Here is a 288,358-nt window from a genome sequence, read left to right as displayed (position 1 = left end):
ATGATTTTATGTGCATTATTTAATTCAATGATAGCGTTTTCATTTTCCAATTAAGTCAAGGATGGAAGTTTACTCTACCAGTCTATTTCCCTAGACATAACATTCAAGAGGTATTCCAAAATTCAATTAAAATGAACACCAAGTCATTAAAAAGACTATCTCCTTTTTTGTATGTGCTACTCATTGAAGCTTTACTTAACCCATTAAAAAAAGTTTCTATAATGGTCTACCTAAATCCTTTCTTAAATTTATAATGCAGATGTTCACTAAATGGTAAGCACTATCTGAAAAGATTATTGTTTATTTTATCAATGAAACACCCTAATACAGAAACACAATAGGGTCTCATGAATTAGACAATAGAGTTAGAAAATTTTATCTTGTAATTTTAATTCATAGGAATCTGTTACTGTCCTAGCATTTCAGATAAAGAAGATGATCTATATTTAAGGGCAGGCCTAACATACAAGTAGCTGGGGACAATGTTATGGATGCTAGCATTCATGTTTTGTTGTTCATAGTTACCCACTGTTTCATGGGGAGATTATTAGTCCCATATTTCTCTAGCAAGGCTTCTGTACAACTTCCGTGTCATCATCTGTACCGCATAAACTGACAGTATAGGTTTAAAAACACGTACAATACCAGAACATATTACATCACATTAGACTTAATTATGGGCATGGTAGGGTGATGAAATCATAAGGAGACTGTTTGCAACAAAAGTTTATAAATTGTAATAAGCAGGGAATGCCAGCACTTAATTGTCCGACCAAGAATTTCCACCTGAAGACTAAGGGCCCCCTCTAGCATGTGTCTGAAACAAAAACTCAAAGAGATGGTCAACATTTTTTTGTCTGCTCTGCTGAGCATAACATAGAGTATGAGATTTATACTAAATATGCAAGGAACTCAACTTTTGTTTTGTGCCCTTTTATATGGCTGTCTAATGCTAGATATAGCAATTGATTATTCCATTCTTGCCTCAGTGAAGACTGCTACTGGGAATACAATTATATATTGTATTAAATAGAGATGCTTTGGTATTGCCTGGTGTGTAGGTGGGGGGATATTTTCCAAGCAGTGTTACATAATTCAAGCATAGTTTAGAGTGTATAGATCAAGGGTGAACAAATCCATACCTCAAGGGCTGCAAACAGGCCACGATATTTGGATATTCTAGCTAGAGTGCAGGTATCTCTGTTAAAATTAGTTAAACTACTTGTTTTCCAGCAAGAATACACAAATTATTCTTGTTTGTGACCCATGAGGATGGGCATTATACACCCCTAATATAGAACATATGATTGAATTTTTGGTGCATTGTTGTGCTTATTGAGAAAACAAAAAATGGTATATGGAATGAATAGGTAGCCTCAACCCCTTGATAATGGGATTTTTTTTTAAAATTGTTCTTTATTTCTTTTCTCAAATAGATAATATACAAACAAATAAAACACAATATTCACAAAGATATACCCCAATACCCACAGCTCCCATGTCTGCTAGGAAAAGGAGAGAGAAAAAAAAAAAAAATCACCATAAACCCCAAGTTAGTTGGAACTCCTTCTTTCTCTTTTTTGATTCACCACTTCTATATTGTTCATATTTTTTAATCTTTTCGGTCATATTTAACCATTGGGTGCTCCCTTATCAAACCATTTCCTCAAAATCAGTAATCTCCCTAAAAAAATTTCTGAAAAGTTTATTTAGCCTGCCAAACTGTTCCACATCTCCTAGGATCGCAACCTTTGGATTCATTACCCCATTACAACTAAATTTCCTTTTCAAAAAGGAAAATATATCATCCCAAAAATGTTTAATCAAATCACATTCCCACCATAAGTGCAATAAACCCGCATTAAGGTCCCCACATCTGGGACAATCTGAATTATTTCTACACTTAACCCTCCATAACTGGTGTGGAGAATAGTATAAACGATAAATTATTTTAAATTGTGTGAATTGATATTGTTTATTTACGGTGCAACACCCTGTGTTATTTAATGTACGATTCCAAGAGGCCTCATCAATAACACCAATCTCCTCTTCCCATTTCCTTTTGATCTTATCTCGGAACCCTATATCCATTTCTCTCAAAAGCATTTTATAAATAGTACTAAGTGATTTCTTCCCTGTAACCTTTTTCTGCAAAAATTCAATCAGATCATGTGACCCAACATCAAAAATCTTCTTATTTTTCGTAGAGTTATATGCGTGAATTAGTTGATTATACCAAAACTTCCCATATTCAAATTTGAGCTCCTCAAAATCCTTAAAATGGCCAGCGATGAACAGCTGTCCAACAAACCTAATCCCTTTTTATAATCCAGAAATCACTCCCTAGACCCTTATGAAACTCCTTAAAGTTTGAATTAGACCATATTCGTGTACAGGGTAGACTCCCCTCAATTTTACAAATACATTTAATTTCCTGCCACATTTTTCTATGTAGCTTTGCCCAGGAGGTGTTATCAAATTTCCCTTCCAGCTGTAAACCTGTCTCCAACATTTCAATGGGATTAGAAATCCCAGTAATCTCTGAGAATGACTGAGTTACCCCCCCCATACCCATTCAATTTCAGGTTCTGAATCTTCTTTACCAAAAAATATAATTTAAAATGAGGTAATGCTAATGATGATGGGATTTTAACACAGGATATGTAAATTTTTTAGTAATTTATGTGTGGTCTAATCATATATCAGATTAGATTTGTGCCTTAATCCCACATTTTATGGTCAATTTTTGATATGTTGGAGCATAGGTTATACATTTTGGAGTACACATCAGCCTGTTCTATCATATGTCACACCTACAATACCTTTATATATTTATTTGATACATTTATTTACTATAGACTAAAACTATTTTTGTTCTTCTAACCTCATAATGATGCGCCATAATAATTGTAGGGGTCCTCTGTTGAACAGGTTTCTGGTATTATTTTGTATGGTATTTTATACAAAATTGACTGCGCTTTCAAAATTCAATCCATTTTGTCTTATCACATTTGACTGTATCCCCAGGAATAATTCCAACAGTTTTATGGCTATTTGTAAAAACATTATTTTTATGTCTTTGAATCTATTTATTTTGATGTCAGAGAATGTCTGGGTATTATTTGACAAACTATTCAGGTAGGAATGAAATTAATCAATGTATAATTTGGATATTTTTGTTTTCGCCCAATAAAAAAGGTAGAAAAAAAACAACCCAATGTAACAGTGTTATGATTATAGAAGGAGCCAGATAAACTACTCTTAAGAGAGAAATTATAAAATTGTTAGTTGAAAAGTGAACAATAACCTGCATGAAATTTCCCATCTGATTCACAATCACTCAGTTCCCAACTGTGCCTTTAACTAGGCTTTGTTGTAGATGCCTCATCAACTGTACTAAGACTGGGTTATATAAATGTTTAAATCTGTATTTTGGTAATTTATTGTTGTGTATTATTGAGAATTCTTAATTAATTATTAATGTTAAAGTAGAAATCTATAAGACATTCAGAAATAAGTCATTTGCAGGGAATACCTATAAAACTAGCAATTGTCTTTTAGAAAAGTAACATTTTAAATATTTGATTACAGTGGATAAATATCTGTTATTTAAATATTAACTAGACATACAGCAGATTTAGAAAATTTCAGTGCAGCTCATTGCTTGAGAGCCCAAGCATGACAGAAGTGGTTAATTTGTAATTTAAGCATTCACTACTCTAGAGGGAAGATTTAAGAAATATAAACTTATTTATCCATTTGGTGATTAACATTTAAATCTATTTAAAAAAACAGGGTGGAGGAGCAGGTCATTGACATACTTTAAGTAACTTTTAGACAGGTGTGAAAAAATGTCAGAATGCTTAGTGAGTGAACAGAAGCAAAATCTAATTTGATCTAAATCAATTTGGTATGACCACACTTTGCATTCGAAAAACCATCAGTTTTTCCAGGTACACTTGCAGGACTTCTTTTCCTTCTTTATGCTGAAGGTAGCATCCCTGATGGTATTGCTTGATGAATAAGTATCTGCCTCTAGTTCTCAGCATTGAGGAGACCATTCATTCTGACCAATTCCAAAAACTTGCAAGAAACCTCCACTATGCTTCACTGTTGCCTGCAAACACTCATTCTTCTACTGCTTTCTAGCCCTTCCGCAACAAACCGTCTTCTGCTACTGCAAAATAGATCCAAATTTTACTCATCAGTCCAGCGCACCTGCTGACATTTTTCTGTACCACAGTTTCTATGTTATCATGAATAGTTGAGTCACTTGGCCTTGTTTCCACTTTTTTTCTTTTTGACCACAAGTCTTCCATGAGACCACTTCTGACCAGAATTAGTAGATGGATGTATCAGGGTTTCACCGTTTCCTGCCAGTACTGAGCTGATGGCACTGTTGGACATCTTCCAATTGAGAAGGGACATAAGCATGATGTCTTTCATCTGTAGTGTACTTTCCTTGGCAGACTACTGTGTCTACAGCCCACACAATTTCCACTTTCTTTACTATTATCATCCTTCTGTTTTTATGTTTGTATATAAAGGTAAAGATATGTATGATCGCAGTTACATTTTAGGTTTTCCACAACTGATTCCAAACTCAGGATACAGACATTCATCTGTCTTACCATGGTGTCTGACTTTTGACATGAAAGAGTCTTCAGCAACCTCACCTTGTTTAGTCTGTTGTTCAGTTAATTGTGTTTCAACCTACATATCAAATTGATGATCATTAGCACCTGCTTGGTATAATTTTTTTTTGCATCCATTAATTTAAATATAAAGTATTTCTCAATACATCATGCAATAATAATCGAGGTATAAAAGTAAATATATATATAGTAATACACTCAATGTACTCAAAACATATAAGATTTATGCTTGTCGTATTACAAGGTAATAAGTACAAAATATTTGGTAACATTCGTTCAATTTTATCCACACAAACATTCTAGACTGGTCAAGAAGAAACAGCTACCTCCGATCACAACTCTGCAAGATTTTCTATTAACATATCACTAACATTATATTATGTTTTGCATGTTTCTATGGTTCCAAAAGAAAGCCCTACTTGTCCGGAAGAAAAAACATCTAATTTGTATGGGTACATGAAGGGAATCTAGATTAAACCAACATGTGGTAAAAATGTCAAAAAAATGATTAACATGCATTCTACGAAAATGAAAATACAAATTAGGCTTGTGCAAATCGACTAAAAACAGTTGTTTTGTTTCTGATCCATTTGTTTTCAAACAATGAAATTTGGAGGGTTTTTGTTTATTTTGAAACAAAATTTGTGTCACTCACTCTCATTCGTTCTCTCTGGCACTCTCACACTCTCTCTCTCTCAATATCTCCCTACCTTCTCCAATAACTGCTTCCATGGCTCTGCTACTCTGTCTCCTTCTCGGCAGCTCTTCTTCTTATTCTTCTGTTTCTTCTTCCAGCTCTTCTGTACTCCAGGCTCTCCCTGCATTGTCTCTTCCGTGCACAATATAGTGAAACCTTGACGCACACCCTCTCCCTCAATTAGAGGAATGGGGAAGAGGCTGTCCTTGTGGCGCTTATGTTTCTCAACGTATCAGTCTGCATTATTCTGGCCTAGTAAAGTACTTCTGCGTACAACACAATGTCCACCCTGTCGCAAAACTACTACACCAGGCCTGGATAACACTGCGGAAACCTGAGACAAGCGGACCACTGGAGAACACAAAGCAGAGAAGCAGAGATATGGTAAAGGTAGGAAATTACTTACAGAGCATGAAAGAGTGTATAAGAGTGAAAAAAATCAACAAAATGCAAACAAAAATTGTTAGTAGTTGGGACCCCACCTGAGAATTCAGGTTGGCTACTTGAAGCAACTTCTGCATGTGCCTAGGGGCCTGAACAGACACCGCCTACGATGTTCACAAAGCCAATGCTGGATCTGACTAGAGGTAAACATATCGGATACATGCCACAAAGTGGAGGGGGGCAAATGCATATAGGGGATTCTGCAGAATCATTCCATATTTGCATTCAAAAGGATACTTGTCTTCTATTACCAGCTATAAACAGAAAACAGACCAATCTCTTTTACTTTGTATTATGTACTTATCGGCAGGCAGGCAGGCAGGCAGGCAGGCAGGCAGGCAAATCCAACAGACTGATCCAGCGTCTGGCATGAACTATGGCTCCAAAGAACTTAATGAACTCACAACTCTGTTACTGGGAGGCAGGGATATTAAGCTTGTTCATTAGATCAGGTGTGAGTGGTCTAGGCTTCAGGTGAGTGAGGCAGGGTAATAGCAAAACCAAACACAGCTGAACAGAAATACACAGCACATTAATTATATACACAGCAAGACATGTATACACGGTACAGGATGCCACAAAGGACAGGGAACAAGGCAAGGAATACAAGGGATGGAGTGAGGAGCTGAGATCCTCAGATGTATAAGGGCAAAGGTACATAAAATACAGACACAAATAAACAAGACAGGAAGCTGTGGAGAGGCGTTCAACTCCAGAGAGACCTCTTAAAGGGGCGGCCACGCCTGGCAGTTTCCAGGGCTGGGGCTGAACCCTGACAACATGTTGTATTCCACATTTGGTAATTGTTGCTTTGCGATTTGCTAAAATACATGTGGATAACACCATCACTTTTGCATCAGGATCTGACATTTCAAGTAAACGTTGATATTCACATGAGGCCTCGCTTCAGTGTCCAGAACGTTAATACTTTATGGCCTGTACTTTTTACCGAGAAATAAATAAAATTCCTTTTTGGAGCTATGACTCTCCACAGAGTTTCTCACAATGAGAGTTTCTCACAATGCTTGAAGGGTAAAGTGGTGGCTTTAAAACTGTATCATCAAAAAAGAGTTGCACTCAAAACGCTATGTATATTTATGTACATATTAACGTAAGTAATGTTTTTTATGTTATACATACACATATACTATTATATATGAGTGTCATTAAAATCACTACAATCCCAACAATTGAGTGGTTAAATGTGATTAGGAAATTATCTCCTAGAATACATGATCTTTCTCTTCTCGAGACCCAATTTAAAGTTAGGTATAAATGGTACTTAGTACCAACTCGTATAGCACATATGTCTTCATTTAATTCTAATATATGTTGGCGCTGAAACCAATCAATAGGAACATATTTACACATATGGTGGTCTTGTCCCATAGTTAATAGATTTTGGAAAGAGATTCTGTATTTTCTAGAAAGAATAGATAATATCGTTATTCCAGACTCCCCATCCTCTCTATTACTCCAGATGAACCCAACTATCCATACATGTTTAGCAGCTAAAAGACTCATAGCTAAGGAATGGAAACAAGATAAAAGTTTCATCCTGATGCAGTTTGAGTCTCAATTAAAATTCCAAGTCACTATGGAAAAGGAGGTCTCATGGATACTATATTCATCCTTCAAAATAGCTCAAGTTTGGGAATCATGTCTCCAAAAAATAAATAATGTGAACTCTGGCTGCAGCTCTACATAATTATAAACTTACCTCTCGCTTCATTCCCCAAAATTTTTTTTTATCTATCTATTTTTTTTTATTTTTATGTATAAGTAACAGTGGTACGGTATATCAGACATTAATGAGGAATAATAATAAGCCATTGGAAGGTTTCTTTGTTTGTATCTCCTCTATTGTATAATATACATATGCTTGTCTGTTGTATGTAACTTTTGAATGTTTATTGTTTTATAGACGAAAATAAAGATTATTTAAAAAAAAAAAATATGTGCACCTTTTCCTTCTCTCTTTCCTACTTTTTATTTCTTTTCTCTCTCTCTCTCTCTATTTCCTATGTCTGCTGTATTTCTTACATCTCTCACTCTCCCTTTTTTCCTCTCACTATATGCTTTTGTCTCACTATATCCTTCCTTCCCTTCTTCTGTGTCTCTCTACCCTCTCAACCTTTTTTTCCTTTTCTCTCTCTTTTTTCCCTCTCCTCCCTTTTTTCTTCTCCCTTCCCGCTTTCTTACTTTCTCTCTTGCCTTTCTTTTCATCTTTCAGGGTCAGGGCAGGAGGAGTGGACCAGAAGAGGAAAGGGATGAGTCCGATCAGAGGGGGGTGGGAAGGAGTGGGTCAAAGCAGTGGGGAGCAGGAGAGGGCAAGTCAGACCTGTGGGCTGATGTGTGGAAAGTTCTCCAGCAACTGCAACTGTCCCTTTAAATTACTTTCTTTAGTTCACATAACTTAATTCTTTACATTTCTTCACACTTCTATTTCATTCCATTTTTTCCTTTTAGAACATTTATAACAAAAAGGACACTTTTATTATTGCCATGGTTTTTTAAAGATTTTATCTTGTTTTATTAAATGCTCCTTTTTAAATGATTAAGTAATTCCTCAATATACTTGTAGCTGTTCTATATAAAATGCTAAAGTTAGCATTAAGATCTCCACATCAGTGCCAACATAAAATGGGAATTAGAGGGCATGACTGACACAGTACTAGATGATCAGTCATCTGAGACCAAGTAGTATTATATGGTTAAACGTATCTATTTTGCATTGTGCAAGCAATTTTTAAGCAGTTTTCTTAGAAGCATGTTACAAAGCTGCTTCTTGAAAACCTGACAAGTTCCATCAAAAGATGCATATGTTACTTGTGAGCAGCTGGTGGAAATGAGCTGTTATTAATTTTATTACATGTAATCATCCAGAAGCATTTGGGTAGGAATCTGAAAATAATAATATTGCATTCGCTCTGTCTAGAAACAATAGCATTATTATGATTTTTAGACAAAGACTCTTTTACAGGGAAAATGTCTGTGGTCTGTTGTTATCTATCTCTGAATGATATACATTCAAACCAGTGATTTATCACTTACTGTATGTTTTTGTTGTTTTCATCAAAGTAGAGAAAATGCTACTTTCTACTAAGCCTGTAATTAAAGGTGCTATTCCACCACCTTTGCAGAATCTACCACATTTATTAACCCCTTGATGACAATTGCCGGTCCGGGCACGTCACGGAAAAACATGTCGTTAACGACAAATAACGTGCCAGGACCGTCATTTGTTAAAACGGGTAAAAAAAATCGATCCGTGATCGATTTTTTTACACAAACGGCGTTGCTGTAATGCCTCGACCTCGAGGCATTCAGCAATGCCATGATCCCCTCCTGGCCCCTCCCCGGGGCCCCTCCGGCCCCTCCCCGGGGCGTCTGGCCCCTCCCCGGGGCGTCAACATCCGCCATACAATGTATGGCGGCGGACGCCCGTTTTAAAAGCGTTTAGGAGGCGATCAACGATCACCTCCTAAACTTAAATGGTGTCGCTGGAATGCCTCGATCAGGAGGCATCCAGCGACACCAAACACTTACCTCTTGATGGACTGTGACCGCTCCGGAGAGCGGTCACAGCCGCAGCTGCCGGTGATCTTCGCCATCAGCAAGATGGCGGCGGCCCGGGAAAAAAAATAATAAAGACGAAAAAGTTCGCTAGATGGTCTCCTGACCCTCTAGAGAACTCTGGCTCCACTTGCAGGTTGAATACAGGTACTGCATTCAACCATGCAAGTCAATGGAGCCCAGCTTTCTAATCACAGTGTGATTAGAAAAAAATAAATTAAAAATAAAATGAAATTAATAATCATTAGAAAAAAAATAGTAAAAAACCAGTAAAATGTAAAAATCAGGGGAACCTTCAAGTTGAAAAAAAATGTTAAAAATGTTTTAAAAAAGGCAAAAAAAAATTAAAATATATATATAAAAATATATTTTTGTGAGCAAGTCCTAAAATTAGCACATTAGTTTAAAACAATTCTCGCATGGAAAGAGTTAAAATACTGGCATATTAAATGCCCATGGGGTGTCTACTTTTAAAAAATGTACGATTTGATGGGGTAAATTGAATTGGCCGGATTCAACAATGTCCCAAATAACACGGGGGGAAGGATGGCCACACATCTAATTTCCAATTCGAAAAATGCACACGTACCAAATGTGGCCTTTTAGTTCCCCCCAAAAATGACAAACCCATGCATGTGGGGTATCACTGTACTCAGGAGATGTTGCTGAACACATATTGGGGTGTCGTGTGACAGCGGCATATACCAGGAGCTGTAAATTCATACATAAAGTAGGTGTGTGTGGGAAAAATACACACACAAAAATACTACTGCAAACTTTGAAAAAATGCTGGTGGTAAAATGTGTGCATGCAAAGAGTTAAAATACCAGCATTTAAAATACCCTGTGGTGTCTAGTTTTCAAAAATATATGGTTTTGTTGGGCACACTGAAATGGCCCGGCTCAAAGATGTACCAAATAGGGCATGGGCAGTGGATCCCCAAATGCCAAAGTTCAACATTGAAAATGCGCATGCCCCAAATGTGGCCCTTTTGCCCCCAAACACCCAGGCAAAATCATTCATGTGAGGTATCGCTGTACTCAGGAGATGTTGCTAAACACATATTGGGGTGTTTTATGATAGTGACATATACCAGAACCTGTTTATTCATACCTAAAGTAAAATGTGTGTGACAAAACAAATGCAAAAAATGACTACCACAAAGTTTGACAAAGACTGGTGGTAGATATGGTGCATGGAAAGAGTTAAAATACTAGCATTTGAAATACCCTGGGGTGTCTAGTTTTCAAAAATATATGGCTTTATTGGGCATACTGAAATGGCCCGGCTCAAAGATGTACCAAATAGGGCATGGGCAGTGGATCCCCAAATGCCAAAGTTCAACATTGAAAATGCGCATGCCCCAAATGTGGCCCTTTTGCCCCCAAACAGCCAGGCAAAATCATTCATGTGAGGTATCGCTGTACTCAGGAGATGTTGCTAAACACATATTGGGGTGTTTTATGATAGTGACATATACCAGAACCTGTGTATTCATACCTAAAGTAAAATGTGTGTGAAAAAACAAATGCCAAAAAATGACTACCATAAAGTTTGACAAAGGCTGATGGTAGAATTAGTGCTTGGAAAGGGTTAAAATACTAGCACTTGGAATACCCTGGGCTGTCTAGTTTTCAAAAATATATGACTTGATGGGGTAAATTGCATTAGCCGGCTTCAAAGATACCCGAAATGGCACATGGGGGGGAAGAATTACCAGATTTGGAAAAAAAGGCTTTGAAATAGCAAAACGCTACCTGTACTTTTTGCCCCATTATGTGTAGAAAAAAGCAAAAAAACATAAAAACATTGGGTATTTCTAAACTCAGGACAAATAGTAGAATCTATTTAGCAGGTTTTTTCATTACCTTTTATAGATGAGTAAAAGATTTTTCAACTAAAATTTAGAAACAGTCATTTTTTTCTAAATTTTTCACCATATTTTATACTTTTTTTTAATAGTAAATAATATGATACAATCAAAACAATGAAAAGAAAAAATGTCGGTGCGCTAAGCTAGTCTCAGGCTCAAATAATACAAATGTATAATATGAGGCCTACCAAACAGTGTGAGCATGCTGCAAATACAGTGTGTTGGCAGTACAATGTATACAAAAAACAAAATACTGTCTGCGCTTCTCACCCTAATAAAGTTGGCAACAAATATATAAACATAATATAAATGAGAGGTTTTGGTTAAGGTGTGCCTTGACGTGGTGGGTGAGCTTAATTATGCTTTGGCCAATTCATATAACCAAAACCTCTCATTTATATTATGTTTATATATTTGTTGCCAACTTTATTAGGGTGAGAAGCGCAGACAGTATTTTGTTTTTTGTATACAATCAAAACAATGTCATCTAAAGAAAGCCCTTCTTGTCCTGAAAAAAACAATATCTAATGTGTGTGGGTTCAGTAAACGGGAAAGAAGAAAATTACAACTAAACACGAGCAGCGCAGAAATGTTAAAACGGCCATTGTCACGAAGGGTACAAAAAGTAAAATCAGCCTTTGTCACGAAGGGGTTAATACACGCTGCATTAGTAAAACCAAAGGGTAGAAGGGAAGAATCTGCCAACTACAGACCAGTAAGTCTTATACCTGTGGGGAAAATAATGAAAATCAGATAAGGTTAGAATTGTTAATTATTTAAATGTAAATTGCTTGCAAGAATGGCATGGGTATACTGTAGGGTGATTATGTCAAGCTAACCTAGTTGACTTTTCTTTACAAGATAATAGAGCAGAAGGATCAGTAGATGAGAATATCAAGATTTTAGGAAGGCGTTAGACACTGCCCCTTATAGAATATTAAATAAATTGTGATGTTTATAGTTTATTTAAAAAGGCAATAGAGACAGAAGGATGCATTTGTTAGAACAATAGTCCATAGAGGGGCAACTGCAGTTTACTAATGTACTGCCTGTACAGGTGGACCCTTGGATGATAGGGTAAGAAGTAAGAACCAAGAGAGAGAGTTTTTTTTAACAGTCACATTTCCCTTCTGTTATGACTTCATTTGCTTTACTTGAAACAAAATACTTAAGGACAAACCTTAATTGAAGATGAAATTAAGGCCAAGGTTTGGGGCAGTCTGAGTTCAGTTCAAAACAATAGTCAAGCAGAAGTGAAACTAAGAAGCTATGTCCCAAAGATCACCTAGAAACTGGCTCACTCCATGGACAATGGGGAGACGACCAGAGCCGGCCTTAGGTGTTCTGGCGCCCTGTGCGGACTACTCCTCTGGCGCCCCCCCATCCCAAAAAAAGAAAGGAATAAAAACTTGTAACCCAACTTGTAACAAAACCCCAATCACTATATACTACGCCAAACATTGATGTGGTCTAGGCCTACCACTTCATTGTCTGGCTTAGTAGTAGGGGTGCACCGAAACGAATTCTGGACTGAAACCGAAAGTGCAGCATTTACCTGGCCAAAACCGAATATGACCCCCCCCACCATAAAAAAATCTAACACTTTTATTTAAAGTAAGTAACACACCAAAATAGGACAAAACAATTAAATAATATTATATATATATATATATATATATATATATGATTAACAGCAATCACATTCCTATCATGCCCAGGCATACCCAGATTCCAGGATTTACTTGCAGACTTGGCATGATAGGAGTATGATTGCCCTATCTACCCCTTCTCACTCTCTTCTGCCCTATCTACCCCTTCTCACTCCCTATCTACCCCCTTTCCCCTGTCTCACTCCCTTCTCCCTATCTACCCCCTCCTAACTATCTACCCTTTCCCTCTTTGAAGTTCACTTACCTTTCAGGAGTCCTGCGGTGGGGGTGCAAGGCCTCTGCCTCCCAGCTCTGTATGGAACAGTATAGAATGATGGGAGTTATGATGTACTTAGATCATGAAAAAGACATTGGAAATGGTACAGCATAACACCCATCACTCTCACACATTTACCAATCCACACATACACTAATCCACACATATACACTAATCCACACATATACACTAATCCACACATATATACCAATCCACACATATATACCAATCCACACACATACCAATCCACACATACTAATCCACACATATATACCAATCCACACACATACCAATCCACACGTATACAAATCCACACGTATACCAATCCACACGTATACCAATCCACACATATATACCAATCCACACATATACACTAATCCACACATATATATCAATCCACACATATACACTAATCCACACATATATACCAATCCACACATATACACTAATCCACACATATATACCAATCCACACACATACCAATCCACACACATACCAATCCACACACATACCAATCCACACATATACCAATCCACACATACACCAATCCACACATACACTAATCCACACATACACTAATCCACACATATACCAATCCACTCTCACTGAATGCTTTCCTACCTTTCCTCTTTTCTCCTTACAGCTCCTTTTCCTTCTCTTCGCTCCTCTTCTTCGGTTCTTCTGTCTTCTTCCGGGTCAGAGGGCACGGACAGCGGTGGGCGCGGCTTTAGTGTTGCCGCGCGGATCACAAGGGAGCGGTATCGGAGGTCTTTAACAGACCCCCGGCTCCCTTGAGTGAATTTAAGCCGGGTTCAAGGGAGATCCTTGAACCGGATTAAAATGACTCAAGGGAGCCAGAGGTCTGTTAAAAGACCTCCGATACCGCTCCCTTGCGAGCCTACTCCTCCAGCGGCGGACATTACTGTCCGTCTCTGGAGGGGTGCCGGGTGCCCCCCTGATGAGTGGCACCCGGTGCGGACCGCCCCCCCCCCGCTAGGTACACTGCTGGCGGCAGCGGTACGCTACGGTGGTTGCGTCAGACCCAGCGGCGGCGGCGGCGTCAGACCCCGCGGCGGCGCCCCCTGGAGTGTGGCGCCCTGTGCGGTCGCACACCCCAAAGGCCGTCCCTGGAGACAACAATATCAGAATTAAATAGTTGTGAAATTGAGGTTGTGACACTAAACTGGGCTTAGAGTGATGCTCTAGAACACTACAAAACTTGCCAGACAAAGGTGACCAATGAAAATGGATAGGCATGAAAACTAAAGTGGAAGATGCTGAAGGCATGTGACATATGGGAGCCAGAAGCACCTGTCTTAATACAGAAGGGCACACATTTTTAACGTGTCCTTAACACCCAGCAACAAAAAGTCAAGGAACCACTTTTAGCCAGCAAGACCCCGACTTTTTCTATGCAACCCTCCACCTGCCCCCCCCCAAATGAGGCAAACTGAGGCAGCTCTGGGAGAACATGGCACGTGGCGTATTCTAGAAGACTGGCCACATTTCTTTTAATCTTTGTATAAGTAAGATTACCTGGGTCAATGTAAGGTAATGAAAGGCTAATACTGTAAAAATCTTGTTTATTCTATCACCAATTATATACATTTCTGGTATCAATTACGGTCTGAGATCTTTCCAAAGTTTCCAGCAAATAGAGAAGCGAATTTGTGTCTTCAAAAAAATTATATATAACTTTGTGCACAGGTGCTGCATAAACCATAAATATGAGTGACCCATATTTATGGTTTGTGCAGCACCTGTGCACATAATTATGAGTCCTTGGGTTGAGCACTTGGAGAGCAGGGTGAGCCAATTACTCTTTTCCCTTCACAGTGAACAGACTGGAGTGCAATGTTTGATGAAGCCTGCAGCAGATGCAGTGATGGGCATTTAAACTCCTACAATCCAGAATCAAGGAGACTGTTGAGGAGAGAATAAGATGCCATGTGCTCACAGGGCAAGGAGGGGCCCAGAAAATACGATTTTTGAGCAACGTAAAGTGCCTGAGAGGTTTTCCAAAGTTGTGTATAAGGAGGAAAGGATCGGTCAGATTACTAGGTGCACCTAGGTGTAAGTAAAACTGGGCTCCATACACTATACAGTAGTAAACACATCCACATGCTAACACCATATACTAACACACAAATGCACTCTCACTCTCTCCTATCACCACTGTAGCTCTTTAAGCTTTAGTGCACATAACATGACCCCACTGGGCACCTCGATTACTGGGTGCCATGCACAAGTGGCACCCGCCTTAGCATGTCCTTGGAGCCAGGGGACATTTACTCAAGGATAAAACTCGATCGACCACCTGGATTTATAGTTTTCGTTATCTTTGTGCATGCAATAAGGAATAAATTCAATCTGCAAACTTAAAGTACATATTCCAAGTTATTTCTGATAGAGGTCTCAGAGGTGTATTCACTTAGATGTAAGAATCCATTTCTCTGATACAATCTTTCCCAACTTTCTAGCCAGTTTGGCTTCTACAGTTGTCTGATTTGTACAGCAAAATCAATTTGCTGTGGTTATGTATCTCTTGCCTGGTTAAAAGGGTCAGTCTGAATCTGTACAATGATATCAACCTACAAAATATTTGTCATTACGCGTGAAAGCACTGTGCTTTTCATGGATCTACTTTATCCTTTGCAGGCTGATGGCAGAGAAATCCTATTTTGAACACTAACCTCAAGTAATGTTCTTTTGATGAATTGCATTCATTGTCCTTGTATTAACGTTTGCTCTTGTGTCTGCTGCTTACAGTACTTCCCTATGAATAAACGTGCTCCGGCAGATTATAAATAAATGAAGCTAAGCTACATGCACACATAATGTATAAATATAGAAGTTGCTTGTTAAGTAAGAAACTTGCAATCACAAATGTGCATTTTAGTATTTAACTTGGATTCTCTTTAAGTATGTTTATAATACTTTGCAATTTCTAGTATTTGTTTCAAATGTATACATTTACATATGCATGTAATAAATGATCTATTCTGATCGCATAAGTACAAAATGCTCTTAACTATAGTGTTTTATCTATTTTATATCTGGTTAATCATGACAAAAACAAAGTATGTTAAAAACCAAAGTGTGCTTTTTAATGAATAATAAAACTAGTTAACTAAGAATTATGACAAATCAGATATGGCTTACCAAATAAAAAAAAACAAGTAGAATCCACCTACACATTTATTTTTGTAATTGAAAGCAATAAAAAACATGTAAGGGATCATTCACCAGAGGCATATCAAACTATAGATCTAATGGCTGCTACCTTTGCTGTAAGCAGCACAGTAATGTAATGTTTTATTGGGTGTTACAATTCTCCAGCAGGGGGAGTAAAGTTCCAATTTTAGATTTAGCTATTTGCTAAATATATACTCAATGTCTCTCATGGACAAAAACGTATTTAATGTAGTTTTGAATAACATTCACTCTCAAAGCCACATTATGATAACAAAGTAAAAGTCATTTAAAAAAATTGTATTTGCATGACTGCTCCTCTAAATTAGTTGCAACAGTATGCCCAGCCTCCCCCAGCACTACAGTGTTTTTATTGGTGATACACACATTCCACAAAATAATCATAACTGCAATAATTATATTTCTGGGTTGGTTTCTTTGGTCATGGCCAGGTGAGCGGAGGCACCTAAAGGCAAGCCGAAGGCCCAATAACATAGCATCCCAAAACATTTTCAAAAGGCAAGAGCAGAAATATGAACAATCCTGCAATACATTTTGCCAAAATTATATTGCAACAGAATGCATACAGTTATGGTTTAAATTCTGTCTAAAGTTTGCTACAATGAACACCCTGGTGGCTATATGTGGAACTACAAGTAGAGCCCACAGAAAAAGGCCTCTGGCAATGGCCCAAAATCTTAAAGTCACAGCTCACACCTGCCCCCCCCCGCTATTGACAGACAAATATATTTTGATACTATGTTATTGGGCTTCTAGCTTCTGCTTGCCCACTGGTCTGAATAGTGCCAGGTCTCCACTGTTAGCTACTCAAAGACTGAAAGAGAAGTTAGAGTGTCATGCTGTCACGTTGAAGGGTTACTTAGTGCTCTTAAATATGCAAAAGGACAGCACACATCTATATGCAAAGTATATAAGTCACTTATAGTGTCTCCTTTATAAGATACTTATGAAGAGAGCTCAAAGTAGGTCATGAATTACAAAATGTGGAAGACAGAAAGAGGGGAAGAGAGATGTGGTATAGTCACTAACCAGTAGTGTATGGATTGTACATTTACAGAATTTTGGCAAATTTAACGATTCGTACGAAGTCTCAAAAACAAAGCTAGACCCCCAATAAAATGGACGGAAATGAAGCAAAAAGCTCAAAATTTTCATCCGAAATCCCAATTGGAGGATCAGGAGAGAGGATGTCACTGGAAGTGCTGCCATTTTGGAGGAAGTTATGTCTGCATAAGCTGACTAAGATAAAAGATAAAAGAGAGAAGATGAACAAGAGAAAATAAAGAACAAGAAGATGGAGAAGTAGAAGTGGTTGGCAGAGAAGGTAGGGAAACATTTAGAGAGTGTGAGAATGAACAAGAATGAGAGTGTGAGAAAGTGGGAGTGATAGTGGGCACAGGGCAACAGATTTAGTTTACAAATTAACCCCCCTTTTTGGTCCGAACAGAATGGGCAAGGAACGTAATTCATTGCCCAAAAACTTACCAAGAAAATTTTCAGAATCGTTTTGTGTCCATTTGCACATGTCTACTAACCAGAAGCTCTTCAGGAACCAGGAACATTAATCATGATTATTAAGTGTCAATTCCACTGCCCTTTTGTTACATATCTCCTAGCATTTCAGGTGTCAAAAACATGACATTTTTGTTGGGGGAATTTGTCAGGAACAGGTGGGGACAGAGCCGGCCTTAAGTGTTCTGGCCCCCTGTGCGGACTACTCCTCTAGCGCCCCCCATCCCCCCAAAAAAGAAAGGAAACAAATCTTGTAACAAACAACTGGCTTTCATTAAAGATAGTTTATGTGCAAACAAGTACAGTAATATATAACTGGAAACAATGGAAACAATAATATACATTAAATACAAGAAAAAAAAACAGCTAATCTGCTGTAACAAAAACATTTTTTTAAATATTGAAAAAATTGGACCCCAGAAAGCATTTCCTTGGGTCCCGCTCCACGCTCCCTAGCATGCAATCACTGCCTCCGCAACCACACCAAAAAAAAACATTTTACACACTGACTGTGATAGTCAGTACAGTCTTCCCTCCTTCTCACCCTGACCATGACATTGAGAGGTCCTCTCCCCTGCAATCATTCCCAGTCCCTTTGTCCCTCATTCACTAAGCCATACCTCTCCTTTCCTCCCTCCCTGTGAACTATAGATCAAACACATATAAACAGCACTTGCATGTATAGATCACATACAAACCCTATATTTGCAGGTATGCATAAATGATGTATGGAAACATAGCATATCAGATATAGATCAACATAATCAACACAAAAACCAAGCTTTGCAGATATAGATCAATTGAAAATCACATGTTAACTCAGCGTTGAAGGTATAGATCAAATAAACAGAATCAGACATACAAACCCTCTATTTGTAGGTATACAATAATAATGTATGGAAACAGAGCGTACCAGATACAGATCAGCAGAATAACACACACCCAGCTTTGCAGGTATAGATCAATTGGAATTCACATATAAACTCAGCATTAAAGGTATAGATAACCCTTTAAATTACAGGCATAGATTACAGGTTGCACACCCCAAAGCCAGCCCTGGTGTCCACATTGCCCACATAGAATACTGATCAGCACCCAGATTACACACATATTATAGCCCAGCCTGAGCCAACTTTGTCCCCTAACAGCCCAGTGTAAGACATCTTTGTCGGCAAACAGCCCACCCTTCATGTGCCATCTTTGCATTTCCCCAAATCACTTTAACATCCATGATAGACACACTTACATAATTTACACATATTCATTAATGCAGTCTCACAAATCATTCAAGCAATTCATCCACCCATTAATTCATTCATTCTCGAACGCATTCACATAAATCATCTACACATTAATTAATTCATTCTCGTACGCATTCACACAATTCATCCACACGTTAATTAATTCTCTTACGCATTCACACTATCCCCACTCCCCATCTACTCCTCCCCTTCTCACTATGTACCCCCTTTCTCACTATCTATCCCCTCTCCCCCTTTCTCACTATCTAACCCCTCTCCCCCTTTCTCACTATCTAACCCTCTCCCCCTTTCTCACTGCCTTCCCCTCTCCCCCTTTCTCACTGCCTTCCCCCTCTGCCCCTTCTCACTAGCTACCACCTCTGCCCCTTCTCACTGCCTTCCCCCCTCTGTCCCTTCTCACTATCTACCCCCCCTCTGCCCCTTCTCACTATTTACCCCCCCTCTGCCCTTTCTCACTATCTACCCCCCCTCTGACATCATATTCCGGCATTCAGCATGAAACGCAGGCACCGGGACAGAGTCACGGAGAGTGAGGGGCGCCGAGCAGTTGCTGAAAACTTCACGAGCCACCGCTCGGCGCCCCTGCCATAAATTAAAACATCAGATGTTAAATAAACTTAAAAAAACAAACAATAAAAAAAAACATGTTTTAATTTAAGTCCTGGGCAGGCGCCCCTGCTGCCATGGCGTCCTGTGCGGCCGCACAGGTCGCACATCCTAAAGCCGGCCCTGGATGGGGAGATCCTCTCCAAAAATTGGACTGTCTAACAAAAAACTGGATATTTGGGAGGTATATGGGTGATTCTTAATGCCTATCCATATTAGGAAATGTAAACTTATTGATGTAATTTAGTCATATAGATACATTCATATAGACTTTAGTTACATTTTAATTATATGCTCAAAAATTTATATTTTTTTATATTATTCAAATGTATAATTGTTCTTATTAGCCTACTAGAATAAGTAGTACTTTGAATCTTGTCATTAGATGCTTCAGGACAAATTCTGTTTGACATTTATTACTGTACTCATTTTATCATTTCTAGACAAATTAGTTTCTTTACGCTTGAATTTTCTACTTTCCATTCACCTGTAATATGCCTTGTCACTGACAAGAAAATCTGAATAATTAATTTGTGCTGTCTTAGCACTTTGATGCATAAATTGCTTGCTACTGGGCATCCAGCTTCCTCTATACTGAATGTGCTTAATATGCCATAGCCATTTGGGCAATTAGATGCAGTCATAAAGGCTATACTTTCTGTTTGACAGAAAGTATAGCCCATCAAAGGGCCTATCACCTGTGCTATATAGTAGTAGCTGAGAGCAGTATACAAGCAGGAATATTTTGGAATGGCTTTGTTCTGCCTTTAAAAAAAATAATTCTGTAAACTACATATACTACATATATACAAAATATATCTCATATACAACATCAGCTTACAGAGAACTTTACAAATACTGTAGCTTAGACAGAAAATACATGGACAGAGTAACTGTGAAAAAACGAGTCAGGAGTTAAAGACCTTTAACTCTTGTAGAGGGGAGACAGGCCAAGTTCCCCGTCAGTTAATGTCAGGTGGGGGGGTGCGGAGCGTAGCGCAGGCACCACCACACAAACTCCAGTAACGCAGTACAAAAGGGGCAAATCCAAGCGAGTAGTCGGGGTCACGTTCCAGAGGTCAAGGCAGGCAGCAGACAGCAGAAACAGGAGACGAAGCAAAGGTGAAAAATCCAAGGAAGCAAGATAAGACGTAGGTAACAAGAGACAGTACTACCCAGTACTAAGCTTAACTAAGAAGCACTGGGATAGAGGTTTGTGGGATTATATAGGGGCAGGAAATGAGTAATCTGCCCCTTAGCACCTGATCCCCTCCCACTCACAGTACCTGATCCCCTCCCTTCAGATACACCTGAGTGGAAGGGGACAGGGTAGTATCCACCTCCTCCCCCTCTCTCTGGTGTTCTGTCTGAGAGGGAGGTTACACCATCGGGGCTAAGCCCCGCCCCCCTCCTTGTCGGGAGTGCGGCGCATGGGAGGCACGCCGTGCGCGCTGACCTCGAGGTCGGGAGCGCGGCCTGCCACGTACGGAGGCCTTGCAGGTATACAATAATAATGTATGGAAACATAGCAAGAGATAAAACTACAGGCATAGATGATAGGTTGCACAACCCAAAGCCAACCCTGGCGTCCACACTGCCCACATAGAACCTGACCAGCACTCAGATCACACACATAGGATTTACCATCTTTGTCCCCAAACAGCCCAGCATGAGTCAACTTTGTCCCCAAACAGCCCAGCCTGTGCCATCTTTGTCCCATAAACACCCTGCCTGTGTCATCTTGGTCCCCAAGGCTCAAACATCCTGTTTCCACAAATCAATTATACATCTATCATACACACAAACACTTTTACAGTCACTCACTAATTCACACTTTCGTTCACATAATTAATTCACACAATCATTTAGTCTCTCACTCATTCACACAAATTTACACATTCATTAATGCATTCTCACAAACTCAATTATCTCCCTCATTCAGACAATTTATCCACACATTCATTTATTTTCTCACTCATTCTCACTGTTTATTTATTCCAATATACTTACTACCCTCTTTCTCACTATCTACCTTCCTCCCTTTTCTACCCCCTTCTCACTATCTACCCCCTCCCTTCTCACTATCTACCCCTTCCCTTCTCACTATCTACCTTCTCCCTTCTCACTATCTACCCCCTCCACCTCCCTTCTCACTATCTACCCCATCTCCCTCCCTTCTCACTATCTACCCCCTCTCCCTCTCCTCTATCCACCCCCTTCCTCCGTTCACACTATCTACCCACCTCTAACTATCTACCCCCTCTAACTATCTACCCCCTCTCCCTCCCTTCTCACTATCTACCCCCTCCCTTCCTTCTCACTATCTACCCCCCTCCCTCCCTTCTCACTATGTACCCCCTCCCTCCCTTTTCACTATCTACCCCCTCCCTTCTCACTATCTACCCCCTCCCTCCCTTCTCACTATCTACCCCCTCCCTTCTCACTATCTACCCCCCTCTCCCTCCCTTCTCACTATCTACCCCTCTCTCCCTCCCTTCTTACTATCTACCCACTCTCCCTCCCTTCTCACTATCTACCCCCTCTCCCTTCCTTCTCACTATCTATCCCCTTCTCACTATTTACCCTCCTCTCCCTCCCTTCTCACTATCTACCCCCTCTCCCTCCCTTCTCACTATCTACCCTCTCCCCTTTGTAGTTAAAGGTTTTGGACTTACCATCCAGGAGTCCTGCGGTGGGAGCACGACGCCTCCATCTTCCTGCTCTGCTGCTGCTTCCTGCTCTGCCACGCTGCTTCACTGCTGAGCGCCAAAATATGACATCATATTCCAGCACTCAGCATAACATGCTGGCACCGCGACGGAGTTAGAGAACTCGCAAAGGAGACTGAGGGGCGCCGAGCAGGTGCTAGGCGCCCCTCTCTCACCTCCGCCTAAAAAAAAAAAAGTGACGAGGCTGCCAGGGATCCGGGCAATCCGGGACATGTGGTCACCCTAGCCCGTGGCACCCCCCTGATGAGCGGCACCCCGGGGCGGACCGCCCCGCCCCCGCTAGGTACGCTACTGAGTAAAGGTAATGTGTACAGAGCACACTTTCCATAATGTATAATATCATTACAGTAGATTTTGAAAACTTTCAACAGTACAACTATATGTCATCAAATTAGATGAGTAGTCCATAAAGGAGCAGAAAAGGGAATATATTTCCAAGAATGAAAAACTTAGAAAAGCACATAAGATTTATCACCAAGACATACTGTCACCAAAATCCTTTAATTAGCAATTGGATTTCTTTCTTTCCATAACAGCTATTCCCAAATGTATAAAATATATTTCAATATCCCTTCTCATGTTGTAGTTTATCACATATTTATTTTTTTAAACAAAAATCCTTACAAAAGTGTCCAGTCTCAATAGCTGAATTGCAGAATGTAATAAAATGTTTCCTTTTATTTGTAGAGTCTTTTAATTTGCTGAAAAGAGGTAAAAGAGTACCAAGAACACTTGCCATACATTGTGGAGTATAAATAAGACAGCTGGTTTTGATATATACGGTATTATACATTTAATGCAAGAACGTTTTATTATAAAGTGTATTCGGTTCTTTTAAATAACGGAACCCAGCATTAAGTCCACATAGGGTGGACGAAACAGGTGCAAGTTTAGGGGTGCCTTGCCACGGAACAAAATATGTGCTACTGTGTTATTGCATTTTAACTGATGAATAAAAGTTACGTTTTACTGACTGGTACATAAGGATTGTGATGGGCTGCATCATGTTTAGTGCTGGATGTCCGGAACAATCAAATTGCTTTTTATTTTGTATTCTGTTTTGGGTGGGCATGGGGTCTGTATCTGGTAGCCTGGTGGATTCATGACGACTGTGGATGGTACCTAATAATCCAATTTTTATGACATCCTTCTGCAGTGCCTAGTCACTTTAGCTAATCTTAATATTTACCCCTTTCTACTATTTTTTTGGTGTTGCTTAATTTTTTATTTTCATGAAATCAGATGTATCAATAATCTTACCGGTATATTTTTTTTCTTGATAGTTATAGCCTTATTTTTATAATTATACTTGCAAACTTCTACAAATGGTTTGTTATTGGTTAGTGGTTTTAGTATTTAGTATAACAATACCTGGGAGCTTCCCAGAGTAGGCTACCCAAAGCTGTTAATCTTCTGAGGGGGTGGGTCATGTTGCACATGAGGGCCATGGTCAGCCATGGGAGGGGCAGGGCAAGTCGCACACAAGCATTAACTGTGTTGGGAGTAGGAGGAGAACTGGACAGGGAGTGGGCATGACTAAATGCCGCTTCCTCCACTCCAGATAAAGAAGAGAGTGGCCAGGAGACCTGTGGAAGCAGCAATTCACTCTGAGACTACGGGCCAAATCTTGTATTGTGTTTAACAATACATTTCAAGTTTGTAATTAAATCTATGAATCCATACAGTAAATCTATATTTGTAAATATATTTCTGAAAATTGGTACATTGTGAAAAAAACAAAAAGGTATATTAACATAACAAATTAGTTTTGTATGGTAGGATATGTCATAGGAATCATATTTATATAGGTGACAGTGGAAGCAGTTCTCAGGATTTGAATAATTATTCCTCCCAGTGAATTTGGTGATATAATCTGTTCCTTGTCTCTACTATCTTTGTCTCCAAACAGGTTAACAGTGCCAACTTTGTGCCCGAACAGCTTAACTGTGCCATTTTATACACTCTAATCATAATGCAGACTTCCATGCATACTCCCTCCCTTCCCTTCCCCTCCCTTCCCTTCCCTTCCCTCCCTTCCCTTCTCTTCCCCTCCCTTCCCTTCCCCTCCCTTCCCTTCCCTTCCCCTCCTTTCCCTTCCCTTCCCTTCCCCTCCCTTCCCTTCCCTTCCCTTCCCCTCCCTTCCCCTCCATTCCCTTCCCTTCCCTTCCCTTCCCTTCCCTTCCCCTCCCTTCCCTTCCCTTCCCCTCCCTTCCCTCCCTTCCCTTCCTTCCAACCTCCTTACCTCAACCGCAGCTTTCCCTTAGGCTGTGAGCAGCCTCGCATTTAAATGCGGGGTCACATAATCTCGTGTTACATGACCCCTCTATTTTTTTGGAGGGGTTGTTCCGCCCCAAGTGACACTCATCGGGGGAGTGCCACATTAACACACAGCCGGGTTCTTCCCTGGGCTGGTCCAAAATTGTTTACAAAAGGCTGGTCTGACATGTAAATTATGTGTGCTTATGCTCTTTTTTCGAGTGATCTAATTAGGCATTTCCCCCCAAAAGTATTAAAAATGCCTTCACTGTTCTTTGAAGTCCCAATGCATCAAATGTATTTGAATATACCCTATATCTCCCTCAGGAGTACCCTCTAGGTACCTGTTCAAATCCCATACTTAAGTACTGTTATCCAAAACAGTATGTAAGTACCACAATTTTTAACTGATGTTCTATAATATTGAAGTGGCAAAAGTATACTTAATAAATTGCAATTATAAGATTTATTTAATGGGTAAATAAAGATCTGCCTTCATTTTGTTTCATTATTCATTGAGATTAGTTTTTTTTTCACTATGAAGGAAGCAAAAAAATGACCTGGTTTGCATACAATTTGCATACAATTTGATTATTTTGATTAAAGTATTAATTTAGAAAGAACTGAGCAAATGACCTTATGGAGAGAAAGAAAGAGCATCTGGATAAGTAAATAATATAAGATAAAAAACTTTAAAACACAATCTGCTACTAGCATTCTCTTTTACAAATACTTTGAAGCCAAGGAAACATTGCATGAAAAACATCCTAAAATTGATTTTCTTGACTTCAGATATAGTTTGAGTAATATCTCAAGAGGGATAGTTATCTCAGAAATATTTATTCCCAGCTGTCATAACTGTAGTGATATATTATGGTGTTCTGGGTCAATAGAATCTCCCCGTTCTTGTTCACACTCAATCTGAAGATCTTATATCTCAAGACAAAATGTTTTAATATAGCAAATACATTGTCAGAATATTCTGTTTCACGGCTTAAAATAATTGCCAATGATATGGTGTTCATTCCAAGCTGTCTGTAGAATTTCCTTTCACAAAAAAATGGTTTATTTGCTTTCTGTATTTATTTGGAAAGTGTTTTAACAGGATTTCTGTAATTTTTTAATTTTTAAGTACATGTCTCGTTATCCTGTATGATATAACATTATTATTTTTGTGTGAACATGTTTGTGCTGTATTAGTGCTGTTGTTAAAAACAAAATACAACATTTATATGGTTTAAAAAGTACGTTATATTTTTTTTATTTGAATTTTCTTTTTTTGTAGATTTCTAATTTTCAGTGCTATGTCAATCACTATCTCTAACAAAATCAACCTTTCAAAAAATAAAATACTTTGCATTGAACATTACATTAAAACCAAAGAAAACCACATGAAACCATGTTGTCTACTGAGATCACATATTCAGAACCAATATTACCAATGGAGAACGGCATATGTAAGTAAAAATGAAAATTTGAAAAAAGGGGAAAGAAGGAGCTATGTGTATGTACAGTTCCTTTCAGTACATTACAAGTGATCTTGCATGGAGTTGTGAAGGTTTTGGAGTGGCCTAGTCAAAGTCCTGACTTTAATCTAATTGAGATGCTGTGGCTGGACGTTAAAAAGACATGCACAGAAAGCTGAACTGGCTGAATTAAAACAATTCTGCCAAGAAGAGTGGGCCAATATTCCACAGTGATGTACACAGTGATGTAAAAGAGTCATTGACATTTATCGGAAATGTTTGATTGCAGTTGTTGCCACCAAGGTTGGCACAATCAGTTATTAGGTTTAGAGGGGCAATTACTTTTCAGGTTTTCATTAACGCTTTACCTTCAATAAATAAAATGATAATTTTAAATCTGCATTTTATTCTTACTCACGTTGTCTTTGTCTTATATCAAAATTAGTTGGATGATCTGAAACATTGAAGCGTAACAGATAAGCAAAAATAGAAGAAATCAGGGAAAGGGCAAATAGTTTTTCACAGCAGTGTATATGTGTAAAATTGAAGCGGCAGGAGGGCAAGGGCTAACCAGAAAACAATTTCTAACCTAGTCGAGGTACTTAAAATAGGATTGCATTATAGGTTTCAGTGCTTTTTCCTTCACGTTTCAATGTTTGTAAGACAAGTTAAATAGCTACTGATTTCACATTGAACGTTACCATAATTCCATCAGCAAACACCAGAGAATTCCAAATTTGTTTTAATGAACTGTGTAGATTATTATTCCATAATAAGAGGTTGGGAACATCTATGGGTTTCCCCCCAACCCACCCTGCATTGTAAATCGGTTATAGTTTCATGTCATACTTGCCATGATTCACTTTCCTAGTCTCATTATATTTAGCACAAAGTAGTAATTAGATTCTCATCCCAATAGGCTTTTTGCATGAATAATCTTAATGTGTCCGGTTTCATGCCAATATCTCTCTTCTCTCACACAGTGGTACCAGGAATACCCCAAGCTGATCATTGACCTACTTTTCCTTTCTAATATATATATATATATAGATTTGATAGATTTTAACGTTTTGTGCATTGTCACTTGTTTGATTAGTCCAAAGGCTTTGGTATATTTCTATTGATGAACATTATTGTGAAGTTACATTTTCCTTTCAGCGCAACATTACCTGGTGACAGCACCGCAGAATACATTTAATCAGATCTGCAATGGTAAATACTTAATTGTTTTAGATGATTAAAATATATCACTGGTGTTTTGAATGACAGTGAAATACAATTTAGATTGCAAGGTGTTTTTTTATATGCAAAACTTGAAATCTTTTTTGAAGTTTTATATAGTGATTATGCGGTCTTCTAGGGGTCTTTAATTACTTTTAATGTAAAATATACCCTCAAAAATTACATAGCCAGTTGTATCCTTCATTAACATTACCATTGTTTCATTTCATGTCGCATGTTTTACAACCAAACACACTCGAAAAAAATAAAATTTGCATAAAAAAATGTACCAAATGAATATACAGTCTGTGTTGGGGGGGGTTAACATTTATTATTATTTTTGTGTTTTATTGTAAATTTTAAGCTAGAGCAGCTGTAGAATTAGACATGACACCTTGGCTTTTGCCAGGTTTTGCTAAATTTGGCTTTGGCAGCTCCAGCCCAATAAGGATGCCAACAGAAGGAGAAACAGATGGTTATATTGCAGGGTTTCATATATGGTACAATGACATAAGCGCACGTCTTTTGGAGAGTGCCTTGTTACCATGGTTTTATTTTCTACCAAGAGTGGGATGCCTATAACATTTCCAAGGAGATAAAAGTGTGATCATTCTTATGCTTAAACACATTTTTAATAAATAGATATTTTGATATCATTAAAATGTACTTTACCTTAATAAATATTTCTTGCATTATAGTACGGTATATTGCACTAGAACTGTGACTTAGCATGTGCTCTTACATCGCTGTAGTGTTTTTGAATTTGGTATTGTCGGCTAGAACCCGATAACACCTCATTATGGTGGGCATAATGTACCTTGTATAAAAGTATAATGACTTAGAGGCCCAGCAGTATTAGACTATCATTTATTATCTTAATGTATTTACTTTACATATCCGACAAATAATTCTGTTGGAACGTATGGAAAAGTTTTTAAAGAGGAAAAAAAACTAAATAGTGTCTATTCTTTTTTTCTACATTTGTTTTTTTTATTGAAATAACTTATTTCTATAATATTTTGATAGAATTTATTTGTGCCAGTTTTAGAAACATTCTGTCTATTGTACAAAAGAGCTGATGTGAAGACAGACTCTGTGGCAATATAACATAAATGGACATACATATAAAAGTAACTGTTGAAAATGAGTGGAAAAATATGTCTGCTTCAGCTGCCAATGTACCCTACTGATTTAACTGCTGACATGGAAAGCCTTTAAAAATTGATTTTTTAATAAGGCTATAGTAGTAGGATCTGCTGGTGTTGATCGGTTTCCTCACTACCACAATGAATATCCTAAATTGCCTCTTCTTACCAGTATAGATCTCATCAATAATGCCCAAAATAACCATTTCTGGGGTGGTACATTGTAAAGGTAAGCCTAGTGTTATATAAAGAAGACATGTGGTATTCCAGAATTGTTTTATTGAGAGACATTGCCAGAAGTAATGGTAAAGATCTGCTTGGGAGAGGTTTGACATTCCATGCAGTTTGAATCAGCTTTATGTCCCATCACAAAATGATGTTGAGGCAAGGTTTGCGAAGTCCATAGAACATCGTTAAATTGTTCAGCACAGAGCCCAGTAAATGTCCACCATGAACAATGTTTCGTGGCATGTCTGTGCAAAAGGCTGCTGGGATAGGTTTATAATATCCATATGTTGCATCATTGACATCACTGAGTGGTTTATGCAGTGAATGTTGAATCCACTGTTCAGCTCCCCTTTTAGAGTAGGCAAGTTGTCTGTTTTGGACCAGTCTGTATAGTGTTACTGTAGAGAACGGTTTACCCATTGTTTTGCATATTACCTTGTCCAAGGGTTTATCCCAATATTTGGACTTAAAGAGTTGGGTCTGGGAAATAGTATAGCTTGTGACCTGAAGATAACATTTATCGTTGTCTAAAGTAAATGTGGGAAATTAATATGAAAAAAATATAAAAAATAACTGCATGCATTGTCTACATACTGCAAATGAGATACTTGACAGAATCCTGTTTATGAGTATGCTCAATAATGGCACTTAGTGTATTTTGTCAAAAAAAATATTGACAGATCAGAAAAGAGGCATATGTTACAATGAAAACAAGTAAATCAAATTAAATATTTTGGCCGTTTTTACTTTTAAGTATACTTAGTACCTACTACATTAGTTGATGTGCTATCAAATCCATAATTCCAAATGCTTTAGTTCTTTTGGCCTTAAATTATGCTTTCAATCTATTATTGTTGTTTTTTTATATACAGACAATTTACACTTACTGTAAAATAGAATATGTGCTATTCTCGGTGCTGTAGCAGATGGATGGTAGAAAAAAAGACACTAAGGTTTGGTGAAGGTCAGTGTGTCTATTTAACAGAAAAGTGAATACCATGAATCAGGAAATATCTCTGGAATTTAGTGGATTAATGGAGCATAGACAATGAAGCTATTCTTCTGTGTCAGTAAGCTAGAAGTACAAAATGTTCAGCTATAATAATGCTTACATTATACTGGCCTTATTGTAGTAAGTTTAAAAATAGTACATGTTTCAGGACAATTGATAAATGGAAATAACATCAGAGGAACAGTAAAAGGCATTATAGCAAGGGAAGAGTTTCTGGGAGAAGACCTTCATCAACAATACACATTCAGCTCAGGGCAATCCATTAATGGCAGAGATCTTTTAAAAGCAAGATATATATATATATATATCTGTGATTGCTGGTTTTGCAGGACAGCAACAAAAGCATCAAGTAAATGTACGCAATACAAATTATGGTTCTACAAATTATCCATTGCATTTTTTCATATAGTATTTAATCTAGCTTTACCAATATGAATTCACCTTTGAAGGGGGGGGTCACCATCTAGGCTAACATTACTGAACTCATAGTTGCATAATTACATATTATGATGGAAAAAAGGCATAGGAGTTTGACCTTTCCTAGATATACCTAATAATTGAATGCACACGAAGGGGTAACACAGGGTAACCCCCACACAAAAAATACCCTTTAAGCACTTGTCAATTTTGTTCAGAAGGGAACAAATCCTTCCTATTATTTTGGGCCCTCAGAACTATCCCTGGATAAACAACTGTTAAGTTGCTGTTGGTAACTCTGAATACCCTTTCTTGACAAAAAAGCAATTTTATAGCAAGACATATTTTGCATAACCTTCTTTACTGATTACCTCCAGCAGCAAAGGAGTTAACAACAAACAATAAAAACAACCAATCAGAAACAAGTAAAGTCTATATCAATCTCAGCAAACTGCAGCTCCTCCTCTTTCTTTGCTGCTTGCCTCCAAAGGTGAGAACTTTCCATGTACATTATATTATTAATATTATTAATTTTTTCCAGATTGCGAATCTTATATTCTTTTGTGTAGTTTTTACCTACCTAATTATCATTCTTTGGTTTTATTTTACATCCTAATGCTTATTGTTTTTCTCATTTGACCCTTGCTTTATTCTTACCGATCCTTTCCGTTATCTGTCCCCGTGGTCCACCTCGTTGGCACACGTGTTTTGTTGCCTTCCTCTCTCCTCCCTCGGCGGATCTTATCCGTCCGGTGGTGAGTTTTTCTCTCCCTTTCCCTCGCGTGGGCAGTGCTCTGCCCTGGTGGTTCCTCCTGTCTCGCTCGGTGCCGCGCGTTTTTTTTCTAAACCGCACCGGCACCGTTGCTTCCTCGACCGTCGTGCGGCTGCTTTGTTCAGCCGCCTCGTGGTCGTTCGGTTCTCCGCGGTCGGCGGTATTCCTGTTGCCGCACATCGTGCGTTCGTTCCCGCCACCGCGCCGCGTGTCTGGGCCTTGTTTTAGCGCTAGGGGCTTATCTGCCGCCTGACGGTCCCATTTTTCTTAGGCCCTCGCCCCACGTGGCCTTTGTAGACCCGTTTAGTGGGGCTGTTGCTTGATTATTTGCTCTTTTCTTTTGGTTTTTTCTTTTGCCATTACAGGTTTTTGTTTTCCCTTTAGGTTTTTTACTATATATATATATATCAGTCATACATGTCTGCCTCTTCATGGATGTAGGTGAACCCCATACCCCTGTATGTGTCTAGGCTTTGGCCTAGCTTGCACCACTTTGACACTGGGTAATTCCCTCTGTTTCCTCTGCAGCCATTTATTACTGTCCTTACTGAGATAAAAGTTACAGGGGTGAACCCCCCTTTTTGTTGTCTGCCACGTGCTTTCTCCTGGGTGAACCCCACGCACATTTCAGGGGTGAACCCCCCAAGATTCCTCCGTTAATCATGGGTTCTGTTTGTGTTTTTTCCACCACAGAGACACATTAATCTGCATGCACTATGTCTGAGGAATCCAACACACAGATTCCTGCCGCCTTTCAGGCCTGGCTCCACTCTGCCTTGGCTGCATCTCTGCCCGCTGCTTTGGCCGAAGTCCAGTCTCCACGCCCGGATCACCCGGTTGCCTCCCCCGCTTGGGACGATTGTTTTGAGGCGGACGCTTCTCTCTCCCCGGCAGACCCGGAGGCCTCGCACAAAAGGGCCTGGAATGACATTCCTCCCACTGCAGACAAGGGCAAGGCCCCTTTAAAGAAAATCAGGAGCGTAGCTCTTCCCTCCTACCAGGAGCCCGATGCCTCGCCATTCCATGACCTGGCCGCGGAATATGAGACCCTCGATGAATATCATGCGGGTTCCTCGGGCCTCGCCTCACCTCCTATTGCAGATCCAGCCAAGGTTCCCGTTCCGGAACGCGCCGGTCCCTCTACGGCTGTTCACGATCAACCTTTCAACATCACTGATGAGGCTGGTTTGCCCTTATTTGATCCTCGTGAGCTACGCCATCCTCGTTCAGCGGAGTGGACCCCTTCTTCACACATCGCTGAGTTCCTCAAGTATTGGCTCCGTCGTCCACTCGACAAGGAGGTTCGTCACAGGCTCCGGTCTGAGTGCCCGCGCCCGACCATCCCGGCCAAGGTGTCTAACACACCTGAATTTGACCAGACCTTTGTGACCTTCCTGACCAGGAACGGCAAGGATCCCCGCAAGGGGATTGAATTGGGCCTGCGTACCGCGCAGGACAAACTCCTAGATGTAGCAGGTCCGCTCATCCAAGTTTTCCAAATGGCCGATGAAGCGTTAACCGATGGTTCGCCGCTCGGCCCGGGCCTGGTCCGCGACTGGATCCAACGTGCCGTTTGCCTGTTGGGAACGCCAACTGCGCCATCTCGACTGAACGGCGACGAGCGGCCCTTTTTAAGATGGATGCCAAGTTAGCAGAACTGGCTCCCAAGGAGTTGGGTCCCAACGCCAACGGTCTGTTGTTTGGCGAACCTTAACCAACACGTGAACGCCTTTACGTCTCTTAACAAGGCACAGGTGTCCATGCGGCGAGTTTTCCGGTCTGGGAATCGTTTTTCCCCCAAGGCTGGTCGGCAGAGGGGTCGTGCCGCCAGCAGAGCGGCCTTCTTCGGCGCAAGACCCCGTTTCCAGGCGGAGGCTACCACCTCGTACCACACGCAGTACCGCTACCCGGACACCCGTGGTGCCTACAGAGGACGAGGCTACACGCACTTCCGTGGCAGATCATCAGCTGGTAAGCGTTGTTCCCTTACTCCCTCAGGTTTTCGCCTCGAGTTCCTTTCGGCTCCTTTCCAGTCCTCCCCTCCATCTTTCCCCAGGCTTTCTCGCGACGTGGCGACAATAGTGCACGCAGAGCTTGCTTCCCTGCGCGACAAAGAGGCGATAGAACGGGTTGCGGGGCCCCCATGCTTCCTCAGCAACGTCTTTCTTGTACGCAAGAAGTCGGGCGAGTTCCGCCCTGTCATCAACCTGCGCTCCCTCAACTCGCACATAGTGTACAGGCACTTCAAGATGGAGGGCATCCATCTGTTGCGCGACATCCTCAGGGAAAACGATTGGTTTACCCGCCTCGACCTAAAGGATGCTTACCTTACAGTGCCCATTCATGTGGACGACCGGAAATTCCTCCAGTTCCGTTGGTCGGGCCGGCTTTGGCAGTTCACGTGCCTCCCCTTCGGCCTGAGTTCCGCGCCCTGGTGTTTTACCAAACTCCTCAAGCCGGTCATGGAGGCCAGGGTAATAGGTTTACTTTCCGCATCCATTCAGGCCATCTTCCCGGGACCGTTACACTACAGGGCCCTTCAACGTCTAAAGACACAGCGCCTTCGGGAGTCCCTTTCCTACGACCGTGTGATTCCTCTGTCGGACGAGACCCGCTTCGAGCTTCGTTGGTGGCTGACTCACATGGACGCCTGGAACGGCCGGGCCATTTTTCGGGTCGTCCCCAGACTTCGTCCTCAATTCAGACGCCAGCCTGGGTGGCTGGGGGGCGGCTTGCGGCGACTCGGCTACCGGGGGTTTCTGGACCCCCGAGGAGCGAGACTTGCACATCAACTGCCTGGAGTTGCTGGCCTGGACTTTCGTTACCCACTGTTCCCTTGTCCTTCGCATGGACAATGTGTCTGCGGTGCGTTATATCAACCACCTTGGGGGTCCCAGGTCCAAGCTCCTTACGGAGCTTACCAAGGACCTTTACCAATACTGCCTGGACAACCACTTGTCCATAAGGGCGGAGTACCTTCCTGGCAAGGACAACCAGGTGGCGGACTGGTTCTCCCGGCACTGGAGGGATGCGAGGGACTGGCGTCTCCTTCCCAGCGTGTTTCACTCCCTTCACCTCTCTCGCGGTCCTCTCCACTTAGACCTTTTTGCGTCCCGGGCCAACAGGCAGACCGACGCTTTCTTCAGCTGGCTGCCGGAACCTCTCTCCCTAGCAGTGGACGCGTTTCCCCAGCCCTGGCCTCCCCAGGCAGCTTACGCCTCTCCTCCATTCGCCATGATGCTTCGGACTCTCCACGCTCTCCGCCGGCAGGGGGTGACGATTGTTTTGGTGACTCCGCTTTGGAGGTCTCAGCCCTGGTTTCCCCTCTTGTTGGAGATGTCTTGCGAGGATCCTCTGATTCTTCCGTGCTCTTGGGACCTGCTTCTGGATCCCGAGGGGAACCCTCATCCCCTCGTCCTTCAGGACCGGTTGCTTCTCGTGGCCTGGACTGTTTCAGGGGTTCCTGGCAGGTGTCGGGCTTATCGTCTACGGCTCGCGACCTACTCTGGGGATCCTGGGCTCCCGGCACCAGGAGGTCTTATCTCCAAGCTTGGGGCGTCTGGTGTCGCTGGTGTGTGGCGCAGCGCTACGATCCCTTTACGGCACCTATAGTTGCGGTGTTAAATTTCTTTGCCCATCTGTTCTCTCAGGGCAAGTCTTATCGCAACTTATTTCGCTCGGCCATCTCTGCGGCTCATGTCCCGTTGCACGGTTTCGGGGTTGGCAAGGATCCGTCGGTTTGCCGTCTCCTTCGCGGCATTCGCGTTGCACGCCCTCCGTCTGCTCGGTACTCTACCTTTTGGGACGTCTCACGGGTTCTCGACTTTCTGGAGGGTTGGCCGGATAACGACCGCCTGTCCTTCAGACAGCTCTCCGCTAAAACGGCGCTTCTCTTATGTCTCGTGTCTTTCCGGCGGGTGTCGGACATCCGCGCTTTTGACGTTAATTTGTTTTCTTTTTCCCCGGAGGGCGTCCTGGTTTCGGTCTGGCGCCGGACTAAGTCTCGTTCTTTTTCGGTCTCGTACCCGTACTTTCCGGATCGTCCGCGTCTTTGTGTCGCTAACTGTGTCCAGTCCTATCTTGCCATCTCTCTTCCGTTTCGTTCCTCGTCTTGCGGTCCTCTGTTTATCTCTTATGTTCGCCCTTTTAAACCGGTTTCTGCACCTACTCTCGCTAGGTGGATCCGGTGGATCCTTAGTCTCGCCGGTATCGACGGGGCTTTTGGGGCGCATTCAGTCCGGGGCGCTGCAGCCTCAGCTGCTTTCTCCGCGGGCTCTTCCCTGTCGGACGTTTTGTCGGCGGCGGACTGGTCTTGGGAATCTACGTTCCGAACCTTTTACTTTCGTCCCGCTGCGCATGCCGCCTTTTCTCTTCTGTCGGGGCGTTAAAAATGCAAAATATGAAGCCTCCTGTCTTGCTATAAAATTGGGGATTAACCTAGCCTTGGTTTAGAGTTAATCTAAATTTTATTAAAGACAGGAGGCGAGTATTTTCCCCCCCTTTACTGCCCTGCCCTTGTGACTCAGTTATTGGTATTTATTGTGTGTGTTTCGCATGTTTATTTTCTTATCTTGTTTTGGGGGCTGTGTCCATATTTTTTATGTGGTTGCACTTGTGTTTGTTTTTATGTATGCGCGACTATTCAGTTCGCTTGGTGCTCTCATTTCTGCACTTTCTCCTTTCAGGACGTCCTTCTGCGACTTAGTTTGCTGACTGCGGGATGCTGAGGCTTTTCCTTCCTTTTTTCGATGGTTCCGGTTCCATTCCCGTTCTGTTCCTGTTTCGGCATCTTCGCAAAGAAAGAGGAGGAGCTGCAGTTTGCTGAGATTGATATAGACTTTACTTGTTTCTGATTGGTTGTTTTTATTGTTTGTTGTTAACTCCTTTGCTGCTGGAGGTAATCAGTAAAGAAGGTTATGCAAAATACTCGCCTCCTGTCTTTAATAAAATTTAGATTAACTCTACACCAAGGCTAGGTTAATCCCCAATTCAATTTATTCTTAAGAGCCTCTATAGTACTTGTGGTCACAACTGCCATACAATACAGATGTCTCATTAATGGTGTCCAGAGAAATCTTTAAATTGCTTGATCGACTATAGATCGAATATAGCCATGTAAAATTAGAGATAGGACTCGCCAAAATTGGGGTACTTTGACATCATAGCGGGCTAATCGATATATGGCCATATAGTGTGATCAATCCTCAATATTTATAAAATATTTATTTTGAATGGTATTTGCTGGGTTTTGTTTTTCTATTAAGCAACACTTTGATTGTATATTTTAGGAAGGTGATTTGTAATCTCATTTTGGAAGCCAAAAACAATGTATACATTTTTTTCAGGCACATGGTGTATGAAATCCTATGCAACTTCCTTCGTAATGCTGAAATCTGTTACCTGTGCGTTATATTTAGCACCATATTTATCTTAAATGTATTCTGCCACCCAAAATAAAAGCCATGAAAAAAGTCTATCCTGCTGTCCATATGTGATAAGTATAGATTTTTCTATACTTCTGTATTCTTATATCTTCAAATGCAAGAAATACAAAAATATCTACGAATGCTACAAATGATATATTTGGTTCAATAATTTTTAATTACAAACTCTTATAACTTCACTAAAGATTAGCGTTAAAGAAATTGGTCTATTTTTATTCTAAGCCATAAGCTGCTCCTACGCACCAAAGAGAAGGATGACTCATGTTAGAGTTTATAGTATATTTTTGTAGCATTGATTCTAGTTGAAAGCTTTTATTGTTGGCATTGGCAATAACCCCTGTTATTATTTGGCTGTACCAGGTGATATCACGTACACAGGTAAATGATGCATTGCACAGAAGTAAACAGGTTAACTTAAAGTGACATTGTCTGTAGCACATTTGATAAATGCAGACCTGGATAACATGGATATACATGGATAAGCATTACACTATTTATACAGTAAAAAGAGTTACCTGGTGGCACTTTGATATTCGCAATGTTACATATGATATTTTACTTCTTTTAACATTTTAATTTATTTATACACATTTTTAAATAATTGCTTCAAAATTATTAGGTTTGTTTAACTAAAATGCAAGTTTCATTTGTGATTAACAGAAAAAATGGGTAAAAATATTAATAATTGATGTATGTCACTTGTACTGGATTTGACTATTCATTATATAAAAAAGTGTTCAGTAGCCCCCTCTCCTTTATTATGTGTACAATGGTGGATATGTATAATAAAATATGTGCTGTTGCTGTGTGCTGTTTTTCCCACCCCGTACACAGTGGTGAGAGGGTTAATTTAACTACCTATGTTGTTATCCCCATCTCACATCATTTAAGAAAATATATGGAAAATACAGCCAGGGGGGTGGTTGCAGATTCTGGCCCCGTGGTAACATATGCACTAGCATACACATTTACGCATTCTCACACCAACATACATGTACACATATACAGAGTGAGTCGGTGTTAGAGTGCGTTTGCATGTTAGGATGTGTGTAAGCATTATGGTGGGTGTTGAAGAAATACTGCATTTAACTCTAGGCTTGTCCCTGTGCTTAACCACACGGGCATTAAACAATTAGGGGTCTTTATTAGTCAGGTAACACTGCAAGCAGTAATTTTTATATAATATTGTATGTTGGAACAAAGGCTAGGTGTCCAGCACTGTTACTAGGTCCGTGTTTAGATAGTACTCAAAGTAGGAGGTAACATCTTTTTTAGTTTCCCCTTTTTTTTAAGTCCAATTTCAACAAATGAAGTCAAGTATTACTCCTGGTTTCTGGCGAGATCCTTCTAGGCAGCACAAATATGGGAATAAAAAAAACCATGTATTTTACTAAACATTTAAGCAACTCATTTGTAGGACCTATTGCCATTCTACTGGTAAATTATCTCACACAAACTTTTAACTGCTAAATGATGCACTTTTAAAGAACAATGTTTTAAGGTGGTGGTGTGTTTAGGGTGAGGTGGGCCAAAAGGCCCAATACACCAAAATTGTTTTCTAAGTGAGATCATATCTGAGGACATTCCGTATCATCACATTAAAATTAGGAGATTGGATCTGTGAAGAACCTATGTCTGATCTTCACTGTTATTATTATTATTATATTTATGTGTACCCTGTTTGAATGTGGCTGCAGCTCCAGCCTTCAAAGAGACGATCCTATAATCTGGTTGGGGCTCTTAATCAGCCAGCACAGCCCTGTCTGCCCAGACGGCACCCGCACTACAGGTGGGGGAACCCATTGTATCCCTTAATCCCCTCACCTGATACATCCCCTGTATACCGATGGGATTTGTGAGGGGATGTGGCTGATAGGATTGGGGGTTGGGTTCGGTGCACAGTGAATGGAGATTGTATATAAGTTCTGGGTGTTTGTAATAAAGGGAGTTCCGTTTTAACCTCAAAGCATGAAGTCCTGTCTCATGATTGAGGGAAGTGCTGGTCTGTGACTGGTTTCTTCGGACAGCCACAGCGTGTCCGCTTACTGGGAGAGGGAAGGAGCTGACGGGCGGATGTGTCCAGTCTGGGGCACAGGACGATCCGTCACAGGATCATATCCAAATCATTGGATAATATATGTGTGTTGTTTTGCTTTTTTTTTCTTCCAGTAGGCAGGAGTGTTGCATCTGCCCAGTTTTTGCACATTAGGTTTTGATATACAGATTGGATGAACACTTTTAAGATAAACATCTGTGTTTTACTGCATTGTTAACTGTCCCCAAGCTTCCAGAGGCCTTATCCTGGCAGCCAGGTGTCTACAAAAAACGTACCAGTGTTTGTCCGCTGCATCTGTTCTTCTGCTCAGGGATGATTCATGCATGTTCATCAATCATCATTTTACCCAATGCACAATCAGCAAACGTGTTTAGGGATCTTGTTTTAGCAAAATGCTACATTGCTTAAAATCTGAAGTTTAGCAAGCCAGCTCTTAATTATACACTGACTGTACCATAGAGTAATTAATTAAATTGAGAATAAACTGGAAGGTTTTGCTTCGTGAAAACATAGTAGGAGACTGTTAAATTATTTAACTATAAGAAGAATCTATTTTGGAAACAAAATTTAGCCTAAATACTATTTATGCGTTAATGTCAAAATTTAGCCCCTGTTATGTAAACCACATATTGGAGTCCATTTTACTTAAGCATGCTACCAGTGCAAACACAATGTAATAATACTACCCTACACTGGGATACTGAACACACCTTCAATACCGCATTATAGCTACACCTCCCTAGTTTATATGTTTATGCCATTCTACCCAAGCAGTGAGGTCATTAGCATCTCCACACCTTCTATAACACTGGCCAACTTCAAGCAATTACAGGGGTACTCATCCCTAATGTGTTGTCTCCATTGCAATGGTCACCATTGCATTTTACCGTATGCAAAACATCATAGGCATTTTAGTTATTGGAGTTATTGGAGCTCCTATCTCGTTTAAGTCCATCTCAACTGCCCCTTAAAAGCTGGGAGTGAGCTTTTTGTTGCATGTGCTAAGCTGAACTCCCATTTCGCTTTCTGATCCATTCAAATTGGACTTCTACATGCATTTACCACTAGACTGTTCTTTTAACTCACGTTTATAATCTGTATAAAGGAAGTCATGGATCTGTATTGTCCTATAGACAAAGCCTGAAATAAATTTCTTCAAAACATCAAACCAGCATCTGGTCAAGAATTAATATTGACATTGCCATGCAACTGTGTGTAAATTCTGATGCTAATTTGAGGTTATGTACGTGAAAATTATGCATCTTTGTATTATCTCTAGGACATACCTAAGACTGAGATGCATTCTTCTGGGTAAATTAGAGTTCCAACAGTTCTAGTGCATTTTGTTATATTGAATGAAATCTCTGTCGAAAATACAACATGTTTAACATTTCTTCTGTGTAGTTGTTTTTAACCACATATTCTTTCTATTAATTTTTTTGGCGTTAGTTTTTAGACAGCCTCATGAAATATACCCCGGAATATATGGATAATAACCAATTTCTCCGCCAGAAAGAAGGAAAAAAAGAACGAAAAGGCCAAGTGCAAGTTTTAACAACATTAAACCTCAGCAATAAACAGAATTCAGCAGGAAAGCACTTGCGAAGCAATCTCTGCTGCATGAAAGGTTACTATGTCATGCTTTGTTTTATTAAATTAATTTGATACACATAATAAGATTATTGGATTCAATATATCAAAATCAAATGGAAAGCATATAACAGCAGATGGGGCATTTCCATTGTAAAAACAGCATAGCCCTAGGGAATGAGCACCTATTTTTAGAAAAATGAATTTACAAGTTAAAGATACAGTAGCTTTTCACTCAGTATTTTGTTCTTTCTTCTTATGGAGAAACATATCAATTGGGAGAAAGTATATTTTTAATAAATTGTGTATTTCACTGTTGTAATGCTAGATAAGTAGTGTTACAAATGTCTTAACCCCTTTTTACATCCAGCTTTTTTATGAATTTGTTAAATATAGTGGTTAATCATAGTGTAAATATAGTGTAACATGGCTATATTCTTATTGTTTAAACTTTTCATTGCTTATGTCACTGATTTGAAAGCGGGGCCAGCTGGTTAAGGGGGGATCCCCAGGTTCTCCTCTAAGTTAACAAGAAAATGCATGCATGAAATGGTTGCTGGAGACGTAGATCAAGTAAGGGCGCTAAAAACCATAGTGCTTGTCCCGTACGTAGGCAAATTACACTGCAAAGACAAAAGTGTCTGTGACTTGTGGGAACTATTAGTGTAACTTAAGGGGCATTTAGTGAAATGACTGTAACACAACCATTGATTTTATACACCTGTAGCAAAGGGTTTGATTGAAACACCTGAATTCAATAATTAAGAGATGTGTCCCAATACTTATTTCCATATAATGTATTTTAGCAAAAACTGCTTTGTGAATATAAATATAAAAAAACACATCAGAATCTGTGATTTTTTTTAAAGCTTATTTAAACAAATATAATGAGCAAAGCATAGACGGCTATGCATCTCGGTTAGGGTTTAACATTTTTGCCTTCAGCAGCAAAGTGACACAAGTGACTGAATGCTGTACCTTAGAAATTGTTGCTGAGAAGCTAAATTAAATCACTGTAAGATAATTGGTGTAAAATCCCAGGTGTTGCCGGAATAACACCAAGCATAATTTTAAGGTGCAAGGGAAGCAATAATTGTTAAGCACAAAATCACCTAAACTAAGAAAATATTGAAAGCACGAATGAATGAGTTATACAAATTGCCACAATACACGATAAATAGCTATTCATTCGTATATACATTGTGGATTACAGAAAGCACAGTAGCTTAGTAGCACAAAGTAAAGATAAAACATAAAACCATATAATAAAACTCAAATAAGTAATTTTCAAGTAATATACCTTATAATCATTCTTCTTATATTAATAGATCTGTATATCCATCCAATAAGACTATGATTTTCAAACCTTATGAATAATATCTGAAAGGAAATCTATCGGTCTCAATGTATAAATACAGGATTTACATAATATGAGGAAGCCGATTGGTGAAACGCGTTGTGCTGAATACGCCCATTGAGGAAGTGGACACAGAGGAATCCTGAGAGAACCAAGTTGTTCCTGCTACAACACAGCATTATTCCGGTCCTTCCCACGGGAGCGTTAAAGTATTCTTATATGTAAGATACTATTTTTATTTATTTATATTAAAGCTACTACTTTTTTTAACTCTTTCTCCTCCGGTCTTTTCTGATACACCGGTACAAAGAAGAAACTCCATTCCCCAGAAGGGGCTCTATGGGCTTCCCAACAGAGGAACCTATTGAAGAATCCATTTTAATGAATTTAAGTATTATTTAATTTTCGTACATATTGTGGTGTCGTTTGTAAATTTTGCGCAGCACTTTATTTCTTTGTTTTGTGTATTATCCTTTACACACTTGTGGTCAGTGTGTTGGTTCTGCAGCACTAAGGTATTATACTTGTTCAAGTTGTGTCATTACACCAGATATCTGGCATTTTCATTTTAAGCGCTGAGTATCACTCTTTCCTTTTCACATAATTTGGAAAAGACTGACAAAATTGGATGTGATAGAAACTTTAAAGTGATTTAACAAACTACAAGAGGGAAGTATATTTTAAATGAGATTAAATTTTAGATTAAGAGTTCATGGTCTAAAACTAGAGGATCTAGAAGATATAGTACGGGAACATAACCCATTAAGACCTTCATGACATACCATCCTGTCATAAAAGGCTTGGCACCTCAAGAAGAAAGTGAACTTCTGTGCACTTTTTTACAAAAGCAAAAATAAAAAAGTAAAAAAGAATATAAAAGTTTAAAGAAAACCCCCCCAAAAATCTGATCTGTACTGTCATGCAGGGTCTGCAAATAATATCAATAAAATAAATCACAAAACAAAAATAAGAAAAAAAAGAAATGGTTTGATGAATCTTTGTGGATTAAAATTCCTATCCGCCTCTGCCAGGCTGAATAGAGTGATGGGAGTTGTGGCCCATAAAAATGGGTGAATGAAAAGAAAATGGCTGACAAACTTCTGAAAATGAATCTTCCTGAATATAAAAAAGACCAAGGACCATGGTCTTGTTTTCTATTTTTGACGTGAACTATTTCCACTCTGTTGCATCAATATTAACCTCACAGTCAGAATAAGAAGCTTTTATTTATTTCACTCTTCTACCTGATTCCTGTGTGACATCATTAGATCCAAGAGGAATTAATGCTGTTGCTTAGAAATTTTTTTCCCCATAGACACAAAATTGACATTTTGGAAAGCTTTCTAATAAATTCAATTAAATGTATTCTTGTAACAAGCGTATTATAGGAAATTTGAGTTGTGCTCAGCAACCAGTGTGTCAATATATTTGACAAAAGTGCAGCAAGCTGTGCATCATAAAGTGGTGGTCTTCAAGGGTTTCCTTGTTTATTACCTAAGCACCTTAATGCTACCCTGTATCTTATATGCATTAAAGCAAGCTGTAGTAGTCAAGTGCTTTTTTACCTATACTTTGGCTTCTACATACAGGGGATGAGACTCGCTGCAATATATAATTTTGCCAAGTTATCCTGCATAGAAATTTTAAGACACAGGAAGCTCATTATGAAGAGGAATGTTTAAGAAATTAGGTAGTCTGAAAGTAAAAAAAATGTTAAGGATGGGGAAGTTAAAGAGAACCATTTGAAATAAACAAGAAAATGGGGAAACATCAAGGTTTATTGCTGTAATCTTGGCTTTTCCACCCTTGGAAAATTGTATGTTGCTGTTGCTGGTATGCTTACATGCAGGATGTCAAGAACGGTATTATTCTACAGATGCAAGCGAGAAATGTTGCTGTTTAATGATCAAGCACTAAAAAGTTTCATAAGGAAATCAATCAAAATGTACAGAGGACTATTTCATTGGGTTTATATAAATCAGCAGTAAATTAACTGAGACAGCAACACTTGATCTACCCTCATTACCATGATCAATAAAATAATCAAGGTTGAATAGTTAGACAAACTGGAAAATAATTAACCCAATTTAGTTCTGAATATTATTAAAATACTTATAAATATCATAATTTGCAGTGGGATCCATACTGAAAAAGCAATCACTTTTCTTTTAAAGTTTAGTTGTTTGTCCTATTAAATGTGTGTATTTTCATAGTTTTAATTCATCCCTTTCTTACCATGTTCCTTTACAGCCAGTGGCGTCGCTACAGGGGGGCAAGGGAGGGCAATTGCCCCCCCTAGGTTATTCCTTGCCCCCCCTGTTGCCCCCCCGCCGAATTTGGATCCAGATGTCCCGGATTCAATCCGGGACAGTGCACCTCACTGAACGGGGCTGTCATCACCCACGAAGGTTATTGAGCCGCACTGGCCAGCTGACTCAAATCTATTTCGGATCGACTGGGGTGTATTCTTAAAATCCCGCCCCTGTCGATTTGAAATTGAATTGAGTCAGCCGGCGCCGCTCAATAACATTCGTGGGCGGCGTCAGCACGGCTCAATTACCTTTGTGGGACGGTGCCAGCCCCGTTCAGTGAAGTGGGTGGAGAAAGTTGGCAGCGGGAATTCAGCAGAGTCCACTGTCAGGCCGCGTGTCTTCAGTCAGGTAAGTTGACAAACTGGGGGCATGGTTGGCAGTGGGAGGCTGGGACAAAGATGGCTATGGGAAACTGGTGAGAAACTCTGTCCCCGGTTTCCCATAGGCATCTTTGTCACTATATAGCTCCCCATGGTCCCATGTTCAGTGACAAAGATGCCTATGGGAAACTGGGGACAGAGTTTGCCTTTGCCCCCAGTTTCCCATAGGCATCTTTGTCACTAAATAGCTCCCCATGGTCCCATGTTTAGTGACAGAGATGCCTATGGGAAACTGGGGGCAAAGGCAAACTCTGTCCCCAGTTTCCCACAGGCATCTTTGTCAGTAAATAGCTTACCATGGTCCCATGTTTAGTGACAAAGATGCCTATGGGAAACTGGGGGCAAAGGCAAACTCTGTCCCCAGTTTCCCATAGGCATCTTTGTCACTAAATAGCTCCCCATGGTCCCATGTTTAGTGACAAAGATGCCTATAGGAAACTGGGGGCAAAGGCAAACTCTGTCCCCGGTTTCCCATAGGCATCTTTGTCACTATATAGCTCCCCATGGTCCCATGTTCAGTGACAAAGATGCCTATGGGAAACTGGGGACAGAGTTTGCCTTTGCCCCCAGTTTCCCATAGGCATCTTTGTCACTAAATAGCTCCCCATGGTCCCATGTTTAGTGACAGAGATGCCTATGGGGAAACTGGGGGCAAAGGCAAACTCTGTCCCCAGTTTCCCATAGGCATCTTTGTCACTAAATAGCTCCCCATGGTCCCATGTTTAGTGACAAAGATGCCTATAGGAAACTGGGGGCAAAGGCAAACTCTGTCCCCAGTTTCCCATAGGCATCTTTGTCAGTAAATAGCTTACCATGGTCCCATGTTTAGTGACAAAGATGCCTATGGGAAACTGGGGGCAAAGGAAAACACTGTCCCCAGTTTCCCATAGGCATCTTTGATCCCATGTTTAGTGACAAAGATGCCTATGGGAAACTGGGGGCAAAGGCAAACTCTGTCCCCAGTTTCCCATAGGCATCTTTGTCAGTAAATAACTTACCATGGTCCCGTGTTTAGTGACAAAGATGCCTATGGGAAACTGGGGGCAAAGGCAAACTCTGTCCCCAGTTTCCCATAGGCATCTTTGTCAGTAAATAGTTTACCATGGTCCCATGTTTAGAGACAAAGATGCCTATAGGAAACTGGGGGCAAAGGAAAACACTGCCCCTAGTTTCCCATAGGCATCTTTGGTCCCATGTTTAGTGACAAAGATGCCTATGGGAAACTGGGGACAGAGTTTGCCTTTGCCCCCAGTTTCCCTTATGCATTCCAGGTATGCTGGAAAAATGCAATAACTCAATTATGCAACCATTGTGAATAATATGATATTGTAGAATGAAGCTATTTACACAAAACCATGTTGAATTCATTGCCTTATGTCCAGCTGAGCTTTCTGTGTGTAATTGTTTTGTTGTGTTTTATTGTGTGAGCCCTAAATACGAAGTGGGGGTTTATCTATACCTTTAATGCTGTGTTTTTATGTGAATTCCAATTGATCTATACCCACAAAGCTGTGCTTTTGTGTTATTCTATAGATCCATATCTGCTATGTTATGTTTCTATACATTATTTATGTGTACCTGCAAATACAGGGTTTGTATGTCATATTTAGTTGATCATTACCTGCAGTGCTGTTTCCATGTATTTATTTGATCTATACCCTCAGTTCTGAGTTTACATGTGATTTGCAGTTGATCTATACCTGCAATGCTATGTTTCCATACATTATAATTGTATACCTGCAGGATTTGTATCTCTGATTCTGTTTATTTCATCTATACCCTCAATGCTGAGTTCACAAGTGAATTTCAATTGATCTATACATGCAAAGCTGGGCTTGTATGTTAATGTGTGGATCTATACCTGCTATAGGCAGCAGGGTCTAATATATATATATATCTATCTATATATCTATCTATCTATCTATCTATCTATATATATCTATATATATATATCGGCGGCAGGGCCTAATATTAATATATATAATAAATAATATATTAAAGAAACTGCCAGTTCAGCTGTTATTTTGAAATCATATTTCAATTTCAAGTGATAAGTACTTATTATGATAGTTAAAAATGCATGTCTAACGCATATATGTGATGGGGCCATCACATAAATCAATAATAAAGGGAGGGGCTTGCTGGGGGCATTAATACAAATAGTGCTGGCTGGAGGAGATCATACAAGGGTGTGGGGGCACCACATTAATCTATACTAAAAAGGGTTCTGGCTGAGGCATCAATACACAAGGGGCAAAAACACTAAGAGGGGTATCAACAACAATGCAGTGTGGAATTTCCATCCTGGTGTAGATGTCTGTGTCATAGATTGTGTCCTGCTGTTTGTGTATTTTGGTTATCAGTGTAGCAGAGCCTGTCCTGGTGTGTGTGTATGGGTGCTGGTGTGGCAGAGCCTGTCCTGGTGTGTGTCTGGGTGTCAGTGTGGCAGAGCCTGTCCTGGTGTGTCTGGGTGTCAGTGTGGCAGATCCTGTCCTGGTGTGTGTGTCTGGGTGTTGGTGTGGTAGAGCCTGTCCTGGTGTGTGTTTGGGTGTCATTGTGGCAGAGCCTGTCCTGGTGTGTGTGTTTGGGTGTCAGAGTCTGTCCTGGTGTGTGTTTGGGTGTCATTGTGGCAGAGATTGTCCTGGTGTTGTGTGTGTTTGGGTGTCGGTGTGGCAGAGCCTGTCCTGGGGTGTGTGTTTGGGTGTCGGTGTGGCAGAGCCTGTCCTGGGGTGTGTGTTTGGGTGTCGGTGTGGCAGAGCCTGTCCGGGTTTGGGTGTCGGTGTGACAGAACCTGTCCTGCTGTGTGTGTCTGGATGTTGGTGTGGCAGAGACTGTCCTGGTGTGTTTGTCTAGGTGGCGGTATGGCAGAGCTATATCCAGAGATAAAACGCCCTCCTGAATTTGTAGTGACTTCAGGGGACAAAACTTTCAAGGTCCAGAAATCATTTAGTGGAAAAGTTAAGGTATTGTGTTATTTATTTGTGGCTTCAGGCTTTCCATGTTGAAGTATTAGTCCAATTACAAACGTATCATTACTTTTGGGAATATTATATATATATATATATATATATATATATATATATATATGATTTTTTCAGTGGTATGATTTAATGGTGGAAATTATTAATGCCCCCCCAGTTTTGACTGTGGTATCTTTTGTGCCCCCCCTATATATTGTTTCTAGAGTCGCCACATTTTACAGCTACTTAATGGACCAGCATTGATAGAAAATATGTCATGTCATTAAAGCTTTCAGTATCTCAGAGGTCCTTTTTTCAAGTTGGTGAAAACACACCAGCTTGCAAACAGTTAACAATGGGCTAATTTAAGTCTATTCAGCAAGAAATAGTGCAAGGATCATACAATCAAGTGTAACTGTAGTGGCATCACTAAGTGTCAGGGCACTCAGTGCCGGATCAGGTAGGAGTCTCAATGCAGGGGCAGGTTCAGAACATGGATGTAGGCCAGCTGATGTGTCCAGTTCAGGGCTGTGCGCTACTTTAGCTTTAGATTTTCTATTAGGCGCCATCTTTAGGTGTTCAGAGAGAGCAGGAGAAAAACAGGCAGGAAACTGGAAGCCCACTGGCAGGGCAGACGGCTAGGAAGCCCACTGGCAGGGCAGACGGCTAGGAAGCCCACTGGCAGGGCAGACGGCTAGGAAGCCCTCAGGCAGGGCAAGCGGCTAGGAAGCTCTCAGGCAGGACACAAGGCTTGGAAGCAGCTGGACAGGTAGGTACGTCTGGAACACGCCGGGGTCTGGTACACAAAACTGGATCGTTGACGTAGCCAAGAGTCATACACAGGAGACAGCTCAAATGCAGCAAAGCAGTAGCTCAGTATACAGGGCCAGGAACACAATCCTCTAGCAATGAGGCTAGGCTGATGCCTGGTTTATATTAAGCCTTAATTGACCAAATGAGGGGCAGGTGTTTCAAGAGCATTAGGGAACAGCATGGTCCAAGGAGAGGCAGAAGGACACTGCAGTCCAAGATCCACCTGGTGGCGTAGTGGATAGGTGATAAACCCAGAATCCACAGGGTTGCAGGTTTGAATCCCAGTGGTGCCTGACACTAAGGCAGTACATGACTGAACAGAGTCAATCGATGTGTAAGCTGGCCAAAAATTGCCTACATATTCCTTGATCGTGGATAATATTGTCTTAAGCAAAGAAAATATACATTTATTCCATGTCTATGAGGGAGTAAATTATGTATTATTACTTTTATTATTAGGAATAATATAAGCACACACAGGCCCAGATTCGATTTTTTTGTGAATGTCAGACCAACAATTTTGTTTGTCTTTTTTGATTGTCTGCATTTCCTTTTGTGTGTGGCGCTAGTAGCAACCATAATTCTAGCATTATTTTCTATTACAAAACAGCTAAACAACATATAATGGTATCTTGAGAAATTGTTTGAAAGTACCTAGTCAAAAATATACTACAGAAAAACCAGGTGCATCCTCCAATCCAACAAAAATGAAGCAAATGAAGAAGGAGCACATGAAGTGCATAGTGCTAGTTCTTCACTTTTTGTCCATCTCTAATTAGTAGACATATATGGTCCAGTACTACATTCAGTGACTACCACTTGATGGGTATAATTTAGCAAATACCTCTTTTTGGTATGAGATATATAACATTGCTGTTCTGGGAATTTAAAGTTAATTTGGAAACACTCATGGATCTAAACAATCTTGGACAAGCACTTGGCATGATAAGCCTATTTTTAAAGTACTGTAACCTGACAACTTCCTTTATAGTCACTTCTTCTTTTGATTACTAGTATAAAGCTTAGAAGCTCTTAGAAGTCTTTGATTGTCTGCATAGTAATTAGCTCACTCATTTAAATAGTGTGACAATGTTTCTTTGCTTGCTGTGGTAGGGGCAGCATACTGGCATACAAAGTAAAAAGCATCCAAGTAAACTTAGTAAATCATCCAGAAATCTAAAAATAAGAAGGCATTAATTGCTGACAGGGATATCTCTAATGCTGAATGGGCTCGAGGTAAGCCACATTCCATGTGCTATTCATTTTTTTGAGTTGTGTCTTTTTTCAGTGTAACTGTGGTAATTTTATACTACCTGAAACTTATTAGGCAATATATATTGCCCCTACACCTAGTATAATTTTGTGAAAGTTGACAAATGATGGATGCCTTAGGAGGGACCTATTGGCACTTGCCTGACAAAGGTATTGGGACACAACCTATAATTATTGAATTCAGGAGTTTCAATAAGACCCATTGCCACAAGTGTTTCAGTTTATGAAATGTCATTCCTGCTGGGCCCCTAGGAAATGTCATTCCTAGTGAAGGGAAATCTTTGTATGCTTCAGTATACCAAGACATTTCGGAAAACGCTATGCTTCCAACTTTGTGGGAACAGTTTGAGGAAGGCCCTTTTCTATTTCAGCATGATTTTGCCCCCCAAAAAGGTCCATAAAGACATGGCTGGATACATTTGCTTTGGAAGAACTTGACTGGCTGCACAGAGCCCTTCTCTCAACCCCATCGAACGCCTTTGGGTTCAACTGGAATGGAGATTGCGAGCCAGGCCTTCTCATCCAACATCAGTGCCTGACCTCACAAATGCTCTACTGGATAATGTGGAAAGCCTTCCTCGAAGAGTGGAAGCTGTTTTAGCTGGAAAGGGGAGGCCAACTACATATTAATGTCTATGTATTTAGAATGCAATGTCATAAAAGTCCCGGTTGGTGTAATGGTGTCCCAATACTTTTGCCACATAGATGTATAGTGATTTGTGTTTAAATGACATATTGTTTTTTTTAATTATATATAATTTTTTTGTTTTGTAGTATGTATAGGCATTATTTACTATAATTTGCCAGTTGCATGCTTTTATAGTTTAATCTATACAATTGTTTTTGTGCTCTGCACATATAGACAGTGTATTTGTATGTCTATATATCTTTATTTACTAAAACACTGTGAACCATAGCTTGGGAATTACTTATGTCTCCAGTTTTGATCCAATAAACTGATTGTTTTAAGATTTATCAGATGCCAAAATGAACATCAGGCCCCTGAGAAAGAATTACAGATAGAGTGTAGGAAGTGTGACCATATCTCATGATAACTTAGTGGTAAAACTTCCTTTGTTGCATCGTTTTAAGTAACATGTGCTGTAAATTTATTTTTCCAGTTCATTTAGACCTTTGTTCATGAACTGCAGTTGCTGAAGAGTCTGAAATTAGCAATGCACCTTCAACTGCTTCACACTCAGTTGTGTATTAGGTGTTGCACAATTAAAAAAACAAAAACACCTTAAACACACATGAGTAATACCTAAATCCTGGACTTAGGATGGCACTAAATCATTCTATTTGCATACCTCCCAATCAGAATAATATTAATGTATTTTATTTATGCAATTTCATTTATAAACACATTGTCTGCTTTTTCTATACACAATATTGTAGTTTGTAGGGCTCTAGGACACTCAGCTACATTCATAACCACCACAAATTTAACATGATGGCAAAGATGTACATCATTGGAGGAAAGAGGGATGGGGGGATTTAGAACCAAAAGAGGTACTGTCTCTCCTAAAGAAGGACACTTGGGAGGTATGCATTTAAAATGTATTTCCTATTGGAAAGTCAATACTAAGACTTCATTCTAAATAGGACATTTAATAGAGAAGGTGGTTTAGTTAATGCCAAAGTGTAATTATAGATCTGTAGTTTAAAGTCGGTTCTTAATTTCCCTTTTACAGTGGAAGGCAGATATAATGATTTATTGAGTGAATACTCAATGGGTCAATTTTTACTTGTTATCCGCTTTTTGTAAAATTAAAAAGTTGGAGTTGTCCCTTTTTTAATGTGGTAGGGAATAAGTTGTTCAGCAATATTAACCCCTCTATTAACAGACATAAGCAGTTTCAGAGAATTAACACCTTTATTACCAGAGATCACACACACACACACACACACACACCCGAGACATAAAGTTGGACTCTCCTGGGCAATCCATGACATGTAGTAACCCTACATGCAGTAACCCTACTGCCAACTTAGTTTGCCATCTAGTGCTGTGGTGACATAGACATATGCACACACTGTGTTAGGAGGAGAGTACGTATCTGTTCTGATACAACTAATATATACAAAAACAATAAATTAGAAAGGAATTAAAGTGGCTTCGTTTGCAGCTGACATCTGCAATGTTATGGCTGAACTGTGCCAGGACATGCAAGTGAAGGTGGTCAGCACCAGCTCTGCAGAGGTTAAGCTAAATTAGCTAGTTGAGGCTCATAACCAACTTGCAGATCTTCATAAAAAGAGGTAACCTAACCCCAAATTAAACGTAAATACCTCAAGAACATGTTCCACATGAAAATCGTGGGGCATAATTAAGTCACATAGTGGAGTCGAAGCCCTTCCTGTAGAATTCCTTTGTAGCCCCTAATATAGACCCAAATGAGGTGATTCTGGATAGATGTCACTGCATATAAAGCTTTATGATATTGATATGACTAGAGGAGAGGCACCATGTTGTCATTTCAGATGTCTCGGAAAATCACTGTTGGGATATGAATTTATTAACCCTCTCCTCATGACGAGTCCTGTAGCTGTAGAAGGTATTATTTTGACTACCATCGATGAGGTGAAGGGATTGCAGAGAATGGGAATGTGGAATACTTAAATGTAGTCTCTGTGTAAGGAAGTTGATTTGAAAATAATAATAATAATACATGTTTGTAGAAGTACTCGATTTTTTATTCATTATAGGTAGCTTACTTACCTAGGGTCAAGTGAACAAACGAGTGTGCTAGCTATATATATGTTACAGAAAATTCTTAAATGATTAATACATTTCATTATGATGGAACATGAGAATCAATTTAGCGTCCTTGAACATGGCTTTGTGTTATATCTGAGAACATTTTTATGAGGCAGTGTAGCAGATTTATGTCTTTCTGTTGCTTTTATACTTGAACAAGTGGAAGGATGTTTGACAGTATTGCAACTTAAACCTTCCTGATGACTGGACACAGCAAATAAGGGTTAAATGTGTTTGTGTGACAAAAATAAAGGTAACAATGAGTGATTGTCAGCTGTGTTTGTTTTGTGGGTTTAATCAATTCCAATGTTTACATCAGAGTACCAGTCCTTGAATTGAATACTTGAATTTTCTTAGATTTTCATGGTGCTGAAAATGTTATAAAAAAGAAAAAAAGGAAGACACCTTCACAAACCTAGTTAGGTCATATTTATCATACTCTGTAGTTAGTAATCAAGGGTAACATGGTTGCCTCACTTTATTTTTCAACCCAATACTAATTGTTAGATCTCCACATTAGGTTCCTTCTTATTTTATTTTCAGATTCCTTGGTTTGACTTGACACTCTGTAAATTGCCGTCGGGGGGGGGGGCTTAACCTTCTAATTGGAGATGATCACTGTCATATTTCAGACATTTTTAAATACAATTCATTTGTCATTCTATTCTGTTTATATCCATATGCAATATACATATGTTGAACACTAAAAATGCTAGATTAACATCCTGATATAATACGATATATTATAGTTTATATGCAAAAACGTATTTGTGTCACCTGTGATTATGTCCTATAAACGTAAATCTTGTAAATTACATTACCCTAATTTGTAGTAATAGGTATATGATACATTGCTAATTGTAGCACTTTTATTGGGATTAACCCTATATATATAGATGTAGCCCTGGCACTAGAACTCCTCCAGTTGCCATGGTGATGAACTATGCACCACCGAGTTCTAGATATAGCAGACTGACTGTCCTTCATCAGCCAGTATTATGAACATCTGTGTAAGCCAATCACTTGGGATTTTTGAAAAGGAAAGGGAGGGTCAAGGCATCCATCTTAGAGATTGAGGACCTGAAGAAGAGGAGCCAGGAGAATCTAAGCCAGTCTTACTGCATATCTGTGCCCCAGAGATTACAAATCTGAAGCACACTGGGGCAGAAGAAGCTAAGTTTAGTCAAGCATGATTTAGTGGTTGTTGGAGTTGAATCCAGCCTCAACACTTAAAATACCTACTCTCTTCAAAAGAACAGACCCTGGGACGTGTGAGTTGTTACCAGTTTCTTCCATAAAGTTTTGGTGTCATCCTAACCTGTTATACCAAGATAATACCATCTACTACATTGAAGGGCCCCACCTAAGTGCACCACCGTTTCCCTGGGGAATCTGGGGCTGGGTTACTGCAAATTGGACACAAGCTACACTTTTGTGAGGGGGTATTGGGAAAGTGGGCATTGTTGTCTAAATTGTGGTATTGCATTCTGTGTAAATGTTAGGTTAAGAGCTGTGTGCTTACATAGTTTATAGTTACTGATGTTCTAATATCACATAAAATATAGTTTGCTACAATATATTTAGTGGATGTCATTCCTCTTGTGAAAAAAAGGTTTCTATTGTGTCTGCCTTGTTTGTTTTCCCTTTTGTTATTGTAAAGTTATTTTCTTAGTGGGTAATATATCTGAAAGCTTCAGATATCCCAGCTAAGTGGAGGCACTGCGTCATTAGATCCCCAATCTCTCAACAATTTGCAGAGGCTCAGGACTACCTGCTATCACAAATATGGAGGTAACCAAGCTGGAGACTAACCCTGCACCCAGGTTAGTCCAAAAAAGGGTTACAGATGGAGGCACTGCTGAGATGAGTTGGGGAAACAGTACAATTACAAACATAATTTCCTACCCTTCATTAAAGGAGGTAAGGGTTTGGGCAGAAGATTTGCTAACTTTGCTTAACCAAGTTGTGGCAGTATGCAATTTACCTGGAAAACCTGACAGAGAAGAATTAAAATCAAAATTAAAGCAGATACCTGGACTAGAACGCCTAAAAATCCTAGGCACACGGGTAGACCCTAATACTAGACAAGGGGTCGCTCTAATCAAAGGATATACTAATCTAAATAAAGTAAATGGTCCTGTGTCCATCTACATACGGAGAGGTCCCCTGGAGGGGTGTTCTCTTGTGTATGCTTGTGAAGAGGCAGGAGATGATGGTGAAGATGATGACTCAGGTAATATGTTTAGTCTGCCCTTAGATAATAAGAGTGATAAAGAAAGTAATAGCGAGGAAAGAGATCAAAAGCCAGTATGCGCCTCTGGAGTACCACCTAAACTGCCAAGTAGAAGACTTCCTAGTATTCCTTACAGACCCCCTACACTTATACAGGAGTCTGAGGAACTCATTCAGTTATCTGAGGTGTTATCACAACTTTCTGATCATCTAGCTACTCATACTCACAGTTATAGAAAACTGAAAGTCTTCTCTGGCACTGTCCCTGTCCCAGCAGGAGAACAAAGTTATGAAACTTGGAGAGACAATGCCTTTCAGGTTTTAGACGAATGGACTTGTCCTGAGGAAAATAAGAGGCAACGGCTTATGGAAAGCCTAAAACCTCCAGCGGCACATTTGGTTAGATTTCATCGCAAATTAAACCCAGACCTGACTACTGAGAGTGTCATGAAAGTGTTGAAGAGTGCATATGAAGAAGCTGAAGACCCTGAAGTATTGAGAGCTCGCTTTATAACCACCAAGCAAAAAGAAAAGGAAAAAGCCTCCTCCTTCATTACCAGAATAGAGCTGTTGTTAGGAGAACTTGTGGAAAAGAAAGTCATACTTATAACTGAGGCACCAAGGTTCAGAAAACAGCAGATAATCAGAGGGTCACTACAAACTGATCCTATAATGATCGCTTTGAGAACCAGCATTAAGCCTCAGGAATCTGTTACTTATCCTGAGGTGATGGAGGAAGTGAAACTGATGGAAGGACAAATGTCTCCAAAGTATGTCTTCCAGGACAAAGAGAAGAAATCATCTCTTCAAGAAGCTAAATTGTCAGAAGAACTTGCAACAGCCAAAAAGAAAATAGCAGATCTGGAGCTACAAGTTAAGACTTCTGTCTACCAAGATAAGAGGGGGCTAAAATGTTTTTCTTGTGGGCAACTCGGTCACACTGCAGCCAAATGTCCAATTTCCCAAGATACATTTCAAGCTAGAGTCATGGCTGTTGAGATACCTACATCAAGTTTCAGTAAAAAGACATGGAAAAGGAGGCACTCAAAAGGCAGCCGTAGCCTCACAATGAGTGCTAGGGTAGGACCCAAATCTGTAGTCCCTATTCTTATTGAGGAGATAAATACTATCGCACTGATAGACACAGGCTCACAAGTAACCTGCATTTTCCGATCATTTTATGACACTCATCTGAGACACATTCCTATTGAGCCCGCAGGTGGAATAAAGTTATGGGGAATGAACCACCAATAGTATCCAGTTGATGGATGTGCAAAAGTAAGGATAACCATACCACAGTTGAGCACAGGGAGGCCTTGTTCTATGAATATTGAGGCCCTTATATGTCCTAACCCTGGAAAAGCTAGTGCCCCTATCATATTGGGTACCAATGCGCCAGTGGTGCAGGATGTGTTCTGAACCTACCTACAAAATGCAGGAGATGTCTGTTTGGAGAGGATGGAAGATTTACCATATGCTCTGAAAAAAGAATGTTACCGGTTGTCTCATGAAACCCAACAGGGTTACTTTAACTACTGGGGAAAACATTCAGTTTATCTTAAACCAGGGGAATTAAAGAACATAAACTGTGTGGCTACCTTACCAGAGGGCATATTATGTGGAAGCAGAGAGTATTGCCTTGAGTCACACCCTGAAGACGATGTAAGGAAAGCGTGGGCAATAATACCAGAAGTTAAACATTGGAAATGTGATAATGTAGGGATTTTCCCAGTGTTGGTTAGAAATTTATCTCACATTAACATTGAAATATCTCCTTGTCAAAAGCTGGGAGTGATACACCTACTAGAAGATGTAACCCCAATCTCAGCCATGAATGTGGCACAAAGAAAGATACCTCAACTAAACTAGAGTTCGACCTAGAGGATTCTAGCTTACCTCCAGAATGGAAACAGAGTCTACAAGATGCACTGATATGTAGAGAGGGAGTTTTCTCCAAAGGAGAAATGGATGTAGGGTGTGCGAAAAGTGCTCAACATGCCCTTCGCTTGAATAGTTCGACTCCGTTCAGGGAAAGATCTAGGAAGATTCCACCACGTGACATTGAAGATGTTAGGCTCCTTCTCCAGCAAATGGAAGATGTAGGAATAATTAAAGAATCTAGAAGTCCTTATGCGTCCCCTATTGTAGTAGTAAGAAAAAAGAATGGGTCAGTTAGGCTATGTGTTGACTATCGAACATTGAACAAGAGGACTGTTCCTGATCAATACACTCTCCCAAGGATAGAAGACCTACTTAATACTTTAACTGGAAGCAAATGGTTCAGTGTATTGGACCTCAGATCTGGATACTACCAGGTACCCATAAAGACTGAAGATCAGGAGAAAACCACTTTCATTTGTCCGCTGGGATTTTATCAATTTACAAGAATGCCTCAAGGTGTCACCGGGGCCCCAGCAACTTTTCAACGACTCATGGTACAGACTCTTGGAGGACTGACTCCTGGGGAATGCCTGGTCTACCTGGATGATCTCATTGTGTTTGGAGAAACCCCTGGAGAGCATGAGGGAAGGCTGTTGAAGGTATTGGATCAATTAAAAGCAGAAGGGTTGAAATTGTCAGTGGATAAGTGCAAATTCGCTCAAAGCTCTGTGACCTATGTGGGGCATGTGGTATCTGCAGATGGAGTCTCAACTGATCCAGCCAAAATTGAAGCTGTAGTGAACTGGTCCAAGCCTAACAATGTTGAAGAACCATTTATTACCAGTGGCTCACAGTAATGAAGAAGATCCTTCTACTTCAGATGCATATGGTAATGTTAAAGGTCAAATTCAAAAACCTGCTGAAACTGAGACTTCAAATGTTAATTCTAAGGAAGGGTCTAATGATCTTCAACCTGCAGCTGATCATGCTGGATCTACATCTGAACAAGAGTGGGGGACCTTGCTAGATACACAGACCCAGTTAGTGCCTCCTCTTCTCATCTCATCAACAGCAACATTGAATCCAAAGAGCCCGTGTTTTTTGCCTACTTCCTTGAATACAGACTCTAGTGTTAAGGGAGCTTCAGAGCCTCTAACTACCGACAGTTTCAATGGCGGGAGAAGACACCATGAAAGATCTGACGGTCTCCCTCAACGAGAATTGAGAAGGGGACAGAGATTGAGGGGGCAACCCTCTAGGATTCTCACTTATGACACAGTAGGAGTACCTACTTACAATTATTTTGGTGACACAAATGTTAAGTTTTCAAATTTGTTATATGCCATAGCTGATGTGTTTGATGAGACATATCCAGTTTGTTAGACAAATGTTACATTGTATACATTTATGTGAATTATTATATTTGTCATATATGGCCCTTCTGGTCTTGCCAGTGAAATGCAAGAAATTTAGAGGGGGGAGGATGTAGCCCTGGCACTAGAACTCCTCCAGTTGCCATGGTGATGAACTATGCACCACAGAGTTCTAGATATAGCAGACTGACTGTCCTTCATCAGCCAGTATTATGAACATCTGTGTAAGCCAATCACTTGGGATTTTTGAAAAGGAAAGGGAGGGTCAAGGCATCCATCTTAGAGATTGAGGACCTGAAGAAGAGGAGCCAGGAGAATCTAAGCCAGTCTTACTGCATATCTGTGCCCCAGAGATTACAAATCTGAAGCACACTGGGGCAGAAGAAGCTAAGTTTAGTCAAGCATGATTTAGTGGTTGTTGGAGTTGAATCCAGCCTCAACACTTAAAATACCTACTCTCTTCAAAAGAACAGACCCTGGGACGTGTGAGTTGTTACCAGTTTCTTCCATAAAGTTTTGGTGTCATCCTAACCTGTTATACCAAGATAATACCATCTACTACATTGAAGGGCCCCACCTAAGTGCACCACCGTTTCCCTGGGGAATCTGGGGCTGGGTTACTGCAAATTGGACACAAGCTACACTTTTGTGAGGGGGTATTGGGAAAGTGGGCATTGTTGTCTAAATTGTGGTATTGCATTCTGTGTAAATGTTAGGTTAAGAGCTGTGTGCTTACATAGTTTATAGTTACTGATGTTCTAATATCACATAAAATATAGTTTGCTACAATATATTTAGTGGATGTCATTCCTCTTGTGAAAAAAAGGTTTCTATTGTGTCTGCCTTGTTTTTTTCCCTTTTGTTATTGTAAAGTTATTTTCTTAGTGGGTAATATATCTGAAAGCTTCAGATATCCCAGCTAAGTGGAGGCACTGCGTCATTAGATCCCCAATCTCTCAACAATTTGCAGAGGCTCAGGACTACCTGCTATCACCAATATGGAGGTAACCAAGCTGGAGACTAACCCTGCACCCAGGTTAGTCCAAAAAAGGGTTACATATATATAAAAAGACGAATATGAGTATCTATTTCTGAAATATATTTTGTACACTATTTTGCCTCCTGACACAATCATTTCTCTACTTCTGAGGTTGGTGGTCTTTCTGGAGGTATACAAAAGTATTCCAGGATATTCCACGATATGTATAGGCGCTGAGTAATTCACAATGTATTGGCATATTCTTTGAAGTTGGTGTAATCTTGCATTTGTGTAGTTGGCATTAATCATCTGGATACAATTCTAGTAATACACATACACACCCCAGATAATAACTGGTGTTATTTCTTTAGATACTTTGATGTATATTGATGGAGTAAAAATATGGAGACAAGTCATTTAATTTTTGTGTCAGCAAGATGTTTTACATTAACTCCAAAGTGATAAGGGTTAATTTCTTACAATAACCCCTGACTCTCCATTCTGAGTGACAGCCATAGCAAAATTGAGTAAAAAGTACACCCTGGCAGTGGTGGTTGCTGTTTATACACATTTTATATTTGCTTCATACTTACAACCATATTTAACATAGTGTATGTTTTAAAGTGTGCCATATTTTGATGATAAATCTTTGTTACATTCTAATTTATGCCTTTGCCAAACAGGGAACTTGAATAATATATGAAGCAATAAATATCTCAAGCAGATCCACAATTTAAAATGAAAAATCCATGCTTTATTGATTTTTAATGAGTCTTTCTGTTATTGAACTTTTCTGCAAGTTAATACAAGAATTGATTATTGTGTGATTGTGTTAATGAGTTGAAAATGGTAATTTATGTTAAGATAACTTTGCTTTGTTAGCATTTTAAAGTATCCAAAATGTTAATACTTATTTAACTATTAGTATATTTTTGTGCTATTACGTCCTACGCATCGTGCCCCATAAAACCATTACAGCGCAGTACACTGGAGATCAGGTTGTGGTAAAACTGCCTGGATTATCCACTGTCAGAAGCAACAAACATTTCTGGCTCTATGCTGACAAATATCACTTGAATTTCACTGACACTGAATGTCCAAAATGTTATTCATAGCTTCACTGCCAGCGGTGTCAGCATAATCTAAGCTAGTTAGGAAATGTTGTGTCCTTTTATGTCATATTACACCTCATTTTAAATACACTTCTCTTTGTACTTGTGCCTATTGTTTTGAATTATTCTCATTTACTCCCTCTTATCCAGTCTATATCTCACTCATACACCCTTAAAGTTGCTGGGACACCTTTAGGATTATGTACGCCTGCCCCACCCTTGACCATAAGCCGTTTCAGTCGTGGCCCTCCAAAGATCACAGGACTTGGGCCATCAGGGTTACTTCTCCTGTGGGCCAAATTTCATTTTACTGGAATGGGCTTTGTTGTTTGGATCTGGCAGGAGCATGGTCTCCTGGCTTTCCCATCCTTCCTTTGGATGGGGATAGAGATACAAAAGATTTTCTCAAAGGATGAGTAGATTGCAAAGTGTTAGGTGTTTTGCTACGCATGAAACCCTGACCCAGAATTAGGGTCATCTATGTATGATTTAGCACCATATTTCTTATCTGTGCGCTATGTTGCCCTGCGCAGTAGCCTAGAGACTATCCAAGGCCAACAGAGGCTCTGCAAAGCTGCAAATCACTAGATTTATGGTGGATTCAGATCCATTCAGCTACTCGGCTACTCAGACAAGCATATACACCAAATATGTGAACCTGCAGCTCCCCTATACTTTAGTCAAATTCCCTACTTACAACTAGACTTGGGCACCAGGGGGCTCTTCCTGTTCTTCTTCGTGCTCGTCTTCGGGGGAAAAAAAATCTTCGTATTCCGCGAATATTCGCCTGGTCCTGTCTTCTCTTCAGGCCAATATTCGTGGACATTCTTCGTGTATGTTTTTTCTTCATTTTCCCTGGTTAAGGGGTTAATACGAGGTTAAAGCCGCTCTGGCGCCAGGAGTTTAAATGTCTGTATGAGCAACTCTATTGGTCGTCAGCAGGGGGCTCGTCTGCCATTGGTTGGTGGCAGACGAGCCCCCTGCTGGCGACCAATAGGGTCGCTCATACAGACTGCTAAACTCCTGGTGCCGTAACTTGTCCGGCAGATCCCACTGGTCTCCCTGTTCTAGCATTTATTAACTGATGGAACAGGGAGACCAGTGGGATCTGCCAGGTAAGTTGCAGCATTGGGATTTTAAAAGTCTGTACGAGCGACTCTGTTGGTCGCTCGTACAGACTTTTAGGCTCCTGGTGCTGTAACTTACCCGGCACATCCCACTGGTCTCCCTGTTCTATCAGTTAAATGTCCGTACGAGCGACCAATAAAGTCGTTCGTACGGACATTTAACTGATAGAACAGGGAGACCAGTGGGATGTGTCGGGTAAGTTGCAGCATTGGTGTTTTAAAAGTCTGGACGAGCGACCAACAGAGTCGCTCGTGCAGACTTTTAAAACCCCAATGCTGCAACTTACCCTGCCGACGCCACTGGTCTCCCTCCCTGTTCAATTAATTAAATGTCCGTACGAGCGAACAATAAAGTCGCTCGTACGGACATTTAACTAATTGAACAGGGAGGGAGACCAGTGGCGTCGGCAGGGTAAGTTGCATTTAAAACCCCAATGCTGCAACTTACCCTGCAGATGCCACTGGTCTCCCTCCCTGTTCAATTAGTTAAATGTCCGTACGAGCGACTTTATCCATAACATGGAGAGTCATAGTTATAATTGCTAACCCCTCACTAAAAACATTATGAAAAACAGTAATATTAAAATATTTTATATATATGTAATGTGTAATATGTAATGTATGTATAATACACCCTAACTCCTTCTAGATTATAAACTTGTTTGAGCAGGGCCCACCTCACCTGTTGTTTTTGTATGTCAAATTGTTATGTTATATAATACATGTCTAACCTTTGTATAGTGCTACAAAATTAAAGCAATAAACAATAATGATATTTTATTTAAAAAATAGCAACAAGTTACACAATAACTCCAATCTAGAGGAGTATAGGTATGGAGAGATGGCTGGAAAGGTCCCAGATCTGTTTTTCACTTTTGTATTTAATTAATAATCAATTAAAGCTATGGATTTCCCTTGTTTACTGCCCTTGGCATGACCCATGGCAACACCCCGTCCTCACTACAAAATGCTTGGATATGACCAAAGATCAGAGATCCTGCTGGTTACCAGCCAACTGAGGCGCACCACAGTGAAGTGGCACAGTGTCCAAAAGGATGATCTGCCCCTTGGTTTTGCAACACAGATTGCTGCCATTGTGAACTAGCTGCCATAGGTTTGGACCTATGTCAGCCTGGGACAAAATACACCGCTGCCTTTAAATGTCACATTCTACTGGCAATTATTATTGCTGTTTATTTATATAGAGCAAAGAGTGAAACATTTACATAATAATTTAAACAAACCTGGACATAAGACATGGATGGTCAATTTAAAATGCTATACTAAAATTCTGTCTTTTGCAGGAATTATGATGAATAATCTGTTTCACTTGTTTTTTGGCCTTTTTTTAAAGAAAAATATATATTGCAGATGGTAGTTTAGAATGAACAGTCCTTCCTGATCAGGAGTCATCTGTTAACCTTAGCTGATCTCATGCCATCTTCTCTATATATTGCAATGCTGATTAGTTCTTGCCTTATTTCAGTGTTTCAGAGATGCCATGAATACATATGAAGGATTATTTACGATAAAGTGGAACAAAAGCCAATGTGCATGTTTAGTCCTACCACTCTGCAACTCGTCATTCAATATGTCACTCAAAATTGCCTCCTCAGTCAATGTGTGAATTCATCTTTTTGGGCATGTAGCACTATGCACTGTCATTCAACATATAAATCCATATTTGATTATGCATGATAATCTTATTACTGATTTTATCTATAAATTTCCCCATGGACTATATTTAAACATTTTGAGATGTAAAAAAAGATTAGATATATTATTCACAGTTAATAGAATTGAGTCTATAGTGTTATGAATCAAAATGTTGAGTGGGTGGCAGCTGGATTACTTGTGATAAATTTGGCAATATTTTCTCTTCAACATTCTCCCTTGAGCTATAATAGAAAATTCAAAACAAAGATGAACCTTTAACAGTTGGGAGAATTCAACACATATTTCATACAAAATGTGTCCAGTCCTTGTTTTAGGGTCACATGCTTTTTTAGAATAGTCCTCAAAACATTATTATTTACACACACAAAGTTAATTGTCTAATTCCCTGCTAAAAAAAATCCAAAACCTAAATTTATGGCAGGATTACAGCCTTTAAAGAACAAGTTAGTTGCTGGTACTACAAAGCTTCATGTTCCCCTACCCTAATTAATTAAGCTCATTAACCATTGTGACATTTATAACCCAATGAGATGCTTGTTATACGATAGGCACCTTCATTTTAAATCTCCAATTTATCTCACCATTATGACTTGTTCATCTATTAAAGTTTTTGTTGGTCTATTAAACATTTGTGACCTCTGGTAGTGGTGCTTGTTGTGGTAAATTATTTTGTTACAGGGAACTCAACCGATTCCAATGTACTGTGATGCTTATGAAATGTGGATTGTGGAAGCTATTAATTGACTTAAACATTATCAATCACTTAAACATTTTGTGTTGTTCAGACTTTCTGTGGGCATTCATACCACATAGAGACTTACTATTCTTGTTATACCGTATGCAGGCTGCCTGCATACTCATTACTACTTAATGCCTCATTAAGTTTGACTCAAAAGATATTTATGTAAGAACGTATTGGTCAAGTGTTATGAACAGTCTTCACTGTTTTAGATAATATGTGAGAAAAGTAATTAAACCATAATATGCTACAATCTTTAATGTATACTGTTTATAGAAAAAAGGGTTATGGTATATGTCTACTTGACCTATGTTTCGTAATAATGGTTATTTGAAAAGATCATTGATGTATAAATAGGTTTCTAAACTGATTAAGGCATATTATGGGGCAGCACAAATAGAAATACAATGTTAATGTGTGTGTGTGTATATATTAGTGTGTGCTAATGTGTATCTGTGTGCATGTGTGTTGGTGTTGTGTTAGTGTCCAGTTATGTTAGTGTGTGTTAGTGTATGTTTGTGTTAGTGTGAGTGCACCTCCTGAGATCATGCTCTGGATCCATCCCTGCATGTAATGAGACCAATGTTACTTTTCCACTTGTTGCAATAACAACCTTTCCACTAAAATAAAATCTATCCTTGAGCATGTTTGGTGTGTGTTTGAGAAAAATCTATTGTATTTTTCCATGAGGTTGAACATCCTCCAAGAATTATATAAATATTTTGTCAGCACTTGTCATGCTAGCTGGCATACAAACTGTACACTCTGTAAATCAAAATGGAGGCAGGGAATTACTTCTAGATTTGGAGTAAAAACCAAATCTTAAATATGACATAAATGTTCCTTTAGTGGAATTTTAGTCAACGCAGTTGTACGATGTATATAAAAAAGCTGGTAGTTTTCTGTTATCGTCTCTCTTGTCTTGCAGATGTAGTGCGTTCATGGAGGAGACGAAGAAAATGTACCAAACTAGTTCTATGCAAAGTATACATCAAACATATTAATTTAAGCTTAAACCATGTAAAATACATTTTGGAAGATTAAGTCCTCAAGTTCCTTCAACGGTGCAGGGTTTCTTTTTCTTCTTTCATGAGCCTACATGATTAAATACCGCAGTACCATCAGGCAGGTAAATATCTGTATTCATCTTTGTGCAAGACCTCTATTAGAACTGAGAAATGTATCTCTATCCCTGGTGAATCTGCAACATGTGCAATGTTTTAATCACTGAGAGGATCAATGAAACATATTAGAAAATGGCAGGGCAAATCACATAGTGTTAATTGTAAGTCAATAGAGAGCCGGCACTTTATATCCTCCTTTTGTTAAGAAATAATTCAATCTTAGTATCTACTATCTAGAGATATGTTGATGAGTTTATTTAGAAGCAACTCAACTCAACATCTATCTACCTATCTATCCAATGTAGATAAAAACCATAGAACACTCAAGTGTTAAGCACACAATCAGAAGCCCTTGATTAGGGCATTGTCGGCTTAAGATCTTACCTGTGCAAAAGGAAAAAGGATATCTCTCTCCCTAGAGAAAAAGATTTTCCCTTGATTCCTGAGGTTTTTACACCAATCTAAAAGGGAATGGAGCAATTCTCAGGATAACAAAGTCTGGAGCAAACTCATTCCCATCCTGATTTGGTGACATGAGAGCATCCCCGTTGGTATTTTTACCTCCCAAAGATTTCATTTGACCTATTATTAGAACAATTTAGGTGCCAACATTAGTGACTATATAGAATCTGTGATGGGCTATTTAAAGTTAAATATTTCTATAAGGTTCATCGTTGAATCTGGAATCCAGATGCAGAGACAATTACAGAGGATGACTGGGTCAGGTGTGGTCTGATAGGAGGCACTGGAACAACTTGCGACTAATACCGTGATGCAAGATCACTGGGAACAAGCCATATTAGAATACAGAATCAAGCTAGTTCAAAAGATGGCATCAAAACATATAAGGAACTGTATGTGCCATATGAACCATGGAGCATACTGAAACCCACGGGGCTCAGAATGGGCCTGAGTGGGTTGTTGACTGGGTGCCGAGCTGGGCTAGGCCTTGGCGGCATTTTTTGATTAGTTGGGGGAGGGGTTTAACGGTGGGTTATTTAAGGGTTTGGCGCCACTAGGGCAGACACCATTTCGTGTCACCTACCACTCGCTGTTTGTCTCACCCTCCCTCCCTTCCTTTTGTGTGTTGCGTGTTTCTGGTATGTATGTTTTTGTCACGGTTGTGCGTAAGCTTACCAGGTATCTAGGGGGTTAATGCTGCTGGGAGAGCATTTGTGGTGGGAGGTTTCCTGGCAGGTGGAGCTGGGAACCTCAGGTCTGGGCATCCCGGTATGTAATTCCCTGTGTGGTACCTGGATAGCCTGGTAAGCTTGGGGTGGTTTTACATTAAATGGTTAATGTTTAATTATGTTAATTTATGTTATTTATTATTTTCCGTGTGTTGGTCATTGTCCTGTTAACGCACCTATTTTTGGTTTTAGGTCTGCGTGGCAATGGCCAGCATTGAAATAAAGTCGTCTGTGGTCCTTTTCTACCCAAAACATGGTGGTTGTGTTTTTATTGGGGGGGTCATGTGTTTTCTGAGAATGCCTAGCACGGGAGTTGAGGCTGCTACAGTCAAAGGAGCAAGCTGGATTAGCACACAAAGCTACGTCACCAGGAGATTAAACCAGAGTAATTTAAAAAAAAACAAAAAACAGCGAGCGATGTTACGCTTCTGCATGGAATGTCAGAAGTGTGTACACAAGGTCCCATAGAACAAGAAAGGCCTTCTCACAGACAGAAAAATATAGTTATATTTTCAGTCCCATTATATTAAATTAGCATCAGGTGCATATGCCTGATTTAATTAGCCTACACTTTGTTTTCACTGTGATTTCTTTTTTTGATTTAAATCTTGTTTCTATCAGTTGCTTATTTTCTTGCAAATAATATTTTTCCCATAGAATTGGGAATTTAGAATTTTTAATTGGGGTAACGCTCATGTATTACCATAACATTAATATTCACATAATTTCACATTAAATTTGACCTTAAAATTAGAATTTTAAAAATGAATGCTTAGGTTTCATAAAATTATCATTCCTAATACAATAAGCTATTAAAGTTTCATAGTTCATAAAAAAATGCTGTTAACATCAGGCTGTGTAATGTAAGTATGATTCACTATTATTTAATTTTATACTTTAATTCTCTGCCAGGGAAAATTCAACGACTAGCACAAATGTAACTCTGGGGCTAGTCCAAATTACCTGCAATATTATAACAGACATATATTTCATAAATAATAATGCAACTTTATAAAAATGGAAACCAGGTAATTGTAAAAGTAAGACTTGATGAATTTGTATTTATATATTGAGGACTGTGGCAGCTTAGGCGGCAGGAAGCCTTTAAAGTCACTTGTAATAGTCATAATAGTCAATTCTTTAATAGAAATACAGTCCCCCATCCTCTCTCTGTTGTGTAAAATGTTTCAATGTAAGCATTCCCCAGAGGTCCTTGGCTACGTTCTCTTTAATGTGATTAGCATGGATGGATGCTGCCATGGTTCGATCCTGAACACTGTTTGCCACACTGATGCCCGGAACATTTCTAATTTTCATGGTGAATGATCTAACACAAAAAAATAATAACCAACAATTACAAATAGAATAGTAGGTGATTAGGTACTTAGTAGTTTCACATATGGAACATATACACTTTATGGACAAAAGTATTGGCACACCTGGCCTGGTACTTTTATGACATTGCATTCTAAATACATAGACATTGATATGTAGTTGGTCCCCTCTTTGCAGCTTCCACTCTTCTGGGAAGGCTTTTCACAAAATATTTGAGTGTTTCTGTGGGAATTTTTGCCCATTCATCTAGTAGAGCACTTGTGTTGGACTAATGTTGGACGAGAAGGCCTCGCTTGCTATCTCTGTTCCAGTTCATCCCAAAGGTGTTCGATGGGGTTAAGGTCAGGGCTCTGTGCGGGCCAGTCATGTTCTTCCACCACTGGGGTGCAGTCATGCCTTCCCCCAACTGTTCCCACCAAGTTTTAAGCATAACATTGTCCAAAATGTCTCTGTATTTTGAATACCTTTCTAGAAGAGTAGAAGCTGTTATAGTCGCAAAAGGGACACCAACTGCATATTAATGTTTATGTATTTAGAACGCAATGTCATAAAAGTCCCTGTTGTAATGATCAAATCTGGGAACTCTCTGGGTTTGACAAGGGTGAAGCACCGCTTCTCTGGTTCTCCGGGTCAACACCCGAATCCTCCAGGTCATTGATGTCAAAAGGCTCCAGGTAGCCAGAGCTCAGAAGTTCCCAGCTAATGATCACGTGTCCCAATAATGTTGTCCATATTGTGTAGGGGAGGGCTATCATAACATTATGGAGGGTCAAATCAAACCAGCAGAACAGCAAGTTAAGTGGTAGGACAAAAAATGGTCTCAATATGTTAATTGATACAAAATATTCTAGAAAATAGAATACCCACATAGTGCCAAAAGCTGTACCAGTAGTTTATTTTAAATTATATAGGAAATGATTAGGACCCTTCTGTTAGAGAAAAATACTTGTCTCATAAACCCTGCCCCCCAGCCCTCTGTACATTGTAAAAGCAAATTCATTTGGTTGTTTCCTGACAGATTTCAGGTACAAACCTAGCCTTATCTCTAAACACACACAACTTATTGAGCATCTCCATATCACATACAATTACTTCCAAAGTTCTCGCTCCCAAAGTTTATGGGATTAGGTAACTAGTGTCTAAACTCCAAAAAGCCTAACCATACAGTAGCAGCGGAAATTAATGATGACTATATTGCTTAAACCCAAGATCATTCACATAAAGTTTAGTCAAGACAGAAAGTGGTTTGAGCCAAACATTTATTAGTTGTGCTGCTGTAGTAATTCACCTCTTACCACTTTTAGGGAACTAAACAATAAACATACCTCAAGTAGTAGGCAATAGATATGAATGATTTCATCACAAATTAATGGCTTACCTCACATTGGTTTATGCAATTATGGGGGATTTACCTTTATCTGTAGTCTCTAACTAAATAGGAATCCATTTAGTCCTGTAGGATATAAATGTTGATCACCATGCATTTCCTTTAAACAGCCTACTGTTAAAAGAGGATATCTTTACTTTTAACATCCAGGACTCTAAAGTCCCAGCAGGGAGTTGCTACACTTTTGTGATCAGTAGAAGCATTTGGCATTAGAGTTTTAAGCATACTCTGCAGTTGCTGCGTCTGCATATTATATTCTCATTGGATATAAATTATATATACAGAAAAATAAAATCACTGAGCAGCATATAACCAAAAAAGGTCATTATTTGGCGTAGTCGCATATGGGAGATCTGTAGTAAAAGTTTAATGAACTGTAAAGAATATGCATCATGTCATACTGAAAGAAACTACTGTATCCATTTGATTTTTCTCTGCAGTAAGCAGAATGCAGTATTGACGACTGCTGTATACAGTGATACCTTTTTGGTAGAAACTACAAAAGTGAAATGCTCCCTCAGCATGATTTTATTCCTAGAAGAACATGTCATTTTGTTAGATGCTGACAAATTTTAATGCTCAATAAAGATACAAAAGGCTGGGCTCACGATGAATCCCATTTCATGTTAATTAAAAATAAACTGAACAATACAGAGGCTCACAGGATATGTAAAGTCTGTCCAAGCAGAGAGAAATTTGGCAGAACAGTGGAAACAGATATGTCCCCAAAGCATAGTTCTGTTCCACAAAACAAGATGCACATGTTCGCTACACTAACATTATGCTATTAAAAATTCTAGACCTAATTGCCTAAAATTTGTCATTTGAAACAGAATTGCTGAGTATGGTTATGGCAGTCACTGGTAATTAAGTATCCATCCTGCCTCGTGAGGTTAGACATATACAAGAAGATAAGCTGGTGTCTTGTATTGATCTGTTTTTTTTTTCATTATTAAAAATACACTCTAGCTCTCATATGCACTTTAATGCATATCATGAATGCATGTTACTACACTATATGACCAAAAGTATATGGACACCTTTCCTAAATAATGAGGTAGGTAGTTCAGCCACACCCATTGTTAACAGGTGTATAAAATTAAGCACATAGATATGCCATTTAGACATATATTAACCGTGGAATGAGTTGTACCGAAGAGTTCAGTGCCATAGGATGTCATCTTTGCACAAGTCAGTTTGTATGTTCATGATCTGCCCCAGCCAACTGTACGGGCTATTATTGTTATAATTGGTCTAGGAGTTACAACTGCTCAGCAATGAGGCGGTAGACCACGCACACTTGCAGAGAGGGGGCACCGAGTGCTGAAGCCCTTAGCACGTAAAAATTGTCTGTCCTCTGTAGTATGACAGAGTGCCAAACTCCCTCTGGAAGCATCTGGAAACAACATCAGCACAATGGAGTATTAGCACAGTGGAGTATCATAATATGAGTTTTCAATCAGCTGCTTACAAGCCAAAGATCACTATGTGCAATGACAAGTGTCTTCTGAAGTGGTATAAGGCACACTGCCACTGGAATGTGGAAAAGTAAAAATGTGTTCTCTGGAGTAAAAAATCATAGTTTGTAGTTCACCGTCTGATGGGCGAATCTGGGTTTGGCGGATGCCAGGAGAATGGTACCTACTAGAAAGCATTGTGCATATTGTAAAGTTTGGTGGTGGAGGCATAATGGTCTGGGGCTGTTTTTTAGGGTTCAGGCTAGGCCCCTTAGTTGAAATGAAGGATAATGTTAATGCTACAGCTACAACTTTGTGGCACCAGTTTGGGAAAAGCTCTTTCCTGTTCCAATTTGACTGTGCCGCTGTGCACAAAGCCATATTCAGAAACACATGGTTTGATGGGATTGGTGTGGAGGCTTGAGTGGCCTGCACAGAGCACTTAACCCCATTGAGAACATTTGGGATGAATTGTGAGCCAGGGCTTCTTGTCCAATATTAGTGCATGACCTCACATATGCTCTTTTGGTTGAATGGGCACACATTTTCCAGATTTTGTGGAAAGCCTTCCCAGGGAGGAGGGCAACTCCATATTAATTCCCATGGTTTTGTAATGGTCAGGTGTCCACACAGGGCATCACATTTTTTTTGTCACAATGGGTTTTAGTTGTTTATTAAATACTCTAACTTGTAGACAACACAAAAAAAAATATTTTTCTATCTTATTATATATTATTCTTCATCATTAGGGGTGGTCATTAGTCAATTCTTTTAATTTTTTCAATTTTGTGGAAATTCAGTTCTGGACCAAGTAGCAGGATGTGTCTGTCTGCCAATGCCTGCCCTATAGCCTGCCCTGTGCCTCTCCCTCGTTACTCTGGAGGATCAATTCTTTTTTTCGTAATATGGAGGGAGGTTCAGTCATTTAGCTGGGTGTGTCTGTCTGCAAGTGTCTGGTTGCACACATACAGTGGAGTGGCAGCAGTGGAATGGACCTAGGATAAAATCAGCATTAATACTTTAATGACATGTTTCTGTCTGTTGAATACACAGGGACGCCCACTTAACAAACAATAAAGCACTGGAATGGCCACAAAAGCGGAAATAAATACAAACAGGAGGCACTATCTGGCATTTGTTTGTTGTATTCAATGGCAATTCCGTTCCTGTGCCATTACTTGAGCCCTGTCTCCTATTTTCTGCCTTGACTTGTGTCTTGTCTGCTCTGATCCTCTACTCTACTCTGCTACACTTAGGATCACCTAACTTTAACACAAGATAGTATAAAAAACAATATAGAGGTAACTCTCTGTAGTGTTCTTAGCACTCTGTTTTTTTCACCCCAGTAGTAAACTTGCTCTCTTGTGTTTGTAGAAACATTCTGTTTATAGTATGAGTAGTCTGTCGGTAGAGGACAAGCAGCACACTCAAAAATGTGGTAATCATAGTGTGTATTATATTCAAAGGAATGTATTATTGTCTTCTATGTAGCCTTTGGAGACCTTCATCTGAGAAACAAATCAATACATCAAACAAGCTATAAAAATATTCTGAAGCATTTTGTTTCATACTGCATATTTGAACATCAAACAAAATTGCGACGAGTTACAAATGTTTCATCTTACAATGTCCTTGCAGTTATGCATAATTAAATGGCATGCTTAACTCACACATATTAGAATACACCTGTTTTCTATTCTATTTCTGTGACCTTGATATAAATGAAGTCTTGAAAGTAGAAACACACAGGTATATGCTCATGCATGTTCTCATTATTACAGACACATGGATATTAAATAGCACTGCACATTAGACTTGTGCGTTCCTTTTTGTGCAAATTTTATTTTTGATGAAAATTACTTGTTTTGTGCGTTTGTATGACTCAATAATAACGAGGCCGATCTCCCACGAAACTGATAAAAATGAACTGCAAAAGTTCCGAAAATTCTTCCTGATTCGTCCATTGCAAGTGGCTACACTTGATGGCCAATCAGCATTTACAAGGGAAAGGAACAAGCATTAGATATATGAGACAATGAAAATGTAATGTTGTAGGGTGGATTGGAGAAGCTGTAGTGACTATTGTAGTGTATTAAAGGGACTGGGGCAGACATTTTTTTTCCCTGTTCCTGAGTAGAATTTAGTTTATTAGATTAAGTAGTGTAACCCGCGATCGCTTACCTGTGCATTGCTGGCACAAACTGTGCAAGCAACGTCTCTTTTACCACTCAGGCGAAGCAGGAATCCAGCGGAGTCACATCAATTTACGTCATGTCACATGACTCAGCTGCATTCCTGTCTCCCCTGGGCGGTACAAGAGATGTTGTTCACACAGAGTGCCAGTAACCAAGGCTTAAGCAGTGGCCCCTGCAGACCAAAAGATCTACAGTTCAGGTAAGGAGGTGGGAAAGGGTGTAAAGTATGAACTAGTATGTTGGATTGAGGGAATGAATGAGTATCTGTGAATGACGGAATGAATATATGTGAATGAGTATCTGAATGAAGGAATGAATGAGTATCTGTGAATGAAGAAATGAATGAGTCTGTGAATGAAGGAATGAATATTTGTAAATCAGTATCTGTGAATGAGGTAATGGATGAGTATCTGTGAATGAAGAAATTAATCTGCAAATAAGGGAATGAATGTTTGTGAATGAGAGACTGAATCAATATGTGTGTGTGTGATAGCATGGAAGTGGGGAAGAAGCATGGCATAAGGGGGCTGTGTGAGGCTAGGATGCCACAGGCAGGCAGTTTGGGGTAAAGATGCCAAAGGGAGGCTTTTGGGGCAAAAGGGTACATCCTATGCTTCCGATCTGGGTGCTAGGCAGGTCCTGTGGATTCAATCTGTGTTTAAGGACTGACATGATAAAGGGGGGCATTAATTCACAAGGGGGTGCTGGTTGGGGGCATCATATAAATCAATACAAAAGAGGGGTGCTGGTTGGGGCCAATACACATGGGTGTGGGGACATTAGGGTGACCACATCGGCCATGTTTTCCAGGACAAGTATACTTTTTACATATTGCTAGCCAGCCCTGCAGTATGGGGGACGGAGGTGAACCAGTTAGTAAGATATACAGTATCTCACAAAAGTGAGTACAGCCCATTTTTGTAAATATTTTATTATATCTTTTCATGTGACAACACTGAAGAAATTACATTTTGCTACAATGTAATGTATGTATGAGAGGTGAGTGTGGGTACAGATGCTCGACCACAAGATAAAATATATGGGCCCAGTCCGGCCCTAGTCATGTGACCCCCGGTATTTCAGTCCCAAGTAGGCAGAAGCTTTCTTGCTTGGAGTCAGAAGTTGAACTACTACTACTACGAGTCTGAGAATCACTAAGGAAGCTAGCTATTTTATGGTGAAGCATGAAATAAACCCATCACTACCAGTGCAATCACAACTGCCCAGTACCATCCCTGGCTCTACCATTACTGTAAGCACTGGCAGCACTTACCAGAGCAAAGATGGGCAACAAGCAGTGGCACTGTCAAATGATAGCCGCAGATCTCTTTTTGCCACATAGGTCCTTACTCCGCCTTCAGCTCAGGTGGAAAAGGATATGGTCACATTTGATGTTGATGATGAAAATGACCTAAATTTAGATTATGAGCCAGACTTGGATTAGTCAAGCAACACATCCTTCAGTTTCTTTTTTGAATGTCTTTCTGCAGAAGCAGCAGCAGCAGCAGCGTACCTATGCCACGGGTTACCCTTCATGCACTGGCAGCACTACCACCACCACCACCATCACAACCATCACAAATACAGTTATGAAAAAAAACAAAAAAACACTAATACCACAGACATCAACTTACCTACTGTGCCACAGGGGCTACCTTTCTATAATGCTGTAGAGACATCAATTGAATGTACATAACAATATTTAACATTCAGACAAGCTTGTTATGCAATTGGTAAAATATGTGATAGAGCAACCCATATCGACTATAAAATAAACATGTGAAAGGCAATTATGGTTAAGTGGAGCACATAAAGCAATTGGTTAATCACTGAACTATAATACAATAACCTGTGAAGTTATACACTAGGAAGTAATTTGTGTAATTAAAAAATAGCTTAACAAATTGTTTATTCATTAGTATACAATATATTAAGCCAGAACTTGGCTTTCGTAATAAATAAGCTTTTGTTAAATATTACAATTATCTGAGAAATTAGGTGCAACAAAACAAAGTTATAGCTCTATAAAGTATTATGTTACTATAAATGGAGATTTATACTTGCAAATATATAATGCAAAAAAAGAAAAATACTAAAAACAGTGGTTTTTAATACATTAGAAACCCATAACTGTAGAATTTAAATGATCAGTCATAATTTGAAAATAAAAGTTATTTTGTGTTTATCTATAATTCAACATTGGTATTTTCTTAGTAAAGAAACAAACCAAATTCTGATATAATTGCCATGCTAAAAGGTAAGAATTTCTGTCCCCCCACCTGCTCACTTACCTTTTCCCAGCAGTTTTCTGGTCTCTTCTGATCTCGCCCTCCAGCTGTGAAGAACATGCTTATAGGTAGGGGGGAGCAAGGGAACAGAGGAGAGGGGGTCAGTACGTAAGACAGTGTCCTGCTGCTAAAATAAATGACAGAAGAAAGGGAAAGAGTTGTGTAAGGCACATAAAGTGCCTACAACAGAAGTTGCTCTAAATTATGAGTCTTTCTTGTTTTTAGAGGTACAATAATCCAAAGCTTTCCTTACAGGCGCTGAAATGGTTAATTGTCATTTGCATATGAATTATGCACCCCTGAGATTGTTACTTTTGTTTTAATGTAATGAAGTCTTAATAAATCTAAGAAAGATTTAATTTACTGAGGGGTGGTGGATATGTTTAATAGTATGTGCAAAAACAAAGTGATGAAGGACAGTCTGAGAAAGGTATATATGGAGGGAAACAGTGACCAATATACTTCCCTTCTTTCTTGTCACTGGTTCCGGGTACCCAGCTGCAGCCCGTACAAAACACTCTCCAAGTGTTTTTAAACAGAAAAAAGGAGACTAGGGGGCGCTCGTGTACACCGGTTTGGAAAATCGAAAAAATAAAACAGAAAAAACAAATGATTGCGTGGTATTGTATACAAAGGTAGATGAAGTCTACTTGACGAAACGCGTAGAGGATTTAAGGATTTTACAGAGCTCTTTTATTCGGATTTTTTATTTATTTATTTATGGTTTTTTAAACATCCCTGAGGGGATATTTGCTATACCTTTTTATTATTTTGGCTTATAGCCTACAAATAAATACTTTTGATTGGAATATAGTGTGGTCTTACCTCTATTCCATCCCAAAGCACCAGTCCACATTCGGGGAATACGGAAAAGTATCCAACAGCACGGAGGAGGAATACAAAGAATACATATCTGATGGGCGCGATACTCCTGTAGTAAGTGTAAGTGGCTCTCTATATTTGCGTGTCACACTATTGTTTTGGTACAACACCATTGTGGTTTCCACGTGTCTTCTGTTTCCTTGCATATTCCCATTATATATCTACCTGGAGGACTGGATGTTTTATGACGCCTGAAAGTTTACACAAAGTGTGAGTGTATTATTTAGTCGTACAGCGCCACCTTTGTATACAATACCACGGATATGTTTAATAGCCTGCCAGCAGAATAAGCTTGAGATCTACAGGGCCCCTGAGATTTGTACTTTAATGCAATAAAGTCTTACTTAGTGTAAAGATTTATTTTATTGAGGGGTGCTGGATATGTGCAATAGCTTCCCAGCAGAAGAAGCATGAAGTCCACAAGACCACTGAGACTTTTACTTTTATTTAATGTAATACATTTTTCCTTAATATAAGGAAGATATACTTTATTTAGGGGTGGGTGGCTATGTGAAAAAGTCTTACTTAATGTAAGGAATATTTGCTTTACTGAGAGGGTGGTGGATGTATGGAACAGCTCCCAACAGAAAAAGAGATGTGTACTTTTATTTAAAAGAACAGCCTACCAACAGAAGAAGCTTGAGGTCCACAGGGCTCCAGATTTAGTTTACTGAGCTGGATATGTGGAATAGCACCATAGCTAAAGAAGCTTGAGGTTCAAAAAACCCTTGAGAATTTAATTTTTCGTTAATGTAATACATTCCTATTTACCTTAAGGAAGATTTACTTTACTGAGGGGTTGGTGGATGTGTGGAACATCCTTCTAGCAGAAGAGGTTTGAAGTCTGAAGAATGCCTGAGATTTATACTTTTACTTAATGTAATAAAGTCTCACTTAATGCAAGGAAGATTTAATTTACTGATGGGGTGATGGAACAGCCTCACAACAGAAGAAGTTTAAGGTCCATAGAACCCCTGAGATGTTTACTTTTATTTAATGTAACAAAGTCTTTGTCACGGAGCTGGATAGTCCGAATGACTACCTCGGCTGACTTGTGCTCCCTTAGCTTGGGACATCACACTCTTTCCTCAGTTTCCCAGTCATTAGCCGAGACTCAGTGTAGGGTATAACCAAAATAAAGACTACTTTATTTTTTACACACATGGCTGGATATAGCCAGCAAAGAACACATTAACATAAACCAAGATATTGGGATACAATGTGTACACAACCGCCCCCTTAATCTGCCTCCCATAGATAACAGGGAACAGTAAAGGGATTAACAATACAATGGGGTCCCAACCTCCACTATATATTACTGGTCAAAATCAGTTCGGGGGTAAATGTCTGTAGTGGTGGAGCTGGGGGGGGGCGATTATACCAAAGGATTGGCGGTAAGCTGATGTGGTTCCCATTTTTAAAAAAGGATCCAAATCTGAGCCTGGGAACTACAGACCTATAAGCTTAACATCTGTGGTGGGAAAATTGTTTGAGAGTTTATTAAGAGATGGCATACAGGAATATATTGTGAACAATGATATCATCAGTAAGAGTCAGCACGGATCATGTCAGACCAATTTAATTACATTTTATGATGTTGTAAGTAAACGCATAGATCAGGGTGTTGCTGTAGATGTTGTCTATTTAGATTTTGTAAAAGTATTTGACACTCTTCCACATTGTATAAGCTGGGACAAATAGGTCTTGCAGAAAATGCCTGTGTTTGGATTAGAAATTGGTTTAGTGACAGGGTACAAAGAGTTGTTGTTAATGGTAAATTCTCAAGCTGGACAGCTGTGGTAAGTGGGGTGCCTCCGGATTCTGTCTTGGGTCCAGTTCTCTTTAACTTATTTATTCATAATCTTGAAATAGATATTAGAAGTCACTTGTCTGTGTTTGCTGATGACACAAAATTAGGTAAGGTTATAAATAGACTTGCGCATTCGTCTTCGGGCGAACATGAAAACGAGCACGAAGAGTCCGTTTTTTTGTTCGTTCCGAAGGAACGTAGAACAGAATACAGTGCCGGCAAAACGTAGGCGAAGACGAAGACTCACAACCACGAAGAATCGAAGATTTCAAACAAGAGTGAGCTGATCCTCGTCTGTCCAATCAGCTCGCTCGTGTGACGTCACGCTAAAGTTCTCATCCAATGCCTGTGCTGCTGTTTTTTGAATTCTGAAACCGCCTTTATAAGACCAGAGCCTGCCTGAGAGATCCATTCATTTTTCGCTGTGACTGCTTTGGCAACACTGCTGTGCTGCATCCGAGCGTTACAGAGAGAGATACTTCTGTTCTGTGTGAGACTGGTAAGCCTCAGCCTGCCATTTCTCACAGTCTACTGTGTTCAGTTCTACTGAATTAATAATTTTATTAATTTAGTCATTTTTTAATTTAATTTTTTTTCAGTGCCTCTGTGATCTGTCTGTCATCAACTGTGTAGTGCTGTTGAGTTGACAGTGCACCCAGCGCCTCATTGGCACTGGAGTGCCCTTGCCCTGGGCTGGCACTGCCTACTGCCTGTCCTGTCTTCACTTAGGTAAATTAAATAATAGAATTTATAAATAATAATTTAATAGAATATATAATAATTTAATACATTATAATATTATATATATTTGTCAGCCATATATATATATATATATATATACTATAGTATACTAGTGTAGAGTGTACTGTAGACATTCAAGACATCTACTAGTGTCTAATCTAAAATCATTATAGTAATATTATATAATTCATTTTAGCTAGCTTAATAGTTAATTAGCTATAAATAAAATTAATAATTAATTACTACTAGCGTATAGTTCAGCTAATCTTATTAGTACTGGTGCTGTAGCTCTTTAGTTTGTGCTTTGTTTTAGCAACAGCAAGAGACCAAGTCAATTTTTCTTAATTAATAATCTTTCATTTTATTTCATTTGTTTTGCTCACCTCAGTCCATCAGTGAAGGGAACTTGTTGGGCTAGTGAGTGCAGCCGCATAAGTGCTGTGTTCTTTTTTGATCAGCAAGCAGTGACGTTAATTGTTTTGCAAAGATTTTCTCATTTTCTCATTTTACATTTTATTTTAATTTTATTAAAAGTACCCTTAGCGTTTTGTTCACCTCAGTCCATCAGTGAAGTGAACTTGTTGGGCTAGTATCACGGCTGACCCGTGAGCCAAAAAGGTAGATGGTTCCTAATAGCAGATGGCTACCACAAAGTCCGAGGCGAGGTACAAAAAACGGTCCCCAGAGAATTTAGCTGGTAACGGAACTTGTGGTTCAAATGAATGATATAGTTCAGGTCCAGGCATGACAGGAGCAGGGGGAGCAGGAGGCGTAGGCGGGGAGGTTGCTTGATCTCTCAAATCCGATACTTCATTGAGCAAACTGCCGTACTGCGCCTGCATATCCATCATCATCTGGGCCAATCTCTCCATTTTATCGTTCATGTCAGAAAGCGTGTTTTGAAGCCCTGCAGGAACCATGGTAGTGGCTCAAGTATACTATCACGGCTGACCCGTGAGCCAAAAAGGTAGATGGTTCCTAATAGCAGATGGCTACCACAAAGTCCGAGGCGAGGTACAAAAAAGGGAAAATCCAGAAACAAGGTCAGGTCACACGCAATGGTCGGGGCAGGCAGCAAGGAACGTAGGTCAAAAATAACAAAGAATGGTCTGGTACACAGGTAGAATCAATCAGGAACGCTTAGGTACAGAGGCAATAATTAGCTTATACTTGAGCAATGATTTCTCAGCGGAAGGGGCTTTTATCGTTTGAATTTGGCGCCAAAATGACGTCATACGGAGAGACGTGTTGCTATGGCAACTTCTACGGAGCAGGCGTCTATCTGCAGCAGCAGGGAGTAGACGCGTCCCCATAGTAACCTGAGAACACGTCCTCCCCCCTGCTGGTCTCTGCTGGCAACGGATGGGGCGTGCCTGCACGCAGCCTCTGCTCGTGTCTGTGTCGGCGAGCAGAGGCTGAGAGGAAACCCGACGCTGCGTTCTGCCGTCGCTGGAGCCGGGGAGAGGGTGAGTAGATTTATGACAGCTAGTGAGTGCAGCCGCATAAGTGCTGTGTGTTTTTGTTCAGCAAGCAGTGAAGCTAACGGTTTTGCTGTGACATTTTATTTTCTAATTTCTTTTCAAGAAAGATTGACTGTGTGACGAGAACAACTGTACTAAGCAAAGCTTCAAGGTACTAGCTGTAGTACTAAAATAATTCTAATCTTTAATCTTAATCTATAATATATTATATAACATAGTATAATATAAATTCTAATTCATAATATATAATATAAGTAATTCTAAATTCTAATTCATAATCTATATTCTTCTATCTATAATCCATAATATAAGTAATTCTTCTAATATTTATTATATAACATAATATAATAAATTCTAATTCATAATCTATAATATATATAAGTAATTCTTTCTAATTCATAATCTATATTCTATCTATAATCCATAATATAAATAATTCTAATATATTAATAATATTATATAACTTCATATTAATTAATAAATCATATACTGAATCTGATTTAACCTCACTTTAGCTTAGTGGGCTTGAGAGCGTCTGCCTAGAGTTAGACTTAGAATAGTAAGGAATATAGCTTTAGGCTTAGCATAGTAGTAGGCTAGGCTCTTAGGCCCGTGTAAATTCAAATTAAAAATAAAATACTGCTAGTTAATTTAAATAGTTAATCTTGAGTTAATAATTTAAATAACTTGAGCACTTTGGCAGATTGCACTTTTTCAGCAGTAGCACTGAAGAGAACTTCCTCTAATTTTTTTGTCTTTAATTTTTTTCCCCTTTTTTTAATTTTTTTTTATAGTTTTTTTAAACACTACACTACACACACAACACAAAATTTGAAATGGATCCTCCTTTTGGGACTAAGGAGGGACAAGCTCCATCTACCACCACCAGCACCACCACCAGTTCTAGCCTTTGCGTCAGTCTAGTCGGCCAAGTAGGCCAAGCTCTCGCTTATCATTTGGGGAAGCATTGCTTGAAGGATCATCAAGTAAAGGAAAGGCACCAAAAGCAGGCAGTAGTAGTGCTGCTAGGCCCACAACCTCTATGTTTTTTTACGGAAAGCCTAAAGCACCAGAAGCACGTTCAAAGTAAAAGGGTAGCACAACTAGTACTTCTACTAGCCCAGTGAGTAAAAATAAGTGCCTTTTGCCCCAAGCAGCATCTTCCCCATCCACAAGCAGCATGCAAGGTACCAAGCAGAGCCAAATTAGCAGCAAGACTCAGAGGGGTTTTCCCAAACCAAAGCGATCTCATTCCTTCGTACGGAAAACCACCACCACCTCTACCGCCTCTACCACCACTAGTGCTGCGCCTACTGTTCCCACCGGTACCGCCACGCCATGTCCTCCTAGTACCTCTAGCAAGCCACCAAGTCCTTACAATATTTTTGTAAAGACAGTTAGAGAGAGGGCTACACATAGCGGAACTCCACCTAGCGAGGTAGCAGAGGAGCCTGAGACTGAGAGGCCAAGTGCAGAGTCTGTTCTTCCTGCTCGCACTACTACTAGTCACGATATCAATCTTAGCTCCAGCCGAGCAGGAATTCCATTTGATCTGGCTAATGAAGAGCTAGACTATGAGCCAGAGGAAGTAGAGGAGATGAGTGGTCAGGAATCAGATTCCTCAGGGAGCAGTGTACAAATGACTAGTGCACAATTTTCCCCTGAGCCTCCACCTTCTCCGCTACGATCATCACCACCACCAGCAGCAAAACCTACCAAATCTGGTAGAGTTAAAACAATTAGCAGTCCCACTATGGCTACTACTGGTAGTACCACCAGTGCCACCACCACTAGTTCTGCCACTGTTCATCCACCCCGAGAAGCAGAAGCAGCACCCAAGGCACACTCCAAGGCTATGCGCGCCCCAATTTGGGAGCACTTTGAAAATGTTGAAGAAGGGCGCTATGGAAAGTGCAAACATTGTGGGAAGCTAATAAGCAGAGGGAAAGTGTCTGGCCATTTTACCAGTGCTAGCATGAATCATCACCTCAGCACTCAACACAACGCTGTGCTATTGGGGAAAGATGCAGAAGTAAAACGTAGTGCAGGCAGCATAGCTGGTGGCCGTGGTACTACAACAACAACTAGTACCATCTCCAGAGAGAGTGGAAAAACCCCAACAGCTGCTTCTGAGCCAATAGCAGCAGCTAGTGCTGGCAGCCAGAGACCAAGGCAGGTTGGAGCACTGCATATCCAGCCCACCCTGGAACAATTTGTGGCATTCCACTCCAAGAGGTCAATGTCAAAACAGCAGGCCAATAAAGTAACGCGACTTATTGGTCAGTTCATTGCTGTTGGAGGGGCATCCTTCTCCATGATTGAAGGGGAGCCTTTCAAACAATTGATGGCGGCTGTGGCTCCACAATATACAGTTCCGTCACGTTCCACTTTCAGTAGGAACATTGTCCCCTCATTGTATCGGTCCTGTGTTTCAGCAGTGAAAGAGGAGCTTTCCAAGGCTGCTGGTCAGTCTGTTCATTTCACAACAGATTTGTGGAGTGCACCTAGTGGGCAGCATGCCTTTCTTTCTTTGACAGCACACTAGTGGCAGCCCAGTGTGCCCAAGGAAGCTGCTGCAGCAGGCTACCGATCATTCCTTCTCCATGCAGAAGTGATGGATGAAAAGCATACTTCCCAAAATATTCTGCATGCAATGAGGAAAATGTTTAGCCTTTGGGTGGGAGCAGAGGTGGGCACCAATGTTGAAGTTGGTTTTGTGGTAACTGACGGAGGTGCCAATATGGTGAAAGCGCTGCGAGATGGTCATATTGTTGGTGTGCGCTGTGCAGCCCACATCATCCATCTTGTAGTGAAGGCAGCAATGTCAGAAGGAAATAATGTAGCAGCAGTAGTTCTGTACCGCTGCAGAAAGATCGCTGGGCACTTTCACCATAGTGTTAAGGCTAGCCAACTTATGAGGGAAGAGCAAGAGAGGTCAGGTCTTCCTGTACACTGCCTACGACAGGATGTCAGTACGCGGTGAAACTCCACTTTAGAGATGCTGGAGAGGATTTTGGAGCAGCAGAGGGCAATCCATAATCTTGCCTCAGAGCATAATATTGGGATTACATCTCCATTGAATAGGGAGGATTGGACAGTGATCGCCCAGCTAGTAGCAGTCCTTAAACCATTCAGGGATACCACTGAAAATTTAAGCTCAAACACTGCCAGTCTGGCCCAGATAATCCCAGTGTTCTCCCATCTAGGCAGCAAGATGGATGTGTTCCTTGAAAACCGTGAGGCTGTTCAAGGTGGCACTCTACATCCTGACGTAGCAGCCATAGTCAGGAAGCTGAAGGATCTGCTAAAAGTACACCTTCGCAAACGCATGGAAGAGAGTCCCGAAATGATGCTAGCGTGCCTTTGCGATCCAAGAATTAAGGGAAAGCTAGCAATGAAATTCAATGTTCTCAGTAGCTACCGGGAACAATTGGTTAACAAGGTGCGTGACTGGCAGTGTAAAATGGGAATGCTGTCCAAGGAGGGAGAGGTGCAGGAGGAGGAAGAGATGATGTTGTCTGCTACTCCTAGCAGCAGCATCAGCAGCAGTGCCACAAGCATCACAACACAGCTGAGTGGAGAAGCTGCGTTTTGGGAAGAGGCACTTGGGAGTATAGTTGGACCATCTGACAGAGCTAGCAGCAGAAAGGAGAGTAGTGCTGCTGAAATGGTCAAACTTTACCTTCTGCACCTAATTTTGATCCTCTTAGCTACTGGGATGAAAAGAAGAGTGTGTGGCCTGCACTCTCATGGGTTGCGCAGCAGCTACTATCATGTCCGCCAACCACTGTTCAAAGTGAGTGCGTATTTTCTATGACTGGAAACATACTGAGTCTACAGCGCTCACGCATGGCACCTCATCTGATGGAGCAGATTGCCTTTCTTAAATTCAATCTGCCCAAATTGGGTTACCCAGCTCTTAGCTTAGAAAGTTAATTTTCTTTCTCTAATGTTCAAGGTAGTTTCTCCCCCTGGTTGCACGTGTTTGCGGTGTGGCAATGCCTGCTACCTCCGCCGGTGTAGCTAATTTACGCTAGGGCCTAGTGTCTGAGTTCTGTAAATCCGCTCCCAAACGCCTAGGACTGACAATCTTTGGATGCTTTGCCCTGGGGTGAAACAGGTGAGCGGATCGCCAATTGCCCACTCATTCGCCTTTCCCAATGCTGCTGCTGCTGGTGGTGGTGCCATCGTCTCTTCTCTGACAGTTCGCTTCCTGGCTAGTGTCAAGCCTCAAATGTCCCTAATGGTAAGGGTAGTTTCTCCCCCCTGGCTGCGTCTGTTTGCGGTGTGGCAACGCCTGCCACCTCCGTCAGTGTAGCCAGCTTACGCTAGGGCCTTGTGTCTGAGCTCTGGAAGTCCGCTGCCAAACGTCTAGGACTGACAGTTGTTTGGATGCTTTGCCCTGGGGTGAAACAGGTGAGGGGGTCGCCAATTGCCCACTCATTCGCCTTTTCCATTTTTCATTGCTGCTGGTCGTGGTGCCGCCAGCGTCTCTTCTCTGCCAGTTCGCTTCCTGGCTAGAGTCATGCCCAAAATGTCCCTAATGGTAAGGGTAGTTTCTCCCCCCTGGCTGCTTCTGTTTGCGGTGTGGTAACGCCTGCTACCTCCGCCGGAGTAGCCAGCTTACGCTAGGGCCATGTGTCTGAGCTCTGGAAGTCCGCTGCCAAACGTCTAGGACTGACAGTTGTTTGGATGCTTTGCCCTGGGGTGAAACAGGTGAGTGGGTTGCAAATTGCCCACTCATTCGCCTTTTCCATTTCCATTTCATTTTTTTCCGTCTGATACACAACCTACCAAACATAACACATAACACATATAACACAGTGACATAACACATAACACACACACGTACAATTCACAAATCACAAGGACCTTTCCTCCTGTTATTTGCCCTGGCCTTCATTTTTTTCTACACTCACTAGCATTAACGCTATAACTCACACTTCACCCTATAACATTTTTCCATCCACATACCTGCCAACAGACCCAGGGACAGTCCTGCTTTTTTCCTGTCCCATCAAATTTAGCTAAACTAGGTATGCTAGTGCACATAGGTATAGCTGGGTAGGGTAGCACTACAACATTAAAAAAATATAATAAAGTAAATAATAATTAATAATAATATAACTTTAAAATAAAATTAAATAAACCCCTATTTTTTTTTAACCCCCATTAAAATTAAAATTAAATTATTATTTAGACATAATACATCTTTAACCAAAACAGTGCACTGCTAATAATCTTAAACATAACCGTACATTAACCCTAAGCTATTTTTTAGTTCTTGTCCAACATTTTTCCATTCGCATACCTGCCAACACACCCAACATTTTCGTGGACAGTCCTGCTTTTTTCCAGTCCTGTCCAGTAAAAGTTGGGTTGTTGCAAAGTATGCCATTATAAATAGGTAGCAAATGTTAGGCATGTATTTAAAAGTGGTCCAAAATCAATTTAAAAATGTAAAATAATCCCTATTCTTTTATTAAACATCTATGGATGTGTGACTGTGTATGATAAAAAGGAGGCCATGTTCCTTGGAGCATTTGTCTAGGTCTCAGACAAGACAACTGCTCGGAGGAACTTGGCCCTCAGTTTCGGGCAATGTGTATTGTGTACAGTACACCTCGGTACGTGTGTGCAACTCTATTGGTCGTTTCGGCAGGGGGCTCGCTTGCCATCAACAAATAACATAGTAACATAGTAACATAGTTCATAAGGTTGAATAAATCCCTGGATCAACGTTCTGTCCCTATTAATCTAATATCCATAACTTGTAATATTATTGCTTTCAAGAAACACGTCCAGGCTCCTTTTGAACTCTTTTATTGAGTTTACCATAACCACTTCCTCTGGCAGAGAGTTCCATAATCTCACCGCTCTTACTGTAAAGAACCCCCGTCTGTGCTGGTGTAGAAACCTTCTTTCCTCCAGCCGTAGAGGATGTCCCCTTGTTATAGATACAGTCCTGGGTATAAATAGGTCCTGGGAGTGATCTCTGTACTGTCCCCTTATATATTTATACATAGTTATTAAGTCCCCCCTAAGCCGTCTTTTTTCCAAACTAAATAACCCCAATTCTGATAATCTTTCTGGGTACTGTAGTCCTCCCATTCCCCTTATTACTCTGGTTGCCCGTCTTTGAACCCTCTCCAGCTCCACTATATCTTTCTTGTACACTGGTGCCCAGTACTGTACACAGTATTCCATGTGTGGTCTGACTAGTGACTTGTACAGGGGTAGAAATATTTCCTTGTCGTGGGCATCTATGCCCCTTTTGATGCACCCCATGATTTTATTTGCCTTAGCAGCAGCTGCCTGACACTGGTCGCTACAGGTAAATTTACTGTTAACTAAAACTCCTAAGTCCTTTTCCATGTCAGTCGTCCCCAGTGTTTTCCCATTTAATACATATTCCCAGCCTGGATTTTTCTTCCCCATGTGCATAACCTTACATTTATCTGTGTTGAACCTCATCTGCCACATCCCAGCCCAAGCCTCCAACCTATGCAGATCCATTTGTAATCGTGCGCTGTCCTCTATTGTGTTAACCACGTTACAGAGCTTAGTATCGTCTGCAAAGATTGATACTTTACTATGCAATCCCTCTACAAGGTCATTAATAAATATATTAAAAAGAATAGGACCCAAAACTGACCCCTGTGGTACCCCACTAGCAACAGTCACCCACTCAGAGTATGTACCATTAATAACCACCCTCTGTTTCCTATCACTGAGCCAGTTACTTACCCACATACACACATTCTCCCCCAGCCCAAGCATTCTCATTTTATGTACGAGCCTTTTATGTGGCACCGTATCAAATGCTTTGGAAAAATCAAGATATACGACATCCAGCGATTCACCCCGATCCAGTCTTGAGCTCACCTCCTCATAAAAGCTGATCAGGCTAGTTTGACAGGACCGATCCCTTGTAAACCCATGCTGATATGGAGTCATACACTTATTTTCATTGAGATACTCCAAAATAGCATCTCTTAGGAAACCCTCAAACAGTTTACACACAACAGAAGTTAAACTAACAGGCCTATAATTCCCCGGGTCACTTTTTGTCCCCTTTTTGAATATTGGCACAACATTTGCTATGCGCCAGTCCTGGGGAACAGACCCTGTCACTATAGAGTCCTTGAATATTAGAAATAGGGGTCTGTCTATTACATTACTTAACTCCCTTAGAACGCGGGGGTGAATGCCATCTGGACCTGGTGATTTGTCTATTTTGATTTTTTTTAGGCGGCACTGCACTTCTTCCTGCGTTAGACAGGCGACATGTACTGGGGCATTTATCTCATCCTGCTGTATATTACCTGGCATTTCATTTTCCTCTGTGAATACAGCAGAGAAGAATATATTTAATAGATTAGCTTTTTCCTGATCCCCGTCTATAACTTCTCCCTCATTACTTTTTAAGGGGCCAACGCTTTCATTGTTAACCTTTTTACTATTTATATAGTTAAAGAACATTTTGGGGTTTGTTTTACTCTCTTTGGCAATGAGTCTTTCTGTCTCCAATTTTGCTGCTTTTATCTGATTTTTACATATTTTATTTTTTTCCCGATAGCTTTTTAGTGCTTCCTCACTGCCTTCCTGTTTTAGTAGCTTAAATGCCTTTTTTTTGCCATTTATTGCCCCCTTTACATTTTTATTTATCCACATTGGTTTTCTCTTGTTCCTGACTCTTTTATTCCCATACGGTATGTACCTTTCACAGTGAGAATTTAAGATATTCTTAAAAATCTCCCATTGAGCGTCTGTACTCTTGTTTTTGAGGACATTTTCCCAATTTACAGTGTTAAGGGCTTCTCTTAGTTGATCAAACTTTGCCCTCCTAAAGTGCATAGTTCTTGTGGCTCCTCTAAGAGTTCCCTTATTGAAGGACAAGTTATAATGTATCATATTGTGATCACTATTTCCTAGATGTCCCCTGACCTGCACATTAGTTACTCTGTCAGGTCTGTTGGTTAATATTAAGTCCAGTAGGGCGCCCCCTCTGGTCGGGTCCTGTACCATTTGGGACAGATAATTATCCTTACTTATAGTCAGAAACCGGTTTCCTTTATGAGATTCACAGGTCTCGGTTTCCCAGTTTATGTCGGGATAGTTAAAGTCCCCCATAATAACCACCTCATTGTGATTAGCTGCCTTGTTTATTTGCTTTAATAATTGATCTTCTGCTGCTTCCATTATATTTGGTGGCTTATAGCAAACCCCGATCAGTATTTTATTATTTTTCTTTCCATATATTTCTACCCATAATGACTCCACATTATCATTTCCCTCACATATATTCTCCCGCAGTGTGGCCTTTAGGCTGGACTTTACATAAAGGCAAACTCCTCCCCCTTTTCGTTTTTTCCGATCCTTCCTGAATAGACTATACCCCTGTATGTTAACCGCCCAGTCATAGCTATCATCCAACCATGTCTCTGTTATACCCACTATGTCATAATTTTCTTCAGACATTATTAACTCCAGTTCGTCAGTTTTATTGGTCAGACTTCTGGCATTAGTAAGCATACAATTTAGAGGTGTATGGTTTTTTTCCCTATGAAGCCTATCCCTATTAACTATTATAACCCCTCCCTCTGCTCCACCCCCAGGTACATTTATAAGCCCCAGCTCTCTATCTACACTATCTTCCCCTTCTATATTGTAGTTTCCCTCCCCCCCTTTCCCTAGTTTAAACACTCCTCCACCCTTCTGACCATCTTCTCCCCAAGCACAGCTGCACCCTCCCCATTGAGGTGCAGCCCGTCCCTACCGTAGAGCCTGTATCCGACAGAGAAGTCGGCCCAGTTCTCCATGAACCCAAACCCCTCCTTCCTACACCAGCTTCTGAGCATTCTGCAGTTCTGCAATTCATTTGTTGATGCCAGACCAGCCCCCTTCCGGCGACCAATAGAGTCGCACAGACGTACCTTCACAGCGCGAACGCATCTGCTGCTGCTGCTGCTGCTGCTCCGATGTGTTCTTAACCCTGTATTAACCCCTGCAGAGAAAACGAAGATGAAACGAGCACGAAGAATGTCCACGAATATCCGCCCGAAAAGAAGGTAGGAACGGGCGAATATTCGCGGAATACAAAGATTTTTTTTTCTCCGAAGAGGAGCACGAAGACGAACACGAAGAGCCCCCTGGTGCCCAAGTCTAGTTATAAAGTCTGACCTGGATGTAGCTTCTCTTCAGAATGATTTGGATATACTAGGGGACTGGGCAAATAAGTGGCAGATGAGATTCAATATAGGTAAGGTACACTTTGGCACAAAAAATCATGCATGCACCTTACACTCTTCAGGGCATTGAATTGGGAAAAGCAGAAAATAAGAAGGACTTAGATATAATTGTAGACCATAGACTGTAACAAAGTGCAGTGGCAGTCAGCAGTTGCAAAAGATAGTAAGGTATTGGCATGCGTAAAGAGGAGTATTAAATCACCAGTTGAAAATATAATGTTACGTCTTTATAAAGCAATGGTGATGCCTCACCTTGAATATGCAGTGATATTTTGGGCACCAGTTTTAAGAAGGATGTTATAGAGCTGGAGAGGTGGGCTACAAAGTTAATTAGAGGAATGGAGAATTGTATACATACAAGGTCAGTATAAACAGCTCTCTAGTAGACTTGTGCATTCGTCTTTGGGCGAACATGAAAACGAACACGAAGAGTGCGTTTTCGTGTTCGTTCCAAAGACACGCCGAAGAGAAGACAGCAGTGGTAAAATGTAGGCGAAGACGAAGACACACCCCACGAAGATCTTCGTGATCGTCTTTGTCTACCACTCTCCCCGGTCCCTCCCCCTTCTAACTTACCTTGGCATCGCGGCAGTTCACGGAAGTGGAAATCCGTAGGTTCGCTGTCAGGGGTTACAGGGCAGTGCGAATGAGCCTATTGGTCACCTGCAGGGTCTTCCTCTGGCATCAACCTACGGATTTCCACTTCCGTGAACTGCCGCGATGCCAAGGTAAGCGGAAATCCGTAGGTTAAAGGGCCGTGCAAGCGACCAATAGGCTCACTTGCACGGCCCCTTAACCCCTTAAGGTGCAACAAGTTACGGCACCAGGAGCCTAAAAGTCTGTACAAGCGACTCTGTTGGTCGTTCGTACGGACATTTAACTGATAGAACAGGGAGACCAATGGCATCTGCCGGACAAGTTACGGCACCAGGAGTTTAAAAGTCTGTACGAGCGTCTGCCATCAACCATTGACAGATGAGCCTCCTGCTGACGACCAATAGAGTTGCTCATACGGACATTTAAACTCCTGGCGCCAGAGCTGCTGCGGTACGCGTTAACCCCGTATTAACCCCGTATTAAGAAAAAACTGAACGAAAAAACTGAAAAGAATGTCCACGAATATTCGCCCGAAGAGAAGACAGGAACAGGCAAATATTCGCGGAATACGAAGATTTTTTCCCCCACAAAGACGAGCACGAAGACGAACACAAAGAGCCCCCTGGTGCCCAAGTCTACTCTCTAGTGATTCACCAAGAGGTCTCTACAAAAGACATGGGGTCATCAGTTGAGAGTTGATGAAAGAAGATTTCAGCATCAGGATAGGAAAGGGTTCTTCACAGTAAGAACAATAAGAATATGGAATTCTCTGCCTAAGGATGTTGTATTAGCTAACTCTGGATATTTTTAAGAAAGGTCTGGATCCTTTTCTGGTTACGCATAACAGAAAGAGCTACAACTGTTAAAAGGACAGTAGTATTAGCAAGTTGATCCAGGGAGTAATCTGATTGCCACTATGGATTCAAGAAGGATTTTTTCCCCCCTGTTGTGGCATAATTGGTAATTGCCTCAAGTAGGGTTGTTTGCCTTCTTTTGGATCAACTTTAGAACTAGGTATGTGTCAAAGGTTGAACTTGATGGACTGAAGTCTTTTTTCAACCACTATACTATACACTATACACAAACCCACCAAAACATGCAATTTTTGCTAAAAACCAAGTTCGTGAAAATCCAAATGCCCTATTAATTATCAACTTTATACATGTGGTGAATGCAATATATCAAACTTCTAGACATCTAATCAGCCATGAGTTGTGTCAGATATTTTTAATATCCCTAACAGTTGTTTACTTAGGATTTTAGAGCCATTAAAGTGGAACTTCTATCATTTTTTATTACTAGTATTAAATAAAAAATAGATTATACTATTGAAGTGCGATCTATAAATAATCATAAACAACGGTATCTGTCTCTTCCAAAATCCAGACCTATTTACAAAATGACAATGCTTGTGGAAATTATTGGACATTTAATGAAATGTCTAAGGACTTTTTTTGACATGCCATGGTAAAATCTCCTTGAGCATAAGATACAATATATTGAAAAAACTGGTTTTACCTGATTTTGTTCCAATGACCTTTCATAATGACCATGTGCAGACCTGGAGGCTTCTTCTGACTTTACTGTTCACCAGTAGTTTTGAAAAAACATATTTAAATCACAAAGGACCATTAGGTGGGTGACTGCAGTGGTCTGACTGATTCGCTTATCAAAATGTTGTTGTTTGTTTAGGTGCTTTAGCAGCTACTAATATATTACCATTTGTTAGAATATTCTTTGTCTTGAATATCTAGACTTCTCCAGTGATCAAACAGCAATCAAGACCACAGCTTCTATGTCTATTAATCAGGTTTATTCAATAACAAATGATGAATTCATACAGTACCGATGCTGGAACAAATGGTGATAAAAGGTACTGTAGGCTCAATATTATTGGTGAGATGAAGGTGAGAACGTGGAAAGAGCATAGAAAGAGACCTTGCCCTTGTAATCATGCCTATTTATACCCCTTTACATTTGGTTAGGGTATACGTAAAGGAATCCTATTGGAACAGTCATATGCAGAGGCGTATCTACTGAAAATAGCGCCTATGGCAAGCACTGAAATTGCGCCCCTGTCCAAATATCTAAAACCCATTTACTAGCCCCTGCTGCCCATATATATATAAATATTAGTCCCTGCTGCCGATAGCGGGTATAGATCAACACACAAACCCAGATCAATTGAAATTCACTTGTGATCTCAGCACTGAAGGTATATATCAAATAAACAGAATCAGACATACAAGTCCTGTATTTGCAGGTATACAATAATAATATATGAAACGTAGCATCGCAGGTGTAGATCAACTGAATAAGACATATTAACCCTGTATTTGCAGGTACACATAATGTATGGAAACATAGCATAGCAGATATGGATCTACAGAATAACACAAAAACCCAGCTTTGCAGGTAAAAATCTATTGGAATTCACATAAAAACACGGCATTAAAGGTATATTTAAAACCCCCTAAATTACAGGCATAGATCACAGGTTGCACACCCCAAAGCCATCCCTGGCATCCACACTGCCCAGATTTGCAATCTTTGTCCCCAAATAGCCCAGCACAAGTCAACTTTGTCCCCAAACAGTCCGGCCAGTGCCATCTTGGTCCTCAAGGCTCAAACCTCCTGCTAGTGCCATCCTTGCCCTTCCACAATTATACATCTATGATACACAAACACTTTTACAGTCACTCACTAATTCACACTTTAATTCAGACAACTCATCCACACATTAACTCATGCTCTCCCTCATTCACTCAATGCATCCACACATTAACTCATGCTCTCCCTCATTCAGACAATTCATCCACACATTAACTCATGCTCTCCCTCATTCAGACAATACATTCACATATTAACTCATGCTCTCTCTCATTCACTCAATGCATCCACACATTAATGCACACCCTTTACTACCCCCTCTCCCTCCCCTATCACTTTCTACCCCCCTATCCCTCCCCTATCACTTTCTACCCCCATCTCCCTCCCTTATCACTTTCTACCCCCTCTCCCTCCCTTATCACTTTCTACCCCCCTCTCCCTCCCTTATCACTTTTTACCCCCCTCTCCTTCCCTTATCACTTTTTACCCCCCTCTCCCTCCCTTATCACTTTTTACCCCCTCTCCCTCCCTTATCACTTTTTACCCCCTCTCCCTCCCTTATCACTTTTTACCCCCTCTCCCTCCCTTATCACTTTCTAACCCCTCTCCCTCCCCCTACCCACTATATATCCTCCCCCCCTACCCACTATATACCCTCCCCCCCTACCCACTATATATCCCCCCCCTCACTCACCTTGAAGTCCAGCGACGGGAGCACGATGCTGCTGTCCTCCTGCACCGCTCGCTGGTGCCCACTGCTTCACTGCTGAGCGCCGTAATATGACGTCATATTTCGGTGCCCAGCAGTGAAGCAGCGGGCACCAGCGAGCGGCTTTTAAACGCTGTCTTCTTTTTTTTGATGCGGAGGAGAACGAGGGGCGCCGAGCGGTTGCTAGGCGCCCCTCTCTCTCCTCCGCATCAGTGTTTAAAAGCCGCTCGCTGGTGCCGGCATTTCATTCTCTGCATGAAATGCCGGCACCGGGACGGGGGTAGAGGGCTCGTGGAGGAGAATGAGGGGCGCCGAGCGGTTACTAGGCGCCCCTCTCTCTCCTCCGCATCAAAAAAAAAACCAAACAGCATTTAAAAGCCGCTCACCGGCGCCCCCTTGAGATGGCGCCCATGGCACGTGCCATGGCTGCCATACCCTATATACGCCTCTGGTCATATGCTACGTCACTTAATTGATACCATATGTTCCTAGCACTCAAGTTGCACTCAGGCCTAAAATGTGCAGAACAAAATAAAAGTATAAAAATGATTTGTTACACCATTCCACTTATTTTACTAGGTTGATGACAATTTGGGCCTCATTATTCTTGTGGAAAATATTTGTAGATTTCACCCTAGATTTCTACCTGTTTTCTTTTATTGATTCCTGATTATGATTTGAATTTGTGTAAGAAATACTCATTCAATGCACACTTTCAAAACTATATCAGGAAGAAAAAGAAGACAGTTTGATTACAATCCCTACCAGATGTGTTCTTGATCACTGTCCAATCACTGTAGTCCTATTTTAACTTTTTCATCTCAATAGCTTCACTCAAACTGCTTTTAGAATGTAAAATATTAGATGTTCAATTGCAGAATAAAAAAATGACCATTAGTATTTTTTATTAATTTTATTAGTAATTTTCAGTGCCATATAAGTTTGAAACCTTAAACACCTAATGTAAGTATAGCTGAGTGAAAAAAAAAAAATTAATTTCTATAGTATTAATTGAAAAACCTGAAATGTAAACATTAATAAAGAAATTTGAAGTCTCTGAGGACTGTGTAATTAACAGTAAAATGGTCTTCTCAAGGGTGCTCCTTGGTTGGGATGATAAATTATGTCTTCAGCCAGGTAAAGTTAAATTCAGCAGTAAATTATTGATATTAGACTCTCTGAGACCATTACAACAGTTCATTCCAATTAAGCTGTAAGCATCAATGCACTAGTGTCCGGAAAGGCCTCAGTGTTTGGAAGAAAAAAATAATGAAGAAAAATAATAGACTGTGTTTGTGAGTATTATATTGAATAGTGCTTACTCAACATTTTCATGTAATGATTTCTATCCTAACAATTTTTTGACCTATTTTCTTCCTGTTAATTGTGGTTCTTTTGATTAGTAGATGAATCTCTCAGAAGCATACATTGTAAAACCCCCTTATTCTGTTCTTTTTTCCAAGAAATCTCAGTATTGAAAATTAAAATTGAAGCTTTACCTATTTGATAAGGTGGCCTTTAAGGTTTAAATACAACTTTTTTATATGTTATTTATATCTATAAATAAAAATTTCTGATTTTGCTGCAAACCTAGTTTTTTTTATTTATTTATTATAGTTTTATCCAGGTCTACACAGAAGCATGAGATAACTTCAAACCTCTGGGGATACATAATTGACAGAATTGAAACTCTGGAAAATGAGGTAACATGCTTTTCATTGTCTGCCCCCCGACAAATAAGGGGCCTAATTGTCTTCCCTTAACATTTCAGCTAGTTACAGATAGGTATATTTTTTGCTATTTTTATTATCATGTTTAGTAGGTTGTTTTCTTTCCTAATCTGCTGTTATGTTACATACATTGCACGAGTTCTCCAAACCCACAATATAGGACATGGGTGGAGACATGGCACAATTTGTAATCTTCCTACCACGTGAGTAGTATACCATGCCACGAAAGATGGCAGAAGGGACAAGAACCTGCCAAATATAGTGCTACCCCACCCACTTCGCTCCAGACGCCTCAATCATTGAGGTATTGGACTGTATTTAAGCTTCTGTAAATTGGCTCAATAATAGTAACATTTGTTGAATGTAAAATACATGCATCTACCTTTTTGTGGTAAATAACCCAGGGTTAATTCTCAAAGGAAGCAATTAACTGTTCAATGTCAAGGTCAAAATCAATATGATCACATTGAGGACAGCACTTTATAGTAAATTCAGCAGGTCATAACGCCTTAATTTAGCTGAGATAAAAAATATTGTTCTTGTAGCAAATATTTTGTACATCATTTGTACCAATAGTGCATCCGTGCAATAACTTTTTTTTTTAGTTTCGAGAGATATCTTATTACTTGAACAATATTTTTTTTAAAGATAAGATATTTACGTGGTCGTGACATGTTTATCACACAAACCTGAATTTGGTAAAGATGATGCCCTTATTGGCAAACCAAAGTATAATAGATTGCAAGCTTTCAAGGCTACGTAGGTCTCTTATTAAGGCTTATTTTTAGAGACCTAAATAGTAGTGAAAGCTTCCAGTTAGCCAATAAATGTATCATCTTTGCCGAATGTGCTCTTTTCCTTCCTACATCTAATATAGTACAAATCTATACCACAATTACTCAAATGCAAATGAAAATGTGAAGATAGTAAGGGAACATCCATCAGTACAAATCAAGCCTGCTGTTAAAAAAATAGATACACTCAGCTCTTACTACATATAGAGAGTAGAAATGTCACTTTAAATTTGGATTGTTTGGTTATAGAGATATTTGTTAATGTAGCTAACTTTTTGTCTGTTGGTCTGTCTGTCTGTTTATGTTTTTTCTAATAATTCTAGAATGTGATATTCTCTGTAATCAATTTTTTACAAAAACATTTATTTTTTTGTGTATCGAAAAAGACTAATCACCTTATATTCACTATAAGTAAATAAAAATGTTTGTTTTCCTTAAGTGCGAAAGAGATGCTTAGAAATAATATGGTTTATACAAGCTGAAAGAATAAACAAAATAAAACTTAAAAAAAATTAATTTAATGCATTTCTTTTTTGGCCGTGTCTTGTAGTGATGCATGCTACTGATGATATCTGCAGAGTCAAATTGCTTTACAAGGGTCACAAACTTTCCCCATTTTGCCATTAGCACACTTAAGTGAGAACAGATCATCTATAAAAAGCAACTGCTTGCCAAGTAATGCATTAGCTAAGCCAAAAACAGTGTTAATGTACCAGTACAATAAAAGTGGTTGATTGCTCGCCATTAAATCCCCAAAACAACCCTTTACTTGCTCTGTCCATATGTATGTGTCTATAATGAGGGCATTTTAGAACAGCTTATTGAATGTTTTATATTTTTTGTATTAGTATAACAAAATATACTAATATACTATTTCCTCTACACATTAGGTTAACAGACGATATCTGAAATGTAAACTTTTGGCAACCTCCAAAATTATTGTGCGTAGACTTTTATTCACATTAGGTAAGGAAATCTGAACAAATTAGGTCCCCATGTCCATCCTTAATGGCTATGGTGAGATTTGATATCTTTATTTGTATTTGGTCTATATTCTCCTATTCAAACTAGGTAAGGAAATCTAAACAAATTTGCTCCCCATGTCCATCCTTAATGGCTTTAATGGCTATGGAAGTGAGTTCATAAGAAATAGAAGGACCTGCTTGCAATATTACAATCCAGGGAGAATGGAGAACAGATCCAGTACAAAATCTAAAGAAAGAGATCCAGAGGTGAAATTTGTTAGACCGAGTTAACTAGGTATTATAGATATATTAGATATAGTAGATATTGATATTGATATTGATGTATATTAACTATACCGCATACATTTTAAGTTAGTATCCCTATGTAGATATTTCTTATAAAGCATTTACTACACTCAATGAGTTATGTTGCTAGTCATGAGAAAGGATGTAAATTCCAGATAGGCTTGTTCATCTGTTATGAAAGTAGCTGCCGGCATGTGGCAGATCTGTGTACTAAAGACTATATTACAGTAAGAAGTATTAAGTAAAATATAAAATGACAAATGTGCTTGTTTGTGTAGTAACAATTTTAGTGTGTATTAATATTGTATTGTATGATTAAAACCTGCAAGGGCACCATCCCTATGCATATACTTAGATCGAGAGTATGTAATATACAGGCAGCTATAAGGCGGCTGCACAAACAGTTGTTGAAATTTAACTCCAATAATGCTTAGCCAGCAGTATGTCAGTCAAATACTTGATCAGGATCATGGAAAATGCAGTTCAACATAGCAAGAGGTTTTAGGATTACTGAAATAATAATAATAAAAAAACAAAGCAACACCAGCTAGACCAAGAAAACATATTTTCCTGGACAATGGTATGAATATTGTATCAATTAAATTATTTCAGTTGTTCACGTCAGTGTCTTTGGACATTAGGTAAGGAAAGCTGAGCTCAGCTTATGGAAATTGTATCACTAAATCTAATTTTGTACACATTTCATTTTGTTCTCCAACACTTTAAAATTCCAGTTACTCCTTTTCTACAACTAATTTCCTTATGGTTTCATTATATTTCACATTTTAAAGTTTTTTTTAAAACAAATCTGACATTTAAATTGTTATAAGATAGATTTACAAGAGTGATTAGAGATTTACCCTTGTGATTACAAATTAAACCTGAAGAACAAAATTGAAGTATTTTTACTAGTTGAATCATTGTAATAAAACTGTATGCAACTATTTCAGGGAAGGGTCTAGGCATTCTACAATAGCCAGAATTTGTTTCTAATGCGTAATTCCACCGTAAAAGTGTTACATTTACTAAATGTAGGTGAAACTTCTAATTCTTTTTCTCAACAACAAGATCTCATGGAGTGTTCATCAGATATATTAGAAAACAAATTCTGAATCTTAGTTCTTAGTCCAAAAATGTCCAATTTCCAAAAGCATTCTTCTGTCTTATTTGGTTTATTTCAGATGTCTATTATCCTCTTTTAGTTTTACATACAGAAATATTTTAAACCCTTTTTAAATTCTCTTTGTTGCTGCACAAAATAAGCATGTAAGAAAAAAGTGGAAAAAAGTTGAAAACTTCATGGGATTCATTGATTTGCATCAAGAAACCAACTGAAACTTTCGTGGATCTGCTGTTCGTAATCTCTACAACGAAGTAGCTAATCTAAGCAAGTCAGCAAGGGCTGTGTAGGACTTTGTGCCCACTAACGTTGTTCATAATCACAGTTTTCATGGTTTATCTCAGAAACTGTGATATGATATAGGATATGGTTCCCTAGCAGGGAAGCCTGGCAAATACAGAAGGCAACTGCCCCTTTGGCCACGGTGATGAGATTATGGGACACTTCCATAGTCTTCTTTTTTCCAGAGTAACTATGACATTAGGCAACGTTTGCAACACTTGTGAATCTTTAATGTATTTTCAATTTAGTTAGGCTTGCCCCTTGGGAAATACATAACTGGACTATGGCTAGAAAGGGGAAAGGCAGAGTGACCTTAGTTTCAATATTTCTAATTAATATCTTTGTTAATTATCAAAGATGAAATAAGTTGGATAGGATGGGGTAAGGTGCTTTGACTCCAGTTTTAGTATTTCGAATTAATATTTATGGACGATACAATCTAATACAATACACTATAAATACACATAAGGGTCTTTTTGTGAATATGATAGCAAGTAGCTCCTAAATGTTATTCACCACTCCCAGGAGACTCGCAACGTTAAGTTTGAGAGCAATCCCAGCACAAGGACTATATAGTAGTAATAAGTAGTAATAATTAGTGGTTAACGCAAACTTAGAAACACACACGAAGATCAATGTCTAGATGCAGTGGACAAGCACATACACCGACACACTCATAAGTAGATATAGTGAAATATTCTTATTAATATGTAAATACATTGATGCTAACAAAATCATACCTATAATGACAAACACAAAATGATATACATTTATACAGTGACTCAAATCATTTGGCTAAGAAAGGACAGAGCAACAATTCTGAATGTGCACAATCCAGTCCTGCCTTTTAGATATTTGACAAAATATACTGCATAATGGTAGAACAGGGATGGTACAGTTAGGGTGTATATGCTGCCTGATAGGCTTGTGCGTTCGGATTTGTACAAATTTTAATTTCAATGGTGGTTCCCAATTTTGCTAATTCATACGAATGTCTGAAAATGAGAAGGGACCCCCATTGAAGCAAATTCTCATTGGCATTTTGTTGCTTTTGTTGCTCACTCTCACACTTTTACTCATTCATGCTCTGTCACACTATTATGCAATCTCTTTCATACTTACTCTATCATACTCTCATTCACCCTTTCTCACACTCTCTCACGTGTTCTATGTATCTCCCTACCTTCTTCACCAACCACTTCCGTGTCGCTGTCTCCTTTTCCTCAGCTCTGCTTCTTCTCGCCTTTTTCTTGTTTTTCTGACTTCTCCCAGGTATAAGCTCCATCATCCAGGTACTTCCACAAAAGGACAGAGCTTCTGTTCACATCCTCTCCACCAATTGTAGGAACAGAGGAGAGGCTGTCCCCATGGTGTGCACAGTGGCTCTGCCCTTTTTCAGAAGTAAAAACGAATATTTCAGATTTGCAGAGAAAGAGAGGTGCATAAACTCTTGTAGTACTTCCGAAAAAGGGCAGAGCCACAACGCTCAGGGGAGAGGGTGTGCTGGGAGGCTCCTCCCTTTTGCAGAAGTACCTGGATAACAGAGCTGATACCAGCTAGAAGTGGACAAAGAAATAAGACAGAAGAACAGGAAGAGAGCAAGAGAGAAAGTGGAGCTGCGGAAGAGGAGACAGGGTCACAAAACAGCGAGGAAGGTAAGGAGACATTGAGAGAGAGAGCATGAGAGAGTATGAGGGAGCATGAGTGAGTGACAACTAATTTGGTTTCAAATTAGAAAAAGACCTCCATATTTTGTCTGAACTGAAAGGGCAGGAAACTAAATTAGCAAACCAAAAACAAAAGACAAATTTGTCTGAATCATTTTTGGTCCACATGCACGAATCTACTGCCTAAAGTCTTGGTCTAGTCTCCCCTGTGGCTTTAAGTGGAAGTGCAGGTAAAACACACTCAAAAGACTTTTGAGTAAAAATGTTCAAATCAGCAGCCGGGGGGCAATTGTACCATTGCCACTCTTGCCTGCTCTCCCCTGACGGCTTTTGTTTATGTGCCCATCCAATATGGAAATCAAAAGAAAAAGCTACAATTTTAAATGAGTAGTCTGTATAATAAAACATCTTGTCATACCGGGGTACCTGAGAATGAGACGACACAATAAAACATATACATCCTGGTATTTTATATTTATATATAATCGTTTTAATTTAAAAAAGTCATTCAATTGTTTGATATTTAGGATTTTGTCTGTGTTCTTTTTTTCCAATGACAAAGAATACTGAAAAATAGATATGTGTTTCCTAGCCAAAATGAGTAGTTCTATTATTCTATTTACAATGGAACGTAACTTGATGGTGAAATAAATTTTAATTATAACTAGCAAAACAAAACAAAATTCTGCATCCATAACTGACAATTTCTCCATCTTCTGCAAAATCTCTCAAACATATAACTAAACGTAAATATAATAAAAAGAAGGGACACCACTTCGTAAAGGTGTGATCCAATGTCTTTTGAGTTACTTTGTAAAATCATTAGAGCAGGGTCAAAAATGTCTACAAATTTTCTTTACAATTGCTATAACAAATACAAACTTGTAATGCTACAGGATTAGAGGAGGAAATTTAGATAATGAATGCACAAATACTAAAGCGCCCATTCAACATACCAAATTGGATTTTTGTATATGTTACTAAGCCAGGTCTCCTGTGGAACCCTGATCAGTGGCTTGATTTTTTTTTATATATAGAAAAACAAGCCCTGCATCTAAAAGTGTGAGAGTCACTTACCATACATATGTGACTTTCATTTATACAGACGGTGATGTCATTAAAGGACATTTCTATATAATTAATTTAAATCCAACCATGACACACAGTAACCCCTGCCATTGATGTTAGTTGTTTTTACAAAAATTATATCCGCTTACAGCGCGTACAAAATGTTTTCAGATTGTTTTGAGTTGGACCACACCTTGAAATAATAATACAAAATTGTGAAAAAACATTTAGCCACAGTACATAAACAAAAAAAGTCACTTGTACAATAGAGAACACCAATTTGTATTGGATGTATGTGATATAAATGTGGCTTACAAAAAATATATATTTTCTTTTAAGAAATTGCTAGTTTAGATAAAAAGTTAAATTATATAATTGTTTCAGAAATTGATGCAGTTTCAATTGTAATTACCAGTTTTAAAAATGTGACAATTGAATGTAGGAAAGGGTATGTTTTAAAATAATGGCCAATACATTTGTGATCTGGAAGCTTTTTGCATACAGAATGTTGTTGGGCATGTGGGCCTTGTGCTCTAAATTATCATTTGTGACTGTATCATGCTACATGTATCAGGGCTTATTATTTGATAACATTAATGTATATAGTGACTAAATGCATATATATATATTTATATTGTATCTGGAAAATGTGTCTATTTTCTTTTACAAAGCTTTTAATGTGACAGAAGACTATGACACAACATGCTGTCATAGATGCAAGCACAAAGTCAAAAAGCAAGTGGGTGAAAAAAAATACACATATATATATATATATATATATATATGCAATAGATGAACAAATGTATATGTCAGCATGCAGTGAAGTAAGACTATGTAATTGAGTCATAGCTTAAAAGAAAAATAAATTAAGATATTCCTGTGTTAGAATAGCAAATATCCTGAGACGACTTCTATTTTTCATTGTTTTTCTTATACCATGTGGGTACAGAAATCTACATTAGATCTAGAAAGTGACAATGAATAATATGTTCTAAAAAGTGCTGCATGGATGGGTTTTCACAAGGTGATTAGAACATCTATAAGTGAAAAAATATACTGTACATTATTCTGTAGGGCGTACAAATGGAATTCAACAGTTTGTTCAAGTTCAGTGCTTTAAGAATGTATCACTGAACATTGGTAGCATAAACAATAATACGTGTCAGGTGTTATAAGTACATCAGGCAAATGAAAAGCAAAAAAAAGTTATTTTTGCATGCGTAAACAAACCAACAGAATGTTATAAATCGTTCTTAGTAAGCATCATCACTGCAGTAGTGATAACAATTGTATCGCTTGACATTTTTAAGATATGTAGAAGCAACGAGACAATGATTTTTGTTCTAATTCTTGGAATATGAGTGTAAGAATTCAATAAATTTATATCAAGTTGTATTTCAGATGCTCCAAAGGCATGTAGTTTATCTAAGAAGATCAGCATTATTCAAAGTTTAAAAATCGTTCATTTCATTGTATCTTGAAAAATGATCCCTAGTCGAGGAAATCATGTTAGTATGAACATATGTAAGCACTGACATATGCTTGCCCATACATTCATATCAGCATTGTATGCAGGTGAATATTTGTTTTCCTCTTTAATTGCATACAATGGACAGGCTAGTTATTGTTTGACTACATAGTGTCCTTGTAGGCGTAGTCTGTCAGTTGACATAGTATAACCAGTAGATTAGATTGAAGAGAGAAAAGGTGATTGGGAAAATCATTCTCGACCATCTATCTATGGCATTTACGTCGGTAAGATCAGGGATCTTAATTTTTAATTGAGAGGATCGTCTTCTCAAATGGTTTTTCTTGTTGTGGGGAGCAGTTCGGTCCATTGCCCTGCGCCCAAATCCATCTCGTGTCATGCTTTGTTTTCTGTACTGAATTCCTGAGTTATCAAAGGATGTAGTTGAGTTTCTAACATCGGTGACACTTGTGGTTATTTCGTTGCCAGTCACTTCATTGTGGATTTCAAGTGTTGTCAGCAGAATGTTTCCATGAGAATCCACCTGAAATTAAAGCACATTCTTACTTAAAATATGATCCATGCTACATGAAATCTCTATGAACCTCTTTTCTATTTTGGTGCCACTTCCTTTTCCAACTGTTATCAAGTTTATGCTGATGACCTCTTTTGGAGTTCTGGGGAATCATGTGGTGTAAGAGAGGCACATTATCATTAACCTTAGTTTTTCATTAGGTTTTAGCCTGTATGAATGACTAGGGAAATATTGTTTCATTTAATTACTCATACGCACCAAATGACTTTCCCAAACCATCTACAGGTCCTCCTACTCTGGTTTGACAATGTAAATAGACTGTAAACAGGTTCACCAACAACAGCAAATGAGAAATTACAAGGCTACTTGAACACAATAATGTTGTTATAAAAATAAACATAAATGATCATACTCTGTTGCTTTCAAATTTGGAGCGATCATTGTTTGCCTTTGCTGTCTTCTCTGCAAGCTTCTTTTGCAATTGTGGTCCTCTTCCAAAGAAGATGTAGTTGACAAAGGCATATTCCAGTAGGGCCAGGAACACAAATACAAAACACCCCATCAAGTACATATCTATGGCTTTTACATAAGGGATTTTAGGCAATGTCTCCCGAAGATGAGTATTTATTGTAGTCATTGTCAGCACAGTTGTTATCCCTAAAAATAAACAGTAACAGGGTAAGAGTGTAAATAAAAGAAATGCCCTTTTTTCTGTTTTGAATAATTTACAATAAAACTCATCTAGACTGAGAAATAAAGATCATTCTAATTACTAAAAAGGTGTATAATTACCAAGAAATCTCTTTCCCACCTCACGTTACTTGAAACATTTTAAAGAGTATTTTTACAAAACATATATTACAGCATTTTAAAAATTAAAAACACATCAGATTATGGTGCATGTCAGGATGAGGGAAGCCCAACGAAGTTTACGGACCGATGTTCATACTGTAAGCTGTAGAATCATATACAGTACATATTTAAAATGTCAGAAATGTCCCTTCTTTGGATATTATTAATCTATAATTACACTTTAAGATGAGTCAGAAACATTGTTGTACTGAGATTGAATTACTATATGAAATTACATACAAAAGTAATAACATTGATTCCTGTGTTAATAGAGCTTTTCTAAATTAGCTGTTTGCTAATCTATATACATATATGTCAATTGCACTTGGAAGTAGTTAGAAGCGGGCATTACATCAGAAGTTCAGTCTGCACACAGCAGTTGATATTTTAGGCATATCTTTCACATCAATTAATTATGGATCAACCAGTTACTTGTTAACCTGCACTGACGTGTGTATTTAGTCTTTGGTTAATAGTGAATCTATGTCAGTCTTCCCATAACCATCAGAACTGCTCATAAAAATAATGTGCATGATCTTGTAGCTCATTGTTGGTAGCCCCCTTGTTGGTTGCACCCAGTGTAACCAACACATTTTCACATTTGAATCCATTGATGTAAAACTGTAGCACTTATGGTTTAATTACCAAATTCTGAGGAAATTTTACTAAAGACCACAAATTTCATTTTACAAAGTTAATTATGCATTATGGAATGCCAGCCCTTAGCCAGACATTATGACATGTCTCTACATAATGCACAGTTAAATTAGTGAAATAACATACTTCATCTGATCTGAAATGACCTACAAATCCCTGTTAAGAATAAACCACAGTGTATATTGTGATTGTTTTAAATAAAGATGTCTACATTCTTATGAGTGTGGCTATTTCTAAAATTGGACTAAATATGCATCTTCTTAAATAGTCATATAATGCATGTAACATTACACTGTGGTAGTAGAGTACAAGCTGCACTGAAGATGAGGCTCTGTGCGAAGCAAGAGGGAGAGAAGATCTGATAATGGGGAGAGGGTCAAAGCAGGAGAGATTGAGTGTGTGTGTAAGTATACGGCATTAGGGTGTGTGCTAGTGTATGGTGTCAGGTTGTGTGTTTTAGTGTATTGTGTTAGCATGCGTGAGTGAGCATAAGGTGTTAGAGTGTGTATTAGTGCATGGTGTTAGCATACATTTGTGTGTTAGCATGTAGTGTTCAAGTTTGTGTGTATCTTGTATGTTGTCGGTGTGCCAAGAGTTTTAGAGGAAGATTTGCATGTCAGAATCAGTGTGTTATTGGAGGGACGGAAGAAATGTTTATATTTTTTTAGATTTTTGTGGAACTCTATATAGTTTTTGATTACTTATAACTATAAACATAAGCTATAATTAAATGTTGAGAATGTTATTGTATGTGTATGTGTGTGTGTGTGTGTATATATATATATATATATATATATATATACTATCATATCAATACAGATTATGAACAGTATTTCACAGCTGGATATTACATACCGAGAGCAACTCTAGCTGCAGACGCATCATAGTTAATCCAAAATGACACCCAAGATAAGATAGTGATCAATATGGATGGCATATAGGTCTGGAGTATGAAGTATCCAATATTTCTTTTAAGCTTAAAGCTTAGGGAGAGCCTGGGATAGGAGCCTGAAATAAAAAAGTGGAGAAGAATTAGGAGGTTTAATAACAAACAGACAATTTACACACAGGTAACAAAATGTAAGCGTTGTATTACATCATAACTATATCTTCAGAGCAAAGAAATATGTATTTTAACAATGTGTATGAACAAATATTTCTAGATGAGATCCTGAAATTAGTTATCTATATGGAGTGCCTGTCACACCAACTCATCTTCTACCATTTTTCAAGTTAACAGCACTTAAGAAGGTGATAAATGTCTGTAGTACACACGCAGTCTTTTCTATTATATTTTGTGCCAGCCTGCTCACACAAGGAAAGATTAGACTTTCAGCCAAAAAACCAAGTGATGCTTCAAAAAACATCTATTAAATCTCAAAAAACAGATATTATGAGCAATACAGACTTCCATAAAAGTATGTGTGTAAAAATACATTAAAAATAAAAATGTTGGCAGAGAACCTCCTTTCAACATCATATTTCCTAAAAACTGACCAGGCAGTGATGACCACTTTAAAGAATGTGCATTGGGGTAATGCCTACATTTCTTATACATATACATATACGGTATGTTTCAGGAGGGAAAAATAACTTTTCATGAAAATTATTTAAACCCCTTAAAGACAACGGGGTATCCTTAAACCCATTAATGGTTTTAATAAACACATAAATTAATTGTGTCCCCATACATGTACAGGCTTTGTATTCACTCTAATTTCAACTGAGTATGCTGGAACGATTCACATAAATTATTTACATATCAATATCTATACAGTACCTATTAGCCAAATCTAAATTCTTACAATAACAGAAATCAGAGCAAGCAACAATCTCAAGTAATATTTGATAGTGTTTGACTATAATTTTATGGTATTTTTACTTTAATTAACAATGCCATAAACATTTACCAAGCAATAGACTTGTGAATTCGAATTCGTACAAACTGCGAATTCGAAGAAAAACAAACAAAAAGCTCAGAATTTTCATCTGAAATTTGTGGCTCTGCATTCTCCCACAATCTCTCACACACATTCGCATTCCCATTCACTCTCTCTCTCACACTCTCTGAATGTTTCACTACCTTCTCTGATGACCACTTCTGCTGACCATTTCAGCTTCCTCATCTTCTTCTGTATCTTCTATCTTCTCCCTTCTGTTCTCCATTCTATCTTCAATCTCCGTAGACATAACCCGACTATTTCAGACAAAATGGCAGCATTGTGGTGACGTCCTCTCCCATCCTCTATATTGCCCTCAGTTGGCTCTTTTGGTGACATCCTCTTCCCTGATTAGAGAATAGGGGAATAGTATAGTCACCCCAGCGCCGCCATTTTGGTGGAAATCGCCGGATTATGTCTGAGGAGATGTAGATACCAGATTAAGGATTGAAGATAGAATGTAGAAGATAAGGGGGAGATAGAAGAAAGAAGATGCAGAAGTGATCGGCAGAGACTATAGGGAAACATTTACAGAACGTGAGAGAGGGAGTAAACAATAAGGAGTGACTGTGTAAGAGAGCGGGTGAGACTGAATGACAGTGAATGTGGACACAGGGCAACAAATTTTGTTCCTGAATTAAAAATGCAGGGGCCAAAATTTGCTGCCCAAAAAAAGAATGGGCAAAAAACAAACCAAACATTTGTCCAAATCATTTTTGGCTCATTTGCACATGTCTAGTGAGCAGTATATTATCTACCTAATTATGTGTCTGTTTGCCAGAAAAACACAATAAGGGCTGGAGTAATGATTAATCCTTTTTGTTTGCTTTTTCATTTTGAATACTTAAGAAAATGCTATTTAATTTTGCTAGAAAGTGCCACTTTACTAAGAAGTGTTGTTTTTCTGCTGTGATAGCAGCTGTAGGAGCTTCTGGTGTAGTAAAAAACATGAGTAATATGTCTGTGGTGGTTAACGTTGTAAGTTTTGTTTCTTAAATCTGTATTACTCAGTGTTGGGACTTGAATGACCATGTGGCACATCGGGCAAAGCCCAGTAGGCCAGTGGCTGACAGTGCCCCACATACGCTTCAGAAGGAGATCAAGTGTTGCTGTATTTATGCTATGTGAGCATAAAATCGCAGCATACAGCTGTGCATATCCAGCCTTCTGTCACCTACATCATCAGTTGGCCACTGAACTGAAAGTGTCAGAGCTGTCTTGATGTCATTAGTCCGGGTCCACTCAATGTACCACTAGGTAGTTTGCAGATGTAGAGTTTAATTTTGATATTTACAACAGGAAATGAAATCAATTATGTAGTGATTCAATAAAGACAACATCATATTTCTGGTGGTATGCATCATACCTCCACACAGTAATATCAGCTCTCAAGAGGGACATGACTGCAAAAAAGTTAACAACATCAGCCTAAAATGTCCATTAAAGTAAATGTTTAATTACTAGTCCTGAATGCCATAGGGTTTAATTTCCCTCGGGTCAATTGGGGAACAATGTTGTTTCTAGACATTCCATGCAAACCTGTGGTGAATAACATCTAGAATGCTCAGACATCACAGTTCAATTAACTTCTTATTCTGTTAATCAAATTTAATTAAATGAGGATTAACCTAATTCCTAAAATGTATGTGGAAACTGTAAACAAACACAGATTAGCAAGATTTTAACACCAGGCATTCTTTTGATGACTCATAGTTCGCATGGATTGTTTTGAAAAACTATTATAAAATGTCCAGCATCATTTTTCTACAGTATGCTTTGATTCTGTCTAATTTATCTTGTGAACTGCCCGTCAGCAATGCTCCTGCCCCCATTCAACTTACTGAAGTGAATGTTAAATCAGTCTATGTTTTGACCCTGCGCAGTGTTAAGAACATATTTTTTATATTTGTGGGAAGTGGATGGAGGCACGTTGTCAAAGACACAGAACACTCCATGGCCATGTTCAACATTAAAGAGCAGGGGACTAAGCATTCCTGGCCCGGCAGATGTGCTTTATAGGACCATAGATGAAAAGCACCCCTTTTTATCACTGTTTAGCTTGCAAGAGCAGGGCCCTTCCCCTTTTGTACCAGTTTGTTATTGTGTGTGACTTTAAATTCTCCCGCTAATTGTAACAGTGCTACCGAATCTGTTGGCGATTTAAAAATAAATGTAATATCTTTGTACTGTTCTTCTTCACATGTTTAAACCAATCTTGATATGACATATTTGGACTGCTAGCAACTAAAGCTTTTGTTTGTACACTTATTACCTACTACCTTCACTAGCGCAACTTGGTCTTAGCTATCCTCCCTCTTACCCAGCTCACAATCCATCATGACTTCTACTGCCAGGTTTATCTTCCGTACCCATTGCTCTACTGACATCTTTCCCTCTATTTTCTCACTGGCAGCCGTTCTCTCACCCACAAATCTTTTGATAGCAGCTGTACTACCTACATTTTCTTATGTGTCTCCAAATATGTTCTTACCTGCCCTCTCTACTCATTATATGATCCTTGTTTGAGTGCTGCTCTGGCTTCCATTTCTCAAGCATGTATACAAGACTTCTCTAGGGCAAGCCCATCCTTTGGAATGCCTTTCCCTGGCTTATCTGACTCTCCCCTTGTCTACACTCCAAGGCGTAAGACCAACTTCTTCAGCGAAGCCTGTCAATTGTCATGTTAATGTACCTATCACATGACATGTTAATATGGCTCACCTATCACTGTCTCACCTTACCTAGCTTCAGTCCTGCTTAGGGTTGCCACCTTTTGCTGGGTAGTCTCCAGGACATTATTTGAGAGGTTGTGTCTAAGGTGTGGATAGAGCATGGTTATGGTTCTGGCCATGGGCGTGGGTTACCGATGATAGCTAAAATGCTTTATTTAGTGAATAGAGAGAGAAAATACAAGAAAGAAAAAAGAGAAAGAAAAAGGGTAGAAGAGAGGAGAGATAATAATGTTAAAGAAAATATGTGAGAGGATTGAAAGACAGGAAAGGCAAGAGGGAAATGAGAGGAGAGAAAACAAAAATAGTGAAAGGAGATGTGAGAAAAGATAGAGAAGAGAGGGGGGAAAGAAATGAGAATAGAAAAAAAACAGAAAGAAAGAGAGCGGAACTAGAAGCAAAATGGAAGGAAAGAAGAGCAAAACTGTGTAGAATAAGAAGTAGAGCTGTGGAGAAGGAGATGAAAAAGCAGAGACATGAAAGCAGAAGCAAGAGAGAGTGAAGGAACGTAAAAAAATGTTCTCAGCTTTCTTTGTTTTTGTTTCCTTTGGGCCTTGTTTTCAGACATTTGTAGAAATTTTTTTCAAAATTTTTTTAATTTTGTATTAATCCAAATGCACAAGTGTATTTGTTGAATCATGGTTTATGCTGAAATACACGTGTGGCTTGGTCACCACCTCCTTCTACATTGTGATCTCTTCACCTTTTGTTTTTGTATGTTCAAATTGTTATGTGATGCACTACTTGTTATGACCTGTTTACCCAATGTATAGTGGTGCAGAATATGATGGTGCTAGATAATAATAATAATAATAATAATAAAAGTGAGATTTAGTTTACAGAACGGGAAAGTATATATTGTGACCTCATTCTTACCAATGCAGGTCACAACACACTGGTCATATTTGGGTTGAAACACACCCTTATATTGACTCACTGTTATATGTTCCTACACCTACAACTGACTCACCAAAGACCTCAATTAGAAACAAACAAAACGATGATTGAGCTTAGAAACAAGTGTTACATGAAATTTATGCCATATAAAAAGCTACTACAGATTAAGATAATATAACAGATCGTATACACTTGGAATTGTAGTGTCTGAATACAAAATCCCCTATTTAGTATAAATGGAAAGGAAACAGGGAGATTAATTCTGGGTTTAGTCATGTATTATTTATAATTGTAGAATGTAATCTGAATTGCATTTATCTTTTATTACGTGTATGCCAGGTAAATATTTAATTACATAGCATTTGTTGGATGATCTACTGCAGTCTATTCTGGCACAAATGCTATGGTTTCCATGTAGTGTCTTCAAGAATCATCTATTATTCAAATTCTCTGGCATGTAGTGGGGGCATTAAATAAAGTTTGTTTGCTTATTTGTTAAGCAAAAAGAAATATTAACAACATTCATTGTAATAATTCATAGAAAATTATCCATGAAAAAAAAATGTAGTCTCTTTTTTTCTCACTCATTTAGTCAAATAAACCCAAACTTTAGATTTTTATGCAAGATGAGGGAGAGCAAAGGGTGAAATTAAGCACAAAAACCAGTGTGGATAAATAGAACAGCTGGTATGAGAAACATCCTTTTGTCTCTGAGTGGGCAAATCCTGCTTGTGTGAAACTGATTTGTGAAAAAGCACTTATCCCTGTAAAAAGTATTGTTAGTTTTTTTTACAGATTGAAATTGTACATTTTTACTAGACTTGGGCGCCGGCTAACTCTTCGTGTTTGTCTTCGTGTTCATCTTCGTGGGGAAAAAAATCTTTGTATTCCACGAATATTCACCTGTTCCTGTGTTTGGTTCAGGCGAATATTCGTGTACATTCTTCGTGTTGGTTTTTTTTCTTCATTTTTTTACAGGGTTAATTCGGGTTAACGCGGTACGCACTACGCAGCAGTTTTGGTGTCAGGATTTTAAATAGCCGTATGAGCAACTCTATTGGTCGCCGGCAGAGGCCTCCTCTGCCATCAACCAATGAAGTGCACCTGCACTTCATTGGTTTATGGCAGACAAGCCCCCTGCTAGCGACCAATAGAGTCGCTCGTACAGACTTTTACAATCCTGGTGCCGAAACTCGGGCTGAGGAGACCAGTGGTCTCCCCGCTCCAGGAGTTAAAGATCTGTATGAGTGACAAAAGAGTAGCTTGTACAGACCTTTAACTCCTGACGGTGAAACTCGGCCTGTGGAGACCATTGGTCTCCCTGGCAGAGGAGCTCCCTGCCAGTGACCAACAGAGTTGCTCGTAGAGACCTTTAACTCCTGACGGTGAAACTCCGCCTGGGTGTTCTCCCAGCTCCAGGAGTTAAAGGTCCGTACGAGCGGCCTTTAGAGCGTACGAACGACCTATTTCAGCTCCTGTTAGCCCCTGCGATGCTGCATAGAGAGGTAAGCTAGATGGGGAAGCGACCAGGGAGATTAGTAGATTAGCGAAGACGAACACGAAGATTCTTCATGTTGTGTGTCTTCGTGTACGTTTTGCCACCGTCATGTTCCTTTCTTGGGTATTCAGGCTGAACAACGAAAACGCACCCTTCGTGTTCGTTTACATGTTCGTCCGAATACTAATGCACAAGTCTAATTTTTACTAGTGTACACCTACGGTCTTGGCGCTTGGAGCAGTTGTCATTTTTAAAATGAAAAATTATTCTTTGCAGGGTATACAAAAAAAGAGCATGAATAAACTTTAATAAACAACAAATACCTTCAAAATACCAGGAGTGACAGACGATTAAGTGTACAGATCACAAATTCTTTAAACTAAATTTGAAAATGTCCTGAAAAGTGCAAGACTCTTCATATTCAGCTGTGTCTATTGCTCCTAATGTTGCTTCATACAAATATACTTTGCAGTGATTATTTTTCCAGTGTAAAGTATTCCTCACTTAGCAACTCCCGGACTCAAGTCCTCTGCTCTAATTTCTGTTGTATCCTTGTTCAGTAAGTTCCCTCGAAGAGCTCAATTCACCAGACTTCTAATTACTTGTTTCATTTCACAATATCAACTACTCTCATTGTCAATGGAGAAATAAAAAAATAGCAGTGGGTCACTTAATTACTTACTGGACTTTGGTGAGTCTAATTGAAGGTTCATTAAGGGATTCCACAAGCTGATCAACTGTGAGGAATTTGCAGTGTCAGTGTAAATTGTACAACAAAAGCAATATTGGCCAGTAGTTCAGATAATAATGTGTTGTGCCAAAATATATTGTAATATGACACACTACATTATCTCTCTACAATCCAGGTGATGTGATTTCTGTGGACAATTTTCCCATTATGCAATGAAATATTCTTGTGTATGCATCTATATGATCTATACCGATCAGTCATAACATTATGATCACTTGCTTAATATTGTGTAGGTCCCCCTTTTGCCATCAAAACAGCCCTGACCTGTTGAGGCATGGACTCCACTAGAGGTCTGAAGGTGAGCTGTGTTATCTGGCACCAAGATGTTAGCAGCAGATCCTTTAAATCCTGTAAGTTGCGAGGTGGGGCCTCCATAGACCAGATGCTCGATTGGATTGAGATCTGGGGAATTTGGAGGTCAAGTCAACACCTTGAACTTGTTGTGTTCCTCAAACCATTCCTGAAACATTTTTTGCTTTCTGGCAGGGCGCTTTATCTTGATAAAAAAAAGGCCAATGCCATCAGGAAATACTGTGTCCATAAAAGCATGTACTGCAACAATGCTTATGTATGTGGTACACGTCAAAGTAAGATCCAAATGAATGGCAAGCCCCAACGTTTCCTAGGAGAAATTGTTCAAAGCATCAAACTGCCTTCACCGACTTGCCTTCTTCCCATAGTGCATCCTGGTGCCATATGTTCTCAAGGTAAGTGATGCACATGCACCTGGCTATCCATGTGATATAAAGGAAAATGTGATTCATCAGACCAGGCCACTTTGTTCCATTGCTCCGTGGTCCAGTTCTTATGCTCACGTGCCCATTGTAGTCACTTTTGGCAGTAGACAGGGGTCAGGAGGCGAACCCTGACTGGTCATTACTTTTTCAACAATGTGAGCTACAGTAGCTCGTCTGTTGGACTTGACAACATGGGCCAGCCTTCGCCCATCACATGAGTCAATAACAAGGGCCAAATTGTGATTACTAGACGACTGCAGCTCTTTTTGGTTGTTTCCCGGTCTGCAGTGGTCAATACCTATCAAAAGGGGTCCAAGGAAGCAAAAATTTGGAACCGGCCCCTGTCACCCTGACACAGGCTGACCATTTTTTCTTTTTTCCACTTTTGAAACAACCCAAAAGAGCTGCAGTCATCTAGCAATCACAATTTGGCCCTTGTCAAGGTCGCTCAAATTCTTACTCTTGCCCATTTTTCCTGCTTCTAACACATCAACTTTGGGGACAAAATGTTCACTTGCATGCCTAATATATCCCACCCACTGACAGGTGCCATAATACTGAGATTCTCAGTGTTACTTACTTCACCTGTCAGTAGTCATAATGTTATGGTTGATTAGTGTATATATACGTGTGTTCATGTATAATGTGTTTATATCACAGACCCACTTGTTAGTGAAATAAATGTATTTTATGTTGTTTTTAGTTTGATGCAGAAATATTTGCTGGCCCGTGATTGGAGAGGCAATATAACCTATTTATTTGTGGTTTGGTACCTATAAAGCCATAATTTTTTGCCCCACATGCCTCAATTGCTAAGTTACATCTAGGAGAAGCTGCAGACCCGGAGCTGCAGCACAACAGTCCATCAGTGGTCACATTTTTGCTTTATTGTTTTTAATTTATTGCAGTCTATCAATACCATGAAAGCTCTCACATTGAAATCAATGAAAGCTTTCTTTGCATTTGCACAGGGAATCTTGTTAAATATCTCCCAGGACTCTTGCATAGCCAATGCACAGAAAGGGGCAAATGCATGCAGAGCAAATCTCTCCTTGCATTTGCAAGGGTGAGGGGGACAAAAGAAAATCGGACACACAGCTATCTTATACATTAAAGTGCATGAGATGGCTGGAGTGTCCCTTTCAATTATTAATACAGAAGTTAATATACACATAACTTAATATTAAATAAGCAGTTTACCTGTGGCAAAGTCAACATTTTTTGACACCAGTCTATGATCCATTATGGAAAACTGTGGAAGTTCAATCCTCTCAACACCAGTGACAGCATTATCACCTCCTCTCCAGTAAAACTGAATGTCATCTGTTGTGTATCCATCTGCAAAGGAAGAGAAGTCAATTGTAATGTCGCTTCACATATATCTGTTTTCAGTTCATACAGTTCATACATGTTTCTGTATGTTTTTGACAAAGCATTTGAGAAAAAAATATTTCCAATGAGGAATAAATCTTTTTTATTGTATTATACGCTTCCATGCTTAATGGCTTTGTCATGGCGTTTAAAGGCCTGAGGTATATAGTTTCTATGGTAGCCACAGAACTGGTGAAGGGCAGGGAGTTTATCCAATTCCAAAATTGCTAAATTCCTTGAGTGACCATTTTTTAATCTGTAAGTAGATTGCCGACTATACAATATATATATATATATATATATATATATATATATATATATGCATGCATTTTTAACTACATAATATGTACTTATCTCTTTGAAGTAAAGACCATGATTGAAATATGATTTCAAAATAACAGCTGAACTGGCAGTTAGTTTTTATTGTTTAATATTAGACCCTGCTGCTGTATACATATAAATATTAGACCATGCTGCCAATATATATAAATATTAGACCCTGCTGCCAATATATATTAATATTACCCCCTCCTGACAATATATATATATATATATATAAGTATTAGCCCCTGCTGACAATATATATTAGCCCCTCCTGCCAATATATTTAAATATTAGACCCTGCTGCCAATATATATAAATATTAGACCCTGCTGCCAATATATATTAATATTAGCCCCTGCTGACAATATATATATTAATATTACCCCCTGCTGACAATATATATAAATATCAGCCCCTGCTGCCGATATATATAAATATTAGACCCTGTCGCCAATATATTTTATATTGAAAAAAATTGGACCCAGGAAAGCATTTCCTTGGGCCCCGCTCCACAATCCCTAGCATGAAATCACTCCCTCCGCTACCACTCACAAAAAAAAATATTTGCCACACGGACCGTAGATTAGAAAGGGGCTCATCCCCAGAGCCCCTTTGTCCCCTCATTCACTAAACCACACTTCTCTTTTACTTACTCCCTGTAGTTCAGGTATAGATCAAATAAACAACACACGGAGACAGCACTGCAGGTATTGATCAACTGAATAAGGATTGATCAACTGAATAAGGGTTGATCAAACCCTATATTTGCAGGTATACATAAATAATGTATGGAAACATAGCATAACAGATATGGACCAACAGAATAACACCAAACCCAGCTTTGCAGGTATAGATCAACTGGAATTCACATAAAAACTCAGCATTAAAGGTATAGATAAAAGCCCCTAAATTACTAGCATAGATCACAGGTTGCATACCCCAAAGGCCAGCCCTGGCATCCACATTGCCAGCATAGAACCTGACCAGCACCCAAATTACACACATAGGACTTGCCATCTTTGTCCCAACAGCCCAGCATGAGTCAACTTTGTCACCAGACAGCCTGCCCTGTGCCATCTTGGTCCCATAAACACGCTACCGGTGCCATCTTTGTCCTATAAACACCATGCCTGTGCCATCTTGGTTCCCAATGCTTAAACACTCTGCTTGTGCCATCTTTGCCTTTGTACAAATCAATTATACTTTTACAGTAACTCACTTTCACTAATTCACACTTTAATTCACACAATTCATTCATACAATCATTTATTCTCTCACTTCCTCGTGGTGGCTGGACAAAAAAGGATGGCGTTTCAATTGGGGAGGGACACAGCATGCTGCCGACGCCACTGTCTATTAAAGGGTAATTCGGTGAAGGAACTGTGAATATGGGCTAGCAATGTAATTTTGTTTGGAACCGTTGTCTGTTTTTTATATAAAAAAGGGATACTTGTGCAAACACTGAAAAGCGATTGTATCATCAAAGTCACCAATGGAATGTTTTTGTTGTTTGGACCCTTCCATTGGTTGCTATGGAAACGCTTTTAAAATCAACCTACTACGGGGGCGTGGCCGGCCGAGCTCCAAGATGGACGTGCAGTGAACCTGCTCCTCCACGACGCCCTACAATTAGCACTGATAACGGCTACCTACCTCGATTTTCTACACCGCCTCCGTTCGCAGAGACACCCGGCATGACTGGGGGCTCTCGTAAGCTGCCGAAGAGGAAGACAGTACCAGCCATCTTCCAAAAGAAGACACCTGCGGCCGAAGTTCCCGCGCTTTCCATGATGGCGGCGTCGGGCCCAGCCGACGATGAAGCCTCGGTTTCCTGCACTAAAAGGGACGTGGAGGAACTTAAAGATTTGGTCTTGTCGGTCAAGAAGGACCTGATGGATCACATCCACGCTGAATTACGCCAATTGACGCGCGATATCACGGATATTGGCTCCCGCACAGACGTACTCGAGCGCACCCATACTGACCTCAGAAGCGGGCAACACTTGCTGGAAACTGAGGTGGCTGCCCTACGCCATGAAATCGACATACTACAGGATGCCCAAGAAGATCTGGAGAATAGGTCCCAATTTTCGTATTCGGGGTGTCCCGGAGACGTACCAAGACACCGATGAGGTGTTGCATCGGATTCTCCAACAGCTCCTGCCTGATGTTCCGCTGTCGGACGTTGCCGTGGATAGGATCCACAGGGCATTGAGGCCTAAACCCAAGACGGCTGACAACCCCAGGGACATTATTGTCAAGCTGCGTGACTACGCGCTCAAGGAGGACATCATGCGGGCGGCTAGGTCTGTGCAATTGCGCCTGGATAATTTTGAGCTTCAACTTTACGCGGACCTATCGCCCAGAACGCTCCAAAGGCGCAAAGCTCTCCACCCTGTCACGGCTCACCTACGCTCTCACGGTGTGCCCTATAGATGGAGGTTCCCTTTCGCGCTCCAGGTCCTCAAGGAGGGTACCAGCTACATCCTCAAGGCCCCCTCGGAGGCCGTGGAGTTTCTTCACTCTTTGGGCCTTCCCCCGTTAACATCCAGCCGGAAACGAAGCCGTCAAGACCGTGGGCCCATCGCGACTGCCGACTGGATGGATGTCCCGAGCTCCACGCGCGCAGTCCCGTAGGCTAGGCTCTCTCCAGGCTCCGCTACACGTCATCCTTCGGATCGGAGGTTACGGATTGCTCCGGTTCTCTTACAAACCTGCTCACCTCGGGTTCGGCCACCCTGATCGTCTGGAGGAAGTAAGCTACATTCCTGCCATCGCATAGCCCCTCGACAGCCCTCGGTCTGGACACCTTCTCCTGCCGGCTCGTCGTTCCAGCACTTCGTCCATCCCCAGCCGCCCCGCAGCGTTTTGGGACTATCCGCACCTATGGTATCCTTTGCGGTATGGGGGGTCATGGACTGATGCGAACTTCGTCCACCGCGATGTAGCGGGCAGACTCTATAATATGGCTATGCTTGCAAGACTCTATCGGGGTGGCTTTGCTATTGGGGTCTGCGCCAGTTTAGTTTTGTATGATTTCTTGTTTCTTTATCGGGATATCGCATTTTTATTATTTTCATTTTACGTTATCGGCATTTATTTTCGGTGTCCGACTGCGTTTTTGTACACACATTTGTCTTCCTCTAGCACACACTTGCACTTCATTGCTTAGAGGTAGCCACCAGTTACACAGGGCCAAGGAGGCCATTGAGGTAGTTCGTGCCGCCAATTCCCCTTTAAGACCGCTGAGGGTCTCCACTCAGTCTGGCGCTATGCCTCTACTACCGCCGACGCTTCGGTGCAGGGGGTTGATGGCCAGGTTGAACCGTCGCATACAGCTTAGCCCATTATCTGTTGTTGCGCATCATGTTGAGTGCTGTATGACCTTTGTTCTTCCGTCTCTTTCTTCTTTCTGCTTCTTCTGTTCTCCTCTTTTTCCCCTTCCCTTCCCCTTTATTTATTTTTTTTTTGTTTTGTGTCTTCAGGCAGCCTTCTTCAGCCTTCTCCTACCGGGTTAAATGTCTGGTGACCTGAAGCTTATATCCCACAACGTCAAGGGGCTCAACACTCCTCAAAAACGGCGACTGGCGATGACCTATTATCATAAACTTCATGCTGACATTGTTCTTCTGCAGGAAACTCACCTACGCTCCTCTTACCTCCCACAGTATTGGGGTAAGTGTTTTGGTACCCACTTTCATGCCACACACCCCTCACAGAAGAAGAACGGAGTCAGCATTTTTATCAAACCGTCAGTGGGCTTTCAGCATCAATCAACCAAGAAAGATAAATGGGGCCGATTTCTCCTTATCACGGGTCTCCTGCACAATAAGCCGACGGCGATTCTTAACGTTTACGCCCCCTCCACTTCGGCGGCTTCTTTTTACTCCACCCTCGCTGACTCTCTGTTGCCTCTGCGAGGTCATCAATTATTTGTTGGAGGTGACTTTAATACGCTTTGGGATCTTCACTTGGACAGAAAGGGCCCTGCTTTGCCGGTCCATCCTCCACTCAATTCTAAACATCTCAAAGACTTCGCAACGACGTCGGCTCTAGTGGACGTGTGGCGTCTCCTTAATCCGTGGACGTTGGATTTTACTTTTTTTTCGCATCCTCACCAATCCTACTCGAGAATTGACTATCTGTTCGTGGCCCAGCATCAGGCTAATGTTGTCCGGTCTTCGAAGATCCACCCTATTATCTGGTCTGACCATGGAGCTGTTGAGTGCATCTATCGCCTGTCAGACTGGCATTCGGGCTCCAGGCCCTGGAGACTGGACGAGTTTCTACTTACAGATCCGTCGGTGCTAGAGGAAATCTCGGGCGACCTAGATGAATTTTTTGCGTTTAACGACACCCCTGACATGGACCCGCTTTTGATTTGGCAGACACATAAAGCTTATATTAGAGGCTCCTTCATACGTATTAAGGCACGCCGCAAAAAGTTACGCCACGAAGCCATAACGTCCCTTACCAACAGAGTGAGCGCTTTGGAAGCGACGCACAAGCACTCCTTGGATGCAGCTGCACTATGCGAACTGATCCAGCTGAAAGGGGAATTGAACCTTCTCCTTAGCAAGAAAGTAGTGTACTCGCTGAATGCCACTAAACAGAGGTTCTTTGAAAAGGCCAATAAACCAGACACGATGCTGGCCAGGAGGTTGCGTTCCCAGAGAAAGGCACAAAATATCTCGAAGCTTATTGACTCAAACAATAACAGCTGGTTCCACCCCCGCGATATAGCGGACCTATTTGCGTCTTTTTACCAAAGCCTCTACGATGGCCAGAAGGCCCCCCTAACAGCTCAGGACCCGTCTCGCCTCCATGCTTTTTTGGATTCGGTATCCTTGCCCCGGCTTTCGGTGCCCCAGATGGAGCGACTCGGCGAGCCCTTCAGTGAGGAGGAACTCCGTGATGCCATTGCCTCCCTCAAGGCTTCTAAAGCTCCAGGGCCTGATGGCCTTCCCGGCTCTTATTATAAGAAATTCCAACGCCAGTTACTGCCTCGTTTGCTCTCCATGTTCAATGTCTTCCTCACAGGGGTACCTCCGACTCGGGAAATGCAGATGGCCAAAATTATCGTCATACACAAGGAGGGGAGGGACCCCGCTAGTTGTGGTAGCTACCGCCCCATATCCCTCATCAACGCAGATATCAAGCTGTATGCAAAGCTGCTAGTGACTCGCCTGGGAGCTGTCCTGCCCTCCTTGGTGCATCCGGATCAAGTGGGATTTGTTCCCAATAGAGAGGCCCCGGATAACATTCGCCGGATAGTGGACTTGATTGAAGTCGCCAAACTTACCAACCAAGAGTCGCTGCTGTTGGCTTTGGACGCCGAGAAGGCCTTCGACAGGGTCGACTGGAGGTATATGTGGGAGGTCTTGCGGAGATTTGGCTTTCATGAAGGCTTCCTGAGGAGTGTCCGTACGCTCTATGACCAACCGTCCGCCGCGATTGCCCTGATGGGATGTGAATCCTCTCCTATCAACATCAGGAATGGTACCCGGCAGGGGTGCCCTCTATCCCCGCTCCTGTTCGCACTCTGTATTGAGCCACTGGCTGCGGCTATTCGACAACACCCGGATATTACGGGAATTGTGGTTCGGGACGCTCAGTACAAATTAAGCCTTTTTGCGGACGACGTCCTGCTTACCCTTACAAACCCTGTGGTGTCTCTTCCTAATCTCTATAGCACCCTCCGCGAGTTTTCACGGGTCTCCGGCTATAAAATTAAGGAAACCAAGTGTGAGGCGCTGAATGTCAACTGGACAGATCCGGTCCGCTCGTCTATTGCGTCTTCCTTCAAATTCACATGGCAACCCTCCAGGTTAAAATATCTGGGTATCTACCTCACCAATGACTTTCACTCCTTGTACAGGACTAATTTTCCACCACTCCTCACAGCCCTTCGGAAGGAGCTTCGACGATGGTCCCAACACCCTGTCTCTTGGATGGGACGTATTTATGCTGTCAAAATGACCCTCTTGCCCCGACTCCTCTACCTTTTTCGGGCCTTACCATCGCCAGTCAAACGGGACGAGATTGACTCTTTTCAAGCATCTGTTTTCCGCTATATCTGGGGTTCGAGGCGAGCGAGGATCAACAGATCCACTATGTATAAACTGAAACAATCTGGAGGTCTGGCGGTTCCCAATTTTTATCTGTATTACCTGGCAGCCAGGATATCTCAACTGGAGGCGTGGTCCCTTCCTCCGGGTACTCTTCCCTGGATCGACATTGAAGGGGGATTTATACCTTGCTCTGACATCCATGTGGTCCCCTGGCTGGATCCTCTGGGGCCCCCGGCGGCTCCTACTTTATCGGCGATTACCACTACTCTCACCATCTGGCGCAAGTGGAGACGTAAGCTTTCCCTCATGGGTGCTGTATCCCAGCTGTCGCCCCTGTTGCACAATCCCCTCTTCCAAGACGGAGTACGAGCGGCCAAATTCAGGTGGTGGCGGGATGCGGACTTGACCAGGCTAGGAGCGTTGGCTAAAGGCAATAAGATGCTCTCCTTTCAGGAACTCCAGGAGGCTAACGGTGTACCCAACACGGAATTGTTTCGTTACCTGCAGTTGCGTCATTTTGCTCAGTCACTGCTTCGTGCCGGAGATCTCTCGGCCCTCACGGCCTTTGAACAGCGCTTCCTGCTCCGCAAACGCCTCCGAGGCTCTATATCGCTACACTATGCTCACTTTGTGTCCGTGCTCCATCCTCAGCCGCCGGCTTACAGAGCCCTGTGGCACAGAGAACTCCGGGAGGAAATCCCTAAAGAAACGTGGGACGAGGCCGCTGTACAAGTACACAAGCTCACCGCTAACACGGTCATCCGTGAAAGGTCTTACAAAGTCATGGCCCACTGGTATCTGTCACCTGTGCGACTCTCGCGTATGACCCAGGGGAGCACCCGCAGCTGTTTCCGGAATTGTGGAGAGCCTGGTACTTACCTGCATGCCTGGTGGACGTGTGGCCACCTTCGTCCGATCTGGTCCTCCTATTTCGACATGTTGTCCCGGGCGCTTAGAGTTGTCATTGCGCCGTCCCCAGAGCTTGCCTTATTATTCATGGACACAACGGACTCTTTGTCCCCCTCCGCTTCTCGTCTTATCCACCGTATATGTGCGGCAGTAAAACAAGCCATAGCCCGACACTGGAAGGGTTCTCCCCCCTCTCAGGGGGAAATTAACGCTAACATCTGGCATATTTTTACCATGGAAAAAATGACTGCTACCCTGCGAGACGAAGTGCCCAAATTCGAGGCGATCTGGGACCCTTGGATATCTACCTTTATGGACCCTGCTGGAGTCCATTTTGCTCTACGCCTCTAGGTCCCTGGAGACATGTGTTTGTTTTTTTGTTGTTGTTGTTTTTTTTTTGTTTTTTTTTTTCTTCTCTTTCCCTTTCTTTCTTCCTTCTCCCCCTCCCTTCACTCTTTCTCTCTCTCCTCGTAGTCTCTTCTCCCTCATTCAGAGGTGGTCTCTCGACACTTCTGTATAAAATTAGAAAATTGCCTTGGTGTCACAACATTGTACCCATGGTCGTATTCTGTTATGGTTGGTCCTTCTAGATCCATTATTGAGTATCCGACATGTTCTGCCATGATCAAGGCTGCCTGCTGGGGGCCTTGTCTGTATTGGCGCGTTGTATTTTCTGATGCACTACATGTATGTTTTTGCCCTTAGGCGCGAGATGTCTATGTTCAATGCTCGGACGACTATTGAGTTACCTGTTGTTTATTTCTGCTCTGTGACCATTGCTAATAAAAAGATTTAAACAAAAAAAAATCAACCTACTACATGCTTCACACTGGCCTATTTGTTATTATTATTACAATTACATTTAATTTATAGAGCACTAGCAGAGTTTAACCATGTTATTCCCTTGTGCCAAGTTAATGTACCTGCCACTTTAATAATGTTAAAGTCACAACTCCTTTAAAGGAAAACTGCCACAATTATTGGAGGAAAATATTAGTAAGAGAAGCTAATAAGACATGTATGCACACAAGGGAACTTGTGGGCTCCAGCTACACAGAGCCTACCTCTGCGGTCATGCTGACGTTGATAGGTGGTCCCGTTGATGTCAGTGGGCATTTCTGCTGCCATCAGTGGGTGTTCCTGCTGACATCTCAGGGAAACACCCCCCCATTTAAAATGAAAAAGGGGAAGGAATCCCGCTTCCGCAACGCGGAGGATTTGGGTGTTGACAAGGAGAACTGTAGATGTAGCACTTCCCCTGGAGTTCTCAAGGCCTAAACCAGAGAGTTCCCAGGTATGCATGTATACCAGCCAGCCATATTGCACATAATCTTTTGTTGGATTAGGGAACTGACAAGTGTATAATTATTAGACTTATGCATTCAGATTTGTACAAATTGCAAATTTACCGAATTTGGTCGGCAAAGAAGATAGGGAAACATTTAGAGAATGTGAAAGAGAGTAAAAAAGAATGAGAGTGTGAGAGAGTGAGTGGCAGTGTGAGAGAGCGAGAGCGAATGAGAGTGAATGTGGGCAGTTTTTCATCCGAACCAAAATTTGTTGCCTGAAAACTAACGTCCAAAAACAAACCGAAAAATTTGTCCAAATCGTTTTTGGCCCATTTGCAGTTTTTTAATCAATATTATTCTATTCTGTTCCAAAAGGCCTTCCATGTTGCTGGACCTATTCTGTATATGTTGCCCAACTGTAAAGACATGAGTGATGGATGTGGGGAACCTTGATACATCATACGGTAAGATTTGTTACTATGTCACAATTCACCTTCTTGGCCTTGTCCTATGTCCATTGTCTCATAATATTATTCCATACATGCTTAAACTCCCACACTGCAGTATTCTCTACAAGATCTACTGAAAGGCGGTTCGACTTCACACCAGTTCCCAGTGAAGCAAAACTTTATAAAATTACATGTTGCCAGCCTCTGAACTTTTAGGAATTTAACAATTTCTCCATCTTTGAAATATTCTTCCAAACTCTACTCTATAAGGTATTTAAATGGCTCTTTTTTCTCCAACTTATACATGTTGAGGAAATAGTGGCGGATGCTCCTGCCAGATCTGGGTAATAATAATTTAATAGGTACAGTAGAATTTAACCCGTTGATGACAATTGCCGGTCCGGGCACGTCACGGAAATTCATGTCGATAATGACAAATGACGTGCCAGGACCGGCACGTCATTAAATGGGTGCAGAAAGCGATCTATTTTCGCTTTCTGCACCGAAACGGCGTTGCTGTAATGCCTCGACGCTCGATACTTTGTATGGCGGCGGACGCCCGTTTTAAAAGCGTTTAGGAGGCGATCAACGATCGCCTCCTAAACTTAAATGGTGTCGCTGGAATGCCTCGATCAGGAGGCATCCAGCGACACCAAACACTTACCTGGGGATGGACTGTGACCGCTCCGGAGAACGGTCACAGCCGCAGCTGCCGGTGATCTTCGCCATCTGCAAGATGGCGGCAGTCCGGGAAAATTCAATACAGAAAAACAATAAAGTCTAAAAAGTTCGCTAGACGGTCTCCAGACCCTCTAGAGAACTCTGGCTCCACTTGCAGGTTGAATATAGGTACTGCATTCAACCATGCAAGTCAATGGAGCTCAGCTTTCTAATCACAGTGTGATTAGAAAAAATAAATTAAAAATAAAATAAAATTAATAATAATTAGAAAAAAAATAGTAAAAAAACAGTAAAATGTAAAAATAATTTCCCACTGATGTCACTATCAGGGGAACCTTCAAGTTGAAAAAGAATGTTAAAAAAAAAGGCAAAAAAAAAAAATATATATATAAAAAATATATTTTTGTGAGCAAGTCCTAAAATTAGAATATTAGCTTAAAACAATTCTCGCATGGAAAGAGTTAAAATACTGGCATACTAAATGCCCATGGGGTGTCTACTTTTAAAAAATGTATGATTTGATGGGGTAAATTGAATTGGCCGGGTTCAACAAGGTCCCAATTAACACGGGGGGAAGGATGGCCACACATCTAATTTCCAATTAGAAAAATGCACACGTACCAAATGTGGCCTTTTAGTTCCCCCCAAAAATGACAAACCCATGCATGTGGGGTATCACTGTACTCAGGAGATGTTTCTGAACACATATTGGGGTGTCGTGTGACAGCGGCATATACCAGGAGCTGTAAATTCATACATAAAGTAGGTGTGTGTGGGAAAAATACACACACAAAAATACTACTGCAAACTTTGAAAACATGCTGGTGGTAAAATATGTGCATGCAAAGAGTTAAAATACCAGCATTTAAAATACCCTGGGGTGTCTAGTTTTCAAAAATATATGGTTTTGTTGGGCACACTGAAATGGCCCGGCTCAAAGATGTACCAAATAGGGCATGGGCAGTGGATCCCCAAATGCCAAAGTTCAACATTGAAAAATGTCCATGCCCCAAATGTGGCCCTTTTGCCCCCAAACAGCCAGGCAAAATCATTCATGTGAGGTATCGCTGTACTCAGGAGATGTTGCTAAACACATATTGGGGTGTTTTTTGATAGTGACATATACCAGAACCTGTTTATTCATACCTAAAGTAAAATGTGTGTGAAAAAACAAATGCAAAAAAATTACTACCATAAAGTTTGACAAAGGCTGATGGTAGAATAAGTGCTTGGAAAGGGTTAAAATACCAGCATTTGGAATACCCTGGGCTGTCTAGTTTTCAAAAATATATGACTTGATGGGGTAAATTGCATTGGCCGGCTTCAAAGATACCCGAAATGGCACATGGGGGGAACAATTACCAGATTTGGAAAAAATGGCTTTGAAATAGCAAAACGCTACCTGTACTTATTGCTCCATAACGTGCAGAAAAAAGCAAAAAAACATAAAAACATTGGGTATTTCTAAACTCAGGACAAATAGTAGAATCTATTTAGCAGGTTTTTTTATTACCTTTTATAGATGAGTAAAAGATTTTTCAACTAAAAGTTAGAAACAGTCATTTTTTTCTAAATTTTTCACCATATTTTATACTTTTTTTAATAGTAAATAATATGATACAATCAAAACAATGTCATCTAAAGAAAGCCCTTCTTGTCCTGAAAAAAACAATATCTAATGTGTGTGGGTTCAGTAAACGGGAAAGAAGAAAATTACAGCTAAACACGAGCAGCGCAGAAATGTTAAAACGGCCATTGTCACGAAGGGTACAAAAAGTAAAATCAGCCTTTGTCACGAAGGGGTTAAAGTGGATATTTTAATGAATTAATATTTTTTTTCTGATTATCAGTATTCATGGCCATCTTTTTGTAAATTAAATTTTTTTAAATCAATAGATATTTTCCAGATGCTGAATGCATTAGATTATACTTACAGCTTTCTATTTCAAGAGTACAATTCTGCTCATCTAAAGGGTATCTTCTTAAATCCATCATGCAGGCAGCTGTTGTAGTGATCCTACAAAAAATTAAAAAAAAAAAAGGTTGACAATCTGATGCATTTGTATATATTAAAGTAAACCAGCACCCATCAAAAATCTGTCTCTCCTCTATAAATATAAATGTTCCAACCCTCTAACAACTTTAGGATTGAAAGCGTGGGTGGGCACTACAACTTTTTGTAACGCATGTGCATTGTGCACAAGTTGTAACATTGATGTTAACAGTGTTAACGAGCCCCTTTTGAAGAAACCAATAAACAGTAATTTGGGGACTTCTAAATCTCTGCGCTTTGGATCCCATTGACGTTTGCTTCCCTGACCAAACCGACTGTACCATTTGAGTCACAGCTAGGGACTTATTTAATAAAATAGGGTTATTGAGATATACATTTCCTAGTCTGTGTTTTCAAAGGGCAGGCTTACTTATTTAGGGAGAGAGCATAATGGATAGCAATACTGAAGACACTAGTAGAGTATTGGAGTATTATACAACACTTAACTCCCATTACTGATAGATAGAATACTCTGTCCAGAGGACCTGACATTCCTCCATAATTTCAGTTTTTTTATCTATTACTGATAAAGGTCAAGTTTTAGAATAAACTCTTTAATTTTTGTTTTCTCACTGGTTATAAGGAAGTCAGACTGCCTGAGGTGGATATTGTTCAAATAATGCCTTGAAGCACCAGTTGATATGTGTTCATGTACATATCAGCCAGAATTGAAACATGGGCAAATAAGCAAGTGCATTATTATAACAGGATAAAAGCCACCTTAAAAGCACAATCTCATAACCCCAACATACATTACTGTTGAATGAACTGTATTCATAGAATAAGAATAAATGCATTGAAATGCATTGATCTATAGAATTTTATAGTAGTTTGGGGTATAAAAAAGGTATTACAACATTCTGCAACATTCTGTTTTTTGCATTCTTATAGAATTTTACAAACGTGCATACGTGGGTGAATCAAATATATCCTGCATTGACTCCAAAAAGAGGATGAAAAAACAGTATATTTAATAAACTCAACATATTATCACTAATTAGTTTGTGAAAATGATTATACATGTAAGATTGCACAATATACTATACTTTGTGCACAAAAATCTGTATAAACATGGATCTCTTTCATAACATGAGGTGAAGTGTATGCAACCTGCCAAACAAAACAATCTGCCCCCCATACCCCCAAAATGTCAACAGGTGCTGGTTACTCAGGAGTCCATTTACAGTGCCTTGCAAAAGTATTCACCCCCCTTGGAATTTTCCTGTTTTGTTGCATTACAACCTGGAATTAAAATGGATTTGTATTTGGATTTCATATAATGGACATACACAAAATAGTCCAAATTGTTAAAGCGAAATGATGGAAAAGTGGTGTGTGCAGTCACGTAATTAGTTAAAGTCCACCTGACATTCTAAGTGTCAAATGATCTGTCACATGATCTCAGTGTATATTCACCTGTTTTGAAAGGGGGACCACCAAGCAAGTGGCACCATGAAGACAGGTCAGGGACAAAGTTGTGGAGAAGTACAGATCAGGGATGGGTTATAAAAAATAAATATCTGAAACTTTAAACATTCCATGGAGCGCCATTAAATCCATTATTAAGAAATGGAAAGAATATGGCACCAAACCTGCCAAGAGATGGCCGCCCACCAAAACCCACAGACCAGGCAAGGTGGGCATTAATCAGAGAGGCAACAAAGAGACCAAAGATAACTCTGAAGGAGCTGCAAAATATTAGAGTGGCCAGAAAACCATTGCTTAAAAATAAAAAAAGCAAACCCCTTTGCTGTTCGCCAAAAGGCATGCGGGAAACTTCCCCAACATGTGAAAGGAGGTACTGGTCAGATGAGACTAAAATTGAGCTATTTGGCCATCAAGAAAAATGCTAGGTCTGGCAAAACCCAACATCTCTCATCCCCCTGACTAGGGACTGGGAAACTGGTCAGGATTGAAGGAATGATGGATGGCACTAAATGTGGGGAAATTCTTGAGGGAAACCTGTGTCAGTCTTCCAGAGATTTAAGACTGTGACATTTCATCTTCCAGCAGGGCAATAAAGCTAAAGCAACACTCAAGTGGTTTAAGGGGAAATATTTAAATTTCTGAGAATGCACTAGTCAAAGCCCAGACCTCAATCCAATTAAGAATGAACTAAAGATTGCTGTACACCAACGGAACCCATAAAACTTTAAGGAGCTGGAGCAGTTTTGCCTTGAAGAATGGGCAAAAATCTCAGTGGCTAGATGTACCAAGCTTACAGAGACGCGCCCCAAGAGACCTGCAGCTGTAATTGATGCAAAAGGTGGCTCAACAAAAGTATTGACTTTAGGAGGTGAATATTTATGCTCTTTGTTTCACAATAAAAAATATTTTGCAGGGGGCGTGGCTAGCAGCCAAACAAGATGGTCGCATAATCTTCGAGCTCTGCGGGACCCTCTCCGTACTTTTAGTGATCGCCACACTTAATCGCAACATGGGCAAACACAACAAGGTCCCCGGGACCCCGAGAACCCAGGGGAACAGGGACAGACAGACTGCTGCCTCAGTTCGGGCGTTCTTTCAAGCGGCTCCGGACCATGACTCCCGGGACTCTTTTGCCAAGATGGCGCCGTCTCCCGCCGGTTCGCATGAGGATAACCCTGAGGACTCTGGTGCTGATACGCCGTTCCCCGAGCAACTTACCCTACAAGAGGCGCTGCGTCTCCTGCCTACGAGGGCAGAAATGGTGCCCTTAATTGAACAAGCCACGCAGGGTATCCGCGACGCGCTTGCCGAACTCAAGTCGGATGTTCACCAGTTAGGTGACCGCGTGGCTGCCGTCGAGCACGACAATGTGCAGATCGTCACCACGGTGGACTCTCTCTCTTCCCAGCTGACCGACCAGACCTCCATGCTTCGTCTCCTGGCTCGCAAGGTCAAGGACCTCGACAATCGTGGTCGGAGAAACAACTTAAGAGTGAGGGGGATCCCGGACGTATCTACAACGCTTCGCATGATTTTTAATGATGCTCTGCAGAGGCCCGCCGACACGCCAATTTTATTTGACAGGGCTCACAGGGCTTTAAGATCTAGAGGCGACGCTAGCGCCCCGCCGAGGGACATCATCTGCCGGCTCCAGGACTACCCCTTGAAGGAAAACATCTTACGGGCCTGCAGACAGCGGCCAAGTCTTACCTGGGATGGTATTCCATCTCCATATTCCCGGACCTCTCCCCGTCTACTTTGCAGACTCGCCGCGTTTTGAAACCGCTCACCGCTGCTCTTCGAGAGGCCTCCATACCGTATCAATGGGGTTTCCCCTTTGCTTTAATTGCTCGTCGGGATGGCGATTCTTACACCATTCGTCAGGCATCTGACGTTCCCCAATTTCTCCGGGATCTTGGTCTACCTCATCTCACTATCCCGGATTGGGAGGTCGCCTTCCCAACCCTTGCTCTGCTCCGGGATCCCGCTAAGGTTTGGTCTCCTGGGTCGCGTCGCTCCAAGAGACAGAAGCTACCGAATGCTTAGACTCCTTTTCTTCCCGTGGCTGGCCACCTTCTGGATTCCTGCTATTCGTTATGCGGGGTATGTGGATTGCTCCTGGACTTGATGCTGCGGCTTCGAACACATTTCTGTTTTCCCCGTTTGGATGTTTCCGACTATCTTTCTCCATGACCGTCTGGTATGACTGCCTAGCGTCGTGCTTACTTACCTTGCCGATGTATGCACTCGGACGGAGGACGGTATATTAGTCTTTGTGTCGTTGCGGCACCCACTTGTGCGCCTCTCTGGGTCATGGGTGTTTCCATTGCTGAAATTGCTGTTGTTGTAGCCGCCTCTCGAATCCCCGTCTTATGCACCTCGAATATACCTATGCTGTATGATTACACACTTACTCGATCTCCTCGCACACACGCACACGCACACGTTCTCCCCTCTGGGGTCTTCCTTTCTTTGCTTTTGTGCCCCCTCTCTCTATGGTGGTCTCTGGGATGCTTCCCACATGCTTACCTGTCCGGGGCCTGGATCCTCGGTTGTCACCTTTATACGCACACACTCCCATGTTCATAGTTCTTATTTCCCTGTCGTGGCTATTTTTTTTACCTTTTTTTTTAATTTTTTTTATTTTTTTTTATTTGTCCTTTACGGAGAGGATGCTCCTGCACCTCTTTCTCTTCCTTTTTACACATTTACACTGCATCTTGCATGCTATCCCCCACCAGAGCCTACCCGCCTTGCCCTACGGGACGGGGTCCTAGGGTTTTGACCACTAGCTTGGTCACTTGGCTCACGATTCGATGGGATTCCATCGGGCACTTGTTCGCCCTGTTCTGTTTATTCTGTTTTATCTGGTTACCAATGTGTTTCTGTTTGTTTATTTTTATGGACGTATTAGTACCCTGTTCATGGCTGCTTCTTTTTCTAATGCTGGGTATGTATGTCTGACACTCGTGTTACATGCACTTTCCTCAATGTGAGGGGATTAAACAAGCCACAGCAGAGATCTAGATTGTTTCATGTTTTGCACTCCTCTCGCACCAAAATTGCCTTTTTGCAGGAGACTCATTTTGTCCGCTCTAAGGAGCTTAAACTCCAGGATAGGTGCTTCCAAACGGCGTTTTTTTCCAGCTCCCCTATATCTAAAACTAAAGGCGTGGCTATCCTGCTTCACAAATCTCTCCCCTTTCGCCTTCTCGATGTGTGGAGGGATGAGGAGGGTAGAGGACTCATGCTCAAAGGTTTTTTGGGGGTGCATAAAATCTCGCTAGCTACAGTTTATGCTCTTAATAAGGATCAGGTCCCCTTCTTAGTGGACTTTCTTTCTAAACTGGCCGACTTTCAGGAGGGCATTACCATATATGGGGGCGATCTCAACATGGTCTTGGATCCCAGGCTCGACTGCTCTGCAGGGACTTCCCATGTCTCATATGTTAAAATTAAGCGGGTTAAACGTATGCTCCTTCTGGCCCAGCTAGTAGATGCGTGGCGGGTCCTTCACCCCTCCTCGCGGGATTACACCTTTTTCTCTCCTCCCCACAATAGATATACTCGTATTGACTCCCTTTTCCTTTCCCACCACCACCTCTCCTATATCCATTCCGCTACTATTGGGTCTCCGACTCTTAGTGACCATGCCCCGGTGCACCTGACCTTACGTTTACCATTACTCCCCCCGAGGGTCTGGAGCTGGCGACTCAATGAGAGCTTGCTTGATGATCCTACGAGCGTCGCGGATCTCCTGTCGCATCTCGAACACTACTTTGAGGACAATCTCCTCCCCGACACCCCTCTCTCGACAGTCTGGGAGGCCCATAAAACCGTTATTAGGGGACACCTTATCCGACTGGGCTCGCGCCGTAAGAGACTTAGCCAGGCTGAGCTCTCTTCTTTGTCTCGTCAGATAGCGGAACTTGAGCTTCAACATAAGCTTTCGCTGTCTGCCGAGATTTTGGAACAGCTCCAGGCGCTCAGGTCCCGGCTCGCGACCCTCTTAGATTCTAAATTACGCAGAAATTATCTTCTTACCAGGAAGCACTTTTATGAACTGGGCGACAAGCCCGGGAAACTTCTTGCCCGAGCACTGCGTGCCAGGAGAGCTGCGTTGTATATCCCCAAAATCAGAGATGCCAAGGGCTCTTTGCATCACACCACGAAGGACATTGCTGCATGTTTTGCGACTTACTATCGGGAGCTTTATAACATTTCCCAGGGGCGTGAACCTGATCCTCATACCGCGTCGCTTATAGATGAGTATTTGTCTAACCACCTCATGAAACGCGTTTCGGGTTCCGATAGGGAAAGCCTTAATTCACCCATCACTTTGGAGGAGGTAGACAGGGCCCTCCGGTCCTCCCCCCAGGGTAAAAGTCCTGGCCCGGATGGGTTAACTCCCCTATATTATAAGAAGTTCTTCTCAGTCCTCGGACCGCATATGGTCTCTCTCTTTAATTCTATCACGGCTGACCCGTGAGCCGAAAAGGTAGATGGTTCCTAATAGCAGATGGCAACCACAAAGTCCGTGGCGAGGTACAAAAACGATAATCCAAAAACAAGGTCAGGTCACACGCAATGGTCGAGGCAGGCAGCAAGGAACGTAGGTCAAAAATCAGAAGGAAGGATCTGGTACACTAGTAGAATCAATCAGGAACGCTTAGGTACAGAGGCAGTAATAGCTTGATACTTGAGCAATGATCTCTCAGTGGAAGGGGCTTTTATAATTTGAATTTGGCGCCAAAATGACGTCATACTGAGAGACACAACTCCTACGTTGCCGGCGTCTATCAGCAGTAGCAGGGAGTGGACGCGTCTCCATAGCAACCTGGGACCGCGTCCTCCTCCCTGCTGCTCTCTGCCGGCAGTGGAGGGGGCGTGCCTGCACGCAGCCTCTGCTCGTGTCTGTGTCAGCGAGCAGAGGCTGAGAGGAAACCCGACGCCGAGACCTGCCGACGCTGGAACCGGGGAGAGGGTGAGTTGATTTATGACAAATTCCCTTGCTGTGGGAGGCTCCCTCGATCCCCACTCTAATGTGGCTCACATCACAGTGATACCGAAGCCTGGCAAAGACGCGGAACTCTGTGGCAGTTATCACCCAATTTCCTTGATCAATAATGACCTTAAGATTTTGGCGAAAATTCTAGCCCTCAGGCTTTCCTCCCTTATTCCCGATTTGATTCATAGTGATCAGGTGGGTTTTGTCCCTGGGAGAGAGGCCAGGGACAATACAATCAAGGTCCTAGACTTAATAGCGCAGGCTCAGCATAGGCAGGCTCCCTTTCTTTTGGTGTCCTTTGACGCGGAGAAGGCCTTCGACAGAGTTTCGTGGGCCTTCTTGTTTCGGGTTTTGGAGCGGTTGGGTCTGGGTACTCGCTTTATCCATCAGGTGCGTGCCCTTTATGCCCTTCCCTCGGCCTGTGTGAGGGTTAATGGCGTCCTGTCTGAGCGCTTTCTGTTGGCCAACGGCACGAGGCAGGGTTGCCCCTTGTCTCCCTTGTTATTTATTTTGATGATGGAACCCCTTGCCAATGCCATCCGTTCGAACCGTGATATCGCTGGCCTTAAGGTGGTGGGGACTGAATATAAGCTTTCTATTTATGCCGACGATATGCTATGTATGCTTTCTGATCCGCTTACGTCCCTTTCGCATGTCACGGCCGAGCTTCAACGGTTCCATACTGTATCCCAGTATAAGATTAATATTAAAAAATCCGAGATTCTGGGGTCTCATGTCCCTTCCTCCCTGAAAACTTCTATTCAATCGCTATTTCCTTTTCGTTGGGTGGACGAGTATTTGACTTACCTTGGTGTTCGTATTCCGGCGGATCTCTCTACCCTGGTTAAGGTTAATTTTGACCCGTTGCTATCTTCGGTCATTGCGGACCTTAGACGCTGGTCTTTCCCCCACATTTCCTGGTTTGGTAGGGTGGGGGTTCTGAAGATGAACATCCTCCCTAGAATTTTATATTTGCTTCAGTCCCTCCCTGTCTATCTCCCCAGGGCTTATCTTAAGGCCTGGCGTCGGGCCTTCACTAAATTTGTGTGGTCTGGACGTCCCCCCAGATTGGGCTTTAATTATTTAACTCGTCCTAAAGATCGTGGTGGCTTAGGCCTCCCGGATGTTGAGGGGTATTGGATCGCCTCCCATGCGCGGAGGGTGGTGGAGTGGGCATCCCACGCTCCTAAACAGTGGGTTAATATTGAGGAGTCCTCCTTTGACGCGGACATATCGGCGGTGCCCTGGTTGGCAGACCTTCACCGTCGCCCCTTGATATGTCACCACCCAACTCTCCTTCCCATGCTGCGAGTGCTTCGGAGGTATTTGATGCGGTTGGGCTGGTTGGGTTCCCCCGGGCATTTGTATCCGATCTCTTCCAACCCGGCCTTTCCCCCAGGTGTGGGGGGTGGTGTCCTTAGTCATCTGCTGCCTGAGGGTGGGAGGGTTCTCCGGCTTCACCATCTGTATCTGGATGGTAGGCTCCGCTCGGTATCCTCTCTGTCCCTCGCTACTCCGGTTTCTTTTCATCTCATCTTTTTGCACCACCAACTTAAACATTTCCTGGCGGCGCTTTCCCCTCTTTATGACCCAGTGACTCCTTATACTCCTTTTGAACTACTTTGCGCTGACAAGGCTCGGCACTCTCACCTTTTATCTGCTTTGTACAAGCTGTACGTGGCGCACCGCTCTCAGGCTAAGCCATACTTCTTTGGCCTGTGGGAGAGGGACTTGGGTCTTTCCCTAGATGCTGAAGATTGGGCCAAGGTCCTTCTTCTCATCCATAAGGGAGCCACTTCCTCTAAACTCCAGGAGTCGTCTTATAAATTACTTACCAGATGGTATAAGGTTCCAGCGGAGCTTCACCATTTTCTGCCTCATGTTCCGCCGCAGTGTTGGAGGTGTGGTACGGGCGTCGGCACTTACATCCATATATGGTGGGACTGCCCTCTGTTGCAGCCCTTCTGGGTGGCTGTTGAAGCGGTGCTTCGGATGGTCGTGGATCCGGTTCTCCACCTCACCCCTGAGGTTGTCCTCCTGCATCATACACGGTCGAGTCTGGGATCCTATAAGCGCTCTCTGGCTATCCAACTGATTAACGCGGCCAGAGCTACTGTCCCTAGGTTTTGGAAGCAACCTATTACTCCTCCGATCTCTGCTTGGCTTTCGTATGTTAACTTTCTGTGTCAAATGGAGGATCTGGTGATGTCCTCTCGGGGCTTCGGTTATGCCAATGGCCTGAAGTGGCAGCCTTGGCAAGACTTTCTTAGTTCCTCTACCTTCCAGGGGACATTGGCGGGTCTTTCTGGTCCTTCGTCGGCTCTGGATCCTGCCTAGTTTCTGTCTTCGGATCTATGCTGTGTCTGTGTCTTTCCTGTTTTCTTCTTGCTGGTGTCCATTCTCTAGTTACGGATTTGCTCCACAGGGTGCTACTCTTCTTCATGTTCTACGTCCATTTTTTTTTTTTGTTTACTTGTTTTTCGTTTCTCAATCTGTTCTGCCCGGTTCTGGACTATTCATTTCTCAGCTTCTTCACCTGAGCGGTTCCCTATCCCCCCAGCCGATTCTCACCTGTGGGTATTTTGGCTATACGTGCGGATGGTACATACCCGATTTATTTGCCCTTTATGATCCTTTTATGCTGTGCCTGATGGTTGTAATGTCTCTTGTCATGCTCCTTCCACCACGCATGTGTATATTTTGTACAGCTCTTTGTACCTCCGGTGTTTATACTGTGTTGTTTCTATTTCTTATTCAATAAACTGAGAATTGATAAAAAAAAAAATATTTTGCAAGTGGTAGGCATGTTGTGTAGTTCAAATGATACAACCCCCAACAAATACATGTCAAATCCAGGTTGTAATGCAGCAAGGCCAAGGTAGGTGAGTACTTTTGAAAGGCACTGTATATACTCCCCCAAGTGGTTAGAGGCTCCATCAATCCTCCATTGGCTATAGTGAAACAAATTGACTTGCATGACCAGTTTTCTTTTTTGTGACTAGAATCGAATGTAAAAACAGGTCATCTGTTTTAGATATTTGATGTCAATTAGCAGTGGAATAGTACACATTTGCACAATGTAATCTGCTGCACTGACTGAGTAAATGCCACCAATAATTCACAATTTGCATTTACACCTCTTTCTGTTTTTTAAATCTGATACCCAGAGTCTTTCATTTGGTTAATACGCTATTTATAGTGAAGAGAAAAAAGTGTCGACAAAATGATTCATTGATTTATTTTTGACAGAAAAATGTAGAATAGCTGCTGGAGGTAAGTTCAATTCCCTTTTACCACAGAACCCACAGAGAAGCTAAATAAGGCCTATTTTTAAACAACAATTCCAAAGCATTCAAATCCATAGGTTTGTTTTATAAGGGCAGTAAAGTTCACAAGGAAAGAACAGGGGCTTTTTTGTAGTTATGTTCTGCATCTGTAAATAGAATGTTAATAAATTGATGGCATTATCTGACCCTTGATGTTATAAACACATTTTACGGAAAGAAACAAAAATATTTTAACTACAAATGATAGGTAGATATTTATAGTGATGTATGTAGATATTTCAGTTTAATGCAGTTTAAAAAGCAAAAGGGAAAAGGCGAATGTGGTAGGCTTTGCACTGCATCTTAACCATTCTGTGAATGGTCAATTAAACTGGTTTTGGAGCTAAAAGGTTGGGGTTTACATAGAAAAATAATGTACTGGAATAAGGGTATACAAACAAAAAATATCTGAATGTGTATACCTTTTATCCATTTTAGGTTGTGCACGTTCCTCTTTCTGTATATATTGTTTTGCTGTGCATATTTGCACATCTATTGTAAAGTATCCTAATACTTTAGGAAAATAAAGAAAGGAAACTTAATTGAGTCTATTCACTAAAGAAGGACTTTGCTTTTAGTTAAAAGTTTCAGCTCCCTGATTTCACCATATGTAAGTTTCTTGCAAGAAAGTGTGAGCTGACCCTGCAAAATATACACTCACTGGCCACTTTATTAGGTACACCTTGCTAGTACCCCTTTTGCCTTCATTCTTTGTGGCATACATTCTACACGGTGCTGGAAACACTCCTCAGAGATTTTGGTCCTTATGGACATGATGGCATCACGCAAGTCTTCTTGCTTCTTTTTTCCGCTTCACTAAGACAAAGGGAAGATGGTTTTCAGTTTCTGCAGATTTGTTGACTGCACATCCATAATGTGAATTTCCCGTTCTACCACATCCCAAAAGTGGTCTATTGGATTGAGATCTGGTGACTGTGGAAGCCATTGGAGTACAGTGAACTCATTCTCATGTTCAAGAAACCAGTTTGAGATGATGTGAGCTTTTTGACATGGTGCATTTGACATCGTTATTTTTTCCCAGAAAATAAAGTAAGGTAATCTTTAATAGGAAATCTTTATATATCATAGAAACCCATAACAGAATTCAGCAATGAAAACCATCTTCCCTTACTGAAGCGGAAAAAGAAGCAAAAAGACTTGGTTACAGATAGATTACCATTAAATATTGTCAAAACAACAATGTGACTTTAGTTACTTCAGTAAACTGAATAATTTAACTTTACCTCAGACCATATAAAACTGTCCCATCTGGATGAAGGCGGATCATACGATTTTTTACTGTAACTCCATGTACAAAGGACTTTTTGTCATTAAGAAAATAGGTGTCAGGAACCCACAGTTGATCTGCTACTCGATTGTCCAGAGTGAGGTTGAGAGGGATTCCACTATATGCTAGTCTCTTGTCTCTCCAGTACTGTTGAAAGTACATTGTCAAAGTATAATCCTGTAAAAAAAAAAAAAAAAGAATAAAACATGAAGTAAGCATAAACTGATGCTGAACACTATGCCATATTCCTAATGAACAATACTAGGCCAAAGAGTGGAACTATAAGCAGTTACATGATGAGCCAAGCATTGGAAAGTTACATTGTCTTCACTGAGGAGTATCCATGAATATATTTTGTACATTTGTATGCAAATATTATGGCGCACAGGACATTTTTGAAAGTTTTCAACCACCTCTAGCTGGGACAGACTTCACAATAGGAGGTAAGTATGACCACACTAAAGGCAGACTCTTCTCAGTCAGCTGAAAGAGGCATTGCTCACCTCAAACAGGTGCTCTGTAAGACAGATAAGGCTCTGGTTTGGTTCTGACTTAGCTTGTCCACCATTATTGCCTGCACCTCCACCTCTGAAATATGCTCAATTTTAGCAAGCCCATTTAAAGCGATAGATTACTGCAGGGTAGAGGACTGCATTGGGATGCGGGTCCTGCGGGTCCTGTACCTGTGGCTCCCGGTAAGGCTGCCTTCGCGCTGCTCCCTCACAGCGTCTCTTCTCTTGCTCAGCCCAGGAACCCAGTGGAGTCACGTGATGTTACGTGACTTCCCGTGACTCTGCTGTGTTCCTGGGTGGAACAAAAGAAGAGACGCTGTGAGGGAGAAAAGGGGGTGGGCGGGATTGACCACATATGTGGCGGGAGCGGGCGGGATGGGACACACATGTTGCGGGAGCGGGCGGGAGTGGAACACACACATTGCAGGAGTGGGTGGGATTGGACAAAAAAATCAGCTGCAGCAGGCAGGAGCGGGATTAAAAAAGCAGTCCCGCACAGGGCTCTACTGCAGTGTCAGACAGGGAATGAAAAGCACCCTTGGAAATATTTGGACACCAGCCCCTTATATTTTATTGTGTGGTTGAGCTCATGTGCCTACATGCCACACAGATGGCATAACTAGAAACCACAGGGCTCTGGTAGGAAAATTGCCAGGGGGCACCCCAACTTCACAAGCGACAATTCCCACAGTGCTACTTTTGCCCCCAAATAGCTTGTATGTGCCACCTTTTTTTTTCCACACAGTGGAAAATGCAGTTGTTTCTTGGGTTTTCAGCTTCTTAGCCACCCCTTCCTACATGACTACGCACATAGGAAAAAACGTAAGGTGTTGCCCCCTACCAGTATAGCTTTCTAGTTAGTTGCTTAGCTTGCTTATATGGAATGGTTGGTCCTTCACAGGACAAATTGTGATTTTACCCTTTTATATTTTTATACCTTTTATACTGAGACATACAATATACAGTATGTTTTCAAGTATAACCATCCAAATTCCCTATGTTCATTGTTCCCGTACTTAATAAATAGAAATAAATATTGCTCAGATGTTTCCAGTCACAAACACACTGTAGACAAACACAAAGGAAAATAAACGTTCCCTGGTATTCCATCCACTATGACTATGATTGATATAAAAAGCCACTATTTCATTCTTCCGCATGATGAATTTTATTAATATACATTTTAATTAAAAATATCAATAATATAGGTAACTTACAATGTGCATGCCACAAAAAAGTGCATTCATTACAAATCTGTCACTTTTCATAAAAAATATTTGCTGAATGTTTATTGACTAAAAATATAACAGATATTTGCAGAGCACCAAAAATGCATCAAATTTAGTTTATGACACTGAGAAGTAAATTGCTATCAAACAACAAAAATAAATATTGTCATGTTTCTACATAACACATCTGAAAGAGGACTGCGGGTAGTATGTCTAACATATCTAGGCGTGCTGTAGCTAGGCAACTGTCTGGGAGCTTTACAGCCTTTTATGGAGATGTGTGACATATACACATCGCCATGGATACAGAAAACTAATAAACATTCAGTCCACTGATCAAAATCAAATCAATTTCTGAAAATCAGTGAAAATACAATATGGATGTAATACACACACAAAAAATCTATAAATAAAAATGCATAATCCTGTGACAGTAATAAATCCAGGATATACTGTATATATAATTACAACAGTAAGACATTTCAAATTATTATGGCATCTATCATACAAAGACAAGTAGTAAGATACAAAATAACCAATGTCAAGAATGTACAGCGGTAAAAAGAGCTTGTAATCATAAATCACACATAATAACTTTATGCAAAAATATTGGTTTTGCACATTTTAATGTATACTAGTGTCACACATTCCAATAGAAGCATAACTATATAAATGTCAGGTTTAATCCATTTTTTTTAACCTTGCCTGTAATCTTTATGTAAAGGAACTCAGTAAGATATTTATATGTTGCCGTTTTTTATGCAAAATGCTGAAATAATTGAACTCAAAAACCTAATTGAAGTAGAATACAGATTACTATTGAGAAATAAAATTGTCCTCATTATTTTGCATTACAGTCATGTAACCAAGGATCAAGTATGCGTCAATAGGGAGGATGCCCTAATAAAATTAATAGCCACTAATTAAATCAGCTATGTCAAATGCTTTACCTAACTACTGAGCTTGCAAGCCTCAAGCCATATAATGGACAAAGGAAGTATGAGGAAGAGATCCATTGCAGAGCTTTCCTCTGCTCACTGATAAGGTGAATTCTGGCACCATCCATCATTATGCTAAGCAAGTGAGGAAATCTGTACTTGTAAATAAACAGATAAATTAATCTTGTTAATTTCTATAATTTTTAACAAAGTCATCTTCTTACTGGAATCATGGACAAGCAAGAGGCAGGGCTTTGCACTTCCCCAAACATATCTACAAAATTCACCATGCATGAGCCACATGCCATCTTATAATCAAGATTACCCTGAATATCTGAAATACCTTTTTACCTTACTTAATTTGCTCCCATGAACTACCCCCATACCAACCCACAGATTCCAAGCTGCTACAGGACACCATCAAAGTCTACACAACCTCTAGAATGAACTGAGGCAGCCATTTGCCCCATATTTCCAACCATCCCTTTTCAATCCCAGCTATGGTAATGGTTTCCTGAAATTTATATTCCTGCACCAAAGATGTAAGAGGGTCAGCAATTCAAAACGCAATACATGACACCTAAAGAGTATGTACATAAACTATGAAGTGACAAAACTCCTAGTAATCATTTTAAGCAGCAGATAATCACACAACCTTGAACACCAGGCTTCCATTGAAGCTGCAGCACCACCAAGCTGTCTAGAATAAAAATGCAACATAGTAAACCTGCACAGACAAAATAAAAACAAATATAAGGCACCCTTCTGGAAGCATCAATATTGACTTGTCAGAAAAAACATATGCATCACAACAAATCACTGGAAAATGACCTACTGGCATTAGCCATTGCTATCATCTGAATAGCCCAAAATGCTGAAACAGTTAATTAAAACAAGGATGCCGAACCAGTCAAAGAAGATCCTGAACCACTGCCACGTTCTGTATGTATTTTCCATATCAAGTAACCGCGAAATCATGTATTCTACCTGCTCTAGATTACCGTGGTATGGCAACGTCTCAGTAAACACCCCTAAATCCACACAGTACAGAACTCTCAAATACAAGTGAAAAAGATGATTGTGTATCAATAAGGTGTTAAATAATACCTTTCTGCAAGTGGTAAGAAAATAAAGAACATAATTTTCAGGAGGTGCATACATTTTAATGATTAACTAATGGAACCTTACTATTTTGACCAATTCTCCAGGCGCCACTCTTACTGACAATGCAGAACACTGACCCTATGTAAAGCGTTTCACCTTCAACAAAATTACAAAGAAGGACATATTTGCACTCTTATCTAGCATCTGTGAGTCCGCTGTTTGTTAATGAAGACAGGATATTAGCTTGACCTGTTTTTCCTCTTCTCTTGTGAAGAGTGGCATCCTACCTCACTAATGAGGACCCCCTGGCTTAACAGGAACATGGGGGATGAAAGTACATGGCAGTTACTGTATTGTGTTGTTGCAGCAACAACTGTCAATTAACAGAAACCTCACAGACTTGCAAAACAGCAGAAATGTTCTAGTTTGTACCCTTCCCAAATCTCCATCATAATGTATACACATACGATTTTACCCCATCTTCCACTATTCAAAGGCTTGTTACAAAACTAAAAAGCATCATCCCCCAGCATCTTTCTTTCAATTAACCTGCTACTTCCCATCATTCAGTATATCATATTAGCCTGGTACCTTCTCTATCTATTATTCAATAATCCCGTGCTGAACACACAGAAAAAAAAACATTTCTCCTTTAAGCCTGTTTTTAGAGTCTTATCTGCTGCATACTCATGGTTTTCAACAGTAACGCAACAAATTTGAAGAGAAAGATGATGCCCTGGATGTGCAATGTAAAATTACCTCCTGAGTTATGTATCTAATGTTGGTACATAAAAAAAGCTTACAACCTAAAAAAGCATAACAGGCATACACATTCAGATTCCTGGATTGCTGCTAGAATAATAATTACCTGTAAGTACACAAAACAAGAATTCACCACATACCCAGCGAACAACATTCAAAAATGATGCCTTAGATATGTGTTTTTAAATGGTATACGCTGGGTGTGCGCTGAATTCTTGCCTTGTCTAAAGTAGGTACACAATCAAGCATTTTTAGCATGTGCATTCCTTCTTGTCATCAAGTGCCCTTTGTATTAAACAGGAAATTGTGTTCAATATGTGTTCAAGATGTATAGTTTTTTAATCAAGTACAGTTAAGCTGGCAGTCAAATAAGCACAATTTCCAACTTGCACATTTGCTACTGCCCCTGCTACTGTTCTTTCTACCTAAATCAGGCAGCTCCCCTGGCCGCCTCCTCCGTGTTTCCTTGAAGTCATATCCAGGCACTCCATATTTTAAGGATGTGCGGTGCTGGGCGGAAGTGAACTATCGAGGCTGTGCCATAGTGTTAATAGCAAGGATTGGGAGATCAGCATCCTAAACAGTGGTTGTACAGGGAGCTAAGACCTGCTGCCCTAGACCTAGTCGACCTAGGCCAGAATACACCACTGCCTTCTAGAACAACTCATTAAACCCAAAGCTGCTGGTAACAGCAAACCAGTTAGAACAACTCCTCTGCCTTTCAAAAAAAGCCATAAAACTATTACATAGGGTGTGCTTTGGTTAGATGCCCCCCCCCTTCATTGGGATACAACATCTCCTGCACAAAGTTTTATAAATGCTTGCCTGGTTTAACAGGTTTAATAGGAGTCCTGAGACATCCTTTTTTTAATTTTGTCAGTGGTGGATAGTGTGTTCCAACAATATTCTAGTTAGAAGCCAAGTTTAACATGACCTCAAAAAGGCACTAACTTGTCTGCAGATTTGAAACTTGTAACCAATCTCACTGATTTATAGACAACTTGAATAACATGTTAATGAAAATGACATCAATAAATACAATACATGCAACACATTGTATTAACATTGATCAGTTGGGGGGAAAAAGTCACAGAGCTATAAACATTAGATCTGTTTTGTAAAATATGGCAAAAAATCATACTCTGGGTGGTTGTCCCTTGCTGAGCAAACATTTTAGAAAGCTGTAGTGTACTTTGTGCTAATATCTGAATGCTGAAATCAGCTACTCTGAGCCCAGGATCCCTAAAGTGAACATTCAGCAAATAAGGCAGGGGACAGCCCTAAGGAATTATTCTCTTAGCGGTCACAGAAAATGGAAATAAATGTTCTACAATATGTGTTGATGCCCATTCTTACTATATGTTTTACACTGACAAACGATTATAAATGCCACAGGGAACGTCCATATTGTAATTTAACATTTTTTCCTCTTAATATTTTAAGTTATTACGTTTTTCTGACTGCAATGAATGTTTTCCCTAACTGTCTTTTATTCTAATCTGTGTCCAGGTCTAAGATATAACACAGACATGTCTATTACTTATGATGAAGTTATTTGTGTGCAATACAGAGATCAAAATTATCTAAGACTTTATATCCCTTGAGTTATTACACTTATCACTAAGAAACCTTCTTACACATGAGCAGAAGTTGGCATTGTTGTCCTCAAATGGAAGAGACTACATGAACAGCTTTCTGATCCCATGGGGCTTTATGGACAGACCTGCAATGCACACATTTAAACTGGCAGGGCACTGTATGACTATGCATTCTACAGGGTCAACTTAGCCGTTCTTGTAAGTGACATTGGCTCTTTATAATTAATAGAGAAATTAGGTAAATCGTTTACCCTACCAGCAAATTCTTTCAAAATAAATATTTTTACATTGTTGAAGAGTAGTATTATATAAAATGTATTGGCTGGTTGGGACTTTTGTAAAGGTTCCTGCTATGTTTTAAATATTCAAACATGAATATATAAATTGAAAATATATTTGAAAATAATTAAATATATTCAGAGCTATGTTTGAAATATTCTTTAAAAGTAGGCTTAAGAAGGGTCTAGGGGCCTCTATCTGGGATAAAAGAATAACCAAAGGCTTCATTCTCCATGATAGAAGCATTATGAATGAACACAATCAGGTTTTCTTAGGTGAATGTATGTAAACCTGGCAAGCTGCTAAACCTTCTCAACTGAACCGTAAGTATATAAGGTATACTGTAAAAGATTGGTCATTTTTGTAAAACCATTTTATATGTATTATAAATACTGAAACATTTTTTTAAAAGAGATTTTGGTTAATCTTATGCATTCTAGTTAAGGAACATATAGTTAAAGAGGATTTGTTCCTCCATACTTTCTTATGTATGCCCTGTTTCTAAATTAATTGGTTCACACATACTTTGTAATGGTGGGTGAAGAGAAAGCGGAGAACTGATTTGATGTTTGCTTTTCTACATGATGCCAGTTTCAGCATATATGAGTCACACTTTTAGTTTAAGTATCTCCAAAAGAAATACACAAAAAGCACAAGCCAAAGGTTTTATTATTTGATTTAGTTATTTAGTTAATAACAGTTCACTTTTAATAATGGGCCAGGTAGTAATACACCAACAAGAAATCTGGCCAACAATAAAAGCAAACAAAAAGTCACAGCTAATGCCGCATTGAGTTAGAATAATAAATCCTCTCAATGGATCAGGTTTAAAAAGCCATAGTATCCAATGTAACAGCCAGAACCACAGTATTATCAGATATTGCGAAAGGGAAGATGGAAGTCACAAAGCACTTTACAACAAGCTCCTACATTAAGTGCACCAGAGATTCCGCATTAATAGTTAATAACTAAAGATTAAACATTATTCCTGCTCATAAGTTTCAAGGTAAGGATAGCCCAACAGGCAGAAATAATGAACAATCGATTTCATGTTAACACTTGTGTTAACATCATGTCAATTTCCTGGTGAAAATGATTTTGTACACTGTTGAAGCAATGCTACAATTTGACTTGTTAATCTTTTGTTTTGCTGAATGCAATATGAACTACATTTATAATACATCGATGTCAATGAATATATTCAGGGGGCAAGCAGGTAAAACAAACGGCAGGCTTGGTTAATTCATACATATGTTTTATGAGAGCATATTATATTTATTGGCTGATGTGCATGAATCAAGGAAGTACAGCAGCTCTGATCTAATGCTTGTATACTTTCTCACAGCTAGCAGTGGACACACATGTTTGTGAAGCGTATGTTCTGGTCCAGGCTTGCACAAATGTACGGTGCGGCCACTGGCTGGGTATGCCCTGCCACATGCTACATGAGCATAAAAACATAAAGTGCCAGGGACGCCTCGCCATTGCCAGCTTGACCCTGTGTTACTCCCTCTTGGTTCACTGCCTGCCGAGGCCAGAAGTGGTTTGAGTGGTGACTTTAATGCATTGACTGTTGGATACGTGAGAAATAGAGTTGAAGGATACAAATGATATGCATCTGGATACATAGAATAGGCAGTAATGTGCAGTTCTTAGTGATTTCAATTCATTAGTGCCTACAAATGCAATTAGTCGAATAAAAATAATTCAAGGGATCGGTCCTGTCAAACTAACCTGATCAGCTTTTATGAGGAGGTGAGCTCAAGACTGGATCGGGGTGAATCGCTGGATGTCGTATATCTTGATTTTTCCAAAGCATTTGATACGGTGCCACATAAAAGGCTGGTACATAAAATGAGAATGCTTGGGCTGGGGGAGAATGTGTGTATGTGGGTAAGTAACTGGCTCAGTGATAGGAAACAGAGGGTGGTTATTAATGGTACATACTCTGAGTGGGTTACTGTTGCTAGTGGGGTACCACAGGGGTCAGTTTTGGGTCCTATTCTTTTTAATATATCTATTAATGACCTTGTAGAGGGATTGTATAGTAAAGTATCAATCTTTGCAGACGATACTAAGCTCTGTAACGTGGTTAACACAATAGAGGACAGTGCACGATTACAAATGGATCTGCATAGGTTGGAGGCTTGGGCTGGGATGTGGCAGATGAGGTTCAACACAGATAAATGTAAGGTTATGCACATGGGGAAGAAAAATCCAGGCTGGGAATATGTATTAAATGGGAAAACACTGGGGACGACTGACATGGAAAAGGACTTAGGAGTTTTAGTTAACAGTAAATTTACCTGTAGCGACCAGTGTCAGGCAGCTGCTGCTAAGGCAAATAAAATCATGGGGTGCATCAAAAGGGGCATAGATGCCCACGACAAGGAAATAATTCTACCACTGTACAAGTCACTAGTCAGACCACACATGGAATACTGTGTACAGTACTGGGCACCAGTGTACAAGAAAGATATAGTGGAGCTGGAGAGTGTTCAAAGACGGGCAACCAGAGTAATAAGGGGAATGGGAGGACTACAGTACCCAGAAAGATTATCAGAATTAGGGTTATTTAGTTTGGAAAAAAGACGGCTTAGGGGGGATTTAATAACTATGTATAAATATATAAGGGGACAGTACAGAGATCACTCCCAGGACCTATTTATACCCAGGACTGTATCTATAACAAGGGGACATCCTCTACGGTTGGAGGAAAGAAGGTTTCTACACCAGCACAGACGGGGGTTCTTTACAGTAAGAGCGGTGAGATTATGGAACTCTCTGCCAGAGGAAGTGGTTATGGCAAACTCAATAAAAGAGTTCAAAAGGAGCCTGGACGTGTTTCTTGAAAGCAATAATATTACAAGTTATGGATATTAGATTAATAGGGACAGAACGTTGATCCAGGGATTTATTCTGATTGCCATATTTGGAGTCGGGAAGGAATTTTCCCCCTGGTATGGGGCAATTGGCATCTGCTTCATAAGGGTTTTTTTGCCTTCCTCTGGATCAACACAGTAGGGACACAATATGTATATAGGTTGAACTTGATGGACTTTGGTCTTTTTTCAACCTTATGAACTATGTTACTATGTTACTATGTAAAATGGATTTGCTAAATATTAAATGTGTTAATTTGAGTATATTACCTGTCTCTTTGTATACTGTTATACTGTATATCCATTTTTCGGTTATATTAAAATTAGGAAAAAGGATGTTAAGCTCAAAATAGAGGGTTGTCTTGCAATGTTTTAATGTTTATAGTCTAATGATACATGAATTGTTTGCTATTTTGTACAATGCACTTAGGAATTAAATAGTAAACCAAAGCTTTTATTTGGGCATTTTAGTAATATTTTCACTGAATATATTGTACAGAGCTGAAGAAGGCAACAGAAGAAACAATATTGCTGTTTCCTGAAAATAAATGCAAACATGTATCTGCAGCTGTTTGACTCCTGTGATTGCATCAGAAGCTGGTGGAAAAAGATATTCAAATGCCTTAAAGGCTTGTTGTTGTAAGAGCATTTCAGTAAGACAAGTTAAATGCTGTTTTCCTCCAGTGGCTCAAAAGCTGATTATAGTTTTCTGGAATATCTACCATTTTTTTCTGTGTTAAACAGCTTGGTTATTTCCTTTATCACAAAAACTCGGTGTAGTACACACAGCCTACTACACTGCAAGACCTCGGATAAAAAAGAAGTCCAATGACCTGCACTTCATCTGATGTTAACAAAGAACGTTTTGTTTATCTGTGGGTAGAGGCAAGACTTTTTTTTTTTCCTTTAGCACTGTTGATAAATCACCCTGGGGATCAGTTGACCACTGATGATGTCAACATGACGTGACTGAGGGCTCTAATTATTTTTCATTTCTATTTTTATTTATTATTACTTTTTATTTGTTATGTTTTACTGTAATATCCACTTTAACTGGTCACACAGTGAGCAAGAAGTAGGGCTTTGCAGTCCTGCAGTCTTGTACTCCTGTTGTAGATGGGTCAACAGAGAGCCTGTACAGATCCTTCTGTGTCTCTACTAATCAATGCTTCTGGTGGTGATCACTGAATCGCCCATAAAGGAAATACCCAAATGTAAGAAAGGACACTCAAACAAAATAAGTGTACCAGCGCTCACAATGAGTCAAGACTGTCAGCAGAACATTTTGCATTCATCGGCAGGGAGATCTCCCAATGCAAAAAATCCAAGATGTACTATTTTAGACGGCCATGCAAACTGATAAGTAACAAAGAAAGTCTACCACGGAACAACAATAATCCAGATGGATCTGGAAAAAAGGGCTTATCTAAATTAGTGGATGCAAGTCATGTGTCATAATTGCAGGTGGTGATTTTTCATTGATTAACCACATTGCCATGGCTGAGTTTACACCAACACAGATAATGGTACAGATAATGCTGAAGTATATTTTAATATTTTTAATGTTATCTGTCTACAAAGCTAGGGAAAAATTACACTGCAGAGTCATAGTTGTTCCCCTACTTACATCTCATCACTTATGTCTAAATACACCACTAACGGTCTCATCAAATGATCTCTGTTGGTCCTCTTCTCTGATTTTAGTTCCTGTGTACGCTTGCAAGATTTCTCAAGGGTTGCACCATCCTCTAGAATGCTCTACTCATTGTACAGCAATGTGGAATATGATGGCGCAAATATATAATAATAGTAAAAAAAATGACAACAATAACAATTATAATAATAATAATAAATGAGACAATAAAGGTCTGGGCAGGGAAGCTAGTGGAGAGAGTAAGAAAGAAATGGAAAAACAGAAGAAGGAAACAGAATAAAGAAAGCCAACAGAACAGCATATGTGAATTTTTTTTCTGTATGTATGCATGTCTTAATTTCTTCAGAAAAAGCGATGATCAGTTCATCTGTCTACATAACCTGCCTCGGACGTTAATCTTACCCTGGTCCTGTGTCATTAAAAGGGAATGGAGGATATTGTGCAAAGCCCAGTGCATAGATTGCTAAAAGATAATATATCTCCAATGTCCAATTAAGTTGATATGAAAAAAGACTTTACAGAAAAGGAAGATGAAAAAGAAACAAGAAAAGTAAGTCAAGAAAAAAATTTGAAACACACCACAACTATCCTAGTGCTAAATTTCCATCAGATGTTAATCAAAGTTAACATTTATGATTTGTTATGGTTCTGAGTCATTGGAATAAGAAAACTTCATTCCAGAGCTGTGCTTCAAGATGCCCTGAGCTGATTGAACAGATATTGATATAATCTCATGGTTACCACATTTTAGGTAAAAATTTAGATTTTTGTAAGATTGTTATCTAATAAGATAACTCAAGAATACATCCACATCTCCATCTTCAATGAAGTTGAGTGATATTCCCGCTCATTTAATTCTTCCAACATCTGCTCCTGGAAAATGCAAGCAGATGTTTCTGATTATTACCTCTCGATGTGTTCTTTGGCAGGAGTGCGCAAAGATGTGAAGCTTAACTGTAAAATGCATTCTTCTTTATTATTCTGTTTTGTAGTATCTATGCACTTTTTAATTTATATTGTATATATGTCACTATGTTTATAAGTACTGGGAATGCAACAAATTAATGGTGTATATATATATATATATATCTTAAATACAGATGTTTGGGATATCTATAGACAACTGCGGCATCATACCTTAATTCAAGGTGCTATTTTACCTACTCTGCTGAATTCAACATTTTTATAAATGAATACTGCATTAGAAACATAATTCTTAGTACTTTTGGATGACTAAACAATTCCCTGCAATAATCTTGTTAAATCTTGGCTCAGTTTCTTTGTTGTTTATATGTGCTTAAACCCTTGAAAGAATTAATAAAATGATCGATCAGCTAAGGTTTAGATGGTTTTTGTGCTAGATAGCACAATTATTCTTTTCTCTAACTCAAACAGTAACTTTAAGGTAGTTGTCTGTAGGTGAAATTTAACTAGGGCATACTTAAAGCACAAATCAATAAACAAATGAACCAGAAAATATTTTAGCTGGAGACTTTAGTTGCAAAACATCTGCTATGCTGCCATTTTGAAGAAAGCTTTGTCTGATTCGATGTAATTTAAGAACGTAGGCCTACAGCAGGCTAATGTTTTACTTATGCAATATCTTCTTACGTTGGTATACAATAACCAATAATGCATTCCTGACAAGTGATGGGGGTAATAACAAGTAAAATAGAAGCATCCTTAAAGTTATGTATGCCTGTTTAGCTCATTTTCTGTCAGGAGAATTATACATAGTGGATCCAGCTGGAATACTGTATGTTGAGGTCCCATTTCCTTTAAGTGATAATAATGAACTACATGGATTATAAATAAAACACCTGTGCTTTTACCTACCGCTTATAGATCATCAGTACACACACACGCACATGTATATATATATATATATATATATATATATATATATATATATATATACACAACGATCAGCCATCACAATTTGTCCCTGGTTAAAGTTGCTCAGATCCTTACACTTGGGAAAGATAAAAAGGGGAAAATGAAAGATAAAGAGAGACAGGAGGAGATCTGGGAGCTGGAGCAAGTCTTATGTGTGCCATCTGGTTGCTGGGGCCAATCCTATGTGTCCAATCTGGGTGCTGGGCAAGTCCCATGGGTGCTGGGCAGGTCCTATGTGTACAATATGAGCGCTGGGCAGTTCTGTGCATGCAATCTCGGTGCTAGGGCAAGACCTATGAGTGTAATTTGAGTGCTGGGCAAGTGCTATGCTTGCAATATGGGTGCCAGGGCTGGCCTTTGCGACCTGTGATCTATTGCTGAAATGTAGGTGCCGTCAACGCAGAGGGATGTGCTTAAATGACTCCGCCCCCAAGGGTGGTATACAAAGGGCAGAGCCAATATGGTGGAAAAATAAGCTTTTGCCTAGAGCAGGGGTGTCCAAGTTTTTTTTGCAGTGGGCCACTTCATCAGAATTGTATACGTGCGAGGGCCGCACTCATTTTTCACTGTGAGAAAATATGGCCTTTAATAAAATATGCAGATTAAAATAAAGTAAATGACACAAAACCTTTACTTTTCCTCTCACTGATTTCTGGGCCTAGAAAGGTTTGTGACTGCAAATTCAGGATAGTTAAAAATGAAATACTTTTATTTATTCTAGGGATGCACCAAAATCAAACTTCTGGACCAAAACATTCACGGTTCACTTTGCCAAAACCGAAAATGACCCCCCACCTTTAAAAATAATAATACAAACTCACATTTTTAATAAAAGTAGGTAACACACCACAATTGGACAAAAAAAATTAGCAATATGACTTGGCATGATAGGAGTGTGATTGCTCACAGCAATCACACTCCTATCATACCCAGGCAACCAGTAAATGCTGGTACCTAGGCATGATGGGACTATGCTTGCTGTGAGCAATCACACTCCTATCATGCCAAGTCAGCCAGTACAGTACATGCTGGTACAGGGTGGCTGTAAGTGATGTGTAGACCCCATACTGCTGGCAGCATCAATACACAAGGGGGGCAGCTAGCTAGGTTTCAGTATGTACTGGCTGACTTGGCATGATAGGAGTGTGATTGCCAAAAGCAATCACAGTCCCATCATGCCTAGGTTCCAGCACTTACACATCCAACCAGTAAATGCTGGAACCTAGGCATGATGGGACTGTGATTGCTGTTAGCAATCACACTCCTATCATGCCAAGTCAGCCAGTACATGCTATCACACACACACACACTCATTCATTTATATACTCATTCATTCAAAGATTAATTCCCTCAATCACGCATACTCATTCAAACACCCTCCCCACCCCCTTACCTGCACTGCAGCTCCTCGATGCTGCTCACAGACTTCAGCAGAGGGCGCGGCCTCCCTCTGTGTTCTCTGGTACTGCACAGAGGAAGCAGGACTGGAGCAGAGTCATGTGATGTCATGTGAACTCTGCTCGGTTCCGCTTCCTCTATGCAGTACGAAAGACCCTCCCACCGGTAAGTAGCAGGGCTCGAGGTGCGGCCCGCGTAAGATCGGTTGCCCTGGCTGCCGATCTTACGCTGGCCGCACCTCGAGGTCTCGCGGGCCGCATTTGGCCCGCGGGCCGCATGTTGGACGCCCCTGGCCTAGAGTGACAAAAATCTTTGCACCAGCTCTGCTCCTGGTTGTGGAAAAAATAGGGTTTTCTCTTTGGAAGATTGCACTTCACTGGGATACTTTCTGAAGTGTATCTGATTTCATTTTGAATCACATTGAGGGGTTGAATTTGTCCAGTCCAGTGTAAATAAGTAACACCCTGTTGGGACAAAATTCCCATTGAGCTAACAAGATTCATGGGCCTCTACTATGGAGTATACTAGGCTTGTTAGTGTCTCTGCTAAGCACATTTAAAATATATATTTATTTTAGTGCAAATAGTAGCTTTCTACTGAACTGTTAGTATTCAAACCATAGCTTTAAAAATGTTAACTAAAAAATACAGAATTTGCATGTGTGTTACTAAAATGCATAACAAGGTGCTAGTGATACAGCCTATTTTTTATAACATGCCAAATTCAAGGCGTATTTTTTATTTCCCACCTACACTGTTCTTCTAAGTGATGTTTTGTGCCAGCAGGCACATTTGCTGTGATATCAGCATAATTAAAGTTCTTTTTAATATAATATAGTTTGCTGGCTGCAATACTATAAGAATAATTCTATTCAGACTAAATTAATATCTTGTCCAAAATAGTCTAACGATGTGAGATAAACAGCCTGCCTAAACTATTCTAATCCTATACGTTTCCTGCTCTTGGCTTTACCAGGGACTAAAAGGGTTTTTCAATCCCTGATGAACTGAACATGTATATGCCACAATATAATTTTAAATATTGGTGCCATGACAGCACATTCTATATGCAGTTTCCTTGCTATAAACACTATCCAATATTAATCAGGATATTACAATGAATCAAACAGTATAACTATATATATTGAAGCAGCAATTAGTAACTAATGGTGTAAACTATCAATTAATGCTCTGCCAGAAGAATACCACATTCATTTCATTTTTATGAAAACTGCAGATATCTATGTATTACTATATGTTTAGGATATAATTGATTATTTGCTCCCCCTACTTCCCATTTCTATGAAATATATATTTTTGTAGTGGTCACAAACACTACTTAATTAAAAAATGTATTTGTTATAAGATTCACAAACAATTAATTATACTTAATTATACTTTCCTATTATTATCAAGGGTATGGACCTTTTTACACCCAACACCTTATTATCTTACACAATCATATATAATATGATATGGAAGAGTTACTTGTCGAAAGAAAAGTATAATATAACTACAATGTTGCACTGTACAATTCCAGTATTGCTCTTTAAATTCATACAAACAATAATATAGTTTAAATATATATTATGTAGTATTCATTTAAATTAAGCATATCAGATGTGTGTCAAAAGCACACTATGCATATACCTAGGGGCCTCTGGTTTTTTAGGTAATATTCTGGTGCGCCAAACAACACCCTTTATATCACATAGCAGAGAAAGGGGATGGGAGCGTAAGACATGTGGTTAGTGACCTATGCTGCACATGTCATAATTAAATGCAATGTAAATATTTGTATTGCCTGACATACAACACACAGTATATGTATGGTCCTATCCATTAGCTAATCTCATGTTTCATGTGCAAATGGCTTTATTAACTTAAGCGGCAATGGTCTCACAATTGAACTCAGCACCATCATTTAGGTGGAAGTTCCACTGGGTTATGTCCATGGAGATGGGGACAGCGATAGAAAATTGAAGATATCAGACTGAAACATAGAAGCATTGAAAGTGACGGCAGATAAGAACCATTTGGCCCATCCAGTCTGCCCAAACTCTGACTACTCTCCTTAGTACCTGGCCTTATCCTATTTCTAGATTAGCCTTATGCCTATCCCATGCTTGCTTAAATGTCTTCATTGTATTAACATCTACCACTTCTGCTGGAAGGCTATTCCATGCATCCACTACCCTTTCCTTAACGTAATATTTCCTGATGGTACGTTTAAACCTTTGCCCCTCTTGTGGTAGTATTTCTCCTTTTAAATAAAATCTTCCTTTATAGTGTTGATTCCCTTTTAATTATTTAAATGTTTCTATCATATCCCCCCCGTCACATCTTTCTTCCAGGCTATATATATATATAGTAAGATCCTTTAAACTGGTAAATTTTATCCTGTTATCCATGAACCAGTTTAGTAGCCCTTCTCTGCACTTTCTCCAACATATCTATATTCTCCTGGAGATACGGCCTCCAGTTCTGTAAACAATACTCCAAGTGAGGTCTCACCAGTGATCTGTACAACGGCATGAGCACTTCCCTCTTTCTGCTGCTAATACCTCTCCATCCCTTTAAATCCCTTTCCTCACATGTTGACAGTATCAAATATGATGCATTACTTTGCATTTATCCATATTAAATGCCAGTTGCCACAGCTCTGACCATTTTTCCAGTTTACCTAAATCATTTGCCATTTGGCTTCTTCCTCCAGGAACATCAAACCTGTTGCAAATTTTTGTGTCGTCAGCAAAAAGACATACCTTTCCGTCAAGACCATCTGCAATATCACTAATAAAAATATTAAAGACAACGGGTCCAAGTACAGACCCCTGAGGTATCCCACTGGTAACAAGACCTTGCTCTGAATATACGCCATTGACTACAACCCTCTGTTTTCTGACACTCAGCCACTCCCTAATCCATTCACCAACATTGGGATCTAAACTCAGAAATTGCAGTTTAATGATAAGTCTTTTTGTTTTTAATCTAACTAATCCTTGTTTTACATTTCTTTTCTCATTGATATATATCTAACAAAAATGTTTTATCTCCCTATTTGCTGACAGGGCAATTCTTTCTTCTGCGTGTGATTTGGCAGCTCTTATAACTTGCTATGCTTCTTTCTGCCTAATCTTAAAGATCTGTCTATCTTCCTCACTTTGGGTATTTTTGTATTTACTAAAGGGAGAAGGGAGAAAATAAAAGATAGAAGATAGAATATGAAGAAGATGTGGAAGCGTAAGTGGTCAGCAGAAGCAGAAGTGGTCAGAAGAGAAATCACAGAAAAACAGAGAAAGCGGGAGAGAGAGAGAGTGAATAAGAGTGTGAATGAATGAGGACAATCGTCAAACATCAAGGTACAGGAATCTGAAATCTGATATGTTAGGTAAGGGGACTCTGTCTTAACATGCATATTTGTTTTGAGCACAACACACAAATACACACAGAAACAATAAACAGAATTAAACTATAATTCTGCCAGGTATGACAAAGCCCCGAACTTAGAAGACTAGAAAGGCCATCTGGTGCTTATCTGCAGTTATAATCTATATTTCTATGTTTATCACCTGCTTAACTCTCACTTATCTCCATTTATGTCCTGTCTGAGACAACTTAATCAGCTTATATTACGCACACAGTAGTCAAATACAATATGGCATAATTCCTGTTCAAATGAGCTGTCCGAATAACACGATTTACATTAAACAAGAAGTAACATGACATGCCGTTTTTTAAAAAAAAACTTTGCCTGGGAGGAGGTATTAGAACTCTGCTACCATTATTTTGAAATTAGGCTTTAATGGCTGTACTCTATTATCGCTGTTAAATCCTGAGATCTAGCAAAAATAAACTCTGCACCCCTGATTGACCTGCAGGCATGGCAGCAAATGAAGTCACCATTGATGTACAATAAGCAGTCTACATTGACCTGCAAAGGAAATTTACAAAAAAGAAGTGCATTCATATCAAAGAAAAACAAATCTTTTTTTAATCAAATTCACCAAACTATCACTAGCACACAAGACGTGATCTCATTGACCACAATTCTTTTTAAAATAGAGTATTAAAAAAGCCTCTCTCCAATCTGAGTAATTTGTAAATTAGTTAACGTGCTGCCAATATGCCTCACATATATCTTACACAAATCTTACACAAGTCTATATATTGGCAAAGACGGTGTCCAGGGCAAAACATATTTGATGAATTCAAAAATTGATAACTGGGACGACAGGTGCCTGATCCTTTGGCTCTACATATTGTAAACAAAAGCATAACGCATAATTTCAATTAAGATGATGCAGCATATGCAAGGTCCTTCAGAGAATATATTTCATGCAGAACCTTGAGTTCTACCGACTACAAGAAGTGTGTGTTGCACACAAATCTACTATTAATTGAGGCAAGATTTGCCAGAAATCAACTAACATAGACACTACATATTATTGTAGGAAAATCTACCTGATAAAGGAATGCCAGCTATTTAACATCTTCTAGATGGCTTTATGTGTACCTTTATATGACTTTTTTGACAACGGTTTATTTAATGAGTACTGCTTTTTTGCTATTCAGATTTTCATTTCTCCACAGCAACAAAAATCCCATAATTGTGTGTATAATTACACCAATAGATGTCTTTGTATATTAGAATGTGCCAAAATGTGTAAGTTTATTGCATTATATGAAACCAAAATTATGGTCTCAATATTTGTTTCTGTTGCCTTGTGGTATATTATATGCATAAATGCTCACTGGCTATACAAGAGATGCAGAGTCTAGAATGCAGTGGTTAAACAGAGTAGAATGTAAATGACAGCAGTGGAACAGAAACATGTTACTACTTTTGCACAACACTTACGATCATAAACAATTTAGAAACATTCTAAAAACTGTGTATGAGAACTTAATTATTAATCTTGTTAAATTTTCTGAAAATGCCCATTAAACCAGTTGATTGCAAACAGACTCACTATATTTTTCTGCAGTCATAGGTAATATAAAAACAAGATTCTGGAAATTACTGTATTTTAGTGTGCACGTGCAGCACTTTTGTTATCAACACCCTATTAGTGATTGCTGACTGATATTATTTCGATTGTTTTGTTACAATAAGATCTTATACCAGACGTAGAGACTTGTATATGGACTAAACTCTTTTATAGAAAAGTTATGTATGAAATAATGCATTTTCTACCTTGTTTTTACAATGCTTTTAAGTTAAATTAAATTAAAGAAAATATTAAGTATCAATCTCACAATAAATGTAGCCATTGGATATAAACACTGTCGCTTAACATTTATCCTTTCTTTGCTCTTGACTTTTCTGTGATATTTTATTATACAGAGGTGTCAAAAAATTTAAAACATTTGTTATTGCTTTGAAATTGTTTATTTGATTTTAATACCCTATAGTCCAATAATTGAATAATAAAAAAACAGTGTTTATAAAAACAGAGTACAATCCAGAGAGTTGATGAAACATTACTGTACTAATTACAAACTCTTAATAAGCAAGTTGGGAATATATGTGTGGGAATAAAATGTATAATTAGTAATAAATAAATGGAATTAAATAAAAATATAGTAGATAACGTGCTTGCATTTGACATCTGGGTTGATGAGGTATGGTTGGTTACAAAAACAAAGTTTACTAGTTTACTATGCATCTATATATTAAGCTGCTGCTACAAAGCATACTAAATAATTGAATGTATAGCTAGAGTCCTAGAATTGAAGAGTATATCTCATTCTTGTATGCCCGTGTATAATAGGTAAATCAAAGGTAAGCCCCAGGATATAATAGTAGATAAGGGCCATTGGCACAAACATACTGGTACCCTTCACACTAAAAACAAACTATACCGTTAATGGACCTATGCACATATCGCAGGTATGAAATGTAGGAAAAGCAAGTTCTTAAAACTGACGGTATATGCATGAATTAGAAATAGATTTAAAGAAGGTTTTATTAGATAAATTATTAAATAAATAAAAGCCTGTAAGAAACTGTTACATCTATGGAACTAGTTTAAAAAGGTTAATCAGCTTCATGGAAGCAGGATCAGTGCTATCTACGACAGATTTATTGACAAAGATATTCAATCACAAAAATATGCTAAACGTGAGCGCATGGATGCAGACCTGCAACTAGGAAGTAATATTTTCCAGTTTAAACTAATTTGCCTATTTTATTACACCACCAGCAGTAATAAAAATGTTGAGAAGAGTGAGAAACCTGCACACATCATTGCACGGAGAGAAAAATATAAAAAAAAACACGCTGCATATCTCTCTGAATTCTACTAGCATGGTTAACACAAACTAAAGATCTGGAACCTTAAATGCAACTGTAGTGAGCCTATTTGTCACATAACATTGTAGTATCACTGAAGAAGAATGCTGGGACTTGTAGTCCAAGCAATATCAGACCATTCTTGAGCGCACTGCCCTTAGTGAGGCCTAGGGCAGCACAGTAATATCTAAAACGTTAGTGAACCACAGAAGGAGCTCAAAAGTGTTATTGGGCAGGGGGTAATTGCCCTCTGGGTTGTAATGATTAGAAAGTTTAAATTGCATGGCTGATATCCCTTACAAAAAAATTACTGCAGTTTTTCTTAAGTAATACTGCAGTTTTTTGGACATGAAAAAACTGTAATACTGCACTTTTACTGCAGTATTACTGCACATTTAGTGCAGTTTTACTGCATTTGTACTTCACTGTACTGCAGTTTTACTGCACATTTACTGCACTTTTTTTTATATTGCAAACCTACAGTTGTGCTTCAATGTACTGCAGCTTTATTGCATTTGTACTTCCGTACAAAAATAACTGCAGTAAAACTGCAGTACAGTGAAGTACAAATGCAGTAAAACTGCAGTAAATGTGCAGTAATACTGTAGTAAAAGTGCAGTATTGCAGTTTTTTCATGTCCAAAAAACTGCAGTACTACTTCAGAAAAACTGCAGTAATTTTTTTGTAAGGGATGATATTATACCAGTTTTGGGGTTATTGTCTAAAAGAGCGCAGCTCTTGCATGTTGAGTTACATTTTTTATATTAGCTTATAATGCCAAAAAGCCAATAAGAAACAAGTAAAATGAGTTAAAAAAATGAAAGTACACTTAATTTAATTGTTTTAGATGTTTTAGATATGGTAAACATTATTTTTAAGTGTCGATGAATAATTGGGTCACGATGTTCTTTTGTGGCATAAACAATTAAGAAAGTAATTATTTAAGTAAAATAAGACTTTCATTAAAAAAATGAAGCTGTAAGCTTGCAATGGAACAAGAACATCTTCGATATTGCCATTGCTAGAGTAAATTACAACATGATTTTCCACCACACTTCATTGATTTTGCTTCATTCATTATTAAATTCATTGTCTCCCTTTAACAGGAAACATAAAGAGCAAACAAGAAACAAGTGGATCTTGGAATTATTTCAGTAAGAGAAGTGCTACTGGACAGATCACAGTTAGACAAGCTCACTAAGCCAGTAAACTCAGATGGCTACTGTTTAGATTTCTTGGAAAAATCAGACATTCTGCCCAGAACATACCTCTGCTGCTAGCATTCTGTCAACAAATAATAACAGTTTGAAAGTTAGAGGCAACATAGTGAACCCACTCATCTCGTGGGTGAGTTAATCAGTTACCTATTGGTGCCAGATACCAGCTAAGCATCAGTGTGTGTGTGTGTGTGGAGGAGAAGGATTAGCCCACAGGATTCCATGGTATGCATACTGTAGGTGGATTTAAAAGTTAATTTAAAATTTAAAAAAACAAATGGGACAATGTACTTAACTAGAGCTAGACTGGTTTTCAACAACCTGTGTAATATTTTTAGTGTTTTCAGTTTCTTAGCGTCTTGTTACATAGGTACCTTCCCAAAGTCACATTATTTAGAGTAAACAGCAGTAGAAGTTTTTACCTGGTTGTGTGGCAGAGGGGCTACCATCTCCCTGGAACTGCCACCCTATGCCTAGGCAAAAAAGTGCCCTGTCTGTGAGGCCAGGTTAAGGAGCCCTGGAGCAATTACATACAAATGTTCTGCCTTTAGCAACCTTTTTTTTTTCCCACCATTTTTTCTCTGCTTTCTGCCTGTCTCTTTTGTGTGTTTTAGAGCTACTTTGACATTACACAATACTCAAAAATTTTGAGTTTGCTATTCTCAAGAAGCGTCTGGTTATGTGAACCATGCCTCACACAAAAGAAATCTCAGAAGACCTGCAATTAAGAATTGTTGATTTGCATAAAGCTGGAAAGGGTTACGAAGAAATGTATATGATCAGTGGAGTAACTACAGGGGTTGCAACTGCGACGGAGCCCGTCTCTCTATGAGGCACTGGTGACCCCTTCGACCACTTGCTACTGTCTCCTCGGGCCGCTTCAAAATTGTTCAAAAGGGCCCTTTCTGACCTTGACTGCAAGCATGAATGTGTGTTACCATAGATGTGTATGTGTAAGTGTGTGTAAGCATAGATGTGTATGTGTAAGTGTTTGTGTCTTACATACAGTATGTGTGGCAGAGCGTATGTTAGGTGGGGCAAGGGGTAAAGACAGGCTGTTTGGGGTAATGATGGCATAGACAAGCTGTTTTAAGGGAATGCTGGCACAGATAACTTGCTTTGGGCACTGACAAGCTGGAGCAAACAGGCTGTTTGGGGTTAGGATGGCACTGATAAGCTTTTGGGACAAAGGTGGCACTGTGGGACATGTTGCTTAGTGATGTTGGAGGCCTAGGAGCAATTTTCGATTTTTTATTATTTTTATTTTAATAATCTTTATTTATTTTTTTAAAAAGGCAAAAATACATCACAAAAGTATACATACATGAAAAGAATGATTTAGAATGAAAAGTGTACCCTTATTTAGTTTAGGCTACTTATTTTATTTAATTAGTTATTAAATAATATATGTGTTATTATAGTATTGTTATTGAGCCCCTCCGTTTTTCTTGATTGTTCATTTAAAAATTTCCCTCTCTTGAGAAGTCACAGCATTTATTGAAGATATTAGTAATATTTTTAGTTGAGGAGATTTTGCTCTAGTGCTTAATATATCAATAACCTTAGTTATTATTCATTTATGGAATTATTATTTTATATTAATTAGTTTAAATTTGGTTTTCTTATGTTGCCTCCCAATGTATTTAAGTGCTGCCTTGTTTATTTGTTTCTGATAAATAAATTAGGCAAAAATAGCTGAACTTGCTTCTTTGTTGTTAATACTTGAGAGTGTAGATTATATGTATGGTATTATACAAGGAAACCAATTTTTCAGTGAGAGAATATCTGTCAGTGGTGCAAAATGGGACCTTTAGCCAGAAATAGTTTTATTTAATAAAATTGCAATAATCAGTTATGTCCTTCTGTTATATTAGTCCTTATATCAAAAGCAGGTTTGACTGTAAAAAATGCTGACGTTGCACCAAATAAGCAGAATGCTTTTTTGTGATAAAGGAGCAATTATTTGTTGTGCTTGTGAAGATACATGTCTACTGTCTTAACCCGGTCTACAGAGATTACACAACTGCTTTCATTTGGTGGCTTTCGATTATCTATTGTCTACTCATATGTGTGTGGTTGTCAAACACCTTGGTCCATATTAATAAAGGCAATTCTGATGAATTGAGCTCGATGTGGAACAATGGGAAAGGAAAATTCCATTAGTTTCCGTGGTAAGAGTTCCAAATTAATAACTTTGCTGATGAATTGTTCTTTAGAAATGCGGTCATTTATGTTTGAATCTATGATAGATATTAAAATTAGAACTATATCTAAAAAAATAGTTTACTTAATACACATTTGTAGGATTACAGTTTCTTTGATGACATTTTATTAATGAAAATCATTCTAGACACACTACCTTTTAAAAGTTTGGGGTCACTTACCATAGCTAGCTGTTTTCATGGAAATTAAGAACATTTCTGACATTATTGCAAAGGGGTTTCTAATGATCAATTGGCCTTCTAAAATGATATATTTTAATTAGCTAACACAATGTGTCATTGGAACACAGGAGTGATTGTTGCTGATAATGGGCCTCTGTACGCCTATGAGGATATTCCATTTAAAATTAGCTGTTTCCAGCTATAATAGTCATTTAGAACTTTAACAATGTCTGCACTTTATTTCTGATACTTTTGATGTTATTTTAAATTAATATTTATATTGTTTTCAAAGAAGTACATAAATACAAAAATACATGCGATAACAAAATCCTAATATGCATACATAACAATAATAAATATAATACATATTTAAAACACACACATATAGGAGAGAGCCTACTAAGGAAAATAGGAGAAAATAAATCTGATTCCACATATGGAAATGGGAGCCCGCTTCAATACCACAGCGCCAGCATAGGTTTGAAGAGTTTAGATGGAATCTATAGAGTCTGGGGAGGAGTAGATAACATCTATGAAGAAGCTTTTAAAATACTTGATGTAGACTTAGATACAATGAACAGTCTCACCTGAATATGACAAAATTCCGATGGAAAGGAAGTCCCTAGATCATGCTCCCATTTAATAATCACAGATCCAGTATTTAGTAAAAAGGATTGAATTTGGAAATAAGATTGGTTTTATTGTAACTACCAATAAAGTGGTTTAGCTGCCAAAATATTATAATACTTAAATATTCAGAGTTGCCAAGTTGAAATTTAGCTTTTATAAAATTGAACAGCATAATCTCTGAGTTTAAATAAATGTCTGATAAAGCCTTGGTCCCAGAGGACCAGTTCCTTATGTCTATATGATGGATTGAAATGTTTAGGACTTTGATTGGAATAAAGCAAGTGAGAAAATTAGGAGTTTACATGTTTTTTTTATTTTTTTTAATTCAAGCATAGCTTTCAAAAAATCATTAACTATGGGGCCAAACCCACTAAATGTTTTAATAATATTAGGATTGACTGAATACAATTTTACCACAATTCTAATTCTCAATCTGATGTCATCCAAAGGTTCTCTCTCTCTTATAATCACAGGCCAGAAAATATGAGAGAAAAAAACAGATCTCATAAAGTCTAAAGATGTCTGGATAGCCTCACTTCTTTTTTAACCCCTGTTTCTTGTGTAAAGCAAATATCATCAAGTAACAAGTTATAAAGGTAAGCTCTTTTCTTTGGAGAATTCAAGCCCTATAAGTTAATAGAAGCTGTTTTTTTAAAAAAACGATTCTGTATTTCCCATCATATAACTCGCTCAGATATTTTCAACATAAAAAATATCCACTAGTTTCAAGCAGGCTCTCTAACCATAAAATACAACACCACCTATTCATATTGACAAACATTAAAGTAATAGATCACGCAAATAAAACCCTGTATCCAATTATAGGGTGCATACATTTGCCAGACACAAGGAAAGAGGGGGTGGGAGCAGGGCCGGCCCAAGGCAAAATGCCGCCTGGGGTGAATTTTTAAATGCCGCCCCCCCCCTTATCTACCCTTCCTCCCCCCCCCCCCCGCCGCCCCCCCCTTGTACTTACCTTTCAGCAGTCCTGCGGCGAGTCTCCCTGTTCGGTCTCGGTGCCGGCTTGTAATGCTGAGCGCCGGAAATCTTCCTCTTCCGGCACTCAGCATTACAAGCCGGCACCGAGACCAAACAGGAAGACTCGCCGCAGAGGAGAGAGAGAGGGGCGCCGAGCGGGTACTGACAGCTTGGTAAGCGAAAACCACTCGGCGCCCCTTTCTCTTTCGCTTTAAAAAAAAAAAAAGGACTTGGGGCGGCAAAGTGCCGCCCCTTCAAAAGTGCCGCCTGGAGCGGTTGCCCCACTCGGCTCCATTGTCGGGCCGGCCCTGGGTGGGAGGAGTGAAAGGTATAAAGTCCGTAGGAAAAATAAGCTGTCATATCTTTTCTATTTCTACCCTTTAACCTCCATTATTCAAAACCAAATGAAATCTATTAGCGGATTAAAATTAATTTTAGTTCATTAATAATTCATAGTAAATTCCATTAGCTCCAATCTACCTTACTCTAAAACAGGCTCGTAATGAGAAAGATCTAATCCTTAGACATCAGAGTACATTTATGATTTTATTCTCAGGAAACTATAGTAAGTAAAATCTAAAGTGTCTAAGCATAATAAGTCATCTTATTAAAGTGTATATTATTTGGTGAAAAAAGAAAGAAATTGAGAAAAAAGAGAGCTAATTCCATTATTGAGGTATACTGCAGCTGTATCTACTACCTTTATCATATAGTGGGTTAGTTTCATAATGTGATTCTCAACTCAGTACACAAGAACTTGAGAGTGTTTTAACACCTCTCATCATGAAGTGAATTGATTTTGTAATTCTAAATACAGTCACCTTAATATCAAAAAATGAACACACCACAGTAAGCTAAGTGGATTAAAGAATATAAAGCTTAAAGGGAAAAAAAGTGATTTACAAGTACCCTATCATAAAGTTAATTGATTTTATAGTGCTTTTCTTAATTCAGTACCCTTCATATGAAAAATTAAATAAGATGGAGCAAAAAAAAAAATGTGACCTCCGAAGTAACCTTTTTTGAACAGTAGTGTACATGTAATGTACACGTAGTGTATATGAAGAAAAGTATTGGGGCATTTTACCATTACACCATCAGGGATTTTTATGACATCACATTCTAAATACCTAGACATTAATATGTAGTTGGTCTCCCCTTTGCAGCTATAACAGATAACAGCTTTCATTCTTCTGGGAAGGCTTTCCACAAGATATTGAAGTTTCTCTATGGGAATTTTTGCCTATTCATTCAGTAGAGCATGTGTGAGGCCAGGCACCGATGTTGGATGAGAAGGCCTGTCTCCCAATCTAGTTCCAGTTCATCCCAAAAGTGTTCGATGGAGCTAAACTCAGGGCAAGTCAAGTTCTTCCATACCAACCTCAACCAACCACGTCTTTGCTTTGTGCTCTGGGACACAGTCATGCTTGAATAGAAAATGGCCTTCCCCAAACTGTTCCTAGAAAGTCGGAAGCATAGCATTGTCCAAAATGTCTTGGTATTCTGAAGTTAACATACTCACATTCACTCGCACACACACTCTCACACAGTCTCTCACAATCTAAATGTTTCCCTACTTTCTCTGCTGACCACTTCCACTTCTGCCAACCACTTCCGATTTTGCATTTTCTTCATCTTCTATCTTCTCTTCTATCTTCAATCTTCTATCTTTGTGTGCATCTTTGCGGACATAACCTTTCGGGGATGTGATTGGTCCCACCTTTGTCTATATGTACCTTTGTTTATACATGACAAAGGTAGATAACTCCATTATAAGACCATACTTCACAGGGCATATTTGCACCCCATTTTTTTTAACAGAATGCTTTGTAGGTGGTACGCATGGATTGTGAAAATATTATAAGAAGCACACATATACAGTTTTCTTGTAACCTGTATTAATGCTAATTCCTTTTGATGAAGCCATGAACAGTTCCGGTTAAAACGCCTCAAGAGTCTGTAAATACTCTCTTCTACTCTTTGATCTTCCTCCATTTTCTACTATTTGCTGCTGCCTACTGGAGTTTTATCATTTTAAAACTGTCACAAATGCAGTACTTGATTTAAGGGTGCAATAAAATCCCGCGAGTGACTCTAGTATCAGGGGGATTCTCCATTGCAGTCAATTCTACACTGTGTGTTTTTGTTTTATATATTTTTTAGACTTTATGACACAGTGAGTCTAAAAAGATCTGAACCAAACTGCTGCTATTTTGAAAGGCTTCTTTACTACACTTTTTTTGTGATTGCATTATTAATACAATACAGTGTTTTTTTTATTTATTGACATATTACACTATAGACTTAAGTTTTATTTGAGTGGTTTCATTGATTCTGCGCCATCCTAATCGTGCATCTGTTTGTAACCTGTAATAATGTAAGCTTGCGAGCAGGGCCAGTGTTGAATTCGCAACAAAGCAATGTGATATTTACTCACTCAGAAATTATCCTCCTTTAAACTAATGTGATTAAAGTACACCACGGATTTATAACGACTACACATTTATCAGACCCTTTTTTGCCATTTTTTAACTGTTACATTTGAAACTGTATTTCGGAATGCTGAAGTTCCTTTAAATCTTATTTTCCAAAATTTTGACTGGAACTGGTATTTGAAATAATACCCTTAATGCACCACCACTGGAAACTTATTTTGGATTTTTTGAGAAGCAAAACTACAGTCACTTGAATTCTAAACAAGAGGAATTTCATTTTTCTCCCATGCAGGCACAACAACTCTTCCAAGACACATTCCAGCTTTTTTAGATGAAGGGCCCTATATCATTCAGAAGCATAGGCTGGTTTGTCAAACTCTGTTTATCATATCAAGAGCTTTAAAAATGCCACATCATGAATGTTAAATGATTGCACAGTGGTGTAATTATCTTTGGCAATGCCCTAGGCAGATGCCAGGGTAGCACCACCAGCTACCATCTCCATACCACTTGCTTCTTCTGAGCACAGGGATATAAAGTCATATCTTGGAGCCCACCACTCCTTTTAATACATCATGTGGAGGCACCATGTTCATTATGACTCTAATCCCCAGTCTCCCAAAAACCTGCATTTTATAATACTGCACAGAAAAAAATGCCATGAACCACTTTTTATTTATATTTATATACACATACTAATGATTACAAGTAAAGATTTATTTTCATTAAAGGATTTTGGAGTTTATTCATTAAAATATTCAGTAATCAATTGAGAAGAATTAGACACATGCATGCTAAAGGTTCCAAAGCAACTCACATTTTATTAGTTGCTATGGAGTAAATATAAGTTGTGTTATGATAAAATTAACCAGTGAGAGATTATTATTGAATGTTAATTTTCTATACACTTTTTTTTTTTTACTTTTCTAGATTGTATTGCCAAACCATACACATCTGTCCAGTATGGTTTTCAGTCACCATATGAGTTTGCAGACAAATTAACCAACTTAAAGAAGCATTTTGGCATCATTTTCACAAGCAACATGAGCCCTCCATAATGGGATAGTGTGATTTAATTAAATCAGTAGCCACCACTGCCTCCCCAACCCCTTTGCAAACACTACAGGATTTTTCCTTAGACAGGCAATTGGCACTTTTCTACAGACCTGGAATGAGTTAGGGTACAAGTCAGCTTACAGCTCTGTGTGGTGGCTACACATTTTGTTCATGTCTCACAATTATCCAAGCTTGTTTTTCGTTAACATTCTGATCTTTTATTAAGTTTCTAGAAGCTTCAACCACTGTGAAACAAATAAAAAAAAGTTTCCATTGGTACCTTGCAAGCTCTGTTTAGGTGTAAAAGCCCCCTAACCACGTAAATGTCATGGTTGTACAACCTCAAAACAGCAACAGCAAGTTTAGATTAAGATGACTACATATTTATTACCAGTAACAACAGTAGTTAAAGTAAAAGGTAAACTGAAATATAAACCACACCAACATACTGTCATCACACCCAACTTCTGGCCAGCTACCACCATAGCTGAAAGATAATTTCCATAATAGTCCAAAAATTGAGTGTGACAAAGAAAAAACACCTGCCAACATAACAGGACGGATGGGCGGAAGTGTGGGGCATGAAAATAGTTGGGCACGGTTACTTGGACATAAGTTGACTGGCCTTTCCCGGAGCTAAGTACTCTTAATAAGTAATACTGATTTGATCTGTGAAAAAGTATTTGCTCATTTCCTCTATTTTTGCTCCAGATCGTCCAACTAATTTTAATATAAGGGGGGCAAATGCTTTTTTTCTCAGCACTGTATAAACTATTTATGACATTGTCTAGTGTGTGTTCCTGGATTATCATGCTATTGTGTTAAGTAGGGAAATTACATTGTTGTCAAAAGAAAAATACTTCCAAACATTTTTTTTTCTAATAAAAATGACCAAACTGAACATGCTGTCAAGTAGTGTACATTTAATTTTAATAAACTGCATGTGTAACCAGACACTATGGTCTGAGAAATAACATTGAAGCTGTTGCATTCAATAATGTTGCATTATTTAATTCTACATGCTGTTATAATCTGCCTTTCTAATGAGATGCTATCTACATGCATATTTCTGTCTCAAGCCATTTTTTGTGATCCTGCAGTAACCATGACAGCAAACTATCTGCACAGTGAGAACAAGAAATGTGTTATTTCTTAATCCACATTGTTTTTTGTACAGCATTAACAAGTTAAAAAAATTATGCAAATCATTTGTGTAGGGCTACATTTACTGTAACTGTAAATTTTCTTGTTACAGAGATTTGAACGCCGTTACTTTAAGAAATGCTGCTCTTTTACCTTCCAGTTCTCACATTTTTTAAGAACCCTGCAAATCAGGAAGATCAGGTCGTTGGCTCCAGGTGCCGTTGCGTTATTAAGTAGTAGAGTGCTCTTCTTTGAATTATTTTAACGCTCCCAGTGCTTCTCAACTCCCCATCACATGTTCATTTCCATACACAGAAGTGGTCGGGGGTTGACAGTCTGGTGCTGGGTTATCATGTCATAACACTGTTGCACAAGTGCCTATCAATGTTGTCCAGAATTGCATTAGAGTTGTGGTTTCAACTCAATGGATTCATCATCATACCTGGGAACTCTCCGAACCCGAACATTTGAATCCTCCGGGTCGCAGGAGCGGGGTCTTGGCACGCCCCGCTCCCTGCCCATTTTCCCTTTAAATGTGGGTGTTTCCCGCTGCCATCAGCGGGAACGCCCCCAACGTCAGCGGGAATGCTCCCAAAGTCAGCGGGAACGCCACCGACGTCAGCGGCAACTACCACTAACATCACGGGACCTCCCACCGACGTCAGTGGGAACTCCCACCAACATCGCGGGAAGGCTCCAGGTAGCCGGAGCCCAGAAGTTCCTAGGTATGTTCATCATGTACAAAAATAAAGTGAATAACGGCGCTTCTAATAGAAATTTAGATATATAGAGTGAATATAAATAGCTATGTACTATGAAATGCCATACCTGACAAGTTTCTCCTATGAGAAGGACTGAGCTGGTCCTGTGTAATGCGTAGTTAAATCAGGATGTTTTTTTAAAATGAAATTTCACTGATTTAATTACACATCGTATATGACAAGCTAATTTTGCAGTAGGTGCTTATAGGGACTTGACCTACACACTGGAGTTTAGTCACTAAAGGGACAGTTGGCAAAAAGAGTTTTGGTTGTTACTCTCTCACCTCACTATTCATTATGGAGGGAAAACACTGGCCCATTTTTGCATTTCTTCATTAATAAAGGCCTGAAGGATCGTTCACTGACAGCAGGGGGGGACGACCACTGCCATCAACGGGAATGCCCCCGACAAAGTCATTGCGGGAAACACCCCCATTTAAAGAGGAATTGTGGGGACAGTGAGGTGTGTCAGGACCCACGGAATTTGGGTGATCTCCCCCGAGAATTGGAGAAGCGGTTCCCAGGTATGCTCATTTAGTAGGTAGAAAAAAATCCATAAATTTTGTTGTTTAAAAGTACAGAAAGCAACATTAAAGTGGCTTATTTAGTACCCTGTCTCTACTTCTTTGATATAACAATATTCATTTATCAACACAACCTATATTGTGTACTTGTTTCGGAGTAAGGTGACAAAACTAACATGTCTAATCAATTTTCCATCCTAAAATTCTCTTCCACCTCCTCTGAGGTAAGTATGTGTCCTTACCTCTTGTTCCATTATTATAATGGTCAACTAAACATATTGTTACCATCCACAAAACATGAAAACAGCAAAAAAACCAAAAACAGTAAATGCAAGATAAATGTAACTTTTGCCTTCAATGGGATATATTATTTCATAGTTTCTGCCTCTCGGTTTTGTTTAAATATAAAATGTGCTTACTCCTTTACTAAAGAGGTATTCATATTTATCTGCTCTTTCTATAGAATGTTAGACTTTCCGTTGACAGTGAAATCTTCTTTTCAAGTCTTAAGTGATGACCCTGTGTACTCTGTATATCCCCAGTGATTAATTCTGGAGCCTGAAGGCTTCTTTGTATTAACCTTAAAAGCATTTGTGAAATCTGCAATTGTTTCAGGCATATTTTTGGCTGAAAGTCTTTTGGAGATGTACTTTTTGGCGATCCATACAAGTTTCCATACAAGTTGTGTGTACATAGATAATATAATGAATTAATGTCTGGCAGTAGGTTAAGAGACCACAGTTATTTGAAATGGGGAGGAGCAGTAGATATACCGTATTTGCTCGATTATAAGATAACCCTGATTATAAGACGACCCCCCAAAATCTGAATATTAACTTAGGAAAAAAAGAAAAAGCCTGAATATAAGACGACCCTAAAGGAAAAAAGTTTTACCAGTAAATGTTAATTCATGTAAACTATTTTTTTTAAATAAAAGCTATGATTGAGAAAAATATTTTTTTTGTTTTTATTTCCTTGTATTTTCCAACCTGTCCCCCAGTTACGCACATCTGCCCCCAGGCTTGCCACACCAATATGGCACTGTGGCCCATGATATACCTTTTAACCCTCTATATGCCACTGTGCCCCATGGTATGCCTTTTGACCCCCTATGTGCCACTCTGCCTCCAGAAATGCCTTATACCCCTATATCCCATTATGGCATTTAGGGGGTTAAAATGCATATTATGGGGCAGAGTGGCATATAGGGAGGTATAAGGAATTCCAGGAGGCAGAGTGGCATTAAGGGAGTTAAAAGGCATTGTATAGAGCACTCTGCCTCCAGAAATGCCTTATACCCCTATATGCCACTCTGGCATTTAGGGGGTTAAAAGGCATATTATGGGGCAGAGTGGCATATCCTGTCTCCCCCCCACACACACACACTTACCGGTGCTTCCTGCTGTATTGCCGGCACCGGTGCGGGGAACTCTGATCTCTGACAATCGGTGAAGGTATCCACGACGGACGCAGACAACCCCCGCTGCTAGCCACACCTCCTTCCGGTTGCAGCGGACGTTGTCTACGCGCATCGCGTAGACGTCAACCCGCTGCCCCGGCAATACATCAGGAAGCACCGGTAAGTGTGTGTGGGGGGGGGAGACAGGAGGATCCAGGTCCCCTGCAGCGGTGCGGGGGATCTGGATCTTAGTCTCATAATCAGACCTCTATTTGAGGTCTGATTAGAAGACGACCCCGATTAGAAGACGAGGGGTATTTTTCAGAGCATTTGGTGGGAGGGGGGAGGTCCCCCTGATATCAGTGGGAGGTCCCGCTGACATCGGGGGCGTTCCCGCTGACAGCGAGGCGTGTCAAGACCCTGCTCCCGTGACCCGGAGGATTCGGGTCTTGACCCGGAGAACCGGAGCTTCACCAGGCAATCTCCAGGCATTAGCATAAAGTTCCCAGGTATGCTAGTGGGGTACCTCAAAGATCAGTATTGGGGGCCACCCTTTTTAATATTTTTATTAGTGATATTACAAAAGGTAAGGTGGTAAGATGTGTATTTGGGCAGATGATACAAAGCTCTGGCATTCCTGGTGAAACATACCAAATAGCAAGTGATTTAAGTAAATAAGAAGAATGATCAAAAGTGTGGCAACCTTAGTTTAATGTTAATAAATGTAAGATAATGCAGTTGGGGCGTAAAAGTCTGAAGGCAGAATATAGCCAATAATATTTGGGCCACTGTTTCGTCAGTGACATAAGCGGGCGACTTGGGAGTAATTATTTCTGAGAACTTAAAGGTAAGCAGGCAACACAAAACGGGCAGTCTAGCTAAAGCCATTAGTAGCAGAAAGAGTGAGGTGGTTTTGCCAGAGGTCACACCACACCTAGAGCATTTACAATTTTGGAGACCCTATCTAAACAAAGATATTGACACATTGGAGAGAGTTTAGAGAAGGGCTACTAAAAAAGGGGGAATGGTTTGCAGGATAGAAATCATTTGGAAAGATCTTAACATGTATAGCCTGGAATAATATACATGGAAGAAAGATGGAAGATATAATAGAAATATTAAAAGGGGTTTAACAACATACAGGAGAGAAGTTTGTTATAAAGGTGAAGAACAAGACATAATAATCTAAAACTAGAAGGTCAGAGGTTTGCATGTAATATAAGGAAGTTTTACTTTACCAAGAGGGTGGCCGATAAATCGAACGGCTCCCATCAGAAGTGGTACAGAAGTGGCAAAAATGTTTCTAACAATCAAGTTATCATTAAGAAAATCCTTTGGAATTTGTACATTCATCAATCTCCTGTTCATGTGAAGGCTATAAAGTATCAGCAGGGGCATAACTAGAAACTATGGGGCCCTGGTGTGAAAAATTGCCATGGCCCCCCAATATCAACAGCTAGTCTGTCTCATCATTGACCTCACACAACTGGTCTGTGGCTTCTTTTCCCCGTGCCCCCCTCTTCCAACATACAACATATTTAAACACACTTACACAAATCACACACACTCCATCTCACAATTCTACATCCATGCTCATACACACACAATTACATACTCATGCTCTCACACACGTACACATGCATGCTCACACACACACATGTATACATGCATGCTCATACACACACACAAGTACACATCCATGATCAAACACACACCCGTGCACACGCACACACAAGTACACATCCATGCTCAAACACACACGCAAGCACACATGCATGCTCAAACACACATGCAAGTACACATTCCCCCGCTTACCGCTCATAGCTCCTGCAGCTTCCTTTCCGGCACTTCCACACTGTGCGGGCAGCCTCGGGTATACCGCGGTGGAACGTGACCCCGATACGCTCCTGTCTCCCCGTGCCAGTTCGAAATAGTTTAGAAAGGGCCCTTCCGACCTGGATAGGTGCGGTCCAGGTCAGAAGGGCCCTTTCTAAACTATTTTGAACCGGTATGAGGAGACAGGGAGAAGGGGTTGCAGGGGTCGCACCGGGCCCTGTACTTAAGCCAATAAGTATCAGAGTATCATTGTGTTTCCTCTTGAGAAAGGCCTCTCGTTTCATATAAAAGTTATTCATGTGCAAAAGCATTATCTTATATCTCACTTAAAATTATTTTGTGTACAATTTTATGGGATAAAACAACATACATTATGGTTACTCAGAAAAACTATTTGGTGCTGCAATATGTTATTTTTAAATCTTAACATTAATATATTATAGGTGGACTCAAGTCATCATATGGATTTACGTGTATAGGTTAGATTTGTGGTTTCTCAAGAAACAGAACACATCTTCATGCACTTGATAAACTTGGTGAACGCTGTGGGTTCAGATCCCTGTGAACATACATGGAAAGTAAGCCCAATGAGTGCTTTCCTGCCACTGACCTCAGGTAAGTGTTTAATTTATTTTCCTTTCTGAACAATGTATTGAATACTTTAATTTGCATTCTTCTTTAGAAGGACTGGCAAGAACACCAAAATGTCTTACACCAAAATGTTACAGAGGAAGCTAACTTTGGAAAACAAAATGCTTAATATGATGACACTCCTGTTATAATGTCACAAAGACTACTGTCTATAATGTAATAGACCAGACCTAGAACTTGCTTAAACTGTAAGATAATATCTGACTCTCTGATTTATGATATTGTTTCACTAAGGATGAAGCAACACCATGATACGGACTGTTCTTTTGCTTGTCCTGAGCTTTAGCAGTTTTTTTGTGGGTACGTTTTCAAAGAGGTGGGTGTGCTCACCGTGGCAGGGCACATGCCATGCCTGGACCAAACCTAGGCCAGGTATTCTTAGATTGCACACATCAAAGATTTGCACTCCAGATATTGCACATTACTCCCGGAAACTCCTGAGTACCCAAAAAAAGAAGGGGCAAGGCCAGTTTGATCATATTTTCACTAGTGTCACATGTATAAACACAATGGATATCACAAGCTCTTGAACTATATGTTGGATGTTCAGAATGATCTTTTTAATCAGCTTGCAAGGAAGTCAAGCCTCAAAGGTTGGGTTGTGTCCACAGGGTTGACCAAACAAATGTTTTGACGTGTACATACAAAATAAACTAATGTTGATTGGAATAGCTGACCCATTTGATGCTTTAAACTTCCTTCCTTTGTTATTTCACCTACTGTCATTCACTCAGGATAGAAGGCATCTGACATTTAGATATCTTGGATAGTGCTCAGTACCTGTTACTTATTGAGAAAGCTTACATTTGTGAAAGTTAAGGGCTGGCTTCTATAAAACTGCATACTCATCACATATTCTACAGAACAAAGAACTATTACCGTATGTAATGCTGTCTGGGCTGTGCAGCATGGAAACAACAGATGTCCTCCTTGCTAACAGAACGCATCTCTCAATATAATCCAAGGACAATGAGATATTGCTAAACAAAATGCCAAATGTTTTCTAGAAATACTTTTTCCAATTCGCAGAATATCAAACTATACAGTTTTTTTATTTTTTTGTAGCGTCATATATATAAAATATTTTGCCTGGATCATTACTATTATCAGCAAGTATAAATTATTTGGTGTAATTGGTGAAAAATATATTTTTACTACTAATGTATGAAACATTTAAACAAGGCAACATGAATATTTTATATTTGAAACAACGTAGGCCTATCATATAGAACATCACTTTGGGTCCAAAAGACCACTTATCCCTGCTTTGAAGCTACTAGATTGAAAACGCACAGGCAGAATAGCCAGTGGCAGGTTATTTGTAGAAAAATAATTAGTCTTGTAGGACTCAGGGCTCATCCACAAAGTGAAACCATGTGGTTATCCAGGATGCACCTGGATTTATATTACATGTTTATTTTATGCAGGATCCATCAGTTTTGGTCTGTTTTAAGTAGGATTGCCAGGTAGGCCATTTACCAGGAAAAGCTACCATGCAATATGTGACATGTATAAACTCACAAAAGTAAAAAAAATAACTTAATAAAGTTTATACTTCTGGCCGATATGGCAGCCCTAGTTTTAGACTATACATGTATGTAAAATAAGATATTTGTATTCCATTTGAATCATAAGATAAACATTCCTGCATATTTATTTATGTGACAGAAGGAGCTTAATCCTGGCACATGAAGTTAGAAGCTCGCTCTGAGCACCTGCAGAGGAGGAACCCCAAGCATCAAATGGGCACCTATTTGGGCCCCTCACACAACTATGTTCCAAATGTCCACTACAGGCAAATATACAAATAAAATAGCCTCCTGCCAAATGAATGAGGGGCCTCCTGCCACCAGGGCACTTGAGGAAAATACCCCTTTTACCCCATTGCTAATGTGCCCTTGACAACTGCCAAGTTAATGGTATTCACAATCTCTAAGGATCCCTAGAATGTCCAGCAGCCACCAAACCCTGCAGGAGTATCATCAACTTCCACAACCTAAGGTTTTTGGTGATTTATGAAGGAATTTTAGAGGCGGTAAAGGCATCCTGTGGGGATAACCTAACATAATGCTTTTTGAGCATCTCAGGGATTTCGCAGATTTTATATAAGCAAAGAAAGCCCTGGGCGAGCGTATGGAGCAGGAGGGGCACATGACTGAGGGGACGACAGGCAGCCCTCCCTCCCCCTTTCCTGTTGTTAAAGATTTTCTGCCTAGTCATGGTGGGCTGTCAGTCAGAAAATGATTGACAGCCTGAGCTAGTGGGTGGAGGTCACTATATATATATATGTGAACCCACCCCGCTTAGGTCATTCACTTTACTGACCTGGGAAGGTTTTCCCTCCCTCCTGCCCCTTTTTTCTGGTAATTTTATGGTACTCGCAGTTGGTTCTTGGGCTGGCATAGAGCAAGGGTTAACCACCTTTAGGTGTGGTTTGACTCGCGGTGCACAGGCCCTCGGCTTTAATGCAGGACACTCCTTGGACTTGTGCCTGAGTGAATCCAGTCGTGACAAGGGCTGCCGTGCATGGGACGCCGGTGTTCTCTACAGTGTTACAGTTTTACACCTGTGCCAGCTGGTTCGGTGTAGTTTACGGTTATTATTGGTGTTTTAACAATTAAACCTTTATAGTTATATTTCAGGGCTTGCACGTGTTTACAAGTGGGTCAGGTGGGACGGCACGGGCATTGCCATATTGTTTCATGTTTTTCATGTGTTTGCAAATATTGTATTTTGTATTATGATAAAGTTATTTTATATCTGTGTCACAGTGTGGAAGGCGAAAAGCAGACTGCACCGTGGCCTAAATTATCCATAGTCTACTTTATAATAAAGCATTGTTAAATGACTATGGTGTTTTTTGTGTGTTTATTTTGGGGGGATACAGGAGGGTGCCACATTGGCGCTACCTCAGTCATGTATGCTGCACTGCATGCAAAATTAGGCTCCTATTCAAACTATTATAAATTATTTATCAGTCTGAGCCAACATGGTCTATAATTGTGATGGCTATTTCCGAATGACTAATAAAGGTGCCTTCCAAAAATTCATGATTTCCACAAATCATTAAGACAATGCAGGAGGTGATTATATTCTTAAATGCAAAATGTACTTAGGCAAATGTTAGGTGGACTTGCATTGGCTAGATTTGACGGACACCTTGTAGTCTAACAGACATTTGAGATGCATGCAGGTTGAATTAGGTTGTGGGAGTTTTACATAATCCTGGTAGTGATCTCTAATGGCTGTCTCATGTTCATTTTGCACAGAAGATCAATCTGCAATTAACTTTACATGGATCTGGTTAAGCATTCAATGCCACAAGCTAATTGATAATCTTGCCTTCCTTGATACATAAGGAGTTTAAATAGCAAGTGCTTTTTCTTTCATTGCCAACAGATACAAATGTCATCTATGTATAATTATGATTCCTGTTAGTTCTTGACTAGTTAGATATTTACAGGGGTCACTGCCCTAGGCCAGAACTACAAAGCAAAAGAGAACCTCCTCCACTGCCTCTCATCTTGCACAGAAAGACCAGATACACCACTGTTCTTGCTGTCATACTTTAGTAGATATGCCCTTTCCTAAATAAACTCAGGGAAAGCAGGACTTTCAACTCTCCATAAACTGAACAAACCGAGATAAAATTATAGCATTCATAACTCACAGAAAGGTTAAATACAATATTACACAGCTAATCATTTTAGAAACTCGTTCTATATTTATCCTCTATTTATGATGTTTGCCATAAAGTTGTGTCAAAAAATAAATTGACAATATATACACAAGACTTGAGCATTTGGATTCATACTTATTTTAATGAAACTTATTTTGTTAATTTGTGCGAATGTGTGAAAACGAGGAAGGACCCCAAAGATAAAACCAACAACAAGGCAGAGAGCTCAGAATTTTAGTTTAAATTTTGTTGGTTTTTATCAGACTCACACTTTCTGACTCAAACTCTGTCACATTCTCCCTCAATGTCTCCCTACCTGCTCTTCCAACCGCTACAGTGTCCCTGTCTCCTTTTACGCATCTCCACTTCATTGAAATAGGGATAAATCGTGAGAAGGTGACTAAGACTGCGAAAGATTTTACAAGAGAAAGAGAGTGTGATACAAAGTATAAGAGAGATTGAAATAGAGTGAGAGACTGAGCAAGGGCGAGAGACAACAAATTTCATTTCTGAATTAAAGATATGGTCAGATGAGTTTAGTGTGGAGCACCTTTGTTATGCATCAGTGCCTGACCTCACAAATGCTGTACTGGATGAATGGGGACAAATTACCACAAAAACACTTGAAAGACTTGTAAAAAGCCTCCTCAGGAGAGTTGTAGCTGTTATAGCTGCAAAGGAGGGAACAACTTCATATTAATGTCTATGTATTTAGAATGTGATGTCATCAAAGTCCCTGGTGGTGTAATAGTCTGTTGTCCCAATACTTTAGTCCATATAGTGTATCTTTTCTAAGAAGTATTTGCATTCACCATTTGAAAGCAGAAATGTTTGCTTTCCATTATAGCTTGACAAGGCAGCACAGGCTTGCATCACCATTGACAGTCTGTAAAGAATAGAAAAGTGCAAGCAAGATCTGGGCCAGCTCACACTCTTCCTTCCATTTAATACTTTGGTCCCTGATTGTATGAATCTGATTCAATATGCCAAGCCTTGGGTTGTGATTACCCCTTCTCAGATCATGTTGTGCAATTGGCCAACTATCCCACCTCTGCTTATCAGTTACTATAAATAGTATAGTTCAGCATATATATTTTATATTATATATATATATTATATTATATATTTTATATAATATATATATGATGTCAAAAAAGCATTGCAGTATGCAGTGATACCTTTTTTATTGGACTAACATAATAATTAAAAGACAAGCTTCCGAGAGTTATCCTCTCTTCATCAGGTCTGAAGAGTATTGCTACTGGACTTATACTGCTAAACCCATTTACGTATATATATATATATATATATATATATATATATATATATATATATATATATATATTAAGACATTATCCTTGTAAAAATAGTCTGTAACTATTTCATGTTACTGCTTAGTACCATAGGGAATTCATGCGCAAGATAACCATATGTAAATTCTTGATATACATCAGCCAAAAGAATTTTCACTAAATTAGCCTGTGTCAATTCTTCCTTAACAAAAATAAACACTGTAATTAAGTAACAAAAATGTCAATTACAAAAGCCAAAAACTTAATCTAGCCACAGCTGTTTCCCTCTGCTCATCTTCCAAAAAAATATTCTAAATTTAATTCAAAACCAAAAATAGCATCAAAAACACGTTGGTCATTGGTGGATAAACACATTTCCCCATGAATAATGGCTTCACAGTGTTTTGTAGAAATATAATTATTAATTGTATTTTCCAGCAACAAATTAATCCAAAAGTGTGAAACTTGATTAAAAAGATTGATTATCTGTTCGCTTATTGAATTCCTAAACACAGTGGCATGTTGGGGAAAAATATAGATTTGCTCTTTAAGGTCAGCAGACATCCTTAATACTAAACATTACCAGACTTCCACTAGATAATGATTGATTGCCGAGTGCAAGTTTAAGAAAATACTGGTAATTTATTTAGATATTTTACAAGATTGCGTATGGTTTGCCTTTCTTTTATTACTGCATTGAAATGTTGCTAATCTTATAATCTTCTTATATTTAATTTAGTCTTTTCATCTGAAAACAAACATACCCCACATAATGGGGGATTGGAAAAAAGATAAAAAGTGATACTGAAAATGAAGATTTAGAAAGACACCTAACTAGCAAGCACAATTGTACCGCATTGTACGTTGATAATAAATATGTCCCTGTGGTTTACAATTAATGATGATAATGAACTCAATGAACATTATTTGACTTGTAATTGTTGTAATTTGTTATATATTGCTGCTGCAACCTGTCTGCACTGTGCGTTTCTCTGTAAAAACCTATATATTGTGGCTAGACTTAGCTTAATTTACAAAAGGCGCACAGGGAATAAAAACCAGCCCTGGAAATAACTGAATAGCAGCAGCAGAAATAACGGAATACAAGTCCAATGTTTCATGGTGCCATTATTGTGCACACAACACATATGTGGGGTCAGTGGTGTAAATACAGGGGTTGGTTTAGGTTGGGAGGGCCCTTTCTAAACTATTTTGAACCGGCCGGAGAGAATGCTGCAGGAGCGGTGAGAGGTAAGCGTAGGCAGGCGGGAGGTGGGTTATGTAGGTATATGTGTTTGTATATGTGTATGTATGCATGTATGTGAGCATGGACGTGTGTGTGTAAGAGCATTGATGTGTAACTGTGTGTGTGCATGGAAGTGTAATTGTGTGAGCATGGATGTGTAATTGTGTGAGCATGTATGTGTAATTGTGTGTGTTTGCAAAGATGTATAATGTCTGAGCATGGATGCGTAGGTGGGTGAGCTGGCGTGTGTGTTAGAATGAATGTGTACGTGTGTGTTAGTGAGTATGAGTAAGTGTGTTTACATATGTGTGCCAGAGTGTATGTTGGAAGCGGGGGGGGGGAGAAACAGACAATTGTTTGGGGGCAATGATGGCACAGGCTAGGTGTGAAGTTGGGGGGCCCCGGGGGCCCCTGTGGGTTCTAGTTACACCCCTGTGTGGGGTCACAGTCCTAATAATTTTGTTGTTCAGAATACATTCAGGCTAACACACTCTCCCTCATGCTAACAAATATCCTTATACATACACACGCATGCTAACACATAAACACTTCCATACTCATCCTAATGCATGCACATTCACTCTAACACATATGCATACTCAATACCTCCCTCCTCTCATCCTATTTAGCTTCCCAGGGTTTCTTTCAGCTCCTCATACATTGTGCATCCCCGCAGTCCCACCACCAGGAGCACTTTATGGGTCAGCCTGTCACTGGATGGACAGCCTCAAGAGCAGCCCCGGAGCTGGCCGCCTACCAAAAAATTTCACGTTATCCTAGTAAGCCAGTTCAGCCCTAGACTTGACTTCCACATTTTTTTTTTAATAAGGTTGTACAGGTGGCTATTACTTTTATTGTTAACATCTAACTTTTTTTATTAATCCCTGTGGATATTACTCTCCCTTTCCCCTTAAATTCCTTGAGCCTTGCTTCATGATCTGAGCATCATGAAGCAAGACATGTAATTCAAAACCTAATATAAAAAGCATCTCTATTACTACAAAATTCTATAGTAAAGGCCCATTGTTGTTCATATGTTCTTCAAACGTTATGACCTGTTTTACTTTATTAGTACAATTTATAATAGGGTTTACAAAACACATACATTTGAACAATTCTCTACTTTTCACAGTCTAGCTAGACTCTGTTGATGAACAGAACTTCTGATCCTAGTGTATATATATATATTTCATTAAGAAAATATTTTGATTTTAGCTGAAATGTGTGTGTATATAAATATATATGTTTGCCTATGCTAAGGACACAACCACAAAAAACAAAGTATCTTTTGTGATCATGGAATTCAATGACATTACATTCTGGGACACCAAAATGTGCAGTGCAATTTAATATAAAGACATGTCTGGGTATTATATAGAGACCTGTCTGGGTATAAAAAGGAACAGGGAGACAAGTGAAGAAAACTCCATAGAGGTGCAATACTTAGTGATGACTCTAAAACACTGAATGTGAGCAATAGTTTGTATAGCCTGTCAATAAAATACAGTGTTCTTTTAGCAAATGAGTCTAAACAGAACAACCTTCTTGTTGATATGCAATAATTAAAATCTTTTTTTTTCAGTCATGCAGCTTTCATCTCACTATTGAAGACAGAGTCATAGTGTGGATGAATGCTAAAGTAGAGGGAAGGCACTGCTGGGCACAACAAATTAGAGCCTAATAAAATGGCCAGATGGTTTGTATCCCAGGATATACTACTGTTACCCCTTTGTCATGTGTATGGTTAGACCCTGAAGGATAAAATGCATTTTGCTGCTATACCTTGCAAGAATATGATCAACATACAGTACTTTATTGTAATATAATATTATACATAGGAACAGATTTTTCTGCCCTTTTGCTGTTGTAACAGGGGCAAATCTAGTTTTTCAGAAGCCCTAAGCAAAATAATACCAATAATTATACATAATGTACTAAATAAAATACAAGCTTGTTTTATATCAGTTGTATTGCTTAGTGATAAATCTGTAACTCATCCCTCCTAGATCCCCTGAGGAAAGGTCGTCAGATCAATGGGGGCTATAACGTTGCTGCTGATATGTTATTTTTAAATAATATAGCTGAAATTTGGAAAATATGGAATAAGACAGAATCTTTATATATAACATTATTAAAAGGATACTTAAAATACATTCTGACTTATACTGCTATATAAAAATTTACTCGGACTTGTAATAAACTATTACCAGTTTATAGAAATCCTCCTTTATGTTGAAATCTACTTTTCAAGTTGTTCCTTGAGAATGTCTGAGATAATTGCACCACTGATTCAAAAACAAATGAACATAAATCACAAGTCAGCAAAAACAAAACAAAACATTGTTTTTTGTTTGCTTTTCCAAAACAAGTCTTAAACTTGTATCTTTTTCCATAGCCAAAATCTCCAAAAAATGCATTGGGACATAATTATCAAGGTACTATACAAGCAGTTCATCAATAAAATGCCTAATGAGGTGCAGTCAGACAAGAGACATTCCATTGATGCTCCAGTTATTATTGTACTTTTCTACTACTAAAGCAAATACAAGTATTAGGTTCTAAAAATAATAAGATGAACTCCAAATTATACTTTTAATATTTTATTGAATTAACAAATTCTACTGAAAAAAGCTAATACCAGGATCACCTTAATTCAAATACCTGCTCTACATTGCCATCAATGAATTAAAACAGCAAATGGAATAATCTCACAAAAATCATAGATGTCAGATTTGCTGCGGTATTTCCTCTTAATTGAAATGTAAATCTACTTGTGAGGAATAACAAAAACCAATCAGCAAAACATGCCCTAAATATCCATCAAGTAAGAAAAAATGCTAACATACCTCCCAAGAATAACTTAAAAAGGAGGGTCTTCACATTCCATAACTCTAACACAGTTATTTGTCTTTTCAGAAAAAAATAAACAAATGATCCCACCACTGGAAAACTTTCAGCAGATGGTTTATAATATGAGCATCCAAGCGGTAAGTGCACAACATAGTCAGCAATTTAAAATAAATCCCTGAGCTGGCAATGCCCATTGAGAAGTCACTCCTGGGAGCTGTAGAGTATGAAGGTATAGCGTGGCATAGCAAGTCATGGCTATATTATTTCATTTATGATGTACAGTTGCATTGCTCTGCGTATTTATAAATATATATTTGACATGACTGTCAAATGGTAGCTTGTTTAGGTAATTACATCACACCTATACTGAGTCAAAAGGCAAAAAAATGCATATAGAGTACTTGAGTTCATTTTAGAGGCAAGAATATAAAATATTGGCCTCTTTTTCAAAGGTCACTTGGTCGGATTTCTATCACAGTTGTGCCGAGGCAGAAGATTATTGATGTCCCTGAAAAATCTTTCAGATATATAAAGCCTTTAACATTGGTCACAGACAAGAACTGAGATGTGCTTTTACAAAGAAGTTTGAGCCGTGTTCGTGAATAGGTGCTATCATGGCTGAACAGTGTGGGCTGAAGTAGTTAGAGATATTATTAAACCATATGGCCTTCCTCTCCTTGACATCCTTCAAGACATCCTGGTCTCTATTTGTCCACAAAGCTACAAATGTTTCAGTAATGTTATCTTAAACTATTCTGCAATCTAACGAGCCGATAAAGTAAAAGGTGCCAACAAAATACGATTTTAAATCAAAGAAACTTACATTAATATTACAGCAAAAAAGTGTCAGGATGTTGTTCCAAATTGATGAATGTTTTTTTCCATTGAAAATAACTTGAAAAAAAGCAGATCATTATTGCTTTACTTCCTTTTTAAGATATATCACATATACATTTACAGGCATTTACATGAAATCTTTTTTGATGCAATAAATATCTTAATGCCCTTATAATGCATTAGTCTTCAATGGACACAGGAGCACTTAACTTTTCACTCTAGAGGGTAAAATAACAAGTTATACATTTGTACCTCAACCAGGTAGGCACAGGTTGAGCAATGCTATAATATTACCATATTAATTTATTTAATACTACTTTAAGTGGTTTATATATTTATTTGAAAATCTATGAAAACATAATTGTTCTCATAATTTGGCATTTGTCATGGGTAAGAAAAATTCTCAATGTCATATTTGGCTGTCTATTTCATCGAGATATGCAATTTGGGGGTTTTCACAGTTTTTTCTGCATTCTGGTTACAGACTGAAACTATTTTCTGATAATGCTGCTAATGTGCCGGTACACATAGCTGTGGGAGGTTTTGCAACTGTATGTTAAAGTTTGTAACATGGTAAAGAATAATCAATTTACTGTATCAGGAGTGTATTCTGTAACAGGATTGCATCGATTTTTGCATAAGAAGTCATGTGCTAGCATAAATGTACAAACTGCCTTGTGCCACTTTGGTAGCTTTATAAAGAATGACAGGCCTTCCTACAATGGTCTTGGTTATTTATTTTGAATAAACATTTGCAAAATAAAAACTTATTCAGCAATCCCTGCTTGATACATTTTATAATTGCAATGAAATGTATACAAACGTATCACTATCAAGTTCATTCATTCATTCACTGTATTTATATAAAATGAATACTTTATACAATATGGTACTGGTTTAATTGATTCTAATTTGGGCCAAAAAAGCATTGATTTTTTTAAAATTAATTATTGTATACTTGATAGCAAGCCTTAATGGTTATATGTTGAATATGAAACAATCAAGAGCTGTTTTGAGGGTAAAAATTAAAATAGTTTAACTACATTTAATAAAAGAACAAATTAAACAAATATGGATGTAACCTTTGAAAAGTAGATATTATTTATAACACCAAGGCAAACTATAAAGCAACTATTTCATAGAAATACATAATTTGAAAGCAGAAAAGAACCCTTCAGCCCATTTTTTCCAGTTGTAAAACATGTAAACAGATGCAAACTGCCTTGTGCAACTATGATAACGTGTTAAATAGTAATTGGCCTTCTATCATATGTTTCTAATATTCTGCTATATACAGTGTGTGTATGTATGTATGTATACACATTTACTAAATATTCATATAAATATTATTTTTACTTTGTGAACTACAAGTCTCTCATCCTTCTTCTTGTGATATGAAATAGTAGCCAATAGCAAATTGGATACTAGAAATATTCTATTTGCTTTTATGCTGTATATCAGACTTTGTTAAACTAAGTTAGCTTAGAGCTGCAACACCCACCTCTTTAACATTACGATTACATTGAGTAAAAAGATGCAAAGTATCACTGAACCATGCACACTGGCACTGGCAAACCTAGGCAAATCTTGCCATGCTGCCCATGCTTGAACCTAATTTGGTAAATAATATCAAGAGTAATACATCAGGAGAGAAGCACATTCAGTACCAGTGCCATTTCTAGTAAATCATTTTGTAAAACTATTTTCCCTATAATTATTATATTGTCAGATATGACAAGTTGACAAGCGCAATCAGCGAATGATCTTTAATTTATAGCAAGTGCCGTTAAGCAATACTTTATAAAATATACGGGAGCTTGGGTTTATCTGGGCTTCCTACTGCATTTGTGAATATATAAGCTATGAAAACTGTGAGTGATGATGGTATAAAAGTAAGCCAATGTGCAGCATGATAAAAGGGAATAAGCAATGATGTGGGGGTATTTTTGTAATATGTAAAAATCTGAAGTACCTACTTAATGAAAAACAAGCTCCACATATAAATTGATCTGTGTGTGTAAAATTGTGTGCTGTTGCAAAGAACAAAAAGGAATCGTATCCCCAAAGCAACCAATGGAAAGGACCAATCACCCCAAAGCAACCAATGGAATGGACCAATCAGAAAGAACATTGCATTAGTTGCTATGGTAATAAGACCACTTTTGATAGTTTGCTCCAGAATCAGGTTTAAAGCAACCCATACTTGAAAGTTTCCAGAAAGACAAAGGATATTGCCAAGTGTTGTGCAGCTTAGCAATATTTTATTGTTGATAGGAATTCATAACTGAGTCCTAGTTTTAATGAGCCACACTATGCTAATGACAAAATTAGCTTATATTCAAAAACAAACTGCAAGGTTTACACTACATATCCTAAAAAAGTTTTTGTTGTAGTTCTCAACAATGAACTTTGAATATCAACTGAAAGGAAGTCACTAAAGTAAAAGGAAAAACATACATTTATCATCATGATATCTGAGTATAAAAAGCACAAAAGAAGAAACTATAACAACATTACATTCTCAAAATTACTATTCCCCAAAGTTTTTTTTAAATTAAATCTGTTAAACATATACAACTCAAATCATACTTAATAAAATCCCAAGCCATTTCAGCATTTTTGTGATGTAAATATATTATCAAGATGTGCTACTTTACCATATAAATATTCAAAATTATGAATAGGAATAAAATGTTCTGTGAAAACACATAGGGTACCTATACTTTATAATCACATGAGTGGAGTTTTGGTCAACATATGTAAAAATCATAACACTTACATTATAATGGCATGTACCACTTATATGCCTTAGTGTCACTATTGCTATATTTATTAAATGACATATTTCAAATATGAACTACAAAACAAGGATTTCAAGAAATCTAAACATTTTCTTCTTGTTGCTAGCTCATTAGTGATAGGACAATTCTGTACTTGAAAATATCTTAATCCACATATAATCACAAGGATGATTCATAAATAATAGTGTATCTTCCAAAAAAAAGGAAACAAATTATATTCAGGTTTTCACAGGTTACTAACCATGTGCAAGTAATGTCTATGATTCACTTTTATTTTATAGCTTATTACATGATTGATTACTAGTAACCTTTGTTCTTGCTTTTTATTGTGACATAATGGGTTAGCAGGACATAAAAAAAACTATTTACAACTGTAAATAATGCCCTATACTGGTTGGCTAATACTAAACATTTTGTAAATCTGCTTAAATAATTTAGTACATTCACAACAAATCACATCACTCATACACTCCAAGTGTTAATTTATTCATGAAAAGTAGAAATCCGTTTGGAAACAGTGAGAAAGTTTATGAATATGTATTTTAGGTAAAATTAACAAAAATATACCATGAATGGCAATGAGAAAAGGTTAATTCACTAGCATGACCTCATCATTAGTTTCAGACCAAAATTATGTTTAACCCATGGAGCACTTTGTGATTGCTTTGAAATGATGCTAAATAGTAATGCTAGAACTGGGACTGGTATAGGCTTTTTGGAACACTGTCAAATATCAGCAAAAACAGGAACACTGACAACAAGCCGAAGGGTTTCAGCACCAGGGACAGCTACATTCTCATATTTTCAATGGTTTATTTACAAATAAAAAAGTTGTAACAGAGTTTGTAGGGCAGTAGTGGTTTTAACATCCTACCATAGCTATTCATTACAAAAGGGCAAACACTGCCAAACACTGCCTAATTTGTGAAGGGCTAAGCTGGCCCTGTATGATACACAATTCAACATGTAAGGGTTTGTACCTTCATCATTTATAGTGAAGTCATGGTGTTGAATCCATAAGTGTCTTGCAAACTGTCCTGACAACTCTTTCTTTAGTAAACAAATCCCATAATGTTTTCAAACCAATAGTTATACTTGCCAATCTCCAGAACACAACTATGCAGTAAAGAAATTGACCGCTTATAACTGAACATAAATGGTAAAAGGAGCCAGGATCTGCTCATGGAAAAAACAAAGACATATGTGAAAACTCACCATGTTGACTTCAGACACCATGTCAATGCTAGCAATGTCTATGTTCATGCCAACAGACACAGGAGAACCTGAAAAGAAATCAATAGAGATCAGTGTGAGGCTTTATTCTGAAAAATGTATATCCGGGAAATCCAGGGAGCCTATAAATAATTCTCTTAGTCTACTAAAAGCTGCAAATTATTAAGCAGCCATACCACAATAAAAGCAGGCTCTACATATTATCTTCTGTATCATTATAGTTAATTGTAAGTACCAAACATAACAAGAAAGGTAAGATGGGGATGGAGGCTATAAGGCTCTTTAAGGCTATAAAATAAAGATAATTTACCTCCAAAGTCTGGTCGAAGACGAATATCATAGCCTTTTAACAATTTGTCCACTGTTTCTTTCACAAAGGACATGTTACCAGGGTCATTCACACTGTTGAGACATTAAAAGAAGGAGAAAAGATCACATCTTCATCCTCACATTTAACATTATAGAAATCAAACACATATTTGAAGTTTGATTTTGGGACAAGAGGGTAACACAACCAGCCTTCTCCATGACACCACCACCATGACATTTTGCAGTAGTCTGCACTCATGATACAGGAACTTTCTAGCTAGGAGTCTTTGGCAGAGCTTCGCATTGTCCTAGAAATCGCATAAGACTCCATGCAATCTTTACTTATTTTGGCAGGTCTTTATGACTGCGGTAAGAGGACCACATAGAGAGAAAGGGCTTCTGGAGATGTCGAAGTGAGCCGCAGACTTACCTCTGAGCGCAGCACATCACAGCCACCAGCACGGGAGCAGAGATCAACCTCAGCAGGCGTCGTCCCAGAAAGCTCCACATTCCTCCAGACATGCTTCGCAGCAAGAAGCGGCACCGGCTGGGGGCAAATGGTGAAAAATCACCAACTGCACCCACCCCTTAAATACAAATCGTTCTCCCCCCTTTGTCCCTTACATCCAAAACAGGGTTTAGAGATGAGACCAAATTTCCTGAAGCGGCATCAGACGGCGGTCATGGGGACTCCCTACTATCCCACCAGAAGAGAGCAGCCGGGGAGCGCTGAGAGCGTGCCGAGGGAGGAGATAACTATGCAAAGAGGAGGGCAATTAGGGTGTAAATATGGATGGGGGAGGGGGAGTGGGGTCACCCTTTCTGTCCAGTATGGTAACGTTTGCACAGCAGGTGTAAAATGCAAATCATAGCGTGCCTTTACCACCATTAAACGTTACGATCCAGTCTTCCTCAGTCCAGCTGCTAGATCTGGATTTCCTCTCCTAAGATCGCACCGTGGAGATAGGTCTTACATGAAGAAATAAAGGGGCTGCTCGCGTGATCCTTCCTTCTTGCTGGCTCCTGCTTCATCCCTGCAGCAGCAGTCAACACCGAGTACCAGGGATGGATGGGGGAAGATCTGCAATCAGCATCCGGCTAGCGTGGGGCAAGTTTTAGAGCATAACGAGCCACATCAGCGCTGACTGGAATGTAACAGTGCGTGGCAGAGAATAACGGGGTCCCCTGGCTCTCAGAAGTCCTTTTGGAGAAGAGGAGATCTGCAGCATGGCAGCGGCTACCCACAGCGGTGCAGATCACATAGCCCATCTGTGACCATGGTCATCCATAGGAAGCATATGATGGAGAAGCCTACGCTCTGATGGAAGCGGCTCACAGTCATCACAAACCAGATGGGGGGCTGCGGTAACCCTTGATGATCTGCACCCTCCCCCTTGAGGGATTGAGGATCAGGACAACCTGGGCAGCGTCTTACACTGGATGAATAATCGTGCTTTTCCTGTTCGCACTCCTTATCCCTCTCCTTGTCTGTCAAGGCTTCCTCTGACAAAGTGCTGGCGCTGAGGACAACACGTGTGTAAGTGACGGCTGGGAAACCCAGGATCTCCCTCCCTCAGAAGCACCCGGGGCTCTGCATCTGGTATACACGTAGCAAAGCTACTGAATAAAATCTAACAAATAGGTGCAGGGCTTAACCTAACTGTCCACATGGCACAAGGGGCAGAGACTGCAGGACCTCTGATGGCATTATCTTCTGCAGATCAGTGTTCAATTTGCTGCTAAAACAGCTGAAATACTAATGAAGAGGCCATCTGGAGCTGGGATGTAGTATCACGAATATCGAGCTGCTTATACTATAGAGAACCAGAGGGGGGCTGCAGTATCTTGAACGCTGCGAATTGGATTCTATTAACCCACCATGACCATATACTATTAGAGATACCATGGAGATAAGACAACGGCAACAATGACAACACAATTCACAGGCAGACATGGAATCAATCTCCGTATCAGATGGGAACAAATTGAAACAAATCGAAAAGAAGCACTCTGGAAAATATGTCAGCAGAATTGTTTTTTTTTTACCATAATATTTTTAGAAATGGAAGGAAGCTGTATTTTGTTGTTACAAAAATGTTACATTTTTTTTAGAGTGTGTTAATTTTGGTATTGGGGAAAAAAAAAAGATTAATCTGAAAATAAGTAGGATGGCTAACCACCAGTTCCGTGGTACCCAACGCATTTGTATAGGATTTATGTCTATTACCGCTGCCTTCCTTAAAAACCTACAAGATAAATCTGTGTGCAGATCAAGAAGGATTTTCCTAATTGAAGATGGCTAATCTTCCTATATTCTGTAGTATGACTGACCTCAGCACAGTCTGCCTTTCTGGAACATATTACTGCTGTGTTATGCCATGAGTCTGTGGCCTGAATGAAATACTTCTGTACAATTTTCTTAATCGCTTTGCTTCTAAAGTGCAGGGGATGGTCAACTACAATGCACAGTATCCTAAAATGGAGTTTATGCCATGCGCTTGTATATTTTGTATATTTATTCATGGTACTGGAACCACGTGCATTAATAAAGTGACACATATTTTACACTTTTGTTTATAAGCCATTATTTCTTGCTTATTGCTATCTAGTCTTTTTAATAATTGTATGCACTTAATTTTATTTATAGAGTGCCAGCAGACTACATGATGCCAATCACATTAACTCACTGTAAGACATATTGGTACAGACAGAGGACAGTGCCCAGCTCCAGGGGCGTGCTATGGCAGGTGCACTGCACCCAGACATTCACTTAGCAAGGGTGCACTACAGAACCCGCAGCCCCCCAAGAGGCCAGGTGAGCATGAGACCTCCATTCCCCTAAACACTTTATTTTAGAAGTGCAAATCTGCTAGGCCCCAGCAGGTCCTGCATGGCTATATATTAGATTTGCCTAAAGTTATTTCACAGCAGACTATGGTGACCAATGAATGGCACCCCTCTCACGGAAAAAAGGTAGACAAGTGTGGGTGGGGTTATAGGTGCTGATGGGGACTAAATGGGCTGGTGGGGACATGGCAGGGGAAAATGGGGACATGACAGAGGCTAGTGGGGCACATAACATGGGGCTGGGAGGGAGTTGACAGGGCCTGAGGGGGGAAGCTGGAGTGGTCATGGCAGAAGCTGGGGGTGGACATGGCAGGGGCTAGGGATGGACATGGCAGGAGCTGGGGTGGATGTGGCAGGGGTGGACATGGCAGAGTCTGCTGGGGACATGGTAGAGGCTTAGGGGATCATGACTGGGGCAAATTGGGAACAATACAGATTGGGAACAATACAGAGAACAAGGTCATTTTCAGTCAGGTGTAGCCTTCCTCTATATAAGTGGGAAAACCCAAAATCAGCAATGCCTACCAGTTCTACAATAATTTAATATTATTTGCTTGTTCATTAAGTTTAAACAGTACTGCATGCACTCATAGTAATATTATACAGATAATGTGTCACATGCACCTGCATGTAGATACCTACTTGTTAATGACACACAGCCAGGCCCGGACTGGCCATCGGGCGCACCGGGCATTTGCCCGGTGGGCCGGACCACGGCAAGGCCGCATTGATTTAGGGGCTGATGGAGCTGCAGCTCCAGGCCCCTACCCTACCTACGGCCGCATTAACCGCCGCAAAAACCCGATGTTTTAATTTAAACCCTGTGCGGCCGCAGACCCCTAAGGCCGGCCATGGTGGGGGCTTCCCGGCCCCTTAGAGCAGGGCCGGCCTTTGGGGTGTGCGACCGCACAGGGCGCCACACTCCAGGGGGCGGCGGCGGGGGGCGGTCCGCACCGGGTGCCGCTCATCAGGGGGTGCCAACTTGCGGCACCCGGCACCCCTCCAGAGACGGACAGTAATGTCCGCCGCTGGAGGAGCAGGCTCGCAAGGGAGCGGTATCAGAGGTCTTTAACAGCCCTCTGACCCGGAAGAAGACAGAGAAGACAGAAGAACTGAAGAAGAGGAGGAAAAGGAGCTGTAAGGAGAAAAAAAGGAAAGGTAGGAAAACATTCAGTGAGAGTGGATTGGTATATGTGTGGCTTAGTATATATGTGTGGCTTAGTATATATGTGTGGATTGGTATATATGTGTGGATTGGTGTATGTGTGTGGATTAGTATATATGTGTGGATTGGTATATATATGTGTGGATTGGTATATATGTGTGTGGATTGGTATATATGTGTGTGGATTGGTATATATGTGTGTGGATTGGTATATATGTGTGTGGATTGGTATATGTGTGGATTGGTGTATATGTGTGGATTGGTGTATATGTGTGGATTGGTGTATATATATGTGTGGATTGGTATATATATATGTGTGGATTGGTATATATATATATACGTGTGGATTGGTGTATACGTGTGGATTGGTGTATACGTGTGGATTGGTGTATATGTGTGGATTGGTGTATGTATATGTGTGGATTGATGTATATATATGTGTGGATTGGTATATATATATGTGTGGATTGGTATATATATATGTGTGGATTGGTGTATACGTGTGGATTGGTAGGTGTGTGGATTGGTAAGTGTGTGAGAGTGATGGGTGTTATGCTGTACCATTTCCAATGTCTTTTTCATGATCTAATTATGCTCTAAAAGTACATCATAACTCCCATCACTCTATACTGTTCCATACAGTGGCAGAGCTGGGAGGCAGAGGCCTTGCACCCCCACCGCAGGACTCCTGAAAGGTAAGTGAACTTCAAAGAGGGAGAGGGTAGATAGTTAGGAGGGGGTAGTTGCGGCGGGCTTAAGGGGCTCTGCGTTAATGCGGCCATAGAGGACCAGTCAGTCCGGTCCTGACTGGGCTTATTTTAAGGTGGGGGCCTGGAGCTGCAGCTCCATCAGCCCCTAAGTCAATCCTCCCCTGCCACAGGTGCGGTCGCAGTTGCTGCTTGTTCCGGCAACAAGGTAAGTAGGGTGAGGGAGGGGGGTGCAGTGAGAAGAGGCAGAGGGGGGTTAGATAGTGAGAAAGGGGGAGAGGGGATAGATAGAGGTGGTACATATTGAGAAGTGGGGAAGGGGGTTACATAGTGAAAAGGGGCAGATAAGATGAAGAGAGGAGGTAGTGTGAATGCGTATGAGAATGAATGAATAAATGTGTGGATGAATTGTGTGAATGCGTATGACAATTAATGAATTCATGTGAGGATGAATTGTGTGAATGATTTGTGAGACTGCATTAATGAATGTGTTAATGATTTGTGTGAATCATTAAATGCAAAGATGGTACATGAAGGGTGGGCTTTAACAATAAATAAATAAATAAATAAATAAATATGGGCTGCTCAGGCTTAAATGCCCGGGCCTATTTTTTGTCCCAGTCCGGGCCTGCACACAGCTGTGATTATTGAAGATGATATTTCGCCCCTGGCCACTTTTCAAGGCATGTTAAAACCCACATCCTGGATTGTGAAAACTGTATCTTTTACTGATTTATGTCTTTTTTCACTTTTCAGGATAGAGTTGGAGAAATGGATTGATATGTAAAAAACTTGACAAGTCAGGCGATGCAATGTGATCATTACATTGTAACTATTGACCTCTCTTTTGCTAGGATAGCGTATTTTCAAACACTGGATAATATATTCCTGGGAGATTTTCCTAATGAAATCTCATTATGGGCCGGATGCTATTACCTATAAAAAAATGTACCTCTGGCTTTATCTCGTAATTCTCCCATAGGGATTTATTCTGTTGAATGAAGTCTACCAGTGAAATGGGTTTGAAGGATGGTTCAGTGACTTTTATTTGGTAAGCATTTTTGTTACAGTAGGAATACTGATATTTGAACAGTCCTTACTGCACATTAATTAGTAATACATCCTAAAAAATACACAAAAAATAAGACTAGTGACAGAAATTAAGCCAGCTTTAGTCTAATAATATTGTTGACAAATCAACCAATGTTTGTCTGAGCCTAATTAAAAATAAACAAGAGTAGCATATTGTAATTAGCTCATTATGTAGTGTCTACCAGTGTCTACCAATCTCAGACCCCCCTTAGTATTATTGTTCTGTGTCCTACATACACTATATTGACAAAAGTATTGGGACACCAGACCATTAAACCAACAGGGAGATTTCTGACATTGCATTCTAAATACATAGACATTAATAAGAAGTTGCCCCCCACCTTTGCAGCTATAACCACTTCTATTCTTCTGGGAAGGCTTTCCACAAGAGTTTTTAGTGTTTCTGGTTCTTCCACACCAAACTCATCCAACCATGTCTTTATGGATCTTGCTTTGTGCACTGGGTCACAATCATGCTGTAATAGAAAAGGGCCTTCCCAAACTGTTCCCACAAAGTTGAAAGCAAAGCATTGTCCAAAATGTATTTCTATGTATGTTATGAAATGGATCGCCATGGCGAAGTATCTGCACACAAGCCGAAGATCTCTATGCACAATACCAATCGTTGGCTGGATTAACTGGACTGCGGAGTAGTGGAAACATGCTCTCTCTTGAGTGATGAAACCCTCCCTGTATCTGCTCTGTGTCCTACATATTCCCTGTTCCAAGTATAACACCTTTTCAGCACTTTTGTATTTACCTTTATGCTTTATGAGGCATTTTTATCATATGTCATGTTATTACATAAAAGTGTTATTGGTGTCTATATTAGACTTGTGCATTAGTTTTCAGGCAAACATGAAAATGAACACGAATAGTGTGTTTTAGTTGTTCAAACCGAAAAAAGAAGAAACAGCGGTGGTGGCGGCAAAACGTAGACGAAGACACACAACACTAAGAATCTTCGTGTTCGTCTTCGTCTACTAATCTCCCTTGTCCCTTCCCCATCTAGCCTACCTTATCTACGCAGCATCGCAGGGGTTGACGGATTTTAAAAGTCTGTACGAGCGACTCTATTGGTGGCCAGCAGGCGGCTCGTGTTCTTCATTGGTTGATGGCAGAGGAGGCCCCTGCAGGCGACCAATAGAGTTGCTTGTACGGACATTTAAAATCCTGGCGCCAAAGATGCTACATAGTCCGTACGGCGTTAATCCCGTATTAACCCCTTCTACAAAAAATGTAGAAAAAAAATGAATATGAAGCATGTACATGAAGAGTTGGCCGGTGCCCAAGTCTAGTCTATATATTGTATACACACTTTATACATAGGATTGAAGCAACTGCTGGGAGATTTCTGGAGCTTTACATACTTTTTAGGTTTATGTGGTCAGGTTAAATTTAGGAGTATAAATTTATGTCACAGGCCAGGAGAGGTACAAAATGGTAACCATAAGGACAGGATAGAAAGAAGATGGTTATAGCTTCTTTTGTTTTAGCTTGTCAAATATGAGTAATTTCCCACTTTCTTATTTAAGACATTTTTAAAGCCAAATTTGGAAATAAAGCAAAAAAAAAAATAAAATAAAAAAATGAAGATCTATTCTTCAAAATGTTATATTTTTTATGTATTTTGGGAATCTATTTTACAAGGCCTTTAAGGTATTTTGCTGCATAACAGGACGTGCATTGTTTAATTACTGGAGTTAGAAAATGAGATTTCAATCTCATCTATGTCATTCGCTGGCTACCTTTATTTAAATCAGGAAGAGTTAACGTGCACTAATTGTACATGTTTGATAGGATGCTAATTGAAGTCATATAATAAGCAGCCAAATGCATGTATGCTAGCAAAGTGTTCATATAGCACACATTTGCTGCTGCTACTCCCACTTATTTCAAGAACTCAAAAATAATTTCTTTGAGTTCTAATAACTAAAGCTCCAATGTTCATGCAGTAAAATGCACTGGAGTCCATGCTAAATGCTCCAATATAAATTTAACAAAAATAATGCTAGAGTAGTGGTTTAACATTAAAATACAGACATGTTTTGTTTACTAAAACTATACTTAACAAATATAACTTTGCATAATATAGCCATTGATTTATAACCTGCAGAATTCTAATAATTGGCTAGCTGCGATCAGAGTTCATCCAAAATAAGTATATCGCTGTTGAGATCCATAGATCATAATATAAATATTTTAAACAAAATGAGTGTGATAAATGTTCAATTGGTAATCTTAAACGTAATATTTTACAACTATAAAGTAGCTTGAATACTCCCTAAGGCCAATGTGTAATTTAAAATATAAAATGTTTAATAATGAATACATAGCGTTGCAGAATCTGTTGGCGCTTTATAAATAAAGTATAATAATAATAATACATATGTCCTATGTTAAAATGTTTAGGCTGGAAAAAAAATTTCCATTATGTTATTTATACCCATATACATTATATCAGTGCTACTCAACCCTCTCCTCAAGGCATACCTAACAGTCCAGAATTTAGGTATACACAGAAACAAAGGTGGGAATACAGCACTCAGTTGTAAGATGGTGCACGAGCCAGGGTACCACCAAGCCCTTCAATATATCGAAAAAACAAGCAGAAACTCAGCACTCAAATAGTAAGGCCTGTGTGAAATAAACTCACCTATTTGAGTGCTGAGCCTCTGCTTTTTATTCAGAATTTAGGTATAACTCAGGTGTGTCTAACGTGTTTAAGGTGTTTAAAAAAAAAATTGCAACACCTTAGACACACCTGAGTAATACCTAACTCCTTGAGGAGAGGGCTGAGGAGCACTGCACTATATGGCCAAAACTATCTGGACACTCCTCCTACTTATTGAGTTTCATTTAATTATTCAGTTTAGATCCATCTCCATAGGCAAATATTGGCAGTAGAATGTGTCATACTGAAGAGCTCCAAAACTTTAAATGTGACATTGTTGGCTATTATTGTGAAGTGGATGTAGTGGATGTAGTGAAGTGGTGTAAAGCATGATGCCACAGAGCAGCACTATAAGGAAGTCTGATAGTTAAATCTGGCTTTGGCAAGTGCCAGGAAAATGCTACTGATCGGAAAGTTTGCCAGGCCTTCTGGTCTAACATCAGTGCCTGACCTCACAAACTCTCTATTGGCTGAATGGGCACAAATTCCCACAGACACTCTCCGAAATCAGAGAGTAGAGGCTGTTATAGCCACATGGGGGGGGGGGGGCAACTCCATATTAATGCCTATGGTTTTTGAAGGAGATGTCCAACAAGGTTATATAGATGTCCACATACTTTTGGTCATATAGTGTACATTTTGTCCCTCTTTGGTGTGGTCACTAACATATGTAGTCATCAGTAGTTTTAAGGTGTTACCTCAACTGGCATAACTTACCTTTCATGCACTTGTATATTCATTAATTCAGCTCCTGTTACTTTGAGCTACCTGCAATTTGTATACCCCCCAAAAATATTTTTTTTTATATAAAAAATGAGTGCTGCCTTGCATTTTCCTGGGGCTCCTATCGAGGAATTGAATAATGGTGGTAAAACTCACATTTCTAACACTACAACTTTTAAGTGACTAAGGAGTTAATAGATCCCATAGTTGCTTTTGTTTTTCAACTTGGACTGTACTGTCCTAGCCTTGTCTTTGGTACTGGATGTAAACTAATGTTCCTAATTTTGGTGACAATGGACAAAACAGAGATAGCGTTGCATAACTCTAAATTAACGTTGCATTTTTTCACTTTTGTGCTTGGTAAATCAGATAACACCTAATGGTGGCTTTCATACGGCATAATTACATTGTGAATATTTGATTATTTACCTAATTAAAACATAAAGTGATGCCTTACTAAAACAAAAAGGTTGAGAAAATTAAAAGGTCAGTTCACTCAAAAAGACAGAATCAATAAAGAGTTTATGGTGAAAATGCAAATATTTTGTATTAATAACATTTAAACCTTTCTGAACAAACCTTAGCACAAAATCTAAAGTTTGAGTACTTTGGTTAATGTCAAGTGCTTGTAGATGACATTTATTATTTAAAGCAATAGCCTACTGCCCCAAACAACATATTGCATATTGAAGTACCAGTACTCAGTAGTTAAATATCTAGTATATCAAATATCATATTTTTTTACTACTAATATGACTCCAAGCTTACTTTTCAGGTAAGCAATATATTTAGTATAATACATATATATATGCACTAAGTACTGGTACTTCAATATGCATTCATTGTTGATAGTGTTGTTTGGGGCAGTAGGCTATTGCTTTAAAGAATAAATGTCATCTATAAGCACTTGACATCAACCAAAGAACACACTCAAAGTTTAGATCTTGTCTTAAAATGTGTAATACAAACAAACACAACAAGCTATAATCTTTGTACTAAATGTTTTAATGTTATTAATACATTGTACCACCACATTATACAAAGGCACAAGATGTACACATCAACTCTTCTGAATGTATCAGTTGTAGTACAAATTACAAATATATCAACAAATATTCTACATGAAAGACCAGTTAGCAACAGGGGTTCTGTTGTGTGATGGAAATTTTGACATAAATCTTTTATTAAACCTATCTGGAAAATTACTGAACCATTGTTATTAACATAACATAGACAATTTAGATTTTATGGAACATTATCACTATTATATAACAGTTCCTTTTTTAAGGCTAGCAGTAATTGTACAACAGAGGATGTGCTGTTTTTATGATATCAATGTATTTATGCTGGGAAATATTTTAAATAATTCAGTTAGGAAACACTTTTCTTGGGCTGACAATCTGCTCCAGAACTCCTAATGGCTTTATTATGTTAAAGCATTAGACTACGTCTCACCTTAGAACAGCATGGCTTTAGCGGATTAGCTACATACATACAGATTCTTTTAGTGTCTAATGGAATATACGTATATATATATTGGTTTGTGTATAAGTCCTACCTTGTGTCATAAATTGCATAGAGTCTTTTGTTTTCTTCAACGGCATTCCTGAAAAAAAAAGGAGGAAAAAGAGAATAAAGAACTGAGTAAGAGTAAAAAACATATGACCTAAGAACAAAAGGCATAAAAAATGATTTGCGTTAGTGATGGAGTAAAACACTTTTTTGCTGCATCTCATTTATTCTGGCCTTGCACTCAATTTATATATATATATCTAAAGTATTTTGACAAAATGTATTTCAGACCGGATGCTGTGTAACACTTAATTCTATATGCATCCCTGGGAACTCTTTTGGTTTAAGCCAGAGTCTCTGGGCAAAGCACTGCTTTCCCTGGTCTCTGGGTCACTCTTTCTATGGGGCACGGGTTTAGTTGTGCCCACTACTTTTAACCAATTTAATGGTATCTGGGGCTACTTAGTGGTCTTATGCTGTATAGTACTGGTCATACATCCAATATATAGTTTTGATTTCTTGCTATTTATCTTCCTGTGTCACATGCACCTTCCATGATTTATATCAAGCCTGTCCAGTGATATTCTTTTCTAAAACTCATAAAACAAACACAAAGGTATTCATTCTTTTTTTTAAAAAACTCAATGCTCTATGAACCCTGTAAAAACAACGTTGTTTTCAGTTCTTTTTCATGCATAAAATCACTTTGTATATATTGTATGCAGAACAATAAAACAAATAACAATAAAACAAATAATATGCTGTATTTTAAGTTACTTTTTGAAAAATGTTTTTGTACACTCAAGTAACGCATCGCACCCCTGAAAAATGAGTCTTTTTATTTTTCATCAAATAAAGGCCTCTGTTTGGAAGACACCAACTATTCTGAATGACAGCAACATTTTTCAGGTGGAATTTAAAAGCCTCAATGGATTAATTACCATTTGTGCTGCTTGTTAGTGCTCACATGTCATATTTCTTTCAAAGAAAACAAGCAGAAGAGAATGTGAAGGGACTTTTAAAAATGTTACAGTAAATATAATAAACGGACACAGAAAAGGCATGAGCAACCTTGCAGTAAAATGGAGAACATCTAACATTTAGAAGATCCATTTTTGAGTGTAAATGGGAAACTGCTGGCAACATATGCTTTATTAAATACTGGATTATTTTTGCACTCTTAATGCTACTTATGTCGCTTGCATAGAGGTAAATTGGTGCATAAGTTTATGCAAAAGTCCTTTTCACTCACAGCAAGGGAGACTAAAAAAATAAACCACTCACTTCACTCTCACTTCACCTAGTCCAACAACAGTTAGGTAGCGTGAAACACTCCATTTATAGAGATCAGATGTTCTTTTGCACATATCTGATTAAGGGCAGAAATTGGCACTTTCCTCTCCTAGAAAGATCTCACAAGAAATGCATGACTCCCGATGAAATTGCTCACATAGATTGACACATGACCTCAACTTTCAGGAATGCAGATGAGTAGGATGGACAACACAAGGGAGGGCAGGGCTCATTAGGCTAATAAGAGGCAAATAAAAATAACATAAACATAGATAATGAAGAAGATTTGAAGCAATTTGGAAACCTGTCTCCGTTGCTAGCATCACACACACAAATATAGGTAGGCAATCAAAAAGACAAAATTGTTGGTCTCTTATCTGCCAGTTGGCATCCTTATAAGTTGTTTCGCATAAAAAAGAGACATTACATATCTAAACGTTTATGTAAATCTACATATTTCAGTTCACCCAAGAAAGTGCGTCACCTTTCATGAAAGACAGTATGCCTTTGTATATATCGGATTTAGGTTATGTCAGATAATTCAGTGGACTTTTGCACAAAATGTATGTTGCTTCACCCAGAGGCATATTGTTGAGTGGGTGTCTAGACGTAGGCCTAGAGCAGCAGGTCTGGGGCACACCATAGCCTGAGCTGCTTAACTAGTGACAGATGCCTTACTGCAATGACTATCCTCCCTAGCATACTGCAGCTCTAAATGGGCCAGGGATCCCCCTTGAAACTGCCCCATTTATACCATGGAGTTCTGTGCAGTACCTCAAGGCAGATCATAAGGATTTTTTTTATCACATCCAACACTCTCAACATGTTGAAGAAGGACAAAGGCAGAGGGAATGAGCCCTCAGGATGGTAGGAATGGGGGTGCTACCCTGTGTCAGACCTAGAATGGAAGCCCCCATAGGTACTCCTTTAGTGAGAAACAGTTTATTGCAGGAGTAAATACAAAATGAGATACAAAATTAAACTATACTTACTGTTGCTCCCACAGGAAGACATTTTTACTTCCAGTTTACAGCAAGGACCCAGTTGGCTCTTGTGATTATATGTAGAAAGTGTGATCAAAGATACAGATGCATAAGAAAACAATTGCTAAGCAGAATATGAGGTGACATATTAAGTTTTGCTTTGTATTTTTCTAGTGGACCCCATACACAAAACATAAGAACCACTTATCTAGATGACATCCATTTAAATGCACACATATAGTTCAGTGTGTACAATATGTGCCACTAATCTGTTCATAAACACATAAAAATAAAATAAACCAAAATGTAACCTATATCAATAAGAGCATTCTTTATTTTTGCAGGATATCTTAAGGGTTGCTAAGCTTTGTGTTAGTAATGTACTGAAATAGCTTGAAAGCATCTTAACAAATGTGTTGGATTTTTTTAATTACCAATCCAAATTTAAGAATTTGGTTCATACTGAATTATTGTGCACTGTTTTGATGTTGATGTTCTAACAGTGCAGGGAATGTGCCATAGCAACATATGCTAAATTTGCAATAAAATGAAAACACAGACGCTGCCATTTAGTAGAAATGTTAAATTTTTAAGGTAACTGAATATAAATTAAAATGTTTCAGCCATGAAAAGATTAAATGCCAAACCACCTATATATATATATATATATATATATATATATATATATATATATATATATATATATATATATATATATATGTATATGTACTGGAACAAAATGTTGTAACCCTATGCTTACCCTTCTAGCATTCAGTGTTAATGCCTTCAGGCTTCAGCCACTTCCATGTCTCTAGGGGCACAAAGACATAAACTTTGAAGACTTAACAATCTATCTTGCCTCTGTGGAGCATATCAATATAAATAGTCTATAAATGTCCCTATGGCAATTCTTCACAGGGTTTTTCTTGTCATTTTGGAGGTTTTTGCCTGGAAAAAACAAAAGGGGTGAATCGCCCCATGCCATGTTATCTATATCAGTTTGGTGGTTTAAGACAAGCATAAACAATCTAGCATTCTGGCAAAGAAACAAAATGCTGAAATATACACAAAATGTATGTGTAAAGAAACCCATTAACTTAAGATATCGCATTAAAACGAAATATAAAGACCTGTCCTATTGACACAAAAATGATGACTACTGAGTGGGTCCTTGCCACAAAATGAATATGTGTGTGATGTTGTAAGACAAAGATACACTTGTCATGTAGATTTTTTACTTCAGGTAATTTGGCCACTCACTCATATATCCTGAGGATTTTCTGTCTCTGTTGTCACATTTAGTCTTGTACCAGAGGAACTACTCCATTGTTAATCATAACATATTATAAATAATGAACTATAATCCAATAATCCAATCATTTTGCTAAGTGTGTTGACTAAACTCTCAAGCCTCTTATTCATGGAATTTGATGTTCCTAAATTACATTTGGATTTGCAAGACTGGAAGCAGTATGTAATGTGTTACATCAAAAAGCATTAGATAAAAGAAAATGCTGTTCAATGAACATGGGGATTCTACCCTAAGCATCTTTTTTTATTCAACGGTATCCTAAGAGAGTTACAACACGTTAAGAGCCAAAGTACAGAACTCTGATTGACAATGCAAAGATAATGTAAGTGTCTGGATAATGCTGTGTTGGCAGAAACACCAGAAGGGAATCTGTCTTGGAAATTCTTTCTGTTATATATGTCAACTGTATGATAGTCTTATATAAGTACAATGTTTAGCTGAATCCTAGAGTCAGTTTTGGGTTTTGCTGACTTGGCTTGTTCAATAGACTACATTTTTAAGGAAGATGCATAAGTAAAGGACATTCCAAACGCACACATAAAAAAAAGATGGCTGTTGCATTACTGACTCTCTACTAATACACTAGTAAGACATGAAACAATTAGTTACGGCTGTATTTTGTAGCAACAACAAAAATCCTACTGGTTAAAGACATGTCCAGTTGCATCGTGCTTTTAGGGCCTATCCTTTTTGTCTTCCTAAACCCATTACATTTTATATATATAATTATATTTGTTTCCTCTGCCACAAAACTATTCCCAACTGGCCCATTTACACAATGAGGGACTGTGCCAAGCCAACATAGCCCCCATAAGAAGCAGTAAAGGTATGAAGGGCCAGGTTATGATGTAATTTCCTGGCGCTCAGGAGTGATGATGGTGGCTGCGAGTGCGGAACCTTAGACCGGACCAGGTACATTTGTCGCTGCCTAAACATCTTCTAACAACTCATATTTGGAAGACATGGGACTTTTTTGTTTTAGAAAATCTTCCCTGCTTTCATTCTACATATGAATATGTAGTTTGGATTTCTAATTGGTCCAGAGGCTAAAATCATCCTGTATAGTTAGCAAAGACGACAAATGTATGATTATTGATTGTATTTGTCTTCAGGAAGGTAATCCTCCAAGAGGGACATAAGTGGAATGTTTTTCGGATCTAGACACTTACTGTGATTGGAGTAAAGCAACTGAATGAACATGAATTCTAGAATTGTTGTCCCACCAGCTCAAAACAACTATCTATACATTTCTACTTTACTCTATTGTCCTTTGCATGTTTTTTTGGATCGTTGACAGGGAAAAGATAATATTTTGCAGATTTCTTAATGTGAAATACATTGCATTAGAATAAATGAATGTAACAAGATACCTTTCTTTGAATATAAATAGTACTTTGATTTCAACCATTAGAAGGTTGTCACAATGTAATGGTTACAATAACATTACTGTAAACAGTATTTAAAAAAAAAACAATTGTGTATGCCTGCTCAGTAAAATCCAAACATAATCATTGAGTGTACACACTTTTTTGCATGCTATAATTAACAAACACTATGGTTTATTGTTGCGTGTGACTATTCAGAGGCTCCAGTGTGATTTTCCTAGACTGTAAATTTTAGCCTTCAATAGTGTGTATCAGTAAACTATGAGATAATCAATTGAAGTATGCACAAATCATCTGTAACAGAAGATTGACATCAGCTCCCGTAAAATAAAAAATCACTAAGTATGCCCTGGAGCATAGATCTTGTAGCCCTAGTGACTCTTGACATTTGTGCTGATTGGATTCCTGATGTGAATTAGGAGTGGGGCCATAATCTTTTTGATTTTTTTTGCTATCTTTCCCTCTTGCCTGTGACCATGTACACAGTTTTATGAACAGTGCTTAACCCTTTATTGTTTTATCATGACCTTAAATTTGATTCAACAAAAATCAAATCAGTACATCTCAATGCACCAAGGCTTTACCAGCCTCTGAATGGTTAAAATCCATAGAGGACTCAAGTTGAGGAAATGAAACACACGTTGCTAAATTCCCAATTGGAATGTGCTTTTATTCTGTACTCCTGAACTGAAATTACAGTTGTTATTTAGATTTAGGATTTAGACATCATGGTTCCAGTAGGGTATCTAAGTCATTACTTACTTAATATAAAGTGAAACCTTAATGTGAAAAATAAGTTTGGATGAAATCAGGTAGGCTGAAGACTGGTGAGTGCTTTAGCACTTCTTACAAAGATAAAATCGAAACCAAAGATGAGGTCCATCAGTGCGTCCTCATTTTGTCTTTGCAAAGTCACTCAGAGAACCTATTTTTTTTAGACTTGTAGGGTAATCCAGCTCTAGCCCAAGGTCAGCTAATTAACAGTGTGTTTCATAATCTCGGGGTCTCATAAATCAGAAGTTGATTTTGGGGAAAATTTAATATTTTGATCCCAACCAATTTTGCATATTAGGTATGTGATTGAAATGTGATAGAATTTCCTAAAACCTATATTTTGTGCTAAAACTGCTGTGGTAATGTTCATTTTACATTCTTGCAAGCCACGCCTCAGAGGTCAAAGGTTGTAAGAGACAGGATTGGAAATCCTACCACTTTATATTTAATGCTATAGTCTGATTGCTCCACCAGCTGACAAGGTATTAACATTTTCAAATAGAAACGACAACCTTTCAAACCATCGACTGTATCATTCAATTTCCTCGTGTAACCGCATTGCCCTCTACTGGTGTATTATCATATTGCTTTCCTTTAAAAAATTATCCAAAGGATAGAAAATGCTGACATGAGATTTGTGTTTAATAATAAATTGTACTGCACTCCCACATAAGGAAATCACACTGATGTTTGATATCCTATTTTGCAGTCTAATGCATATTTCTAGTACTTTTTCCTAAAATTATAGTCTTCACGTTTGATGTATGCCTGGAAATGATCTTTGATTCTATTTTTTACTATTAATATTTATTAGAAACGTATTTCCTCAAGGGGGACATTTAACAACTACAAAAATATTTAGAATTGCATTACAAGACCCCAGGGCTTCAGATTATACATTATTCTCTTTACTGTTCCCCTAAAAGTAATGAAATAAATATGGATTTTTTTCATTAACTGTAGAAGTTTCAGATTATTGGAACTTTAAATATTCAGAGTTCCTCTGAAATTATTAGTGTGCTTAAAATTCAGTGTGGTTAATAGAGTGAAAAGCATTCTGTCCATGTAGTAACTCACATAAAATATTTACATAATGTGGCATAACCAAGACTATTAAATTACCCACATACAAATTTCGAGAAGATTAACCATAATTTCATCTACTTTATTAATTAACTTTAAAAAAATGATAGATAGTACCTGCCATAGCTGAAAAGGACTAATTCGATGTTTTTGTTAATAAGTGTCCCCAGTTCTTGCAAAGATGTATTAATTAGCAGTTTTCCTAATAAGGGCTCTTTGCAACTTCCAACCAATCAATTTTGTGTCCATGGTGAAGAACAAATGTGGGTGAAAAACTAGCATAGAAGTTAAAAAAAATACCTGCAAGACCTGTAGAATACATTGTGTATGAGATACCTGAGATACCAGGTATCTCATACACAATGTATTCTACAGAAAAAAATAAAGCAGATCTATTAAAAGAAAATAATTATGCACATAACAGTATCACTAAAAGCAGATGTCTTTCTCTCCCCCCCTACTACTTCGGGGGTTAATACTTTATCAACTGGATTCTTCAGTGATAAGTGTGGATGAGGGAGGGTATGTCTGAGCTATTGAGATCAATGCCCCTGGTGGAAGTCTGAGATGATACTGGTGATTCTTCCTTAGCTGAAATGTGGTGGCCAGTTTGTCCCAGACGCTTAATTTTCTCAACTTGTGGCTATCTCAAGAGACCTCATTATGAAGCTGAGTAAGTGGGCTGGATAGCCTCTCATCTAGAAGCCTGGAAGAAACCCTAGCACTTACATTGTGACTAAAGCCAGTGGCCAGATAGATATCCAGGATGCCTTAGAAGTGAACGAGAGATAAAAATCGTTGCGAAAACACTTGTTCATTGTTAGAGGGACTGGGAAGCTGTTCGTCCCGGAGGGAGGAGCTGAGCTCAATCAGGAGCTGTAGGGGCCACCAGTAGCCAGCCCAGCATCCCTAACACCGTGAGCTATCGCTGAGGAGCCATCTACAAGGTTCCAGAACTACGAGCAGAACCTACCGCCAAGGAACTGACATGAAGAACATCTAAGAGTGCCTGGGACCCAAGAACAAACCCCTTACACAAAGCTCATTCGGTAAGATAGCTTTTTATGCTTTTTTTTCATTACTGAACAAATGTAGCGTTGCCATCGATAAATGATTTGTTGCGTGGATGGAGCTCACCTGGCTTGGCATGTGTATTGAGATCACCTAGCCTGGCTGGGGGACAAGTAAAGGATGACGAGGTAGGACGCAGGCAGTAGGGGACCCCTGTACCTATTTGTATGAGAAAAAAAGCCATATCTGGAAAACTTGGTTGCAAAAAAAGAAAACGAGCAAATACTGTAGATAAATGTGTAATGATGGATTTACAGTGCTATGCAGGCAAATCTATAAAGGTGCGATGAGCTTTATGCATGTGCAGTCATTGATGCCAAATGAAATGTACCGCATGCTCAAAGGAAGAAGCAGGGGAACGATATTTCGTGCGCAGGGTAGGTTGCAGATTAGATGTGGGAATTAAAACACAGCCCTTGAGCGAAATGACTGCAGCTGACCTTTGTGTTGTAGAAGATGCAGCCTCAGACGGTGCAGGAAGGGCAGCGATCATGATGATGATGATAAGGTCTTTGTGTGGATGTGCTGTATTCACATGCATTGGCTGCAAGAGGCGATAGTGCCACCGGGGTGTAGTTTATTCCACGCCACTAATCTAGGCTCGGGAAAACTAGCGTGGAAACTAGCATACCCACGTCAAAATGGTGCACATAGTACAGAGGTCCAGAAGGACATCAGCACAGGACAGCTCCAATTACTGGTACGAGATTCAGCCTGATTACTGACAAATGAATTGCTCACAGGTATGTGGTGCTGCTCTCCAACAGCAGAGGATACTAAACATTACATATACTATTATTATTATTATTATTATACTGCTGAACTATACTATACAGCACTCACTGAATGCATCCATCATAAAGCTGCCAAGATGTTATCACTGGCTTATTTGATAAACACAGCAACCCTTACACGGTTAGGCAATTAGGATAAAACATTGTTTAATATATGAAACTGAGGGTGTTCACTATTGTATTACTCCTGTCTCTGTACTTAAACCCAGGGCTGCCTATCAACTAGTGGATTGATCTGTCCAACCAACCTGTAAACCAAGGATGCATGATGTAGTGTGCATCCTGCATGGTGCCTGTTAAACCAGGTACAAGAAGTCAATACACCACAAACTGTTTTATTAGTGTTTTGTGTTATGTTAACTTATGTGTGCCTTCTTGTGATTTCAGGAAGGCTGTGCTGCATTTCTATTCTCTGCATTCATTGTGAGATCTATTTAAACCATAAGAAATGGACTGTGGTGTTTGGTTTGGCTTTTCTGTGATCAAACATACACTTTCATCTGGTGTCATTCTGAGTTTGGCCATTCAGCTAAGGTAAGCAATGTCCTGTGTTGAAGCTTAAGTGATACCAAAGTTGTTTCCTGTTGAAAACTAGCACAGTTCTATAGTCTGCATTAAGTGCAGTACTGACAACATATATTAGCCCAGTGACAATTAAGTCAAACATAATTCAAGTCTGTCCATTGTAGTCCATTAGAAAATTACAGCATTGATCTGATGAATTACAACATCAGAGCTTTATGTGATAATTGCAAAGAATTCTTTAGTTCATTTTTTTTCACCATCATAATTTAATATATAGTAATTTAATCTCTCATATGGCATTCATGTTGTCAAAGGCTTTAAAGGATCCTACACTTAATCCAACTAGTTATTCACTAAACAACTAACAGGCTCTTTCAACACTTGCCAAAATAACAATAGGATAGTACTACAGCACATTGTACAGTACATTGCTCTTATTATGGATTATGGACCATGACTGAAATGAGGATAATAGGTGAACTACTGTAAATTCAATTTACTAGCTTGCTGTTGAAAATGTGCATACATCGTATATATATAAAGTATAGTGAACGCTTCAGTAAGCCTTGCTTATAGGCACCTATACTGTGATTATTATTATTATGGCAAGAATTTTAGCAGGGAATATGGTGCTATATATATATATATATATATATATATATATATACACACCGTGCATACAGTTAAATATTATACTTTTAAACCTGGAGATTTCTTTTTTTTTTAGAAAAATACCTTTGTTAATGTTCTACTACTAGGTTATGGTCAAGATTAACACTTGAATTTTTCACATGATTTCACAAAAAATAACAAAACATAATATATTCATGGGTATCATTCGGCACATTAAAGTAGTTTTGAAAACTTGTTGAATATGGTCATCACACTAACCCTACCCTACCTCAAGGCACATTAGAAGCAGTGATTCATAAATATGTATATAACCAGATAAATATCTGTTTCTCAACTCTAATGTAATTTAGAAGGTGCTTACTATTAATATAAAAAGTTTTTTTTATTTGTTGTGTGCAACTGCAAGTTTCCAAAACATTTCTAGAGAATGTTCAATGTCTACCATGCTATGTCGTGTTCACATAAACAACATTAATTGACTAATGAATGTGCTTTTGTCAGAGTTAAGCTCTCTATCCTATCCACGAACAACCAATCATTTTTAAAGTTATTGTATATAACAATTATAGCTTTAATGCTAAATAGAACGTATTCAAGGGTGACCCTTTAATGGAAGGATGACTGATACGACTCCTTTGGAGATGACACTTGATATCTGCATTACACAAATGGTAAAATATGAGAGTGAAAGGTTAACTTTTGCCATTTAAGGTTAACTTTTGCCCTTTATTGTCCTAATTATCAGAACTTTTTCACTTGGCACATAGCACCGGACCAACTCTTTCCCAAACAATTAGATTTTTCCAGAACAAGACTCAAATATAATCATATAAAACAAATAATGGTGGTAGGAATGAGAGTCTTTGTTCTTTAGACTTGTTTCTTTACCTATCAAGATATCTGGATATTTTTTAACTTGAAGACAAGTTGCAACTTTGTCCTGTATACACTAGATCACAATAGCAGACAAAAGATAGCTGCCGTGAATAATTTTACTGCTGGCAATGCTTCTGAGGTCAGTCATCAAATGTACTGACATGTCACAGTGGTTTGAAAGCAAATCAATCCTTATCTCTGATAATCTGTTAAAAGACCCCATTAAAGGAACAACATGTAATGCTGATTTGTGCATAGCTTTTTACAAAAGACACTCTTGAAGGAAATAAATTTTTTTCAGAGGTTTTAAATGGTAGCTGGTTTAAATCTTATGTAAGAATTCATGAGAGTATTATAATAATGACACTTAAAGATCACACAATGCAGCAGACGGAATTTACAGATAAAGTGAGTTATTTCCTTCCATGGACATATATTATGCATTTTGTTGAGTTGAAAAGCACTATGATTAAATAAAGTGTTCAAGGTCACATGGTTTTGGCACTAACACTTGCTCTTTTTAGCTTGATTTTATCTCGTACTTGAAAGTCCTTTTCATTTTGAAAGTCACATATTGTTCTGTATGCTGGATTTGTTATTGGAGGGTCAAATAATTGCAATCTGTATTTTTGTTTAATTTCATTGCTAGAGATAAAATATAGTGATGCAGGTGGAATGAATGAGGTTGACTCAAACAATGATCGGTTTATATATAAAAAAAAAACAGTTGCATTTGGTAATGTCATTTCATTTAAAAAAACATGTTTTCTGTTTTTCCTTGTTGTTTTATCTAAACATTATTGTGACTTTTATGGCTGTAGGACACTCATACTGTACAGCAATCATTCCACACCCTTAACAAGGAAGGGCATGAGAGTAGGAAAGAGGGGGAGAGGGGTTTGGTAGATCTACCCCTAGTGGAGTGTGCCAGGGGCTGCTAACTCTTTAAACCTATCTCCTTAGGAAAAATATTCGACTGCCTTGGACACCCCCTTGATTTAGGTATTTCAAGCAGCTGTCTTGGACATTCAGAGCTAAGACTGGTCCTGAGCATAAAACAAAGTTTTAGATAGTAACCCATAACATTCAAATGCCACATTGTCACCTATCCACCTTGCCATCCACCTTCCACTGAATGTAATAAATATTAAGCAATTGCTTAATGAAGAAATTTTACATGAACATGAACTCAAACAGGTTTTTGTGAAGGATATTAGTGATTTGTCAACTAATACGTCATAGCAATACAAGTTTTCGTGACATATAATTATTACTTGCATTTTTAAGCCATAGCTTCAGTGACATATGCATTTGCAACTGTTTGCAGCTTACTTCACTTGTCGGCTGATGACAAATGATCTAGGGATGGCTGAGAGTAATGAGAGTTACAGTCTAATAACAGCTAAATGGCTGCAGGGATCGCTCCAATCCTGAAATAATTTTGAGGCGTCACTATAAGCTCTCATAAGGGTGGCCTATTTTTTTTTTACAGTAACTGTGTTTGAGGTTTCCCTTCCTAGTTTAGAAAGGAACTTTGCAGCTGCACATACTGATTTAACATCAGATAAATGTTGCTTTATGGTTTTATCAATTCAACAGTTGAATCAAAATTTCATTTGGATTGATTTAAATTAGCTAAAATATGGATATTGCTACATTTGTTTACTAATTTCTAATTTCTTAAAAAAGTACACTGAAGAGAAATTGGATATTATATTAAATCTGTTTGTGGTAGGTGCAGGTGCATATTTGCAAAAACAGAATACCATTGAAACCTTCTAAAACATAATTTAATGCAGTAACCACAGCATTGTGAAACATGATCAAAGTTTTGCATTATCACTAAATTAGATTTGCAGATACCAGCCATCTGCCAAAATAGGATGACAATTGGAGTCTCAATAGGTTTGATAAAAACAATTTCATGGCATTACATACACACAGATTAAGATTACCTGCATAATTCAGGTAACAGCTATGACCCCTTAATAATGTAACCCTTTAAATCCACTCAATGTAGATAAAAGGAGGTAACCTGTTAAAAAAAAGATTCTAAGCCTTGACACAACTGAACTACAGACTGTATATACATATCATTCAAATGAACAAAGGAAATAAATGTATGTGCCTTTGAATAAGGTATGGTAGTAGGTGCCAAGCATCGTAATTTCTTGTGTGTTCTAAGAATGGTCTACCACTCAGTGGGCACCCTGATAAAGGCTGGACCATACCTTAAAAATGTATTGTTACAATAAGCCAATAAAGGCATAATGTAACATACAGGGTAAAACTGATCATTGAGGGCTAGAGACAACGTGAGCCGAGTGAAGCCAAAAACAAAAGCATAAATGACATATGGTATCTTTACATCACTGTTCAGATCAAGTGCATATCCTTCTGTGAAAATATATTTACAGTAGCTTCTAACGGAAGCTAATGAAGTCGCTTCATGTTCTAACATGATGATGAACTCAGTTTAATGCGTTGGCTTGCCCAGTCAACCCGATTCCTTCCAACTAAGGGATGAAACAAAATGAGTTATAAAGATTAGAGATCAACCACCATCCAACTTAGCACAACTATGGGGACCAACATTCCACATGAAAATGCTGACAACTTTTAGAGTGCATTCCTCTAGAAACTAAGCCTCATTTAAAAGCAAAAGCTGGTACAACACAATAACAGAAAAGTGTACCTAATGTGATATACTTTCTGTAGTATATTAATTAATGTTTTTTTTTATAAAAATAAAAAAACAGCCAACATGACAAATGTTTTGTTTATTATATTTATGATATTAATACAATGTGTACCAGGGGTAGAATTAATTTCCAATGCTGTTTTTTATTTACTAAAGGGAGAATTGGTAGGAAAATGGTAGTCTCCATTCCCTGACCTCACAATGCTTTACAGAAGGGCAACACTGACAAGTTTCTCAGCATGAAAGGTTAAGATTGCCCTGCATAATGTGTAACTCAATACATGAAGAGACTTTCAAGAAATATCACTGAACTATACATCATAAAGGGCCAACTCAGCTGTTCTTACAGGAGGACCTCACTGGGGTTGGCTCTTTGTAATGTATAGATAAATGAATGAAATGAATTGTTAAATTCCTTTGCAAAAATTTTTTTGGGAATAAACCATTTTACCTATTTGAGAATTAATAAACTGCAATAAAGTTATTATACTGCTGAACAATTTGGATTCAATTATTTTGTAAATATAAAAAAATGCAATAATCTTTCTTTTTAGAAACATAAACATTGAGTCCTGTGTGTTGACCATTAGATCTTTCATGATTAATAATAATTCAAGTACAATCTCTCAATTGTATTACAAAAATCATTGATACATTGGTATTAAATGTTAAAGAATAAAATATGTGGGTATTCATATTCATATGATCTATATTGAACAGCTTCTCCCAAATGACTACTGCTTCTATTAAGGAAGACACCAATGACAACATCACCATATTCACACGAATACTTGATGGTTTGTTGGATGGATATGACAACAGACTTCGGCCTGGGCTTGGAGGTAAAATACATTTATGTATACATTTATTCTCTCATTCGTTTGATTTTTTTCTGTAGTATCTCTGTGGTGCATCGGTACAAAAGAGAAGAAAGTGTAGGAGCAGCAGCTGTTTGGTTCTACAACCAGGAACTTGTAGGCATCCTGTATAAAATTTCTTGTGGACTTCTGGTTTTGTGCGACCTCATTTAGTATACGGTGTACTGTTCTGTTCAATTCACTGCTACAAATAATTTATGGTTTAGATGAGCAGTAAAGTGAAAAAATCCCCCCCATTGTACAGAGCACAGATAGCTGTCCTGCACTATTGAGATCTAAGAGATTGAAACAGTTGTGTGTTGGGGCAAAACTCAGGCTCATGTATTTCCAACACTGTACTGTAGTCTAAAGCTGTGTCTAAAACAACAGGCATATGCAAATCGGGGTGAAATCAAAAAGCAATACACCTTTTGTCCCTCTGTGTGTCTTTTACATGTTCATATTGACATAAGTGTACTTTTATTTTTCTTAAATAAGTTAGATTATATAAAGGGCATAAAAATGTTTGCATGCCAGGAAAGAAGACATCATAATATGTGCACATTATGAGAGATAAAGGAGAGGCATAACATAATAGAAGCATTCAGATGTGTCAAATGACTACTGGGGGTAGAACACTGATGAGTAATATCTGCAGATGTGTAGATCCCAGGAATAGACTTTTAGTGGAAGTAGTGCACCAATACAGAAAATCAATTCAGCTTGGGTACCTAAAGCTATTCTAAGGAACTAATAGAAAAAAATTATTCCAAGGGGGCATAGTACATAGGCCAATTGGCTGTTTTCTGCTATAACTACTCCAGACTGAACTGTAACTGCTAAACCTGTGGCAAGGTCAGTTGAAAGTACCCAGTTAACTGAATACTTCCAGTCCTTATTACCATTAATCATTTGCTAGATTCAATCAGTATTTCCAAATGTCATCCTTAGGCAAGTGGAAATCATAGTACACCCATAAAGCCTTAGCATTTATGTATGTAAATATGTACAATGTATTTTTTTCCCAAGTTGGTGCCATTATACATTTAGGGTACATAAAGGGTGGCTGTTTATTATATACAGGTTCAAAATAACATGGGTATGTGTTATATCAAATATTTTATGGTATTTTATGCATCTGGAATTTCATAATATATATAAAATAAAATACAAAAACAAATATAAAAAATACCGAACCTACTAGTCAGTGTCCCCCATGTCTAGGAGGGCTATCCAAAAGACTCAAGTACCTAGATTTACCAAAAAATCTGCTTTTCTTTGCATACTCTACAGAGTATAGTACCTGTTAATTGCTTACAGAATTTAGGGCGGACCTTCTGCCATTGAATACCTTATTGCCACACTGCCTTTGTTTTATATAACTAACAAAAACAGATGTTTCAAAAAATAAAGTGAAATCATAAAAAGCCTCGGGCCAAAGTACACATTTACAAATAACTTCCTATTAAAAACAAGAACAAATAAAAATTGCAACTGAATCAGCCTCAGTGCAGCACAATGGAAGATTTGTTTTAAACAGATGGAGGCCACGGTATACTTATAGTCATTTAACAGCTTATGTACTAAAGCCCCATCCACCTATCTCCCCTGATAGTTAAAGATGAATTCTGATGAAAATATTTTTAGGCTTATATATTTTATTTGTGATCAAGTTTACCTGTAAAGTAATTACCACTTTTCACTTAAATTGAAAATGAACCTTTGGTGAATCATACAAAAAAGCGGTTTCTTACTGGCTGTGTATATAGCCACTAGTGCCAATCAAAATAGGTGTTTTTGCATACAAAAAGAACCGTTCATGGTGCTGAGTCGAAAATTAGAGGAGGAAGTTTAATAAGAAAATAACTATTCACTTGGGACTTATACTTATTCCATTAAATATACATTAATTATACCTCTTAAGGCATTTCACCCTTTTCACTTTACTCACTCTTAACTTTTATGTTTTCATCATAAACCCTGTTAAATCTCCACCCAGACATGTCAATCTCTGGTACTCTGTGTGCTGCCTCATTCAATCCAAAGCATCTGGGGTACCTTAGGTCAACTACATATGTCAGTAATCAATGTCATCAATCTAGTTCAACCACCACAGGTTCCCTATGCATTGATCAAAGCGCAATACTCTTTCATTTGAGGAAAATATCAATACATGTTACAGTATGATATATTTCAAGGCTAGTAAAGCACTAGTATGTAGTTTATAACATTAAAAATGTCAGGATGTATTAGCGTACATGTTGTTAAACAATCGTTCCAGTAGTCCCCAAAAGTGCATGCTTTAATAGTCGCCCCCTGCAGACAGATGACTCAGATTTCCATTTGTAAAAGAAAATGAGCTCATAACTGAAAATGATATAGAAGAAATGTACTAATATCATTAAAGAAAAATAAATAATAATATTAGGTTGGCTAGATTGTATGTATGTGCAGTTTCATATTCATAAAATACAGTTTTGCCTCATCATATAGATCTTGTGATATCTTGAAATTATGGGTTCGTGTAACTGGTAACAAGAAAAACAAAGTAAAAACAGTATTATAATTATAAAAAATAATAATAATTATTATTTTTTTTATCAATGCAAAATGCATTTTCAAATAAAGCAAATCTCATTTGTAAAATGCGCGCTTTCCTAATATTTCAACCATGTTTTTTAATGTTTTCAGAGAGAATAACTCAGGTGAAAACAGACATCTATGTAACAAGCTTTGGACCTGTGTCAGACACTGAAATGGTACGTTAATTCTAGAACTAATCAGTTGTTAGAGCAAACACATTCTTTCAGTTTTATAGTGAATTTTGTTCATGCATTTTTAAAATGTTTGTTTTCCAGGAGTATACCATTGATGTATTTTTCCGTCAAAGTTGGAAAGATGAACGTCTTAGTTTTCAAGGACCTATGCATCGTCTCCCTCTTAATAACCTTTTGGCTAGCAAAATATGGACCCCTGATACTTTTTTCCATAATGGTAAAAAATCAATAGCGCATAATATCACCACCCCCAACAAACTACTACGTCTTGAAGATGACGGCACATTGCTTTATACCATGAGGTGAGTGTGTCAATGTGTGCCATTGTCATATAATAAAACATAGCCTACATTATTAGTTATTGATCATTATAAATTGCAATTTGCAACCATGATGACAAAATGGTGTGTATGCATAATGATTTTAGTTTAAGTGCTGAGCCAGGCCACTCTTATACATGTATGCAATATTTATAGTTAGGTGACAATCTTATAAACAGTTCACACTTTATATATATATATATATATATATATATATATATATATATATATATATGAAGATGAAGAATAACTAATACTTTTAATGTTGTGGCACCTTAGTGGAATCATATTCACGTGATTCTTATTTTTGGATAGGTAATAATAACACCTAGGTTAAAAATGATTTTAATATCTACATGTATTGTTTTTCATTTTCAATGCTACCTTGCCGTCCCCTTCCTTCTTCTATAATTAGTTTACCTTATATGACTAACACCCCCTTTACCGCTGTTTGTCCCTGACCTTTCTGTTGTTCTCATTTCTATTGATTATTTCTTTAACTTAAGTGGCCATAACCTTTAGTCCTATGCTAAAATTAAGTTGGTGGAATTAAACTATTAACATTGCAGAGCTCATCTCAAAAACACCTAACCAATAGCGGTGTACAACTTTGGCTGATAAATTAGGAATTTGGAAATCATGTGGAGTGGGTGAATTTTTAATGTAGGGAAACATACTGCAATTTGCACTCGTATAAACAGGAGGAGTTAACCAAGAACAGGATTAATATATAACTATAAGTTATCTGAAGTTGAAATGATAATGTTTGATAAATGAGAAGATCCAAAATTAAGATGAACTGAGCATTGGCCTCAGTTGTCTTTGAAAACAAATTCCTTAATTGTAGGATAGTGTACAATAGGTGTATGCTAAGTGAATACCGAAGTGGGCATTTTTTGTGAGAACGGTAAGTGTTTGGTGCTCTTGGCTGGCAGTGCTGCAACATGCAGTCACACACTACATGAGCATAACAACATAACACATCAGGTGGCTGCTGGCCTTGACGTATATAAAGTAAATATAACTTAATAGTGACTGCCTGGGACTGACAGGAGATAACGATGAGGCCCTGGCAGCCACCATTATATTATATTTATGGCCTTCAACAAACCTTTAACGTAGGAAATTTTGGTAATCCCCTGGATTATAATTTTACTTGTAAGTGAAAATAGATGTTCTGTGGCATCCTTTGAAGGACCAAGGACATGCTATGCCGTTGTGAGTTTTTCTGGCCGGTAGAGCATTCTCCCTACAGATACATATGAGATTAGGCTGTCTAAGGACATCTCAATGACTTTGTCAGCAGCAGTCAGCATTGCTTGCTCAGAGCTAAATGGGACTGCAGTGTTTCCGCTGGCCCTCCAAAAACATTTGCAGGTAAGGTTTGCTCACAAAAGCACAGCTGCAGAGCTGTGTAACCGTAAATAAATAAATATAGTAATAAAACCAACACCAGACACATACACCCAGAAACTGACACACCTTTAAACACACACACATAACACAGCCAGACACTTACACACACTCAGACTCTAACAGACACTGACACACAGACACCAAGACATTGACACAACCAGACACTGCAACTAAGACACACACCTAGACACTGAGACGTCCACCTCCAGACACACATCTATCCACTGAGACTTCCACCTCCAGACACACATCTAGCCACTGAGACTTCCACCTCCAGACACACATCTAGCCACTGATACTCACACTTACAGACTCACATCTAGACACTCACACAGACACTAACACACACGCAGACACTGACACTAACACACACTCAAAAACACAAACCTAACTTACCCTGCAATAAGCCTCAAACCTTCTTCACAGCAGCCTGCACAGCGCAAACTGCCGTGGCTACAGGGTCACATAACTTAACATTACATGACCTAACCAAACCCTACCTCTGCCCCTGGTGGATTCTGAGACATAAAGACTTAAGTGGAACTTAGGACGCAGCCCTAGTTGTGGCCCAGTGTGGGCCAAAAGTTTAGTCATTGTGCCATTTTATGGCATCCAGGATAGGATATGTGGTACCCTTTGAAGTTATCCTGCTTCCTGGATTTGTAAGATGTTTAGATATCTAGGTGGATGAGATGCTTTGTTAACATTTCTTATACATGACATAATTTAATTAATCTGCATGACAATGGCCCCCAAAATAAGCAAGAATTAACACAGTATTCTCAACAAAAAAAGGCAATTTTTATACAATATACATTTTATATTAAATACCTGTTGTATTTGTGGCCCACAGAGATTGGACACTGCTAGGCTAGCACACAGCTGTGCTCAGCAGATGCCAAGAACCACAAGCATAGTTTTTGCATTGAGGTCTAGTAGCATGAACACAAAAATCAAATACCTTATGTCACATGAATCATTCAAACCCATCTTAATAAGGAGCTCAGTCACTCTGCTATTCTAAGTGTTACATTAGTATGTGGCACATTATGGCCTATAGGTTATAGATAATTTCAACAGTGACTCGTTATCTTCAGCTCAACAAGCATCGCATTAGTGTGCATGGATATAAACAATGAACAGTGTATGCATAAACCACATAAATCTCAACAAAATATTGGACATTTTACCAGTTATCATGCAGTTTTCACTAATGAACACTTTGTTGTTAGCTGCATGTGGGCCATTGGAAAATGATTGATAAATCATTGATAACCCTTATCCCTACTCCTGAGGTTTCTTTAGGGTCTGTGGAAATTGACTGATAGCTGTTATTATTAAAAGCAATGCAGCTGCAAAGCTTTAAAAGTGGTCTCATCTCCAAAGCAACTAATGGAGTCATCTATTCAGGAGGAAAATTGGCAATTGGTTGCCATAGCAATAACACAACTGTCATCTTCACTGCCAACACCTTCACCCCCCAGTCTTTTAGGAGTCTATCAAGCAACAACCTACATTGAAATACATTTTTCTGATTGAATTCAATAGCCATAGCAAATCCAAGACCCCTCCATAAAAATTATATGACCTTGTACAGGTATCAAGGTGACAACTTGTCAAGAAGGCAATAATTAATTAGTTGTGTTGAAGGTGGGAGGAAGCATCTTGTCTTTCTATGTCCAATAATGGATAATTTCTTTCTTCCACACATCATAGATGATTGTAATGATATCCTTCTATGATAAAGACGACAACTTGTTAGAAGGTTAATAATAAGTTCTATGTTACGGTACTGATTATGTAGACAACTAGATACTGTGACCTTATAAAGTTGTTTCATTGTTTAAATAGTCCAATCTTATACTACTGTCAGCCCCGCCACTGCAGGGGGATATAAGAATAATAACGCAAATGTAGCAAAAAGAAACCTGACCAGTTTAATGTTAATTTCATATTCATAAGTATTGTTTTTGTTCTGTAATGAATTGGAAATGCAAATGGAAGAGGATGATTTATTTTCTTGTTTAAGGACAAAATGGATCATCTCTTGCTCCCTGCAGAAAATGTTTAGGTTCTCAAGCTTACCAAGCCTCATATGTGGAAAAACTAATATCATGACTGTCCTTGGCTTATTTGTCCTTTAAATATATTTTTTTCGCTATATCTTATTGATGGTATATCCAGCTTCATCTCTGACTTGTGTTTGAGACTCAATAAAAAGGAACGGCATTAAATAGTACAATAAGGAATGTTTCAAAATAACAAAATATGACAAAATATTTAAAATTATTCATTAGACTTACAAACATACAGCATTTGTCAGGACAATAGCCTTTTAAAGATCAAAATAGTTTGATGTTGCTATTGTACATTTATTGTTACTTATTGTTATTAAGTCCCCACCAGATCACTCAAGGCATACATGGCTTACAATAATGTACATAAGAGATACTAGAGTTTGTAATTATTGGGGTGGATTCATTTCTATTACATATTCTATAACCGGCAAGACTAAGGATAACTAAATGGACCTGTCACTTTAAGGCCAGCCACCTAATAACATATGTGCATCCACAGGCAGGATATGCAGCACTATTTGTACATATGTAGCCCTATAGCACACCGACCAACTAAGCAATTGCTTGGTGTGTCATATGGCCTGTCCAGGCCTTATGCTTACTTACACCTGGACCAGAGCATTATATTTTAAGTAATTCTAATTTTAGAAAGCCTGCGTCAATTTTTTAATTAACATACTTCAGAAATTTTGAGGTCTTGGTCTAATTTAGAGATTTCTTGGTGGGGCAGGTTAAACAGTATTAAGTCTTATATTCTTCCAAAATGGATCTATTTGTTCAGATTGGTTCCTCTTTCGTTTTCTAAATCGTGGTTAATGGAGGTACAAAGGGTCTTCGCTAAATTTATTTGGGGGGGTAAAACCCCAAGAATCTCCATGAATACACTGAAGAAAGATTTAAATCTGGGTGGAATAGCTTTCCCGGATATTAAAAAATATCACGACGCAGCTATGATTTACCACTGTTGAAAATGGTTAATAGATTTAAATCAAGATGAGGTTTGGTATAAAATAGAGTCCTTAATATTAAATACGGAAGACCTAAGTTTTTTATTGTCGTCTAATCTACAAATTAACAATGTTGAAAATAATTAAATTTTACTGAATCTGTTAAAATTTTGGGGAGGTTTTAGAAAATTAAAAAGGGTAGGATGCGTTATGATACCAACCGCCTCCCTAAAATTTCTTCAGACGAATATTAGGGACTTAGATATAAACAACTGGTGCGCAAAGGGTTTAAAGAAATATCACCAGCTGGTTCAAAATGATAATGTTAGACCTTTTGCAGAGTTGGCAGAAGAGTTTAACCTATCTTTAAAAGATGGGTTCACTTATTTACGTATTAAGAGTTATATAGAGTCTCAGAATAGATTACACAATGAAATTAAATCTAAGATTATAACCTTGATGGAAAAAGATATAAATATTAGGACAGTGATAAAAAGCAGGATATGTGATGAAGAGGGCCCTCTTAATAAACCAAGAGCATATATAAAATGGCAGAATGATATAGGCCAAGAAATTAAGTGGGAGGATTGGTGTCGAACGTTCTCTCAGTTAAAAAAAAATATACACTGCTTAAGCTTGAATGAATTACAATACAAAATAATGAACAGATGGCATTTGGTTCCAGAAAGGTTGAAAAAGATGTTTCCACGGGTTTCCAACTTATGTTGGAGATGTAATCATGAGAGGGGATCTTATGCCCATATATGGTGGAATTGTCAAAAACTTGATAAGTTTTGGCTTATGGTTGTATCAGTTTTAGAGATGTTAGAGATTACGGGAATTCAACATTCAATAGAGACTTTTCTTTTTCATTTATCATGGAGTAATGAAAATAATATTCAAAAATATCTAGCCTTCCACATTTTAATGGCAGCTAAAATTCTTTTGGCGCGTAACTGGAAAAGTCAAGAGGTACCTCATTGGGAAAAATTGAAAGTACAAATAAGTTTCCAATTACAAATGGAAAAAGGCCTCTTGGAAGGCAAACATGAAATAATAGCTTGTCAGGCTTTGAATAAATGGTTTCTTTTGTTTCCTAATGAAATAGTAGAACAAATGTAGCCATAGGAGGACTCTTTCTTTGAAGGAGAGTAATATATAGCCCTTGGACGTCTGTGAATATCTTTTGTATGGTGACTCCCATTATATGTATACAGATAATGAAAATTTTTTTTGTTTTTTGTTTATGTTTGTATATATTCTATTTTTTTGTTTATGTGATGTCATGTTGAGATGTTTTGTGATGTGGATGATTGTTAAAAATTTATAAAAAGAACAATAAAAAAAAAAAAATTAACATACTTCATACCTAGTCATATTTCAGAAGTAAAAGTACTTTTACGTCCATGGCAAATACTGATACTTGATACTTTAATAACGTCAGTAGTTGATGTTTAAAGTATTAAATGGTTTAATAATAAATAAAGGGCCTTATGAAAGGTTTAAAAAAAAATCACCAAACTTCCCCACCACCACGGACATAGGCAGGTCAGCCACATCCAGAGAGCTTACCTACTAGCTACCCCTGGTGGAGATAAAAGTATAATAAAAAGAAAACTAAAAAGTAGACAAACATGAAAACTTTTAACATGTTTTATATTTGGTGCATTTAATGTTTCATATACTTTCAGTGTTTATATGTGTCTATAACCTATCCATTTAAGTGTTAATTCTTTGAGATCATAGCTGAGCTTTTCTAGAATTCCCTCACATCTGTTTATGAATTATTTAATATCCCTGAACCCTGTGGTGTGTCAAGGAAATAGGTCTGCCTCTCAGACCAGCAAATGCAGGCCTACAGCATGCATAAAATACTGAAATGAAGAGATTTTTTTGGCAGCTGAAAGATTTCAGATCCTTTTTTGATGGCTAGAATCATAGATGATTTGCAGCAGTGGCTCATCCCTGACTGGGTATACGAAACAGAGAGGTGAATGAATAATGTGGGCACATGGGAGGGTTAGTAAAGGAGTGAGGTACAGGTGAAACGCTGATGTAAAAGAGAACCTGACAAATCACTGACAAATGTAGGTATTACAGGCTTTCAGTTTTAAATGTTTGAAAGTAGTTGTTTTAATGAATGCTGTCAATACTGTTAGAGCAATTAATCAATCCTTCATCAGAGCCTAGGTGTGTAGCTGGTGAGTGCAATTTGTTAATCTGAAACATCATGTGAAGCAATCCTATCAGTGTCCAATAATTAATGTTATTGCTGGAATTCTGGTGTACGGTTTGCAGTAGCTTTCCAACAAATGAGCACATTGTAAGCGGATAGAGAGCTTGGCTATTATTGAACCCAGAATACCCATGCAGTACCTTTCTAATGACATACAGTTGTATTGGGGCATCTGCACTCTATATTTGCCCAGTTAAATTAGGGAGATATATGGATCTCTGGTACCACATGATCCCATGATGCCAGATGGCTTTGAAAAAAATGAACCAATGGAACATGATTTGTGACTTATGATACAGCAACAAAAGTTCACATTTCTTTCATCTCTACTATAGTTTATTGTAAACAAAATTTCTTAGAAATAGTATGATCCTAAGCTAGTTGATGCTCTGATGATCAAATTAAACATGATAATGAATTATTCAATCATTCATTTAACCTATTTTTCCAAGTGCAGTTTTGTATTGTAAGATTATTCCTTACACGCTGCATCTTTGGCAGGAGTCTATCATTGATCATTTTATGAAAGGAATATAAAAAATCCAAATTATTTTCTCGGCTCTATTAACAATGCAGAAGAAATGGGTTAAAACACACATGTCCGCATATGAGATAAAAGAGATGTAATTGGTTACATTGATTGGTACTAATGATCACTAATATATGAACTATTCTGCAGTTAATATTTAGACATTGTTCCTGATACTTGTATTTTATATTTTAGCTATAATGCTCTTAGGTTTGTACATTGTTTTGCATATTTCCTCCACTAGGAGTCAGTATAGATCTAATAATTTGTTTATCTAGGCAGTAGGTACTGCAGTTCAGTACTGGATACATTTTGTTTCTAGACTTGGACACCCGAAGCTATAGATTCGACTATATTTTGCTTACTGTCCTAAACCTCCCCTTTACTCATACATTCAATTTTTTCACCTTGTTTACTGTGATGTTTTTTATCTTCTTAATCTCCTTTTCCTCTTAGAACACTTTAACCTTTGCTTAACTCTCTCATTTTTAACAAAGCATTCACTCAAATTGAATTAGCCAATCAGAAAAAAGGAGAAACAACTGACACAAAATAAGAAATTAGTTGTACAAATAAAATGCTTTATTTAAGTGAGCATCAGTAATATTTTCTGCAAGAAAAATATTTTTGTCTTTATTGTAAAAAATAAATTGAGAGGATCTCCTACAACTTCACATCTGATAAAAAAAAAAGTTTAAGTGCATACTACATTAAACTTACTGATACACAAAAAAAGAGAGTTTTCTCCACAATCTACACAGACTGCTTATGAGAATATTATATAAGACTATTTTTATGAAAACAATTATGTGGCACACCATCTGTCACACCAAACAATACCACCACCCACCCAATGCCACATTTTCTCCTAATGCCCCCCATGGAGACATACAACCAGATTTTTTTTCTAAAAACAGGTATATGCTAGACTTGAGTGCCAGAGGAAAGTTCGTATTTGTTTTCGTGTTTGTTTTCAGGGGGGGGGATCTTCATATTCAGCAAAATTCACCCACCTCCGTCTTCTTTCCGGATGAAATTCGTCGTAAATTCGTTTGGAAATCCCATTCATCCGTCCTGGTTGCCATGGAAACAAGAAATAACGCGTAGAAGAAGTTGAATTGTTAAAATGGCGACAACAAACGAATGAACAAAGATTTTCATATTGCACACATTTGTTTTTCGTTTCTTTCGTCTAATGTTGCATTCGCTGAAAGAAACGGTAAAATTCGGCACAAAAACACATTCATACGAAAACAAATCCTCAAGTCTAGTATATACCATACCATCGACGACACATGTTCTCTGCCTGAGGCATTAAAAAAAGTCACTAAATAAGTATACCACCATAAACCCAATGCCTTCCTAATATTCAAAACTCAAGGCCCACTTCCAGAAAATACACGCCTGTTAAACTGCATTTATACACGGCTATGCTTGAACATCATAAGTGCAGCCACGTAATACAGTGGGGCAAAAAAGTATTTAGTCAGTCACCAATTGTGCTTGTTCTCCCACTTACAAAGATGAGCGAGGCCTGTAATTTTCACCATAGGTACACGTCAACTATGAGAGACAGAATGGGGGGAAAGAATACAGGAAATCACATTGTAGGATTTCTAATGAATTCATTGGTAAATTCCTTGGTAAAATAAGCATTCAGTCACTCGTTACCTGTATTAATGGCACCTGTTTGAACTTGTTATCAGTGTAAAAAAGACACCTGTCCACAACCTCAAACAGTCACACTCCAAACCCCACTATGGCCAAGATCAAAGAGCTGTCGAAGGACACCAGAAACAAAATTGTAGACCTGCACCAGGTTGGGAAGACTGAAGCAACACTGAGGCAAGCAGCTTGGTGTGAAGAAATCAACTGTGGGAGCAATTATTCGAAAATACAGGACCACTGATAATTTCCCTCGATCTGGGGCTCCACGCAAGATCTCACCCCGTGGTGTCAAAATGATCACAAGAACGGTGAGCAAAAATCCACACGGGGGGACCTAGTGAATGACCTGCAGAGAGCCGGGACCAAAGTAACAAAGGCTACCATCAGTAACACACTACGCCGCCAGGGAGTCAAATCATGCAGTGCCAGACGTGTCCCCCTGCTTAAGCCAGTACATGTCTGGGCCCGTCTGAAGTTTGCTAGAGAGCATTTGGATGATCCAGAAGAGGATTGGGTGAACGTCGTATGGTCAGATGAAAGCAAGGTAGAACTTTTTTGGTAGAAACTCAACTCGTCATGTTTGGAGGAGAAAGAATGCTGAGTTGCATCCAAAGAACACCATACCTACGGTGAAGCATGGGGGTGGAAACATCACGCTTTGGGGCTTTTTTTCTGCAAAGGGACCAGGGCGACTGATCCGTGTAAAGGAAAGAATGAATGGGGCCATGTATTGTGAGATTTTGAGTGAAAACCTCCTTCCATCAGCAAAGGCATTGAAGACGAAATGTGGCTGGGTCTTTCAGGATGACAATGATTCCAAACACACCACCCGGGCAACGAAGGAGTGGCTTCGTCAGAAGCATTTCAAGGTCCTGGAGTGGCCTAGCCAGTCTCCAGATCTCAACCCCATAGAAAACCTTTGGAGGGAGTTGAAAGTCCGTGTTGCCCAGCGACAGCCACAAAACATCACTGCTCTAGAGGAGATCTGCATGGAGGAATGGTCCAAAATACCAGCAACAGTGTGTGAAAACCTTGTGAAGACTTACAGAAAACGTTTGACCTCTGTCATTGCCAACAAAGGGTATATAACAAAGTATTGATATGAACTTTTGTTATTGACCAAATACTTATTTTCCACCATAATTTGCAAATAAATTCTTTAAAAATCAGACAATGTGATTTATGGACTTTGTAAGTGGGAGAACTTGCACAATTGGTGGCTGAGTAAATACTTTTTTGCCCCACTGTATATCTTCCTCACCAAGAGATTCAGATAGGAATTTAATGGAAAATTTGTATTCATTTATAAATAGGAGCTTTGCTGGTCCCTAGTTGCCACTATTTCTAAAACTATTTCCTAGACACTCATTTTATTCTGTAGATGACAAAGATTTTGTAATTTAGTAGATGTTTAATTGAACCGTGTACCAATATTGATTAGGAGTGTTATATTATTATATGTTTTATTATATATATTTTTTGGTATTTCTTTTTTTCTGGTCAATTAAGCAACTGAGTCTAGCCACAAGGGCCCTGTGGTTTCTTAGACTGACAGTTGTGATTTTATTAAAAGTGTTTTTTATACTGTCATATATATTTCTAGATTTTTCTTATTTCCCTAAACTGCCATTTCCAAATGACATTGTGGTTTACTGAGGACTGATACAATTGTTTTAGTATTTTTCCATATGTTGATTCCACTTGAGGTATAGGTGGTGTTTCAGTTAACCTCGTTATCTTGATCGTGAGCTGCACTGTGTTGTGTGTTTTTTTTAGATTTAATTTAGTAGAGAGAAAGAGAAGAATGAGTTATATGAGCAAGAAAAAAGAAAAAAAGAAAGAAGAGAGGAGAGAGAGTAAAGAGTAGAATAGTGGAAGAGGAGGTGCATGCATCATCTCTCTCCCCACTACAGACAATGAACATTGTTTCTCCACACTTGTCCCAGGGCCGTCTCAGATGAGGCACCCAGCACTTTCCACATAAACAAATGCTGAGCAGTCCCCTTCTGCAAATGTACAGCCACAATGTTTCCCAGGGGAAAAAAATAATCATAAGTCCATGACTTCAGGCTTACCTGTTTATTTCGTGGCTCACGAACCACAGCAATGACTGCCCAAAAAAAGACCATAGATTCTGTTGCTTCTCAAAATAAATGCCACATCACCCCCCCCCCCCATCTTTTCCCTCATAATCTTCATTCTTGGGTCTTTTTTTTGCTTTCCCTTGTTAATGTATTATTACATCTAAAGCTTATACTTCATTACATATTTACTGTAGAATAAAAGATTCCTTGCCCTGCCATGTAGTATATGAGACATACTGATTTGCCATCTGGGAATAGACACAAAATGTTTTGTTTTTTTTTTTAGTTTAACATATAAACCTCTGTGGATATAATTTTGGAAACTGCATTTTATTTTTTTGTGTTTACGATATACATTTCAGCACTTTAATAAGGTAAACAGGAGAAGTATCTCAGACTCCACGAGATGGCAGTAATGTCTTTTATAAGTTATTGTCTATTCCTGAATGATGTTGTTTTTCCCAAAGCAATGTTAAGTTTAACTATTTTGAGATTCATTGATGCGTAGGCAACTTATTATATACTGTAAGAAGGCCACACCAACAAGGCTAATTGTTTAGTACCACTTTTGTCCACTTGGTACTTAAAGGGTACTTAAAAGGACATTCCAGCCATCAAATGGGCATGACTAAACCTGCGTGGAGAAAGAGAAACGCACACGCCACCCACCAATCAGGTCCCAGAGGACTTCAGCCCTCTATACACAGAAACAAAGGTTGGGATACAGCACTCAGTGAGATGGTGCACAAGCCAGGGTACAATCAAGTCCTTCAATAAATCCAAAATAAAGAACAGAGGCTCAGCACTCAAATGGTAAGGTGAGTTTATTTCACATAGGCAATGTTTCGACACACAGGTCTAAGGCTTGAGAAAGACCTGTGTGTCAAAACGTTTCATATGTGAAATAAACTCACCTTACCATTTGAGTGCTGAGCCTCTGCTTCTTTATTTTGCAGCCCTCTATACTGGTAGTAAGAAGTGTGCGTCCAGGTGGTGCACCACTTTCCTAACTGTCACAATGTTCCATTGCTTACATGATGACATGGAACATTAACTGGTTTAGTTTGTATACTGTTGGTGCTATATAAATAAAAGATAATAATACTTAATAATAATAATATACCCGTCACCCCCCATTCTGATAAGCTACTTTATATTTGGGAACATATTGGCCTTTACATATTTAGAATCAATACAATTTATAAATGTACTTTTTATATTGTATGGTATTAAAACATTAAAAAGGGAATGTTCAAAAGACAGAACAAATGTACTGCTTCCAGTCCTTCTGTGTGTGACAAAAGGATTTGCCAATTGAATGAAATTGTTTCCAACAGAGAAGTGCAATTACTGATGTTGAATTGTAGTTTCAAAAATAGAGCAGGAAGTATAACACCATTGAATACATTTCTAGGAGGGGCCGTTAGGGACATAATTCAGCTTACTTAGCTTTCATCACAGAATCCATTAGATTTTACAGTGAGAGGTTTTTCTAATATAATGAAATGCATATAGTATATAGTGTCACCCATGTCATATACTGAAATTCATATATTACATACTGAAATGAATATGTCATATACTGAAATACATATATACTGAAATGTATATGTCATACACTGAAGTCCATATGTCATAAAATGAAATCCATTTGTTAAATAGTGAAATCAATATGGTATATACTGAAATCCATGTCATATACTGAAATGCATTTGCTATATAATGAAATCCATACATCATATACTGAAATCAGTGTTATATATAATGAAATCTATATGTCATATACTGAAACACATTCGTCACACAGTGAAAACTATGTGTCATATAATGAAATTAATCTATCACATACTGAAATCAATATGTAATATACTGAAACCCATATATCATACACTCAAATTCATATTTCATATACTTAAATTAAAATGTCATATACTGAAATGCATATATTATATACTCAAGTTAGTATATGACATACTGAAATACTGAAATACTGTATGTGATACAGTGAAATTTATATATCACATGCTGAAATCATTGTTACTGAAATCCATGTCATAGACTGAAATCTATATGCTATATACGTAAATTCATATGATAGATCCTGTAATACATGACATATAAGGAAATCCATATGTTATATATTTAAATCTATATTCTATATAATGAAAACATGGATTTCAGTAAATGGTATATGCAATTCAATATATAGCATATGGATTTAAGTATATGACATGGATTTCAGTATATGGTATATGGATTTCATTATACAGAATATACATGATCACATTATATGACATGGATTTCATTATATTATATATAGTTTCCCTACATCCCATATGGATTTTAGCATATAGCATATGCATTTCAGTATTTGATATATGGATTTCATTATACAGAATATACATTTAAATATATAACATATGGATTTCCTTATATGTCATGTATTACAGGATCTATCATATGAATTTACGTATATAGCTTATAGAGTTCAGTCTATGACATGGATTTCAGTAACAATGATTTCAGCATGTGATATATAAATTTCACTGTATCACATACGGGCTTCAGTTTATAGCAGAAGCATTTCACAATATAGGATTTCATTATATATATATATATATATATATATATATATATATAAAAAAATAGTGTCTATATATATATATATAGATATAGTGTCTATATACAGTGGCGTCGGCAGGGGGGGGCCAGAGGGGGCCATGGCCCCCCCTACATCATGCTGTGCCCCCCGGTGTGCCCCCCCAATTGAAACGCCGTCTTTTTTTTTTTTTCTTATAGACCCGGAGGAGAGAGTGAGAGGCGCCGAGCGGTTGCTGAGGAATAAGTTCTCAGCAACCGTTTGGCGCCTCTCACTCTTCTCCGCGACCGCGAGGCCTCTTCCTGGTTCGCAGTGCCGGCATTTCAAGCCGAGCGCCGGTATATGTCGTCATATCCGGCGCCCAGCAGTGAAGCCGGCAGAACCAGGGATACAGAGACCTCGCGATCTCACCGCTGGACAAGCCCAAGGTAAGTGAACTTCAAAGGGGGGGTTAGAAAGTTAGGAGGGGGTTAGAGAGTCAGAAGAGGTAGATAGGAAGTGAGAAGGTGTAGATAAGGATAGATTGGGAGGGAGAGGGGGTAGATAGGATAGATTGGGAGGGAGAGGGGGGTACATGGGATAGATTGGGAGGGAGAGGGGGGTAGATGGGATAGATTGGGAGGGAGATGGGGGTGGATGGGATACATTGGGAGGGAGAGGGGATAGTTAGGATTGATTGGGAGGGAGAGGGGGTAGATAGGATAGATTGGGAGGGAGAGTGGGTACATAGGATAGATTGGGAGGGAGAGGGGGGTACATAGGATAGATTGGGAGGGAGAGGGGGGTACATAGGATAGATTGGGAGGGAGAGGGGGGGTACATAGGATAGATTGGGAGGCAGATGTGGTAGATAGAGAGGCAGATGTGGTAGATAGGGAGGGAGAGGGGATAGATTGGGAGGGAGAGGGGGTAGATAGGATAGATTAGGAGGGAGAGGTGTTTATGGGACAAACATGGCGTACGTTCAGCTGTTTGGGGACAAAGTTGACACAATGTGTAATTTGGGTGCTGGTCAGGTTCTATGTGGGCCGTGTGGACACCAGGGCTGGCTTTGGGGTGTGTGACCAGTGATCTATGCCTGTAATTTAGGGGGTTTATCTATACCTTTAATGCAGAGTTTATATGTAATTTCCAATTGATTTATATCTGCAAAGCTGGGTTTTGTGTCATTCTGTTCATCTGTATCGGCTATATTTCCATACATTATTAATGTTTACCTGCAAATATAGGATTTGCATGTCTTATTCAGTTGATCAATACCTGGAGTGCTGTTTCCATGTGTTGATTATTTGATCTAAACCTTCGGTGCTGAGTGTACATGTGATTTCCAGCTGATCTATAACTGCAATGCTGGGTTTGTGTGTTCTGTTGGTTTATACCTGCAATGCTATGTTTCCATACATTATTTATGTATACCTGCAAATACAAGTTTTTTTTTTATCTCATTCAGTTGCATGTGCTGTTTCCATGTGTTGTTTATTTGATCTATACCTGAACTACAGGGTGTAAGTAAAAGAGCGCTATGGTTTAGTGAATAAGGGGACAAAGGGACTCTTACAAGGGAGAGGACCTCTCAATGTCACGGTGCAGTCAGAAGGAGGGAACACTGCCCTGACTCTCACTGTCTTCCCCTGATCTGCAGTCAGTGTGGCAAATATATTGGCAGAAGGGTCTAATATTAATATATATTGGCTGCAGGGGCTAATATTAATATATATCGGAAGCTGGGACTAATGTTTATATATATCGGCAGCAGGGGCTAATATTAATATATATTGGCTGCAGGGCCTATTATCAATAAATATTGGCTGCAGGGGCTAATATTTATATATATTGGCTGCAGGGACTAATACTATATATCGGCAGTAGGGGCTAATATTAATATATGTTGGCAGCAGGGTATAATTTCTATGTATATCGGCAGCAGGGTATAATATAAGTATGTATCCGCAGCAGGGGCTAATATTAATATATATCCGCAGCAGGGGTTAATATTAATATATATCGGAAGCAGGGTGTAATATTTCTATATATCTGCAGCAATATTTATATATATTGTCAGCAGGGGCTAATCTTAAAGAATGAAAAATAACTGTCACTTTAGCTGTTATTTTGAAATCATATTTTAATCACAGTCTTTACTTCAAAGAGATAAGTGCATATTATGTAGTTAAAAATGCACGTCTAACGTGTGTGTGTGTATATATATATATATATATATATATAGTGTATATGTACCGTTTTATAATTGGCCCCCCTACTTTGGTCCCTGGCCCCCCATGTGCCCCCCCTAAATATGAAACCTGGAGACGCCACTGTCTATATATATATATATAGATATATATAAATAGTGTATATATATATATATATATATATATATATATATATATATATATATATATATATATATATATATATAACCTAGAGAGTCCCCAGGTATGCTACTCACATTCCTTCTTCTCCTGGCTCACTCACTTCTTCCACTCCCTTATATTCCTCAACCTATGCCCCTGACCAACTCCCTGTTTTTCCAGATTTTTTATCTCTAGGTATATTCTTCATGATTTAAACTGTTAGGGAAAGACACTATTTTTTTCTCCTTAGTGTTTACTCATACATACACATAATTCTAATCACACAATAAAAACAGACACATATGGAGAAGTATTTTTCTTAAACAAAAAGCTGAGCTGAATTGGTAACACATATCAAATACCTAGCCTGAATTGCAGAATTGTCCCTTGTATAATCATAGCAGTTCCACCTTTTATTCTAAACGTGATATACAGCTTTAATTGTATCTCTCGGCATGTGATGAATAGGGCTCAGCATCGCTCTTCTTTTAAAGAGTGAGGCACTTTAATACTGCAGATTTGCATCCGGCATTTTCACAGCGTTTATGCATTAACGTACATCAGCTAAGTCTCGAGCAATCACTTTTCCTATCATCCAAAGTGTTTGCATCTCGCATCACAGAATCAAATCAGTACCACGCAGGCAACTAGGAGGCTCATTTAGTTTCATGCCACTGCAGTGAAAGTACATTACATTAAGCATGGTAAATGGATATCCCCTGGGATTCTGAGACTGCCTTGAGGATAAGAGGCCTCCGCTTCAATTTAGTATTTTTAATTCTTTCCAGTCTCTTGTTGTCCAAAGCATGCCACTTTGAGGAGTAACATTAAGATGCAAACAGTGCTGTTTAGAATTCTTCAGCTGACAGAAACTATAAGATAGATATTCGGGGGATAGATAGATAACAATTTGTTTTTTTTTGGTTTTTTTATGTGTGTGTGCGAAAGAACAGCAAACAAGATTATGGTACAGAAGCAATACAGCCTGCATTTGACTTCTGCAATTGAAAAGTACTTACTTATTTATACCCAGTTTTAATATGTTTCAAAGCGGGAATCCAATTTATCATTTGTTTATATTAGCTTACCCAAAATAGATTGTCCTTGTACTGCTATAGAATAAAGGCTTGCGGAGATTGAAATAACAGTACAATTGGGATTTTTATAAAATGTTAATTTTTGTTTGTTTAGAATTCACAAGTGTAAACTCACATTTATTTGTTTATGAGGACCCTCCTCACCTGTTATTTCTGTAAGTCAAATTGTTATGTTATATACTACTTGTTATGTCCTGTGTACCCCATGTACAGCGCTACAGAATTTGATGAAGCCATATAAAACAATAATAATATTTATTCCCAAAAAAAATCTCCAACTTCGCATGCAGTTGCTGCAAGCCGAAACAGCAAGCAACTTGTGGATCCATTAACTAATGAGTCGTTTGGACTTTCTTACTCACAGATCTTGACATGATTTTTCAAAGCATAAACAAAATGTAATCAACCTCTTCATAGGCAGGGGATTTCCCACACTATAGAGCACCAATTTTAGCCATATGATTGTATAACCATAATTTCCTTTTTCTGTGGTTAGTGTACCCACATATATTGTTGTTTCCAGGACAGGTGGGGGTTTCATTTGCTACCATGTTTATGTAGACTGATATTTAGCATGAATAATTAATTAACTTCTTAATGCCCCTATGCACCTATAGGTACATTCACAAAAAATGTGGCAGAATGCTCCTTAGGACATGATTGTAAGTCCCAGCTGCTGCAGAGGAAATCATGCTGGACTATTTCCTGTCAGCAGAAGCAAGCATCACTCCAACATAGGTTGAGAGCTAGCATAGCTTTCGCTTATTGCGCTTAATAAAGATAACCTTGTCACACCTTAGGTGACTTAGTTTTGATTTTAGATTTAGAGGCATGGGGCTAGTAGCATATCTGTTGGATTGACAGTGTGAATTGATGTGTGAATTGTATTAAAATGAACCTACTCCCTTGTCTTCTTTATTTCAAGAGCTCCTTTGTTCTTTTCTGATTTATCTTTTTTACAAAGAAATAAAGCTTATTTTATCTGGCATAAAAAGAGGCAGGTGTATTACTTACATTACTTTATTACGTTTCTGCTCAGATTGGGCCATGGTGTTCCCCATAATCGGTAAAGAACCTTAAGTCTGACCTGATGGTCTCTGACCTCCCTCAGTTTTATATATCACTCATTAGGCACCATAGGCCTCTTTTGACTGTATTACAGATAATCTCCTCTCTGATCTCTCCCTTTTCATAACGTAGACTGCCTACTGCACATGGTCACAAAACAATTATAAAGCTTTAAAGATAATAGTTTGATGTGAATTATGTAGCAAGGATTCTGACTACTATTTTAAAGATAAAAGATATCTTTAATTTTTGTATAGAGGCCAGAAGTTAAGCCACGTTTACTTAATATGAAAGACTGTGCTACAATGCATCTACCTCTAGATCAGTGGTGTCGCTACAGGGGGGCAATTGCCCCCCCTAGGTTATTTCTTGCCCCCCCTGTTGCCCCCTGCCGAATTTGTAACCACTCAGGACAGTCCTTGACTGCTAATGACGGCATGGTGCCGTCGCTAGCAGTCCCAGTCAGGTGCTAACGACGGCACCATGCCGTCACTAGCACTATCTTAACTTGATGGAGGTCTGTGGACCTCCATCACCACCTACCCCGGCGATCTGCCCCTCACACTGAAGGGCATCACCAGGGCCACCCGATCTGCCCGGTGACGTCTCGCGCAATGACGCGATGACGTCACCGCGCAACTTTATTAACAACTGACAATTGTCAGTTAAAGAGGTATGGGGGCATGCTGCTTAGATGCCTGTATCTCAGGCATCTAAGCAGCTACATACCCCCAACATATACCATTGGAAAGGTAATCGCCTTACCTTTCCAACGGTATATAGAAAAAAAAGAATACAAAATATTAAGTTAAAAAAAATAAAAATGATTTGGGGGTCTCTAAAGGCAGATAAAAAAAGATCAAAATTGCCTAGAGACCCCCAAATTAAATTATTTAAACATAAAGTAGTTTAACTTTAAAAAAAAAAAAAAGTTTAAGTATTCTAGCTAAATGATCACTGTGGTAGCCAATGTTACCACAGCGATCATATAGCTATAAAAAGTCACATTCCCTTTTTAAAAATGGCCGATACTAATTTTTAATCCTATGATCCCTTTGATCATGGGGTTAAATTTAGCCAACGGTAGAGGGAGGCAATTTTTGAAATCCTGATGAACTGCAAAGATTATTAAAATCAGCCATTGAGCCTGTGCGGTACGTGGGTAACCATATCATCCCTGGAGCGCCTTGCATTTTTACTGCAAAACTTACTTTTGCTGTAAAAGTGATTTTTTCTTCTCCCTTTACCATAATTTCTTTGGTATTGTAAGGGGAAAGAATGGTCTGTGCTACTGTGAGTAAATGTATGGAAAGAATGGCGTGTGCTTCTGTGAGTGAATGGAGATATGAAAGGCGTGTGAATGATCAGTAATTAGGGTTGAAGCCTTGACGTGGCATTACTGCTCACGTAGGAAGTTAAATTATGGCACAAAAAGTACACATTTGCAAAAACGACATCCCTTGGCGCATCAAATGAGGGGCTGCATGTGTTTCTAGTACAAACCTGGAGTGCGCAAGAATGAACATGTCGTTCTGGTTAGACAAAACACATATTTTCAAGCCAAAGCGACATATTCCATCATTATTTGTGCACTCAACTTTTGTCCTTGAAATACATGTAGCCCCTCATTTGAAGCTCCAAGGGGTGTAGTTTCTTAAAATGGATGAATTGTCTGAATGAGGGAGAGCATGAGTTAATATGTGGATGATTTGTCTGAATGAGGGAGAGCATGAGTTAATGTGATTGTGTGTATCATAGATGTATAATTGTGGAAGGGCAAAGATGGCACTAGCAGGATGTTTGAGCCTTGGGGAACAGGATGGCACAGGCAGGGTGTATATGGGACAAAGATGGCAAATCTTATGTGTGTTATCTGGGTGCTGGCCAGGTTCTATATGGGCAGCGTGGTTGGGGTGTGCAACCTGTGATCTATCCCTGTAATTTAGGGGGTTTTAAATATACCTTTAATGCCGTGTTTTTATGTGAATTCCATTTGATCTGTACCTGCAAAGCTTGGTTTGTGTGTTCTTCTGTAGATCCATATCTGCTATGCTATGTTTCCATACATTATTTATGTATACCTGCAAATACAGGGTTTGTATGTCTTGTTCAGTTGATTAATACCTGCAATGCTGTTTCCATGTATTGATTTCATCTATACCTGCAATGCTACATTTCATATATTATTATTGTATACCTGCAAATACAGGATTTGTATGTCTGATGCTGTTTATTTGATATATACCTTCAGTGCTGAGATCACAAGTGAATTTCAATTGATCTATACATGCAAAGCTGGGTTTGTGTGTTAATGTGTTGATCTATACCTGCTATAGGCAGCAGGGTCTAATATATATATATATATATATATATATATATATATATATATATATATATATATATCGGCAGCAGGGACTAATATTAGGCCCTGAAATCATTTAGTGGAAAAGTTAAGGTATTGTGTTTAAAGGATTTCAAGGATTAGTCGTACTAAATTGTGGCTTCAGGCTTCCCATGTTGAATGATCAAGTATTGTATTGTCCAATAACAAAAGTATCATTCCATAGCACATTACTTTTGGCAATATATATATATATATATATATATATATATATATATATATATATGTGTGTGTGTGTTTTTTCAGTGGTATGATTTAATAGTGGAAATTATTAATGCCCCCCCAGTTTGACTGTGGTATCTTGTGTGTCCCCCCTATATATTGTTTCTAGAGTCGCCACTGCTCTAGATGCATTTACATTTTAAGCCACTCCATGTTGCTTACATTATATCAGTCAAGTTTATCTTAAATAGCTAAATGGGAAGATAACATTGTGAAGGTTTTGGCAGTGGAGGACTACTACATCAGGGAGGACATACGTGTTGCATTGAAGAAGCAGGCCTATAAGATAATGTACATTATTCCATTAAAGCATTGTATGCCTTTCTGTCCCTCTGACTTATGTTGGATGTGGCCTTAAAGAGCCTTATCCCCATGTGTAGGGGTTGTGGCATTGTATCTATTCTCTAACCATTGTGTCTCTTACTAACTATGAGAATAAGATAGTAAGAATTGGTTACCAATAATTATGTACCCTATGACTATGGACTACTTTGTTTCTTCAAACTAAAGTAAATTTTCATTAAATACGGATGCCCTGGCTTTCCCAATATTCTCTACAAGTGTAAATTTGCATTCCATTTCTCTTACGGCTGTATTTATTTTGGTTGGATGAGTATCACTAGTTACCACAACTTCCATGTGCAAGGTAAAATCTGGAAGATGTTATACCTGTAGCTTTATTTTTGGCCCAGCGTGTGAGAAAAGAAAGACCAATTTATGCAGCATATCGAGAGAAATTAAGGGATTAGATGTCATGAACGTTTGCCTAGCAATGAAGCAGGAGAATTCTTATTGCTATGTAACTCAGGGAAAAGTCACAGCTGCACCTCCATAGATCCCTGTTCTTCTTGAAATACATAACCAACTGACAGTATACCCTATGACAGGAAAATAACCGCAGACTTTTGCTGACTCTGCATTGGACCAAGGAACCTCTTTTGTGAGCAAATTTAACTCTGATTGACAGTTTACAAACAGAATTGAAGAGTAAATATATTGCAGAGGGCATTATGCATAAATAAATTCTTAAGCATCATGTTTGTTATAATAGTGCCAAAGCTGTAAGTCAGAATAATAGATTTATATAGAGTTACTTTATAATTATGTATTTTTCTCATATTTGGACAGGCTGACAATTTCAGCAGAATGCCCCATGCAGCTAGAAGACTTCCCCATGGATGCTCACGCGTGTCCTCTCAAATTTGGAAGCTGTAAGTTGCTATTTATATTTCCTTCTTTTTCAAGGTGTCTTTCAACATTAAGATGTATTTTCTAAAAAGGTGGTGAGTAACTTTTTTTTCTTAGTAATTGTCCACAACAGTGTATAATAAGCTTCTTTGCTACTAAACACCAAACCCTACTGCAACCAACACTTGCAGCATGACAGGAGGTACCTGTAAACCCAAAAATAAAACTCCAGGAATTCCTACCAAAATGTCAGTAGAGTGCCTTGCCTACGAAGATGAGATGGCTTTGACTGCAAGCACCAAAAGCAATATTGACAACAGTTGGCCCTGACAGTGAAAACCAACCTGCTTGACCACATACAAAACCTTATGAGAGATGTAAAGCAACATATAGCCGAAATTGACACACACACAGTGATATCTTGGAAAGAGTGCATTCCAAAAAGAAGAAGGCAAGATGGTGCTTGATATAGAAGCCATTAAACAGGAACTAATAACTTTACAGGATGCCCAAGATTATCTAAAGAAAAGGTTACGGAGAGCCAACATACTGGTTCAGGGGACCCCAGTAACATACGTTCTTACATTACAATCCTGTAATATTCCCTTCAGATGTTTATCCACCGCTGAAAGAATTTTCATGAATTTCAGGATATAAAAAAAATAATAATGAAAAGTGGGAGGCCTTAATTATCAATCTGCCGAAAGGACTGCAAGAGTCCACTGAGTATGCCTACTTTTCAGTGGAGAGTAGACTATGTCAAATATCTGGGAGTTAAAATCACAAATGAACCTGAATCTATTTACAAGGCAAATTACCCCACCCCCCAGTCACAAACGGGGAACTGTCATAGCTACTATATCTCTTCTGTACATTAGCCATACAACTACCCAAAGAAAACATAGTTGACTTGCATTGGGGAAAAGAACGACTCAGGATTAATAGAGAAAAACTGTATCTCTCTAGATAGAGAGGCGGGCTGTCTGTACCTAGACTTAAATTCTACCATCTAGCTGCTCTCAGTTGGAAGCGTGGTTCTACCCCAGGAAAATGTTACCTTGGGTCGACATTGAAAACAGCACCCACCACCAGACACGGCTAGCTCTTTGGACAGATCATCCTAGACTAGCCAAAGATGTCACTCTAAGAGCCAAGAAGATCTCATACAATACTTGGAAAAGAGTGGGATGAAGGCTGAGATTGCCTCACAAGCAAAAGGATGAAACACTCGGTAGCGGAACTCTATTCTCACATATTAATGGCCAGCAACAAAAAAACACCTCCGTACAGACAACAATAGCAGAATGAATTGCAGATGTCCAGATGTCCATATTGGATGCTGGGTGGGACAAATCTGCTCAAAACGTACACAAGCTTACCACTAATGTCCTGACGACAAGCGAAAAGTGAGGCGCTTATGCAAACAAAGAAAAAAACCCAAACAATAGTGTTGAATAATAGTAAATGTGTAATATGTGTATGATATTGCACTCACAAACAGACTTGTGCACAAGCTCATCTTTAAAAATCCTTTACTTCCATGGTGTCTAAAAACAAGAAAGGTACACCTATCTCCGCAATATTTATATAGGAAAAAGTCAAGATTAGAAACATACAGAAATTATTGTACATAGCTCTTATGTGCAAAAAACACTGTAGAGACAATCTTCTTTATAGTGCTTCAATAAAGTGCTGAATACTCTCATACAGTGAAATGGCCAATAAATACATGAATAAATATCAATAAATAATAAATAAAGACGTGCAAAACTTGCAGAATACTGTCCTCTGATGTCCTCTACGTGTTTTGCACATTTGGGCTTTATCAGGAGAAAACAAAAATTGCTGTGCTTATTCAATCCCCGATTTTATGTGTTTCTCATCTATGGTCTTCCATTTACATCAGTAGGGATGTGTCCATCTCCTGTATTGACATATTGGAAGTGTGTACAGAGTCCTCTTATGGACACAAAGCTTGTTTAAATCCGTTGTCAAAAGGTATAAATCCGTTGTCAAAAGGTATAAATAACAAAACAAAGGGAGACATACAGCCATAACCAATAGGTCATTATCAAAGTTTCTCTTAACGGAACCCTAATGTAGAAACTGATTATATATATATGGCGGACCAAGGATATTCAAGCAGTATGATGTATTAATTTGAATATGCGAATATTATGAACTTTAAAAAAAAATATATATTTAGTTGTTCCCTTTGAGCTCTTGCGCACAAGTGCAATATCACACACATATTAATCATTTATCATAATAGTCTAAACTATTGTTTTTTAATTCTTCCCTGTTTGAATAAGCACCCTATTCTTTCTTAGTCATATTGTGTGAGCATTGGAGAGTGTTCTATTTGGGTTGCCACTGTGCATCTGGGAAGTATTACATTATATAATATTCTATTTTTTATGGTATATTTCACAGATACTGACATATATCTTTTTTACATTGTTCACTTGTGTCCTGATCAAGGAAAAAGCTTTTAAGAAGCTGGCACATTGGTACATGACTCAAAAATATGATCCCAGATTCTAGTGAAGACTGTTTACGTGGGGGTGAAAAGGTGGGAACTTATGCAGACGCATGGTGGCGTTGCAGAATTATTTCCACAATTCTGGACGAGAATCTTTAACGTGCTCTTGCAAGTACTATCCACCCTGATTGAACCAATACTTAAGGTGGCCCTGCTCCACGCTGTCCAACCAGCACACACACTGTCCAAACCAAACCAAAAGCTTAGTCTGTCTCACAAGCCCTTGCCAGGCACTGGAAGGGGGGACCTACACCCTTCAGAAAGAAAGATCCAAGCAAATATTTAAAGTGTTCTTAAATTTATGGCTAAGCTTCATAATCAAATGGCCCAATTAGAAGCAATATGGGGCCCCTGGCTTACCACCTACTCACACCACTCCACCTTACCCTAAATGCCACACTTCTGAACAAAAACTGATTGGACCCAAGGAGTCCCTGTATCATTTTCTTTCATTATCCTTTTTTCTTATTCACTATGCTATATTTGCTGTATTACTTTCTTCATGTTCCATAGGTTTGCTATAAACCTCATGCAGACAGGCGCAGCTGGAGCATCTTGATATATAGCTTCCAAGTTAATACAGTCCATGGTGACATATTATTGTATTTGAAATAGAAGACAAGGGTCCTTTCAACTCAATGTGAATGTGAGGATTAGAGTTTTGATAAGATGATTACAGAGCATTGTTGCTCTTAAATCCATACAATCTTTTTACTGTTCGGGCTTTGTCATTAAATAGTTAAACATATTCAACAGAATATTAAACAGAATTTGTTGTAAATGGATCTGAATTTGTATAGTCCATTTCCACTAAAAAAGATAATATCCTCGAATGTTGAGGTTATTGAAACACCACAGCGAGCTAAAATCTGTTAGTAAAAAAATCTAAAAATATGGTTTAAAATATTTTCATTGACATTTTTGTCATGTTGATAAATTCACTATAACAAAATACAGCTGTGGATTAAATGTCTAATTTACCCTAATAAAATTAATATATATATATAAAACTGAATATTAATCCTACAGTTTTATTTTATTAATCGGTTCTATCATTTTTTTCTATTCACATATGCAAGTACTTATCCAATTCAATAGCTTCCCTATAAATTAAATACATTACCAACTACATGTAAACGGTTATTTGCTGTGTGGAAACAAGTTATTTTGGGAAATAAGTGGTTTGTTAAAAAAAAATAAAAACCAAAGTATGCTCTTGACATCTCCATTACATATGTTTACATTGACAAACAGTAAATGTAGTGCTTTAAATGTAAACCCTATTCAGCAGGGACCACTTTCAAGTCAGTGTAGGAACATCAACAGCATGGGTGGAATAGCCCTCGGCATGTTTTGTTCAAAGCTGAAATCACTCTTTACCATGATCTGTTTCATAACCCCACTAATCCAGCTTTGATGTGTCTGCACGATTGTAATCAAGCTATACTCTGCAACACTTCACAATCTGATGAGCTTTAAGCATGGTTAAAACACCCTGCTCTTGAGGGTATATGCACTGTAATTTAACATATGTGGTGAACGGGGCGACTTGTAAATTAATGACAGCGGTTAAAAGAGTTACAATTGTAATGAAATACTGAGGATTTCTGTTCAGCACCCTGAGGAAATTATGTGGTTCATTGACCAATTTTGAGTTTCTTTTTGTAAACACATACATTGTGTCTGTTGCCGCTAGTAACAAAAAAATAAATAAAACATTTTCTAAACTATAAAATTACCGATAGTTTGTTAACAAATTTCTCAGAAAAAAATTGGCACCATCCAACAAAATTATAAACTTAAATAATGTGAGACATGAGTGACATCTCCATTCCTTAAGGCAGATGATGGAACAGACAAGGACACAGGGCATGGCAGTCCACACAAGAGGAGAAAAGACTCAAGTTATAGTATTAGTTATGATCTCCTAAAGACTATACTTTATCTTTGGGGTAATCTGGCTATATTTATGTTGTTTATTAAAAATAATAAAATATACATTTCACAATATAGGCAAAAAGTGAAGCAAAATGATAGGAGCTCTTGCCTTCAACCTGTTGACATTCATAGTTTGTTTTGAATGTAAGAATTATGAGCATTTCAATATAAAATGCTACTGGTATTCTATTATCATCAAGAATTATCATAATATCTCATCATACTCAAGTCACCATTTAAAATTAGGATTTTTCTCTTTCTTGGAGTGGTGCACAGACAGAGGGTGAGAGAGGCGATTGCATTTTTTTTCAAACCTGGCTAACACAATCATAACATACAGCATAAGCAAACCCTTAATTATAATACAATTTGGTTTCATTAGTTTCTGATAAAATTTGTTAATTTACAGTATAGAACGTCATGCTTTGTTCCATCTTGTGTTTTCATTCAGAACATCCAATATCTTGGTTCAATATCCATAACTACTATGCCCTGAGTGGTGTATTTAATAGGAATTCCTGGGCTAGATTAGTAAATTGGTAGACTGAAAAAAGGGAATTTGAAAGGTTTCAGTTTGCAATGAAAAAAATAAAAGCAGAGCAAACACTGTATTAGCAGAGAAATATTATATTGCTGTCTCTTGTGACTTCCAGCATCACATCTCCAATACATGCCTAAAGCAGTTTTGAATGTTGCAACTTCAATACAGGCGGATCATTCATTTTAAGCTAGTAGCTTCCTTTAAAATATAGATCAGTTAGATAGGTAGGAGGAAAAAAGGGAAAACTTAATATCTAATGGTAAAGTTGACATTAAAGGCAAAGCCTTGTAAAAAGATGATTTTGTCCTTTAGATAAATAAGAATATTAGAAATGGATTGTTTTTAATACTTCCAATTGTCATTTTTCACCATGGGGTTACAAGTGGCTTGTATGGTCTCTGGATGATTTCGGAGATATTCTACAATGCACTGCATATTACCGTATTTGCTCGATTATAAGACGACCCCCAAAATCTGAATATTAATTTCTGAAAAAAGAAAAAGCCTGAATGTAAGACGACCCTATAGGAAAAAAAGTTTTACCACTAGATGTTAATTCATGTAAACTATGTGAACAATTGTTTGTTAATAAAAGCTATGATTGAGAAAAATATTTTGTTTTTATTTCCTTTTTTTTCAACCTGCCTCCCCAGTTATGCACATCTGCCCCCAGGCTTGCCACTCTGCCCCAGAAATGCCTTATACCCCCTATATGCCACTGTGCCCCATGATATGCCTTTTAACCCTCTAAATGCCACTGTGCCCCATGATATGCCTTTTAACCCTCTAAATGCCACTGTGCCCCATGATATGCCTTTTAACCCTCTAAATGCCACTGTGCCCCATGATATGCCTTTTGACCCCCTATGTGCCACTCTGTCTCCAGAATTGCCTTATACCCCTATATGCCACTCTGGCATTTAGGGTGTTAAAAGGCATATTATGGGACAGAGTGGCATTAAGGGGGTTAAAAGGCATTTCACAGAGCACTCTGCCTCCAGAAATGCCTTATGCCCCCCCCATTTAACACTCCCCCCCTCCTCCAAACTTACCGGTGCTTCTGAGTCCCCGGTGCTTAGTCTGGGCAGCGTGTAGAGCTCTATGCGATTCGCGTAGACAACTTCCGCTCAAGCGGAAGTTGTCTACGCGAATCGCATAGAGCTCTACACGCTGCTCGGACTAAGCACCGGGGACTCAGAAGCACCGGTAAGTTGGGGGGGGGGCATAACACAGGGGGATCCAGGTCCCCTGCATCGCTGCGGGTATCTGGATCTTAGTCTCATAGTCAAACCTATTTGAGGTCTGATTTTAAGACGACCCCGATTATAAGACGAGGGTATTTTTCAGAGCACCCCCCCAAAAAAAACTGTTCCAATACTGTGGAGTTGTCTTTCTTGGAAACAACAGGGTTTATTCATTAAAGGGATGGTTCAACTTCACTTAACTATACACAATTAAGGTCAAACCCCAGTGAGCTTCTTCTGCAGGAAGAATTTGTTGTGCTCTGTATGCTATCTCACTAACTCAAAATTATTCAAGTTCAGCCCTTCACCAGAGAAACTTGCTAGTGTTGGTCCTTCATAATGAACAGTAAGGTTAGAGAGGTAAAGCCAGAACTCTGTCAACTCTCCTGTCAACTCTCCTGTTAGTGTTATGCCTTCGTTGAAGTGCACATATTCTTGCAGTATCCTTGAATTGCTGATTAAAACAATATTTTTTTAATGTTCCATCACAATTTTAATACATAAGGCTTAATGTACAACCAGCTTCAGGTACTTTGCAGATTGAGCCTAGAGTAACATTTTTTCATGCTATCGGTGACCAACTGGGAGATGGTTGGTGGTAACTGTACATCCCTTCCATATATTACAAATTCTTCCCAGTGTCCTTCTTCCTCCATTTTATACCTATAACTTTCTTACACAGCCATCGGGTGCCTATACTTGCTAGAGAAGCTATATAGGTGAATAACAAATTAACATCACTAACAGAAATGTAGGCTCATACAAATTGTTAAACTGTCAGTTTCACAGCTTTCAACATAAATCCATTCATCCAACTTTTTCAGTTTAGTTATTTGGGGGATATTTAACTATATGACCTCAGGAAAGCTGAAATGCGTGGCTAAAGGCAGGCAAAACCAGCATTTCTTATCTTAAAGCTATCTCCCTCGGTTTGATATGGAAGCAGTAATTTTGTCCTTTTTATTATCTATATAGTGTGTATTTTGCTATTTTATTAGAAAAACAATTGTGGAATTAATGCATTTTAGTGAGCCAAGGTAAATATATAAAGGTACATAAGCTCCTTCTTCTAGAAAATGCTGCACAACATAAATCCATTTATCAAAACTTCCCAAAATGTATAGTTTTTTCAGTTTAGTTATTTTGGGGAATATTAAAAAAATGACCTCAGGAAAGCTGAAAAGCTGGCTCAAGGCAGGCAAAACTGTCATGTCTTATGATAAAGCTATCACTCTTTTCCTGTGCCCTTATAAAGGCTGAATGAACTAATCAACAATGATCAGCAACTCAACAAACAAGGAGAGATAAGATAATCAAGTTATATGTATATATATCATGTTTTTATATATGTATACATATATTCAATATTTTAATCTATAAACACCATTGTGTAGGGTTTTATTAGTGTACTGAGGCATGAACATGTAGATTTTGTCCAAAGTGACAGATCATCATCTTCATCTAACCTTGACCAATGAGAATCTCAATGTTAAGGAAAAGCTGTTTTCACACACTAGCAATTTTAAGAATGCCAAAAAGGCTGCATTTCAGAGGTATTTTGTGATAATCAAGTAACTTGCATTTTATGAATTAAAGATTTGCTAGGACAGACAACATAAAGCATAAGGTCAGTTTTTGGGACTGTCCCATCCTATTCACAATTGATGGCAGCTATTGTTTAGCAACATAATATATAAAAAGTTATACAATAGTATCCCATTTACTGAGCACAACATTTGGTTTGCGGATTAATTTAATATTATCGTTAAATATTTTGCTCAAAATAATGTAATTTATTTTAAACACATTTTATTAGAATATATTTTGCTGTTTATTTTCTACTTTTGATGCAGTCCGGCATAAGATTCTTCCTTTTTCACTATATACCTTTTTTAGCTATCTATCTATATATCAACAGAGCCATATATTGATTCATTAGGTGACCATCGAATACTTAACATGGTTCACTGTAAGAGTTGCTGCTTTTATTCCAGGTCAGTAAGGTCTGTTTGTGAAGTGGAAATAAGAAGGATGGAGGAGGAAAGATGTCAGTCTCCTCCTTGTGATCTTACCTGATGTGACCAAGATAAGCAGATATTTTTTATCATCAAAGAGAGTTTTTTTCTGCTTTCAAAGTAAGAGTGTTCCTCAATAGAAAAATAATTTTGTGTTTTACAAGGTCGTTGCACCTGAGAAAACATAAAAGCCATTGAAGTCTCTACTTTTATTGCTATACTTTATTTTATACACTCAGAATGACATGTTGCAAAAAAAAATATATATATGTGTATTTATATCAGTTAATTGGGTATAGTCAATTTAATTATTGTGTATGTGTGCAAAAATCTTCTGAGTCACTTCTGAGCATAATTTATCTGGTTTTCCATCTCACATTGGAAACTGACAACCTTGGCATTTAACACTTTTATTCAAATGTTGTTTATAATTGAGAAGAGGGATGATTTAAAGGATTGGTAAAGTTGGTAGCACTGTCATGGCTGCTGGAAGCTAACTGAACAGACACAGGTGAAATGAAAATCAATGCATTCTCTCATAGCGCTGCGGAATCTGTCAGCGCTTTATAAATAAAGTATAATAATAATAATAATAATAGTGAGCAAGCTACTACTCATCAATTTCTTTAGGATGGGAGTCTATTAGATGGGTGGCCCAGCTGTCAACCTGAAAATGGCAAAATGACTCTACATAGTTATTCCTAGAGAAATACTCTAGGTCAGTAATCTTCTTTCTCCAGGCAGAGGAACTTTTTGTCAATGTGGACATTCATTACTATATACAGCGATGTATTTTAAGCTCAGATTTAAATATATGTCCCCCCTTAATATCTAACTAAGAGAAATTATCTCATAAACCAGAAAGTATCTACTATCTCTTACAATTACAATAATAGGTGATATTTAGTTGATTCAAAAAGTGGTGTCTATCCATCTAATTTTACTTGGTCAAATTAAATATTAATCTCCTGTCATATTTCATCAACTTTACTAAGAAACTAGAACACTGCAGAAGTGTCCATCTAGAATATTAAGAGCAATAAGGCCACAAATGCAAAATATAATTTTGGTTTTACCTATTAAAGACACAAAAAAAAAAAGTGTTTATGGAATTTTTTGTATATAGTAAATAACACACCTGGTACAGGTGTGCGTAATTATAGTTTGCAAGCCCTTTCCTTGGTTATTTAGATAGATCAGCACATTTTTGATATTTTACCAATGGAAAGAATACATTTTTTGTTATTTTTTTTTTAGAATGACAGGCAATATGCCTATTGATGATATATGTGTTAATATGATTAGGGACCGAATATTTCTTTTTGATGGAAGTAAGGCATATTTGCAAATTGCCTCCTGAATTTTGTGTCCACTGGGTAGAATCTACTAATTACTAGACTTGGGCACCAGGGGGCTCTTCGTGTTCGTCTTCGTGCTCGTCTTCGGGGAAAAAAAAATCTTCGTATTCCGCGAATATTCGCCCGTTCCTGTCTTCTCTTCGGGCGAATATTCGCGGACATTCTTCGTGCTCGTTTAATCTTCGTTTTCCTCCTGGTTGCCTAGCAGGGGTTAATACGGGGTTAATAACACATCACAGCAGCAGCAGCTGCCGTGAAGGTACGTGTGTGCAGCTCTATTGGTCGTTTCGGCAGGGGGCTGGTCTGGCATCAACGAGTGAATTGCAGAACTGCAGAATGCACTTCATTCGTTGATGGCAGGCGAGCCCCCTGCCGAAACGACCAATAGAGTTGCACACACATACCGAGGTGTACTGTCCATAGATGTTTAATAAAAGAATAGGGAATATTTTACATTTTTAAATTGATTTTGGACCACTTTACATGCCTAACATTTGCTACCTATTTACAATGGCATACTTTGCAACAACCCAACTTACTTATTGGACAGGACTGGAAAATAGCAGGACTGTCCACCAAAATCTTGGGTGTGTTGGCAGGTATGCTGATGGAAAAATGTTGGACAAGAACTAAAAAATAGCTTAGGGTTAATGTACGGTTATGTTTAAGATTAGTAGCAGTGCACTGGTTTGGTTAAAGATGGATTATGTCTAAATAATAATAATTTAATTTTAATGTTTTTTTTTAAAAAAAAATAGGGGTTTATTTAAATGTATTTTAAAGTTAGATTTATTATTTAGTACTTGATTATATTTATTAAATGTTTATAGTAGCGTTACCTACCGAGCTATAACTACCTATGTGTATTTGCATTTTGCATACCTAGTTTAGCTAAATTAGATGGGACAGGACTGGAAAAAAGCAGGACTGTCCCTGAAAAAGTTGGGTCTGTTGGCAGGTATGTGGATGGAAAAATGTTATAGGGTGAAGTGTGAGTTATAGTGTTAATGTAATGCTATTAGTGAGTGAAGGCCAGGGCAAATAACAAGGAAAAGGTCCTTGTGTTTTGTGCATTGTAAGTGTGTGTGTATGTGTGTTATGTGTGATGTCACTGTGTGTTATATGTGTTATATGTGTTATTGTGTGTGTTATGTTTGGTTGGTTGTGTATCAGAAGGAAAATAATGAAATGGAAAAGGAAATGGGAAAGGCAAATGAGTGGGCAATTGGCGACCCGCTCACCTGTTTCACCCCAGGGCAAAGCACCCAAACACTGTCAGTCTTAGACGTTTGGCAGCAGACTTCCAGAGCTCAGACACAAGGCCCTAGCGTAAGCTGGCCACTCCGGCGGAGGTAGCAGGCGTTGCCACACCGCAAACAGAGGCAGCCAGGGGGGAGAAACTGCCCTTACCATTAGGGACATTTTGGGCATGACTCTAGCCAGGAAGCGAACTGGCAGAGAAGAGATGCTGGCACCACCACCAGCAGCAGCATTGAAAAGGCGAATGAGTGGGCAATTGGCGACCCACTCACCTGTTTCACCCCAGGGCAAAGCACCCAAACACTGTCAGTCTTAGACGTTTGGCAGCAGACTTCCAGAGCTCAGACACAAGGCCCTAGCGTAAGCTGGCCACTCCGGCGGAGGTAGCAGGCGTTGCCACACCGCAGACAGAGGCAGCCAGGGGGGAGAAACTGCCCTTACAATTAGGGACATTTTGGGCATGACTCTAGCCAGGAAGCGAACTGGCAGAGAAGAGATGCTGGCACCACCACCACCACCACCACCACCAGCAGCATTGAAAAATTGGAAAGGCGAATGAGAGGGCAATTGGCGACCCGCTCACCTGTTTCACCCCAGGGCAAAGCACCCAAACACTGTCAGTCTTAGACGTTTGGCAGCAGACTTCCAGAGCTCAGACACAAGGCCCTAGCGTAAGCTGGCCACTCCGGCGGAGGTAGCAGGCGTTGCCACACCGCAGACAGAGGCAGCCAGGGGGGAGAAACTGCCCTTACAATTAGGGACATTTGAGGCATGACACTAGCCAGGAAGCGAACTGGCAGAGAAGAGATGCTGGCACCACCACCAGCAGCAGCATTGAAAAGGCGAATGAGTGGGCAATTGGCGACCCACTCACCTGTTTCACCCCAGGGCAAAGCACCCAAACACTGTCAGTCTTAGACGTTTGGCAGCAGACTTCCAGAGCTCAGACACAAGGCCCTAGCGTAAGCTGGCCACTCCGGCGGAGGTAGCAGGCGTTGCCACACCGCAAACAGAGGCAGCCAGGGGGGAGAAACTGCCCTTACCATTAGGGACATTTTGGGCATGACTCTAGCCAGGAAGCGAACTGGCAGAGAAGAGATGCTGGCACCACCACCACCACCAGCAGCAGCATTGAAAAATGGGAAAGGCGAATGAGTGGGCAATTGGCGACCCACTCACCTGTTTCACCCCAGGGCAAAGCACCCAAACACTGTCAGTCTTAGACGTTTGGCAGCAGACTTCCAGAGCTCAGACACAAGGCCCTAGCGTAAGCTGGCCACTCCGGCGGAGGTAGCAGGCGTTGCCACACCGCAGACAGAGGCAGCCAGGGGGGAGAAACTGCCCTTACCATTAGGGACATTTGATTCATGACACTAGCCAGGAAGCGAACTGGCATCGAAGAGACACTGGCACCACCACCAGCAGCAGCAGCAGAATTGGAAAAGGCGAATGAGTGGGCAATTGGTGACCCACTCACCTGTTTCACCCCAGGGCAAAGCACCCAAACACTGTCAGTCTTAGACGTTTGGCAGCAGACTTCCAGAGCTCAGACACAAGGCCCTAGCGTAAGCTGGCCACTCCGGCGGAGGTAGCAGGCGTTGCCACACCGCAGACAGAGGCAGCCAGGGGGGAGAAACTGCCCTTACCATTAGGGACATTTGATTCATGACACTAGCCAGGAAGCGAACTGGCATCGAAGAGACACTGGCACCACCACCAGCAGCAGCAGCAGCAGAATTGGGAAAGGCGAATGAGTGGGCAATTGGCGACCCACTCACCTGTTTCACCCCAGAGCAAAGCATCCAAACACTGTCAGTCCTTGGCGTTTGGGAGCGGACTTCCAGAGCTCAGACACAAGGCCCTAGCGTAAGCTGGCTACATTGGCGGAGGTAGCAGGCGTTGCCACACCGCAGCAAGTGCAACCAGGGGGGAGAAACTGCCCTTACCATAAGGGACATTTGAGGCATGACACTAGCCAGGAAGCGAACTGGCAGAGAAGAGACACTGGCACCACCACCAGCAGCAGCAGCAGCAGCATTGGAAAAGGCGAATGAGTGGGCAATTGACGACCCGCTCACCTGTTTCACCCCAGGGCAAAGCATCCAAAAACTGTCAGTCCTTGGCGTTTGGGAGCGGACTTCCAGAACTCAGACACAAGGCCCTAGCGTAAGCTGGCTACACCGGCGGAGGTAGCAGGCGTTGCCACACCGCAACAAGTGCAACCAGGGGGGAGAAACTACCCTTACCATCAGGGACATTCGAGGCATGACACTAGCCAGGAAGCGAACTGGCATTGAAGAGAGACACTGGCACCACCACCAGCAGCAGCAGAATTGGGAAAGGCGAATGAGTGGGCAATTGACGACCCGCTCACCTGTTTCACCCCAGGGCAAAGCATCCAAGCACTGTCAGTCCTTGGCGTTTGGGAGCAGACCTACAGAACTCAGACACAAGGCCCTAGCGTAAGCTGGCTACACCGGCGGAGGTAGCAGGCGTTGCCACACCGCAGCAAGTGCAACCAGGGGGGAGAAACTACCCTTACCATCAGGGACATTCGAGGCATGACACTAGCCAGGAAGCGAACTGGCATTGAAGAGAGACACTGGCACCACCACCAGCAGCAGCAGAATTGGGAAAGGCGAATGAGTGGGCAATTGACGACCCGCTCACCTGTTTCACCCCAGGGCAAAGCATCCAAGCACTGTCAGTCCTTGGCGTTTGGGAGCAGACCTACAGAACTCAGACACAAGGCCCTAGCATAAGCTAGCTACACCGGCGGAGGTAGCAGGCGTTGCCACACCGCAGCAAGTGCAACCAGGGGGGAGAAACTACCCTTTCCATTAGGGACATCTGAGGCATGATTTCAGCCAGGAAGCGAACTGGCAAAAGATACTGGCACCACCACCAGCAGCAGCGTTGGAAACGGAAAAAGGTGAATGAGTGGGCAATTGACGACCCACTCACCTGTTTCACCCCAGGGCAAAGCATCCAAAGACTGTCAGTCCTAGGCGTTTGGGAGCGGACTTACAGAGCTCAGACACTAGGCCCTAGCGTAAATTGGCTACACCAGCGGAGGTAGCAGGCATTGCCACACCGCAGCAAGTGCAACCAGGGGGAGAAACTACCTTAAACATTAGAGAGAAAAAATTTAACTTTCCAAGCTAAGAGCTGGGTAACCCAATTTGGGCAGATTGAATTTAAGAAAGGCAATCTGCTCCATCAGATGAGGTGCCATGCGTGAGCGCTGTGGACTCAGTATGTTTCCAGTCATAGAAAACACGCGCTCACTTTGAACAGTGGTTGGCGGACATGATAGAAGCTGCTGCGCAACCCATGAGAGTGCAGGCCACACACTCTTCTTTTCATCCCAGTAGCTAAGAGGATCAACATTAGGAGCAGAAGGAACTTCACAGAGGTAAAGTTTGACCATTTCAGCAGCACTACTCTCCTTTCTGCTGCTAGCTCTGTCAGATGGTCCAACTATACTGCCAAGTGCCTCTTCCCAAAACGCAGCTGCTCCACTCAGCTGTGTTGTGCTGCTTGTGGCACTGCTGCTGATGCTGCTGCTAGGGGTAGCAGACCACATCATCTCTTCCTCCTCCTGCACCTCACCCTCCTCGGACAGCATTCCCATTTTACGCTGCCAGTCACGCACCTTGTTGACCAATTGCTCCCGGTAGCTACTGAGAACATTGAATTTCAAAGATAGCTTTCCCTTAATTCTTGGATCACAAAGGCACGCTAGCATCATTTCGGGACTCTCTTCCATTCGCTTGCGAAGGTGTACTTTTAGCAGATCCTTCAGCTTCCTGACTATGGCTGCTACGTCAGGATGTAGAGTGCCACCTTGAACAGCCTCACGGTTTCCAAGGAACACATCCATCTTGCTGCCTAGATGGGAGAACACTGGGATTACCTGGGCCAGACTGGCAGTGTTTGAGCTTAAATTTTCTGTGGCATCCCTGAATGGTTTAAGGACTGCCACTAGCTGGGCGATCACTGTCCAATCCTCCCTATTCAATGGAGAGGTAATCCCAATATTGTGCTCTGAGGCAAGATTATGGATTGCCCTCTGCTGCTCCAAAATCCTCTCTAGCATGTCTAACGTGGAGTTCCACCGTGTACTGACATCCTGACGTAGGCAGTGTACGGGAAGACCTGACCTCTCTTGCTCTTCCCTCAAAAGTTGGCTAGCCTTAACACTATGGTGAAAGTGCCCAGTGATCTTTCTGCAGCGGGACAGAACTACTGCTGCCACATTAGTTCCTTCTGACATTGCTGCCTTCACTACAAGATGGATGATGTGGGCTGCACAGCGCACACCAACAATATGACCATCTCGCAGCGCTTTCACCATATTGGCACCTCCGTCAGTTACCACAAAACCAACTTCAACATTGGTGCCCGCCTCTGCTCCCACCCAAAGGCTAAACATTTTCCTAATCGCATGCAGAATATTTTGGGAAGTGTGCTTTTCATCCATCACTTCTGCATGGAGAAGGAATGATCGGTAGCCTGCTGCAGCAACTTCCTTAGACACACCGGGCTGCCACCAGTGTGCTGTCAAAGAAAGAAAGGCATGCTGGGCGCTAGGTGCACTCCACAAATCTGTAGTGAAATGAACACACTGACCAGCAGCCTTGGAAAGCTCCTCTTTCACTGCTGCAACACAGGACCGATACAGCGAGGGGACAATGTTCCTGCTGAAAGTGGAACGTGACGGAACTGTGTATTGTGGAGCCACAGCCGCCATCAATTGTTTGAAAGGCTCCCCTTCAATCATGGAGAAGGATGCCCCTCCAACAGCAATGAACTGACCAATAAGTCGCGTTACTTTATTGGCCTGCTGTTTGGGCATCGTTCTCTTGGAGTGGAATGCCCCAAATTCTTCCAGGGTGGGCTGGGCATGCAGTGCTCCAACCTGCCTTGGTCTCTGGCTGCCAGCACTAGTTGCTGCTGCTGCTGCTGCTGCTGCTATTGGCTCAGAAGAAGAAGCTGTTGGGGTTTTTCCACGGCCACCAGCTATGCTGCCTGCACTAAGTTTTACCTCTGCATCTTTCCCCAATAGCACAGCGTTGTGTTGAGTGCTGAGGTGATGCTTCATGCTAGCACTGGTAAAATGGCCAGACACTTTCCCTCTGCTTATTAGCTTCCCACAATGTTTGCACTTTCCATAGCGCCCTTCTTCAACATTTTCAAAGTGCTCCCAAATTGGGGCGCGCATAGCCTTGGAGTGTGCCTTGGGTGCTGCTCTTACTGCTCGGGGTGGATGAACAGAGGCAGAACTAGTGGTGGTGGGACTGGTGGTAACAGTACTGGCCATAGTGGGACTGCTAATTGCTTTAGATTTGCTAGGTTTTGCTGCTGCTGCTGGTGGTGGTGATGGTGATGATCGTAGCGGAGAAGGTGGAGGCTCAGGGGAAAATTGTGCACTAGTCATTTGGACACTGCTCCCTGAGGAATCTGATTCCTGACCACTCATCTCCTCTACTTCCTCTGGCTCATAGTCTAGCTCTTCATTAGCCAGATCGAATGGAATTCCTGCTAGGCTGGAGCTAAGACTGATATCGTCGTGAGACTCGTGACTAGTAGTAGTGCGAGCAGGAAGAATAGACTCTGCACTTGGCCTCTCAGTCTCAGGCTCCTCTGCTACCTCGCTAGGTGGAGTTCCACTATGTGTAGCCCTCTCTCTAACTGTCTTTACAAAAATTTTGTAAGGACTTGGTGGCTTGCTAGAGGTACTAGGAGGACATGGCGTGGCGGTACCAGTGGGAACAGTAGGCGCAGCACTAGTGGTGGTAGAGGCGGGGGTGGTGGTGGTGGTGGTTTTCCCTACAAAGGAATGAGATCGCTTTGGTTTGGGACCCCTCTGAGTCTTGCTGCTAATTTGGCTCTGCTTGGTACCTTGCATGCTGCTGGTGGATGGGGAAGATGCTGCTTGGGGCAAAAGGCACTTCTTTTTAGTCACTGGGCTGGTACTACTTGTGCTACCCTTTAACTTTGAACGTGCTTCTGGTGCTTTAGGCTTTCCGTAAAAAACCATAGAGCTTGTGGGCCTAGCCGCACTACTACTGCCTGCTTTTGGTGCCTTTCCTTTACTTGATGATCCTTCAAGCAATGCTTCCCCAAATGATAAGCGAGAGCTTGGCCTACTTGGCCGACTAGACTGACGCAAAGGCTGCATCTTAGAGCTGGTGGTGGTGCTGGTGGTGGTGCTGGTGGTGGTGGTGGTGGTGGTAGATGGAGCTTGTCCCTCCTTAGTCCCAAAAGGAGGATCCATTTCAAATTTTGTGTTGTGTGTGTAGTGTAGTGTAGTGTAGTGTAGTGTTTAAAAAACTATAAAAAAAAAAATAAAAAAAAAAAAATAAAAAAAAGGAAAAACGAATTAAAGACAAAAAAATTAGAGGAAGTTCTCTTCAGTGCTACTGCTTAAAAAGTAAAACTATGCACTACTGCACTGTGCTGTGTGCAATCTGCCAAAATCCTAAAGTTATTGAAATTATTAACTCAAGATTAACTATTTAATAACTAGCAGTATTTTATTTTTAATTTGAATTTACACGGGCCTAAGAGCTTAGCCTACCACTATGCTAGCCTAAAGCTATATTTCCTTACTATAAGTCTACCTCTAGGCAGACGCTCTCAAACCCACTAAGCTAAAGTGAGGTTAAATCAGATTCAGTATATGATTTATTAATTAATATTAAGTTATATAATATTAATAGATTAGAACTAATTTACTTATATATTATGTATTATAGATAGAAGAATAGATTATGAATTAGAATTTAGAATTAGAATTACTTATATTATAGATTATGAATTAGAATATTATTATTTATAATATATTATAGATTAAGATTAAAGAAGATTAGAATTATTTTAGTACTACAGCTAGTAGCTTGAAGCTTTGCTTAGTACAGCTCGTCACAGTCAATTTTTCTTGAAAAGAATTAGAAATAAAATAAAATGTCACAGCAAAACAGTTATCTTCACTGCTTGCTGCACTCACTAGCCCAACAAGTTCACTTCACTGATGGACTGAGGTGAGCAAAACACTAAGGGTACTTTTAATAAAATTGAAATAAAATGTAAAATAAATGAGAAAATCTTTGCAAAACAGTTAACGTCACTGCTTGCTGATCAAAAAAAAACACAGCACTTATGCGGCTGCACTCACTAGCCCAACAAGTTCACTTCACTGATGGACTGAGGTGAGCAAAACAAATGAAATAAAATGAAAGATTAATTAAGAAAAATTGACTTGGTCTCTTACTGTTGCTAAAACAAAGCACAAACTATAGAGCTGCAGCACCAGTACTAATAAGATTAGCTGAACTATACGCTAGTAGTAATTAATTAATATTATTACTTTTATTTATAGCTAATTTAATTAACTATTAAGATAAGAAAGAATTAGAGAATTATTGATATTACTGATTTTAGATTAGACACTAGTAGATGTTCTGAATGTCTACAGTACACTCTACACTAGTATACTATTACTAACTATAACTGACAAATATATATATAATTTTATAATGAATTCAATTATTAATTATATTAATTAATATTACTGATTTTAAATTAGACACTAGTAGATGAATGTCTACAGTACACTCTACACTAGTATACTATAGTATATATATATATATGACTGACAAATATATATATATATATAATATTATAATGAACTATTAAATTATAGATTCTATTAAATTGTAATTTATAAATTCTATTTAATTTATTTAAGCAGGACAGGCAATAGGCACTAGTGCCAGCCCAGGGCAAGGGCACCCCAGTGCCACTGAGGCACTGGGTGCACTGTCAACTCAACAGCACTTACACTAAAGTTGATGACAAATTAATTTAAAAAAAATTAAATTAATCAAATTATTATTATTAAATATATTAATTAAGTAGCACTGAAGTGAGGATGAAGTACACAGTGAGAAATGGCAGGCTAAGGCTTACCAGTCTCACACAGAACAGAACAATCTCTCTCTGTAACGCTCGGATGCAGCACAGCGGTGTTGCCAAAGCAGTCACAGCGAAAAATGAATGGATCTCTCAGGCAAGCTCTGGTCTTATAAAGGCGCCTTCAGAATTCAAAAAACAGCAGCACAGGCATTGGACGAGACCCTTAGCGTTACGTCACAAGAGTGAGCTGATTGGACAGACGAGGATCAGCTCACTCCTGTTTGAAATTTTGGCGGTTGCGCGGCAAAAACGAAGACGATCACGAAGAATCTTCGATTCTTCGTGATTGTGAGTCTTCGTCTTCGCCTACGGTTTGCCGGCACTGTATTCTGTTCTACGTTCCTTCGGAACGAACAAAAAAACGGCCTCTTCGTGCTCGTTTTCATGTTCGCCCGAAGACGAATGCACAAGTCTACTAATTACACAGCTTATCTGACTGATTGGATATGGCAATTATGTTAATTGCTTACAGCAGCATTTAGTGGTTGTCAGTCTAAAGGAGTTTAAAACCACATCCATACAATTGTATCTATGCTGGGTCTCTATTGTACAAAACCACAAAGCACTTGAGGTTCATAGCTGTCTTTTTAAATTGTATGTTTTCATTGTTTGCTATAGTTTCCTTTTCCTAAAATCAAATATAATATTTTTAAAAAATTATAGCTCGGATTCCGACTTTACAAATCCCTGTCACATTGTTCCCACTTTTTAATCAATACATCAGCCTATGAATTTTTTTTTAAAGCATGTCAGTGCTACAATAATTTAAACAATTCTAAAAAAGGTGAAAAGTGTTTCATTTGTTTTATCTACTACTGTTACTTCCAGGAAGTTAGATGTTAGATCTCCAGGCTTTTGGTGCTGACCAGCTTGGCTATATAGGGCCTACAGGCCTCCTCTACAATATTGTATACACTCTGAAGATTAAAGGAATGTTATGCTGCTAATTAGAATTGCAGCAGATACCATGTGGTTCCAAGTTTATAACTCATTAGTATTTGTATGTTTGTGTTTTGACATTCTGAATGTTGGTGAGGCCTAACATAATTTGCATGTCTTTTTCTCATTGAAGATGCATATCCTAATTCTGAACTGAGGTATGAGTGGACTAATGTCACCCACAAGTCGGTGGTTGTTGCAGAAGATGGCTCTCGTCTAAATCAGTATCATTTAGTTGGACAAACTGTAGGAACAGAAAACATCAGCACAAGCACAGGTGAGATATAAACATGTATCCAATGCATTGTATTTTTCACCATATATTCACTCCTCTGACTGCTTCCTTGTCTTCATCTGCTGTTCTGTAGCCCACTTTTTCTCTTGCCTGTTCTTGTTCTTATATCTTCTTTGTTCATATGCTTCTTCCTGGTATCTGGTCCATTATCCAAACCCTTCTGCAAAAGGGCAGAGCATCAACACTCACTGAGATTGGGGTAACAGTGTAGAGGCTGTCACTGTGGTTTGCACCTTAGCTCCCACTATTTGCATATGTACTTCAAAAAGCCAGAATCACAGAGAAAGAGAGGTGCAAAAACACTTCCCTTTCCAACAAATCCCTCTCTAATATTCTGGCCTCTTGGAGTACTTCTGCAAATGGAGGAGCCACAGGGACAGCGATCGGTGAAGAGAAAGCTTAAGAGAGAGTGATTGAGAGTGTCAGAGAGTAATTGAGAGAGTGAGAAAGTGTCACAAACTGGGTAAACAGGTCAGGTAGCAGCCCAGATGCAAGGGATACAAGGGGTTCTGTCTGTAGCCCACGATGCATAATGACTAGAGGGATGTTGACAGGAAAAACAAGTACAGGTTGAAAGTCTCTTGGCAGAAAGCCCACTGGCAGGGCTTGATGGCAGGGGGCCCGCTGGTAGGGCTTGACGGCAGGGAGCCCCCTGGCAGGGCTTGATGGTAGGGAGCCCCCTGGCAGGGCTTGACGGCAGGAAGCCCCCTGCCAGGGCTTGGGAGCCAGGAACAGTTGAGGATCAGGTACACGGGAAGCCAGGAACAATTCAGGATCAGGTACAGGGCCAGAGCAAAATGGTCATAAAACTTCAACGCAAAGGCCCTGACTGAAGGGCAGAGCAGGTTTATATAGGCAGAGCTCAATCCAGGTAAGAAGGTTCAGCTGCTTTCAATAATAAGGTCTGGGTGCTTCAGAGAGAGAGAGGGGCGGCCACTAGTGGTTGTAGAACAACATGAGCATAACAAAGTATTGAATACTCCAGGCTGAGAAGGGTGGAACCTGACAGAAAGCTTGCGTAAGGGTGTGTGACAACAAATTATGTTTCTGACTGGAAAAAGACGAATTTTATCTAAACCAAAAAGGCAGTAAATAAAATTTGTTGTCTGAAAACGAATGGACCAAAAAAGAAATAAAAATGTTGAATTTTGGTCAATTTGCACAACTCAATTTTGCATTATACAGGTCCAGGCAAGCTCCTCCTAAAGAAGAAGCTGGCAGGGGTTAGCCCTGCATGCATAGTGAAGCTGAAATCACAAGTCTCCTGCAAACACTCCTGACCATTCTCCCTTTGGTGAATAAACCCAATTGAGCTTATACAGTTGCCTAATCATTGGCTAAAATTCTCGTGTTCATTTTTGTTTTGCTATATGCTAAAATACTACTTGATACTACATGTTTACCCTTTAAACAAAGATGTTGGGGCTATTTTGTTTCCTTTTAGAGATCTGTCAGTTTATATAAATGATGTGTATTATAAACATCCTACCCTTCCTAGTAGTGGTATATTTATAGCATGTGTGCATTTGTTACATATAGTTCACTGAATAAATGATTTATTTATTGAAATCCAGTGGTTACATAATACATAATCAATATAGCTAGAAGCATTCACGTCGATTTATTTTTAGAAAGCAGTTTTGATTCCAACTCAATCATCTAGTTCAATATGAACATATCTGAATGTTAGATCTGTATTTGAGACCGAAAAGGGGCAAATGTGAAGATGGCGGGTATCGCAGAAAAGGAATGTGGAGACGTAAAGAAAATGAGGGCTGCAGAAAGTGCAGAGGAAGCTTGGTAGGCATCATACTGTAACAAGGTGCGGGGTGTTGTCGTGGAAGGGGTATACATTCCCCCTCGATTTTGCAGGGTTTTATACGACATATAGGGCAGGCTGGTGCTCCACCCCGCAGTTTACATGCACCTGGACTGACACGGGTTCCAGGCCGGGAGTTTAAGCTGACTCCAATGCACTGGTCAGCTGCAAGTAATTAGCTGCACTGACTGCAATATAACCTGACCTGTTGGACAGAGGGGGAGAGAGAGTTTGTTTGGAAGCAGCAGAGCTTGCTATGCACAAAAGAGACCATCAAAGAGGTTGGTGGGATTACGTTTTGTTTTAGTTTAGACCCTTAGTAGTGAGGGAGTTATATGTTAGTAAGCGCTCAGACGAGCTAGGCTTTTGTTTGTAGGGAATTTGTGTACTATGTAATCCTGTAAATAACTTCATACGTGGACTACAAATAAATCGTGGGTGATTACCTAACTGAGATGTGGCGTTAATACCCTAGAGGACCGTGCTGTTTGGTACCCTGTGTGGGTGCAGGATCACAATATGGTGGAGAATGCAGGCACAGCACATAAAAGGTCTGTGGGTATGCAAAGTCTCTGCCAGTCTGCATATTGAAGATTGTTTGTGAATTGGTGGGATACCCAATCAGTACAGTACCTTCATACTAGTCATCTGCCTTGGTGTTATGATGGAAGAGCTGGTGAAGGCTTTGGTACAGGCGACTGCTGTACAGCAGGAGACAAATCGTTTACTGGCTGCACAAGTTGAAAACCTGAGAGAAGCCCAGCATGAGGACAGAGCTGTCCATGCTAATGTTTTGCAAAAAGTGCTATCGCCCTCTGCAGGGAGCCCCACTGTGGATAAGGGGCCCCGTATTCGAGCAACTGATTTCCTGCATAAGATGTCAGAGGCAGATGATGTGGAAGCTTATCTCACTACTTTTGAGAGGGTTGCTACCAGAGAAAACTGGCCAGCAAGCCAGTGGGCGGGGTTATTAGCTCCTTGTCTAAGTGGGGAACCCCAGAAAGCCTATGAAGATTTACCTGATGACCAAGCCCAGGACTATGTACAACTCAGAACAGAAATTCTAACGCGTATAGGCATAACCCCTGCCCTTAGAGCCCAAAGGTTTCATAAGTGGGCTTATGACATGGGTAAACCTACACGGGCCCAGATGTATGAGTTGCTGAGGCTTGCTCAGAAATGGCTGAAACCCGAGATCAACTCTGCTACTAAAATAATGGAGATGGTGGTCATGGATCGCTTTCTCAGGAATTTGCCTACAGAACTGCGACAATGGGTCAGCCAAGGGGACCCGAAGGATCCAGAGGAGATGATGTGTCTGGTTGAGAGGTATTTGACCGTTAAGGAGCTGCATAGTACTTCTGCACAGCCAAAGTCCAGATCCCTCAACAACCGGACAAACGTGAAAACCGGAAGCAAAGGACAAAACCCCGTACCCCGCATGGGACAGTATGACTATGGTGGTAACAGGCACCCAAAATTCCCATTGCGGCCACAAGAGCAGACTGAGGAACACATAAGATGCTTCAAATGTCACGAGCTGGGACATTTTGCGCGTAATTGTCCAGAGGGTGAAGAGCCCATGCAGTGTGATGTAGGAGCCAGGGCCCTACACAAGACTCTGTTGACTTGTTCGAAAATGTGTGTGGTTACTATTGCGATTGATACAACTCATTTAAGACCAGTGAGGGTGGAAGGGAAGAGTGTACAAGCATTGCTTGATTCTGGGAGTGAAGTTACCTTGATAAAAAGTGCTCTGCTTCAGCCAGTGAAAGTAGATACCAGGCAACTTCTTGATATTGTGTGTATACATGGTGACACCCACTCATACCCCACGGCAGAGGTTGATATTGTCACGGATGTAGGAACGGTCAAATGGCAGGTAGGGGTGGTACCCCTATTGCCCTACGATGTAGTATTAGGGAGGGACTTCCCCCATTTCTGCAACATAACAGGAAAACCCTCAGTTCCTCAGGTAACGGGCTCTGAGGAAACCCATGAGGTAGAAGGAATGGATGTTTTTCCTTTCTCCAGTATTGATTGGGAGCCAGGCGATGAACAAGAGTCACCAGTAGTGTGCCTGGGTAACGAAGTAGAACCTCCCCATAATGAGGCCCCCTTAGCACAAGTAGAGTTTCAGGATCTGGGAGTCCACCCTGGAAATTTCCGAGCTGCCCAATGGGAGGATACAACCCTGGCAGCGGCTAGAGAGAATGTGCAAGTAATGGAGGATACCATTGTAAACCCTGACAAGCACTTAAGTTCTCCTTATTTCAAAGTAAAACATAACCTGCTTTACCGGGTAGAGAAGAAAGGGGAGGAGGAGATGGAACAGTTGCTGGTCCCACAATCGTATAGACACACGGTGTTAAAGCTGGCCCATGGCCATGTGCTAGGTGGGCACCTGGGATTTGAGAAGACCAGAGAGAGAGTTCTGACCCGGTTTTATTGGCCAGGTATATACGCTGCAATAGAGAGGTATTGCAAATCATGCCCTGAATGTCAATTAAAGGCACCGCACAAAGGTTTCCGCAGCCCACTGGTACCCCTTCCTGTTATCGAGGTCCCTTTCGAATGAATTTCAATGGACCTGATAGGGCCTCTGCTTAAGTCAGCTAGGGGACATCAATACATTTTAGTTGTTGTTGATTATGCCACGCGTTATCCTGAGGCAGTTCCCCTACGGAATGCCTCCTCTAAGAGTATTGCAAGGGAGTTAATGATGATGTTCAGCAGGACGGGTATACCAAAAGAGGTTCTCACAGACCAGGGAACTCCTTTTATGTCCAGGATTATGACCGAGCTATGTAAGCTGCTCAAAATTAAACAGCTAAAAACCTCAGTATACCATCCTCAAACAGACGGACTGGTAGAGAGGTTTAATAAAACATTAAAGGCCATGCTACGCAAAGTGGTAGACAAAGACGGTAAGAACTGGGATTATCTCTTACCCTATCTTATGTTTTCTATTAGAGAAGTCCCACAAGCTTCCACTGGGTTTTCACCCTTCGAATTATTATATGGCAGGCACCCCAGAGGTATTTTGGATGTTGCCAAGGAAACATGGGAACAAGAGCATACCCCTCACCGTAGTGTTATAGAACATGTGGCTCAAATGCAGGAGCGTATGGAAGCTATAATGCCCATAGTGAAGGAGAATATGGAAAAAGCCCAGAGGGCCCAACAAGTCAGTTATAACAGGAATGCAAGGCTTCGGATCTTCAAACCGGGGGACCGGGTATTGCTTCTTATCCCTACAGTTGAAAGCAAGTTCCTAGCCAGCTGGCAAGGGCCATATGAAATTATTGAGCGTGTCAGTGAGGTTAATTATAAAGTAAGACAGCCGGGTAGGAGGAAGGCAGAACAGATCTACCATGTGAATTTATTGAAGCCATGGGTAGAGCGAGAGGTCTTCACCATGACCAAAGGGCAACCCACTCATGCTTGTGGGAAAGAACCTGAGGTGTACATTGCTGACACTCTTGCTTCTCATCAGAAACAGGAAGTCAGGGAGTTTGTGTTAAAAAATAGAGATGTGTTTTCCCCAGTACCAGGAAAAACACACATAATAAAACATGATATTATCACCGAACCCGGAAAGAAAATCAATCTGAAGCCATACAGAATACCCGAGGCTAGACGTGAAGCGGTTAGTGCCGAGGTAAAAAAGATGCTAAAACTAGGGGTGATTGAAGTGTCACAAAGCGAGTGGAGTAACCCGATTGTGTTGGTGCCGAAACCAAATGGAGAGATACGCTTCTGTAATGACTTCCGTAAATTAAACAATATCTCCAAGTTTGATGCCTATCCTATGCCTCGGGTGGATGAGCTCATAGAGAGGTTGGGTAAAGCCAGGTATCTGAGTACATTGGACTTGACCAAAGGATATTGGCAGGTTCCCTTAACAGAGAGAGCAAAGGAAAAGACCGCTTTTTCTACCCCTGAGGGGTTGTTCCAATACAATGTGTTACCGTTCGGTTTGCATGGTGCCCCAGCCACCTTCCAGCGTATGATGGATAGGATACTTAGGCCCCATAGAGAGTATGCAGCTGCCTATCTGGATGATGTAGTGATTCACAGTGCGGACTGGGAAACACATCTGATGAAGACTCAGGCGGTAGTGGATAGTATACGGGCTGCCGGTTTGACTGCCAACCCCGCTAAGTGCTCTTTAGGCTTAGAAGAGGCTAAATATCTGGGTTATACGATAGGGCGGGGGCTCCTTAAACCACAACAGAGCAAGGTAGCAGCCATCTCCAATTGGCCACGTCCTGTAACAAAGAAACAAGTAAGGGCATTCTTGGGCTTAACCGGCTATTATCGCAGGTTCATCCCTGACTTTGCCACCATTACTGCCCCGTTGACTGAGCTCACAAAAGCTAAAGGCCCGGTTATGGTTAAGTGGACCCCAGAAGCAGAACATGCCTTTCAGGTCTTGAAAGAGGCCTTGTGTTCTGACCCCGTATTGGTAGCTCCGGATTTTTCTAAGCAATTCATTGTACAGACCGATGCGTCAGATGTTGGCCTGGGCGCGGTTCTTTCTCAAGCACATGATGGAGAGGAACATCCAGTCATGTATCTAAGTCGGAAGTTAAATCCTCATGAACAGAGGTACTCGGTGGTTGAGAAAGAATGCCTGGCTATTAAATGGGCACTAGAGTCCTTAAGGTATTATCTGTTGGGTCGAAGGTTTACACTGATTACTGACCATGCACCTTTAACCTGGATGAGGCAGAACAAGGAAAAGAATGCCAGGGTTACCAGGTGGTTCCTTAATCTCCAGCCATTCCAGTTTACTATGGTTCACAGGGCTGGTACTGCCCAGGGTAATGTGGATGGCCTCTCCCGAGTTCACTGTTTGTGGTCCAAGGCCGCTCGCCCCGATGGGTCTGAGCTGGGGGGGAGGATATGTAACAAGGTGCGGGGTGTTGTCGTGGAAGGGGTATACATTCCCCCTCGATTTTGCAGGGTTTTATACGACATATAGGGCAGGCTGGTGCTCCACCCCGCAGTTTACATGCACCTGGACTGACACGGGTTCCAGGCCGGGAGTTTAAGCTGACTCCAATGCACTGGTCAGCTGCAAGTAATTAGCTGCACTGACTGCAATATAACCTGACCTGTTGGACAGAGGGGGAGAGAGAGTTTGTTTGGAAGCAGCAGAGCTTGCTATGCACAAAAGAGACCATCAAAGAGGTTGGTGGGATTACGTTTTGTTTTAGTTTAGACCCTTAGTAGTGAGGGAGTTATATGTTAGTAAGCGCTCAGACGAGCTAGGCTTTTGTTTGTAGGGAATTTGTGTACTATGTAATCCTGTAAATAACTTCATACGTGGACTACAAATAAATCGTGGGTGATTACCTAACTGAGATGTGGCGTTAATACCCTAGAGGACCGTGCTGTTTGGTACCCTGTGTGGGTGCAGGATCACAATACACAGAAAAAAAGGTTGGAATACAGCACTCAGTATTGAGATGGTGCACGAGCCAGGGTACCACCAAGTCCTTCAATAAATCCAAAATAAAGAAGCAGAGGCTCAGCACTCAAATTATTTCACATAGGCAACAGAAAGACCTGTGTGTCGAAATGTTGCCTGTGTGAAATAAACTCACCTTACCATTTGAGTGCTGAGCATCTGTTTCTTTATTTTGGTAGGCATCATAGTCAGGATGAAGAAGAGCTACGGCATTGAAACCCACAGCCATCGGTAAACAGCGATTTCAGGTCATCCCTTTGTACATTGCTTGGTTGTGCCCTATGTTATACTGTAACTAAACTAAAATGATTACTCTATTACGCGAGTCATTTGATTGCCTTTGATTCTAACATATTACATATTTTTGATGGATGAGGATTATAAATAAAGGTGTCAGAATAGCAAAATGACTGAGATTTTTTGGTATTTTGCGATTGCAATGGCAAATAATAAGTTGCTGAACAAAAAAGGAGAAAAGTACTGCTAAAAAAATGGCACATGTTACATGCAAATAATTGGCTGGTATTTGCTCCAATATCTATATGTACAAAGGGTGGTAGTTGCGTTTATTTATACAATTATATTGCATACCTGATTTTAGACACGGCACCTTTTGTGGGAAACCTTATACATAAACTCAATAAACCCAATATTATAAATAACCCTGATAACAATCAATTTATCTACTGTATTTGCTCGATTATAAGACAGGTTTTTTCAGAGCAAATGCTCTGAAAAATACCCCTCATCTTATAATCGAGGTCATCTTATAATCAGACCTTAAATGAGGTCTAACTATGAGACTAAGATCCAGTGTTGTATGGGTGGCATAAGGCTTTTCTGGAGGCATGGATATGTCTTTTAACCCCCAAAATGCCATATAGGAGTGACATATAGGGGTTAAAAGGCATTTCTGGAGGCAGAGTGGCATAAAGAGGGTATAAGGCATTTCTGGAGGCAGAGTGGCATAAAGAGGGTATAAGGCATTTCTGGAGGCAGAGTGGCATATAGGGGGTTAAAGGCATATCAGGGAGGCAGAGTGGCATATAGGAGGGTATAAGGCATATCAGGGAGGCAGAGTGGCATATAGATGTGCATAACTGGGGGTGCAGGTTGGCAAATAAAATGAAATAAAAACAAAAAAATATATTTTTCTCAATCATAGCTTTTGTTAAATATGAAAAAAATACTTTACATGAATTAACATTTACTGGTAAAACTTTTGTTCCTATAGGGTCACCTTATATTCAGGCTTTTCCTTTTTCTCCTAAATTAATATTCAGATTTTGGGGGTCGTCTTATAATCAGGGTCGTCTTATGATCGAGCAAATACGGTAAATATTGGCAGATCACTTTCAAAAGGAAGATTTCGATCATTTGAATGTAACACAGCAGCAACTTTTAGTATAAACTTAAAAAGTGATTAATTTGTTCTGTTACTGCATGGTAATTTCTTTAATTTGGACATAGAGGACTAACGTGCAATAGGAGACGCAACATCCGAAGGCAGTCTGTCTACAACAATGGAAAACACCCCCCTATCAAATGGATAATAGCAACACTTGTACCTCATTTTTGCATACATAGTAATAAGAAGAATAGCAACTTGGGTTATGAAACACAAATGGCAGGAACAGAAGCTGAGCTCCAGGTTATTAATTATAGAAGCGAACCAGTAAGTGTCTTCATAATTACGCACATAGATCACAGTCTAAGCTGTAAGTAGTTTAAGCCAGCTATTTTCAAAATAGATGCCAAAACTCCTTTAACTTTAGAGGCTGGCAGTCTCTTGTTCTGGACTGTAACTCCTATCATGCTGACTAGGCGTCCAATATATTGTTTTTTTCAAAATAGCATGCGTTCTATATGATTTTGAGATTTATGTGATCACTATACATTGCGTAACAAACTATTCTGGGGGGAAAATTGGCTAGGAAGCTGCTCTTATGGACAAGTTGGCCTATTGTCTGTACCGAGTCACCAAAATGCAAGCAGGGATTGAATTAAGGGCACCAGGTCTAAATAAATAAGTGTAAAGCATACAAGATGCAGTGACGACGAGCCTTTATTTAGTATTTTTACTGTAAGTTTTCACATACAAACAATAAAATGGGGGGGGGATAATAAAAATTTGCTAGGGGTTTAGCGAAAAATGCAATGGATGTAGGTAGTTATTACATTTCTTGGTATTGCTCATCAGTTCAATACAGAGCATTTAATGGAATCTGCTGCATGGTGTACCGCAAAGCTACAGACACCATAACAAAAGGCTGTTTGTTTACCACCCTGTATATACAGTATCAGTTAATAAACAATTGGATAATAGACACGTGATACATGGTACATGGGGCACAGTTATGAGGAAGCCCTTTTCTGCGATCCTATCGAAGCCCTGGGAAACATAAGGCCATCGCATAGTTTCAGCACCACAACAGCTCTGTACGAGTGGGCGGCATTGCTGCAGACACGTGTCCGGGGGCAAGGTAGGCACACTGTCAGTCCCGTTACAGAAGCTGCCAGATGTGTAAGCATTAGATACAAAGGAAGGTTTAATCCGGACTGGACACGTGCTGATCGCCTCTTAAAAGCTTGCTGCTCTGGTAGCTCAGTGCGACTCTTGGCTGATCTGATTGTGCAGGGCAAATGCTAGCTGAGGAGGGGCTACTACGAGGAGGGGGGGGTTCTTCAGCATCACATGTCCCTAGGGCAGCTAAGCCATGCCATCTTACATAATGCACTTGAGGTCAGCAAGCAGTGGCTGTATCTATGGCATGTTCACAAACTGATCTTAAGGATGGAAAGTAGTCCCTATGTGCGGCAGGGGTGCAGCTCTTCATCCATCATATGTGCTGCTGCTCGGGAAAGGATTAGAAGAAAAAAAAAAGCAACAGGGTTTAATTCCAACTTGTAACACTATTTCCGGCCGGAAAACCCCTATTAACCCCAAGGGGCTTTACTGTCTAAATCCATAACACCTCGTAGAAGGCGTAAACCAGCTTTGGCAACGTGCTCCTATTTTCGGAACACGGATAAGTAGCTTGACTGCACAGATGCTGGGAATATATGGCGATAATGATTCGTTATTAAGCTTTTAACCCGTTAATGACAAAGCCCGTACATGTACGGGCTCAAAATGCACTGTTTTCAATGGGTTTAGGCACCGCCCATTGTCCTTAAGGGGTTTTAATTAAGAAAGATAAAAAACAAAACAACAACAAAGCAACGCGTCACAGTGAATCTGACAGAGTTAGCAAACGGTCTGTTTGCGCTTGACGCGTCGCAACACTGTGTCACTTTAATTAATTTAAAGGGACACACACACTTGGAAATGTATAAAGCAGCTTACCAGTTTACCATCATGGCTGCATTGTTTTCTGTAATGAATGGCAGTTCAGCTCTGACTTTCAGCAAAACTAAAGCAAACAGGTAGGACACACGCTGAGCCATGTCCTTTACAAAGTGTAGGTAGCAGCAGCAGCAGCACGACTCCTCCGGGTGGCAGATGAAGGAAAAATAATCTAGTCGGTAAGTGTCCGCAGCCCATGCACTTTAAACAGATATCCCCAGCTGTCGCTGCTGACAAATGTTATTTTCCTGACGCCGAGGGGTTTTCAAGTCCAGGTCCTTATACATCTGGGTAGAGAGGATACTGATTGCTGGGTGGATCACAAAGAGCAGGACACAGATTGTAACCAGGGATTAGTAAAATACAAAAATCCGATTTTGCACGGGGAATGCACCAGTCATCAATGGATTTTCCGGACCTCATCATGCTCCCAGGCTGTCAGTAATCGCTTTTATACGTTCAGTACACTCATTTATGCCACTTTAGATTGGTAATGCTCTATAAAAATCTATGGTGTGACTCCCACTAAACAATCATGTTTTTTTTTATTAAAGTTTGGTTTATTTATTTGTGTTTATATGACAGAATAACAGCATACTGATAATAAAGGGATGTATAAATATAATATTATATTGTATGTGTATATATATATATATATATATATATATATATAACATAATATAGCACAGACAGCACTGTACAATGGGCCATGCAGACAGAAGATGTGCAGAGCCCAGCTATATGATATGATATACATACATTTGTTTGCTTTTTTTCCCCATGGATTGTTTTTTATTTAGTTATTCTTTCATCCCCAGGTGAATATACTGTGATGACAGCACATTTTCATCTGAAAAGAAAAATTGGTTACTTTGTTATCCAAACTTACCTTCCATGTATAATGACAGTCATCTTGTCACAAGTATCTTTTTGGTTAAACAGAGAGTCTGTGCCAGCTCGGACAGTGTTTGGTAAGTACACATGGGGTTTAACCCCTTAAGGACCGGGCTCATTTTTCCTTTTGTACCCTGTGGGACCGAGGCTGTTTTGACACTTTTGTGGTGCTTGTGTTCAGCTGTAATTTTCTCCTCACCCATTTAGTGTACCCACATAAGTTATATATTGTTTTTTTTCAGGACAAGGTGGGCTTTCTTCAGATACCATTATTTTGATCGTATCATCTTATTTACTATAAAAAAAATAAAAAAAACATGGTGAAAAATTGAAAAAAAACACATTTATGACTTTTATTTGAAAAATCTTTTACTCACCTAAAAAAGCAAGTAAAAAAACTAGATAAATAGATTCTACTACTTGTCCTGAGTTTAGAAATACCCAATGTTTTTATGTTTTTTTGCTGTTTTTTGTAAGTTATAGGGCAATAAGTACAAGCAGCGTTTTATGATTTCCAAATCTTTTTTAACAGATCTGGTCAGTCTGCCTCCATCTCCTCTTTGGAATATCTTTGAAGCCGGTTAACTCAATTTAACCCATTCAAACCATATATTCCAAATGCTGTTATTTTAACCCTTTCCATGCACCAATTATACAACTACACTTTGTCAAACTTTGTAATAGTAATTTGTTTTATTTATTTTTTCACACAAATTGTACTTTAGTTATAGATATACAGGTTCTGGTATATGTCACTGTCAAACAACACCCCAATGTGTGTTCAGGAACATCTCCTGAGTGCAGTGATACCCGACATGCATGGGTTTGTCGGGTTGTTTGAGATTTAAAATGCCACATTTGGGAAGTGCGCTTTTTTTCTCCATTTTGGTCAGTCTGTACCTATGCCCTATCTTTGAGCTCGGCCACTCCAATTTACCCCATCAGGCATTTTTTTTATATATTAGACACCCCTTGGGTATTTGAAGTACTTTTATTTTAACTCTTTGTTGAGATTTTTGAGAAATTTTAGCACTTTCTTTATATTTTTTTTACACATTTTGCTGGTACTGGATGGTTCATCAAGTGACATCACTGCATAATTATTTTTAAATGTTAGCACATTTTTTTTTTTTTTTTTTATATATTTTACTAATCACATAGTGATTAGAAAGCTGGGTTCCATTGACTTGCTTGGTTGAATGCAGTACCTGTATTCAGTGGCGTCTCCAGCTTTCATATTTAGGGGGGGCACATGGGGGGCCAAGGACCAAAGTAGGGGGGCAATTATAAAACGCTACATTTACACTAATATATATATATATATATATATATATATATATATATATATATATATATATATATATATATCTATATATATATATATCTATATATATATATATATGTGTTACACATGCATTTTTAACTACATAATTTGTACTAAACTGGCATTGTACCAATATCTCATGATGCAGGAATGATGACAACACTGTTTTTTAAACAATATATATTTTTATTTTCACAATAACTTGTAACATGTAACTTGAATGAACTTTAAACTTACTTTTAGAAATAAATATTTGACAAAAATAGAAAATGGACATTTAACATTGCTCCTTGGTATGGTAGCTTTAACGTGAAAGTATAAAAGTAGAGATGAAGGCTGTTCAACTCTTTTGAATTGGATTTACTCAGTAAAGTGACCACATAATGGTAAACATTGTAAAGTAAAGTGCAACAACTATTTTGTACCTAAAGGTAATAATAATAATAATAATAATAATAATAACAATAAATAACATAACATATCTTACTGCAACTATTAAAGTGCCACAACCAAACAACATACGTTTTAGCTGTTTTTTTAACTATAAATATTTTACTTTCAAGTATTCCTGGGTAAACAGAGATTATAGCATAACACAATTATTAAATAAGGAACCAGGTACACATTACAAAATAAAGTGCAACATCATAACAAGCAACAAGAATACAGTGTTTTCCTTTTAATGTGAACGGCAATCAAATTTGTACTTAAATTTAGTCATTCACACTAATATAGTGTTAAGCGGGAGTTTACATGGATTGATGCAAACCTGCTAACTACAAGCTCCATATCTATTTGTGATGCAAGTCTGCACTCAATTGCCAATGTGGCAAGATCTGAAAGCCTTTCCTCAGTCATTGTTGTGCGTAGGAATGATTTTATTAATTTTAGGGCAGAAAAGCTTCTTTCACATGACGCACTGCTGACTGGCAAAACACAAGCTATTTTGCATAGCCGGTAAAGCTCCAGAAATGGAACAGCGTAAGGCTCCAGAAAGTTGGTGAACTCTAGAATTGTGTCCACCTTAATGGCATCTGCTGACTTTTTTCTTTGTAGGGTTAGCAATGCCTGCTTCAGCTCAATCTCCAAATTGTCCATGTTGCATGTATAGAATCTGGCCATTGGTAGCAATTTCTCAAAATTTAGAAATGTATCAGATCGGGGGTTCAGGGACTGTACTCCTTCCATGATCTCCAGAGAATCTTTGGAGAAGCGAGATCTGAGCTCTGAAATTATTCTGTCAAGAACAACAAACATAAACATTTTAATGAAATCATCTTTTTTCTGCAGTTGTTGTCTATGGCCTACAGTTTCCAAAATTATGCTATTTCTTAAGCGTAAAGGAGGCCGACGATCTCGCTTCTTGGAAGGCAGTTCGGTAGAATCATCTGGTGCTGGTATCCCACACTTCATGCTCAGCTGAATTGTTTCTGCCCAGACACTTTCTATCGTTGCAGAATGAGGAGAAGCTTCAGGTTCACTTTCTGGATGACGCACTTCTTCAAGCTCTTGTATAACAGTGCGCACAAGGAGGGCAGCTGATGCCAAGTCCAGATCTTTGGCTTGTAGCAGGTTAGAGAGAGTTCTGGTCCTTTTAAGTATGTTCTCAAAAAACAAGTGCCAGAATGAAGCCAAAGTCAACGAACTGCCCAATGGATTTTGCTTCAACTGCTCTCTCAGTATGGTTTCCTTCTGCTAAAATATTGAGCGTTTCCAACAGAGGGTCAAGTGTTTTAAGTACAGCATTGCAGGCCGCATGTTGGCATGTCCACCTTGTGTCACTTAGTGGCTTGAGCTGGAATGGCTGGATACCTGGTTTGCTTGACATTTCTTGTTGCACATTACAAAACACTGAATGCACTACAGAAGTACTGCAAAACACATACAGCTTTTCTAGTTTCACAAAAAATTCAGATGCTGCCTGTACATTCTTTACTGTGTCCACAATGACCAGGTTGAGGCGGTGACTCATACAATGAATGTAAAGTGCACAAGGCACCTCTTTTTTAATGCGTGCTTGCACGCCATTAAGCCGGGCACTCATTACAGAGGCGCCATCATAGCCTTGCCCGACACAATCATTTTTATCAATGCCTAAAGATGCTAGGACATGGAATATATATCCTGTTAAAGATTCAGCATCAAGGCTATCTGCTCGGTAGAATTTTAAGAACCGTTCATGGACTTTCTGATCATGAAAGAATCGTACAACTACAGACAGTTTTACTTAGATCTCTTGTTTCATCAGCAATAATGGAAAAGGGGCTTCCTTTAATGCTCTGTGCAATGTCTTCTCTAACAAGAGCAGCCATAATTGACAAAAGTTCATTTTGTATAGATGGATGTAGATATCTTGCATTTCTTGGTCCTCTTATTTTTTCTCTTACAATGCTGTCTTTTTCAGCAATTAAATACAAGATTTCACGTACATTTCCGTGATTTATATCATCTGTGCTGCACCGATGCTCTCGCTGGGCAATTTTCGTTTTGGCTGTTAGCAATAAAATTTGCGCTATTGTTTTTATGTAATGCCTATTTTCATTGACCTCTCTTCTATGCGCGTTAGTTATCTTCTTCATGACTTATGTATCCTGGCTTACATTCTTTTTGAAATCCTCCCATCTGACATAGGAATCCTTGTGTGAAGCAGACTTCTCGTTGCGTAGTATTCCTTTACCAGTTTCAAGTGCATTTTTCCAGTTGTTGTACCCTACATTGACAAATTGTACTTTTTTAACATGCCCATGAAGATATTTTGATGTTGAAAAAAAACGGCAAGGGAAACAATATGCTGCATCCTGAGAAATTGAATACTCCAGCCATTCAAATGTTTTAAACCACTGTGGTCGGAATGACCTGAAGCGTGCTCCCATTTTTGTCTGTGGATATTTTTTCAATATAGGCTGTCTTGGACCTTCTGAAGTGCATTGGCTGATATCATCTGGACCTTGTAACTTTGGTTTTTCAGTGGCAGAAGATGTTTGTGCACTCTGTTCAGCTTCAGTGATAGCCTCTTCAGAAGCACTGTGTTGGATAATGCTTTGTGAACAGGTATTTCCTTCTTCAATTTGAACTGAATGTTCATCATCATCTGATATTATTTCAGCAGCGTCATCTTCATATTCAACGTCATCCTTTTCAAACTCTTCACACTCCTCAAAGAAAGAAGACGGACCAGGCTGGCTTTTTTCTTGTTGTTGCTCTTTTGCAGCATCAGCCTTCTGGGCCTTAACATTGAACAATGAATAAAATGAACGGATGTCCTTTTTGGGATCCATTCAATCTAAAAAAAAAAAAAAATGCATCTTGTTCTTATAGGACACTTAACTGAATAACATTCACACCCACTTTGCTCTCACAGATCTTGTCCCTGCACCCTTATTGCTCAGACAGGAGTTGCCCCTGCACCCAAATTGCCCCAACAAGCATTTTATAAAGCATTAGCTTTCTGCAAACCAAACAGTAGAAACAAGAGTTTATTCAATTAGCAGTGAATTGCAAAAATATTTGCAAAATAGGGGCAATGAACAAAATCTCTATGTTGGTGAAAGTTGCATTTTACCACTATACAAATATTTAATCTATTAACCCCATACCTTTACTTATAATAAAACTTATGTACAATATATATTTCTAGGTGCAATGGTGATTTCAGGGCCATTACACAGATGATAGGATATGTAGTTTATGGCTAGAGTATGACTAGAGTAAATGATTAGAGTATGACTAGAGTAAATGATTAGAGTATGACTAGAGTAAATGATTAGTCTATTCTTAATGAAAAACCAAAGCATGGCAGATTATGACATTTGAATACAGCTTTCATATCTAGATTATTCCAGGTTTGACATGTTAGCATTTATGTCTTGTAGATACAACTGGGAACCTGTTTTTATATAAAGAAGGAGTCTTAAAGAAATATGGTAACTCTAAAGATCACGAGAACTCAAATTTTAACCACACAACAGGACTTGCCCCTACAACCAGATTTCACATAGAAATAAAATTGCAGTTCTAAATTTCATCCAGTCATACCTCTTATATTGGTGACAATGACCAGACCAGGAGCTCTCAGGGCTTTTTGGTATTTTGTCTGTGCTGTGGCTTCAATGCCAGGGCCTATTTTAATGATAAATTTACACTGCATGTTAAATCGCCATTATGCCAGGCCCATAGCATTGCACCATTATTATTTCAGAATAGGGAACTTGCATTTTTAAAACACAATTAAACATTACACGGTTTGTATAAATGACACATATAAAAAGACAGAAGGGTTTATTTTTGCTCCTTGCATAACCCCCCACTGTTTGGGGACAGAATTGGCCCTGGCAAGGTGTTTGAGGAGAGAGATGGCACTGGTCTTTCAGTTCCATTTGCATTTTCCCACATCAATTGTTGTAGTGAGCAGGGACTGGATAGGGAGTTAATGCAAATCTGACTAAATTACTTGAAAAATACATTTTGCATGGTTGACATCCAAACAACTATAAATCATTCTTTTTTATCACATTATTAAAATCCCAGAAATCAAAAAAGTTAAAAGGCCCAAATAAATTAAGGAGATTATACATAATGGAATCAAACATTTGATACTGCAAACATTTTTAGATGAAAAAGTCCAGTTTTATTCAGCGCAACAAAACAGTGATAGCATTATTCTTAACAATATTCTTGAAAACAAAATATTTTAGCAATTAATGCAACACAACCATCTTAGCACTGCATCACCAAATGAACAACTCATCACAGATAACAAAATGCATACAGTTGCATATAACCAAGCTGAATACCACTTGATCTCCCTTAACAGGGAAGGACTGTGAAACCAAAGGGGAATAGCGTCCTGTATAATCAAATCAAGAATTGAGTTTCACAAACTCTGAACCAACATCTACGTTTCCTTTTTAATAATATATTCAGATTGAAATAAGAGTAAATAACACAATACCTTTACTTTTCCTCTGATTTCTAGGCCTAGAAAGTTTTTTCCTCTGAAGTGACCACAAAATCTGGATAAATAAAAATTATAAAGTTCTATTTAACCCTACAGCAAGTAAAGTGCCAGGAAACAGATGACCAAACTCATATCAGGACAGGCTCTGCCACACTGACACCCAAACACATACCACAGGGCAGGCTCTGCTGCCACATGGACCCCCACACCAGGATGGGATAACCTACTAATATTATTAAGTATATACTACTACTAGTATAAAAATGCTTTCCACATTGCTCTGTTGTTTGTGTGTATTGCCCCTTGTGTATTTGTGCCCCCCCCAGCCACCCTCCTTTGTGCATTTTTGCTATACACCCTTGTGTATTGATTTATTTGATGCCCCCAGCCAGCCCCCCTCCCTTGTGTATTGATTTATTTGATGCCCCCAGCCGCAGCCAGCCCCCCTCCCTTGTGTATTGATTTATTTGATGCCCCCAGCCAGCCCCCCTCCCTTGTGTATTGATTTATTTGATGCCCCAAGCCTGCCCCCCTCCCTTGTGTATTGATGCACCAACCCCTTGTAATGGTTATTATAATGGCCCCCATACAAATGTGTATTAACCCCCCCTGATGTGTAATTATGTCCCCAGCCTGCCAGCCACCATCTTTTTGTATTTCATTTTCCCAAGGCAGCCCCCCCCCCCTTGTTAATGTGCCTCCTCCAGTGAGATCTGGTGTACTTGCTCTAGTGCACTGCTCCTTGCTCTTAGAGCAAATAACACAAATATTAAATAATGGCATTTTAAACCCAAACATATTTAATGGGGGTTCTCCTTTTAATTTCAAATGCTCTCCTTGCTCTTAGAGCAAATAACACAAATATTAAATAATGGCATTTTTAACCCAAACATATTTAATGGGGGTTCTCCTTTTAATTTCAAATGACATTTGAAGACCCTCAACTATTTTTTTTTAAATGAAATAATAACTTTTTTGAAGTCTTCGTTTTTCCGCCTTAACACCGCTGCTCTTGCTCTTCTACCGCGTGCTCCCTGTCACAGAGCATCTGTTCCGAAAGTGCCCGCCCCCTTGAGCGTCACGGTGCATCTTCAAAGGGGCGGGACGAAGAGCCTCAGCGATTGGCAAGCCATTAAACGGCCGGCGGCTGACAGTTTCAAAGCGGCTATAAAACCGCTTCGGTTTTACAGCTGCTTTGAAACTGTCAGCCGCATCGGCTATTCGGCTGCAATTTCAGATCAATCTGCCGGCACACCGGGAAATGTCCCGGTCTCCCGGCGGTGGGCCGGGTCATGGCGGCATCGCGTTTCAATTGGGGGGGCACACTGGGGGGCACAGCATAATGTAGGGGGGGCCATGGCCCCCTCTGGCCCCCCCCTGCCGACGCCACTGCCTCTATTCAACCTGCAAGTGGAGCCAGCGTTCTCTAGAGGGTCTGGAGACCATCTAGCGAACTCTTTCTTCTTTATTGTTTTTTTTCCCGGGCCGCCGCCATCTTGCTGATGGCGAAGATCACCGGCAGCTGCGGCTGTGACCGCTCTCCGGAGCGGTCACAGCCCATCCAAAGGTAAGTGTTTGGTGTCGCTGGATGCCTCCTGATCGAGGCATTCCAGCGACACCATTTAAACGCTTTTAAAACGGGCGTATGGCGGCTGTTGACGCCCCGGGGAGGGGCCAGACATGGCCCCCGATGCCGATCTCTGCGTTACTGAATGCCTCGACATCGAGGCATTACAGTAACGGTGTTTAAGAGAAGAAAGTGATCGTTGATCACTTTCTAAGCTTATTTAATTTTTTGACGGTTCAGGACCGTCAAAGGTCATTTAGTGACCTTCTTGTCATGAAGGCAAAGGTCGGCAAAGGTCGCGAAGGGGTTAAAGAGACATTCTGGGGCTCTTTTTGTATTAATGCATATTAGAGTCCATATTGTGTGGACTCCAGTGCATGTTACTGCATTCATTATTTTGCTGTTTGAATAAGAAAGCAATATTTTTGTCTCATTATCCTCTTCACCCAGCTGCCCCTACTGAAAAAACCAAACATATTTGCATGCAGTAAAATGCACTGGAGTCCAAGCAAAATGGTCTCCAGTAGGCATTTTACTTACATATATGGTTCGATTGTACCTTTACCGACTACGCCACAACAGGCCTTTAACATCATTGAGGCCCTAGGGGGACCATTCATGCTGCAAGATGAGCGACGTGCTTGAGCTGCCTGGTGGCACTGGCTCTGTACCCCCTTCCGCTTCCAGAAGTGAATATGATGTCAACATGGTGATAGAATTGGAGGTGCGTAGAGCCCTGGTTACAGTTCTGCACAACAGTAATAGATTTTAGTTACAAATTGTAGCTACTCATGGGCATATTTAGTAAGTGAAGTCTACCTTTTCTTTATATTTTATATAAAAATTATTCCTATACCACGTGCTCAGCAGGAATCTTCAACCAATTCTTCATACTGAAATGCTTAGATGTTTGCCCAACTGTGGTAGACAAAAAGGTATTCAGAATAATTAGTGAATTTTGCTGCTATCAAGCAAAGGAGAACAATAGCTGGAAAAGAAGATATTTTAGAGAAAAGTGAGATTACTTACAAAGACCAGGAAAAGAGAGAGAAGTGTTTTCAACTTTATTTTTTGTTTCCACCTTGCAGATGCAGAACTCCTTTCCTGTATGTGAGCTTCATGGGTTAGACTCTGATTTGAATTAATAACTGTAATTTAACACCATAACTGTTCTGACTGTTTACTTACACTAGAATTATATTTGCAAACGCATTTCCGACCAAACACGATTTGAAAGGTTCAGGTTTAATGCAAACTGTATAGAAAAGAACATCTAATGAGTGACTTAAAGTTTTTGGATTATGCTAAAGAGGCAGAACTGTTTTGAAAAGTATATAGTGAGCAGGGGGGCTTTTTTCTGAGGGCTTTATCGTCAAAACTAATTTTGACAATCATCTTTTTACTGTTCCTGTGTTTATGTGGTGAAACTTTAGAGCATTGGAGCTAGGGCATCAAAAGACATTTACTTTATTAAAGGGATAGTTTAATGTTGCTGACACCCCCCACATACTAGAGAAGAATGCATATTAAAGTAGACTGTAAGTACTTGAAAATGCTTTTTGTCAAAATGGGAAAAAATTAAAGCAGTTGCCCTACACAGAAGAGGCAGGCCTGCTGCAGCAGCTGACCTCCTTCTCCATCGGCCGAACACCTCCCCTGGACGGCATTTAGCAAGGGAAAAGGGGCAAATACATTTATTTGCAAAATGGACAAAAATTTAAGGGGACCCGTCACAGAATTCACTGACCACACAGCTATCATGTGGATTAATTAAAACATGAATGTTGATTAGCCCAGTGAAATAACTGCTGTAACAAAAAATGGCTAATTTCTAGAAATAAGAACGCCTGTAGATGTTTACCATTTGGTATACAAAATGATAGCATATATAGTTATTGCTCCAACAAAATGTTTTAGAGGGTAAGATGCAGGAAAAACATAACCCTTTTATATTTTTTATTAACAAGAAATAAACACTCTTAAATTGTACTTATTTCATATGATATAGGAGTTTCGACTAATAATATTGTGAAAATAAAACTATTATACTCTTAAAGATTGTCTATATTTTCATACTACTGCCATTGAACAAATTGTGGAATGTTTTGCACAATAACACACAAAAATACATACATAAACAAATGCACAAAAACATCACTCAAACACTCAATACGTTGGAAAAGTTATTAATAATATATAAATACTTTCACCTAAGCATCTCTCCAGTACTTAGTGTGCCAGCAAGTCACAAGAAATCATTAAACTACTGAGAGAGGTCTATAGTTCTGTATTGCCACCTTTTATTTCTTCCTTTAATAGGAATGATTTTTTGCTGACTGTGGTTTCTTCCTGTCTCTATATCAGATCTTTTAGTAGTTTACAGATATCTCGTAAATTTCTGGCTGCTACAGCCATACCAGAGATTAACGTACACAACACAGTCAAGAGCGTGTATGTAAAATGAGAATGTAATAAAGCGAAGAAGTACCTTTTTTCACTTATCAATGCATGTACTGCACTGCAATTGTAAGGTCATTTCCACCACAAAAGACGCTTGAAAGGCCCTTGTGTTGGCGTCATGCTGTTATGCTTCTCTTCTCGCAAAGCGAGAATACATAGATAGGGGAATGGTTGTGCTGCAACTATGTCCTTACTCGTGAGTGTCCTTAAAGTGAATGTCTTTAAAGCAGGGTGTGCCTGTACCGAGTATTGGATATACATATGCAGACTTGAGTATTTAAGGGACTTTCTTACAGACGTATGTATTATCATTATTATATACTACCCTTTATTACTATAGAAATGCCATTTGCTTTGCATAATTCCTGCAACATTTTTACCTTTCTAGTACTTATTTAGTGAGGTGCTGAGATTATAGTGTGTTTTTCCTTTGGAAATGTATTTTATAGGAAACTCAGTATAGGACAGGTAATCCTGGTCCCCCCCCCTCCCTCTGTCACTCCTCCCTCTCCCCCCCTCCGGTCACTCAGTGACAGCTCCCCCCTCCCTTCACATGCTGTCTACTGAGCATCTGCACCAATCCATTTGTGTCTTGATCGATTCTCTTTTTCTGCTTTAAAAGTAAAAATGGTTCTATTGATACAATTTACGTTAAAGGTATTTTTCTCTAATGATTTTGAGTATATTTTTCTAGTTGGTTCAGGATTGCCACATAAGCTATTTTCTAGGATACCTCTAGAGCTGCAATGTAAAGTGCCACTCAGCAGAGTGTCTTTCTTTGTTGACTCCTTAGCAATACTGGGTAGGTCCTATATTTTGTCCAAAAAGTGATTCTGACTAAATGTATGCAGATTATTCATGTGATGCATTTTGAGACTATCCATGTAATAAAGTAAATCACTGTAAATTTTGTGCCAAGCACATCATATCTGTGAGCTCAATGTTGAGACTGGTGGCTTCAGAGGGGTGCATCACTGGCTTTCTATTTAGGCTTGCTTTTTAATTAATTTAAGACCTTCCAGCAATATTTGTTTTACTTATTTTGTCATCCCCTTATATCAAGGAATCAGCAAAACGTTATATTTTTATACAAACCTTTATATTTACTTTGTATTTTTCTTTATATACCTGTACTCATCCATGTACAGCTAAAATCAAGGACAAATAGAAAACAATGTAGAAATGGTTGTCATGCTGTTTTTATATCGATACATTATTATGTATTTGGAAACAATGCCAGTGCAGCATGCCATTCAGCATGGCAGGTCTAAAAAGTTTTTTTTTTATTTTGCATATTGTAGGGTGACTGAGATGTGCTGTAAGAAAAGCCCCAGTCCTTAAATTATGCCTCCCCTAGTGCCATAAATGGACCTTATCTTGCATATACATAAATATATGTATTTTATTTTGTTATTTTAATTATTAACTCATGTTATTGATGACTAAAGCAACCGAAATTGCATTCCTTTAACGGCAATTGGGACATCATGGGGTTAATTGAGCACAGAAAGCAATCAATGATTTCTTTCTACACTCAGCTTGTGTTACTGCAAAGCCGCAACATCAAGGCATTCAGCAACACACACAATATAGGTGCTCTGTTGTATTCACCACATTGAAAGGCTGTATGATAGTCAAATGTAACACATTGTAAACAACATGTCTGTTATTTTATGAGCAAGTCCTAAAGTTGGTGCTGTATCTTTTCCAAAATCCTGCCATGGAACGTATTAAAATACCAGCATTTGAAATACTATAGTTTTCAAAAATATATGGCTTGATGTGGTAAATTGAAGTGGCCAAGATATCCCAAATAGGACATGAGCAAAGACTAAATGCGTACTTCACAAAGAGGCCTTTTGTTTGGCAGTAATATATACCAGGAGCTGAAAATTCATTCCAGAATTGCAATGGGAGTAAATTTAAATGGCCGCCCTCGATGATGTCCCAAATAGGACATGGGTGCATGATGTGAAAATTTCAAGTTGAACAGCTGAGATGTATATGTCTCAAATCCCCCTAAACAACCCTGATGGATGGGTGGTATCACTGTACTAATGATAGGGGTTAATTTAAGTAGGACATGGATGGAGTATGACCAGATTTGAAAAAAGGTTCTGAAATAGCAATACGCTACTTGTACTTATTGCCCTATAACTTGCAAAACATGAAAAACATTGTCTTTGTTTTCATTAGGTTTTGTGCCATATTTTTTATAGTAAGTTAGATGATATGTTACAAACATGGTATCTAAAGAAAGGACTTTATTGTCCTGAAAAAAAACCAATATATATCATTTGTGTGGGTACAGTTAATGAGAAAGAAACACAAACATAGCAGAAATATCAAAACAGCCATTGTCATGATGGGGTTAAAGAAAAAAAGAATGATAAGAGTGACAAGAGTCACCAGGAAAGTGAAAGCTGCTCCATATAAGGAAAATATTTTTGCAAGCATAGATAACTTGCCTAGATCTTATCTAGACCATGCATTTTTACTGTTGTTGGTACACTATTAGTTAACATCAATAGATATTCGATGACATGTGTTGGCGTCCTTTAAAAGGTGCCATTTCCCTTAAGCTTTCGACTTGGCTGACATTTTAAAGTGTTACCTAGAGACATCATTTTTTGTGTGCCAAAATCAATGATATGTTGACTGCGCCAAGCATAAACACATCTTTTAGACGTCCAAGAATAATTGTGTGTTCCCAAGACTGATAAGAATAATAAAGTGCTGAAGACGCCAATCCAACAAAAAAGGCTGTAATTAATTTTGAATTATTTTCTAAGAATAAATGTAACCATATTGCTGCCAAAGGAATGTTTATCACATATGGGGAACTTTGTGTTGCTCACCCAAAACTGGGACTCATAAGTTGTATCAGTATAAGTTATGTTTCTTATTGAGATGCACTATCCCAAATATATGTATTTTTATGTTGTACCCTATACATGACTACCCAAAATGACATAAAATGGAAGCACACAGTCACAGAAGTAAGTAAAATATTGAATAAAGTTATCGGAAAAATGAATTGCATATAAGTAAGTAAAATAATTAACATTTCATTTTCTTCTTGTGCTTTCCCTTTACAACATTCCTTGGAACTCTCTCTTTTTCATCTCGGGTAGTGCTTCATGAAGGAGAGGGATCGTTTATTGGAGGGTGGTAGATCTACGCAGTGGGTGGGGAGTGAAAGGGAAGTGGTTTAGGGAGAAGGCATGGCCAAACACTACTCCCCTACCCAGAGATAGAAGAAATTGACCTGGAGACCCGAGGAAGCGAGGCTTGATCCAAAGATTCCAGAGCAAACCTAAAGGGTTCCCAGTTATTCTTTATGATAGGAAAATGTTTTTTTTTACACACTTCCGGTGTGCTTCTTTTAGTATCAATTACCAAAGCGATATTTCTTCATTTAGTATCATCTGCCAGAGAGATCTCTCAGTTTACCAAACTACATGGCCACCCACTAAAGTCTGTCTAGGACTACTATCTGTCAGGAACCGGGTAAGCATGTCGGGTAGGAGCCCAGTCACAGGGGATACTTGGAGTTCCGTCTGTACCTCACGATGCCTCATAGCTGAGAGAAGATACAGACAGGTGCAAATAAAGACACCACAGACAGGATACTACGATACAGGCTATATTGAGGGAACTGGCAAGACAAGTAAATACATGTAATAAGTCTCTGTGGCTGGAAGCCCGATGGCAGGGCGCAAGGCTGGAAGCCCGATGGCAGGGCGCAAGGCTGGAAGCCCGATGGCAGGCCCAAGGCTGGAAGCCCGATGGCAGGGCGCACGGCAGGAGGCCCGATGGCAGGGCGCACGGCAGGAGGCCCGATGGCAGGGCGCACGGCAGGAGGCCTGATGGCAGGGCGCACGGCAGGAGGCCCACTGGCAGGGCTGAAGGCAGGTAGCACACTGGAAGGGCTGAAAGCAGGAGGCCCACTGGAAGGGCTGAAGGCAGGAGGCCCACTGGCAGGGCACTCGGCTTGGGAGCCAGGAACAATTCAGGATCAGGTATCAGTCAGGATCAGGTACAGGGCCAGAGCAAAACAGTCCTATAACTTCAATGCAAAGGCCCTGACTGAAGGGCAGGTTTATAAAGGCAGGGTAATCCAGGTAACAAGGCCCAGCTGCTTGCAATAACGAGGTCTGGGTGCTCCAGAGAGAGAGGGGCGGCCACTAGTGGTTGTTGGAAAACATGAGAGTGAATAATTAGTGCATAGTCCTGGCAGGCAGGCTCTTTATTTGTAAAAAGATAGATTTCCCACCTTTTGTTGCAGGGTTGTATTTAGATCCTATATATCCAGAGAAACAAAGACACCGTCCTAGGCTTTTTGTAATAAATGAATGAGAGTATATATGCTGGAATTTGGCAGGACATACCAACAAATAGACAGTATGTGACAAAATGAGTAAAGTATGAAGGAGTATCACTAAACCCACTTGTTTTGCTAGAGTTGACCCTATAAAGTTCCTCACTAGACACAAATATAACTGCTTAGGACAATAATAGAGCATAACCCCTATGACTGTAAACTAAGCCAAATATTGATGTGGTGTAGGCCTACCACTTCAGTGTCTGGTTTAGTATATAGTAGGGATGCAACGAAATGAAAATTATGGTCCTAAACCTGAAAATTCAGCATTCACTTGACCAAAACTGAAAATGACCCCCCAACTTTAAAATTAAAAACAAAAAACCCCACTTTTATTAAAAGTAAGTAACACATCACATTAGACAAATTGGATTATATATATATATATATAATTGCTAACAACAATCACACTCCTATCATGCCCAGGTAGCCAGTACATGCTGGAACCTAGGCATGAGAGGAATGTGATTACAGCCTCCCTATGCCATGCCATCTGCCCCACTTACACATCCATGCTATCACACACACTAATTCACAAACATACATCATAACACCCATCACTCTCACACACTTACTAATCCACTCTCACTGAATGTTTTCCTACTTTTCCTCCTCCTCTTCGTTCTTCCTATTGGCTCTTACTGTGCAGTGAGTGCGGAAGGCGATGGGTGCGGCTTCAGTATTGTGCGCCGGGATATGACATCAAATCCCGACGCACAGCATCAGTTGCCGCACATGCATGGCAAGAGAGCCGGATCGGAAGTCTGCATTAACAGACCTCCCGCTCCTTCGATTGTCCTTAAGCCGGTTAGAGGGAGATCCTTGATCTCCCCAACTGAGCCTGCTCCTCTTGCGGTAGACATTACTGACCGTCTCTGGAGGGGTGCCGGTGTGGTGGTACCCACCTGATGAGTGGCACCTGGGGAAGACCGCCCCCCCCCGCCCTCGCTAGGTACGCTACTGGTTTTTCCGATGTGTGTGCTCTCTCTAAAAGCTATGTGTGCGCGCACAAGCGCACAGTTTAGAGGGAACACTGCTCACAACCTTTCCTGAATAGGGCAGTCTTGGACTTGAGCAACCTATTGGAGATTATCCCCTCACACCTGCTCAACTGACAGCTGCCATCCCCTGAGACTCCCTTGGTTTGTGCTAACCAACTCCTCTACGCAGACAACAGTGTAAAACAGAAATCACAAAATAGACTACCCCATTGGAAGGCACAGATCAACAAAATACTAACCTTGAAAAAAACATTCTAACAAATGGACAAAATTCATTGGGAAGAACAGTGTTATTATCAAAAATCAGCATGGTTTATGAAACATAGGTATATTCTACGAAGAAGTAAGTAAACGTGTAGATCAAGATGTTGCAGTGGAAGTAATCTACTTGGATTTTGCCAAGGCGTTTAGCACAGTTCCACACAATAGGTTAGTATTCAAACTGAAACAAATTGGTCTAGATGCAAATTCCTGTTCTTGAGTAGAACATAGGCTTAGAGTACAGAGCGTTGTCATAAACGGTATTAAGCTGGACAAAAGTGGTAAATGGTGTCCCTCAGGGTTCTGTTCTGGGACCGATTTTATTCAACATATTTATAAATGATCTTGCAATAGGCATTGAAAGTCATGTTTCTGTGTTTGCAGATGACACTAAACTCTGTAAAGTAATACAGTGCGAGCAGGATATTACAGTGCTACAGAAGGATTTAGATAGATTAGGGGACTTGACACACAAATAGCAGATGAAATTCAATGTAGATAAATGTAAAGTTATGCACTTCAGGGTAAGGAATGTACAAGCAACCTACACCCTATATGGTAGTGAATTAGGGATAACAACAAATGAGAAGGATAAAAATATAATTTTGCCTCTTTATAAATCAATGGTAAGACCACACCTTGCTGTGCAATTTTGGGCACCTATTCTAAAGAAGGATATTATAGCACTGGAAAAGGTGCAGATGCCGGCTACAAAAAGTAATGAAAGGAATGGAAAACTCTAGTTATGAAGAAAGGTTAACAACTAATTTAAATCTGTTTAGTTTAGAAAAACGGCACCTCAGAGGGGATATGATAACATTATATAAATATATTCGGTCAAATACAAACCATTGTCTGGAAACCTATTTGTAAACAGGACTATGCATGGGACATGTCGTCACGCATTTAGACTGGAAGAAAGGAGATTTAGTCTAAGGCAAAGGAAAGGGTTTTTTACAGTAAGGACAATAAGGATGTGGAATTCTCTGCCTGCAGAGGTAGTTTTATCAGAGTCTATACAGACATTCAAACAACAACTGGATAAATACTTGCAAAAACATAATATTCAGGGATATAATTTTTAAATTATGAGAAACAGCTTCTTGATCCAAGAAGAGATCTGACTGCCATTCTGGGGTCAAGAAGAAATTTTCTTTCCATGGTTTGTTGCAAAATTGGAAAGAGCTACAAACTGGGTTTTTTTGCCTTCTTTTGGATCAACAGTAATTAACAGATATGGGAAAGGCTGAACTTGATGGACGCATGTCTTTTTTCAGCCTATGTAACTATGTAACTATGTAACAATGTATCCAGTGAACATCACATGTCTCATATGTAGAAGTCTTCCAATAGGTGTGATAAATAACATCATCTGAAAGTGTTGTTTCTGTTGAATAATCATTATTTTCTCCTTGTAGGTGTTACTACAGTCCTGACTATGACAACACTCAGTATCAGCGCACGCAACTCACTCCCAAAAGTTGCATATGCTACTGCAATGGACTGGTTTATAGCAGTATGTTATGCCTTTGTCTTTTCTGCACTCATTGAATTTGCAACTGTGAATTATTTTACCAAACGAAGCTGGGCATGGGATGGAAAGAAAGCATTGGAAGCAGCTAAGATAAAGGTGCTTAATAATTGTAGTACTATTTTATTTTAATACTTTTTTTATTCTTGAAACCGGAAACAACAAACTATATATGAAAAAATATGTTACACATGTTTTGATAGCAGGACATAGATTGATGTTCTCAAGCACTTAAAACTTTTACATGGCTAAGCTATCCTGAAACTTAATCCACTCACATGATTTTCACCTGTAAAAAAAAATGACCTAAATCAACGAAGTAAGAAACAAAGCTTTGAATGTGATACTAGCCCATATTGCAAGCTCGTGTAAATGCACCTTAATGATTAGAATTATTTGCTAAAATATAGCTGTCTAAAGAATATGCATTAGTATATATATATATATATATATATATATATATATATATATATATATATATATATATATATATATACACTGTATATACTGTATAAACATTTTAATATTGGTAATATATTAAATCCATTATTTCCCAGTAACCCCAAATGGTTCTAAATGTTTTGATGTTTTTGTGTGGACCCGTTATAGTGCCCTAGCCCAAAAGGATTGTATTCATCAAACTGGAACCTTGCAAATGAGTTGTGAGGATTTAAACTAGCCAAGTTTCACTTGCAAGAAAAACCATCTGGCTCATAGTTCAATAAATTGATGCTCACTCCTTGAAGAAGCTGCTCACCTGGCTGTTTCCACATTTTTTGTCTTTTAATTAAAATGCTAACGTATTTCCATTCATTCTGAGAGCAGTTTAAAAAAATATATATGATTCCGTAGGTAGTGGGGGCCCTAATTGGTCACTCAATCAGCAGAACTTTCTCTTACCTTCATTGGTACCTCCACCTGTTTGGGAAAATATTTTTATATGTGACATATGAGTTGCCATTAAAGCAGGCATTTATAAATCGATTATCTGTCCTGAAAAAAAACTATTTCATAGGTAAGGTGTATGGTAATTACTAGACTTGTGCATTCGGAGCTCTAAATTTTTGTTTTAATTTTGTTGGTTCTTTCACTCTCATGCTCCCTCATTCTTTCACACTCTCTTGCTGTCTTTGGCTGTCTCCCTACTTTATCCGCTGACTGCTTCTGTGTCCCAGTCTTCCTGCTCTGCAGTTCTGCTTCTTCTCTTGCATCCTTTTGTTCTTCTGTCTCCCCTATTGGCGGAACGGGAGAGAGGATGTCCTTGTGCCTTTGCTCCTATGCAGAAGTATTCATAATTCTGGCCTCACAATGAACTTCTGCAAAATGGGGGAGCTTCTGGGCACACCCTCTCCCCTGTTTGGAGGAACATGGGAGAGGGTGTGCCTGGAGGCTCCCGTTCACCTGGAGGCCATGTCCTCGAAGAAGCGGACAAAGAAATAAGACACAAGGAGCAGCAGTTGAAGAAAGAAGACAGAAAAACAACAAAATGCAAGAGAAGAAGCAAAGCAAGGAGACAGGGGCACAAAGGCAGTCGGCAGAGAAGGTAGGGAGACATTCAGAGAGAGTGTGAGATAGAGTGAATAAGCATGTAAGAGAATGTGGGACTGAAAGAGTAAGTGAGGGTGTAAGAGAATGTTAGTGTGAAATAAATTCATTTCAGAATGCTTAATAACCCCTGGAAAGCATTAAAATAAAACACCATCAAGGTCACTTAAAATTTATATTTTGCATTTGAAAGTATAAATCACAAAATATTTCAAGATTTCATTTATCTGATTAACTGTCCATTCTTTCAACATGTTACACAGAAAAAAGAACAAGAATCTTTAGGAAGAAAACCCATCAATACTTACGGAGGAGGGAGAATATCATACACGCCAAATATTTCTAAGGATCTGACCACCTCCGTTATCTCAAATGCCTCCTCCATCCATATAAAAACTGCTGAAGAAAAAAGTGCTGAAACTAAAAAGACTTATAATAGTGTCAGCAAAATTGATAAGATGTCACGGATCGTTTTTCCTGTCATGTTTGGAACATTCAACTTGGTATATTGGGCTACATATTTGAACAGGGAACCTGTCATCAAAGGAGCTGCTTCCTCCAAATCCTCTCCGGTATTGCCAATACATATCTAAGCCATATATCCGCTATTGACTATACCAACGATAAAAATAGATTTCAAAGACTTTCCTTATGTGTGCAATCTTCTTGCATGGTTTGACCACTCAATGGACTCAAATTTACTCATTTGAATATATGACCCAATATCTTTGAAGAAAGAAATTCGTACTGTGCCAAAAACACTTCACCATAGGCATAATTTTCTGATTTATTTAATATGTTGTGGATTGTTTTGATGTTTCAGTATTGGGAACTTCCCAGTGTAGGCAATGGCTTTATTTAGGGATGGGGCTAGAACCAGAGATTCTTTAGTGGATAGAAACAGGGAAAGTCGGCAGGCAGTGGAGAGAATGTGTGCATAGAGTGACCTGGAGAGCTCCCAGCTATGATTATTAAGTTTGTTTTACATGTCAACAATGGTAAAATTACACTTTATGTTAGGACAACTAATTTGTGTGTGTCACATTTTAAATATTATAACAACCTATTTTGATGTGAAAAAGAACAATGATAGACCCCCCATATCTATAAAGCCAATGCATGTATAACTGATGCAGAGTAGGTCTAGAACAATATTTATGCACATATTTTATAAAAATCACTGTTTCGTAAACATGTCTGTATATACTATAATGTTGGTCTATATGCATTGCCTTCGAAAATGCACTCAATGTTTGAATATTAGCATACAAATTAGGCAAACTGCATACTTGCTACTGACAAGGTTTACAGCAAAAAGTATTATATCATTAACAATGAGCATTGTTTCTCACCCCTCTTTCATTTGAAGGGTTAAAAGTGGTACATATTCAGTTTGTAACTTACAGTAATAATTTGCAAACAAGCGCCACTGCATTGATTTCATTTCACAAAGACAATGTTATTCTAACTATTTACATATACCAGGGAGGGGGTATGTATGTATGCATGTATGTATGTGAGCATGAATGTGTATGTGAGCATGGATGTCTATGCATAA

General features: G+C 39.4%; 2 protein-coding genes across 2 annotated transcripts; one reads left to right on the top strand and one right to left on the bottom strand.

Moving 5' to 3' along the window:
• Positions 1-101,725: 101,725 nt before the first annotated feature.
• Positions 101,726-186,642, bottom strand: LOC149289184 (gamma-aminobutyric acid receptor subunit beta-3-like). The gene is made up of 9 exons (XM_089490819.1): positions 186,563-186,642; positions 186,134-186,225; positions 185,806-185,873; positions 136,282-136,502; positions 125,157-125,239; positions 113,329-113,466; positions 104,432-104,584; positions 102,480-102,724; positions 101,726-102,076 (listed from the first exon to the last, which is right to left on the bottom strand). Exons 1-9 carry the CDS (start codon positions 186,640-186,642, stop codon positions 101,726-101,728), a joined length of 1,431 nt encoding a protein of 476 aa, XP_089346945.1.
• Positions 186,643-205,995: 19,353 nt separating this feature from the next.
• LOC149289183 (gamma-aminobutyric acid receptor subunit alpha-5-like) lies at positions 205,996-287,393 on the top strand. Its single transcript, XM_089490855.1, has 9 exons — positions 205,996-206,081; positions 211,003-211,124; positions 213,831-213,898; positions 213,998-214,218; positions 236,064-236,146; positions 256,074-256,217; positions 267,695-267,847; positions 285,143-285,354; positions 287,064-287,393. The coding sequence occupies exons 1-9, from the start codon at positions 205,996-205,998 to the stop codon at positions 287,391-287,393; spliced, it is 1,419 nt and encodes a 472-aa protein (XP_089346981.1).
• Positions 287,394-288,358: the final 965 nt, after the last annotated feature.

This window comes from Sceloporus occidentalis, unplaced genomic scaffold (assembly GCF_023333645.1).
Source record: "Sceloporus occidentalis isolate IW3139 unplaced genomic scaffold, rSceOcc1.0.p SCAF_47, whole genome shotgun sequence".
NCBI classification, from domain to species: Eukaryota; Metazoa; Chordata; class Lepidosauria; order Squamata; family Phrynosomatidae; genus Sceloporus; species Sceloporus occidentalis.
Note: the sequence above shows the minus strand (reverse complement) of the source record. Positions and strands in the feature narration are given on the sequence as shown.

Excerpts from the sequence above, each read along its gene's own strand:
- LOC149289184 (XM_089490819.1), bottom strand. The coding sequence starts at position 186,642 with ATGTGGAGCTTTCTGGGACGACGCCTGCTGAGGTTGATCTCTGCTCCC. Across the intron at positions 136,503-185,805 it reads TGGTGTCTGAAGTCAACATG|GATTATACTTTGACAATGTA; the intron begins GTGAGTTTTCAC and ends TTTTTTTTACAG. Across the intron at positions 104,585-113,328 it reads AAATGTTGACTTTGCCACAG|GCTCCTATCCCAGGCTCTCC; the intron begins GTAAACTGCTTA and ends TTTTTATTTCAG.
- LOC149289183 (XM_089490855.1), top strand. The coding sequence starts at position 205,996 with ATGGACTGTGGTGTTTGGTTTGGCTTTTCTGTGATCAAACATACACTT. Across the intron at positions 213,899-213,997 it reads CTGTGTCAGACACTGAAATG|GAGTATACCATTGATGTATT; the intron begins GTACGTTAATTC and ends TTTGTTTTCCAG. Across the intron at positions 267,848-285,142 it reads GCCAGCTCGGACAGTGTTTG|GTGTTACTACAGTCCTGACT; the intron begins GTAAGTACACAT and ends TTCTCCTTGTAG.